This window comes from Diceros bicornis, chromosome 20 (genome assembly GCF_020826845.1).
Source record: "Diceros bicornis minor isolate mBicDic1 chromosome 20, mDicBic1.mat.cur, whole genome shotgun sequence".
NCBI lineage: Eukaryota > Metazoa > Chordata > Mammalia > Perissodactyla > Rhinocerotidae > Diceros > Diceros bicornis.
In genome coordinates this window covers 57,940,161-58,228,518 of record NC_080759.1, presented here as the reverse complement: position 1 = coordinate 58,228,518, position 288,358 = coordinate 57,940,161, and the positions used below count along the sequence as shown (strand labels likewise).

Below are 288,358 nucleotides of genomic sequence, written 5' to 3'. Positions count from 1 at the left end.
ATCCAGGAAAATTCCAATACTATCAGTTTTCTGTAAATCAGGCATTCATGGGAAATCAGTCTCTCAGTCGTTAAGCTTTGTCTTCCTGAGGGCACGTGTGTGAGATTCTCCATTTTATATCCTCTTGTCCTACTTTAGATGGAAATTCTTTCACATAGCCAAGCCCTTGGTGGAAGCTGAGCACCCAAGTGGGTAGGAGATGACTGCAGGCAGGGATAGAGCCAAGGCTGAGGAGTCAGGCAGAGCCTGGATGGCCTAGTGGGCTCAGAAGCACGCGGAGGGCCAGGCAATCACAAAGGAGGAGGCCGGTGCTGGTCTTCCCCTGGCAGAAAGCAGGGAATGAGTGCATCCGATTGACTCAAAGAAACCAAGTCAGAGGCAGGTTTTCTTCCAACTACTAATGATACTAGATCCTCAGTTTTGGGTTCACTTTCCCCTGTCTACATCATCAGTTCTCATGCAGCCAGGACCTGTGTATGAATTCCTGTCCAGAGTGAGGATGCAGGTTTGAGCTGACCTGATACTGACAGCTGTATTGTTTGGTTAGAGGACACTCATCCTACCATTCAGATGGGTAGCCCTAGCCCTGCCTGGACTTTTCTTCTCTTTCTTGCCTTCCAAGGAGTCTAGATTCACGCATTGGCACTTCTCAGTCCATCCTTAGCTGGGCCTTGCCCTTTGTGTCACGATATAGGACATTTAAAACAGAAATTGCTCGGATGTGCCTGGAAACATGCATACTCATTCATTTACCCTCTGCTTTGACTTATATCAAATGACTTCTTTTTTTTATCATTATTATAAGCTGTATTTTAGAGTACATCTTTCATTGTAAATGTTTTCTAACCTTACAATCTGGATTTCCTGCTCTCATGTTTATACCTGCATTCATATACAGAAATATTTCAAGTCTTTGAAATTGGGCATCAGAAGCATCAATGACAGATACCAAGTGTGATAGCTGGCCTTGAGGGCTGAGCCCCTTCACAGATCTTGGATACCACCTTCCCTGGATGCAATATCAATGCTGCTTCTCTACTCTGTCCCCGTTCCCTCTTAAACAGATGAGCTTCTTGAAGCTGGAGGCCACATCTTGATAGACACCCTGGTTTTGGTCCAATTCTACAGAAAATTCAGGTTATTCAGCAATCAAATTTTTCCCTTGGTTTTATTCTTGGGGCTGCCACACAGCCTTGATTAGAGCCATCCACTCTCATCTTTATCCTTTCTGTCTACCAGCAGGTTCATGTCTCAGACAGAAACACTCAGCTGAGGGTCTGTGCAAACAGGAGCTTCTTGATCAATTGTTTGGTTGTGGATGGTGAATCAAGACAGGGGAGGTTGGGACAGTACAGATGGTTTTCTTTAAGAGCTTTGGCCAAAAATGGAACTTCTAGTGAAGAGCTCTCCTCTTGGGCTTAAGCTTGCAAATAGCATTCTCAGAAGCAGCTCTTAGGTGAGTTTTGGAAGCCACGTTGAGTCCTGTTGCACAGCAACTACTTCAGATTTTAGGACAAGAATTCAGCTTCACAGGACAGTTGAACTCAGGCCATGAGCTCAATACTTCCCACATGGTTCAGCTAGCTGTAATCATTGCCAGCTCCCGCTCCTCCTTTCACTTAAAAAAAAAATTACCATGAATTAACAATGAACTGCCCAAAGTTTAGTGTTTTTTTCAGTAGTGACTAAGATATGACTAGGTTATTTTCTTAGATTTTTTGCATGAGAGCTGTAATGATGGAGGGTAATTTGTCTGAGTTTCAGTGGAGAAGAGCGAGAACTACTAACCTGGGTATATATCCTTGATATAATGTGTCTTGCTCTATTCTTTGAAATTCACTTTTTTTTTCTTGAAAAGCTATTTTTTCAATCCCCTTCATTTGTGTCTGAAAATCTCAGTGACCTGAGAACGTAAAGGGAGTTGATTCAAGGGTTTTGGAAAACTTTGCAAAGAGGCTATCATTCGACTGGGTTCCTTTGTCAGGTGTCTGAATCCGATCCTCCTCCATGAAAGGAGTGTGAGAGAGACTGTACATGCCTCAGACCCAGTTCCTTTTCAGCCCTGCCTGGGAGTGATTATTGAAAGAATAACCCTTACCACACTCAAATCCATAATTGTTTTGGAAAGCACTTTTTCCTGAGGTTTCTCATAGGTCCATTGTAGGTAAAACTCCCTTGTCAGCCAAGGAACTGTCCAATTTCCATAAGGTTAAATGATTTCCCCAAAGACTATTAAATCCTAATCCAATTACAAAACAATCTCATTCTAATGAATTCATTACAGAAATGTTTTCCAGATTTAATTGTATGTATCTATTTAGAAGGATAGTTTTATGTTCATCAAGTTGAAAGGAAACTTTTTATATTCCAAAATATTGGGAAATATTCATATATCTCATTCTAAGCTTAACTAAGCATTTTCAACATATCTGATAGCTGAAAATAATGAAAAAGTATAAAAATATACATTAGAGGTCTAGGAAATAGTGTTTGTAAAATATAACCGTTTAAAAGTATCATTGGATTCCCTCTTTATTAGTCCTGGTAGGAAAGAAAGATCAGGCAGTGGAAGGGATGTGGCCACAAACATGTCTAATAAAGAGATTTTTCCTATAGGAGCTGGCAGGATAGGAAACGTTTATGGAAGAGTAAAGCCAGGAGCCCCCACACTTCTGAAGCAGCTCCTCCTGTACGCATTTGAGAGCAGCCCTGGAAGTCCTTTCCACATGCGGGAGAAATATTATCCAAGGCTGTGAAGTGATGCTCTTTTGGATGCCTTTGCCTATCCAGGTGGAAAGTAGCCACTTAAAAGAGGGCTTTAAAGGAAAGCGCAGATGACCTCTGGGCTTAACAGGCATCCAAAGGTGGCTTTGAGGAGGGACTTAGAGAGCAAGAAGAAAAAGAAGGGATTCCACAGTGTGTGTTGTGGATGATAGATTAATTTGTACTTAGCCTAGTTCCCCAAACTGAGGCTGCCTTTGCTTTATACCAGCATTGCATGCCTCCTGGAGAACACTGGCTGATACAAACACAGCATGTCCTGCCTTGTGGGCCAAAATCCCACAAAACATTGTCCCATTTAAAGTGTATATTTTTGTCCCTGTTAAAAAAACACTGGATCCATCCCATTAGCTGCTTCTCCCAACTTCTCTGTATGTCACAAGCATCACCATTTTCCCAAAATCACCCTGGCTGGAAGTGCTAAGTCATATCTCGATCATTCCTTCCACTGACCATCTAATCAGTACCCACATATAGTCTATTCTTCCTGGAAGGTCTTTTGCATTCTTCCTAGCTCTTCCTTGCCCATCAGCTTTCCCAAGTCCATAAACCCCAATGTAGGTAATGCCCACATTCAGTGCTGTTCATTCCAAACTTAACACAATGTTTAATGTAATAACACATAGTTCACACTGAGTATAAATCATTGCTGGTCTGTCCATCTGTCCCCACAAAGAAGATTGAACTTCTTTGTGTCCCCACATCCTGCTAGATGAGTGATCTCTAAGGGATGATCATTATTGGACCTGGTCTATACATCACAGCTCTGACCCACATTAATATGTGACGTTCAACCAGCTACTTAAACTCCTCAGCATATCAAAAACAACCTGTGCGGGACACATTAATCATCCTTCCCAACCCAAAAAGGATGACCTTCTAATACTGCAGGTCCTGTTCCCGATAGGTCTGCTCTTGGGGTCCTACCATCTCACCTCAAAGCCCCATCCAGGCAGCTGGTCAACCTCTCTTGCTGTCCTTGTTCCCACCACCACCCTTCTCCAGGCTCTCTCACTGCCTAGATTAACATTGTCCAATAAAATCAGAAAGTTAAGTGAGATGTTTTACATTCTCTTTTTGTACTACATCTCTGAAATCCAGTGTGTGTTTTTTACTTATAGCACATCTCAATTCAGAGTAGCTCAATTTCAAGTGCTCAGTAGGTAGACACAGCCAGTGATGGTCATATTGGGAAGCATTGGCCTAGAGAATTGCAGCAGTGCCTGTCTTTGCCTGCTGGCTTATAGTCACTCTACTGTCCTATCTACTCTATGTTCAGATCCTAGGGTACCATGATACCATTTAAAATTGTTCAATGCCCTCTGCCCATTGGTGAACTAATAAAATAAATATTTCCTAGATATATTAGTCTGCTTGGGCTGCCATATCAAAGTACCACAGAATAGGTGGCTTAAAAAACAGACATTTATTTTCTCACAGTTCTGGAGGCTGGAAGTCCAAGATCAAGGTGTGGGCTGGGTTGGTTTCTTCTGAGGCCTCTCTCCTTGGCTTGCATATGGCTGCCTTCTCCACATGTCTTCACATGACCTTCCTTCTGCATGTCTGTGTCCTGATCTCCTCTTCTTATATCAACACCAGTTATATTGGATGAGGGCCCACTCATATAACCTCATTTTACCTTAATAACCTCTTCAAAGACCCTTTCTCCAAAGACAGTCACATTTGACCAACTAGTGGTTAGGAATTCAAAGTGAATTTTGGGGGGACACAATTCAGTCCATGACACCAGACTATAATGAAAGTTTCTCAATAATATTAGCAAAAGTATTTCTCCTTTCCTCTTCTCTTAGTTTCTAATCTCTAGTCAAACTTTGTCACTGACTCACCGTAGAACATTCCACTGTCTTTCCATCTCCATACCTTCTGTTAGTCCTCCAGATAGAAATGTGGCATGATACCCCTAAGACCCTTCAAATTCTCTTCCAGGGTCTATCTTCCATAGAGAAACTCCTCATCTCTTTGGTAAAATTAATACACTCTTCATTTGAACTCTTAGAAATGACATGAACAGTACATTGCCTCGAGTTATAGTTATTCATCTGAAGCATAATAGCACCATTAGGGGGAAAGCTATACGAGACCCTATGTTAGAAATGCCTAGCGCAAGGATAGAGCCAAAGTAGACACTCAATTAAAATGCTTTCCCTTTTCTCTTTTGTATGCCATATAGAATGCACACTAGTCCCTTGCCTTTCAATATACAATCACCTACTGAGAGCTTGTTGAACTGAATTGGGACAGACAGGAAGACCATGAGAATATGTAGTGATAGAGAGTTTGGTGGTTTGTATTAGCGTCTGAGCTTTCTGGGATTACCTTAAGAGCCCATATTCAACTGAAAGCACCCTTGCAGACATATATCTAGACTTGACTATTGAGTCGCCTATGCTGCAGACACAGCAGCTGTGTCATCAGAGACCTTTGGGCTTCCCTACCTAACGGCTGAAAATCACGGCTTCACTCTATCTCTTTGGTTGCCTCTGGTTGCCCAAAGCAACAAAACTGCATCCCATTTAATCAAGGAGAAGCCTGAGTCATTGTTCTGAAATTACCCATGAGTTTTCAGTGATCCTGATGATTTTTGTTTGTTTGGCAGGATAAATTTATGCTTTCCTCATTAATAATAAAAGCCCAGGTGAGAAGGGGCTAAGTAGGCAGGTGACCCAGAAGAATTTGTTGGAAAAGATGCTCCTGAAAGCTCTTTGCGCCTCTGTCTTGTTGGTCTATTGAGTGTCCTGTCTCCGTGGTCCTCTGGAGAGATGGAGCCTCTGTGGACCACTGCCTTCCTTTGGCAGACCATAGCCTTCCAAATGCATCATCAGTCTCTGGCTCTTTCTCTCTGACTGTCCCTTTCCTCTCTTTGGAAGCTTCAGACAGAAATCCCCACAGTAACTCCTGGCCTCACTGTGGAGTGACCCTGTCTGGGCAACTCAGGACTAATAGTCACCTTTCCCTTTCCCCCATGACATGGATCAGAGGCAGTAATTAAGAGACGGGTCTTTTTCTTTTTTTCCCTTGCTAATCCTTTATTAACTTCACTATAAACAGATAAAGTCTTTACCTGATAGATGACTAGGGCTCATCTTTTCTCTTTAACAACAAATGCTGTTTTATTCCTGTTTCTACCATATGTGAAACTTTTACCTCATTCGGAAAAGGGAGAAAAGGGAATCTTGGGCTAGAAATATATTTTTATTATTATTTTTTTACTGTTTAAGTTTGAGTTTTGTTTATTCCTCACCCAAAGTTTAGTGACTATACCCATTTTAAGTCCAAGCAATCACAATATTCCTTTTAGACAGCAAACACAGGAGGGCAAGTGGACTCCAGATTCCCATGACTGGGGTCGGACATTGGCCCTACAAGCAAGTACTCAATAATTATTAACGAAAGATGGAGTATTTGTCTTTTAAGAAGTACATCTCCAGATTAATACTTTTCTAAAGGAAAGAAATGACTGGGTGAGCTATCCTAAAACATCATAGTTTCTATTTGGGGCCACTGGTATGGGGTGTGGTTGGGGTTTGGGGAAAGGAGATTCCTGAGAGCAGCCCCTGCCCAAATATGAACAGTTTCTCAAGGTTTTAATGTAGGTAGTTTACATCATCCTCTTACACTCTCAGGAATTTTCTATCTGGATCAAACTTCTCCTGCATCCCGATCTACCCTCAGAACAAGGAATAAAGGGATCCTATACAAGAAATATCATCTCTGAGCTCACTCTAAATCAGAACTCCAACAAAAGAATGACAATTTTATCCAACTTCAAGAGTGGAATCGTAATAAAGTGGGTTCAGATTTTATCAAAGCACTTAGTTTATATTTGTTCTAAGTCATTCAACCAAACCCTCATTTTTTTCTTTTGGAATGCAGTGCCAAATCCAAATTCTATTTGATTGATCAATCAATAGTTAATCATGGTAAAGTAGAGTTGTTTCCTGCCATCAGGATAACCTGCGGGAGGTGGGAGAGTGGTCTGGACATTTCAGAGTCACCATAAGTTTCTGGTACACGTTCGGCCTCAGTAGGTTTATTCTGATTCAGGACTGTGAAAAGTGTTTGATAAGGCAGAGCTGAGCTGCCCAGAGGATGGTTGACCTCAGGCTCTCTGCACTCCCTCCTCACAGGGAGCACTGGCCGTGGACCTCGTGGTCAGGCCCCCAGAACATGTGCTCCTCCCCACAGGAGAGAGCATCTGACTGATGATTCCTGTACCCTCGGTCCAATGCTTCATTGGTCCCAGGAGGGAGCTGAGCAGAAGCACCTGGTTCCCAGAAGCTGATGACAGCTGCTGGCAAGCCAGTCTACAGCTTCCCAGAGAAGAGGAAGTCAGCGATCATAGCAGGGCATTTAACGCTTAGAGGTAGGGACATGCCATTATTCCAATGAACACCATGACCTCAGCAAAGTTAACACATTCAGTCGTGTGTTAGTGTTTTGATGGTGAAAGTAGAGAACACCAACACCTGGCCATCCCCCAACACACAGCAGCCATAACTGCCCATGGAGAGGGCTCCCCCCCAGGCACTGTGCCAAGGTCTTTGCATTATCCGGTTTACTCCTCACAGCAACCCTACTGAGGCAGATGTTATTAACCCATCTTACAAATGAAGAAACTGAAGCTTCTAATGGTTAAGTGACTTGTTAAATGTTTGCCAGTCAAAGGAAGAACTGGGTTTCTCCTTCCCTCTGACTGCTACTTATGCTAGAACCAGCCACCATACATTTCTCTTATATACACTCATTTGTCTTTCTTAAAGCTTCATTTCAAACTTCATCTCCTCTATAGAGTTTCTTTGATTTATCAAGAGGTCTTATAGCTTATTTCCTTCAGTATCACACTGCCCTGATGAAGCAATGAGCTCTGCTGTGGTTAGAATTTGTCCCTAAATCTGCTACTTTGGAGAATGTGAAGACCTGCAAGACAGGATCCATATATTTTGTTGCGAGGATTGCCAGTAGCTAGCACAGTATAGATAGCATACATTTCACAAAGGGAGGAAAAAAGAGAGAAAGGAAGAACAGAGGAGGGAGAAGAAAAAAGGGAAGGGAAGAAGGAAGGAAAAGAGGAAGAAAGGAAAGAAAGGAACAAGGAGGAAGGAAGGAAAGGAGGAAGGGAGGGAGGGAGGGAAGGAGAAGGAAGGAAGGAGAAAAGTAGACTTTTTGTATGACTTAACCACAGCTATCTATCATAAAAGAATATTGATTATTTCTAGTGTATAAATTGAAAAATAAAGACACTTGAATGTGGCCTGAATTTTTCCATTGTGGAACAATTAATGGGACAGGTGTGACTATGTGACCCACAGGAGGAAAGCATCAAATGCCCACTCACAGGGAGTAAGGTGTCAGAGAGAAAAGACTTTGTTTCCTATAACAAGCCAATTTCTAGAATATCAATTCAGGATTTTTTGAGAGTGATAGCCTGAGACTTGCATTATTAATGACACATTTTTCTTATCTTGAACTAAGATAATAAAAATAATTAAGTAAAGATAAATTGGTCCACTTTCTGACCTCATAAAAATGTGGAATAGTCACCCCTTAACACAGAGTGCATTGCCAATAGATACTCCATGAATTCCTGTTGAAAGCATACATAAATACATGAATGTATGAATCGATGTGTAAAGGAACCTCTCTTAACCATTGTTGTAGATAAAAGAATAAAAGTTAAGACAGTCAAACTGGAGATGGGAGTGGAAAATAAGATATAGTTGAGCTCCCCAGACAATTACTGAATAGTAAGATAGCACTGAGGAATTCATCAGGAAGAGGTTTTAAAAAAAGATAAGAAAAACTAGGAGACACAGAAGATAGATTGGGAGACTCCAGTGAACTCTCAGGGGCAGCTCTAGAAGAAGGTGAGAGAGAGAATGACAGAGAAACAGTAGTCTAAGAGTTGAGGGCTGAGATGTTTTCCATCTTAACAAAAGCTCTGCATCTTCTATAGGAAACTCAGTCTGAGTTCAGAGTGAGTTGTGAAAAAAACAAATCCACATAAGGACACAAGGTAGTGAAATTTAGAGCAGCAAAGCAAAGGAAAAAAAGTAAAAGTCAGAATTTTTTTTCAAATACAAAGAAATATCTGTTAGATTAATAGCAGGCTTCTTATTGGCAAAATTGATGAAACAATGGAATAACATCTTTGAAGAATTGAGGTAAAAAAAGATCAACGCGGAATTATATGCTGATCCATGACCATTGAAATGTATGATGTAGTAAAGACATTTTCAGTTTTAAAATTCTAAGACAGGTTATAAACATTCTACATTTAAAGAAGGGACTATGTATTATAAAAAGAGGATAAGTGGACCTAGAGATATGGAGTGGAATTAAAGAAACTATGCTCAACAAAGATCTTGGTAACATATATGACATCATAATTAATTATGTGTCTAAATTTGATTTTTATATTTAAAGAGCTGAGGCTAAAATTCTAGATAACGTAAGCAGGCTGGGGAGGTATGAGTAGGAAGCTAAAGCACACCAGGCGTTCTGTCCTATTGTAGAAGGAGAATAGAGATCCTAAATAATTTCAAGCATTGCTACAAAAATTTAGAGTGAATCACATCTATTAAAAACATGGATAACACTAAAGAAAGAAAAAACAGAATGAAGAAATTGTTTCAAACTGGTAGAAAGTAATATTAGAAAAAAGGAGCAAAAGAAGAAAGGAAAAGAAAAGCACTGCTGTTAAAATTAATCATTACCAAAAAAAATCTTCCGAACATTCCTTTCCAGTCATTGGCGAATCCCTTATTTGTAAGTTGGTGCCCTGCCCCCACAAGGAAGAAATGAGAATTCACTTCCCAGACTCCCTTGCAGCTAGGGTGCAAGCCTGTGACCTTGGCTCCACCAATCAATGTATTTGAATAAGCACAAATGAGGCTTCTATTCAGGAACCAGAGAATCTAAAAAACAGATGCCTTGTGGATTCCACTGGGTAAGGGCAGGGGCAGAGACCCTTCCACCAGGTCTAGCCATGGCATCCACGCTGAGCACCAGCAGAGCTGTCTGCAGTGGCTGAGCCAAGCAGTGCAGTACATTTTCCTGCTGGGGCAATTCTGCAGTGTACATGGGTGTTGGTCCTGACTTCACCATTTCAAAGGATGATTCTCTGTCCTTCTGGGACACTCTCTGAGCATCTCCACTATGTTTCAATAATTATTTTGTTTAACTAACAACCCTGAATGGCATTATGTATAGTGAAGAAAGTGCAATGTCATCACGGTAATAATTGATTCAAGCAGGATTCTTCAGTGGATGCAAAAACTAGTGCGAGAAGGTTTGATAAACAATATATATGTACATAGACTCAAAATTATTTGTGAATTACAAAAAGAATAATAACTTTACAATGGATTAACCCAAGATAACCTTAACCGAGTAATCTGTATTAATATCCCCAATAATGGGACAAACTGACATCACGTGCCTACAGATATGATGTCCTGAGAAGGAAACATTACTTCTTTATTATTTACGCCAAAAAGAAGAAAAGAAGACCAACCTGAATTCAGTCATGAGGGAGCATACAACAAATCCTAATTGAAGGATATTCTGCAAATAACTGGGCTGAATTCTTAAAGTTAAAATCATAGAAGACAAAGCAAGACTGAGTAAATTTTCTGGATTAAAAATGACTAAGTAGATACGGCAATTAAATGCAATGTGAGATTCTGAGTTGGATCCTGGAGTATAAAAAAGAAAAGTACCTACAAAGAACATTGTTGGGAAAATTAAAAAAATGTGAATATTAACTGTGGATTAGTGGATACAATAATAGTATTATATCAATGTTACATTTTTTAATTTTGATTGATGTTCTATGGTATGTAAAGACCCTTTATCTAGCTGAGAGATGTACTATGCTGAGAATTTTATCCTGAGAATCTTTTACCTAATGGAAATATTGGAGATGAGAAACAATTTTATATCTCAACCCTGAAAATTCTGGTTCTTCCATATTTCCTTTAAATTCTGGTTGTAAAATACCCAGTTTTTACTTTAGCTCATTACATAGCTAATGAGAGCCAGATGAACATTCAGCATTCTGCCTCAAAATATAATTCAAATACAAAAGTTTATTTGGTACATTTGCTATCTCCCAAGTTACCACATACGATGCTTTTGCAAATTGTTCCACTACTCAATAACATAGGCTACCATAATTGCAGCCTTTTAAAAAATTCCATTGCATTTTTCCAGCCTTGGCCCACCGCCCAGCCCCAGTCCAATGACAGCTATTTTAGATTTTTGTTACAGCAATACCCTACTACTGTGTAGCAATTTCTGTGTTGGTCACCTATTGTAATGACAAAGATACTTTACCAACTGCTCTAACATACAATGCCTTAAAACAACGCACATGTACTATGGCTCATGCGTCAGTGGTTGATAGATTTACTGATCTCGGCTTGGCTTGTATGGTCAGCCGCAGGTCCAGTCAATGCCTTTGCTGATGGAGTCTAGGCTATCTCACATGTTTGGGGTGAGCTGGCTGATGCCAGTCTATGATGGCTTCAGCTAGGATCACAAACATGACTGGGCTCTCAGCTACGGGTCCCTCACATCGCTCCATCCCTCCATGCACGTTATCACAGTAAATTCAGAGATCCAAAAGAGAGTAAGTGTAATCATGCAAGAGGGCATGTGGAAATTCACATGGACTTTGAACTTCTTTACTCACATACAATTGGTCAAAATAAGTCACATGGCTGAGTCCAAAGAAAAATTGGAGAGAAGTAAGAATTATAGGGCCAAAGGAGTAGATACAGGGATACCATTAATTGGGATCTTTGTGCAATCCACCTACCATATAGACCTACCTGATTTGTAATGAATGAACCACTGCAAACAGTGGGAAAAGTACAATAATTTCCATAGCGAATACCTGGTGAATCCAATATTTATATGGAAAAAAATGAATCTTGACTTCTACTTCACACTAGAGACAAAAATTAACTTGAATTGGACCATAGATTTAAATGTGCAATAGAAAACATTGAAGCTTCCAGACATGTTCCCTTCTATTTATTCCCGAACTAATTATGGGAGTTGCCTTTTGAAAACATAGATCAGCTCATAAAAGTATCCTCCTTGGAAACATGAAATGTCTCTTCTGTCTTCAAAATAAATTTCAAAACTTTTAGCATAGCTTTCAAAGTCCTTCAAAACCTTACCTCAGGCAACATCCCGAAAATGAACTCCTCCCCTGGCCATCCCATGTGCTAGTCACACCAGAGAGCGCCTGTTTTCTCAGAATGTGCTCTGCATTCTCCCACTCATGTTTCTGGTTGCTCTGTTCCCTGTGCCCTCTTTAATTGGTGAAATATTAATTACGGTGTTCAAAAAGTATTAGGCTCTTGAAACTTTTCAGGGTCCCCTAAGCACAGGCAAAAATAAGTCCCCCTCCTCTGTGCCCTCCATAATTCCATTCATGGTCATGTCGCTCCTCCTGTGCTCCTGTGAGCACACAGTGTGACTCCACACTGTACCCCAGAACTCAGCAGTGTCCCCATCTCCTGCTAGACAGCCAATAAGTCTTTGTTCAAAGAAGAATCTGGTGGAAGAAAGTGAGCAGAAGGGAAGGGAATTTGGAATCCTGCAAGGTCTCAGGGTCAAAAATATGTAAATAAATTTTCACTGCAGAATAAAGGAGCTGTTACAATGAGGATTACTGGACTGAATGTCAATCGATACTATGGCATAGTATGAGTGTGTTTCCTTTCTGGTCATCGTAATCATTGTGGCTTTCGTTGTAGTCATCTATTTTACGATGCTTGTAAGTAACCCTTATAAAAGTAAAATATAGCGTGTGTGTGTGTGTGTGTGTGTGTGAGAGAGTTTTGAGCAAATGAAGAATCAAAATACAATTTACTTGGATTTGGGAGAAATGAGAATTCATTATAATGTCCCACTGACATTTATTTCACAGTGATGACCACATTATCCCACCTTTAACTTCATAGATTGCTGGGCACAGGGGGAAAGGAAAGATGTCACATTCCTAATAGACCAAATAATTTAAGTTCCAGTGCTTGTCTAAAGTAGGTTTTCCATTAAGTCTCATTTTCATTTTCATTGAGGTGAAACCTCTTTTAAGAGTAGTGAAGAGTGTCCTTCTAGTGACCTTTCTAAACATCATGGTAAGATTTGCTGGATGGTCCAGAGGAAAGGCTTTGAACCGATATGATTTTTTTGCTCAGGACACACCCATAGGAGATTGTTATGTTTGCAACTAGTTACACCTCAACCAACCGTGGCCCACTGAAATAAGTAACTGAAATAAGGTTATGTCTGTTGCCTAGAATGAGCTGAGATATATTTCCTGGAATATTATTAGTCTTGAAGTGATTTTCCAGACAGCTTGTGCCAAGGCTTATTTATTTTTAAAGAAGCCTGTATGGTATTGATATTTGCCTTACTAATAAGGTATTTGAAGACCTGTTTTATTTTTCCCCTTATACGTGATTTAAATAGAGTGAAATCCCAATATTTTAGAATCTAGGAAAATTCATACAGCACTCAGGTTGAGGTTTACATTACCAAAATCTTTTGTTATGATTCAAAGACATATCTTTTTTCTGGTCAAAGATTCAGATTCTCTTTCCCTCTAATTTCTCATTTTGGTTGGTCTTATGTCCAGAAGCTACCCCCGGGTGAGTGTATGCACAATAGAATTCTGCAGAGGAGCAGAAGAAGTGTGCACTCTCCCAGCAGGATCTGCCAGCATGGTTTTACAGAGATCTCTCTCCCTGTCCTGCATTAACAGCCCCTCTTTTACTTCAAACACAACATAAAGAAGCTTCAGGGCTCCAATAAAATGGAGCTTTGCCTAAGCTGTTAGTGGAAGAGCCAATACCTTATCATTCGCACGTGGACACAATAGCGGGACTGAGTTTCTGAAAACCATAGAGGGATTCTGTTTCTGAAACGCGGGCGATGGTTGCCCAAAAACATTTTACTGTGCTTGGAGGATTTGTCCTTCTTCTAAAACGATGTCTGAATTTTTAAGACTGCTGTTTCAGAGCATCCCAGGCCTTTCCTCTTCAGGAATCTGAACTCCACCCTGGTCTTCCTCATGTAATGAAATACAGTGGAGTATAGCTGCTTAATAATGCTGTGGAGACGGTGTCTGTGTGCACAAAGCCCAAGGGGCTAGAATTGAATCAAGGTGGGGAGGTTGGAGGGAAACCACGAAATCAGTAGAGTTGGGGGGACGGAAATTCAATTGGAGGCTCAGATCCATCACCACGTGGCCATCAAGCAGCCAACGTCACTCCAACATAGATCCCACATTTTAAGGAAGAATTAACAATAACTGCTTCGACCTTATCTCTTGCAGGGTTGATAAATGACAAGTCATTTATCATACAATAGATGCTCATCTATTTGGGGCCCTAGATGTAAATTAACTACAGATTACTCTGAGTTTTAAAAATCCAAATCAAATATAAATATACTTCATAGTTCACGTTACTCTGATATGGAATGAGTGAGAAGGAAGTTGAAGTGAGGTTTCTAATCTAATCATCTGAACATTATGATATAAATGGCAATTCTAAAGGGCCAAGAGTTTTTGAAAAACTTTAAAGGATAATTTTAAAAAACCCTGGAGGATATGTAAGGCTACGGACTTGAATCCTTACCTCTTCCAATTTATTGCTGAAAGGCCAAAACCAATGTAACAAGGAAAATATTATAAAACTTATAAAATATAAAGAAATCCAAGCTACATGCCTGAAATATGGAACAGCTTTGGCAGAAGACTGAACTGGTGGAACTTCCTCGCCATGAGGTACCCTCTGTAGGAAGAGGGGCAGAGCCTTCTACCCCCAAGGAATCTCCTTGTCCCATGAGCAGCTCTTGGGCCTGAGGGTCCGAGGGTCAGAGCAGAGCCCAGGGAGCAGAAGTCCTACTCGGCCCTGTTCATCCAGGGTGGGAGGAGGTAAGCTCGCTCTGTTCCCGAAGCAGTGATGTGAATCGCCAATGACTTCATCAATAAATATAAGCAGACTTTAGAAAAGTCTTCATGGCCTAAAAGAGGTTATGAATTTGGGCAGGAAACGGGAAAACTTAAAACATCAAAATCGTCATGCTAAGCCTGCCATAACCATGAAACAATGTGAAAGAAACAAAGCATTCTGAGAGAGTAAAACATGACTGCCAAATTTAAAATGTAACAGAGGAAGTAAATAACATAAAAGCTACCACAGAAAATCTACTTAGTGAATTAGACAGTCAGTTTAAAAAAACCTGGAATTTAGAGAAGAGATTGAAGAAAGCTTTCATTTTTTGCACCAATGACTGCTGACTGGTGGTGGCTGCCTATGTTGAAAAAGATTCTGAGGTTCTGTCTGGGTGCAGCAGGAAAGGAGGTCCAGACGGGTTAGAGCTGTCTTCTATGGTACGAATCCTGAATTTCAATTAAAAACTCGTCAAGGATCTGATCAGTAAAAAAGAAAATAAAGCACACATCCTCTTGGAATGTGCCATTTTCCTGCAAAGAAGCAGGCATCAGATTGGCTTAGATATCTGTGGAGCAATCTTGCCATAATTCTATGGGAAAATTGTTATGACTCTTGAGTTGTATACTCATCCAACCCTCATACATGTGCAACAGCCAAAATAAATAAGTGAAAAACTAAATAAATAAAAAAACATAGCAAATAAGTCCTCTATGTGCCTCCTTTTATAGATTAATTTTCTAAAAGTGAACCAGAAGAAAGAAATCAAGAAAGAAGACGTGGTACAGAATAAAGATTGCTGAGCAATGGAAAACATTAAACATTTATTCAAGTAGAAACAATTGTTTTCTATGTGTTTGTGAAGTTTAATGCAACTATTGAGAAATTATTCTTCGACTATGCTTAAAATCTGTATCAAAAGTGTCATATTATTTCATCATAAACTGGGAGGTGGTCACGTGGATAAAGAAAGAAGTGTGTGTAAGTCCTCGTTCACGAGGGAGAGTTAACGAGTACTATACATTCTTGACATTAATTGAGTAATAGAGGCCATGTTCTTTTTAAAATATGAGTGTAAAATTTCAGAAGAGAAAAATTACTTCTAAAAGGCCTCCAAGGAAGGCTAAAAATGATGGCTCAGTTGAGAATAAAGAACGAGATGAGAGATTTGGGAACAGAAAGAGGAGGAGGATGGTGACTCCAGTAAAAGACACCAAAGCCCAGCCCAGCAGAATGTCATGGGGGCTAGGGGGACATCTCGAACCTCATGGTGCCTAGGGATGCCAGGAAGACTGGAAAAGAGCAGAGGTCCTAGGGCCACATTGAGGTGCGGCCAGTAGCAGAGAAACCAAGTAGTCTCCTGGGATGTGGCTGAAAGAACTTTAACATGAAAAACACTTTGCCAGGCTGTGTATTAGATGAGACCTAATACGGGGAAGAGTGAGCTCCCAGTCACAGTAACAGCGGGTTCCGGCTGTGTCTTGAGAAGATGGAAGTCATCCCTTTTGACGGCCTCCCATGGAAAATAGAAGGTGAGAACTCCAGGGTGAGGTGGACTGGGGGTGGAGATGAGGCAGAGAAGGAGAAAAGCCTCAGGGTGCGGGGCATGGGGGAACACGGTGGGAGGCGTGAGAGGCTGGTCTTGCCCAGAAACTCAGTCCGTGCATACAAAATCTCTATGAGTAATTTCTGATGGATGTGCTATGTAGGATATTTTGAGTAAAACATTTTCATAAACTGCACTCAGGTCAAATTTTTGACACTCTTCATGAATGCTGGGGACGAGAAGAGGATCCTCCAGGTTGGCAATGTTCCAGAATACAAACCACTCAAAAATGTCCTGTAAAAATGTGTGAATGCAGGCCTTACCAATGTAGTTGTGAGGTTGAATCACATGAAACTGCTGAGATTTAGCTTTTTACTTATAAAAATAGCAATTTCACATTGCTCAAACTAATAGCTGAAGGTCTCTACTGGCATAGCAAAGAGTGCACGTGTGGCTCTGATCTGATTAACATTTATTAACCAGTATTGCAACTGAATGAAGATGCACCCCATTTCAGATGTCTGAACCTATGAGGAATCACCTAGCTTTTGGATGACACATTCAACATTTTGAAAGATATGGGAAGACACTGACAACACCACAGTTAATGAATCACGAATGTATTCTGCAATTGGCTTTAAAAGAACTAAACTTACAAATCAATGATTTTATATGCACTTAATCAGGGCAACAGAGTTAGTCAACTATGTCAACATCACCTGAAAAAAAGATTAATTTAACCTCAAAGTCACATAAATGATAGTGTAACAGAGTTGCTACAAGTGACTCTACATTAGCTGAAATAAAACGTCCTGAACTCAAGTGTGGATCTTTTCTCTGGGAGCTGCTGGAAGGATAAAGACTTGGGGAGAGAGCTAGAGTGTGGTTAATGAGAAGACAGAGCAGGTGGGGAAGCCCTGAGTTCCGTCCAGAGTCTGTGTCTCAGGACAACATGACAGAGGTTTGGACAGGTGACCACGTGGAGCCTTAACACCCGCCTTACAGAAAACGATCATTGCAGCCACATGAATCTCAGAGTCTGTCTTGAGTGTTGAATGAGTTAAGATATATGACTGCATTTTGTAAACTATTAAATGGTATGTTAATCTAAGTGGTTGTTGGCCTATGGAATATTCTGCAAATCTGAGCAGTAATACTGACATTGTGTGCTCTCCACAGGCTTGCTCCAGCCAGGATCTTATGCACATGACACCTTAGGCATACACGTGTAAGGAAGTCTCCTTTACTCTTAGAAGGATTTTAGTCAGCAGCAGGCAGCCCGCTTTGTCCTCAGTTTCTCCAGGTGGGGGTTTGCAATACCCACCCTGAATTCTTCAAGGCTGTGATTCAACTTGACACTTAGAATTCTACTGGATAAAAGAGAAGGAAAGATGCTGATGCACACAATCTGAGTGCTGTCAGTCAATTTTCTAATGAATCCTTTCCATTTACAGACTTTTTCACACGCAATGGTTGGTCAGCTTCTTGGCAAAAGAAGAAAATGCCAATGTCACCAACAGGTCCCACCAAGCTCTCTGCCTCCCACCTGGAATGAGACTAAGTTAATTTCCCTACTGTTCCAAAAGATTTTTTACAGATGTTTGCTACTGTGAATTTAAAGAGTTCACTGTAAAAATGTTTATTAGTACAAAGAAATCAGTGACCAGAAGCAGAAGAGTTTTATTTCTTTGGCTACAGAGAATATTTTCACCTTCAGATAGTGAAATGGTTGGGTTTTTTTTTTTTTTTTTAAAGATTTTATTTTTATTTATTTTTTCCCCCCAAAGCCCCAGTAGATAGTTGTATGTCATAGCTGCACATCCTTCTAGTTGCTGTATGTGGGACTCGGCCTCAGGATGGACGGAGAAGTGGTGCCTCCGTGCGCGCCCAGGATCCGAACCCGGGCCACCAGCATCGGAGCGCGTGCACTTAACCACCAAGCCACGGGGCCGGCCCTGGTTGGGTTTTTTATACGCTCTCCCAAACTACCGCAACCATTTGTGAAAATTAGCCTAAGGCTAAACTTGGAAGCTTGATCAAATGATTTGAAGTAAAATGAAGTTAATAAACAAGCACAATTGTTAATTATAAGTAAAATGAAATATTTAATTTGAATTTAATTTAACATAAAATTTTGTTCCCACTCAACATCAACGATGCTGAGTTATACTTAGAGAAACTGAATTGGAAACACACTTGTTATAAATATTGGGTAAGATGCTTAATGCCCCAGAGTTTGACAATGGCTAGAGCTGCAGATTCACAGCTGCTGGCAATGTGCCTAGGTAGCTTCTAGAGACAAAATGAAATTACTTGATATCTAAAAACCAAGAAGCAGGGCTTGGGGAAAAGGAGATTCCAGTCTCTGGCTCCTCTGGGACCCTCCCAAGCCCTGGCAGTGTGGTCAGACAGAAAATGCAGACAGCAGCGTGCACCAGGATGTTAAAATTAAAATAAATAAAAATTAGAGGCTCCAGGGAGCTACAAATTGGGAGAGAAGTCCCTCTCTGATAATAAATATTTTGAAAATTTTAACAAAAGAAGCAAAATTGCCCTGGAAACAAAATTGGTAAAATCTTCTTTTTTAATTTCAATATTGATTAAGGGAATTTGCAAAATCTGAGAACATATGTCTGACCAACGGTACATGTGCTTGCCTGCACACACGCAGACATGCGTGGGAAATTGGCATGCCACTGGAGGCTTGAATGGAAAGAGGAGACATTGGAACGTAAATGAGACTATCTGACGTGGGCAGCGTGGGAGAAGAGGCAGCTGGACTGAATGGATCAGACGGCGCCCAGCTATGGGGCTTCACCAGTTCTGGAGTGGGTTACATTTGATTTGTATTTGAACTTGCTTCTCTATGGTGCATCATATATATTTTGCCACAACTAACTGAGTAGCCAGCTGTTAAGTAGGGCTTTTTCTGGTCTCATCTGAGGCTCCAAAGCTGAGAAGAACATGTCTCAATTATGCCATATCCTGAAAAGGGAGCTGAACCGTGTGTGCAGTACATGTGGTGGCCCAAAACTGGTCAGAGACTCTGAACTCACTCACCTCCAGAATATATACGAGAATGTTAACAATTTACAGGAAAAAACAGATTGAGGATTTATTGAGCAAAGTTATTGGAGTGCTGTACATTCCTTTCCCACCTCAGAACAAACAAGAGTCTTGGAGGGAAATGATCAAAGAGCAAAGATTGGCAGCCGGAGTGGAGACTCAGCTCTGTCTCCCCATCCTCACCCTGCTGGGGCTTTCTGAGCTGCAGAAGCTCCCCTGCCAGGGGCTGCCCTGGGAGAGAACTCAGCCTGTGTCTACTGGCATGTATAGGAGACCGACACCTGCTGGCCACCTGGGCAGGTGTAAAGTTGGAGGCTGGTGGGGGCAGCCCCTGCTGGCCAACTGAGAGAGCGGCTCTGGTACCAGTGGTTGAGGTATGACGCTGACCTTTTCTAAAGCTCAAGTATATGCTTCCAGAAGTAGCTGGGCTGGCACCAAGTTGTCCATAATAATGGCCCATTCCATGTAGAGCTATAGGTGCATATTCCGACTGTCTGGGTCTTGCCTGACCATGGCATTCACAGTTGGGGAGGATGGGACAGGGCACCCCTCAGGTAAATGCCTGTTCCAGCCTGTGTTTGCTACACATTTAACAGGCGTGAAGTGATAAGGAAACCTACGAGACTGGTTGCATAAAGACTAGAGAGGAAGATTCAAACCATAAAGAACAAAAAGGAAGAATCAACACATCTGAGCAAATGATGGATATGCAGGTTGAAGAGAAGAGTGCAAAAGCATCTCCAAGGACTCAGATTGGATCCCCGAGAGCAGTAATGTCATTGAGAAAATTGGAGAGCTCAAGAGGACTCTGTTTGGAGAGGCCATGGTAAGGCATGCTGACTGATGTGGCAGACACCCAAGCACACAAAGAAGCAGATGGTTCAAGAAATGAGAGTAGATTCAAGGAAAAAAAGAAGAAATGACCCAGTACTTGATCCATATATGACACTCGCGTGAAGAGAGAGAGGGAGCTTTTCTGAGTTTATGTTGTTTGTTGTAAGAAGTGGGACTTGTATTAGTACGTCAAGTGTTATAACTGTTGCAAAGAAAATGCTAAAGGAATACAAATGAGGGAGTGATTATTTCCAGGTGGGAGATAGTCAAGGTTTGGCTGACTCTTGAAGGATGGATGATGGAAAGACAGATGTAGTCAGACTAAGGAGCGGACTGCAGGCAGAAGCAGCAGTGTGACATGAGATGCAGAGGCAGGAGACCATGAGGCTGTTCACACTCCCAGCCAGCCAGGGTCTGAGTGTGGGGCACAGGAGGGGAATTCAGTGGGGATAGTGTCACCAGGCCAGATGGGGGAGGAGGGGTTGCATCTTGTACTAATTTTGATGAATTGCTGGATTTGTTTTTTTATGGTATGCACTGAGGGCAGAGGGGTTTGATGAGAACTGGAAATTTTTTCAGAGCAGCAACAAAGATGAAGAGAGTGGAAGAGGGAAGAGAGTGAAAGAGTCCTGGCTCCTCTTTGGAAGAGTTTCTGCCAGATCCCCACGTCAGAGTGATAACTGGGGAAAGCTGGGCCCAGTAGCAACAGTGAGGGAGAAGCACACAGACTTGGGGACATATCAGTTGCCAGGAAAAGGAACAAGGTGAAACTGCAGAAAGTTCTCAGATGTTGAGCCTGAATGTCCAGAGTCATGGAGAGGAATATAGAAAGCTAAATGGACAAGAAGAGAAGCCTTGGGTTTCCTATTTGACATGATTGCAAGGTGCTGCTGGGACATCTAGATTGACACCTGGTACTAGCAGAATGAAGCCAAACATGGAAAATTTAAACTGCACTTGGAGAGGGAAGAGTTGATGTCTTGGGTTGTTCTCAGATTTCAGCACACAGTGGCATCACTTGGAGGGTGCGTTGAAGGGCAATTGCTGGGCCCACCCCTAGAGCGTTTCCGAGTCAGCAGAGCTGGGACGGGGCCCAGGAACTGACATTTCCTTCCCAGGTGATATTGTTGCTGCTAGTTGGGGCACCACACTTGGAGAAACACTGCCTTAGAAGTAGAGTACCAGGGGATGGACTGTGGGGAAAGAACTGAAAAGGACCAAGAAGAGATGATCATATGTGCAGGGGTCCATTAGAACCCCAAATGGAGTTGACAGATGGAGTTTACAAATACAAAAACCAAAAACAGCCCCCTCCCCACCTAAGAGAGAAAATGTTCAGCCCTCTCCCCCTGAGATCCTGGTTGAGTTGGCCTGGTCCCAAACAGTGTCATTGGCATTTTTAAAGTTCTCCAGGTGGTTCTAACATACATCCAGGGTTGAGAAAAGCTGATTAAGGAGATGAGAAGAGAGAGAATAATATATTTAAAATTAAAAGAAAAAAAGAGGCAGATAAGGAGCCCAAGTTTCCTGGCACAAATCTAATTATCTTTTCTTTTCTCAAGAAAAGCTGTTAGTTCGTAGATTGCCTAATTGAAATGTTGGCAACTGAGATAAGAAATTTCTCACTATCATGGAGCCTCCAAGAGAGGAACAGTAGATGATGCTTCAAAAGCGCCAATGTCCATCTCTTTGCCCCAGAAGGATGCTGTTCAAGCACTACGGAAATTGCACGATAAGGATGCCTGCTGTGGCAACCAGGATAAATTAGATACTAAGGACAACTCAACAACTTTTTGAACAGGTAAATGGATTTAACCTGGAGTTGAATTTAATTTGACTATAAGAAAAATTGTATTTCTTAGGAACGATTGTATTGCACACAGAATTGTTATTTTTAGAGATGGAAAAGCCCTACAGATGATTTAGATTCCAACTTCCTCATTTGAGAATTAAAATGAATGGCAGCCTGGACAGATACAGTCTGGTCAAGACCACCCAGCTGAGAAGGCAGAACCAGTGCCGGACATTCTCCCACCCACCCCCAGTACACCCCGGGTCTCACACGTCTACTTTCAGACTCTGGCAAGGGAATTCATTCTTCCATCCATCCTCCGAGTTTTAACTCACACACATGATGCTAAATTGAACCGAAGAAAAGTCGAGTCAAGTGCACTAGCAAACACGTAAAGAGTTCTCCATTTTGACGTTTCTCCATCCATTCCCTTTTCTGAGCAAGGGGTGCTCAGATGAATAAAACGTGTCTTCAGGAATCTGAGCTTGAGGGACCAACAAGAGTGTGAAGTGCCAGGCAAAGCATTCTCAGCAGTCAGCAATTTTGCTGGGTTGAATTGGCCACATTTCAAGCTATTGTTGTAAAAAAGAGTCCTTAAATGCATTCATGAAACAATTTATGCTCTTTCCCACTAACGTACGACTGCCTCCACAGTACAAGGTTCCTGGTTTCACAAATGTCCCTTGCTGGGCAAGTGGGGGTAATACAAAAAGGGGTTCTGGCTCTCCACCCCCACCTCTGGCAGCTCCTGTCCTGGAAGTGGACCTTAGAACTTCTGACACGGTCAGAGTTTGGGGGATTATACCTCACACCTACAGACAAACCCAATGAGTTTTGATTTAAATAGGGATTCCATTTGAAGAAAATCAATAAACGAGGTAGACTATGGTTTCCATAATGTAGGAAGGCTGGTGGACCCAGCTGCCATCCCTGAGGCAGGTTCTCTGCAGCGAACTCCTCCATGACCAGGATAGACTAAAGGGTTAAGGGCTTTATTAAAACTAAATCATCAATACTGGTTCATCAGTCGTAACAAATATACCACACTAATGTAAGATGTGAAAAACCATAGGGGGAACTATGGGAGGGAAGGGGTATATGGGAACTGTCTGCACTTTCTGTGTAATCTTTCTGCAAACCTCAAACTTCTCTAAAATAGTCTATTAATTAAAAAACAAAAAAGTAAATCTTCCATTCTGAGTAAATATATAAAATTCATCTGCTCATCTATCTACTTCTTCAAATGTGCTGACCTTCACTGAAAATCTTTTCTTCTCTTTGAACTTTCTTTTCACTCCCTTACAATCCAATCATTTTATCCCAGACCTCTCCCTAATTTAGCTTTACACTGTATATATGGTGTATCCTACATAGACAAAAGCTTTGGTATGGGAACCTCAGCCAACCCACCCCACTAAATGTCCTCATGCCACAAAGCAGAGTACTCATGCACACACACACATGCACACACACGCACACACACGCCCACGCACAATACTGTTGGCCACATCAAAGCCAATTAAGTGGGAAATCTCAATGTATGATACAAAGTGGAGTTTTAGGACATGTACTTCAAAAATCATATTGGAAGTTGTTTATGCGATAATTCAAAGAATGAGGAATGGCATATTAACAGACTATATTTTCTGCCTATTCAACTGGAGTCATGAGAAAGCATTTCAAAAGGCTACTGACATATGTCCTTTGTTTTAAAACTCTAACAATGGAGATATGATTTAAATTTCTAGAAGATCCTGTATTTCACATTTGATTATAAAGTCTCTAAGAACCCTGCTCTTTTTTTCCAAGATGGAATTTCTCTGTTCAGCGTGTCACAGTGTTTGTAATTGGTTCGTGGAGAAGGTGACGTCTCTGAAGTCTCACTCCCACAGTGGATCTGCCCAGTCATTTAACCCTCAGAGATGCCCTGCAACCTCCCAATCACCCACGGACTCAGTCCTAGGACCCAAAACCAAATCAGAGCATTTGCTCCCTGGAAGAGAAGGCATGAAGACGAGGTTCGAGAGAGAAAATTCTGTGAGTTGACTATATCATGGATATCAGATAGAAATATCCAGAATTCTAGCTGGAAGAATAAAAAATAACCTTAAATAATAGAAATAAAAGTACAAAGAAAAAGTGTTAGGTAGAAAAGACAGCTTATGTCCTGTGAGAGCAAAGTCAGAAAGCCAGGTCAAAGTGAACTTGAAAGTGGAAAAAGCCATTAAACTACTTAAGGAGCAGCTCCTAATATTTTCAGAATTCAAAGGAAAGCTTGCAAGCAATCTCCAGGTCTGGAGGGAGAGAATTCGAAGCACCTCAGCCTGTTCCACAATTATCTTGTGCATTCCAGTAACGGACATGTGGCTTGATATTATGACTATTTGTTTATTGTTGACTGATCTTGGCACTTCCCAGTGTAGCCAAGATCTGTTGCCTACAGACAGGCTTACTCAGACAATAGTTCAAGAAGAGAGAAACTTCTCCTTGAGAATAATAGCATTTCAGAGGGAAAGGAATTCCACCAGAGGCAAGGAAACCCCCTCAACCACAGACCCAGGCTCAATATCGCCTGTGTCTATCTCTGAAAGCCGTCATGGAAGCCCTCTCTGGCAGGTTACACAATGGCTTGCATTATAACCCCCTTTTCAGACACATTTTTCTGAAAGCATAAACTTTGCTGGCTGGGATTGTATAAATCCGGAGGGATCTTTTACTTTTTCTTGGAAGGCATTTGTCTCCCAGGATCTCAGAACTTAAGAGTCTGCTTGTCATCCTATCAGTGTGACCTTCCAGTCCACAAACCTCAGAACGTCTGTGTGCAGTGCATAACTCCCTGTTTCCTCTGAATTCTCCTCTCTCCAGCCACTGTCAGGCTTCATGGTTGTCCTTCTCTGATTTTCTTCTTTATCCTCCCTAGCAATGCAAGAATTTTGCTTCCAGATTGCCCCTTTGCCTGATTTCGATGGTGCCATTTTAATTTTAGCATCAAGTTTGGATTTAAGAGAAATGTAGAGAAGGGTAAGATACCTGGGTATTGACCCGAGTGGGGCTCCCTTCTCACTTTGGTGTCTGTTGTGTTAGGAATTGGCTATTGGACAAAACCATAAACTCTTCACCTAAAAATAAGTGCCCCAAGGAAATAAATAATGTCACCAGAAAGGAACAGAAACCAAGAAGTATTATTAAGCAAAGACTTCTCTGAGACCAGCTGGTCTATAGTAGATATTTAGACATCCTATAAAAATGTTATTCACCACACTCGCAGTCATTTCACTTCTCGGCACTGCAGGTGGGTCCTTGGACAGGTGTAGGTTTTCACATCAGGATTGCCAGCACCATCCTAAACAATCATGTTTAAAAATGTGTCCTCTTAACAGAATGCTATTTTCCCTGCCGTTCCTCATCACTGTTCCCTTGCTGCCCCACCCTGCTATTCACAACATGTTGGTGAATAACATTGTTTTTCTTTCTGGTGTTCCTTAAAATCTGGCCAAATTTGCCACAGTGGAGGTCATCAAACCCCAGAAATTGGTCATCGCCTTCCGCCCTTTATCCAGAAAAACTGGGTGAAGGTGTATTTGGGCAGCTGAATATTCCAACAGAGTCCTGGCCGTGTCATGCCTGGATGACAATTTCTAAAGTGGTCAAGTTAAGTAAAGACGCAGCATTAAAGAGGGCAGCCTGAGGCCCCAACCCTGGGACCCTCTCAGCTTCCTCCCCCTTCCTTTTCTCCTTCTTGCTCAGTGCTCCATCTGGTCACCCCTCCCTCTTGACTCAGGTGCAATTCCCTGCCGCTGCCACAGGGCGTGGACCTGGCTTCCTGCTTCCCTGGGCAGGACTGGCCTCCTGGGAGAGCAGGGGAGCCAGGTCTCCTGGGATGAAGCTTGACCAGGGGAGGGAAAGGACAGGGGGCCATATAGGTCAGCCCCTCCTTCCTCCTCTCTCTGGACTTCTCTGAGGCACAGGCTCTCCTTCCATCCCTTCCGGAGAAGTCCTATGGGCCCCAGGAATGCTGGCTGAGAGGGCTGAGGGTCTGCTGGGGGCTCCTCGTGCATCACGGCATCACTTATGTGCCGCATCTTTCCTTGTCTCACCAACCTTTCTCCCCCATTCCCACCACCAAATAAAGGATTGGCACCCTACTACTTGCCTCAGGCTCTGCATTCTGCAGGACCAGGGCTAAGACCTACGCTGGCTGAAATGGATGCAGAGGGGGCCTGGGGGTGCTTTGGGGGCATGCATGTTAATCTGTCCAGCGATATAGAAAAGTGCATGCTTCTCTGACTTCCTCAGGGTCCCAGCCTGCAGTGAGTTTGGGGTGGAGCGAGGATGAAGATGAAGACTATGCGAGACCTTCAGGGCTTCTCAGCAGCCAGGAAGACAGGTGACGTTTCTCTAAAGAGCGGAGAGGCGGCATCATCTGCGTGGCCACCAACAGAAGGAAGAGCTGTCCTCAGGTTGCTCTGTCGGAATAAGGCTTACAGGAGGGTCTGGAAATCCATCTCCCCAACTGAAACGTTGCCCTTCTCGGATGAATGCTGACTGCCCTTGGTTGCAGGGACTGAGGTGAGTGAGGGACGGAGGCTGCCCCTGCTGTGAGCATCTGTCTGCTCCTGGCACTCTGGTCACAAACACAAGCTCTCTCAGGATGAAGTGATGGTGATGGTTCCACTGGCTGCCTTTGTGTCCCCAGGTGATTCTCAGAATATAAAGGAACGTGAACAGATGTACGTACAGAAAACCCCAGTCAGACTGTGTTATCCACCTGAAGTCTCTGGGACGTTGCTTCCAGACCTCTTTGTATTCCTGACGTCATCCTTGTCTGGAAGGGCCTTCCCCTTTGTTATCCTGTGGGCTCCCTCAGATCCTTCCGGACCCAGATCAAATCAACTGCAGAGCAGCTGTCCCCAACACCCTCCTCTGTTCAGGATGCGTGGCTCCTCTGCATCCATGCTGCCCATGGTGGGCTGCATTCCTACCTCCTACGCTGCGTCCTCATCATTTGTAACACGGCACTTTTGTCCCCCACACTGCACACCTGGAGCTTATGACTTCAACACTGATGTATTTTTAGTCCCCCGTGACTGGCGCCTGGTTGACAATCAGTTACCGTGTCAAGGGAATGATCAGAATTCAATTAAAAGTCTGATATTTCAAGTATTTATTCTTGAAAGTGGTGTCCTCTGTCATTTTCAAATATAGTTAAGTATCTTACCCGTGCATTGTAAGTTGGAGATCCTAACACTACATCCATGAATCACTGTCCATATCCACAAGAGGTGACAGGGAGCGACACTGACAGCAATCACGAGCATCCTGAAAGGAAACGGGGTGTAAGAGGTAACACAGGAGGTCAAATTAACGTTCATACGCACGTATAACTTTTACTTCATGAAATGGGCAGGAAATATAGGAGAAGAATTAAATCATGAGCAAAAACCAATTTTAAAGCTCAGAATTCAGTTGTTTATTCTTTTCTTTTCACAAGGTACAAATTACGCTCATCATTGCCGGACAAATGTGCACTCCCCAAATATATATATGTATTTTGGTGACCACTAAAATGGGTTGCCAGATTTGACAGCCCGCTTGCAGAAAACCCTCTGATCTACATGCAAATGGAACTTTAGGTTGTAAAGAGAAAGACCATCCTTACCCAAGGAGCAACATGAAAGGATTTATTAAATGGTGTGCTGTGTGGGTGCCAGGCACTTGTCTCATTAACACTCCCACTGCATATTTGGAATTTTCCAGATATAAATATATAATGTGTCCATTTACTTAATTTTTCACTTTTGTCTTGTCCCTAAGTGGAGTACATGAGACGTTGGAAGCAGAAGCCACAGCAATTCCCTTCACAATCCCGAATCTAGCACATCATTTCCTAAATGACACCTTAGTGAATGCAAATCCCTTGCAACGGCCCCAGCAACGCTGTTCCCCGTGCTGCCCGAGGCTGGACTCCCCTCCCGGGGTCAGAAGACTCCTTGGCTGGTTAAAGCCTCTGCAGTTCTGCTGCAGAGGAACTCTGCTAGCCGGATTCAAGCGTGAAGTTCTGAAACGCATGTGCACACAGACGCCCGCGAGAAAACCACTTGCAAGCCAAGCGCTCCCAGGAACACGCACTGGGAAGCGTGGGCCTAGGAGGCTTCCTCATGTGGAGGGAAACTCGGCTGCTAGTTGTGAGGATTCAACACCAAAATGGTTTTAAAAAAATTTGAGATAAACCCCAAACAGCACATGAAACACAACGAAATGAGGACACATGACAAAGCTTGATGACAGAGAGGACTCAAAAGCTGACGGCAAGGGCAGCCCAGGGACTAAATCAGCATTCCCATAGTGCACGGTTCTGCCACGAGGGTCACGGGTGTTGAAATCAACTGAAATGCCAGTCACTCACTTTTCACGTTACCCCCAAGACGGAGATGAGCCTCGGCCAGAAGCGGCAGAGCTGGAAGGGGGTGCTGTGCCGCAAGGACACCTACAAACACGGGACAGACGCGTGCTGACTGCTGATGTCCAGATCGGCTCTCAACACTGCATTTTTTAATGCACTAGAAGAAACCAGACTATAAATGTGGGGATTCCCTCCTATCTCCTCTTCCCTTAGTGTGTGTGGGGCGGCAGGGGAGGGGGGGAGGGGGGAAGCTCAAGGCATGTGTTTAGCATAACAATTAATTGTTAGGGACCTACTTAATGTAAAAGCCTACCTGTGATCATTTCCCTCAGGGAGATTAGGACAGCCATTCTCAGAAGGCTGGTGTCTGGAGGCATCCAGGGGGATAATCACATGAAGAGGTTAGCTTTCTAAATCCTGACCAAATCCCTCTGATCCCGGTAGCTCTTTGTGGATGCACGGTGGCCCCAGAGTATTCACAGCAATAGTATCCTCCTCATCCGGACCAGCAGAATCTATGGAGTCAATTAGACCTTAGAGCTCTGTGAACCTTCAGGGGTTCCAGGGAGCCACGAGGAAGGATGTTGTGGGGAGCACAGCCCTGAAGACAGGATGACTGAGTGAAATCCAGGCCTGGGCCTGGGCGTAGCCTCATACCCCTGTGTCTCGTGTCCTCAGCTGTGCAGTAGGGATAATAACAGTGCCCACTGCGAAAGGTGACGGTGCTGATTAAATAGGCTAATAGACAGTCTCTGGCACATAGTAGGTGCCATAGGACTGCCAGCTATCACCTGGGCATTTATCATCAAAGTGCGAGATGCTGTCCTCCTGGTGCTCGTAGGAGCCATGTGGCTGTGGTAAGTGTCTATGGTTTACGGGGTTGTTCTTTACCCGCCTGGAGCAACCACATGTGGAGCAGACAACACGGAAGCCACACTGGAAGGCCTTCTGGGAAAGAGAGAACTTGAACCCCCTTCGTGGCTAATCCACTCATGCCTCCCACTCAGCCCCCTGTTACCACGGGGGCTTGCTGCCGCCCCACCAGCAAAAGCCAGCCCTGCTCCTGGTGTTGCCACAATGAGTTGTCTTCACAGCGTCACATCTGATAGAAAGTATTTCCCCAAATATGGGCAAATATTTGCAGTGAAAATCCAGTGGACCTTTAACAAGGAGCCTGATTGAAGCCGAAGTTCAGACGCGAAAGCCTCTGGTGCCCAGCAGCCTCGAGGCGGCTGGCTTTAGAGTCCGTGGACGAAGCAGAGATGCTGGAGGGCAAGTTGGGCCCTAGGAATGGACATCTCTGCCATGCATCCCGTGGGAAGGTGGGCATCACCACCTGTGGATCGCCAAACAGGGCTGCTCTGGGCAGCGCCAGGACCGTGTTCATCCTCTGTCTGTGTTTCAGTATGCATTTAAATGCCGGCTCTGACCAAGATGCTTCAGTATTTTCACTTTGCAGCAGCTTGGTGCTTAAGAAAATTGTGTTCGTGAGCCAGAGAACAGCAGCACCCACAACAGAGATTGGGAGAATTTTCCCTCTCCCTCTATCCCCATGTGGCGTGTGCATCTGCATGTGTTTGTGCAGGGAGTGCTACGCCTGCTCAGACAACAGCAGGGTAACCCTCCGTTTGAGCAATCCCTCTGCCAATTTCAGCACTAGGATGAGCTGGTTGGTCCCACTGCCTTCGCCAAACTCCTCAGTGCCCCACAGCCCTCCTTAGGGTCAAGGAGTCCACTCTGGATAAAACATTAATCTTTCTGCTGAAGAGAAATTGAATTCCCCACATGATATATGGCACAGAGGCCTAAGAAAGAAGAATTCTGAGGGGTGGCGGTGATGTGTTTGTGTTAACTCCCAGTTACTCAGTGATGAGGGCGGTCACCGGAACACTCGGAAACACCGCCGGGGTCAGGAATAAGTTATGTGAAGAGTGAAGTATTAACAGAGGTGGAGAGGCGGTCTGGGTAACACGGGCCTCCCGGGCGACATCACGTTCCTGAACAAAAATGCCAGCTCTGGGTCAGGTGAGAGTTATTTCACACGATCTGTTGCTTTTCGTTGTGCAAAAAGGAGCAGCAATTAGTTTTGCCATGTATCAACTCTCTTACATCCTCAGTGCTTCTTCCACGTGCCCACACACTTGCTGGAAGACACTGTATTAAATATAATAATGTACAGGTGGAATTGGACACTTAGCTCTGCAAGCTGAGCATGCACATTCCACTGCTTCATGCCCCACGGCCAAGAAAAAACAACCGTAATATACTGAGGCTGAACAAAGTAACAATCAATCAAACCAGCTATCTGATTATGGCATCAGACAGTAAGAAACACACCAATTCTTAAATGGGAGTGACTTACATATTAATACTAACATAAATGAAGAGAAAACATACTGCTGTTATTTCAACAAATAACTCAGATTCAAAGGGTGAATATTAATTCCTTCTTATACCACTTCACAATATTATTTTCCTTTTGTTTTCTGAAATAACTACTCTTTCCTCATTCTTATCTCTTTCTTTATAGATAACTATGAGTCTTTCTGGAACTGAGTTGGTCTCCTAACCTGTAAGGAAGAGCTGATCATTACCTCTGTCCCTGGAAGGAGTAGATTTGGGTGAAACAAGACCACTGTGTATTTCTGCCTCAAGGAAGAGAGGTCTAGGCAAGGGGTGGAGAGTAGGGGGTGGGCTTCACAGGGTTTCAGAGGTTCCCACCATCTGACTGCAGCACTATCCTCAGACACAGCACGCAGCACCACCTCAGTGTCCAAGATTGTCACTGGAGCTCCAGCCATCATATCTGTTTTCCAGCCAGCAGGAAGAAGGCAGAAAGGAGCATGCCCCTCTTTCAAGAACATTACCTGGAAGGAGAACATGCCATTTATGCTGACATCCCACTAGCTAGAACTGCTCTCCTGACCTCACCAAGCTTCACAGAAAACTGGAAAATGTAGTCTTTATTCAGGGTAACCATATGCTCAAATGAGAATAAAAAATTGTGGGTCCTATTACTCAAGAGGAAGGAAAAACAATCACTAAGGAGTAATTTACTGGCCATATTCATTCTTCTTATGATATGAGCGGAAATTAGCACACCCAGCACCCAGATCTTGGTTCCTAAAGCCATTCTACCATAAAAGGAACCAGGGCTCCTGGGAAAAATGGCTTATTGTGGGGCTAAGGCAGGAAATATACCAGAACGTATGTAAATGCTAAGAAAACAAAATGATGAGGGCATGACCCAAGAGCCAATTTGAAGATCTTTCCAATGGCTAAAGCTGGAACAATGTGAGCAACAAAATAAATAACATAATATGGTACAACACAAAGGATAAAATAAATATCCATTAGTGCATACTATAAATAGACGATTGAATGAATAAGAAAATGGAGGAGAAAGGATGAATTTCCCATACAGAATAATTCCACGTAATGAATATAGACAATCCCCATCAAGGACAGTTAGCTTAGCTCCCCACCCTCTGAATGTGGGCTGTGCTTGGTGACATTTCCAAACAGGACAGTATGGAAATGGGGGAAAGTAACATTACAGTGGAGACACCTAGCAAACATGACCTTGGCCAGGTGATCAAGGTCAACATCATCACTGTAAGGTCATGTTCATAGAATGTACTCTTGAGAACAGCACTTCACTCCGTAGTTTAACAACCAAAACCCATAACCCCAGTCTAATCATGAGAAAAACATCAGACAAGCTCAAATTGAATGACATTCTATAAAATCCCTGATCAATATTTTGCAAAACCATCAAGGTCATCAAAAACAAGGAAAGTCAGAGAAAATGTCACAGTCAAGAGGAGCCTACAGAGACACGAAGACTAAATGTAACACAACATTCTCGATGGGATTCTGCAACAAAAAGGACATTGGGTAAAACTAAAGTATGGACTGTAGTTAACAATAATGCATCATTATTGTTTGATTACATATAACAAATGTATGACACTCAGGTAGTATATTTACTAACAATAAAGTAATCTGGGTGTAGAGTGGAAGGGAATTCTCTGTGCTACCTTTGCAACTTTTCTATAACTCTAGGACTATTTTAAAATAAAAAGTTTACTTAAATAAAAATATTTTCTTAAAGATGAACAACACTTGGAGTTGAAAAAAACATTAAGATAAAAATTAATAGATGAGAGGTGCTCTAGACTGACTACAAATAATTAATAAATTAGATAGCTGTACTGAAGAATTTTCTTAGGATTAAGCCCAGAGTAAAAAAAAAAAATTAAAACACAAAATGGAAAAGCAATAAACAGACATAGAAGCCAAATGGAGAAATAAAGAGATTACAAAATAAAATAGAAATAGCAGTAAGAGATACGGAGGACAGAGTGAGAGGACCTTACAGATATCTAAATAAGACTTCTAGAAGAGGGCAGAAATGACAGAAAACCAATATCGAAACCAATGATGGCCAAGAGGTTTCCAGAATAAAAGAAAAACATAACACTTCAGATCCCACATGTACACCTAACACTGAGTAGAATAAACTTAAATAAATCCATGTTTATTTCCAAAGTCAAAAGTCAGCTGCTCACAACCTTGAGGGCTGCGCACTGCAGGTTGACTGTTTTGTGAATGGCATTTTTTAGTTTGTGAAGTGCAGAACGTGAGCAACTGTATGTGCAGTTATTCCTGTAGGAACTGATGGAACACTCTTTGACTGAGAGCAGGCTTCTTGAAAGCAACACCATCTGTCAGAACAATGTTCTGAGAGGGAAAATTCTACCAACCCAGAAGTCCATATTGATTGATTCAACTTTAGGAAACCAATATAATTCATCACATCATTGAATCCAGGCATAACAAAGCACATCTATTTCAATAGGTTCACAAAGTCCTTGATAGAATTTTAGTAGATCCTCCTGAAAAGCACACTCAGTGATGCAGAAATGCCTAGCTGTTGTTATAGCTAATTCAGAACTGTAGTTTCATTCACATTAAAATCTGGAATGAGGCAAGGTTATTAGCCATTATTTCTATAATTCATATTTTTCTGTAGGCACTAACCATTACTATAAGACTTAAAGAAATCTGAGAAATATGAGTCACAAATAATAGAAAGTTCTACTACAAATAATTATTATTTATAAATAATAAGTTGGTCTATTGGAAAATACAAGAAAATCAGGATGACTGGTTGCAAAATAAATGAACAAAAATCTTACATTTCTATACCTCAGAAGTGACTGCTTAGAAAGTGTTATGGGAAAACAATATTCGTTAAGAGGCACAGAATTTAAATACAGCACTTTTTCGAACAAAACTATAAAACTTTCCCAAAGGATGTAAAGATGTGGATAAATGGAGAGCTTTTCCCAGCTCCTCAGGGAGCTGAGTCTCCCGTGGGAGGTGACGAGCTTGGGGAAGACCTTTTAACTCACTAATGACAAAACCATACAGGAAAACGATGATGCCGGCTGACCTACATGGTTAAAAGTCCATGGAAAAAGATAAAAGTTTGTTATTAACTGGCAAGAAAATATGTGCAACACAGACAGTATGACAGAAAAAGAGTCTGTTTGTAATGATACTGAGCTCTTAGAAATTAGTTAGAAAGGACTCATTTGCTCTTCAAAACTGTCTAGAGAAATGAACTTGCAACCCTCAAAGGTCCAAATGGTCTCTTGCCTACCTTTGGTCACCTGGGGGTTTCATTGGCCCCCTGTCTTCTCCTGGGGCCGTATCCCTTTCAATTCTCCCACCACCACTGTCCACGTGCAGGGTCCCACCTCCACTCCATCAGCCTCCCCTGCCACCTGTCCCAGTGGCCCCAGCCCTTCCCCTGAGGCCCAGCCTCTCTCCCAGCTCTGGCGTGTGGGCAGTGACTATAAGGTCCAGGCATGTGACCCTCCATCGCTGCCCCACCTGCCCTGGCCTTGGCCCATGCACCACCCCCTACAGTGGCTTGTGCTCTGTGGGGGACCTTTGCCTGTTGGTTGTCACCTCAAACCAGCCCTGCCTTGACTATGCCTTGTAGAAACACTCCACAGTCTCTTGTCTGCGGAGGACAGCTGTGTTTCGTTTCCTGATGTGTCAGCTTTAACGCTGGTTTTCTTCCTATTTCCCCATTACTTTTGTTATTTGGTGGAAAGTCAGGAGGCAGTGACGGTGTGCCACTTCAACCCCTTGTGGTGGACCTGCATTGGAACACTAGTGTGAAGGCTGCAATAGACACTCAATATTCATGGCATGAATGGCTATATAAAATAATAAATGTTTTAGTTGTGGCAAGAGAATTTTACCCAAGCTGGAAAACGTGGACAAAAGTTAAACTACTCCAGGAGCCGGCCCGGCGGCACAGCAGTTAAGTTCGTGCACTCTGCTGTGGTGGCCCAGGGTTCGCAGGTTCGGATCCTGGGCACACACTGATGCACCGCTTGTCCAGCCATGCTGTGGCAGCATCCCATATAAAGTAGAGGAAGATGGGCATGGATGCTAGCCCAGGGCCAATCTTCCTCAGCAAGAAGAAGAGGATTGGCAACAGGTGTTAGCTCAGGGCTAATCTCCCTCACAAAAAAAAATGTTAAATTACCCCAGAAAGAACTCAGGATCTGCTTGGAAATCTTGAATGTACTGCTGGATATGTTACATTGATTATGTTTAATAAACCAAACAAATACATACTTTTTGTTTCTCTTGTGTTGCAAAAAAATCAACCATTCTGTATATGACAACGTGGTTGATTCATGAAAAAAAGAAAAACAGTTATGTCTTATATAAAGTCTAGTTTTAAACCAACATCTGGGAATGTTTGTTAAATGTCTTATTTATTTTATTTTTTACTTTTTTATTTTACAAAACCTTTACTTTCTGATTAAGTTTTGTTGTAAGCATTATAAGTTCAGTTATAAAAGTTCTGTCACTTGATAGATTAAATTTCTTCATTAGGTGTGTTTGTTATTGTTGTTTACAGAGAGCTTCTTTCTCCCCAATAACCTTGAATAGAGACAATGAAATTCAACATGGCGAGGATGTGGAGAAATCAGAACACTTGTGCACTGCTGGTGAGAACGTAGAATGGTGCCGCTGCTGTGGAACACGTATGGTGGCTCCTCAAAAGATTAAACGAGAACTACTGTATGATCCGTCAGTTCTACTTCACAGTATATACTAAACAGATTTGATAAAGGAGATTAGAAATGCATGTTTTGTTCCCTCAGGTGGGAGGGTAGGAGAAAGACATGAGTCTTCATCACAAGAAGGGTGGAGGGAGGAGAGAGAGCCTGAGGTCTGACAATGCCCATGAAACACCAAGGCCATCAGTCTTGGGTGGTCTCTGGTTTTAACGAGAGAGGCCCCAGTTTTCTGTGAGCATAACCTGATTTCTATCTGGACCCGCCTGCAGGGTGACATGGGTACAGGACAGGCAGCTGAGCCAGCGGCTGCCCCTCAAAGCTCAGGATGTGTACCTCTCCAGGTGTCTTTCTCCCATGGAATTTTCTCTCTTTATTTTTCATTTCTTCCTTTCCATTATTATTACTGAGATTCAAACATTTTCTGCTAGTGAATCGTGATAAAATGAAATTAGACTCAGAAGATCTGAGTTCAAGTGCTATGTTTGGTATTCCCTAGAGAAATAAATTGATGCTCTCTCTTTTGGGGTTTTTAGGTTTTCCTCTACGTGAAACGGGAAATAATAGCCACTGAACAGGTTAGATGTGCGACTTACAAGAAACATCGCTGGGAAATGGGTGACTCTCGACAGGTGCAAGTCAAGTCTGAAATCTCGGGGAGATCCTCATGGAGCTGCCTGAATGTAACGCCAAGGCTTTACTCCTACACGAAGGCCAACGGTGGAACTGGAGGAGGTGAGAAACCCGTCTCCTCTAACCCCAGATGTATGACCATAACCTCCACTTAGGTCCACTTCAGAGCCGCATGCCAAGCGGCCAACTTCTCCGTTCTTGCCAACAGTTCCTGATCTCCTCAGAAACTAAAGACAGGACAGCTGGTGACAAAGAGTGACCAAGAATGTTCATCCCTCTGCAGCATGATGAGGAAAACCATAGACCAAGTACCTACAGAAAGCCTGTGTCCAGCGTTGAAAGCCCAACATCAGTGTTTGGTCAGAGAGAACCGGAGGCTGGACTAGAAATGAAGTCAAGAGAATAATCAAACACAACACAGATGCATATGCCTCGTGCATTCCAGAACCTATTCAGGACGCTTTTCAAATATTAGCACATCCCATTTACCTACCAGGACTAAGAGTAGGTGCCGTTAGTGACCTCATTTTAGAGATGAGCATAGAGAGGTGAGGTGCCTCTCCCCGCTCACTCAGGCCATGAGCACTGGCGTCTGTGCTCTTCACAGCTACTCTCGACTGCCTCTCTGTGCTCCGGGACAGACCACGTGGCTACACCACTATGGATTTAGGCACCATCTGCTGAGAATAGGAGAACATATAATTTAGGACCTGTCCTTAAAAGAGCAAGAGTGTGAGGAGAAGCAGCATGGCTAGAAAAATTAAGAAAGACTATCGTAGTTGGCAATCAAGATGACATAGGCGACCCTCTCAGAGAAGTTTCAGGGGGTCATTTGGGGGATACAGGATAAGGAAGCAGAGACGCTCAGGCTCTTGGCAGTAAAGAGAAGGATATTAAGACAGTAGCTTAAGCACGGGATGGACACAGAGGATCCTTCTACTAGTGTATCGTTAGTAGAAGGAGCCGAGCCCCGAAAGAGAAAAATGTGGAAGATGCAGGAGAGAAAGCTGAGATACTCAAGGAGTAGGAATCTAGAGGAAGGTGGGACAGGGGTTGAGGGGATTGACATCCATATCACAGATGGAAGAAATGACACCAGTAAATAGAAGGAGTGCCTGTCCATCTAAGACGGAAGCACATGAGAAGAGCTTAGAACCAGTGTTACCGTGGGCAACTCTGGTCCCATCACTGACAGGACAAATGTGCCATGAAGTTTATCTGGGCAGAGACATTTACATAGAGTTCACCATGCTCCTCAGTAAAGCAAGAGGACCACCCTTGGAAGTGTGGGCTCTACGGGAACAGCTCATCTGACCTCATTAGTCCTATATTCTGGACAGTTCCACTAAAAACTTAGGCTGTACTTATTCCTGAAGTCCTGTGCCCCCTCCAAAAAGTTAAAAAGATATCTTTCCAGATTATGTCTCGAATCAGAGCAGAAACACCCATTTCCAAAAGCAGTTTGTTGTCAAGGCTCAGCGTGAAAGTCGTCTGGCCAGCTTCATGCCTCATTTGTAAGTACTACTGAGTGTCTTGTGTTTACGATGCTTTGAAGTCGTTAAATGGAGATAGACCATTAGATTAACACATACTGTACAAATATTCCATTATCCTCCAAATTCCCCACTGAGTAAAAGAGGCATCTGCAAATCTAGTTTGAAAGATTAGTTTGAAGTAAAGCTGTGGCAAACTTCCCAGTCTTGTGGTTTTCTGGGTCCCTGACTCTGCATTTGTCTCCTGAAATCATCTCAGCAGTGAGAGAACTGCCACCAAGCCAGGCCGCAGGGAACAGCTGGGGAACTCCTCTCTATGTCCTCAAAGGAAATGAAGTCAGTAAGCATTCATACTTTCACCCACACCTGTCAAATAAACATGCATTTTATACGTAATATACTTAATCAGAAAAGTCTCATGTGCTATTACTGTAATCAAGTTACTATTGGGTTTTCTAGAAGGTGCTAATATGAGGACATGAAAATAGATACCAGGTGAAGGAAAGATAGGAGTTGTCTGAAGAGAAGGGCTTATCCTGCAGCTCCTTTAGGAATTACTAGCACTTTTGCGTTTTGTGAGATTTTCTTTAGAGACTCTACCGTAAACTATTCCTAAGAGACAACCCATTGAGGGGTCAAATGGTGAGTCTTGCAGACGAAGTATGCACGTTCTATTTAATTTTATTTATCGAGCCCCCCGTGCCTGTGACGCTTTATGACCGCCCTCCTCATCTCTGCTGCTGTCTCCTCTCTTTGTCTTATTCCAGGAAAAATGTCTGTTGTGTTGTCTTTTTTTAAAAAATCAGCTATTAGTTTTTTTGAGGAAAATTGGTCCTGTGCTAACATCTGTTGCCAATCTTCCTCTTTTTCTTTTTTCTCCCCAAAGCCCCAGCACACAGTTGTGCATCATAGTTGTAGAGTTGTAGCTCTTCTATGTGGGATGCCACCTCGGCATACCTTGAGGAGTGGTGAGTAGGTCCACACCCAGGATCCGAACTGGTGAACCCCAGGCCCCCGAAGCAGTACATGTGATCTTAACCACTATGCCACCAGGCCGGCCCCTGTTGTGCTGTCTTTTGATGAACAAACATCTATTGAACATTTACCATCCAACACTAGTAGATGTTGCAAAATATATAAAGCTGAACAAGAAAGCTACCCTGTATTAAGGAGCATACAAAATAAGCTAGATAAGTTAACAAATAAGAGTACATGGCAGGATATATGTGCCAAGAGAAAAGAGTGTTTATTAATCATGACTTTTCATTTTCTGTATTTTTGGTGCTTTGACATCTGGGCCTTGCTAACCCTGGAGAGCCCACCCCCAGCAAATTCTGAGAGACAGCGCAGGACGCACCTGCAAGTGCACCTTTGTTATATAAGCCAACCAATCCAGAGCCCATACCCACACCCTTGTATGGGCACTTACACTGCAGGCCTCTGTTCCCCTGCCCCAGTCACCCCAAGTACCAGAACAAGGGGCAGACCCAACATGCAGAGCCCACTGAATTATTCAAACTAGCCAACTCTAAACCTGCCTCCACTGCCTGGCCTATTTCTTCCTGCAGAAACCAAAATAAAGGCTCTGTCCACGTTTACCCCCCACTCCCTCTGCCTCCTAACCAACTCTGGTGCTTCCCCACGTGGCCCCCTGTCTTACGATGTGTCCCCTCCTCTTGGGATCTGTGAACAACAAACCATCTTTTCAATAACCATCACCTCCTGTTCTGCTGGCCTCAGCATATTTGAATAATAATAATAAAATCCACATTTTAAAACAGAGGCAGAGGTGATGAATAAATGAAGAGATCAAGTAAGCAAGTAAGACTTCAAGGAGGATGTCATTGATTCAGTCAACGAAACACTGGAAGGGCTTAAAAAACAGAGATAGAAGGATGCTCTGTTCAAAGAAACAGTACCAGAATAGAAGCCAAAGTAAGAAATCATGCTTGATCAGCAAAATGTTCAACGGACTAGAGTCAGATTACATGCAGCTTTACACGGATGAGTGAGGTGAGTGGTGTAGATTAATTCCACGTATGGATTGGAGAAGACTGAGCCTGGTTTACTCTGAAAGCCCCGCTGGCACCTGAAATAAATCAACCTTGCTAGATAGGTAGATGGGTAGATAGATAGACTGAGCAGCTTCTAAGTGCCAGATCCCTTTACATAAATTATCTTTCTCTTTTATTTTTGCTGTAGACCTGTGAAATAGGTAGTCTCATGTCCCATGCATGGATGGGAAAATGAAGAATACTAAAGTTAAGAGACTTCTACTTGTGCAAACATGCTAAAAAGCGGATTTATTAGCACTCAGATCTGACTTCAAAGTTTGGAAACAGTTTATTTCTAGGATTTCCTTAGCAATTACCTCTAACATCACCATTCCACGCTTTGTTTCTGAAACTCCTGTTAGACATACATAGAAATCTCTCGATCTAACCTTCACATCTCACTGCTCTTATCGTTTCCACACTGTTTTCACTTTGTGAGGCAGGCTAAGAGTTCCCCAGTTTGATATCAATTCGTTAATTCACTTTTTGTTGTCATACATTGCCTTCTCTCATTATTTTTCATTTTTAATAATCATATTTTTCATTTGTAAATTTTTTATTTTTTCATAAGCACCTGTTTTGTTTCATAACACACCTTTCATGTTTTATAATTTCCTCTTCTTGATTTATTATTATTGTTCCATTATTATTATTCCCTCCATTATCACTTGTAGTACTTTTAAATAAATGTAATGACCTGTTTGTATTGCTCTTTTAGCCTTGTTTACTTTAGAACAGAATCATCCATTTTTATCACCTTGTTTTGTTATTTATTTTTCTAAATACTACGCTGCCTGAGGTTATTTGTGACTCTTGGCTCTGAGCTCATCATCTATGGAAGATTTTTCTGATTCAAAAGAACTCACCCTCCTCCACAGGGAAAATCTAAATATCTGCATGCTTCAACACCTCAGAGAACTTCTTCCCAAATAAGGAAGATAAGAAGTGCTCTGTGGGGGCTGGCCCAGTGGCGTAGCGGTTAAGCGCACTTGCTCCGCTGCGGTGGCCCGGGGTTGGGATCCCGGGTGCACACAGATGTACCGCTTGTCAAGTCATGCTGTGGTGGCGTCCCATATAAAGTAGAGGAAGATGGGCACAGATGTTAGCCCAGGGCCAATCTTCCTCAGCAAAAAGAGGAGGATTGGCATCAGATGTTAGGTCAGGGCTAGTCTTCCTCACACACAAAGAAAAAAGTGTGCCCTGTGTACACACACACCATCCAAATCCTTTAAAATCTTCTAACTCAAAATGAGAGAGCCATGGGCAGAGACCTCTTCTGTCTGGTTCACTCTTGTATTCCAGCTGCCAGCACATGACTGGTGCACAGCAGGCATGTAATACACATTTGCTGGATAAACAAATTAGTGAATGCTCCAAATGCAATCTCCAAATCCCCATACTTGAAGACAAAGCTACTGTAATTTTTAACAACGGCAGGTTACTCGAATTAAAAATATATAATAATAATACTTAAACGTCAGGCAGTCATTCCATGGTCAGTCTATTTTTTCTATCCTTTCTCCTAGTCCACATTACATTTCCGAAGCTATGAGATCCATGTGGCACCATAACCCACAGGTTGGTTCTGCTCAGGGAGAAACCGAGAATCACTGTGATGAAGGGAATGTGGAACAAGCAACAGCAACCATTCAACCTCCAGAGTGGGACTTCTGCCAGGGAAATGTTACATGGGCTCAGAGACTTGTTTGTTCTTGTTTTTAGGGGGACCTTTTCCTTTAGCTCAAAATGAGTGCACTGAGCTCATGGTGGAATGAAGGGGTAATACACGCACATTTGCAGTTAGAAGGGCATTTATTGCTCACAGTCCTTTAAAAGGCATTGTGTAACATGGTTATCATCTTCACATGCCCTCTGTACTGAGGCTGTGTTCACCAATAACAATTTTGGAATGGTCTTTGCCCCAAACCCCTAGGCTGCTAGGACAAGAGAAAGAGCCCATATTTCTCAGACAAAGGGTTCCTTTGCTTTTGAGATGAGATTAAAAACAAACTACATGCTGACTGGTGGAACAAGTTATTGCTTAGCCTCTCATGGCCAAAAATAATTTTAAAAAATCTGTCTTTGGACAAAAACTGTTGGATTTTGCAGTTACGGGAAGGATATCAATTGTCACGCTACTTGCCAGGTGGATAGAATGGACTTTTGTTCTCTGGAGGTTCTGTCACACCCAGGATGCTGTGAATCTCCCGAGACAACTAATGCTGTTAGTCCAGCCTCCCCACATCAAAAAGTATGTTTGTTGGCTTTTCAACACATCCAATGTTGTCTGAGCAACTGGTTGATGTTAACAGCAATGGTTTTGAGAGATGTTGGCCAGATACTTGGCCCTGTTGCTGAACATACTTGGGGTCCTTCATGCTGCCTTCTGCCCTAACTCATGGTCAAAGCTTGGGCTCCTCTTCCAAGAATATCTGGTGTAGCCCTCCAGTGCCCCAGGGATTGGAGATCCAGCTAGGTGTCTTATTAGGCTTCTCTCTGGGATTGATTTTTTTCCCTCAGATCAAATCCTGCATTTCAACCCAATAAAAGCCACAGACAAGAGTTCCTCTATCATCCCATCTCCCATCCCAGACTTTTGGAAACCAAGCGTCAGCTCAGGCCAGTGTTCAGGTCTCCACTTGCCTGGGAGAGGGGATTGGACTCAAAAGACACATAGAGGAGAAGGAACATAACCAAGAAGAGAGATCCAGACCAATCCAGAAATGTCCTTGGTTCTAGAAGAAAAGAGTTCCCCCATAAGAAGGAGCAGGACCCTTCTGTCCATAGGCTAAGCTTTACTTTCATGGATTACTATATACAATCATAGCTAAACTAAGAAAAGAGTAAATAACATGAAACTTTTATTTAACAGTTAAGTGCCAGCCAGTCAATTCCAGCTGATTATTTTATGGTCTTAACAATCTGGATTAAAGAAAACTGTAGTCATTATTGCCCACAGATTTCTGAGTTGGTTGGGAAAATGGGCATTATTCTTTCAAATATGCTGCCTTTATAAGCATACTTTTGTCTAACAATGCTTCACATTAAAAAATGACAACAAATTCACAATAATTTTAATTAGCCTCTTTAAAATGGTGTTAAATTTTTTAAAAATGGTCTCAGAGACATCTGAATTTTATTGTCTTACGCCAAATGATTAAATTAAAGAAACAACATCAAAGTTTAAAGGATAAAGCACGAGAATAATCTAGCGTGAATGTGTGATGTTCCAATTTTGGAAACTAGTTTATCATCACATATATTCACTGAGCAGTGGGAAGTTTCTTTTACTCTTGAAAGAAAAGTTAACTTTTAAGAAGCCGGTGAACTTGGTAGTGGAAAAAGCAACTCAGACTAGAATTTGTCCCAAATAACACACTTTGTAGACCCAGGAAGCAGATTACTCTATGAGTATTTCGAGGACACCATTATAGAGGATAAAGGACAACCACAATTTATATTTAAATGACATGGCAAGCTAGGTATGTTGCAGCAGAAGCATGTTACAAAATTCTAGAAAAGATTTGTTTAAATATACCAAGTCCTAGAAAAGTAAGAATTTAGTCCTTACTGGTAAACCACAGCTCAGCCTCTGCAGAGTTAAGGAAATTATATAACTACATGCTGACTCTACAAATGCAGAGGAAGGACTAGCCACCCAAGAGCCAGGCCCTCAAGAAGAAAGACGTTTCCACAGATCATGTCTTCACTACCTTCTCTCTTTACTGCACTGAAAATTACGTAACATTCCAACGGGTGTCCTTGGAACATTACTTTTTCAAGTACGTGCTGTGGGAAATCAATAGACATCAGAAAAAGGAAAAGAAGTCAGTGAACAGCCAAATTGTACACATCTTCACCATGTCTTTTAATACTCCACAGATACAGAAGAACATTCCAGGAAAAAGAAGAAAAGTCCAGAGGGTCCGCATAGACAAGCACGGAAAGGATGAGTTCCACAAAGTGTTTCCTTGTTGAGACCCAAGCTAGTTAAAGGAAAGGCGTATCTCTTTCCTTGCCACCCGCCTCCTGCAGATAAGAACACTGATGCCAGCACACCTCAAGGTACCTCGAGTACCTCCAAGGTTGTCCAACGGCTGTGTCTCCACCCAAGACCTGTCAGCTGGACATCTGCATAACACATTCAAAACTAAGAGAAATAGCAAAGATGCGCAGAAGAAATATGCCCTTTTTGTCTTCTATATCTGAGTTCACCTTGTGCAAAAGCCCACATTTTCCCAGCTAACAGCAATGACAAGAAAACAAAAGCAGAACAACAATGGATTCTAGACCTGCATCATGGGTGCCTTAGTTATGTAAGTTTAAAATCAACAACCGACTCCTCCGGGTAACTCACTCTCTTGAGAGTTTCCCTCTATCCTCAGGATGGCACCAGCCCCAAGGGCCTGGGGGGGGGCATTTTGTGAGGCATCCCTCACTTTAGTTTCCAAAGGAACCTGAAGAGCCCCCTTGGCTCTGGAATCCCAGGGCTACTTGGGCGCCCCTATTTCTCTGACCCACATAGCTTTGACTGCAAGGTGCCATGTAAAAGCCACCCCCACCTGAGGTTAAATTCCCTCCGGCCCCTCTGGCCACGAGGCCTCCCCCTCAGGGGACTTCCCTGATAACCCAACAAAGGTCTTTATCCCCTTCCAGGGAATAGGACCTCTTTTTGCATCAAACCCTGAATCCTCCCTGCTTGGGGCTTATAACAAAATCCAGACTGAAACCTCCATGTTTTGCTTTTAAATGGTTACAGCCTAGCTTTCAGAGTCCTGAGAAAACCCTTCACTCTCTCAAGCACCTGGCTCTCACCTCTCTCCTCTTGTGGCCACTGTCTCCAGAACGTGCTTTCAACCCTCTACTTAGAACGTTACTGCTCACCACGTGTATCATGTTTTAGGTCCCAGACTGCACAACCCACTCGGTCGGGCGCTTTCCATTCCAATGCCTGGATGTTGAGTTAGAATTCCTGCGTCTGCCCACAGGTGCCTGATGGCATCAGCACGTGTTGACCACCAACTTCCTCCTCTGTGGATGCAGGAAACCCACGCCCATTGCAGGAGCCACCCTCTGCCACAAGCCCACAGCCAGTGCCACCACTTGGGGGCAGGAGTCCAGCCTTTTGGGGTGTGGCTGACCTGCCTAGCCGGTCACCTCCTTTCCCAACCTCTCACCTCTCAAATCCCTCCTTCTGTTGCTGACTGCTAATGGCTACAGAGAGCAGCCTAGGGGGGCTCGGTGCCCCTTTGAAGTTCCCTTTTCCAGAATCCAATTTTCTGCAGAAAGTACATGTCATCTCTTCCTTAGTGAGGTGGGTGCTGTCTCTGTTGGGGAGGCCAGTGATTCTCCAGCACAACCCATGAGGATGGTTGTATGTGTGTGGGTGAGTGGGTGTGTAAGTCAGTCTCTCCAGGTAAGTATGAATAACGGCCCATTGTGGCCACTTGGGTCAGTGCCTACCTAGGCTTTGCCTGTAATAAAACTAAATTCAGATCTCTTCTGTCTAGCTTTTTTCTAAGACCCAAGGTTGGGAGGAGAAGGAGAAGACCCAGTGGAGGTTCCTCTAGAACTCCGCTTTCTGCGCACAGGCTGACGGCACAGACAGGACAGTTCTGGGTTGCAGATCTCAGGGAGCACAGCTCTGCAGACCCCTGACCTCATGTGAGCCATGTGGGGAGGTGACTCCAGGCTGTGCTGGCTTCACAGGTGTGCCCTTGGCTCGTAACCAGCACGGGTCACATGCAGTCATGTTAGATGGCCATGCAGGCCTGCAGCTGACCTTGGTCTGAACAAGGCAGACACGGCATCTACCAAAACTAATGCTGGGACAGGAATTACATTACTCGAAAAATATTTGTACTCCAGTAAAAGTAAGGCTCGAGGCACTCGCCAAGCTTTTAAGGCCTTGGGAATACACTTTTTTTTTTTCAGCCAGGTCCACTAAAAGACAGATAATAAAAAGAACAGAGAACACACATTTAGCCCTTACTGCTTATAGCAGGCTGAAAAACAGCCCCAAAGATATCAAGTCCTGGTCCCTGACACCTGTGAATGTCACCTATATGAAAAAGGGTCTTTGCAGGTATGATTAAGGGTCTTGAGATGCGGAGATTACCCTGGATTATTCAGATGGGCCCTGAATGCAATCACAGATATCTTTATAAGAGGGAGGCCAGGGGATTTGACTGAACATGGAAGAGGAAAAGACCATGTGACCTCAGAGGCAGAGATTAGAGTGATTTCAGTCCAGTGAAACTGAGCTGGACTTCTGGCCTCCAGAACTGTGAAAGAATGACCACGTGTTTTCTTAAGTCACCCAGGTGGTCATTCGTTCAGCAGCAATAGGAAACGAATCCACTGCTCTGAGCACTTGCATATAATAACTCGTGTAATCACTGTAACCTTACAGGGCTGATGCCATCGTCATCCAGACCAGCTTAGAGATTAGGAAATGGAAGCACAGAGAGGGCAGCTACTTCCCCACAACCATGAATCCAGGAATCCCCAGAGCCAGGACCCCACCCTGGCTGTCTGGTCCCATAGCCTCACATGATATCATATCACCAGGGACATGGTGATAGGCCAGCTGCCCCAGTGTTGTTGTGAATGGCATCCAGGCTACAGAAGCAAGCTGTCCTGGCACTAACCTCCTGTAAGGCCATGACTCGTCTACGGGCTCAAGAAACACACACATCCATCTGCCTTCACTAAACCACGGTCTCCCGTTGACTCTGGATTCATTTGTTGCTTTGGCACAAGGGAAGACCTGGCACATGGTAGGTGCTCCAGAGATGTTTGGTGAATGAATTAATTACAAACTATAATTATACATCATGGCTTAAGTTTGCAGAGCCCCATAATGTGGCTTCCTCACAGAGGGATGAGAGGTTTTATTAATGAGTGGATCCACAGGAATGGGGGCCTTATTCAATAGCAGGGCCAGAGCTGTGGCCTGGACAACACCCTGCCTCCCAGTGGACTATAACCACTCCTTCTCCAAGGAGGTCGGGACCCTAGCATTCCCTGGCATGCTCCCCCAGCCCAAGGGTGCCATATGGAGTTCCCTTCACATCTCTACATATACCCCATCATAGTTTCACAGTTCCTTATAGTAAACTCCTCTGCTCAAATCACTGTGTGGTTTGTCTCATGACTGGACACTAAAAAGCATCCTGATTAGAGGAAATTTAATTAATGGACCGCCTGACCAGTGTCAGAGCCCTCTAGAGTCACAGCCTCATTCCCGCCAGGGGTCTTAGAGAGATTCAAAGAGCAATGGCGCGTGTCAGAAAAGGGCTTCATGCGGTGGATGCAGAAGTATCCATCATCCTCCAGGGGCAGCCACACCCGCATCTGAACTCTCGTGAGCTAGGGGAACCAAAGCCGCATGTCTGTGGGTAAACTTATGACCTACTCCTCATGTCTAGAGAGAAGACAAAATGCCAATTTTCTCCCCAGAAGGGGAATGTGGACAAAGCAAGCTCAGCTTCTCTCCTAAAGAGGAATGGCTTATCTAAATGGTGACTGTGGGAGAAAGAGCTGACATGGTCTATCCAGTCGCTTCCAGTTTCTCCTCTAGAAGCTGCTCTGTCTGCTCCTCCTTATGATAAGCTTGGGGGTGGGTGGAGTAGCTGTCTGGTGCTGCCCTCATATGCCCATCCCTGCACAGAGAAATGATTCTCACACTACCCTGCTGCTGATGAAGCAATTTGAGAAGTGGCCTCCCAGTTCCAAAGGTTTTATGCAATTGCACATATTAAGGAAGACGTAGACATCATAGTGTGCAGATAAAGAGAAAGAGCCTGGAGGTGGGAGGGCTGCCATGGGAACTCCAGGAGATGGGAGCTCCTCTACAGACCTGAGCCACGTGGACTCCAGCACAGCAGAGAATTTGCCAGATGCTCCTGATCTACCTGTGCCATCTAGGCAGGGACATTAGAGTCTAAACTCGGTGAGGGCACTACTCTCATTCACTTTTGACTTCCAAGATCAGTTCCAGGGACTGTAATATTCCTTAAAACCTGGCCATCTGGGACCTGTATGACCTTTTCCCATTCCACAGGTAAACAGTAGAACGCTGTATTTAGATTTCTCTATCATAGTTTGAACTGCTGGATGCCTTCCAGGCTAGATTGTGGCTCATCTGATTCCTGAACTTGACCTATGGCAGTGTCTACAGCCTCTGCCCCCATCCCTGTACCTGCCTCCCAGGATATTCCAGAGACGAGGCAGCTCTCCCACCTGTAAGTTGGCACGGGGGTGAGGGTGGGGTGTTTCAAGATCAAGCGATAGATGCGCTGCCATCCTGTGGGGCCATGCAGTTGCCTGCTCTGCTCACTCCGGGGCAGTGGCAGGTCAACACTGCAAATGCACACAGAGTCTGGAAGGCTGCAGGTGGGAAAGGCAAAATCAGGTACCCAACTAAGCACCTTAGTTACTGTCAATAAATGCAATTTCTTTGATATAGACAAGATTGCAAAACCTATTGTTGAGTGAAAAAGAGAAAATGCAAGGACAGGAGCACTAAAGGCTTCTGGGTCAAGCACACACACATATGTCTCTGTCTCTTCTCAAGTTTACAAAATCAGATTACCTGACATGCTCTGGTGGATGGGGCCTGGAATGAACCCGGGCACAGAGGAGAGCTGCCGAGGTCTTGGGGGCAGGCTTGCAAGCACGGGCTGGACCTCATTATCAGGTAGTGATTGTTGGTGGGAGTCAAAGAGGACACCGACGGGGTACATACAGACAGATGAGGGAGCACGAGGCCTGCGCCTGCAGAGGCCCAGTCAGATGCTGTGTCTCAGGAACACGTCCTGGCTGAGGATCAGGAATAACGGGAACAGGCTGAGAGACGTGGTGAGAACTGAGTTAAGGCAATGATTTAGAATTGAGCCCAGTGTCATATGAGGGTCAGAAGCTTGGTGTTTTGGACAGTGGCCTTGTTGTAGGAGCTGGCGGGCAATTAAAGACCAGGGTGAGACCAGGGCCTCCATTAGTGATTTGTTCCTACGACTGCCTTCAGCAACAAACTTTGAGCTGCCATAATTTAGCTCAGTTTGGAAGCTTTCTCCCCAGGAAAGGACTGTCTCCTCCCTTTTAACCGCCTCCCTCTCAACCCAAAGCCCATCACTCACACCTCTTTCATTATAGAGCAAAGTCCAGGATGTGCAGAGGGCCCTACCACCTCCCACTTTCCATGGGTTCTGAAGGAAACAGGTTAACCTGAACTGACTGGGAAAGCGCTATCCAGTCAACACCTAGATCCTCGCAAACATGACGTGCTAATGGGACTGGCAGGACTTCTTGCTGACTGCATCCGTGCTATTGTGCACTCTTTGCTTTGGCGCCACTTTCCTGGATGAATCTAGGAAGGGAGATTTTACTATGGAATTGCAAACTGGTCTTATTGTAGGCCTGTGAGCTCCAAGCACATTGGTACTTGTTTCAAAAACCACACATGGTGTCCAGAACGAGAAGCAGACAACAGAAGAAGGAGAAGTTGCCCATTAAGTATAGGAGCAGCCTCACTGTCACTTCTAATTCTCAAAGGGCAGAGACCCTCCCCTTCACAGCTGTCATCTCCATCTAGCGACCTGGCTGTCATTTGCTAAATCTGCCCTGTGCTCTCATCTTCCCATGGGCCTTTGTTCTCAGCATCTGCCTCCGTGCCTGAGGGTCCCACTCCATCCCTTGAGCCGTTTCTGTCTTCTGGCTGTGCCATGCTGCTCTTCATTGATCTGTTGTTCCTGTGGCCCAGCTCTGAGAACTGGTGTTCCCTGGCCAGGTGCCCACCAAGGTCTACCAGCCCCCTGGACCTTCCTGGTTTAGATCCTTTCCTGGAATCTGACCAATGCTCTCCGCTTCTAGTCAGTCTTTGTCCTGAAGCATGACAAAGGAGAAGCCCAAATAATTTAAAATATGTGGGCAGATTTTGAATTGAAAGGCTTAACCTGCTGTGTTCTGAAATACAAAGGTTCAAATTCTCGCCTCCTTTGTGCTGACTGCCCAGAATATGGTCGAGAGAAAGGGCACAGAGATTAAATGTCCACAGTTAACAAGCGTTCCACCTGGGAAGACAACTTCTTTCATGCCAGCCGCTCTGTCTCTGGGCAGAAAAACTATGTCCTTCTTCCAACAATTTACACGCTAAAATACATGCTAAGAGCTTGTACTTTCCGCCTCTCACTAAGGCAGAGTTTGGAGATTTTTCGGGACAGGCTGGAAGATTTCAGCTCTTCTATTACTGCTCAGGAGAGCAAGAATCGTGGGTTTTTCTGAGTATTGTATAAGGTAAAAGGAAAGTTGAATGTAGACCTCCTCCATCCTCCAGGTAACTAACGGTACAGAACCCTGCCACATGCTGGGCCCTCTGAGTGGGAGAGAGACAGCAGTGAGCACGACACTCTGGGAGGAACACAACCAATAAACAAGGCACCCAATGATGTGATGAGATTCCAGGTAGAGGAAGGAGAAAGAGAATGAAGCTGAGTAAGCAGACAGGACGTGATTATCTGGTTGAGAAAGGTGTGCGATCAAACCTTATGACAGGGAAGGATGGGAGAAAAGGAAGGTGGCATTGGCCAAGACTGTCCAATCAACAGCGATTTTTTTCTACAAAGTGACTTTCCAATGTCTAAATTGGTGCTTCACAATCAGAGGGTCTGTCCCCGCTAAGGGGGCTTGCCAAACGTATGAGGCAGATAGAGTTTGGAAAAGGGTAATCTACATTGCCATCGATTTAATTTGTCTTAGTTACTACATATTTAGTTTATTTTCAAATTCCAAATTGTGTTGGACGATGGTATCAGATTTGTACACCTATCAAAATGGATTCGGCTTAAAGACATTTCAGCAACACTCGCCAAACCCATTGGTTCTTTGGAGGGAACAGATAGAGAAAGCTAGAAAGAGAGAAGCTTTTATTTGGATTATTAAGAAGTAAAAATTGGAAATTCAAATTTCCCAAAAGAAGTTATCGGGATTCAATGGAAACTTTTGTATCCTAGAAACTTTACAGACCCACAATTAATTTTGTTCATAAAAGAAACATTAATGTGATGATACACACTCTGGTCTTAGTCTGTAAAATAGTATCACATGCTTACTGATTTAGAATTTCATAACTTGGGAACTTGGATTTTTTCATCTCATGAAGATAGAATGAGACAGCTGAACTAAAATTGCTCAATGGTGGAGTCATGATATTAATTAGTTGTACACGGCAGGGTTTTCCATCTGAATCTGTCCCAGGGCATTAAGCACAGCACAAACTGCGGTGTTTGCAACATTGTAGATGAGATTCTTTATCTCTGAAAATTATCCAGACTTTTCCCAGACACTTTTGCAAAGAGTAAGACTGGGTTCTCTTCTCCCATAATTTTTGTGAGTCTGATGGGCAGTTCTTCCAGTTATTCAAGGTATTTGCAAATGAGATGCGATGTGGGAAAAATGAATCAGATTTGTCACAACAGATTTGCTGTGCACCTCTTGGTCTTAGGTCTGCAGAAACGCCCGGTTGGTTCAAAAGATGCAATCTTTATTCTGAAAGGATCACTGGAACTATTTCCCATGTAAATCAACTGGATTTGGAAGCAAAATTCAGAGCAAAGGAAATGTTGATGTTCATGTTGAATTCTGTCTTTACGGATTTGATACTACCAAATATTTTTTTCCTTTCTTCATATTTTTTCAAAGTAATATGTATTATTTTTCATTTAAATGTAGTAAATTTCATTTAAATTAAAGCTTTATTAAACCTGTATCACAATTTATACATTCTAGCCATAGTTCTACATCCTTTATAAATATTAACTTAGCCCATTCTCTTATCAACACTCTGGAGCAGATTTTATTTTTATCGTGTCCATTATACAAATAGGAAAATGAAGTCTCCTAGAGGTTAGAAAATGTGCTCAGAGTCATACCCTGGCATTCTCCATTTTAGCTGCCTTTATTTACCTGACAAATATTTTAATTTAAGATAATATTAATTGAATAATTAATTTAATTTAATATTTCAGTTTTTCTTTGTAGTATGTGTGCACTTTTAAGAGTAGGACTGATTTTCACATCCTTAGAAAAAAATCTAAGACTTTGTCTTATAATAAGCACATTTAATCTATTGTATGTATTGATATATATTTTTTACATCTTCTGTTACCACATCTATGCCTTCTGATTTTTGTTTTTCCGTTGCTATTCATTTTTTTCTATATATTCAAAATATCTTTACTTTTCTCTTCTCATATATTCTTATTTTTATCCCCAGTATTTACTTTCAACTTTTCAAAAGCATTTTAGCCTAATTTTCTAATAATCAAAGTTACAAATGAAGAGTATATCTTGACTCCCTTGTCTGCAGGATAGAATTTTAGTAGAATTTCACTTTGCATTTCTGCCCCATCTTCCCTTTCTGTTCCTTGAAAATATTGTGTAAAATATGAAACATACTATTTAGTTAACCTCATTATTTTATACATACATATGCATATATATTTTTTCAATAATCATCTTTGTCATTTTGTAATGTCAGAGGTTATCTAAACTCTTTTTACCTATTTTAATGCTAACACTACTTATTTAATATCATATCTCCCAAATAATAAGCATGTATCAATCTGTCCAAAGCTGAAAAAAAATCTAAATACTTATGATGTATCAGGAAAATTAATGACAAACCACACAGCCAGACTCATCCTGAAAAATCATAAGGGCAAGAACACAGGATGACCCTATGAGGATCCAGGCCGAGGAGCCAAACGGGCAACCAATAAAATAATAAAACCACACTGACCTCCAGAAAGCAAAAGCGAGATCACAACAGTGACATGTTTGGAAGAAAAGTGCTGTGGTTTGGACATTTTATTCCAAGTCGAATTTGTCATAATGCAGGGAACAGAAATGCACCGTCGGATGTGCACTATCCGCCCCTGGCGTCCCTCCCCAGTGATGCTCTGCGCTCCTCCTTCTCGAGGACACCGCTCCGTGTTGGCCTCCACTCCTGCGGTAGCTGGAGAGAGCCTACTGGAGCGTCTCAGCCCATGGGTGAGGACACAGGGTGATCCTAGATCTGGAGGAGGGAGTGGAAACAGCCTCCTATTGGGGCTGCCGTTTAGGAATTCCCTGAAGGATTCACTACGCAGAAAAATAAAGGGAATTAGGGAAAAAAACAAGGAAGGAAAATGGAAAAGAACAAACACCTCTATAAAAGCGAAACAAGGAAAAGAAAAGTGATGGAGATGGGGAGATATGTGTCGCGGGTACCTCACTCAGGGCCACGGAGTGGTGGCTCCGCCCTCGCGGGCCCCAGGCCAGTCCCAGAGATGACGGACAGCAAGTTCACCAGTGCATCCGGGATTCTCCTCCTGGCTGAACTGGTGCTTGGTCTCTACTCCCGCTGAACTGCTTTCTAGAGCAGACAAAACGGCGAACTGACGCCTACGCTCTGTGATGAGGAAAACGCAGAGGTTGTGGGTGGCATCCAGAGCTTTCAAGGCAATTCGACAGTCATTTAATAACACTTGAATCAATTAGTTTTACAAATGAGGATTGAATATCATATGTCAACTTCATTTCATTGTTCCAGTAATTCATTTTTACTTCATTAAAAAATGTGTCTGCTCAAGTTTGGGAAGAAAAAACTGGCTCATCACTGCACATTGTTTGAAAAGCAATGTTCTGGGATGTTAACTTTTTTCTCTGTTTGTGTCTCCTCAAGAATCACGTTGATACTGTTTTTCCTAAAATTTACTAGGAACAAATTCCAAGTTACTGAGTGAGTAACAGCTTTATATCATGCTTTATTTCACCGCACTGCTGTTAAAATGACACAGTCCATAAACGGCGCATGTTAAGAAATTCCTTGAAATAAGATTGTGTCTGAACTGTATTTTCCATTCACATAACTGTGAAAGGGGAATGCTCCTTCCCCTCTGCTGCTGTTTCCTCTTCTTGGAAGGAAGCTCTTTGAGTTATGGTCCCCCTGGCTCTCTCTTCTCTCTCTGCCACATGATCCTCCCAGGAAGGGGGAGTGACTTACATGACTGGTGAGTTGGGAAGAAGAAACTGGGCACTCTAACTCCTCCCTTTCCTCTTCCCTCTTGGGAGCTGCCAGATCCCCAGTGCATGTGTCTTTAATTTTGTTTGTTCCTGTGGGGGTGGGTAGACACTGCCTTTCAAAAGGGGGTAGGCTGGAAGACCTAAAGTTTGGAGGGAGCAAATTTAATGTCCAGGAACATTGACAATTAAAAATATAGATATATATATAATTAATTTGTGGTGCAATATGCATTTTTGAAGAGGGTTTAAGGTGGGCTTTGGGGTTGGTATTTTAGTGTTTGATAGTGTTTGGGAGCCTTTAGGCTATGCAGATGTTTTTGCTAGGTCATCCCATTTTTTTCACTAGTGTCAACTGATGTGTGACTGCCTGAGCAGGAATCAGAGGTGCTAAGCTTTAGGGTCTTTGCTATTCTGACTTTGGTGGGTCGCTGCAGGTTTGAGGCCTTTGTCCATGGGCACACAGAATCTGAGAAGGAAGGGTTGATCCTGGAGTGAAGGTGGGAGGTGCTCAGCGAAGGTGTAGCCCTTAGGCCTCAGAATGTGTGCACTTTGCAAGCATAGCCTTTCCTAGCAAACATGGCTCAGGCAAGGATCCCATTTTAATTGTTTCAATATCAAGAAAAGACTAGGCAGAGGGTGGGCAAAATGGGTAAAGGGGCACATATGGATGGTGATGGATAAAAATTAGACTATTGGTGGTGAGCACGATGCAGTCTATACAGAAATTAATAAATAATAATGTACACCTGAAATTACACAATATTATAAACCATTATGTCCTCAACAAAATAATTGAAAAAAATAATAAATTAAAATAAAACAAAAAGAAAAGACTAGAGAGAAGATTCTAGGATGCAAACAAGGGAGATTCCTTCAGAGGAAACAGGATCCAGGAAACCATTGAGAAGCAAAGAAACATCCCCTGAGAGCCTTTATCAATGATTTTTTTCCATATGGAATTCATTCTATCCTTTTTTCTCGCTTTCCAGATACTCTCTGAACTTTATAGCCTCTGCCAAGTCATAACACTATGAACAGTCCTGCTCAGTACTTTCTTCCCATCATGAATGCATTTTTCTAATTGTTTATAGACTCGAGATGGTTAGTGGTGAATAAGAACAATCAGGTCATCGTATGAGCATTTCATTAAGTTAAAGGCATTCAATTTAGAACGCATTCTTAATTTTGAGAGAATGCATTTACCATATTTTTCTTACCTTAGACAAATGGTAGCCTGGCAACTAGATGTTAGGTTTCATTTTGCATCTTCATTTGGAAATTTTTCTAGCCCATAAAATCTAAAACTCTGCCCTATATTCACTATTGTCTGTTCTAGTCATTGAAGTACTTATTCATAATATCTTGATTACTTTTATATTGTTTTCATTTGTGTGCATTACCTAATTTCCAACTTCCACCAATCCTATCTCTTAGATGAACTAAACATCAGTCCATTTTTTCACAATCCCATTGTCACCAAGCTTGTCAAGGCCACCATCATGTCTCACCTGCTTTCTGAATAATTGGCCCATCTTTATGTCTCCCTTGCTAGCCTTGATATCTACAATCCATTCCTCCACTCTCATCCTGTGACTCCCTAATTCATATCCTTTAATAGTGCACCATGGCCCTCCTCATCCAGGAGGAGATTGTCCATTCAGAAAAATCAGATGGGCAACCCACAGGAGGATGGGATTGAGAAGAGGCTGGCAGTAAATTGGGCACATATGAGGTGAGTTCCCTCAAATCTGCCGGAGACAGAGATGGAAGAACATTGGCAGCAGTGAACATTGGGAATGAAACCTTTTATGTTCTAGAGTGATCCTGAGTACTGGGGAGATGTCACTGCGGTAGAGCAGAGGGATGTTTGGTAATAGCCTGTTAGAGAGGGAAGTCAGACCTGAGCCAGGAGAACCAACTGTGGTTGTAGGAACTGGATCACACAGCCACAACACTGGCTACGGAAGAGGGCACAGACTATCCTGTCAGCCAGGCTGCCAAAACCCCCACGTGTGGGCAGCTCCTGTTTGAGAATAGACAGGGCTCAAAAACATGACTGGGGCAAAGTACAAAAAGTCCTGCCCAGTGATGGAAGGGAAACAGCACTTGGGAGATTCAGCAGCAGAGTCTACGTGGAAATGACCTCCTTCAGAAGCCAGAAGCAAGTTTCTTGAAACTCTTGATATCCCCTATCCAGAAAAGGACCTGCCTCCTATGAAACAAGAACATGAAATCTTGACCAATTGCAGTAGCCAACATTGACATCCCCAAAAGTAGAAAATGATTCACATGAGAAAAAATGGTAGTGAAAAATGTAGAGAATACTTATTTCACAAATACGTATTGGTCATGAAAACTAAATCTGCAGTAATAAATTATGAAGGCAGCAAGTGGAGCAAGTTAAAAGGGGAAGTGGCACTCCAAGAGGAACATGCCTTATACAATACAGGAAGTAAAAGAGGAGAAAGATCAAGTCCATGTCAGAAGATGCTCAACAAAGCATGTGGATAACTGGCTTCCACATCAAATAGAACAGAATCAGGGCTCTGAGAGATGCCACATAAACTCTATGCTACGATATCACTGAAGCTTGAGTCCGACAGGAGAGACAGGGGAGGATGGAGGAGGTGTGGGAAGATACTCTACAATGTTAAATGTACATCGAGGTTGTAAAATACAATCCCGATGCAAGAAACAGTAAATTTGGAAAAATGAATTTCACAGTTGGGGAAACGCAGATAAGAATGAAAAATTTGCTAAGCAAAACTAGGGAGGAAAGTGACCTACAAACTTAAATAGGAAAGACATATATATTTACGTTGACGAGTATTATTATCTGTCAGCAAAATCATTCCAAAGTAGCCCATATTAATAGATGTATTCTTTTTCTCCTCTTAGATGACATTGGTTTATAAAATTATATAAATTTCAAGTGTACATCATTACATTTTGTCTTCTGTATAGCCTATGTTGTGTTGCCCACCAAAAGTGTAGTTGCTATCCATCATGGTACACATGAGCCTCTTTACGCCTTTCGCCCTCCTCCCTGCCCCCACCCCTCTGGGAACCACCAGTCTGTTCTCTGTATCCATGTATTTGTTTGTTGTTGTTGTATTCCTAAAAAATGTCTCAAGTCCAAAAATAAAGAAAAAATAGGAGGCAAGGTAACCATTCACACAGCTCCCTGTATTTCTTCGTAATATGCAACCACTCTTGAGAGTACTCATTCAGTGTTGGTCTTCCCCACTGAGTAATGAGCTCAATGAGGAATGGGCCTCCGTGGTGGATTCTCAGTAAGGAGATAATTATTCACAGTTAATCATGATTAATGAATGACTAATAATATAAGGGACAAAGGAAACTGTTCTAAAATGACTGAAAATCTTGAGGAAATGAACTATTTTCTAGGAAAATATAAACTGAAAAATTGCTTCAAATATTGCTTCAAGAAGTAGGACACATTCAAGAAAAGAAAACATTGTGCAAAAAGTTATCTCTAAAACACAAATCAGACCCCAATAATTTTACAAGTGTGTCTGATCAGATCTTGAAGGAACAGATAATTGCCATTTGTTTAAAATACTCCAGAGCATAGAAGTCATTTGGAAAATTTTCCAGTTAGTTTTAAGTTAACAAAACCCTAAAAAACAAAACCTAAAAAGGAACACGGGCACATGCCTGTTTTCCTCACCTCCTCTTCAGCCCACTGGTGAGAGAGAGAGCCCTGCCCCGGGGTATGGGGACGGCCAAACAACAGCACATAGGCCCACACAGGGAACAGAGTGAACAACCAGGGCTGTGGGAGGCAGGCTTTGTAGCATCAACAGGGTGGGGTGTCCCCGGGCTCCATCAGGGGGTCGTGACTGGCTTGTTTGAAGGATTCTGTGGGTTGGCAGGGATCTGAAACCCACTCCTTAGGGGTAAGCAGGCTCTGTGCCTCCTCTGTGTTTCTACGTCCCAAACAGCTCAACCCACCCATTTTGTGTTTTTCTAGAAACTCTCTTAGAATTAAAAAAAATCAAATAACAATACACACATTATTTGATAACAATTTAAATTATAGATAGATGGATAGATAGATGTACATACACACACACATATCCTTATATGCATACTCAAGTCAAACTATCATGGCACACACACCCATGTGCATGTACACTCTCAAAACATTTCAAGGTGGGATCACTTCAATGGCAGCAGGCTGTTTCAGAGGCTGGGCACACCCTAGTTACACAACCATCTCCCCTGATGGACACTCAGCGAGTCTTGCAGCTGTCACCTTCCCAGTCCTTCTTTCCTAGGAGCTGCCTGGTGAGATTCATTTCACTGGCTCCATCTCAGCCTGGGCTGCTGGTAGAATCCTCCAAGGAGCTTTTGCAAATGCAGATGCCCAGGCCCCACCCCACACCCATGACACCATCTCTGCTGCTGGGGCCCAGGAATCAGGATGTTTGCAGCCTTTGGGGGATTCCACAAGCAGAGCAGGTGGAAGACCACCGCTCTATGAGCCTTCTCAGGGTGAGAGCTCACTGGGCCAGACATAGGGGTCCCTCTGGGAGGGGATCACCGGCAGGTGCTTGGCAGCATGATCTGGAACCACTTTCCTTGGTGAGGGGCTAACCCTCTGTGCTCACAGGCCTCCTGAGTGCACGGGGGAGGACAGTGCCAGCCTTCTCGGAGGAAGCAGCTATCTCCTCCACCCCTGCCCCACTCTCCCAGCCTCACGATGGCAGACCCTACACCCCCCATCCACTGAAAGCCCATGGCGAGATGCCTCCAGGCTCTTCCAGCAGCTGGGTTCAGTTGCTGTCTTGTCAATTAGGCCTTGAGATGCAAAGAGGATCATGAATGGATGTTCATGTTACAATTTTTACTTACATTCCTTCTTGGTCCATAGAAAACGTTGCTTCCTACTGATTTACTAGTTTGCTGGGGCTGCTGTAACAAAGTACCGCAGACTGGGGGACTTAAACAACAGAAATGTATCGTCTCATGGTTCCGCAGGCCAACAGTCAGAGAACAGGGTGTGGGCAGGGTTGGTTCCTTCTGAGGCTGGGAGGGAGACTCTGTTCCATGCTCTCTCCCAGCTTCTGGGGGTCAGCTGGCGATCCTTGGCATTCCTTGGTGTGTAGAGGCGTCACCCTATCTCTGCCTTCGTGTTCACATGGTGTTCTCCCTGTGTGCATGTCTTCCTCCAGATTTCATGACAGCATGCACAAGGAAGCCCAGCCAAGGTCAGCAGGTCCGTCCCTCCACCAGATACCCAGCCACAGGTTCATGAGCAGAGAGAAGTTTTTGCTTTGAGTTACGAGGTGTTTTCTTGTGCAGCAATAGCTGGCTGATACACCGACCTTCAGCATTTATTTTACCCTTATGCTCAGAAGAAAATATGTGTAGCAGAAGCCAGTGTGATTATGGACCAGATGACATGAGGGAACAAGTGCTGAGTCTTATTTCTCAAGATTTCCCAGTGACTGATCTTCAGACGCCTGTCATCTTACGAACAGCTTCTGCACTGGGGAGAGAGGTAGGTGCCTCACTGCAGGGGTGGGTGTCAATTACATAATAATTAAATTAGTTCATGTATAATAATGATTACAATAAATTTACTGTAATAAATAACTATTATAATACTAAATATATTTTTATATATTCATATAAATTATTATATTTATTTCTATGTGTTTAATAATAAAGAGAAAAGAGCTTATAAATGTCATATTTTGAATTCAGGAATCTAAAGTAGTCTGTCCTCATTGGCTCCTGATTTTCTTTTTTGCTTTTTTCTAGGAAGAGTAAAGTCTTAAAGCGGAGGAACCCGGATTCTAGAGTATGGCCAGCGAGAGAATTACTATCAGTGTCAGCTCACTGAAGTCCGCTTAGCTCTGGGGCATTAGAAGGACACTGGGCCAAAGACCGAGTGCCTGTGACCCTATTAATCCTGAGGAGCTGAGTGGCTCAGGTTCAGCGAGGACTCATGTGGGGATCCCTAGGAGACACAGGGCTGCGTTATGCCTCGCCAACAACTCTGGAGGAGAGGTTCTTCCAGTGTCTCCTGATTTCTAAAACTGTACTAAATCAGTCTTTGTGGCAAGTTCTAAATTTCATATAATCCTAATCTTTCACTTTGGGAATTTAAAATTTCTTACATCAAAAGTTTCCTTTTCTAGTTTCTTAATAGGCTATTTTTCACATTGCAGAGGTACACTTTCTATGTGAAGGCCTATAAACCTCCTTTCAGAAAAGCAGCATGGGTCCTGGCCCTGGCCCAGTGTGACCCCCCAGCATCGGGTAACCCTGTTCCTGCCCCTACCCCTAACTCAGATGCCCTTTGCAAGTCCAGGCTGTCATCTGTGCTTCTGAAAGTCCTCCTGGCAATCCGCCCCCATCCTTATGTGCCAAGTCACCTTATTAACATAACAAAAGACACCCTTATCCCTCTCATCTCTGAGGAAATTCCAAGAGTTTTAGGAGCTCTGTGCTAGAAATGGGAGCAAGACCAAATATGCATATCTTATTAGAAATCACAAACCGCCTTACTGCACCGTGTCCCATGGCCTTTCTTACACCCACTCCACCAGTTTCTCTCATCTCAGCTCCCAACCTGGCCCTCAGGCTGGAGCTTGCCTTCCGTCTCTGTCATCTAGAGACATTTCTTTCTTCGCAATGGAAAGAGATTCATTTTGGTATTACTCAAAAAAAAAAAAAAAAAAATCCTAAAAGTGAATCCTCTTCTATTAGCCATTCTTTCATTCCATCTTTTTGAACTTATAAAAAGAGAGGCCCTGGGTGTCTTCACGTGATGCTAACTAGACTCCCTTGCAGGTTACACTCGACATAATTAGAGACAAGTAGAGATCCCCGTTTACCGAGCATGCGATGCCCTGTCCTCAAGACAAAGGAAACCTCTGCCTCCCACAGAACCTTTACCACACCCTGGTGCTCTGCCCAGCCCCAGCCTCCAGTTTCCATCAGTACAGCACAGGCTGCCCTGTGCACCGAGGCAGACAATTGCCAGGAACTCAGGGCGGGGGGGTGTTTTAAGGCCACCTCAATGCAGGACTTTATGTAAAAATATTTGCACTTTTGAAGAGTGTTTTCTAATGAATGAGACAGAGAGAAGAGAGCTGTGGAGCAGGAGCCAGCCCCTGCACAGCCAGGAGGTGTTCTGCTATCCTTGCCCAGGATGCCTGGCACTGCAGGCCTGCCAACGGCAAGAGGCACCTACAGGCTCCCAGCTAGCTGGGCAAGAGGCCAAAGACCACCGTCACCATTTCCCTCTCCATCCTGCTCTTCCAACTGTGCCAAACACGAAAGCTGGGCTAACCTGAACATGAGGGACACTGGAACCACCCAAGCAGGAGCGCTGACCCCAGGACCTGAAACAGGTAAGTGGTCAAGGAGCGGGGAGCACAGCCAGTGGAGCAGTGGGGTCACAGGCACTAACATGTGCGTGCACTCATGCGCTGGCTCACACTTGCACTCACGCACAAGCACACAGACATGCACACACACACAGACAAGCGGGCATTGATGCACACAGGTGCACGCACAAGCTCATGTACACGTGCGCCCACATTCAAATGCATACATGTGATTTCACACATATAAACGCCATGAAGAGATATAGAACACTGGCCGGGCCAGTTTCCAGGCCAGTGGCCGCGCGCCTGCTGCTTCCTTGGTCCCCTCGCGCTGCCTGCACATCAGCCCAGCCCGGGCCTTGGCCCGGACAGACCCGCTGCACCAAGGGTCTCCCGATCGATGGGCCGTACCCAGGCCCCAGCAGCCCGGGCTCAGTCACTCGAGGTCAGGCCAGTCTAGGGCGGCCGTCACTCCGAGGCCAGGAGCGCAGCTACATCCCGGGGCAGAAGGCGCGGAAGACATGATTCCTTGACCTCCTCGTCTCCCATCGCGGCACAAGCCCGACGGCGACGCACACTCGTGCATACTCAGATCCGCACGGCCCCCAGAAGGTCCGGGCGCCCCTGTTCCGCACCCTTTCTCCCTGATGGTGCGGGAGGGCGAACCCAGCGGGGCCCAGGCGCAGCCCCGCCGCACTCCGGCGGGCGGCAGGTGTCTGGCCTTGAGCTTCGCAGGTCTGGCCCCTCCGGGTGGGGACCGGGAAGAGCCGGGCACAGCGCAGCGAGGTGCCGGCCAGTCCAGCAGCAGGACCGCAGGTCTGGAGGGCGCCAGGCGGGCGGCCCCACCTGCTCACCGCCCCGCGCTCCCGGGCCGCCTCTCCACCCAGGTGCCCACGGGTGGCTGGCGAGGCGCAGACTGCGGGCGGGGCAGCGTCCTGGTCCTTCCCAATCCTGCCCTCGTGCCCCACCCCGCCGCCCTCTTTCTCCTGCCGCTTCCCCCCTCCCTGCTTTCTTCCCTCCTGTCCTGCCCCCTTCCACTGTTCTCCCTTCCTCCCTCCTCTCGTCTTCCTCTGCCTTCCCTCCCCCTCCTCCCTCTCTCCCACGGTGCGGGCGGGTGCTCCGCCGCCGCAGCCGCCACTCCGCCCCCCGCGCGCCGCGGAGCCGCAGTAATAACCCCGGCGCGGGCGGCGGAGTCACTGTGGGGAATCCTCCTGCGCGCCGGCCGGGTCGGGTCATCTGTGCCCACTTGCACGCCGCCCGCTTGGGGATCGTCCCGCGATCCTGGGCCCCTCCGAGCGGCCCTGGATGAAGCCCTGCGTTCTGCCCACAGGGGCGCAGCGCCGGCAGGGCGCGCGGGGCAGCCGGGCCATGCGGGGCCCCGGCTGCGCGGCGCTCTGGGTGCTGCTGCTGGCGCAGGTGGGTGTGCAGGTGAGTCCCCGACAGCGGGGCAGGGTTTCCCGCGGCTCCCCTCGCGCAGTCCCCCCTCTCACCGAGGTGTCGCCGCTGTTTTCCAGCAGGCACCTGCGTCTGCCGTGGGACCGGCAGCGGCCTCGCCGGGAAGCCCGAGCGTGCGGCGTCCTCCCTGTCCTGCGGAGCGGCCAGGCTGGGTGGAAAAAGGCGGTAAGTCCGCAGAGGCGGTTCTAATCTGCAATGTGGCAGCTCGTAAAATCCCCAACGCTGGTTTATAATGTGCTGCGAATGTTCAAACGGTATGAACTCGCGTTTAAGGTGCTGTCTTGCTTCTTTCTTACTGGATGAGCAAGCACCTATGAATTGACTTTCGCCAGTATTTATTTTATATTCCCTTGTAAAACAGTAACGGCTTATCAGCCTATTACCCTAAACACTAGGAAAAAAGGCAAGGAAATATATTTTATTAAAAAAATTTAAAGGGCCAAGAAAGAATCTAGAGTTTGTAGCAATGTGTTCATTAAAGCAATTATAAAGAGAGTATTACTCCTTTCTCCGTCCGCTCCTTCCTATCCCCCTCCGCTTCCCTCTCCTGATTTTCAAACTAAAGTCTGTCTCTATCCTTGACTATCAGAAGAGAGTCATTTTTGCTCAGTAGTTATCATCTTAGCGTCGAAGTTAATTCTCTTCAAGACTGGGGCATAATTGAAACATAATAGTGCATGGAATGGGTAATTAGCATACTGTGACATCATAAGCACTGTACATGTCCTGTGCTTGATTTGGCATAAACACGAGTCTGATGTTTTTGCGATATAGGGTTTTACTGCTGTTCTCACCAGAATAGACTGCATCAGCTCAGTGTCCTGAGCTGCATCAGGGTCAATCCCGGAGCAGATGTGGAACGTCGCTTGCTAAGTGGTTTTTATCTGAACCCGAATCCATTGGCAATCACTAAATATTAGTACTTTGTATCATTTCCAACAATAAATTGCCACCTCAAATATTAATAATGATTTTTAGAGGGAGGACTAGATTTGATTATTCCAATGTATCTTCAGAAAGATTCAATCCCACAAAATCGAAGAATTTATAATTCAAAATTCCTGGATATAGTTTCTTCATCTGCATAAAATTACATAAATACAAGAATTTAATATATGCATTAACTATTCAAATTCTCTCCTCTTGAATGAACATAGAGATAGTAAAGAGATACATCGGATGAGTGTTGGAACATGGAACCTATCTCAGGACCACCAGAGGGCGCTAGATGTAAATGCTTTACAATGTTTATAAATTACTTGCCCCGTGTATGTGCAAGAGAAAGTTAATGATCTATTTAAAGCGGAGCTTCTGGGGGTTGCCCAGGTCTTTACTGTTCCTCTTAGAATGCGTTCTACAATGTAGTTATCCATACTGGAAGTTAATTGTACCCCCCAACTTTTTCAAAAAGATTTTTATAGAAATGCTAGTTCTCTAAAATCATGAAAATTCCTGAAGGTCTCAGGAGATTTTCAGAGTACTTTACAGCATTTATGAAGTTTTCTTTCAGAGAGGAGCATTATAGATGGAGAACCATTTATTTCCAGGAGAAGCCAAGAGTTCCTGCCTAAAAGTGCTTTTCCCCCTGGAGGATAGACTCCTGTGAGCTGGACTCCAGCCCGGCTGGCATGCCGCTCTATTCACCTGGCACCTCGCTGGTGTCACAAGCCCAGCGTTCCCATGGCACCCACTTACCTTGCTGGTCAGAAACTGAAGGAGAAGGTTTGAGCCATCATCAGTGAGGTTCTAGCTTAGTGGACACACCACCCTCATCTCCCATCCCCATGGTTTTAGGTCTTTAATTATAAAAGGCTAAGTTGAGAGCATGGATGTCACTGGAAACCTTTCACACAACCAGAGACAAGACTCTTTCTGCTTCTCAGTGTTACTATTTGATCTAGAATAGAACTAGAGTGCGTTGTGTGACCCTGGAGTCAATAGCTAGGTGTTCACTGTACAAGTTGGCCTTGAAATAACTCTTTTGGCCATGAGTTTTGTTTGACACACATTTCAAACTATATTGCAAATTTTGCTGGGTGTCTGAAGTAATTATGTGATAGGAAAGAGAACTCCATATATTCTTTGAGGCAACCATGGATAATTAAATTGAGATAAATTCTATTTTCAGATATTAAGTATACCTATTTCATTTTGGTTAATTCAGCATTGCTTTTCCTTAATAGGAGACTTGAATATTTTTCCCTACAATTTTACCTTTGTAGTAAAAATAGTGGCTCCTGTTAAGAGGAGAAACATATCACAGACTTGTTAACTTTTTAATTCTAGTGTACACTGAGTTTCCAGGGCAAGGTGTAGAAGTTCTTTAGAACCTTGTTTCACTGGGCACGATAGAACTGTGTTTGTGTGTGCGCACTGCAGGTTTATATTGATTTACATTCAAACACTCACCTGGCATGAGTCAGGGTCGTTCCTTTCAGGTTCACCTGGTGGTGTGCTTGTAAATGTTTAACAACAGGCTCTTTGGAGCTCTGATTTGTAACATGTGCTGGTTCCCATGGGGTAAAGACTCCACCATGGCCACTTTCAAGCTATCGATGTGATGTCACTGAACTCAGTTAGGATGCAGGGTGTAAAATCCACTCTCTGCAGCTGGTACAGACCAGCCCAGCACACTCACAGGTGGTCCACACCTCCTGCACTCAGTTTGAAACCAGAGCCTTCCTGGACTTGATGCTGTGGTCAAAAACCTCTTGAAGGGCCAGCCCGTGGCCTAGTGGTTAAGTTTGGCACGCTCCGCTTTGACGGCCCAGGTTCTGTTCCCTGGAGCAGACCTACATCTCTCGTTGGCAATCATGCTGTGGCGGCAACCCACATACAAAATAGAGGAAGATTGGCACAGATGTTAGCTCAGGGCAAATCTTCCTCAAGAAAAAAAAAAAGCATCTTGAATCAAGTAGTCCAGGAAACTGGCGCAGCCATGTGTGAAGTTTTCCCTGTTTTAAAAAGTCTATACAGAACCAAGGTCTTATTTAAAGGATTCTCAAAGATCAGGAACACACTCAAATTTTTCCTGAAATCACAAGACAATAGTTGTGGGGATTATAATCTTAAAACATATGGTCAAAAGTTAGTTCAAAATTTTCAGTTTATTGAAATGATATATTGACTTCTCTCCAAATAGTAATGTGTATGATGAGATGCTGTGCTTGTTTTGTTTATTCATTGAATTATTTAGCTACGATCTTTGTCACAGTCATTTATACGTAACTGGGAGTACATATTTGAAACTAAGGACTGCTTTTCAACTAAATCAGGAGTTCTCTGTCTTGGTACTGTTGATATTTTGTTGTGGGGTCAGTCCTGTGCATTGAAGAGTGTGAGCAGCATCCCTGGATCCTGCCCTCTGCATTCCAGGAGCATAACTATCTCCTCCCCCTTTGTGACAAAGACATTTGTCTCCTGGGGTGGGGGAGGGGAATCACCCCTAGTTGAGAACCATTGGACTGAATTGAAAGACAGTGCTTCTTCTGTCACACATCTTCTCCATCATTCTCAGGAAGGGGTTGTGATTGATCACGATGAGTGGCTTTGCAGTGGTATAGAGCTGGTGTCTGGGGCAGCACACACCAGTCCTCCAGAGCTGATGGTTACCTTTTCAGGAATTTTGCAAGCTGGTTGTTGAAAATTAAAATCTATAAATTCACAGTGAAATAAATTACATTAAAAACAAAATGAAAATACTCAAACCTCATCGCCATCATTATTTTGCTGTGTTTTCCTCTTATCTATGCTCTTGAGGTTATTTGCATGTATCGTATCTGTGTGGTGGAAATACTATATAACGGTGTGCTATTGTGCATCTCTCCTGAACTCCGTGTTCAGTGACGTTACATTGATAATCTAAATCAGCCACAGTGGGAGTATTTTCACCAGGGAAATTGGTAAATGCTATCAGCCAGGCTGGTTTTATTCTCCCCAGATAGCTGGTTGTCAAACATTTATCAGCACAACACTGTATGTGTTTATGTAAAAGGAGCTTATCAGTCATTATTTTGAAAGATAGATATTATATGCCCTCCATCATAAGAATATGGCTTATATCATCTGGAAACAATTTGATTTTTAAAAAATGGTAATCATCTTTTTATGGGCAGTAAATTTGCTGATTGGCCAGTGTTTGGAAAAGTCCACGTGCTTTTCCTGCACTGCTCGGCCTCTGTTGGAATGGAAACAGGCTAGTGGTGAGGTGGAGGCGACCCCAGAGAGCCCCCAGAGGGCCAGATAACAGGTGATAACAGGACCACCTCGCACCAGCCTTTCGCCTTAGTCCAGAGAGCCGGGGATGAGGAAGGCGGGTTGAGTAAAGCCAGCAAACCAGGCACGCGCTTTCCACTTCTGTCTTTTGGAGTGGCCCAGGACAGCCTGCTATCACATACTTATACCAAACACACAATTTCTGACTTGTTCCCCCCTTGCTTCTATCATTGCATACAATTTAACCAGATTTCTTTTACTTTCTCATTTTCCTAAGTAAAATATGAGACAATTCCAATGTATTTTGCTCTAGCAGACACAACTGCCCTGCTTTGACAAACGTTTGGATGATTGATTGTCAAATTGTTTGCTAGAACCTGCTGCCTGTCTAATCTGCATGTAGCCCACTTCACCAGTTACCATCAAAGTGCTCGTTCATACCCGCATAGCGGGATTTAGGCGTGTGGGCCCAGCAATGGGCCCAGAAGAGTCACACATCAAAGCTCTTGATGGAGGAAGCAGGACACCTGGGGTTTCAGAGGCCATAACGAAGCCTTTGGTTATCCTGCCCCTTGATCTGGTTGGCTGACTGGCCTCAGACCCTCACCTCACCATGGGCTTCAGCACAGAGGCTCCAGGCCGTGCCTTACCATCCATGGCCTTCTCTGCCTCCTCTGTCCGTTGGCTGCCACATGCTCTGTTCTAGTGTAACCCTTCAGTTACCTGCCAGGATGACACATGGAGATGTGGACAAGTACTTGCACTGAAAGAGTTTGTGAATAAAACCTTTTTCCAGAAAAAATAGTTACTGAATTACTGTTCACTTGTGACCAAATGCCACCTCTGTAGGATGCTGATTTATTTTATCTTATGACTCCAAGAAGTGTGTTCAACCTACACTAAAGCAGAAAAGGGCCCAGGTTATTAGGCCTCTAGCAGAACAATCTCCTGACAGCATATATTGGTAATAAAAGGAGCTTCAGAGTTTCTCTCCACACTTTCCGCAGAGAGAGAAATGGCTCAAATGTGCACTGAATGCAAAACTGTAAGATTGCCTGTGATCAAAACCCTGCAGACCTGTATGGGTACCCTGAAATCTGATAGCTCCTTGGAGTTTTCTTAACTTTTAAAAAGAAATCATTTATTTGAATGCATTTTAGGCTAGCATCCTATAAATTCAAGTGAGAAGAAGTGTGTGGAGCGTCTCTTTGTAAGGCGCTGAAGTGTGAAATATGATCAAGCGCCAAGAACCCAGGTCAATTGGAGGGTCAGCAGTGGGTTTCACCTGGAGGAAATACACACATGAGGAAATACACACATGAGGAAATATACACATGAACGTTCACATCTAGGAAACCTGGAGTGTGTGTACATACTGCCTTTTGTCCCCTAGGTTCAATGATTTAATAGTTAACTATTGAAAAATTAAGCAGCAAAAAATGCCCATCACATTTATTTTTTAACCATTTTCTGAAAAATTATTGGTATTTTTAAGCTAAAATTTCTTATCAGTACAATGAAGATGTTGGTAAAAGCAAAGACTATGACTAAAAGAATGTTTAGAACTGTAAAAATGATGACATATTATAATTACTCTAGAGTAAAATTTCTGAAATAGAATCCTAAAAGTCCACTTTTAGTTTTTTTTTTTTTATTGATGTTTTAATGGTTTCTAACATTGTGAAATTTTGGGTTGTACATTTTTGTTTGTCCATCACCCCATATATGACTCCCTTCACCCCTTGTGCCCACCCCCCACCCCCACTGCCCGGGTAACCACGGTCCAGTTTTCTCTGTGCATGTGTTGGTTTATATTCCACATATGAGTGAGATCATACAGTGTTTGTCTTTCTCTTTCTGGCTTATTTCACTTAACATAATACGCTCCAGGCCCATCCATGTTGTTGCAAATGGGATGATTTTGTCTTTTTTTATGGCTGAGTAGTATTCCATTGTATATATATACCACATTTTCTTAATCCTATCGTCAGTCGAGGGACACTTAGGTTGCTTCCACTTCTTGGCTATGGTGAATAATGCTGCAATGAACATAGGGGTGCATAAGCCTCTTTGGATTGTTGATTTCAGGTGCGTTGGATAGATTCCCAGTAGTGGGATGGCTGGATCATAGGGCATCTCTATTTTTAATTCTTTGAGGAATCTCCATACCGTTTTCCATAGAGGCTGCACCAATTTGCATTCCCACCAGCTGTGTATGAGGGTTCCTGTTTCTCCACATCCTCTCCAACATTTGTTGTTTTTTGTCTTAGTGATTATAGCCATTCTAACGGGCATGAGGTGGTATCTTAGTGTTGTTTTGATTTGCATTTCCCTGATGATTAGTGATGTTGAGCATCTTTTCATGTGCCTATTGGCCATCTGTATATCTTCCTTGGAGAAGTGTCTGTTCATTTCCTCTGCCCATTTTTTGATCGGGTTGTTCGTTTTTTTGTTGTTCAATTGTGTGAGTTCTTTATATATTATGGAGATCAACCCCTTGTCAGATGTATGTTTTGCAAATATTCTCTCCCAGCTGGTTGGTTGTTTGTTCATCTTGATTCTGGTTTCATTTGTCTTATAAAAGCTCTTTAATCTGATAAAGTCCCACTTGTTTATTTTTTCTTTAGTTTCCCTAGTCTGGGTAGGCATGTCATCCGAAAAGATTCCTTTAAAACCAATGTCAAATAGTGTGTTGCCTATATTTTCTTCTATGAGTTTTATAGTTTCAGGTCTCACCTTCAGGTCTTTGATCCATTTTGAGTTAATTTTTGTGAATGGCGATAGCACATGGTCCACTTTCATTCTTTTGCATGTGGCTGTCCAGTTTTCCCAACACCATTTATTAAAGAGACTTTCCTTTCTCCATTGCATGTTCTTAGCACCTTTGTCGAAAATTAGCTGTCCGTATATGTGTGGTTTTATTTCTGGGCTTTCAATTCTGTTCCATTGATCTGTGTGTCTGTTTTTGTACCAGTACCATGCTGTTTTGATTACTATTGCTTTGTAGTATGTTTTGAAGTCAGGAATTGTGATGCCTCCTGCTTTGTTCTTTTTCTTTAGGATTTCTTTAGCTATTCGAGGTCTTTTGTTGCCCCATATAAATTTTAGTATTCTTTTTTCTATTTCTGTGAAGAATGTCATTGGGATTCTGATTGGGATTGCATTGAATCTGTAGATTGCTTTAGGTAATATAGACATTTTAACTATGTTTATTCTTCCAATCCACGTGCATGGGATATCTTTCCATTTCTTTATGTCATCGTGGATTTCCCTCAATAATGTCTTGTAGTTCTCATTGTATAGGTCCTTCACCTCCTTGGTAAGATTTATTCCTAGGTATTTTATTCTTTTTGATGCAATTGTAAATGGTATTATCTTTTTGAGCTCTCTTTCTGTTAGTTCATTATTAGCATATAGAAATGCAACTGATTTTTGTAGATTGATTTTGTACCCTGCAACTTTGCTGTAGTTGTTGATTGTTTCTAACAGTTTTCCAACAGATTCTTTAGGGTTTTCTATATATACAATCATGTCATCTGCAAATAGTGAGAGTTTCACTTCTTCGTTACCTATTTGGATTCCTTTTATTCCTTTTTCTTGCCTAATTGCTCTGGCCAAAACCTCCAGTACTATGTTGAACAGGAGTGGTGAGAGTGGGCAGCCCTGCCTCATTCCTGTTCTCAGAGGAATGGCTTTCAGTCTTTCCCCGTTGAGTATGATGTTAGCTGTGGGTTTGTCATATATGGCCTTTATTATGTTGAGGTACTTTCCTTCTATTCCCATTTTATTGAGAGTTTTTATCATAAATGGATGTTGTATCTTGTCAAATGCCTTCTCTGCGTCTATTGAGACGATCATGTGGTTTTTATTCTTTGTTTTGTTGATGTGATGTATCACGTTGATTGATTTGCAAGCTTTTAGTTTTATTTGGTCCATAATTTGTTTTTCCTTTGCAGTGTCTTAGAATTCACTGGATTGGTAATGACACATTGTAGAGACAGCATCGACTTCCCTAAAGGCCACTTTTAAGATTTTCCCTTTTACTGCCAATTTTATGCTTGCTACAGTTGGATTCAAGGATGGGTAGATGTTGAAATTTTCTCCATCATTTTTTCCTGGGAGGAAATGTCATCTGGTAATAAATTATATTTGAAGACTTCCTGATTCTTTTCACAATTCTGAAATCACTCAGCCACTCCCTGTCTTTCGCTTTCAGAATATGACCTGGTGTCCCCCTACGAGGTTGACCACAATGGCGACTACGTGTCCCATGAAATCTTGCACTCACAGAGGAGGAGAAGGGCGCTGGCCCCGCTCGGAGTTGACTCTCTTCACCTTCGGCTGAGAGGCTTCAGGCACGACTTCCACATGGATCTGAAAACCTCCCGCCATCTGGTGGCTCCCGGATTCATCGTGCAGACGTTGGGAAAGGGAGGCACCAAGTCAGTGCAGGCTTTCCCGCCTGAGGATTTCTGTTTTTATCAAGGCTCCTTACGATCCCACAAAAATTCCTCAGTGGCTCTTTCAACCTGCCAAGGTTTGGTGAGTACAGCTCTTGCCGCCTGTAGTGGGGCGGCGGGGACAGTGATGTGTGTGAGGGGAAGGATGACAGCTTTCCCTTGAAACATTTTAGCTCTTTCTTCTATTATTGCAGTACAGATTTCTTTGATCTGTAAAAATCCAAGAAAATTGCCAAGTAATACGGTCTAAAATATGTTGCGCTGCCCCCTTCGGCCCATTGGGAAATAGTGCACACATTCAGCCTTTTGTTGTTGTTGTTGTTGTTGTTCTAGAATAACTGAGGGAGAGCTCTGCAGTCTGAAACTGTACTAAGAACTCATGACCAGGTCTGCTTAAGACACTGATGTCTTAGGCTATGCTCGTCCTCTAACTTGCTGCTCCATTACTAACGCTGGAGAAAGCTCTTCATTTTGAATAGAACTACAGTACTCAACTGACTGGCCGTGTTGATTATTGGGTCAGATGCTTGAAAACACTTTACTTCTGTCATTCTGATGACGGTAACATGCTTACAAATTAGGTGTTCATTCCAAACGGGGTGAAGAATTTGTGGCGGGGCAGTGCTGGTCTTACTGGACTAAAGCTTCTATTGGTGCATTCCCCACTTTCTCAATATCTGATTTAGACATTAAACATCACTTAGATGCTTCAGATGGTCCCCTTTGCTGGGACCCTACAGTGAGGAGCATTTGGCCAGATTGAGAACACCTGTATCCCTCAGGCTGACCCAAGCTGAAGTCTTAATGGCTTGTCTTTTCTTAAAATATTTCCATATTTTTAGGGGAAAAAAAGCTTAGTAGAAACTTAGATTCTTGGGCACAAATTAATCAGTTAGACACAGATGAGTAAGACACAGCTTATGTAGCAGAGTGAAAATGTGTGATCAAAATGCTTTAAGGTCTTGACCATGTTAAAGGTTTGGCAAACAGATTTTTGAACATTTATTAAATCTCCAGAAAATGCTTTAAGTCTGTCTTGAACTTCTTTCCTTCTTTGGAAAGAGAGAATTCATAACCTACATCTCACAAAGATTTTGTGTATGTGTATGAGAATATTAGATGCTGAAGGGGCATTCTAACCAACTACTTAAAATAGTAAATATGCGAAAATGCTAAATCCTGTTAAAATATTTTAAAAAACATTAATATTCTGCTTCTCAGGGAAATTTGGTATGTATTGGTCTCATGTTTACTTTCATTTATAGAAAGTTTTTGGTGTGAGAATGGATACAATAGGGAGTTGTCAAGGATAGGGTGGTGTTATTTGGCATACTTGTTAAGCATGAAGGCAGTGTGGCTGATTTCTTCCATACTCTCCTAAGCAAAATAGGTCTTCCTTGATTAAAGGACTAGACCTCTTCATGTAACACACTAAAGGAAGATACCCTTTCTTTGGCTTTCTTTGACAAAGGCTCAGACCAGAAATGGAAGCCATCTGTGTGGCAGTGAGGTGTGCAATGCGCTTCAGAGCTCAGTCTCCTTGGATTTGTTTGTGGAGATTGGATGAGGTGCTTCCCATCAACCCAGCAGGGATGCAGGATTATTGACACCCCAGGTCTCCGTGAGCCAGGGCTCCCCCGTGAAGGCTGAGCCATGCCCTGGAGGCTGTCCCATGAATAGAGTTGGCTGGCAGCAGCTTGAGATTTCTGGCTCTTTTAGAACTCAGTGGGAGTTAACAGCAAAAGTTGTAAATGTGCAACTACATGAAAGATAAAGGAGTGAAAAGAACAGAAAGAAAGACTCCTCTGGATAATAAACACTGGAATTTAATATTTTGGTTGCTGAAATAGACATTTGTATGCCTTCACCATTAATCTTCCAAATACATTAATTTCCACATCACTGATACTTTGTCTGTAGATGGTCATTACAAGCATGACCTCAACTAGACTTATGAGTGTGAGGTTCAGGAGCATTTGCCAGATGATAAGACAAATCAGACGCATTTTAAAGAAGAAAATGGGAGGATAAAAGAATCCTCTGTCTTTTGCCAGATAATAAAAATATTGAAGGAGAATGCCCTTCAAGTAGCTGCCAAGTCCGTTATTTCTCTCCTGACTGATGGTTACACCATTCCTCATCTTCCAAATCTGTTAACATATGAAGAAAAATAGCATGTCTTTTACAGCGGTGATGGCTCCTTTTTTGTTATTGTTGTTCTTGGTTCTTTCAGATTCCACTTAAAGTCCCAGGTAGATTTCAGTTAAGCTATCAGTCCAAACTGATAAATACTTTGGGTTTTTTTCCTGGTTCTCAGATTTTGAGTTCGGGAAAATTTTGCTGTAGGCATCTAATAAGTGAGTTGAGAAACACTGTGAAAGTTAATAGTTGATGGTGTGGTCCTATTTATAGTAAATAAATATTCTTAAAGAAGAAAGACACAAATAAAAAGAGCATTTTACTTTGAGTCAAATGTGAATAATCACTGAGCTTCAGAGTATGTGTCACTGGAGGCTGCCAGAGCTGGGCCCAAGGAGTTTATTGTCTGATGACAGAGGAAGGGAAAAGCAATTTCACTACAGAGTGATGAAATAAGGCCAAATTGGGTGCTAGGGAAACTCAGAGAAGGGTGCTTCATCCTGCCTTGGGGGGAGGTGGCAGCATCAGGGCAGGTTTCTTGAGGAAGTATTGTCCAAGCCAAATCCTCATAGTAGAATTGGGCTGTGATGCCCATAAATGGATGAGTAACAAGCTGTCCCAGGGAAGACTGCTAACGTCTCTCAAGTTCAAGGAGTCCTTGATAACACCATCTATGTATGTTAAGAGATTAACATTCCTATATGAAGCCCAAGTATAGTAAACTAAATAAGATTTGTAAACCCTAAAAGGACTTCTAAAGTCATCCTGGTATTGCCACCAAGTATCTCGACTCAAAATATTTTTTATGTCACTAAATAAGATTATTTTTTTTTAAATAGTACTTGTTGTTACTATGTCTCTACCAAATTGACATTACAAATCTATTGTGATTACCAACCATAGGGACATAAATGTGTGTCACACAGTAGGTGCTTTCCAAGAATTATTGGGCCACTTACAGTGTAGGAAACAAAGTTAACAATGGCAATAGCAGAAGTAACAATAATAACTTAATGAATGTTACGTACAAATACTCGGCTAATGGCTTCACATTTGTTATCTCACTTAGCCTGACGGCAACTCTAAGAGATAGGTACTATTTTTTAAAAAACAGCTTTATTGACATATAATTCACTTATCACAGAGTTTCACTCCTTGAAAATGTATAATTCAGTGGTTTTTAGTATATCCCAGAGCTGTGTATACACTACATAATCTGATTCAAGACATCTGTATCACTCTGGAAAGAAACCTCTTACAGTCAGTCCTTATTTCCTCCAACCCCCACAAATCAGTCCTAGTCACCTACTAATCTACTTTCTGTACCCATAGATTTCCCTAATTTGGCCATTTCTTATAAATGGAAGCATACATATGTGGTCTTTTGTGACTAGCTCCTTTCACTTAGCGTATGTTCAAGGTTCATCCAAGTCATAACGTGTATCAATAATTTATTTTTATTGGTAAATAATAATCCATTGTATACCACATTTTTTATTTATCCATTCATCAGTTGATGGACATTCTTATGTGTACTCCTCTTGGCTATTGTGAATAATGCTTCTATGAATATTTGTGTACAAGTTTTGTGTGGACATATGCTTCATTTCACTTGGGTTTATACCTAGGAGTGTAATTACTGGGTCGCATGGAAATTTTATGCTTAACATTTTGAGGAACTTCCAAACTGTTTTCCATAGTATCTGGACCGTTTTGCATTCCCCCAGCAATATATAAATGTTTTAATTTATTCACATTCTGGCCAATACTTGTTGTCTATCTTCTTTATTATAGCAATCCTGGAGAGTATGAAATGATATTTCATTGTAGTTTTGACTTGCTGGATAGAGATTTTTAGCTGACAGTTTTCTTGCTGTTGTTACTGTTTTGTTTTGTTTTTCTTTCAGCACTTTGAATGTGTACTCTTACTGCCTTCTGGCATCCATTGTTTCCAATAAGAAGTCAGCTGTTCATCTCATTGTAGTTTCATTGTACATAAGGAGTTGTTTTTCTATTGCTGCTTTCAAGAGTTTCTCTTTGTCTTTCAGCATTTTTACTATGACTACATAGGTGTGGATATCTTTGTGTTTATCCTTCTTGGAGTTAGCTGAGCTTCTTGAATGTGCAGATTAATGTTTTTTGTCAATTTGGAAGGTATTCAGCTATCATATCTTTACATATTTTTTTCTGCTCCTTTCTCTCTCTCTTCTTTTTTGTTATTCCCATTATGCATATGTTGGTGTGCTTAATGATGTACCAGATTTCTCTGAGACTCCATTCGTTTTTCTTCTTTTTTCTCTGTGTTCTTCAAATTGCATAATCTCTATTGATTTATCTTCAAGTTCACTGATTCTCTGCTGAAAGTTCAAATCTACTATTAGGCTTGTATAGTAAGTTTTTCATTTTGGATATTTTATTTTTCAACTACAGAGTTTCCATTTGGTTCTTTTTATAATTTCTCTTATTCTCTATTTTACAAGACATTGTCAATAGGACTTGCTTTAATTATTTAGACATAATTTCCTTTGGTTCTTTGAACATGTTTGTAATAGTTGCTTTGAAGTATTTATCTACTAGGTTCCACATCTGAGTCCCCTCAGAAGCAGTTTCTATTGCTCATTTCTTTTCCTGTGTGTGGGTCACACTTTTTTGTTTCCTTGTATGTCTCATAATTTTTGCTGGAAACTGAACATTCTAGATAATATATTGTAGCAACTCTAGGCACTGACCACCCTTTGCCATTCCAGGGCTTGTTGCTATTGTTTTCTTTTTTACTTGTTTGTTTAGTGACTTGACTAGTTCAGTGAAATCTGTCTTTCCTGCACCATGCAGCCTCTGATGTTATCTCTCAGAGAATGCAGCCTTGGGACAGGCACAGTCACCCTGAAAACCTAACTGGTCTGCCTTGGTTGGTATCACACCCAGCTGTCAGCTTGCTAGATGATTGCTTTTTTTTTTACTACATTCTGGGGTATAATTTGCTCCACAATCCGATTTGATTAAAGAAGAGTTCTTTTGCAGGATTAGGATGCTGCCTGTTTTTGACACTACTCCAACACCAAGAGAAATCTTCTCAGCTGTCTTTTTCCCTGAGTCTCCTGCTAAACTTTAATCTGTGTACTGTTTTGGTTATTGTTGTGTGTATCATAGAGCCCCTAGCTTTCTCTTAATTGCTCACATCCAAGATCTCCATTATTTTGACAACACATTTAGGTATGAATTTTTGCACACTCTATTCCAAATAAAATCAGCCCCTATAGGTAAGTTCCTTGTTCTTACAGCATGCCTCTCCTCCTGGGCAAAATGTCTGTGCCACTGCCCAGGAGCTGGGGCTGGTAGTGTTCTGCTATTCCCAGAGTGACACCACTATTCTATGAGTGGAGCTCTGAGTGAGGATTGTAGCTCTCGGTCTTCTCTGCTTTTGCTTCCTGGCTTGAAGCCTCTACCTTACAAGAGAAGTGGAGTGAGAATGTTCAGTGTTCCATTATCATCAGCTTGCTGAGTCTAGAGTTTCCACCCTATGAGTCGGGGCTGCTTCACAGAAGGGAAACCAATTCTCATGGCCATGCCTTCCTAGAATAGAATTTCTGCAATATAGAACTAAGGGGATGAAAGATGCTGGTGCCTTAATTCTCCTGATGTGAAAATATAGCCCCAGACTCAGATTTGGGGGATAGAGATCTCTTTTCTCCTTGGCTGCCTTTGCATGGAATAGAGATTTGTCACATTGAGCAGGGGGCAAGTTTAATATGTGACTAAACCATGGCTCAGATGCCACCAAATTTCACCATTCTTTCAGAGATTTACTAAATTTAATTCAATAAATGTTTCTCCACTTTTATGCCCTCGGGACAATTTCCAGAGACTTTAAATGGTGTGTGTATGTGTTGTGTGTATGTGTGTATTATTTTCAGCAGATAAATGGCTGTTTCACTGGAGAAAGTGTCTGCCACACTTCTCACACCAGCATTCTGGAAGTCAGTTTCTGCTAGGTGCCATTATTAATGCATTTTACAGATCATTGCCCAAGACCACTTTATTATCCCCATTTTACAGTTGATTCCCAAGATAACTCTTAAAAGAGTGGGTTTGGACCTAGATAGCTTGACTCCAGAACCAGCACCTTAAATCACAATACGATTTTGCTTCCTTTGATCATGAGGCTGTCGCTGCCCTATGGGGACCTGCAAGATCATTTACATGAATTTCCATTGCATCATCCTTGAATGCTCTCTGAAGCGTAATGACTTTCTCACTTGATTTCTACCTCAGTGCCACCTTCCTCAGCATCTAGCCTTCTCTGAGCATAGTGGCCCCATTTGTACTGTATCAGGGGCTTCTATTAAAATATGTGGAATTCATTCCATGATTATTTATTTACAGGTTTGTTTTTTTATACCAGGCTATGAGTTACGAGATGTTGTTTTATTCATCTTTGTATCCCCAAGTTCCTGTTAACACTAACGAAAATTCTTTTTTTTCTTACAATGAATGATTGTATTTCAAATTTACAAAAAATATATTATATCTTCTCAACTTCTATTTTGAGGTATGAATAAATATAAAATTCATTTTATAGTCCATTTAATCAGATTTCTTTTCATGACTAATGCCAAACACCTTAAATGTCAGAAGTGGTTTAATCAATGGTGTTTCTGACAACTATTTTTTAAAACTCCCATTTATCAGTACTTAATGACAAATCTTTTTAAATGAGATTTCTTTAGAAATATTTTCTGTTACATATGACAGGATTTGATTTTCTTAAAGGATTTCATGCAAATTCTTTACTTGTATTAATACTTTAGCAAATAAATAAATAAATAAATAAATAATTTTAAAAAATTGTCCCTGGCACAAAATCTGCATGAACATTAGCTCTTCTTGCATAAAGCATTATATTTATTAAGGCATTAATGCATAGAATACATGCCACTTCTCCTGAAATCTAATTATTTTCTTGTTTTCAATAGTGCTGGAAAACTGGTAAATGCCACAGTCCTCAGTTCTGTTTAAGAATTTCCTCACTTGGTTGGGGACTTACTCAGGGCCCTAGTTTGAATTGTACTAGGTTTTATTTCCAGTCACAAACTCCAGGGATTCTCTGGAAACTCTAGTCATTAAGAGTTTTTCTAAAGCACCCAATAAATCCTAGGAAACTGTCTGAAATATTGCCAAACTTTCATCTGGTTTTGAAAAGTGTTCTTGAGCCAGGAAAATAAAACAGGAGTAGAAAGAAAAGATCAGCATAGGGCAGGGTTAGAAGAGATAATATGAGTTTTAAAAGAAAAGTGTCATTATGTGAAAAGACCGATGATGGCATAAGCAGTTGAAAATATGTCAGTCTAGGTAAGCATGCAGGAAAATTATAAAGAAAGTAAGGGTTTTGGATAAAGTATGGCTGAAGTTGGTGGTTCTTAGGAAATTTAAAAGGTAGGTGTGGATAACTAACTAAAAGTACTGGGTCATTATATAAATTTCTGCTAATTACTTAAGAATAAATATAGTAAAAAGTTTGAAATTGACAAAACTGAATGTGTTTCATCACTAGAAATAGATCAAGTAACATTTTATAAGATAATCTTTTGTACTTGAAGTGATCACAGATTTTTCTAATAGCTTACCATTAGTTGTAAACAAAAATGAGGTGATTAGAGAAATTTAATTGTAAAATCTATGATTTTGTTCCACTTTCCTTATTTTTCAGGTGATGAACCTGAGATTTAAAGGGGTGGAGTGACTTGGCCAATATTACAAAACCAGGTGGGGTTTAGACGCGTCTGAGATGCAGGCCTTCAGATTCTCTGTCCTGCGACGTATTCACTGAAACACACTGGATGCTATTACTTTTCATTTTAGGGAGGAGCTAATTCAAGGAGTTTAAGTGTTGGAATATGTGCCAGAGATTTTAAAAATAAAGCAGATGTGTCCTTGGTCTGGAGACCTGGGCCAGGTAGCAGTGGGGAGAGGATGGAGTGGGAGGCTTCCCTTCTGGTTAGTGTTCGGTGCTCCTGATGTCCTTTGGTCAGGAGGCAGATGCTTCCCCTGTCACCACCAAGGACAACTCTCATAGGGACACTCATCATGGCCAGTAGACTACTTGCTGTAAGGAATCATCAGAATGGTTCTCATCTCCACAACCAGTATGAACAGGATTTCTCCATGGCCAAGATCAGCCTGAGAAAAGCCATATGGATCTCCTTGGAGGAAAAGGAATGTGATCCCTGTGGTCATTTCCTCTGGGGGATGATCCAAGTCTGGGATTTTTGGGAGGACAAGGATGCCTGAAACCTACTTTTTAGAGGTGACTATTCAAGAGAAAGTCCAGGCCAGAGAGAATAAAAGGAGGCAGGATAAAATCAAGCTCTTTTTTTGTTGTTGTTTTTTTGTGAGGAAGATCGGCCCTGAGCTAACATCTGCCAATCCTCCTCTTTTGGCTGAGGAAGACTGGCCCTGGGCTGACATCCATGCCCATCTTCCTTCACTTTATATGGGACGCCTGCCACAGCATGGCCTGACAAGTGGTGCGTCGGTGCGCGCCCAAGATCCCAACCGGCGAACCCTGGGCCACCGCCACGGAGCGCGCGCACTCAACCGCTTGTGCCACCGGGCCAGCCCCAAAATCAAGCTCTTTAAAGCATGATCCTGCCTTGCCTGGGGTTCAACCAGAGTGGCCTGATCATATCTGCTTAATACACATGTAACGTTTTTTCTTCTTAAATGTCACTTTCACCATGAGGACCTCCCGAGTCCCCCATCTAAAACTGCCTACTCTTCCCCCTCCACACATTCGTCCTATCCCCTTTCCTGTTTCACTTTTCTACTTAGTATTTATCATTATCTTTATCAATCATAGTGCAGTTCAGAGACAGAAACCACACAAATTAGTTGAAAAGAGAGAATTAATACAACTCATTAAGTAGATATTAAAGAACTGAAAAATTATAAAGAGAATAGTAGGGCATCACAAGATAGCAAATGCGCGAAGCAGCTACTGCCTCTAGGGCTGAGGGAACTGGGGGAAGATGTTGGGATTATTATAATTTAGATGCTTGGAGCTAGGCTCAAACCCCTGAGTAGGAGGAGCAGGCCAGCTGGTGCTAGGACTCTGAGGGGGCATGTTGCTGCTGGTACTTCAAGTAAACTGTACACTGGAGTCAGCTGCTGTTACTGGAACAAACTGCCTCTGCCAGGGTGAAGCAAGGCTGACAGGAACAGGGGGCAGACAGGAAGTCCATAGGGGGCAGACAGGAAGTCCATAGGGGGCAGACAGGAAGTCCATAGGGGGCAGACAGAAAGTCCACAGAGGGCAGACAGGAAGCCCACAGGGGACAGACAGGAAGTCCAAAGGGGAGAGATAGGAAGTCCACGGGAGCAGATAGGAAGTCCATGGGGGACAGATAGGAAGTCCACAGGGGGTAGACAGGATGTCCACAGGGGGCAGACAGGAAGTCCACAGGGAGCAGACAGAAAGTCCACAAGGGTCAAACAGGGAGTGCACAGGGGGCAGACAGGAAGTCCACAGGGAGCAGATAGGAAGCCCACAGGGGACAGACAGGAAGTCCAACGGGGAGAGATAGGAAGTCCACGGGGGCAGACAGGAAGTCCATGGGGGACAGAAAAGAAGTCCACAGGGGGTAGACAGGAAGTCCATGGGGGACAGACAGGAAGTCCACGGGGCAGATAAGAAGTCCATGGGGGACAGACAGGAAGTCCACAGGGGGTAGACAGGAAGTCCATGGAAGCAGACAGGAAGGAACAAGTTCTTCCACCTTCTTCGTTGTCTCCAGTCCTTCATTGTGTCAGCTGTTGGCAGAGGAGAACAGAGAACATATGGCACAGAAGAAATGGGACTTGTAGAGCTCCAGCCTCAACATCACACAGCAGAGTTTAAAAGGGGAGTTTGTAGTTAAGAATGATTTCTTAATGTTAAGAAAGCTATCTACCATGCTAAATATTGAGAGTGTAACAGAGATTTATGCCTGATTTTTTCTCGCTTTATCTCCAGCACTTTCAATAGTGCTTGCCACATAGTAAAGGCATTAGTAACATTAATTCAATGAATAAATGATTTTTTAACAGAGACACAAGAATTGTGGTGCTTTACAAAAATCATTCACACAGCCACTGGTCTGGAGGGGAGAAAAACGAGAAACACAAAAAGCTAAAGTAGTAGGAACATCCCAGCCCTACCTAGGGAAAGGATTAGACCTCACCAAGCCTGTGTGAGGATGGGGCTGTCAGATCCCCTGCCTGCAGACATTCCTCCCCTGTGGTGGGCTGGTCTTGCCTTTGTTCACTGATTTGGTTAACATTAAGCATCCTGTGTGGCTTTCCTGGAGGGAGAAGCAGCACAATGCTTCCACAGTAGGCTTGGAAGTTGTATTTCATGACTTATTATACAGGAATAGATTGGCACTCAGGGGCTTGTGTGTGCAAGTATGTGTATATGTTTTCAATGTCTGTGAGTTTGGTTACTCTAAATCATTCCAGAAGGAGAGATTGGGGTATCATCATCCATAGGCCTGAGGCCAGACTCCTAACCTATACATTCAGTGGAGTCCTGCCCTTGCTCGTTTTGGAAAACAGCCATCCTCAGTAATCTCGCCCCAGCTCTCATGTTCCTGAGCCTCAAAACTCAACCGGAAGCCACTACTTGCATTTTCTCCTCTGTTGATACTCTATTCCCCAGTTGTTCCAGGTATGTATCATTTTTAGTGATTTTGATTCCTTTATCTAATAACAACATTCATCTCTTTTCCCATATTGCACATATTTTTCACTACTCAAGGGTTTGTTTTAATTTTTTTGTTTTGTTTTTTTTTGCGAGGAAGATCAGCCCTGAGCTAACATCCGTGCTAATCCTCCTCTTTTTGCTGAGGAAGACCGGCTCTGAGCTAACATCTATTGCCAATCCTCCTCCTTTTTTTTCCCCAAAGCCCCAGTAGATAGTTGTACATCATAGCTGCACATCCTTCTAGTTGCTGTATGTGGGACGCGGCCTCAGCATGGCTGGAAAAGCAGTGCGTTGGTGTGCGCCCGGGATCCGAACCCGGGCCGCCAGTAGCAGAGCGCGTGCACTTAACCGCTAAGCCACAGGGCCGTCCCCCTGTTTTAATTTTTTTTAAGAGGAATAGCACTCGTTGTAAAGACATTAAATCAAGTAAATTCAGTATTTTAAATTAGTAGCAAAATCAGTGCTAATTTCACATTCTCTTTTCTATAATTTCTGTGAAATTATAGGAAAAGTAAATAATATCTCATTTGAAAAATTCCAATCTAAAGAAATGTACACAGGATTCTTATTTTTTTCCTGTATAGTTAGCTGACAGTGAATGGACATATACAATAATGCATGCATTGTCAATATATTAAAAGTTACCAGTTTTTAAACAAAAATTAAACTAACTAAGACAAAACCAAAAAAAAAAAAAAATCCACATGCTGTTGCTCACCAGATTTACAGCGATGCTAAAATATTCGGTTGCCTTTAGTTGAAAAATGGTACTAAAAGAATAGAAAGCTTCACTAGGCAATGACACATATATCCTATTATTCCAGTGTTCTGTCATTGAATAGTTATATCTCCATCCTTTGCGATGTTAGAAATTTGGAACAAAATATATAAGGTGAAATGTAGTTTAAGCAATTGGTGATTTCGTTCACGATGCAAAATCTGTGAAAAATATTTGCTTTTGTGACCTTAGGGTCATTTCATTCCATCATAATTTAAATTTTCATGTGAGTAAATAGTATCTTTTTCTCTTAAGGAAAGCAGAGGCTGTCCCTTAAATGTGGTAAGCCCACACTTAAGTTTACAATTGTTGGGAACTTTTTGTTTTTTTTAGTGAGGAAGGTTGGTCCTGAGCTAACATCTGTTGCCAGTTTTCCTCTTTTTGCTTGAGGAAGATTGTCACTGAGCTAACATCTGTGCCAAATCTTCCTCTGTTTTTTGTATGTGGGATGCTGCCACAGCATGGATTGATGAATGATGTGTAGGTCTGTGCCCAAGATCCAAACCCATGAACCACAGGCTGCGGAAGCAGAGCACACAAACTTAAACACTATGCCACCGGGTGGCCCCAAGGGAACTTTTTGAAAGAAGATTCTTAGTTTTGATTATGCTTGCAGAAATAGCTAGGGCCTCCATGTAAGGTAGTTCAAGTTGGGCCCTGGGAACTGTGAGCAGACATGGAGAAGGCGGGGTTCAGAGACTGTTCCTGAAAGTTGAGGCCACCTACCTGCATGTCTACCCTTCTCCTACTTCCCTCCAGAGAGCAGCCTCAGTGGAGGTGGAAAAGCACAGTCTGATCTTGTTATTCCCCTATTCAACATGTTCCCATTGCTCTGTGCGTAAACTCTGCATCCTCAATATGGCAACAATGCCCCGTGGGTCTGCCTTTGCCTGCAACTCCAGTCTCATAAGGGAAACTCTCTAGGCTCAAATGGCACCAACTTATTTCTTTCAAAATAAGGCTGAGCTCCTCACTCCCTCAGGGCCTTAGCAAATGCTGTTCCCTCTGCCTGGAACACAATTCCTGTCCTTTTTGCTCTGGTTAAATGTCATGTATTCCTTGGGTCTCAGTTGGATAGTCACTCCCGTAAGTCATACTTCTCTGATGCTCCAACCAGGGCAGGTTCACTTACAATACATTCATGACTCACCTTATTTTTCTCCTTAAAAAAAATTATCCCAATTTTATTCTCATCTGGTTACTAGTTTGGTATTTACCTGTCTCTCTCAATAGAAAGCCAGCATCCTAAGGGCAGCACCATAACTGTCACAATTCCCTCAGGACCACCAGCACCCAGCAGTGTTCCTGGACCATGGAAGGAACTGGATGCATGGGTGGAGGAGTGGATGGACAGAAGGGTGGATGGATGGGTGGTTGGGTGGGTGGGTGGGTGGATGGATGGATGGATGGATGGATGGATAGGTGGGTGGGTGGGTGGATGGATGGATGGATGGATGGATGGATGGATGGATAGATGGGTGGATGGATGGATGGATGGATGAAAGGTCCTAGTTTGAGTTACTAGTTCCATCTATGCCTGAGAGAGTCCCTATATCTAGAACAAGAGTGTAGCAACTGTGAAAAGCTCTGTCTAGAAATGGCTTTGCCTAAGTTGAGTTTGAGAAGCATGCATTTCCTAGACAATTACCACACAGATCCAAGCCTGCCTGTTGTAGCCCTGGGATCATATTTCCACAGCAAGGAAGAGAACAGCATGAGTGTTGTGCACATTCACATAGTCTCAGGAAAGGCCATCTGCAAGTGAGCACTATTCCAGTCCTAACCGTATGAGTAATTTTTCTAATGACAGAGAATTTCCAAACAAATCTTATATAAGAAACATTGCAGCTTACTTGGGTGACAGTAGATGATATAATTTACATAAAGTACAATTCAAGAAACTAAGTGACGTTTGTCCACTTCTTAGCTTTTTGTACCTTACTGCATGAGCATAGAGACATTGCAATTTCTGTGTCTTGATTTCTTAGACATATGTTGTCTTTTACCATCAGGCTTATGACAAGGGTGGATTACCTATTCCATATGAAGATTTCTGAGAAAGGGTATCCTTACCATCCTGAATCCTTCACAGAAAGTGATGCAGCAAACTTATTCTGTACTAACTTTCAGGAATGAAAAGTTGGCCCTTACCATAAAATAAGAAAAATTTTCCATATTTGTTTTGTTTAGTTGGTTAAGATAAATTATATATTAGGCAATTGTTTTATCAAAATCCAGAACTGAGCTAGTCGACAAGCATTTTAGAGCACCTACAATTTAAGGCCTGTGGTAGTCATCCTGGAGAAACATGAACTTCCTACATGCAAAGGAAGATCTTTATTTAGACAGATATTCACACAAGCAACAGAATAAAGTGACTTCTTAAGAAAATGGGAAGTTTAATGAAAAAACATAATCTTTGGAGTCAGATAAGTCTTGTTCAAATCTAATTTTTCCTGCCAACCAGCCAAATGGCTCACCACTCTGTGCTTCAGTTTCCTTAATTTATAAATAACGCCAGCCTTGTAGGTTTGCATGAGGCTTGAGTGAGACAATATAGATATGAAAGCTTTTAGCACGGGGCTTGGTGTTATTTATGCAATTTTTAGAACCATTGCTTAGGCCCACACATTTGAAAGAAAGTTGTCCTTTACCAACACCTGGGAGATTACTTTGTGCTTAACAAGGTATCGTAAAGGAGGAAAGTGCCCAGTATAGCTGACATTCTGGCTTTGTATTCCTGCTGCAGTAGCCAAACGAGCTATAAACGTTGTTTTATTTGCAGAGATTATCTCAACTGAAGCTGGGGAGTTTTGACTATTCCCTTCCAGGTCATCATTAGGTAATAAAATAAAGAATGATGGATTGCAGAATAATAAGCCAAAAGAGAAGCTAGGGTATATTTTATAGCACGGTTCTATTTCTAGTTGAAATGTACAAGTAAGTGTAGTAGACTGGGGAGCGTAAATAGTAGATGTTTAAATATATGAGGGCTGTCAGCATGCTGTGTGTAGAAAGTCATCATCTGTTCCTTAAGAAGGTCAATAATATCAGTTAGCCTTTTCTTCACCATTCAGTATCACCATTCTGAATTTCTAATATTGCTTTGATACATAACATCATTATATGTCTACTACTTCAAAACTTTTTTGGATCTAACATCAATCATAATTTCCTGCCTCTACCTCCAATAATCCAATATATTATCGATTGGGGAGTAGTTTATGGGCTTATGCTTTCTAATAAAATCGAGCTTACTGATCCCCAACACTTTCAAGTTTCCCATTATTAACCCTCTGAAAAGATATAATGATGCATGTGTCATTCCTTCCTCTGCTGAAAGAAGAACTCAAGCTACTTGGTTTATGAAAGTTTCAGGGGAATTACTTATGCCCCCTTCTTTGAAACAGGCCCAAGTCTAAAGTCTCGAAATAACTTCAACCCCAGGCTGTGGTAGTGGCAGGGACTTTATGGGACAACAGTTTTCTTTGAAACTAAGGAAAGTACTCCTTACATTGATTTAAAACTTTAAGATCTTAACAAAACAAACCCCCAGCTTCACCTCAGGCTGGGGTCACGATCTCAGTGGCTGAGAATGGGCAAGCGCAGCTTTCAGCCTCACCAGAAAGGCTAAGTGCCCCTGGGACGCCTGTGTCTGTCTATGTGTAAGGGAACACACAATGTTTGAGATGAGTTGGGTGCTTGTGTCTTAAAATGTGAAGTACGTTAGTAAGAATAATTTGGTAATGTCACAGATTGCAATTTAAATGTAAAAATGTGTTAAAAGCTCGTAACTTAAAATTAAATTGTTGAGTGGCAGTCCTCGGTTACATATATACTAGTAAATTACATAACGTTGCTGAGTATGTGTACTATAAGAGCGTTATGTATACTGATACATAATATCAGGGGTTAACATCCATTCTGTTCAACATCCATATCCAGCTATGAAGGCCAAGCATATTAATTACACTTTGACATTGTATCATGTACAATAATACATAGTATAGTTTGCAAATTAACCCTTTCATTTGTCGATTATTCACAGTGTAGGTTTCACCTTCATCTCCTGCATTTTAAAATGGATTCGATTTGGAGACTTCCAAGAGGTCATTTCTGTTTGATCCTGGTTTCAAAGTCAACCCCAATCAACTTCTCCTTTCTCTGATTTCAGCCCTTTCATCTGCCCTTTGTCAAATGTGTGGCCTGCTCCAGGCTCCGTCATGGGACGGAGTGGCCATGACACAGCTGTTGTAGATACGATACACATGTGGGTCAAGTGGTAGAGTCCATAAGTATAACAGATGATTCACTCTTGTGTTTGGCACAACACAGAGACATAGATGTATCAGAAGAGTCTGGTTACCATTGCCATCGTGTTTAGTTGGATACTGGTTGGAGAATTCCTTTCATGAAGAGCTAACTTTCCAAGTTCCTAGTATTTTAATTCACTTTCCATTCACATGTTCTTTCCTCTATTTTTTTTTACATTCATAACCTTCTCACAGCGCATATTTACAGCTCTTGCCCAGAAAGGTAGCCTCTGGTAATATTTTTTCTGTCATAGGAAAAGCAAACATATTTTTAGGCTTTGACCTGTTTCAACTATGGTGGTTCTTTGGAAATGGTGGTTCTTCTGTTCTTTGTAACCAGGTAATGGGGGGACTGTGATGGTTTCATGCCAAGATTGTTTATATCACTTGCTTCGTCTTTCGTGCTACCCAGCACTTTTCTCCAACTCCTAAACCAGAGCTTTGGGGAAAAAATCTGAACCTAAAGTTTTTCTAATGTTTAATGTACCTGAGTACCAACGTGTCATCATTTTGAAAAGGCCTACTTGCAATCTATGTTCCATGTTTGGTTATTATGGAGCAAACGTATGTTGAATTCTGATTCTTTATCATAGGTTAAAGTATGTCAGTTATGGCATTTGAATGTTTTCAAATAAAATATGAAAATGCACCCATTATAAATAGGGAAGAATATTAATATTAAAATGAGCACTTACTGTATGCCAGGCCAGGCCTTTTTGTAAGCAGATTCACTGCATGCATTACTTTTGCATTTCATTATACTAACGATACAAGAGGTGTTTCTATTCCCATTTTATATGAGAGGACTCTGAGGATCAGAGAGATTACATAGCCTGCCAAAAGCTGCCATCTAACAAGGGACAGAGCCTAGATTCCAAACCATGTCTATAGGATATCTAAACAAATGATGAGCTTTCCACCCAGCACCCATGTCTCCTCCCAGGCACATTCTCCATCCATATCCTTGGAGTCCAATTGACTTGTTGGGCAACATTGGATCTTGTCAGCAAAAGAAGAACTTAGATGTACAAACCCTGTGCTTTTAATCGCTTTGATGTCTGCGTGGGGGACAATGTGCAATTCTGCACAACCTTGCTCAGAAAGCCATGATTCCTCCAGAGAATTTTGAGAAGATTCTGTGTCATTTATAGCTCTAATGGTTATCAATTCTCATGATTATATGATTTAGTGATGAAAGACCAGAAAGAGAGAGACAGACAGAGAACACATGTTTAAAGCATTTTTTAATCCAAAACTATTCAAAGAAGCCTACCGAAATTTCCAATCATAAATAGTTGCTAGTCCCCTTAACTCAGCCCAATTCACAACGATCGAGCACTGTGCTTTTCTTATGAATGTGACTGCAGTGTTTCTAACAGCATTATTTCCTTTTCACGTGGCTGAACCAAAAATGCACATAGAGAATTGGCAGAAAGTCAGCCTCAGGGAGCCCTGTGATCATAGCCATCAGTGGCTGACCGAGAGAAATGGATGTCTCACCTGGAAGTGATGGAGAGAACTGGTCCCAGGACATTCTTTTTTCTTCACAGAAAAAATATAACTTGTCAGGAATCATCCTTGCCAACAAAATACACACATACATATTCCTATATACTGATTTCAAAAAACTGTCCTTTCAGAAACTTTTCAATCTGCTGGATAATTTTTTTTGGGGGGGTTGGGGGGATGTGGGTAGGTAACCTGAGCATGAATAACTTCACTGGCCCAACAGTTGCCCTACAAACACCAGGTCTGTGATCTGACCAGGGACATGGAGTTCTTGTCTATTGATCATCTACTGTGTTTCAAGCTCTTACTTATATTTTAATCATAATATTTGAGCAATACCTTACACTTCTGCAGAGCTTGACAAGTGGATTTTGAATGTTCCTGTAGGGACCATGCCCAAGGGTTTCAGCATGTTGGTAGTAACTTGTAAAAAAGTTGGTTACTTGGGAGCCATGCCTCAGTCTTCAGCAGTCATTGTTTTATGTGTATGAATTATGGGGAAAATGCCAGGGGTAAATGCATCTATGATATCAGGGGTCACTAGATAATATAGCATTTAAGACAGCTAGATATTCCCAACCCTCCATTACCTAAGCTTCAGTTTCCTTGTCCTAAGTAGTAAGTTGGAGATAATCTATTTTGAGAAACTCTTTGAGGATAAACCTATTCTAAAAATTATACAAAAAACTCCCAAGTATGTGAGGGTCAAACTGAACCGTGATACCCCTCTGCTGAGTTCTTACAGAAAGTACTGGCTCCCTCAAGATTAGAATCAAAGTCAACAAATACTGAGCACGGGAAATTATGAGAGAGATCTCATCTATCTTTTGGGATATTTGGTGGTTGAGACAATTGAAATTATAAGTCATAAAGGAGGCTAAATTAGCAGTAGCGTCCACTTAATGTGGAACAATGTAGTTCATGATTTAGAATCGCTGTTTGCCACTCTTAGGGCTGCATGCTCAGTCTGCGTTCTTGGGCTGTTTTCATGGCTGTAGAAGAGGAGGACGAAGCTGCCCCCAAGCTTATTTGGAGTTGTTCTCTCTGAGCCATTGTAGGAATCGAATTGTTTCCTTATTGTTTGGCAAAGGGAACAGCTGACTGCCACGTGGTGTTTTAGAGAAACAAGCCGTGAACCACACTAAGTAAACAACTTTGGCCTGGTTTCTTTTCATTATTTGCTGTTTTTTTGCTTTGTTTTGTTTTTTTCATTTTTTTATTCCTCTGGAAGTGATAGGCCTGCCCAAGTTTTCTAGTGGTGACCTGTCTTCTTGTGATGATTCTGTTGGAAGACCCCCAGAGTCTCCTGGACTACTTTTGCCATAATGTTGTCAATCTTTTATTTCTAAAAGATGGTATTTGCCTAATAGCTTCTTCATAACAGCTTATTAAGAAGGCATTCTAAAATAGACCATTTGGATATGCGTTGCCACATTGTATGACAATTACACAGTTTGAGCTAACAGCCTGGAAATGGGATTGGTCATAACTTTTATAATCCCCTCGGGATTCTGACATGTGTATGAGAGTATATGCAGTCATGTATATAATTGAGGCTGGAATTTGTGAATGATAAAATTAGGTATCCATGGTAATGGATGTTTAAAGGAACTGCCTAGAATGACACATGTGTAATAGAAGTCATGTCAAATACACAAGGTCAGTACAAATGGCCATCCCCAGGCCCTATGTTACAAAAGCCGTTATGAGGCTGTATTTCCAGACTATTCCAGTGAACTAAATGGAGAGTTGTTGTACATGGTATTGCTTTTTATATGTATCAATTTACCATCAGAAATATTGGTGTCTAATGTCAACTAGCTTAAAAATATGGAAATTTAGTTATAACAAACTTCACACAAAGTTGAAGTGTGTCCTAGCAAGCTATTCAATATATTGTAGGCATCCAACAAAACCAGATTACCCCACAGAGGTCATGTCCCTTCTGCCCCCTGAACACAGGGCTGGAAAGTGAAAGATGACAGATAAACACAAGGTGTAGGGGCCTTGGCCTTCAAGAGACATACGGTGGGTGTGTCTTGGTGTCAGATCTGGGAATCTTATTAAACACACACATTGTCATAACCCCACCCTCCCAGACCTGCTGACTGAGAACATCTTGCGTGGAGGCGTGGAACATGGATTTCAATGGGCTTCTCAGATGATTCTCGTGCACAGAAAGTTTTGAGAATCATGGCTGGATATGCAGAGGGTGCCAGACTCCTTAAACAATACTCTCTGGTCCCTCCTTCAGGGAAAATCCATTAAGTTCTTATCGTGTGTCCACAGCTGGGAACCCACTTGTGAAAAACCCATGGTCCTTCTCTTGTGGGTTCCGCAGTCCAGGGGCAGCAGGGAGGAGACGGGGAACAACTGATTTCAAATCTTAGTCACCTTTACTGTTGGCTTGGTGAAAATGATCCTGGACAGATTCTTCTTATTCCATCTTGCAATGTTCCACACGTGTCAAGGAGAAGGACGCTCCAGCACACGCCGCACTCCCGGGGCTGGTGGACGTCTCTCGGCTTCATTACTCGCCTCTGTGTTCCTTTGTGAGAAATCTGACCTTCAGTGGGCCCTGGACTCTGTGCTATGCTGTTTGTTAGGCTGTTTGTTAGGCTGGAAGTCTCCAAATGACTTCAGCCTGTGCGCCTAGGAAGCACCAAGGTGTGGGGGGAATGGCCGGCTAGGAGCCCAGGAGTCCTGGCCCTGCGTCCTGGCTGCCTGCCTCGTTCAGGTCACACTCCTGGAGCCTGAGTTTTGTTTTATTTGCTAAATGCTTCACTGAGGTATAATTCACATAACAAAACCTCACTGCTTTAACTACACGAGTCAATGATGTTTTAGTAAATGTACAGAGTTGTGCAGCCATCTCCATAATCCAGTTTTAGACCATTCCCATCACCTCAGAAAGAGAGCCCTGGTGCCCGCTTGTAGTGAGTAATGTAAATATTGGACAGTGCGGGTCTAGGATTCCTCTAACAGAAACATAAATCCTTATAATAGGCTTGAAAGATGTCACAAAATTGAAAAGCACGAAAAATAGAACAACAAATTCACTAATTTAAAATGAGTACATAATGCAATGATGTTTACATAATGATGTTTACTCCCCAAGAGAAGTTTGATCTTGTTCCCACTCTAGCCCGGCAACCACTGATCTTCCTGCCTCTATAGCTTGGTCTTTTCTGGACATTTCATAGAAATAAAATCGAATGATACAGGGTCTTTTGCCCTGGCTTCTTTCACTCGGCGTAATGTTTTGGGATTCATCTATGTCATCATTACTTTGTTCCTTTTCACTGCTGAATGGTGTTCTACCATGAGGAACACCTCATTTTATTTATCTGTTCATCAGCTGATGGACATTTGGATTTTTCAAGCCTCAATTTCTTTATCTACAAAAATGTAGCTGCTAATCTCTAACTTGAAAATCTGTTCTGAGGATTATTGATAATAATATACTATCCAGTTCCTGGGATAGAGACAAGGGCATGGTTGCTGATCAATAAATGTATGTCATCACTATTAAATGATTAACAGAAATATGACGTGACCATCCTGGAAGCTGGAGCTTGAAGAGCACTGTTGTGAGAGACTAGATATCAACACCAGAACCAGCAGGGAAGAGAGATCTCTCTAGTGGCAGAATTAAAGAGAGAAAACAGCTGATTCGTGAGCTAAGTGTCAACTTGGTGAGCTCATAACAGAATTCCCCTCAAGCCGGCAGCCTGCCACCTGAGGGAAGGGTGCCATTGGATTGCACACTGGGATGGATTGAGTGTGTGCAAAAAACATGGATGACTTCAGCAATGGCTTGTAGACCCTGGGGACCCATGGCCTCTAATGAGAAACACGTTTGCCCACCAGCTTCCTCCTGGCCCGTCTCGCGGCTGTGGCCGACTTCTCTGCTGTGACACTCCGGCGATGGCTGTCAGGCTCTGCTGTGACTCTCCCGCGCTGCCCTCAGCCTATGGATCTTCCTTTCCCAGCCTGCACAGAGTCCACACACACTCTATTTCTTCTCTTCTGCAGCTTCCCATGTGCTGCCTTCATTCTTTAAAGTATGTACAGTGATCTTGGTTGACATCGCTAAACTATTTTTTTTCCTCCAACTTTGAAGTATATGTATTTGCTCTGCATAGTCACCCTGGAAATGGCTGTAGATTTATCTTCTATTTGCAAAGACAGGAACTAGGTCTCAGGACACACACACATACACACAAGCTCACCCTCTGAAGAGAGGCAGAGTTAGGACTTGAACCAGATCTTTGGCGTCGGGAGCCACCTCTTGCCATTATTGCTGCTGCCTGTGCCACAAGGCCGGGTCTAACATCTGCTCCATCGTTAAGAGCCCCACGAAGGCAAGCAGGTCCCCACACCTCACTCTGTCATTCTAGACTGAGAGATGAGAAAAACTTAGCCTGTGGAGGTCTGGAAGGAGTGTGCCAGGAAGAGGACGAGTGGGGCGAAGGCTCTGAGTCCAAAGGGACCCTGGGTGGTCCTGGAGCAGGAGTGGTGGCTGGCACAGCAAGAGTGTTGTGAGCCCCTGGTGAGGTGGCAGGAGCAGAGCCTGGGAGGAAACCAACACAGGTCAGAGGGTAAGGCTCCTGGGAGCCTGACCATGGAGGAGATGGATTGTGTTCTCAAGTCAGAAAACGTGGCTGCAAGGTTGTAAGTAGGGGTGATATGGTTTATGCTTTTTTTCTCCAAAAAAATAGAGAAAAAAATCAGGAGGAGGCCAGGAGTGGAATCAGCAAATGGTTAGTGTAGCCCTGTGGGGGAGACGGTGGAGGTGGACTAGAGGGACCACTCTAGAAGCTTCAAGTGTCCCTCTGTCTGATGGGCTGGAAGAGAATTTCCAAGAGAGTTTGTCCAATTTGAACAAGGCCCTGCTCAATTGATTTTATTGTTATTATTATTATTATTATTATTATTATTATTATCCATTAGTGAATCTATCACGTGGATATTTTGCAAAGAACACAGACATCAGCTGCTGCCGTGTGGGGCCACAGGACCATTGCACTGGCTGTTACCTCTGCCCGGCCCTCTGCCTTCCCTCTGGTGTCCTCATGGCCAACTCCTCATCTCATTTAAAGCCTTGCTGAAATGCAGCCTTCTCAATGAGGCCTACCTGGCTACCCTGTTCAAAACTGAAACCCCCTTTCCTGCACTCTTCGTGTCCTTTTTCATCCTGAATTGTTTATTTCTTTTCTTTAAGTAGACTTTACTTTTTAGAGAAGTTTTAGGTTCATAACAAAATTGAGCGGAAGGAAGAGAGATTTTCCATATATGCCCCGTCCCCACACATGCACAGCCACCCCAATTATCAGTTCCCCCACCAGAGTAGTATATTTGTTACAATTGATAAACCTATATTGACACGTCATTATCACCCAAAGTCCATAGCTTACATTAGGGTTCACTCTTGGTGCTGCACATTCTGAGTTTGGACAAATGTGTAATGACATGTATCCGCCCTTATAGTATCATACAGAGTATATGTATTCACTGCTCTAAAAATCCTCTGTTATCTGCCTATTCGTCCCTCTCTCCCTGCTAACCCTTGGCAACCACTGGTCTTTTCTTTTTACCGCCTCCATAGTTTTGCCTTTTCCAGAATGTCATATAGGTGGAATCTTACAGGATGTAGCCTTTTCAAATTGGCTTCTTTCACTTAGTAATATGCATTTAAGGTTCCTCTGTCTTTTCCTGGCTTGATAGCTCATTTCTTTTTAGCACTGAATAATATTCCACTGTCTAGTTGTACCACAGTTTGTTTGTGCCTTCACCTACTGAAGGACACCTTGGTTGCTTCCCAGTGTTAGCAATTATGAATAAAGCTGCTGTAAACATCCGTGTGCAGGTTTTTGTGTGGATATAAAGCTTTCAGTTCCTTTGGGTAAATACCAAGGAACACAATTGCTGGATTGTATGTTAAGAGTATGTTTAGTTTTTAAGAAACTGCCAAAATTCTTTCCAAACTGGCTGTACCATTTTGCATTCCCACCAGCAATGAATGAGGATTCCTGTTGCTCCACATCCTCACCAACATTTGGTGTTGTCAGTTTGGCTATTCTAACAGGTGTGTTGTGGTATCTCATTGTTGTTCTAATTTGCAATTCCCTGATGACATATAATGTGGAGCATCTTTTTATATGCTTATTTGCCATCCTGTATATCATCTTTGGTGAGGTGTCTGTTAAGGTCTTTGGCCCGTTTTTTGAGTGTTTATTTTCTTATCATTGAATTTTAAGAGTTCCTTATATATTTTGCCTAACAGTCCTTTATCTGATGTGTCTTTTTCAAATATTTTCTTCCAATCTGTGGCTTATCTTTTCATTCTTTTGACAGTATCTTTTGCAGAGCAGAAATTTTAAATTTTAATGAACTCCAGCTTGTTAATTCTTCCTTTCCTGGATCATACCTTTGATATTGTATCTAAAAAGTTATTTCTGAACCCAACCCATCTAGATTTTCTTCTGTGTTATTTTCTAGGAGTTCATAATTTTGCATTTTACACTTAGGTCTATGATCCACTTTGAGTTAATTTTTGTGAAGGATGTAAGGTCTGTATCTAGATTCATTTTTTTGCCTGTGGGTGTGCAGTTGTTCCAGCACCATTTGTTGAAAAGACTACTTTTCTCCATTGTATTGCCTTTGCTCTTTTGTCAAAGATCAGTTGACTATATTTGAGTGAGTCTATTTCTAGGCTGTCTTTTCTGTTCCACCAATCTATCTGTCTGCTCTTCCTCCAGTACCACGCTGTCTTGATTACTCTAACCTCATAGTAAGTCTTGAAGTTGGGTAGTGCCAATCCTAAGATTTTGTTCTTCTCTTTCAATATTGAGATGGCTATTCTGGGTGGTTTGCCTCTCCATATAAACTTTAGAATCACTTTGTTGATACTCACAAAATAATTTGCTGGAATTTTTATTGGAATTGCATTGAATCTATAGATCAAGTTGAGAAGAACTGACACATTGCCTTTTAACTTCTTATGACTTACATTTTATTATATCCATTGTTTATTGGCTGTCTCTCGAGCCCCCCACCCCATGATGGAATTTAAGCTCCCTCGAGGACAGCTGTGTTTGTCTATTTTATTCATTGTATCTGAATTGCCAAGAAGATTGCCTGGCTCGTAACAGGCAATAAATGAATATTCATTGAATTAATGAAGAGTGAATGAATAAAAAAAATCATAGTATACACTCCTTGGATGAGAAGCCCTGTACATTTCTTCCACTACAGAATTGAATCCTTATATAATGTTACACGGTTCTGTAAAGGAATCCATTACAATATTTAATCCATGATATTTTGGTTATATTAGGTAGCAACAATACTTTCACTGCCTTCACTAGATGACTGTTTAAATATTTATCCTCGTGTCTTGGGAATGTACAGATAGATATAGATCTGAGAATTTAAGTTTGGGTTGTTTTTAGTTCAGATATTTTAGTGTCAACCAAAAGCAGTCTTACTAAGCAATCAATCTAGGACAACGTGTTCTGAATATTTTAGCTGGCACAGTTTTATAAAGATGCTAGTGGATATGGTTTATAAGATCATTCCTAGCTGTGTGATATATACTATTTATTATAGAGAAATATAGCAATCTCTCAGGTATCTAGCAAAGTAATCTTAAGAAGTAAGTTCCCAAAGATTTGTTCATTACCAGTTCTAAAGAAGTGCTCTCCAGGAAAGCTCTGTGCCATGATGGAAATATCTGTGCTGTCCAATATGCTAGCCGCTAGTCACATTAGTCAATTGCTATTGAGCAATTGAAAGACTAAATTTTTAACTTTAATTTTAATTTATTTAAACTTGAATTTGAATACACATGTTTGGCTATTGAGCAATTGGAGGACAGAATTTTTAATTTTATTCAATTCTAATTAAAATTTAGTGGCCATCATATTGGACAGTGCAGGTCTAGGATTCCTCTAACAGAAACATAAATCCTTATAATAGGCTTGAAAGATGTCACAAGATTGAAAAGCACGAAAAATAGAACAACAAATTCACTAATTTAAAATGAGTACATAATGCAATGATGTTTACTCTCCAAGAGAAGTTTGATCTCCCACTGTAAATAGCTGGCATATCCCATTATATTATCTGTGTTTTTGACTTTTTTTCGTTTTTATTGCATTTTCACAAGATGTGCCCATTTTGGTTTAAAAACCAGATCTTGGACTTGCTAGATGTTTTCAGTTTAATAATCATATTGTTTTATTATTTACTGATTTGTTTATTATGAATTTATTTATTTTTTAACAAGTCCTTTCTGGTTTCTAGGTGGTCATTTATTGCATCTTTGAAAACTTTTTGAATTAAGGCTTAGTTTGTTGATTTTCTTTATTTTTAATAAGGAAAGCATTCAGGACTTCAAATTTTTCTAAGTGAAGCGTGAGTGCATCTCACTGTTTTTTAAAAAAACAGCTTTTGGTTTCTGTGATTTTCTCTATTGATTTCCTGTTTTCAATTTCATTGATTTCTGCTCTAACTCTTACTATTTCTTTTCTTCTGCTTACTTTGGATTTAATTTGATCTTCTTTTTCTAGTTTCCTAAGGTGGAAACTTAAATTATTGATTTTAGATCTTTCTTCTTTTCTAATTCAATATTATAAATTTCCCTTTAAGCACTGCTTTCATTGCATTCCACACATTTTGATGTTGTGTTTTAATTTTAATTTAGTTCAAAGTATTTTTAAGTTTCTCTTGAGATTTCTTCTTTGACCCATGTGTTATTTAGAAATTTGTTGTTTAGTCTCCACATATTTGGGGATTTTCCAGTTATTTCTTTGTTATTGATTTTTAGTTTAATTCAATTGTGGTATGAGAGTAGACATTGTGTGAATTCTACTTTTTAAAAATTTTTAAGGTGTACTGGATGGCCTAGAAGGTGGTCTATTATGGTGAACATTCTATGTGAGCTTGAGAAAAGTAGCTATTCGGCTGTTGTTGGATGAAGTAGTCTATTGACGTCAATTATATCCAGTTGATGGATGGTGCTGTTGAGTTCAACTATGTCCTTATTGGACGTAGTTGATTTTCTACCTGCTTATTGATTTCTGAGAGAGGGGGGCTAAAGTCTTCAATTATGATAGTGGATTCATCTATTTCTCCTTGTAGTTCTGTCGCTTTCTACATCACATAGTTTGATCTTCTGTTGTTAGGTGCATACGGGTTACCAATTATGTCTTCTTGGAGAACTGACCACTTTATCATTATGTAGTGTCCCTCTATCCCTGACAACTTCCCTTACGTTGAAGTCTGCTCTGTCTAAATTAGCACATCTACTTTTGCTTTCTTTTGCTTAGTGTTAGCATGATGTATTTTTTCCACACATGTACTTTTAATATATATTTAAAGTTGGTTTCTTGAAGACAATACATAGTTGGTCTATGTTTTTTGACCAACTCTGACAATCTCTAACTTTTAATTCGTGTATGTAGACCATTGACATTCAAAGTGATTATTTGAAAAAGTTGGATTATTGTCTAGTCTATGTTACTGTTTTCTATTTGTTGCCCTTGTTCTTTGTGTCTTTTTTTTCCTTCCACTCTTTTTCTGCCTTGTGTGGTTTTAATTGAGCATTTTATATTATTCCATTTCTGTCATTTTTTACCATATGAGTTATTTTTTTTTTACATTTTTTAGCGTTTGTGCTAGGGTTTGCAATATACTTTTACAGTTAATTCAAGTTCACTCTCAACTACCACCATCATTAGTGTTGTTCTCCAGGGTGCATTATACCTCAGAGGATAGTGCTAATGATGGTGGTGGAGAGAAGGCATTGGTATGCTGGAAAGAATATATGTAGGAGTCATTCAGACCAAATTTTAATCTTAGCTACTCCACTTACTAGCTCTACAATGTTGGGCAAATTTTTTAGTTTAATGTCCTTTTCCTTTAAATGGGAATACTAATTCTCACTTTATACGTTTGTCTTTAGGAATAATAAATAGAGGAAAACACACAACATATTACCTGCCACATAGATGGTGCTCAAGACAAAGTAACTGTTATTTTTATATGTATCTATGGGTATTTATTTAGTATACATAATAAATATTTTATTAACTAATGAACCACTTGAGAGCAAAAAGAATGTTGGGTTTTGAGATGACCCAATGATAGCTCTCTTTTTCCTTACCTTTTTTCTTTTCCATACCTTCTGTATTCTGAATGAATTGTTAAAATATGAACAAAAAGAGTAACTCAGATGGTAGACCTATGTATCCTTTTTTTATTACTGATAAAATTATTTTTAGAGAAAGTAGGATATTTGTGCAGGAGAGGGGATTTCCTGGACTTCTGTGGGTTTGGGATGATAAGTGCTTCCTGTGACCAGCGCATGACATCATTGTCCTTGAAGACAAAAGGGTTGAGGAAGCCCAGGCCCCAGCCAAGTGCAGTAGGGGTAAATGTAAAAAGAATCAGAGGCAAAATCCCCGGAGAAAGAGAGTCTTTTGGTTTGTTTAGCTTCTTAGAAGATTTTGGCTGAATTTTGATTTTCGAAACATCACAAATAATCATGCAACAAGACTTAGTGTGGTCTTGGGCGTGTGGCAAGGGATGGACTGGCCTTGGGCCTTGTTCATGTGAGATACTGAGGTTATAGGGAAGTAAAAAGCAGAGTGTGGCTTCTCTGAAAGTTCTATAAATGTTGAAATTGTCTTGTGTTCCTGAGACATCACTAAAAGGACTAGAATGAGTAGAATATTCCCAAAACAAATCAGATTTTTGGAGAAAAGATAAAGGAGGAAATAAAAATGAAATTAATAAGGAATTAAAATGCTTGTTTCTCCTGAAGAGCCTGGTCACATTTCCACATGTTGATTGATAGCTAGCAGTCTTGAAAAGGGCTCATGGTGTCACCTGAGACAAGCTTGGAACCAGTTCAGTGAGGATCTCTTACACTGCAGGAGAAACATGCTCAGTGGTTGGGCATGTATCCATTTCTTCCTCATTTCCATTTTATTTTTGATTCATGCAACTTTTATGGACAGCTTTTATAAATAGATATACATTAATACAAATCTGCCAACTTGAATTGGGAATAATAATAAATATAATATGGTAAACATCCTACTTTCAAGATTCAACATTTTCTTTACCGACATTGCTCAGCAACAGCATTTTCTCAGCACTAACAGGGCCCATATTCTTTCCTTCCTTACAAAAGCAATATGAGTGTTAGATGAGTTTCTCAGTGTAACATGATTTACAGAATGGCCGAGATAGATGCAGTCCCCTGAGAGCTCCTCTGCAAAGCCTGGAGGACGTTGGCCTTTTCTGAAGCCAGGTTAATAATTCACCCAACTGACATCCCAGTGGTTACTGTGGGCAGGTGTACGCTAGACATTTTATGAGTTTCCAAATAAATATGCTTGATTCAGTAAAGAAAAATTTTGATAAGAAGAAAACGTTAATTTTCTATGCTTTACCTGATTGTTCAAATAAGTTCCCAAACAAATAATGCAACAAGATAATGGACTAGGCGTTTTTTTGTACTTTTCAAAATCTATTGGTTATCAAGGGATATTAAAATATCAGTCATCCATTATTATGTGCTATGTATTTAATGAAATTGAGGATTATTTAAATATAGAATATTGTAACAGACTAAATTATAAATGGAGTATAAAGTACAATACTTGACTGCCTTGTTAATGGAAATTCAGAAGTCCTCCAGCTACCACAGGTCTCTCTTGCCTGCGGATTTGCTTCTCTCAGCTTTGGCCACCCAGAACGTAGCCTGGAACCCCAGGGGAAAGTCTGGAACAGCTGTCATAGAACACAAATGTTTTACACGAGGAAGCCAGAAAGAGTGTAAAAAGTAGGGCAGCAGGCCTGAAGCAAAGATGTGTTTGGGGTGATTGTGGTGTTGGGGTTCACCAACACTCGGGCTTCAGAGGAATCTCATACTGTACAGCGAAAAATCTCTCAGAACCCCCCTGAATTATCAGAAGGGAATCAGAGATCATCAGAGTGAAGTATGATATTTTACATTTTCTTTCATTAATTCAACAAAGCTTTTTTGTATGTTTACTATAGGTCGTGTGTTTAAAATACATTATTGTTAAGTCTTACAAACTCAGGTAGCTATCCATATATCCACTTCCTAGATGACAAAACAGCACAGAGAGGCGTGGTAAATCATCCAAAGTCACAAAGTGATGTAAGAATTGGATGATAGATGCTGGGCATATGACTCATCTGTCCATTCTCTGTGAGTCCACTCAGACTTGCACGAGACATACTCAATAACATCCACTCCAGAGAACCTACAGGAGCTGACGGTCTTCTAAGGGGTGATTTGAAAAGCAGAGAATTGTTTGCATATCAGAAAAGGATTTTTTTAAGGAAAAAAATGAATTTTTCTCTTCTTTAGTTTAATACTTAAACTAGTTACCTTCAATAGTGTGGAAAACTTCTTTGAGTGGTGTTATTACACAAGGTTGAACACATGGATGATTGCTCATACTAATCCTGGGTTAGTTTAAATGCCAAAAGGATGAAACCCAACTGGCTTTAACTATTATTTAATTCCCTACTTGGCTGTTTGTTGACAGAACTGCAAACTTTAAAGTATTGCCCTATCCTAGTTTAATTGGTAGACTTCTAGAAGGCCAAAAGATTCCCAAGTCATTCATGTAGAGCGCTGAGTGGGAGGCCACCATCTCCTCCGTGATCCAGGGCATAAATTCCAGGTATTTCACCTTTCCACTGCTGGGGACATTGGGGCCCCAGGAGGTCTGCCTCCCGTGGTGCTGATGGTTTCACTGATAGTTCACCAGCTTTACCTTCCTCTTCCGCCTTCCCACCAGCTGAAACACTAAGGCCGGGTGCTTAATCTCTGAATGTATGATAAGCCCCGTCTCCCCTTTCTTGTACGTCTCCCACCCCCACCCCTACTGTCCCTGAAAGTTGTATTTGGTCCTTTCCCAAGATCTAAGAAATGCTTCCCCATGCCTGTCATGTACAACTATTCAGACTCATGCAGGACAGCTCAGCCCACCACAGCACTTCATTAGGTGGGCAATGATGCTCACTAAGCACCCCCCAAATGAGAATCAGACTCGGGATCCTAAATCACAATGCACATTTAGAACAGGCACCCATGCATCAGCACCTTTGAGTGCCTAATAAATGTCTGACTCAGTGTACTAAATTATCAAAATTACTTTGAAAAACATCAGCACATTTATAATACTGTAGTTCAGTATTGGGGAGTTCTAAATACTATCTAAATAGTTCTGTAGGAGTAAGTAATTATATTCTGAAATTATAAAGGTATTTAAAAACACGTATAAGGATTTTAAAAATTCATCTGTAGTCCCATGATCTAACAATACCTTTGGCATTTTTTTGGGTAAGGCTGCACACAGATTTTAAAAACTTGAGAAATGCAGAAAGATATAAAAATGAACGTGGAATTTTCCTCTTGCATCTCTCCCACTCTACTTTCTCTCCCTGAAGACAACCACCATTAATAATTTCTCATCAGTCCTTCTGGGAAAATTCTTTAAGTATAGTTGCACACTTTTAAATATGAGTGCTTTTAGGGTCACACTATATACTTTATTATACACTTTTAAAAAATTTAACACCTTTTGGAAACTCTATAGTATAAACCTTAAATGTACGGGTTTTTAACTTATTCTGATTTTGTTCAAATCCCTACACTATGTTTCCTAGCCAGGTGACCTTGAAAATGTTATTTGATCATTTTACCACTCTATTTCCTTACCCACAGGAGGAGGGTGATAATGACTCCTACTTCACAGAGTTGCTGTGAGTGATAAACAAGGTATTATATAGAAAATACTGGCCACAGTCTCAGGAACTCAAAAAAAAATGTTAATTCATGATTATTTTCAGTACATAATTATCTTGTCTTTTTTAATGGTCAGGTACTCTCCAAATACATAAATGTACTTTAAGAAAATTACCCTGAGTTAATTGGTAAACATTTAAATTATTTATTGTTTTTATTATTTTTTGTTTTTTCTGTACTTTTATGCTATTATAAGCAATGATGCAATAGACATTCATGTATATTTATCAATATTGGAGAAGTGCCTACAAGAAGTATTTGGCAAGAATTCCAGAAGGTTCAATTCCTAAGACTGATTTGTCCATTTTCGATGTTGATAGACATGGAGGAGAGCTATGGCGGCCACCTCCTGGGTCAGCCCAGTTTATACCTTCCAGAGTCTCACAGGGCCTCCTTGTTCCCAGTTCTCTAACAACTATCAGGTTTTAAAAATATTTGTGACTCTAAAGGGTAAAAGGTAGTCTGTCAATTTTGTCTCCTGTGAGAGATTTTTAGTGTTGTTTATGCTACTTTCATTGTCTGTTATGTGGACACGTTTAGCATTTTTTATAAAATCAGTTCTTTCCTATTTCCTTAATATCTTGCTTAGAAAGACCTACCTGATTCCCTAAGAAATTCTTTTACACTTTCTCCTGAATTAATTTTAAGTTACACTTTTATAGACAGTGTTACATTATATTCAGGTTTTAACAGAGGTTTGCAAATTACTATATTAGGATTGTAATTTCACCTCTTTATTTGGGACCCCTCCAATATTAATGTCTAAGTTTGTGAATGCGTGTTTTCTTCTCCATTATTTGGATTGAGTTAGTCGACGTTGGTATGTCCTGAGCTCCCTCTCTGTTCCTGGGGTCAGGTCATGGAGCATCTGCACCCGAATCTTTCTGAAAGGAAGCACATGGAAAGAGCCCAGACATGGGCTTTTCCCATCCCTAGTTCTCAACCCAGCAGTGTGAACTCTTTCAACATATGTCCTCACAGGAGGGAACTGCACGTTGGTAAACAGGTAATAAACAAGTCATGCCCGTTTCTGTCTTTCTCTCATTTTTCCAGTCAGGCATGATAAGAACACAAGAAGCAGATTACTTCTTAAAGCCACTTCCTTCACACGGAGCAGGGAGCCTCAATGACTCGGCCGGGAGTGAGCGTCCCTCCCACATTCTGTACAAGAGATCCACAGAACCGCAGACTCTGGGGGCTCCCCAGGTAATGATGATCGAGAGGAAGCGGGAGCTGGAAAACCACCACCTCTTCTCCCACGAACATCAACCCTTGCACAGTAGCTTTAACCTCAGGCGCCCACAAAAGCAGCACTTCTGTGGAAGACGCAAGAAATGTATGTAAGGGCGATTCTTTTCGTGTATTTAATGATTCGGATGTTTATGTAAGCCAATGCAATATTTTTAATTTTCTTCAAAGTATGTCTGCCTGCGAGATGAAATTTTTCGACTATCATTGCTAAACTTACGTGATGATTCCAAAGAGATCCCATTATCCGTAAGTTCAGTAGAAAACATCTCTCCGTAGTGGATGGATGGATGGATGATGGTAGATGTTTTTTTAAAGAACGGTTCCCTGGGCAGATTAAATGACACACGGCTCTCAAATGCAGACTCCACTGGACGTCTTCAAAAGAACTCTGGCATGTTTACTCAGTAATTCTATATTTTTGAGGTTTAGATTTATTAAACCCCACATAGTTTTCCTTCTGGAGTAATTTATCTCTATACATATTTATAGCCTTTACTCCACCATATCCAAAGGACAGATACCCTTGACATAATTTACCTACAGTTTATCACCAAGCCTTTATCAAAGTCTTTTTTTGGTCGTGAACACTTTGGAGGTGATGTGTTATTTACATTTTATGTAGGAACTTCTCACAAATTCAGGATTAGAAGTTCCGTGTTTTCTGGAACTCCCTCCGTTCCTTCAGCTTTCCCCTCAAGCATCACTTCATTAAACCTTCCCCCAGTGAGCCTCTGGGAATCCCGTCTTCCCCCATCCCCATCTCTCTCTGCTGTCAGACCTCCTTGGCTGCTATACCCAGCACCCTAAAATAGATGTGGGCCTTTGCAGGTGCTCCATAAATATTGAGAGAGAGAGTGAATGACCCATAATCACTGGGTACCTACAACAAAAGAAGAGTACCATTTAATCTGTCAGCAGCTGTGTGTCCTCTGAGCTCATATCGTCCTATAAATAAAAGTCTCATGCTATATTGAAATGGACTTGAAAATCTCAAACCCAAATTGACTAATTCAGTGGGCTTGGTCTCATGAGAGGCAGCAGGAAGAATGATGTTGACAACAAGGAGAGGGGAACAGCAGTCTGAGAAAGTCAGGGAAGACAGGGAAGACGGGTTGAATGGGTATTAGAACAAGGCATACTTAGCAACAGCAGCTTGAGGCTGCATGGCCCAGGAGAGGCAGAGGAAAAAGTGGCAGGGGACAGGGCCAGGCAGAGTTGGGACCAAGATGGGGGGCTAAGGCATCAATTGACAAGCCCAGAGCCAGGATTCATGTTGGCAGGGCTCATGGTGTGGGTGTGGTCAGAACAGGACAAATTCCATGTAGCAGGGATGAAAAATTAACTTCACTCCTGGATCTGGGCAGGAAAGATGGGTAGGGCCGTCTTCACCTTTTTGACAGGCCACCCCAGGGTCTGAAGCAAATGTAGAAATGTGCCCTGAGAAAATCTGGAGATGCTGACCATTTTGAAATGAATGCAACTCTTTCATTTTTATCTGTAGGTGCTAAAGAGTCATTCAGCTGTGCATGCAGGGCAGTAAAATGATTCTGCTTGGTGTGGCTGTGTGTGCACACATGTTCACATGTGTATGCATGTGTATGTGTGTGTGCACATGTAGGGATATGTTACCTGAGAGGCATTTCAGAATCTCAATAGTGAGAGTCACTTGGTGGGAGGCAGTTATTTGAAAAAGACTGATAAACTGTATAATAAGCTTTGTATTTGCAAAATGGAAAAAAGTAACCATTGTTTTCATAATAAAACTAGAAAAGAAAAACTGGACAAAACGTCTCTTGTTGGTGGAAGACATTGGTGATCAATATGGTGCTGTTTGGTTTGCCACATAGTTCTGTCCCCTCCTGGCTGGGCACATGGCAGTTCTGTCCTCCTGGGCCCCTGAGTGGTGGGGGGCCACGTGACTGGCAGAATTGATGCACATTTATTCCAGGCTGAAGCATTTAATTCTTAGGTCTCTCGTTATCTGTGCATGGATATTTCCATGTTGTCCGTGAAGCTCTGGACTTCTCTGGAAGAATCCTGGTCTTCTGCTCAGTGGCGTTCACACTTACAAGAATTCTTCCCTATTAGGTCTCTGGTTCAGAAAATGAGAGATTTTTCTGTGTGTTTAGACATCTGTTTGCAGAAAAGGGCAAAATTGCTTAAAATCAACAGCGACGCTGAGCCTCAGTGAATGAGCGAACCTCGTGAATCAGTCTGCTCCTCCAGATGCAGGCGTGGCTGATGGGTTTTTACCTGGGACTCACGTGTTTTGGGGAAAATGCTGCAAGTACCATATTTAGGGGCAAGAGATTTGCTCTGAGGGGCTTGTCAGAGCCCTGGCCAGTAAGGTCACCACCCCTGTTGTTTCTGCCCCTATGCCCAGTACCGGGGAACATGTGGAGCTGTTGCACTCCTCTGCTGTGTCCGCTTTCAGCCTGCACACGTTTTTCCACAAGCGAAAATTGAGACCAAGGGCCCTGGGACAACGCTGCCAGATCTGAAACCCATGTCCAAGCTTTTCTAGGGAGAGAATGTGAGCAAGTTGTGTTCACTCCCTGTGCCTCCATGGCCTCATCTTTCTCTACCTGGGGCTGGTGTGGAGATTGAGTTACACATACACAACACTTAGAGTGGAGTTCATTTCTATGAAAATTGCATCAGTGTTAGTGGCGCATGATGAATGCTTACCAAACGTTAGCTGGTGTGATGATTATCCTCCAAAAGGTTCATTTAGGTTTGGAAATGTTTTAGCAGAGATAAAATGCATTGGATGCGAGTACTAGTCAACCAAAATAACATCTTCTAGCAGAGTGTTCCGTGAATAGAGTTGGCATTATTTTTTTTTTTTTTTTTTTTTTTTTTTTTTTTTTTTTTTTTTTTTTTTTGTGAGGAGATCAGCCCTGAGCTAACATCCGCCAATTCTCCTCTTTTTTTGCTGAGGAAGACGGCCCTGGGCTAACATCTGTGCCTATCTTCCTCCACTTTATATGGGACGCCGCCACAGCATGGCTTACCAAGCAGTGCGTCGGTGCGCGCCCGGGATCCGAACCAGCGAACCCCGGGCCGCCGCAGCGGAGCGCGCGCACTTAACCGCTTGCGCCACCGGGCCGGCCCCTAGAGTTGGCATTATTTTTGGATGCTAAATTTGTGGGTATTTTGAAGTCTACTTTCACATGAAACAATTCTATCCACATTTTCTGAGGCATACACTAAACCTAATCATTTTTAACATAATGCTAATTTACTGATTGTAAATGCCAATCTATTTTTAAATGGATTACTCCAAGAGGACAGAGTATGTTTTGTCTTCTAATTAAATTAGGTAGACATTTATGGTGCCTTCTAGGAAATTCAGCTCTGCAGTGAAGTGGATCTATCTTGAGCAGTTTATAAGCCATTTGAAACAAATATAGACAAACCAGTTATGTGTCCAGACATGGGAATCAGCTTTAAAAACTGTCAGCTCATTAAAAGTCTTCAGATAAGAAAATAATGCAAGACAGCACTCTTTTTTGTAACTGTTAGTTCCATTGTTTTGTCGATAAGTCTCTTGTGGAGCCCTGTTCCACAAATCCCTGTGCTTATAGTCTTTGCACATTGTACTTCTAGACACTGGAACTTCAGAGCTAGAGAGGCCCTATCTTGTTGTTTTAAATCAGGAAAAAATTGCACTAAGGTAAATATAGCAATGATTTCCATGACATCTAGACTGCATGAACTTTATTTAAATTCAGTGTTCCACTTTAACACAAGTTTTGCTTCCCAGAGATTTAAGGGTTATGTGGTTCTTATCATGAACATTCATTTTTAAAATCCAGTTTCTATAAAACAAGTTCCACCGCCGGTTTTGTGTGACAGCTCTTACTTTCATTTGCTCTCCAACGTCCCTCCTAGACATGCCAAAGCCTCCCAGGGATGACCTTTTCATCTTGCCTGATGAGTATAAGTCTTGCTCACGGCACAAGCGCTCTCTTCTGAAGTCCCATAAGAATGAAGAACTCAACGTGGAGACGCTGGTGGTGGTCGACCGAAAGATGATGCAAAACCACGGCCATGAAAATATCACCACCTACGTTCTGACGATACTCAACATGGTAGGAACGTCCATCTTGTTGAGGTCACCATGTGTAGTTATACCTGATAGTGTGTGTGTGTGTGTGTGTGTGTGTGGGTGGGTGGGTGGTTGTGTTTTCCACCCTACTTTTTACTTGTGGGTTTCTGTCTCGTACGTAAGAAATATTTTATCTGTGATAACTCCTTCACTTTTACTATGCTCCAATCAAAAGAGCCATTTTCAGAATTTCAGAGAATAAAAAAAGGAAAGAGAACAATTTGACCTTCTCTGTAAGCTGGTGACGTGTACTGGTGTCTTCGTTTACCAAAAATCTATAAGAGAATGCTGAGACATTTGAGTACAGTAAATGTTTATCAGCATTCTATGTGCGATTTTAGATGGCTGTATAGAAATACCCATCTTTACAGGAATATTAATCTTCAAATATTGAATATACACTATTTTATCTACAAAAACAGAAAAACAATACAACCTTTAGAATATCATCTCAGATAAAATGTGTCTCTGTTTCCGATTGGCAGTGTAGTAACTATGGAAGAGTGATATATACTAAGAGGGGTATACCAAGCCCCATTTCACCTAAGTGAAACCTAGATCACAGAAGACAAAATCTTGGGTCACTAAAGATTTTAAAAAATAGTTGCGAGGACAAAATTTTTAAAATATGTTTTATGTTCTACCTCAGTACACAGAATACCCCTAAATGTGTATCATTTTCCCATGGTGCTGAATGGTTGTTGTTGCTAGCATCATTTTTTGTAGACTGAACCATGTGGTTTATGATCTCCCAAGGAACTGAGGGAGACGTAGACATAGAGACACCCTACCACTGCACCTTAGGGAGGCGAGGACAGCAGGGCCAAAGATTTTCTGGTTTGTGGAAGTATTGCCTCTACTCTGTAGAGCTTTTCCAATATTCTACATCGTGGTGCCCAGTCAGCTCCCTGTTACACCCCACGCTGTTGAACTGTCCTTGCTTGTCACTCAGAATGCCCTCTAATCATTCATTTCCATATCCGCGATCATCATCTCTGATATTTGCCTCTTTCTTTGATAATCTTCTTCCTACATTTTTCCTTCTGTTTCTTGTATCCTCTTGGTCTTTTCCCAAGAATTTTCTTATGCTTCTGGATTCCCTTGCCAGGAGAGCTTGTGGAGTGCTCACCTATGTAGCCATCACTAAGAGTAAAAAAATTCTCCTTCTGTACTAATGAGGATGCTTACCAACTCCGATGCCTTGTAATCCCTTCACTGGTGTTTGACAAGAGGTGGAACCCACCTCCCAAAACTTTAGTTTTTACTCCCAGGCGCAATGATAAGGAGTCAACAATTGGTTGTTAGATATTTCTACACCTGCCTGTGTAGCAGTATAAGAAATATAATGTCACTGAAGAACAAGGAAATTGGCCTTCAGCTGCAGGCTCCAGACCAACTAAGGGCTGAGGGTAAACAGTGCCATTTATGGGGACTGATGTGGATTGCCTGTCTTTTTCAGGTGTCTGCTTTATTCAAAGATGGAACAATAGGGGGAAACATCAACATTGCAATTGTGGGTCTGATTCTTCTGGAAGAAGAACAGGTATCCTATCGTTGAAATCAGCAGTTTTTTTTTCCAGAAAAATAAATGCAAAATAATGCTTTGTTTACCTTAATATAATCCTTCTACGGATTCTTCTCTTTCCCCTGGAGACAAATTTTTTTTTAATATTTTGTGTCTAATGCAATGAGTTGCTTGTCGGTTCCTTTAGTGATTGTTTGATTTTTTCTATTTTTTGCACAGGGGTAGTTAGGAATCCTCTTTAATTTGACTTATGAGAAAATGGAATAGAAAAGCTGCCTTAAATATATGGGTGGGAAACACACTGGAATGCAAAGTGCAAGATGTGTCCTCAGCACCCTCGTGAGCTTTTAGGATGCCGGGTGGAAATTGGGCCCTCTTTGTCTTTGGTAGAAGAGTGAAAATATCACTGTAGCCTAGAAGTTAAGCTGTACTGTGTGACATCGCACTGCTTTACTCTGTTACTTCCCAACTCCCAAGACTGATCCCACTAAAGCTCACCTCCTTCAGTCTTAGGATTTTATTTTCATAGAGATTCTGGAATGTGGAGCACCTGTCTCTCACTGCATACAAAACCCCAAATTGTGCTGGATCTTGGTAGCAGTGGGTAAAAGAATCTCCTTTGCCTCCATTGCAGAGCCCCGGTGTAAATGCACAGACACACACTTCAGTTCACAATGAGGACATATATGAACATTTTGTGGCGTAAGTGATGGGCAGCGTCTTCGCCATGAAAAGCTCCTCCTTCTATTTGGCCCCAAGCTGATCACTGATTCAGCACGGCAGAGCGAGCCTGGGCCCACGTCAGGCACCCTGCATCCAGTCCCACCTTGCTGATGTCTTAACAGAGTCTCCTATTAGCCAGGCTTTTCTTGTTTATAAAACAAATCATTTTTTAGGTGAAATCTAAGATCCTTCCTGAGATCTAAGATGGCTTCAGACTTTAATGTTCCGAGGTGCGGCTCTTTTTCTGTGCCGGGTGAGGCGTGCACGGGCAGGGCTACTTCTAGCCTGAATAGTCAGGAAGATGCAACTTCATTGTCTTTTGTGTGAGTGTGTGTCTGGGGAGGGGAGGCTGCACTGGCAGGGCTTCTCAGGTGACAGGTTAATTATTCCTTGTATTAAATCGTTTTCACCTTGGAATTCATCCAAGCTGCAAAGAATAAGCGAGGTTATCGTTTGATCGTCCACCTGTGTGAACTTTAATTAATGCAGTTTTCCTGGAAATCACCTGCTGAGGAATGTAAGGCATGTCCTGGTGTTGATGTACAGCTTTTAGCTTAGGTGTATTTGGCTGTCTGGGAAGACAAAATAAACACTTAAGGAGAAAACATATTTAGTGTCCGAGAGACAAAAATTTCAACACAACACTCTAGGCATGAACGCTTTAAACATGTTGCTGTCCTGAAATTGAGGCATTCCCTCTGGTTTTCGCTGACAATCCAGAGGAAAATATAGCATACCTACAAATAAGGTTTAAATAACTCGTTGCAGCCTTCTCTGGTAGATGTTCCTGCCCCTTCCAAATTTTCATTTCTTTCTTATTTCGCTGTTGCTCTGTTAGAACATGGTTTATGTGGATGAGGTTGAATGTCTTCTCTATATTTTCCTTCTAGTTCTAGTCCACTTTCTAGAAATAAAGCCTTGCCAGTTGACTTGACTCTTCTCGTAAACATGTTGCCTCTAGGAAAGCGACTTAATTTAACACTGTAATAATAAATATTGAAAGTTATAAATTGGAAACCCTACCTGCCCAGGTTGGTTATGAAATAAACATAACACTGTCTATGTGTGTTTTTGTATATGTGCAAAGTCACATATAAATGATTCTGTTGCCTTGCATAATTTTGCAAAATGTTTTACAAAGATTTTGAATACAAAAAATTCGTGCACATAAATCATCTTTCCTGGGTCAGTGAAAATACATTCAGGGTCGGCTAAATACATCCCAATTGTTTTTGTACAGAACTAGAGAAATGCACGTGTGTCTACATTGAATCTGTACAGGTTTTATATGATACACCCTCCTTTGGATTTTAATACATAAAATGGGTATAATAGCTTATATGCCGTTCAGATCCATCCATGTATTTGAAATCCAAATTAATGATAGTTTGCTGTGATGACAATGCCAGTAACAATTGCATTATAACATGTTTTCTTTCTGTTATCATGGGGGTCTTGGTCTCCCTTGCATAGCCAGGGCTTGTGATAAGCCATCATGCGGACCACACCTTAAGTAGCTTCTGCCAGTGGCAGTCTGGATTGATGGGGAAAGATGGAACTCGCCATGACCACGCCATCTTACTAACCGGTCTGGACATATGTTCCTGGAAGAATGAGCCCTGTGATACTTTGGGTAAGATCTTCCAGTAGAGTTTTGAGGAACACATATGAGCTAAGCACCTTCAGTGGCCTAGGATGTTGAATATTCTTGCCCCCATTCCAAATCTACAAGTGGTAGCTGCTGCTGAGTACAATTGTAAAGAATAGACTCACTTTCCTGTTTAACCTTTGGCCAAACATAAAAGTATGCATTTATTCATCAAAAGTGATTATTTCATAAGGAAAAGTCCCTCACAGTTTCAAGAGATTCTGTCTCTTCTAACTTAAGAAATATTTCTTGGGGGCCAGCCCCGTGGCTTGGCAGCTAAGTGCGTGAGCTTCACTACTGGCGGCCGGGTTCGGATCTCTGACGCTCACCGATGCACCGCTTGTCCGGCCATGCTGAGGCAGTGTCCCACATACAGCAACTAGAAGAATGTGCAACTATGACATACAACTATCTACTGGGGCTTTGGGGAGAAAAAGGGACAAAAAAGGAGGAGGATTGGCAATAGATGTTAGCTCAGGGATGGTCTTCCTCAGCAAAAAGAGGAGGGTTGGCATGGATGTTAGCTCAGGGTTGATCTTCCTCACAAAAAAAAAAAAAAAAAAAAAGAAAGTATTTCTTTCACTTCTTCTTTTGAAGTATGAGAATGTATGAGATGACATAAATCTCACCCCATGTATGAGAATGGGATCAAGTGTCTCATTATGTGGCAGAAATGGTACATTTGTGAATATTTGTAGGGGTGCTACAGCAATATTATATCCCCATTTTCCCATTTGTCTAGAAATGTCTCAATCATAGCCCTTATTTTACATGTTTTTGGGTCTGGGTGTGTCTTGGATGTTTTTCCAAATAGTCAGCATAAAGCACAGTGGCTTGACCAGGGCTCTCCTGGACATTTTTTTCTAATTCTCCATTTCTTCCCAGGATCTTAGGGAAGAAGGGTCTTCATTATAAAAACATTCAGATAGGACTCAGTTTAATAGAGGTTAGTCCTGACTGCTGGTTCCTAGAAAGGCCTGCTTCCAAGGCTGGTCCTTGTCTGGCCTCTGAGGACTTAGATTCCAGGAGGGTTCCCACCATCCTACCTGATGCACCTCAACTGTTTGTGCAAGTCATGTGGTTTATGTGGAATACCTGCTTTCCTTTTGAGAGTCTGGAATTCGGTTACATGCCAGGCAGAGGGTGCCTATGTGATCAGCCACCAATAAAACCCCTGGACTCTGAGTCTCTAATGAATTTTCCTGGTGGACAACAGTTCACATCTGTTGGAGGAGTTAAGCACATCCTGTGTGGCTCCCCTGGGAGAGGGCTCTTAGAAGCTCCTGCCTGGTTTTCTCCAGCCTTCTCCCCATGCACTTGTTCCTTTTTCTGGTTTTGTTCTATATCCCTTTGTATCCATACTAAGTGAGTATAATAAATGCTGGGTCTGGGAGTCCTCCTGGAGAATCCTCACACCCGGGGGTGGGCTTGGGGACCTCTTGACACACCCATTCTCTACAAACACAGATGTTTGTAGAAAAAGGCAGAAATTCTCCTCCACCTTCAGTGAATCCCCTCTTCTACTTTGCCCCACATATAACCTGTAATATTAACATTTCATAGAGCCAAGAATTGTTTTCCACACAGGGAGAATAAATCCCCTTCCGCACATTATTAAGAGCGCTTTATGCGACTGTCCAAGGGTTTCCCATTTCATATTTCACCAAACGAAGATGAGAACAAAATTTCCCTAAAGGACAGAGAGTAAATATACATATATAATACACCCCCTTTCTTTATTTTACTGCAACACCACTGTGGTATATCTTTTTTTTTTTTTTAATTTTTTGTTTATTGCAGTAACATTGGTTTATGCCATTGTGAAAATTTCAGGTGTACATCATTGTACTTCTATTTCTGCATAGATTACATCATGTTCACCACCAAAATACTAATTACAACCCATCACCACACACATGTACCGAATTATCCCTTTCACCCTCCTCCCTCCCCCCTTCCCCTCTGGTAACCACCAATCCAATCTCTGTCCCTATGTGTTTGTTTATTGTTGTTATTATCTACTACTTAATGAAGGAAATCATACGGTATTTGACCTTCTCCCTCTGACTTATTTCACTTTGCATTATACCCTCAATGTCCATCCATGTTATCACAAATGGCTGGATTTCATCATTTCTTATGGCTGAGTAGTATTCCATTGGGTATATCTTTGATCTTTATGTCCTGTAGGATTTGCGCCCATAAGTGGAATGTGTAGTAAATATCGCAGCTGTACGATTAACGAAGATACGGGTCTTGGACTGGCTTTCACCATTGCCCACGAGTCTGGACACAAGTAAGTTCATCCCAATGGGAGAGTGGAACCCAGGCTCCTTTCCATCCTGGATGATTGCCATAGAAATACTGATTCATTAGGTCAAGTCTGTAAGAGGAATTCACAATCCAATATCCAATGAGAATGTATCCAATGAGGATGTGATTGTGATTGACAGGTAGGAAATGCTATCACTTAGGTACTTTTTTGTTTTTATTTTAGTGCCTCATCGTGCACGTTCTAAAACTGTGGTAATGCACATGTTTACACTTTTCTCCCTCTGTTCTTCCCTTATGTTCCTGCTCACACATGCGCATACGATGGTTGACAGTTGTATCAATCTCTGCTCCTTTGTCCTGTGTTTTGAACTTGGTCCTGTCGGCTAATTTCATTCCATGATTAGCTCCTGTCAGGGGACTCTAAGTGGTTGAGGACAGTGACAAGCTCTCCAGCTGTTAACTTGTTACTCTTGAGTTTGTGTTCTTATATGTCTTTTATAATTTGTAGAGATGTTTTTTGATTTGGTGTGCCAAGCAGAGTTTGGGGAGTGCAGATATGACAAGAGATAGGGCCTGGTAGGAGCTGGCTTGCTGCCCACATTCCCATATGCCCAGCATTGTTGGTTTTGAAATGGGGCAGCATCAGGGTGAGTGGAGAGCCTGCATCCTTGGCACAGATAGATGCCAGTGCTGGACAAGCAATTCTCAGCATTAATTTTTTTTCTTAATGGGGCCCACTTGCAGGCATCCTGCAATTGCCCTGATTAATATGAGGGCCAGCAGGAGTAATGCAAGTGTTTTCCAGCTGTACTGCAACTGTACTTAAAATTTCTCCTAGAAGATGCACAACAAGGAATTGTAATTTTTTTTATTTTTTACTTTCACCCTGATTTTACTTGCAACTCACAAAACTTGAAAAAGGCAGCATTTGTGATTTGGATTTTGCAAAGCCGACCTCTCTATCCCCTGTTAGAAAATGGACTGAGCCCACTCATGTTACCTCGACCTGCTCAAAGCATCTGTGTGCGTGTTTGTGTGTGCATGCCTGTGTGTGTACGCATGGGTGTCCCTGCCTTTAATGGAATCCCATGGAGGCCCTGCGGACTTTGGCTGTGTGTGAACTGATGACCTGACAATGAAGGTTTATATCCTATTCCTGATCCCTTCATCATTACAGGTAATGATTGACTTTTTCAGTCCCTTGAAAATTGTACCTACACTTCATAAAGCTTTCAGTTAAATCATAATTGTATTTTTAATAGGCTGCTAGAATTAAAACTTCAAAAACTCTCATTACTTTAACGACATGGGGCTCTTGCTGTCCTCTGAACCATACCAGAATTTAATTAAACAATCAAGGTAAGAAATATGTAAGTCACCAAGGGCTGAGCAAATCAGCACTAGATCAGCAGTTGAGATATGGCCATTGGCAGTGCTGGCAGCTGCAGGTGGTGAATTTAACTGAAGTTAAATTTGATACATCCAAACTGGCCTCTCAGTCTTCAATGTCAACAAGTATCAGCGTTTGCTTTTATTTTTTTCTTAGAAGCCAATTATTAATATTTCTTTTCATCACTAAGGCTGGGTCTAGATGGAAAAATAATTTGTTCCAGAAAAAAGAAAAATATTTTTACTTGCAAGTGGGAATATAGATGGAGGAAAGAAAGGAAGTCTAGATTTCGTTGAAGGGGACCCACTCCTAACAGAATTAACCTCCAGAAAATTATCACCTCCTCCTTGAGCACCTGACGTCCAGAGGACATTGTGTAAGAGATGAAGGAACTGGGAGCTTTGAAGAGTCGATGTCACCGATGAAATAGCTTCTGATCATATTGAAATAGGAAATATATGTGGGAGATGTGCAAATGAATTGCATGTGCAAAAAGCCAAAATGAGTGACAATAGTAAGAATAATAATGACAATAATAATTTTAATACTTACTCTTTGTGAAACATTTCTAGTAGAATTTGCAGAGCAATTTCACATGTAGCTCAGCCCATAGAAGCCACTCAAGACAATCGCTATCTTGCCTTCACTAGCTTAGCAGGTGGACTACACTGAGTATACAGCTAACGTGAGTGAAAGGAATGGGTGAATCAGTCGGCGGGGAGCAAATGAACGAAGGAAGCATGAATTATTTCCAATGAGTCGTTAGCAACTACATCAAATGGGAGAGGCTGTGGCATAGAAGACTCAGTAATCAAACTCTGTGAATTTTAGTTGAATTGAAGACAAACACATTTATTCAGTTCATTTATTTAATAACTATTATTTCTTAAAGAAGAGATTATAAGTTTGATGTATGGATCACACATCATAACATAACTAGCATGCTTTTTTGTGTGTGTGAGGGAGTTTAGCCCTGAGCTAACATCTGTTGCTAATCCTCCTCTTTTTGCTGAGGAAGATTGGCCCTGGGCTAACATCTGTGCCCAAACTCCTATACTTTATACGAGATGCCACCACAGCATGGCTCAGCATGGCTTGATGAGCGGTGCACAGGTCCACACCGGGGATCCGAACCTGCGAACCCTGGGCCACCAAAGAAGCGTAGCACACGCGCTTAACCACTACGCCACTGGGCTGGCCCCATAAACAGCATGCTTTTATCTTATCCTTGGCAATGAGCTCCAAGCAGAGAATTTTTTTGAGTTCTATACCTTAAGAATTGAAAAGTAATTTTAAATCTATCAATAATTTTATATCTATATAAAATATTCAGTTTCACAGGTGAATTTTGCTTCTTCGGTTTTGTCCAGCCAATTTCTTTTACTAAGTTCAGTTGTTTTCATCTTAAGATATCTTGTGGTTTATACTGGGGAGTCTAACCTAAAAATAGAAATTGCTAGGAACCAGCATTTAGATTTGTGTTGGAAAAGGGACCAAGAGAGGCTGGAACCAGAAGCAAGGCTGTGTGTTCTCCTGGAGTATGTGGGATTGAGTCAGGACTGCCCTTAAGCCAGCAGTGCAGGGAGAGTTTCCTGGTTACATTCAACCACTTGGCACAGGACGTGTGGTTTGCTAGATGTTGTTTGCAGGTATTGAAGAATTGGCACAGGCACATTGAGGGCTGAACTACATGCTTTGGAAAATACGTCATCTGGGCATGACTCCATTTGAAAAATTCCCTTTTGCTAAGGAAAGTCCTGCCATTTGATGGGTAGGGCCCTGGGACATGGATTCCAGGTACATGGTGGATCTCCCACAGCCTAAAGGTGACCAAGACACATCGCTTGGTCTCTCTCCTCTTACCCAGGTTTCCATCTGCAAAACCAACAGAGCCTGTGAGCTCCTTAGCAGTTGTGTGCAGGCACAATTTAAGTGGTATTATTTGAGCTGAGCACGCCTAGTGTACAAAATAGGCTTAAAAACTTAACTTGCAGGAGGCCGGCCCAGTGGCATAAGCGGTTAAGTGCGCGTGCTCTGCTGCTGGCGGCCCAGGTTCGGATCCCGGACATGCACCATTGCACCACTTGTCAGGCCATGCTGTGGTGGCGTCACATATAAAGTGGAGGAAGATTGGCACAGATGTTAGCCCAGGGCCAGTCTTCTTCAGCAAAAACAGGAGGATAGGCATGAATGTTAGCTCAGGGCTGATCTTCCTCACACACACACACACAAAAACTTAATTTGCATTATCGTTTCAGATCATTAAGACAATATTAAAGCATATTTACTGTGCTCAGAAGTATTCATGATCTATCAATCTATGTCCTGTCATTTCCAGCATTTATGGACCCATTCACTGGGCACAATTTGCATTCTGCCAGCAAAGCATTGTGTAGGATTCTATAAAAAGACTAGTGATCCATGCTTTCCAGAAGTCTAACTGAAAGAAAAAATAGACACGGCATGCAAGGGATCAAGCAGTGAGGGCTTGTAGGCATTGCAGGAGATGCAGTCAGGGAAGACAAGGGAAGTCTTCCTGAAAGAAACAGAATCAGCTTGCTAACACCATTCATCTCAAGCACACGTGGCTGGTTATGTTAGATGCTCTTTCAAGCATTTAATGGTGATGTGTACAGCCCACAAATTTGTGGCTGTGCTCTGAAGTCAACCTGGGCTCCTCCAGCTGGCTCAGGGAGGCACTGGGTGATCTGAAGGATTGTAGAATCTCGGGGCCCGTTAAAGACATTCCCCTCTGGTGATTGTCAGACTGCCTTCTAGGGGGCCCCAGCAGATTGGAGGGTCATTTCTTACCCATTTTATTTATTGTCATTCCTCATAAGATTGTTTGTTTGTTTCTGTGTCTAAAAGGTATTTGAAACCCATTGACCATTGGCAAACCCACACATACACACATATGCATGCACAACATTTGTATACAAATGACATCTAGGTGTTGAGTGATTTGACCAAAAGCACATTTGAATCAGGGAAAGGGATAGAAGTTTTAAATTTTCGTTTGTGATGAGCACTGTGCCAGGTGTTCTGTAGAGTTTGTGAGGAAGGTTTTATTATCCCATTTTATAGGTGAGAAAACTAAGGCTCAGAGACTTAAGTAACTTGCCCAAAATCAAACCGCTTGTGAACGACAGAGGCAAGACCCTGACGGTGGTCCCCCACCTCCACAGCCCATGTTCTCTCTGGTTATCTGACCCGTCCAGGTCCCCCGAGTCCACCTGAGTGCTGTCTCCATGTCAGCCTGGACGGGTTGTGCTTCTTCAAAAGCCTGCATCAGGGCTCTGGACATCCAGGTCCTATGTGTGGTCACCAGCATCATGCCAAGGGTGTGATTTACCATCCAGATGACACTGGCCCATGGTTTCTTTAAAGGGTTTCTCACATCCTTAACTCCTATTGTCTAAACAGCCTGAAATAATTGATACAACCTCTAAAAATACTTGGCTGCTCATCATTCTAGGTATATCATTAGTCATGCAGAAAAACTTGCTGATGTAATTGAATAACTCAAGAAAATACTGTAGAAGACATTAAAAGCATGTGACATTGAATATAATTCTCAAGTCCAATGTAATCTGAAATTATGTTTACATTTGGGTATTTGAGTTGGCATTATAGCTGGAAGGTTTTTTTTTTAATTCATTCAACAAATATCAATAGAGGACATGTTATGGGATAGCAAGTCCGCTAGCACTGGGCCTGTGAACATGGATAAGAAGAATCTCTGTTCTTTAGAAACTAATGAGATAGCTAAGAAAGAGAAAAAATATATTTATTGTTTTAACATATTGGGTGATAACCACTTTTAATAGAGTACTATGTTTCATGGAAGCAGAAAAGAAATTGTCTGATATGTATAACTTGAATATTAATTATATATCTTTGTTGCCAAATACCAATCTTATCTTGTTCTATTCGTTCTTCCATGACTATATTAATGTTAATATCAAATGTGATCACAGTGTGGTACTTTCATACTAATGTGCTGGCTTCCTTCACAGTACAATATATGGGTGGTGTACTGCTTGGAAACACAACCTCAAAATAGTGGTGCTGAGATTTGGGTGGGCATCACAATCACCTTATTGGGTTAGAATACACCCAAATGCCAGATCCTAATCCCCAACCTACTAAATCAGAAGTCTACCAAGGTGGGCTTTGGGTAGCCACGTTGTACACTGCTTTTCTCAGATATTCTGATGCACAGCAGAGTTGGAGATCAATGCTAGAAAGAATCATTGAAAATCCCTGAGATGAAAAAGTTTAAGACCAACATATCCCCAGACTTGGGATGCTGTGGCTTTGAATTCCTTAGAAATATAGGCAGAAATGGTAGCAAATTTATCTGGGGAACTTGCTGGACCGTAATGTGTCTTCTTCATATTCAGGTCAAGGGCCAGCCAGTGGAGGGTACTTTGGTATTTCATTTTTATCACTTTCTCCCCAAGGCAGCCACCCATATGTGATTACAGTCTGAATCCTTTTCATAGCCGTGACACATTTCCTCTGCCATATGCTTACCCTGGCCTTGATTGATTGCTTTTAATAGAACTTCAGAGACTGGGTGGAGGCTGAAATGACTGCATCTACATCACCCTTGGTACTGAGCAGGAATTTTGCAGAAATTCGACAATGTTTGCAGGCCAAATTTCCTTGGATACACACTTCAGTCATGCTCAGGTTACACTATTGCTTGGGTCCCATCTGGGCTCTGACATCAGAGTGTAGGGTTCCAGTCCTGACTCTGAGACCCTGGACATGGGTCTCCAGTCCTCAGTCTTGCTGTCACTATATTATACCTACCTTATAGGCTTGTAGTGAGGTTCAAGTTAGAAAATATAGGTTAACATGCTTAATATCATATCTGAAAAATAGTGCGTACTTGACAAATGTTAGTTGTTATTTTTACTAATACTATTAAACAGCTCTAAGCAAAATAGTTAAGCGGGAAAATGTGTCTTCAGCCTCAGCAACCAGTGCAGAGTCTCTGGGCCACTTTTGGAGCTCACTTCCCCAGTGTTGCTGTCTTCTGTCCCTGCTGCCCCCCCTCCACTCATCGTGGGATAGTTGGCAGCAGAATGTCCCAGATCCAGTAACCACCTTTTCCTTCTTTGGTTTCTCTCTCTTGCCTTTCGACTTTCCTCTGTATCTCACTCATTCAAAACCTCCCTCTCCGGAATCCATGCAGTGATTGGGCAGGTACCATACATTAACGCCCTACAGTGGCTTGACTCTTTAAGAATATATTTGTCCTAATGGGAAGTCTCCCGGGTCCTATAGAGCTCCCAAATCCCCCAGGCTTTCTTCCCAAGGCAGTAAGTTGTGCTCTTCTGGGGTAGGTGAAGATGGCAGCATGAGGCTCTCCTACAGTCCAAAGCCTTAGTAGATTAAGAAGAAGAAGGAACAGACTTGCTGGGAAGAAGTAGCTACTCAGCCAATGTGATACAGGGCTCCAGTTTTCTAAAGGGACAGTAAGGGGTGCCGATGGGCATTGTGGGAGCTGAACATCTATAAAGGGTCATATTAAGAGTCCCCATAGCCACTGTACCTTGAGTTGTCCCCATATACTAAGCTAGGGCTAGAGCCCCAAAGTGGTCTGATTTTCAGTCAAGAGTAACAGGTGTACCTTCAAAGAACGCCTCCAGATAAACGCAACCATAGCCACCCATTGGGGTTCCATGGAGCTACTTCCTCCAAAGGGCTGTAGGGAGTCCGATCAAGCACTGACCAGCTGTCACAGCCTCCAGTGGTGCAGCCCTAGCATGAGATGGGGCGGCACTGGGCAAGTGTAGGGACGAATGTGAGCACCACCAACAGCTGCAGTAGTCATTTGTGGTTCTTGAATTTGTTAAGCATCTAACTCACGTGGGGAGCCTGCATCAGTATTTCTGACAAACACCTGGAGATTCTGACCGTTCTTCGTGAACAGAGAAGAGTATAGAGAGAAGGAAGTAGTATAGAACGGTATCAGCTTTATCAAGAAGATCAAATGAACTGCCCTCCACACCCCACTTGAAATACTTTTCTATAATTATAACACCTGCTCTTAGCAGATATCTGGGCATGTGCTCTGTTTTGATATTGGTGTACTCTTTTAAACAACTCTTTTAAACAACTCAATGAATGGTAGCTCTTCAGGAAAGATCGATGAACACATGAATCTTCTCCACACTTTGGCTGTTAGGACTTTTTGTTTTGGCCTGATTAGCATACAGAAGTAGGGGAGTCTTCACAGTGTTGACATGAGTTTGTTAGAGTGTGTTAGACAACTGAGACTGTTCTTTGTTTTGAAAGAACCATTTCTCTCTCTCGTAGCTTTGGCATGGTCCATGATGGAGAAGGGAACATGTGCAAAAAGTCTGAGGGCAACATAATGTCGCCTACATTGGCAGGACGCAACGGGGTCTTCTCCTGGTCACCCTGCAGCCGCCAGTACCTGCACAAATTTTTAAGGTATGAACTCCTAGAGTTGGTGTATCTCTTGGCGCCTTTGATGTTCACTGCCTGGTCAGCCTGATCCTGTCCAAGGAGCTCCAGGCTCAAGTGTGACTTCCCAAGATGGTTCCCATTGGAAGGTGTCTTGAGACATTCATTTGACCAAGGAGTTTGCCAAACACTTGCTTGAACATCAAGTCCTGCAGGCTTAATCAGACATCATTTGGCCTTTAGACTCAAAGGAAGCCCATGAGATACTTACCCAACCAAAGTATTTGTCACTAATGTTTACTTTTTTTAAATTCCCCCACTCTATAACTAGACATTTCCAGTTCATGAATAGGAAAATCTAGTGTGTACACAATGGTAAATCACCCCCTAACCACTTTTGTTTTTTCTTTTTCTTTAACTTTTTTTTTTTTTTTACAAAATTCAATTCTTATTAGGAGGAGACACTTGAGTATATAAACCTTAACCTGGCTCTAAAATCTTGCAATTTTAAGAATTATTTTTAGAAAATTTTATTATAGCACTAATTCACTTAAGGTAAAGAACATTAGAGAGGTAGGGCTTGACCCTCTGAAAAAGAGACAGTCAGGAGATTTTTAAATTTTAGAGAAAGAAGGGACTTTAAGAAACATTCTTAACTCTACTAATAAGGTAGATTATCCCCCAAATCTCAATGGCTTTAAGTTTAAAGTTCAATTTAAGCTTTAAGCCATAACTTTACTTTTATTACCACATTCCAGCACAGGTTGGTGGGGTCTCTGCTCCATGCAGTCATTCAGAGACCCAGGTTCCTCCATCCTGTGGCTCCTTCCTATTCTAGGACCTAGTTCTCCACTGCAGCCAGCCGGTGGCCAGGAAAGAGAGAGCACTGGAGGGTGTACAGGACAGGGGCTATATTCCTGGAAGTGAGGGGCCATCAGCTGACGTCCCTCCAAATTGCAGGGGTAGGGATAAGAAATGTTCTCTACCTGTGTGCTCCGGAGGAAAAGGACACGCGGGTTGGTGAAGAGAGGGCCATCTGTGCTGTATCATCAACCCCAGATCACATCACAGGTGAAGTAACTGAGACCTGGGGGACCACCTAATTAGTGGCAGGGTTGAGAATAGAATCCGGGCATTGTGGACCCTACATCTGACCTCTTGCCATTGATCCCAGGAACCAGGGATGCAAACAGCCCAGAAAAAACAATTCTGTTGAATCATAGCTGCTATTTTTGTTTTTATCTGTAGGTGCTTAAGAAAATTACTTGGTTCAAATACTAAAAAGATGAGGAAGAGTCTTTATTTGTTTAGAAAGCAGCTCTTGACTCTTTGAAGATGATTTATCTCTGAGAATCAGCACAGACAACTGAATACATGGGCATGAGAATTTAGGTTCTGGATCCTCCTAAACTCCTTAACTTTCTTTTTCTTCACTTCTGAACACATTCTTCTGGGACTGAATGGTGGTACCCGGAACAGACTGTGGTTTGATATTTTTGTTCCTCATGGAAGCCACACCAATTTCCACTTGTGTCATTTCAGGAACGTTATTGTTTGTTTGGTCCCAGGGAAGAGAACTGCTCTTATTCAGGATGAAGGACACGTTTATTGGTTAGACAGAAGTGCTTTTTGCCAGACACATAGAATCACTGTGCTTGCTGTCTAACAAACACATTGACTCACAATAATCTACTCATTCTTGTAAAGGAGATACAAGGCATGTGCACCCTTATTTTCAAAATACACCAGTACCAGCAGGAAGTAAAGGGAAATGGACTGCTGTGTTTAGTTCTCAATTAAATGCATTCACATTTCTGAGATTCATCAAAGGAAGTATGAGAATTATCACTCTTATTTCAATTATATATTCCTGGAAAAAACTAACAAACAAAATCACTATACCGCACAGTGTAGTCTATACAGAAACTGAAATATAATAATGTACACCTGAAATTTACACAATGTTATAAGCTAATATGACCTCAATAAAATAATTTTTAAAAAAGAAAGAATTTGGAGTAGATTATCACAAGAAGAAAAATGATTAGCATAATTGAAAGTCAGATGAAGAGGAAAAGCAAATAAAAATAAAAAATGAAGACCAAGGTAAAACACACAAATATATAGGTCTTAAAAAACAGCCTTTGGCTACGATTTTGAAGCTTGAAATTGGGCTAAGATCTTTCTAGAAATCAAAGCAAACAAGGAGATATGGTGTGTTCATATCCACAGAAAATGGGGCAAATACCCATATTTCAAGGAAAGGAAAGTTTTTGCCAGCACAGAATTCTTTTAAAAAATAGAACTGTGTCTATGTGTATATAAACATTTAGGTAAGTGCATGCAGTTATATAAATGTTTCTATATATTTTATAAATATACTTTATATTTACATAATCTATATACTATACATTTCATATATAAAATATATTTTACATATTTATAACAATAAATTATATGCAAATGTCAAATAGTGAGTTTTTATAAATATGAATACAAAAACTAAAAATTGGTGGAAAGTACCTCAGTGGTTACTGTGCATACCCTTCCCCACGTCACCTGATGACACCCGTTTGATCTTCTGCTTCTACCCTCCTCCGGACCCCGCGCTAGAGGGGTTGCACCCTGGGCTGGTCCACACGGGCACCAGGAGCATGTGCTTTTGCTTTTCCCAGTTTTTCCACAGCGTGATGCCAGCAACTGAAGAGGGGAAACATCCTGGAGATGCAGCTGCAGGGCTCATGGCGGGCACTGGCTCCACCACACCTGGTGGTGGAGACACAGATTGGCAGCACCCAAGAACCACCAGCTTAGCAGCCACATATCTGCCTCCCAAGTCTTTGCAACTGATACACGTTCTTGTAGACAAAACTAAAAACTAGCTCTTCTCAGCTAAGAGTTCAGGACAACAGTGTTCCATCCCTATTTCATCCTGTAAACACCCTTCAGGGTTCCACTGGCTTCTCCGGCTTGTTTCATTGGCTCCTTACTTTGGGTTCTAGATTTTCTTTCTCTTTTTCTTTCTTGTTTTTTCAGTAAAGCCCTTTTCTTCCTTTTTTCTGCCGCACAAATTAAGTCGTTGCTTTCTAGAACACTGTCCGGGCAGGGTCACGTGAGTTTCTCCGGCGGATTTACTCTACAATTGTTGTTTGTTATCTGATGGTCTGCTGCCTTGCGCCCACGTGTAGGAGTGAGCCCAGGGCTTGCTGGCCTTGCTTGCTACCTGTTCCCTCAGTTCTCCGGAAGATCTTGTAACACGTCTTCTGAGCCCCCGTCCTGACCACAGCCTCCAGGAACTCCCGTCTTCCACTTGTGGTCCTTCCTCAGAGTCTTACTCTGAGACCTCTGTCAAGATATTTTACCCCCTGAAGGAATGATGACTGCTTTCCTTATTTTACGCCACCCAGGAAGAGTGAGAATTTTGTGGATAATATCTGTATCTTGGTAGTATAAACCTATATTCTAGGAATATACACTTGATCATTTTTCTTTTATTTCTGTTACCAAAAAAGGAAATGTTAACATTATTCCACAACTGACATGACACATTGGGGTCCTTTAAACATTTTCTGTACCCTGTACGGTATTCTCATGGTCCGAAGTTGGAGATTGTTAGCATTGTTTTTAGCTGTTTCTTGCAGCTGTTGAAATTTATTTGGTGTATGTGTTTGTGTGTGCGCGAAGAATTCTGCTTTCTGTAATAATAGGAGCGTTCACTTTAAGCTCATAATGCTCTTACTTTATTGTATTAACAAGGAAATTTTGGAGTTTTCTATATCCCACATCTTTTCTATAATTTTCTCGATTCTTTTTCAAAATTTTTTAAATTGCTTTTTCATCCTAATGGTTATGGTAAAGATATATAAACATTTTTAATTTTTTAAAATGTACTCTGACAACTTGGAAAACAGAGGATACAAAGGTTGGATGTGCAGTGAGAATCAGCATCATAAAAGAGTCTAGAAAAAGTTTTTAAACTGCCAAGAAATATAGGAAAACTCATGGAAAGAAAATATGTATATGCTAAGAGAATAATTGTTTTGATGACCTTAAATATGGGCTGTAATTTTCAAATCAGGGTAAGATCCTAAGAATGATTATTAAGATTCTGGAATTCAAAGCCATTTTTGTTCTGATACTGAAATGGATAAGTGTGTACTAATGTATACTCATTCATTTTTGTGCCAATCAATAAAACTGAACTATAGCAATTCAGTAGTAAATCTTTATTTTCAGGAATTTTACTGATTTCTTTGGACCACATGATTATAAGTAAATATGCCAGATTTTAGATGATCACAAATTTGTTTTCTTGAAAGATTAAATTTTCCAAGAAAGCCTCTCATTGTCAAATTCACTGTTGAGGTTTATTTTCCCTGAGATGACCAGTTGTGAATTGGACACATCTACAGTGTGTTAACACTGACTTGTCATTGGCTTAGTGAATCTGAAACTGTCTTCTTTGACATGTTTGCTGACTTCCTGACTTCCAAGTAATTAAAATACTGTTATATTCTCCACCAATTAGGTGGCTATTTGGATATGATCCCAACAATGAGTAAGGATAAATGGCTAACTTTTAGAGATGAGTCTGTTTTCCTTTATTAGCAGTGTAGCATTTGGTACATGGAAAAAATATATAATAAGGGAACTCAATTGGCCTGAGGTTGTCAGCACAACTTTTCTCCATACTGGGTAGAGTCAAGAAGGACAGATGTGTGGTTGGAGTCAATTCATCAACCTAGTCAATAGTCATGTGTCATTTCCTATGAACAGACACAGACCTCATCACGTTTACTCATGTCTGCATCCGGGTAGCCTAGGACTTAGGGAAATTTTAGCTTATTATTTTAAACTTAATGACAACATGGACTCATCTTCAACTTACTTTTTGAAAATTTCAGTCATGTATTACTGACCAGTGAACATGCCTCCCCTCTGACCACATAATTCTACATCAACACTGGGAAAGGTGGCCATCACAGGGAACCAGAAGTTTGAGGGGTGCATGGATCTCCCCCAATACACCACACCACCTCTGTTGATAAGAAAAGTTGATGTGACCTGAGAGCCCATTAAGCATGCTTTTGGGCATAATGTAAATAGTACATTTCAGTTCACATCTTGCCCTGCTATGTAATGGTCATCTTCAGAAGAACAAACCAACGAGTCACGGCTGAGTGTAGTTTCTGCCATGCGACTTTGAGACTGGAGAACAGGCACTGCCAGGCGGTAGAAAGGGCAGCAGAGGGAATCAGAGCTGAGATGCTGACCGTGTCTTTATCACCTATAAGGATGTCTGGGAAGGTCTTGACCTCAGCAAGGAATGTCACATTTTCTGAGGACCCCCGATTTCTTACTTGGAAAAGGAGGGGATATGACTGAAGATCTCTCAAGTCTTTAACCTTTTGTGGTTCATTAATTAGAGTGGGAAAGGATTTTGAAATGTTGTTGTGGCACCTTTGGCTTTGCCTTATTTTTTTCATCAACATTAGTTTTGTTGTGGTTAAACATATATACAGAAAAGTACAAAATTATAAGGGTACAGCTCAAAGAATTTTCGCACAGTGAACATTGTAGTGTAGCTTCTACCCAGATCAAGATACGGAGCACGTTACAATAGCCAAGACTTGGAACAACTTAAGTGTCCCTCGAGGGATGAATGGCTAAAGGAGATATGGTGTATATATATACACACATATATACAATGGAATATTATTCAGCCATGAGAAGGAAGGAAATCCTGCCACTTGCAACAACCTGGATGGACCTTGAGGGCATTATGACAAGTCAGACAGAGAAAGACAAATTCTGTATGATCTTACTTACATGTGGAATCTAAAAAATCAGATTCGTAGAAACAGAGCATAGAATGGTGGTTACCAGGAGTGGGGCGTGAGAAGGGTGGATGATGGTGGTCAAAAGTACAAACTTCCAGTTATAAGAGGAATGGGTTCTGGGATGTCATGTACAGCATGGTGACTAGTTAACAATACTATATTGTATACTTGAAAGTGACTAAGAGAGTAGATCTTAAAAGTTCTCACCACACACAAAAAAAAATCCTAACTCTGTGAGGTGATGGATGTGTTAACTCATCTTTAAAACAAAAGATATGGAGCACAGAACCTCCCTTCTCCCACTCCCATTGTTATCACCCTCTTCCCTAAAAATAACCATTCTCCTGACACAGAACACTGTAGATTAGTTTTGCCTGTTTTTGAACTTTCTATGAATGGAATCACAAGTTATGTGCTATTTTATGTCTGGACTCTTTAGCTAAATATTGTGATTCTGAGATTCATCCCAGTTGTTGCTTATAAATACAGCGTTAGTTTATTTTTATTGTATGGATATGCTGTAACTTATTAATCCATTCTGTTGGTGATAGACATTTGGGTTTCTGCTTTTTGGCTATTATAAGGAATGTTACTATGAATATTCTTTTGGTTTACATATTTATCTGTGATTATACATAAGAGTGGAGCTTCAGAGTCATAAATATACAGTCCACAGTGTCAGTAGACACTGCCAAATGGCTTTCCTAAACGATCATGCAAAATTACTTGCCCACAAGCAGTTATGAACATTCAAACACTTGGTCTTCTTCATTTTAGCCATTATGGTGGGCATGCAGTGGCATATCAAGGTAGTAATTAATGGGATTGAATACCTCTTTATATGTTTAATGGCTGCTTGAATAACCTCTTTAGTGAAGTGCCTATTCAAATCTCTTGTGTATTTTGAAAAATTAAGCTTCTTTATTTTTCTTATCTCTTGATGGGAGTACTTGATATATTCTGAGTAAGAACACTTTGCCCATTATGGAAAATACGTATTGCAAATATCTTCTTTCACTTCGTGAATTGACATTTACACTTTTAATGGTGTCTTTTGATAAACAGAATTTTTAAAAATATTTTTAATGGAGTCCAAATTATACATATTTTTCCTTTAAGATTGGCACTTTTTGTGCACCGCTGAAAAAAACTCTGCTCATCCCAGTCATGAACGTGTTCTTCCTCATGATCTCCTATGAGCTTTATTGCTTTGCTTATCACATATAGACCACTTGACTTTTGTGTAAGGTGTGCAACAGAGTCAAAACTTATTTTGTTCATGTGGATATTGTGATAGATTGTTTGTAAAATGGATGCATACTTTTACTTCTTTCACTCACATCCTTGGCAACCCCTACGCCTGCCTCGTTGACTCTGGGCTTAGCTGTGAACTGCTTTGGCCAAGGGGACGAGAGCAGACATGCCCAAGCATGAGCCTAGACAGAAGCACCAGGGATGAGATTGGCCATGGAGTTTCAGCTCTTTAAATATGATGCTGATTGGAGCCAACTTGCACATCACAGTATTGATACGTGTGTTTCTGCATCTTTCCCCTCAGTGGATGATTCCAGCTCCCAGCCTGTGCACTTCATTGTTATTGACCAGGCAGGGACCTCATCCCCACTGCCATGTGCTTATTGTCTGTGGCTTTGTTGGCCAACACATGTCCCCTTTCCATCCCTCTTCACTCCTCTTTGCATTTGTTCCTATTTTTCCATCTGAGAACATTTCCTTTACATCTGAGGAAGTCCCCCTAGTGTTTTGTTTCTTTGTTTTAGTGTGGGCTTCTTAGTGGCATATCCTATTTTGGTCTTTATTTTACACTTCTTCATAAAGGATATTTTAATTTTGAATAGAATTCTAGTTTAGCAGTTGCCATTTGCCAGTCTTTTGAAGCTATCATTCCTATTTTTTTGACTTCTGTCATTTCTGTTGACAAGACAGCTGTCAGTCATTTGTTACTCTTTTGAAGGTTACATGTCTCTTTTTTTCAGTTTGCTTTTGATACTTTTCCCTCTGATTTTGGTTTTCCATAGAAAACCATGTACCTACATGTGTTTTTCTTTTTTCTTTTTCCTGCTTTGTATTTTGGAACTGCTTAAATCTATGGTTTTTTGTCTTTCATCAGTTTTTGAACATTCTTAGCCATTTTATTTACAAGTATTGATTCTACCTCATTCATTCTGTCCTCTCCTTTTTGGATTCTAATTATGTAAATATTATAACTTTCTTTCTTTTTTTTAATTTTTTTAAGGAAGATTGGCTCTGAGCTAATATCTGTTGCCAATCTTTCTCCTTTTTCCTCCCCAAAGGCCCAGTAGATAGTTGTATATCATAGTTGTACATCCTTCTAGTTGCTCTATGTGGGACACTGCCTCAGCATGGCTTGATGAGCAATGCATAGGTCTGTGCCCAGAATTCGAACCAGTGAACCCCGGGCCACCTAAGTGGAGCATGCTAACTCAACCACTATGCCACCAGGCTGGCCCCTGGAACTTTCCACAATACACTATATGCATATTTTTGTATATATTCATTCTCTGGTGAAATTCTTCATCTTAACTGCTATTGTTTCGAATCTATTCATCACAATAATTTTAAATTCCATTTCTGATTACTCCAATATCTGGATTACCTCTGAGTCTACTTCTATTATTTGTATATTGTCTTGAATTTCATTGTTTGGTCTCATCCTCTAGTACACTTGGTAATTTTGAGTAAATGGAGGATATTGTTTATAAAAAATTTAAAGACAAAATAAAGTTTCAGATGATATTATCCTTTATTTCTAGCAGACAGGGTAGTTGCAGTGTATGTTGATCCATTTTGGGATTAAGCTGATGCAAACCTGGCAGTCAGTCTTTCTAAACTGGTCTATTCAGGTTAATTCTTCCTCCTAGAGTGTAGACCTGTTGTGGCTTCAGTGAGAATCTGTGATGTTTACCAGGGCCCCTCCTTTTTGGCAGAATTTCAATTCCAGTTTCCACCTCACAGCCCTACCAGATTGCCAAAAGCTTTGCTCAGCTTCTCAGCTTCTTAACTACTGCTCTCCCCTCTGCCACTTGGCCTCTTGGCAGCTGCTCATGACTCATCAAATTCCTTGAGCAGAAAAATAACGCTGAACTTTGAGTTCATTTCTGTGGTTTCCTTTGCTCTGGAAATTTTCATCCCTCCTGTCTTTTTTACTTTCATAGCTTTCTGATACCTGCAGAAGAATCAGTCTGATACGTGCTAGTACACCGTAGTTAGAAGTGGAGGTCCCCTTTGAATTAAGTTTTAAGGCTGAATAATAAATAATAGGTTACATTTATACAAAATGTAAAAATTCCTGAACCTGTGAACATTTGTTTTAATTTTTCAGTCTCTTGCTTGGGCCAATCAATTTAGCTGACTTTTCCTAGTTGCCTGTCAATGGAATGGGAATAATATTGCCAACCCTGATGTAACCTCAGTGAGATAATGGGGAACATCTAACTAGTATATAGAAATCATTTGAGATCCATTAGAGAGAAGTGTTATGGGATTCCAAAGAGTCCAAATGACTCCTGTCTTTAAGTGTTAATTATGCTTTTATTCATTTTTCTTTACTTATACATATACCCTTACATCATGATCATGTAGCAGTAATAGACAAGTCATTTATTGAACACTCACAGTGAGCCAGTCACTGCTCTTAGCACTTTCCTATCATTTGATTTAATCTATACTTCTTAGTTTGCTCTTAAAAGGCTTCTGACCTCCTTGCATGTAGGATTAATGTCTCATCCACAGTGACTGGTGCCATCCTTCATGTTTTGTGTATGTGGATACTAATCAGGAGCATGCATCCCCGGGCTCCAAGACTGTGGAATATGAGACTGAGGGCCTGGAGACTGGGGCGAAAATGATTCCAATCGAGGTGGACAACCACACAAAGAAAAGTTTGGGGCTGTGTGAGCAGATCTGCTGTTGTTCAATTTATTGTGATTACAGAGAATATTTTTTGACTTATTGCAATTTATAAGTAGGATTTTGTTACTATTTGCAAGCACTTGTCCCTCCTCCCTCAAATGCAAAAATTTTACCTAAGCATGTCCTTGTTTGTGGATACTCTGTTTGTGGTGGAAGGAATCATTAGTCAGTCTTTAGCCATCTGCTAGTGAATTTAAGCAGAGTTAATTTCCTTCTTGACTTGGGACTCTAGTCAGAAATTAGCCTGAGTGTAGAGCATTGCTGGACGAAATTATTGCAGTGTCCCATCTGGAACCTCTGGAAGCTGTATGTTATGTGCGGGTGTCCCGTAGCCTAGTAAAGAAAGGGAGGAAGGAAGGAGGGAAGGAAGGAGGGAAAGAAGAAAGGAAGGAAGGAAGGAAGGAAGGAAGGAAGGAAGGAAGGAAGGAAGGAAGGAAGGGAGGGAGGGAGGGAGGAAGGAAGGAAGGGAGGAAGGAAGGGAGGGAGAGAGGAAGGAAGGAAGGGAGGAAGGAAGGGAGGAGGGAGAGAAAGGAGGAGGGAAAGAAGGAAGGAAAAAGGGAAAGAAGGAAGGAAGGAAGGAAAGAGAGAGAGGGAGGAAAGGAGGGAGGAAAAAAAGAAAGAAAATTCCAGCCTTGGCACTAGGCTGATTGTGTTTTGCCTTTTACAATGCCCATTTCCATCTTTCCATTGCTCTTGGCAAGAAGTGTACATAAAAGGTGTCTGTAATAGGGCTTCTCTGATTGAACATCTGGTTGTGTTATTCCATTTCACTTTTCCCCATGATAAGTTTCAGAAATCTAATGAAGAATAAATTGCCTTCCTGGAAAAAGTGAAATGTATTATGAACAATTTCAGAAAATGTGGCCCCTATATTTAAATATAATTAAGATAAAAGTTACATTGGACCTCAGGAGAAAAGTATCCCCTCTTCTTTATACAAGATGTGTTGTAAAACTGCATGGTAAAAAAATTGGCACAACTGAGTGTCCGTCTTGGATAAATCTTTTGGCATCAACAGCAGTCTGTGTCCTCTTTGTTTTAGTACTGCCCAAGCTATCTGCCTTGCGGATCAGCCAAAGCCTGTGAAGGAATACAAGTATCCTGAGAAGTTGCCTGGAGAGTTATACGATGCAAACACGCAGTGCAAGTGGCAATTTGGAGAGAAAGCCAAGCTCTGCATGCTGGATTTTAAAAAGGCAAGTGATTATCGGCAAGTGCTCAATGAAGTACGATTCATAAAACTGTTTTATTCGGTATTACTGGCATTGATGCATTCTGCATTTGTTGGGTACCTACCAAATGTCAAATTCTGTATGTTAGGGCTGGCCCTATATAACAGGAAACACCTGTTTTACTGGCAGAGAAAATAATGGTAGATAGTGTTGCGGGTATCAGTTTTCATTTGAGAACTAACTTGGCCTGTTAGGTTAGCTCTTTCTTTGTGATTTATCAGGTGGGAGCTCAGCAATAACTTTTGGTGGGTGTAAGTTGGCAAATTAATACTCTGCATATTTTTCAAATGGTATTAAGAAAATAATGTCCCATTACCTTCCTGTGATGTAAGCATAATTTACTATAAAGCAGCACCCTATCCAGGGCTTCTGATTATTAAATTCCCCAAGTAAAGTATTGATAGAGAGTTTCTCATAGAGGGTGATATCTGCTCCGTCGACCCCAGGGACATCAACAGCGTGGTTTCCCAATGTAAAGTCCTCATATAACACAGAGAGATGTGTACTGTTGCCAGACAGGAAAAAACGAGATTTAGGAACTTCCGCTACTGAACCACAAGGAAAGCTACCCATAAATTAAATCAAAGTAACTATTTTCGAGGTTTCTTTTATTCTAGTTTATAACGAAATTAAAAGCTACATAGAGAAAAAACATAGTCCTCCAGAAACCTCCAAACATTTCAGAATACCCTCGGAATATTCCCAATTTAAACCTAAGGTGATAATCTTCTTTCTTCTCAGCTGCAGTAGCGCTCCCCTAAAGATCAGTTACAGCCATGTGCCAGAAATGGATTCTTATCTCCTCAGCTAGGCAGTCTCAGCGTGGAACAAGGGTAATAAATCAGTTAGCATCAGCATACATTCCCAATGTTGCCTTTTCTGTGGCAGAATATGTGAATTCCCTAAGAATTTCTTGAATGTTACTCTTCTGTGTATAAGGAAAAGAAGCATAAAACTAATGTTTTCTTTCAAAGATGAGATTTTCTACATCATACTTCTTGTTTCCACATTGTTTTCTCTCTGACCATGGACTGTGTAATCTATGGTACCGTATAGTGCCATTTGGAAGATACAGAAAAAAAGAAATTAATGCAGCATGTCTTGTTATTACTGAGGAAATATTTACATGCAGTGAAACGCATTCGTTTTACGTGTACAATTGGAATTTAACAAAAAATGTATTCACCCATGTTACCAGCATCCCAATCAAGATATGGCTTATTTTCATTCAGCCAGTAAATTTTCTTTTGTCTCCTTCCATTCAATTCCCTCCCCACCTCTGTAAACAACCATTGGTCTGATTTTTCTCACCACAGATATGCTTTGCTTATTCTGGAACTTCATAATCGCCAAATAAAGTGTTTAATATTTCACCATTAAATATGCTGTTAGCTGTGGTTTTACGTAGTTACCCTTTATCAAATTGAAGAAGTTTCTGGTCCTAGAATGTTGAGAGATTTTATCACAGAAATGTGTTGACTTTTGTCAAATTATTTTTTCTACATCTATTGATATAGTTGTATCATTTTTCTCTTTTATTCTGTTAATGTGGTGAATTATATTGATAGGTTTTAATTTTTTTTCTTTGATTTTTGGGTGTTAAGCCAACCTGCATTCCCGAGATAACCCCACTTGGTCATAATCTATTACTCACTTTTACATTTTGCTGATTTGATTTGGGAATATGTTGTTCAGGATTTCTACACCTGTGTTCTTGAGTGATATTATTTATAAATCTTGTTTTCTTATAATTACCTGTCAAGAATTTCTATCAGAGTTATGCTGACGTCATAAAATGAATTGAAGCGAGTTCTGTCTGTGGGAAGGTCTTTGTAATTACTAATTCAACCACACTAATATTATAGGGTTATTTAGAAGAAATTCCTACTAGGCTGATCAAATTCATTGGAAAAATGAAATTATCAAAAATGACACAAGAGAGCTTTTCCAATGAATTTCTCTGTTTTATCTATGTTCTTGATTTTTTAGCAAAAAATTGTTTATAATATTCTCATTTATCCCTTTAATGATTATAAGATCTATACTGATATTTCCCCTTTTATTCCTAATAGTGGTAATATGTGTTTCTTTGTCTTCCTTTCCTTGATCAGTCTAACTAGGAGCTTATCAGATTAATTAATCCTTTCAAAACAACATCAATGTTTGGCTTTGTTAATTTTTTTTTTCCTGAGGAAGGTTAGCCCTGAGTAACATCCATGCCAATCTTCCTCCACTGTGTACGTGGGACACCTCCACAATGTGGCTGGTGAGTGGAGTAGGTCCGCACCCGGGATCCAAACCCACAAACCCAGACCACCAAAGCGGAGTCTGCAGAACTTTAACCACTCAGCCATGGGGCCAGGACTTTGTTAATTTTTTTAAAAATTTGTTGTTGGATTCTTTTCTATTTTATTCAGTTCTCTCTTGTCTTTATTATATTTCAAGTCTTAATGTATCTATTTTTCTTGATTTTTAAGGGTTAAACTTGGATCATTAACTTTAAAACGTCCTTCTTTTCCTAATATAACCATTTAACTATATTTAAAGTATTAATTTTCTTCCAAGCAACATATTAGTTGTGTCCTCAATATTTTCACATATTGATTTTTTAATATTATTAAGTATAAAATATTTTTAATTTTGGTGATTTTTCTTTAACTCATATTATTTAGAAGTATATTATTTATTACTAAACAATTGGTGATTTTCTAGATAGCTTATTAATTTTTATTTCTAATTTAGTTTAATTTTGTTCAGAGAATACACTCTATAAGTATACTTTTGAATTTTTTGCAATGTGTTTCATAGCAGCATTTGGTCTATCTTGGTGAACATTCAATGGGCATTTGGACTGAATGTGAATTCTGCAGTGGTTGGGTGTAGTGTTCTAGAAATATATATTCCATTCATTGGTTTGATATATTATTTATATCTTTTATATCCTCCATGACATTTGCTACTTGTTATATGAGTTTCATAGATATGAGTGTTAAGATCTCTAACAGTGATTATGTATTTTTCAATTTCTCCTTTTAGTGCTATTAGTTTTTACTTCGTATATTTTGAAGCTGCATTATTAGCTGCATACACATGTAGGATTATTATGTCTTCCTGACTCTTTCATGATTAAAAATTATCCTTCTTTATTGTTGGTAATGATGCTTTTCTTGAATTCTACCTTTTATCTGCTATTAATATAGCTACATCAGCTTATTTAAGAATACTCTTTGCATGATATCTTTTTCATTCTTCTACTTTCAATTTATCTGTGTTTTTACATAAAATGTGTCTGTCGTAAACATCCTTTAATTTGGTATTGCTTTTCTATCCAGTTGAAGCATCTCTAACTTTAACTAGAATATTTAATCCATTTATATTTAATGTAATTTTTGATATAGGGGATTTAAGTCTACCATTTTGCTATTTGTTTCCTATTGTTCTTATTTCTTATTTCTCTGTTTCCTTTTTGATTAAACTTCTTTTTAAAAGTTCTATTTTTTGCCATGATTTGTTTTTTAGCTATACTTTCTTGTAGTAATTTTTAGTGGTTGCTTTAGAGATAACAGCTGCCTCCTTAATGTACAATCTGTGTAAAATTAACGTTGTTTCACTTTATGTGAACTACAGGATCCTTACCGCAAATAAGTCCATGTATCTCTCCTCCGCATTTTGTATTATTGTTGTTATGTATTTTATTTCTACGCATGTTAGAAGCCACATGATGCAGTGTTAAAATTTTTGTTTTGAAATAGTCAGTAGCTTTTAAATAAAAACAAAACAGATATAAATAGATCATCTTTTATATTTATCCACATATTTACCATTTATTATACATGCTTTCTTATAGATCAGTTCCAAATTGTATCATTTCCTTGGGGCCTAAAGAACTTCCTTTAACATTTCTTGTAGCCCGGATCTGCTGGCCACAAAGTATCTTAGGTTTTTTTAAATCTGAATATGTCATTAATTCACCCTCAGTTTTGAAGAATAGTTTTCATGAATGTAGAATTCTAAGCAGTTTTTTATTTATTCTTTTTTTCATTTAGATACTTTAAAGATATTATTCTATTTTCATCTGGACTCAGTAGTTTCTGATAAAAAATTGATCATCATCGTATCTTCCTTCTACCATTTCTAATCATTTGTTTAGACAATTCAACAGGCTATACCTTTGGGTTATTTTATGTTTCCGTTCCAGAATTACCATTTGGTTCTTTTTTTTGTAGTCTATATTTCTTTACTGAAATTTCCTGTTTCTTCATTCATTATGTCCCTTTTTTCGTTTATAGCCTTGAATATATTTATAACATATTATGAAACATTATGATTTTATGTTATATATGTTTATATTGTATTATTATAATAAGTGAATCCTTTTGATTCTCTGAGGCTTTGTTTTGTTATTCCTTAGTGTTCCTCTATTTCAGTTTTTCCTTAGCCCTAGGGTATAGCCTGTACTCTAGTTTGTGGTTCTTACTCATGGGGCATGGACTCTGGGCTCTCCACTGGATGCCCAGGAAGCTCACTGAGGTGTCTTCACTCTGTGTCTGCCAGAATTCTGACGTCTTCCAGCACTGTGCAACCTCTGTCTCCCAGCCCTTATCAGCTTTCAGCCTGCACCTGCTGCCCTCTGCTAGGCCACATGGAGTTTCATCTTACGCATCAGCTGTCCATCTCTCAGATAAAGATTTGCAGGAAATTTTCATGCAAACATCTGGAGCCTCCTACTCAACACAGCTTTTTCCTTTCTGGTCCCATTCCCATGAATTCTAGCTACTTCTGCAGGTGTCAACTCCGGTCTCTGCATCCTCCATTCAGTGAGACTGCTGTTATCTGCCTGTGATCCACTTCTCTGCACCAGGGTCAGCAAAGGGCTACCAGGCAAAGAGCTGTGATAAAGGTGGCACTCACCTTATGAATTTCCATTCTTTTGAGGATCATGTGTTTCCTGTTGCAAAAGTCTAAGACAATTGGCCCATATATTTTGTCTAGTTTTATAGTTTTTTTATGCAGAAAAGTAAACCAGGTGCCAGTTACTTCATCATGGAGAGTAGAGGAAATACCTTTGAAATAAAAAACAAATATATATATATGCTCATCAAAATCAATAATGTTAGCCCCTTTCCCATGACATAAAATTGTTCTGCAACACAAATAAATTTGACCTATTTTTTTTGTAAGTTAAATTCCAATTGTGTGGCCAGAATCTCTAATATACTGAATCTCAAATTTCAATATGGTGTGGTAATTAGATTCTTTATTTTCCATGTGAATTGAAGCAACTCAGGACATTTTCAATTGTAAAATTTAATTTTTAAGTGAATTCCTACTGAAATTTTATGAAAATGGGTCTATTTTGTTAGGTTGAAATGTAAAGGTCCAGAATTTTTTCTGATGGTAGAATGTAAAATAATAATAACAAGCAAATTACCCAGTGCATAAACCAGCACTTGGCACACAAGGGCCGTGCAATAAAAATCTGCTGAGCAGAGTGATAGATGGATGGGTAATATTTGAGAAAGAGATGAACCTCTTTTAAGTACCATACGCTATTTAGTTTGAAAAGTTAATAGATGATGCAAATGCATATGCATCCTTCTCTTGGATAAATAAGTATGTCTTTGGTGTGTATGTATACATGTTTACATACTTGTGTATAAATTCACACACATATATGGCCATGGAGTTCTCTGTCCACTGATACCTTGTATAATTATAAACAGAATTAGAGATAAAAGCACCCCAGTACTTGAAAAAGAAATAATTGCAGTAAATTATATATCCCATTATAAAATTATTTGTAAATGCATTTTCAGTTTGTATTTTTCGAGAGTCTAATACTGACAACTTGAGAAAATGAATCCAATGGCACTCCATTCACAATATGGAAATGCCACAATAAATTTCCAACCCAGTCTTCTGAAAATGTTGGCTTTATTTAGGGTGTTAGGTTATGATGTTAAACTTAACCAAGTCAGTAGAACTGAAATTGTCTTTGTGAACATAGCTCTTAAATTATGGCATAGCATAGCAAGTGAGAGCCTTCATTAAAGATAGCGTTCCTTAGCTACAAAGAGAAAGCAAGAGTGAACTCTCTACAGGGGATTCCACTTTTTTCTTCCTGAGTTAAGAATTAATTATTATAAACATTTTGTCTTTATCAAGTGCCTATTCTGCTTTGTCAGCGTTGCTTGGTGGCCTGACCCTGAAGTCTGAAATACAAGTTGCCAGAATTACTTTGAAATTTGATCACCTTAGTGTCCTGGGTACTGCTGTTAAATTGGGAGCTCCCTCCATGCCCAGCACGTCTACATTCCAGCTCCCTGGCCCTAGAACCTTGATTTAATAGGCTCTTTGTTCCCAGAGGACCCTGAAGTTTCATTAAGAATGTAATGACCTGCAACAACAATGCGTAATTTAAGAAAATCATGCATTATGTCCAGAAGTTAACAGCTAAGTCAAAGTGTGATAAAAGTGAGAAGGAGGAACCAGTGTTTGGTTGTTTGGTTGTGGCTTAATGTTCATTTTATTATCTAATTCTTTGAGATACTAGAATTTTTATTTATTTTCCAGGATAGAATGTCACATTTTTATTAAACGGCAGACAATTACATCTGTAGGATACCAAGGGCTCAAATACTTTTTGATACGTTGAAAAACAGTAGCATGGATTATATGATATTTCAAGGCTCTTCTAACTCCATGATTTATTTCTGCCCAGAAGACTGGAATTGGGATTGAGCAGGTTCCAGAAAGAGGCTGAAATACATAGACACAGACTGAGTTAGTGAGTCGCATGTTTTAGTGGTGAGCTGACTATCACCAGCATCCTATATGTGAGAGCTTTATACTTAGGAAAGTTAAAAACCATTGCTTTTAATAGTATCTTCCATCTGTATTTCTTTATTCTGCAAAATGTTCCAAAAAACCACAACGTAAGAATATCCTGAAAATACTCTGAATGGTAGAATCTAGATCTAGTATCTTCATGTAATAAGATGGCCCTCTTAAGTCATCTTAGATGTTTTTATGATCACAATTCACTGATAATTATTAATTTCATTTTACACTAAGAAGTTCCTGATCATTTCGTCCATGCCTTCCACAGGAACAAGCTAACAGATATTCGACTCACTCAGAAAGCCATTTATTGAAAGCCGGCTGGGTACTGAGCATTGTGCCAGGTACCAATGACAAATATATCAAAATAATTTAACATTTTAAAACACCATTTGTTTTATATCATCATGGATAATCTTTGAAATGGCCCCATGAGTTAGTATCACCAACTCCCTAAAGCCACAGCCACGAGCCCAGGCTGAGAGCTGTGATTGTGCTGTGATTGGTGCCTATTAGGTGCAGGCCCTGAGTTGGACATGTTACCTGCAACCACTTCCTTTAGCCCCCAGCACAAGTCAATGAGTGGGTGTTGCCATCCTCAAACATACATAAAGGACATTGGGGTCCTGCCTGCCCAGATCTGCCCTTCCTGATCCACATCGGATCTGCGTACCTTCTCAGAAGATCATACATTTTGCTGGACCACTGTGGCCATCTCTCTGCTCGCCTAACCACAAGAGCAGCTTCTTCTTTCCATCCACCCATTCATTTGTTTATCCATTCATGCATTCATTTGTTTATGTGTGCATGCCCAGCCTCCTGAATCAGTAGGTCTCTATGTCTCATCCATCCAGTCAGTCTCAATTAGCCACCACTCAAGCGCAGGTATACCAACTCTGCATTGCTGTCCAGACTCTGGTTTTGATCCACCATATTGCTACCCATTGAGCTTTGGGGTCCAGGAGCTCCAGTTTCAAGGAAGCTTTATTTATATCCTGATATTGTATCAAGGTGTCATTCCTGCAAGCAGATGGAGCTTTCCCAGTTGTCTCTTCAGAGAGTTACAGACACTCAGGCTCCTGCTTGTATGGATTCCTTGAGGTCTTTATATGGCTCTGCTCTCTAAATGCCATTCTGATCAAGAACAGAAGCCCCCAACACAGTACACTAATTAATGTTGTGAGAGTCAGGCAGAGCACTAACCACCAATGTGACACATTTACTCCAATAGTCTTTAATGATCCTGGAGGACTCGCAAGAAAGAAATTTAACAGAACAGTAGTTGTAACTATAGGAGAGTATCATGAATACCTCAGAATAAAAGTAATTGATATCTGAATTAAAACATCGAAAATTTAATTCTTAACATTCCAAGTTCCCAAAAGCTGACTTATTAGTGAGAGAGAACAAGCAGAAAAAAATATGACTGTGTCTTTAACAAATACCTTAACTTCTAAATATATAATAATTAAATTTAGAGAGAAGATTTGAGAACTGGTTTTATAAAGGTAAAATTAATATGGGTTATTGAAAATAAACCCTTCGAGAGATGACTTGCACAATGCAGAAAACCTCCCTGTGAGCACATCTTTTACATCATTGAAATAAGAGATGAAAGCACAAATGCAGTGAAATGCCATCTTTCCAGGAGAACTATGTTGAAATTTCGCTGTGTTGCATTTTCTTTATAATACAAACCATCCGGTAGATGCAGCCATCAAATATCCTGGGAAATAATGCAGCACTTGTTCAAATATTCAGAACAGTTGTGCAGATAATTTAAGAAATGTTTTCTTCATGTGCAGTTGAAGCTACCACGAGCATTCCTAAAGTTTCTATCATTTTATGAGTCCTACTGTTTCCCCTTCCCTAAGACGTTCCTTTGAGCTCAAAAGAATATGAAAGTCAAAATAATTCTTTATACTTGGAGTGGCTTTTATAAATCTCATATCTTGTTTTATTTTGCTGCCATATCAGCTATGTGGGTCTTCCTTCCTCTGCACACACCTTTTTTTCCTTTGCACAAACCCTTGATTCCTTTTCTGTTGAATGCCATTCCCTCTCCCCCGACAAACTCCTTGAGCTCAAGAGCTGGCTGGGACATCGCATCTTCTCTGACTCCTTCCCTAAGTCCTCTAGGTGAATCCCTTTCCCTTTCTGACGGGCTCACCCTGCACTCTGTTCTTCCCTCTGTAGGGGCACATACACCATATGGTGATTTACAACAAATTTATCCCTATAAGACCAAGCTCCAGAGGGTAGGTCTTGGTCATATTCCCTATGGAACCTCTCACTAGCAAGGCACCTGACATATTCTAGGCCTTCATCAAAGGTCTGGGGATGGTGGATGGATGGATGGATGGATGGATAGATGGACAAGCCAGCAAGTTTTATAACAATCTTTAATTTGGAAATAAGGATTCAGACTTGGATAGGTTAGTGGAAGGTGGAGTCAAGGATAAATTATAAAATGTTTGGTTTTATTGGTTTTTTAATTTTAATTTTTTGTAGTTTTCTGCAGCATCTGGATTAAGCATACTTTACTTTTTAATTTAGAAAATATGATTTTGTTAAATTTATGATGAATAAATACAAATAAAGTTTCAGGGGTGGAATTAACTTGAACCCAGTTTGGAACAGGTCTTCTGAATCTTTACTTTATCATATGCATCTACTGCTAAGTAGACATCAGCTTTCAATTTGTTTCAATTGCTTTTTCCTTAAATTTTCGAGTGATATTTTATCATAGATGTATGGACCATTTGTAATACTAATGACTTTTTTCCCCTTTAGGATATCTGTAAAGCCCTGTGGTGCCACCGGATCGGCAGGAAATGTGAGACTAAGTTTATGCCAGCAGCAGAAGGCACTGTTTGTGGGCACGACATGGTAAGAAGCTAATCTTAGGTACATATTCAGATGTCAGAGTCTTTCAACCCAGGCATTTTTCCTCCTCATGCACTGGTATTTTTCAAGCTTATCTTTCTCATATGTACGTGCATACCTACACCAGTGTCAAAAGACCATGCTTGATTTATGTTGATACTGTGAGGAGGACTGCTTTTCTCACTTTTCCCATGATGTGATTGATGAGCTATCTGGAATTAATAGACAGATGTCGGGCAACAGGTGATGACTGAATCTGTTTAATAAGGGGAAACGTTAAACCCTTGACCACCATTTAACCACGTAAAGAACCAGCATTAAGTTGTTCTGTTAAAGCCACAGATCATTGATTTGAAGACCCTGGAGCAGACTATTTTGACCTATTTTTGCTCCTGTGAAAAAAGAGAGAAGCTGTGGTAGGGAAAAGAAGAAATACAGAAGACAGCAAGCTTATTACTAACTGGTAGACAATGATCATTTTGTCACTGAAACTTAAAAAAATACATTATCTTAACACCCAAGAGTAATATTTTGATTTTTTTAATTTAATCTGTGATTGCATTGTTTTTTTCAGAATATAAAAGACTCTTGATAAAGATAAAAATATATTGGACCCAAATTATCACTGTAACCATGTATCTGACCTTCTTAGTTATACTAATGAATATGAAAGGGAAATATATGCCTAAATATCATTGATCTATATGTTTAAATTCCAGAATAAATATATTTAAATGTCAGCATGTAGAGAAAGGAGTTAAAATGTTAATAAGCAAAGCTAACATATGGTTTTAGGTTAAATTATTGCAATACCGACTGAGGAAATGAGGTAAACTTACTTGAAATAGCAGCCAACAACCATTCATCCTATGCACCTTAATATGCTTTATTTTCAGTCCCTCAAAGAGGGTAAGATTGATCATTAAATCCTTCAGTGATATAGGCAGCAGTAGTTAAATTAATCCATGACAAAAAAATCTAATAAAAATGCTTTTAATTTCTTGAAAGAAGAAATGGATATGCTGAGGGACTACAATGCAGAAATACCAGTTGTCACAGGCCACCAGGGAATTTACCCGAGTATTAGCTTCAGATGATCATGACTTTTTACACATAATTGATTAAAATTTATTCTTCAGGTTATAATTTGCAAAATTATGCCTTTCTTGAAAGATTAGCAGCCTTTTCGTTGTCGCCCTTGAGTTTTTGTTCTCGCAGGTGATGGTGGTTCTCTAAGACTCCTGCTATCTTCATGGTCATGTGCTGTTTCTCCCTGGGTGATGTGATAGCTGTAGTGCTTCCTCAAAATAACGCATATGTTCTTGTTACATTAGATTTACTTTGAAAGCGCAGTTAAATTGATTTTCATTGGTATTTTCTGTTATTTTCCTTTATGTTTCCAAATATAGCTTTTTCCTTCATATTGAAAAGAATTAGGGCATGTTAAGCCAGAATAAGTGCCTGCAAATTACACAGCAATAACGTCATCTGCCCAGGGTCACGTGGTTGCTCAGTGGCCATGGTGGGAAGAGCATCAGAGTTTCATGGAAAGTTGGTGTTAGTTGTGTGTCTTCGTGTATTGTTGGCTCACATGTGCCTGTGAGGTTTATCGATTTAGAAGTGTGCATTACCAGAAGTCAGTATCTCAAGACTTTGAGATATTCCAGAGCAGTTGGTGTGTTCTAGATGACTGACCATCACGCTATTGCTTCTGTGCACTTTTCTTTTGGATGGAAACCTGTTTCCCTCCACCCTGCTGCTGCCCTTGAGGCTCCATGTTGTTGCGCATGGTGGTAGACTAGACTAATCTTTATTTCATTTTTTAACATCAAGCTCTATACTTAGTACATTACCTACGTTTAATCCTCGCAACCACCCTGTGGGCATGAGCCTATTGCAGCCCGCATTGTACACTCAAGAACTCATCTGGGAAAAGGACTCTGGGTTCCTCTGTGTTGATACTGTGAGAAATCCAAGGCAAAGGGTCAGAACCACAGCCTGCATACATGCCAGAGCGAATTCTAGTTCTTTAGTAATCATGGATCCCTAACGTACAACTAAACCAGGACTCACTTTGTAATTACATCACATATGGTGCTAGCACTCAGCCTGTGTCATTACACTGGATCTTGGGAACAACTCAGTCTGGTGGTTGTCCCTAATGTTCACAGGAGGACATGCAGGCTCAGAGCACGCGAGTCACGTGTCCAGGTCACACAGCTTACAGAACTGGTATTGAGGCTCATTTTCTACTCCACGGAGTCCCATTTGTACTTGATGACATTACTTCCCTGTGTGAACCGGGTTTAGGTGTGACGTGGATTCTGTGAGCTGTGTCACAACAGGAATGTGCGACATCTTACTTTCTAAGATAAAGCCTTCTTTCATAAGCCACACTCTCCATCAACAAAATGTAAAATTGTGATAAACACGGGACAGTCCTCAGAAACTTAAAGGGAGTTTCAGAGGGAATTTTGTACGTATATTTAACATAGGATTCTTACCCGTGACCTACTCACTGCTGGGCTCCACAGATCTGTAATCTGCGTGAAATTATACTCAAAATTGTGTGTGCATTGCGTGTGTGCGTGCCTGTGCTTGTGTGTCTACGTGCACCTGTGTATCCCCCCAACCTCCTTGGGAGAAGATATAGTACTTTCTCCTTAGATTCTCAGAAAGTTTTTCTAAAAATAATTTTTAAAAGGATAGTCATTTAAGGGCACTCTGGCAAAGAAAGCAAAAGATGCATTTGCAAAACCATTAATTTAATTGAAGCAAAAGACTGGAAATGATGAAAATATCCATGAAGAGGAGACTGGTTGAAAGAACACCTAGTGGAATGTTATGTAGCTGCAACAAAGAATGAGGAATCTGTCTATGTACTTATGGAATGATCCACAGAACATGTTAAATGGAAAAAAAATTGTGTAGTGTGCTATCATTCCCCAAAGCAAAGGAAGTACTAATCTATATAATCATTTTCTTACATTAAAGTATAAAAGGATAAACCCTAAATTTTGAAAAAAAAACATGTAAACATTCTGTGCAATTTAAAACAAAATTAAATCAAATTTTATTAAAGTAATCCCTAAATACCAAAAGCAAAATTAAATAATCTGACCTAATTGTGTATCAAGTTGTTGGCTTAATCATAATCATAACAGAGGAATTATTTCGAGTGACTTTAAAACCTGAAAGTATTTTTTGAGTTATTCTCCTTGTTGATTCTTGCTTTCGTGTTTGCTGTCTTCTGAATTAGAAAGCTCTGACCAGATGGTTTTTAAAAATGGAACATAAACAATCACAACAAACACTCGGCTTCTTTCTGTGTGAAACAAGCCACACAGAGCTTCATCTGTCCCTATAAGGCTGGGGATGCTGTCAGCTCCCCTGTCTCAAGAAGTGCTCATCAATGTTAATTCATGCTCAAGTCCATGTGGTTTTGTCACTTTCAGCACCCGTAAAAGCTACACAAGATCTAACACTGTGTTCAGTGGCATTGGTTTTTCCACCCATGGTTTGGTATATAATTTGGACTTCTCCCTTCTTCCTCCATGGTCCTGCCTTCTCTGCACTCCAGGTCTCCTGTCTCACTCATGAGGCTCTCGGGTGAGCCGGCCTCTGTTTCCAGCTACACATCTTTCATGGAGCTGAGGGGAACAGAAGGACTGTGAGACTTCTTTCTGTCACCTGGGGCGAAGGCTGGTGGTAACAAAAGAGAGACTTATTTTGTTGCTTGTAGGAAAGAATCGAAGAAGTGAATGGATGAGACTTTGGTCCTCAGAATTACTTATGTTTTTTAATTCAATTTTTCTTCCTTAAATAATATTACATCGAATCATGTGTAATTGCCATTTCTACGTGCCAACAATGGCCAAATATCAGTGATTTGATGTTTTAACCTAACACATCAATTAATAATTGAAGTTTTGTGATTTTCCTGTTTTAAAATCAGCATTTTTTTCTCTCAGTACAAATCTGGTGGCTCTAATCTTGGGGCTAGAAGAGTAGGGTTCACCTCACCCCTCACCACCAGATCCAGGCTCTGCTGCTCCATGCAGGCCAGAGACAAGGGACAAGCATCTTCCTTTCCTCCTCTGAACAGATGGCCTGGGTCTTTAAGAACCTCAGTCTACACCAAACCATGGGTGGAAAAACCAATGCCACTGAACACAATGTTAGATCTTGTGTAGCCTTGACCGGAGGTGAAAGTGACGAAACCACATGGACTTGAGCGTGATTAACATTGATGAGCACTTCTCTTGAGAGAGGGGAGCTGATAGCATCTCCAGCCTTGTAGGGACACATGGAGCTCTGTGTGGCTTGTTTCATCTCCTCCTCAGAAAGCTGTGTGACCTCTGACCTGCTTCAGTTAATAACCCCAGGCTCAGTGCCCAGGTGCTTTAGAGTGAAAGCACAGAGCACCGGCCAGAAATGACAAGGTGTTGAGTCACAGGGAAGCTCCAGCTGGGCTTTGCTACTGGAGACCCAGTCTTTTCTGAAAATGAGATATGAAAAGCACGTTGTTTTCTGGAGAGGTTAGAGTCCCCTCCCTTGAGAGTTGAACAATCAGGCTGAACATTCGTGCAACACTGCTTCATTAAACATGTTAAGTTCCAGCAGCTCAGTTGTTAGAAGATGATTTTTCTATTCATCCTCCCTTTACATGGATTTATAAAATGACGCTGGGTTTGGAAAGTAAAAAGAAGCAACATTAAATGTATTTGTATTATGTGCTACTTGAGGGTAAGGATGTTAATATCTGCTTGTTTTACCAAACTCTCCATGACTGAGCATTACAATAGTGATGAACCCACCCATCTGTCCATGAGACACAGCAATTTTTTTTTTTTTTTTTAATTTTTAGTGGTGCCGTGGAGGGCAGTGTGTGAAATACGGTGATGAAGGCCCCAAGCCCACCCACGGCCATTGGTCTGACTGGTCTCCCTGGTCTCCTTGCTCCAGGACCTGCGGAGGAGGGGTGTTTCACAGAGACCGCCTGTGCACAAATCCCAAGTAAGCACGTCTCGACTTCCCTCCGCACGAATGAGCAATTTCTATGCTGCGAACCTTCCAAACAGCTTTTGTACCTAAGCTCAGTAACATTAATTCTCTACGTCACGTATTATTGTAAGAAACACCAAGTAGGAAAGCATTTTACTCAAGAATTTGTTAAAACAATGATGTCTCTTTGATATAATTTAAGATACTTATAACCACCTGACCAGAGCAAAAAGTAACAGACCCAAGAATGATATTCAGGAAATGGATTTTAACCACATTTATGTGAAATACCAAGGGTCTACCTAAAATAAGTAAATAGATCATAAGAAAAGTATAGAGAACACAAATGAATAAGAATCAATAAGGACAATTCATTCATGTGAAAAGAAAACCAAATTTTTGGTTTTTTAATTTACTTTTACAACATGCAGTTTAATTCTGGCCCACTGTTAGAAAACAGGAGTGTTAAAGCAGTCACCCATGGAATGGAATGAAAGGCTATTTGAATCCTCCTTTTGCACCTATATTTGTTTAAGACATAAGAATATTACCGTTATTTTAGTCCTGTCTTACTGCGTGAGACCCAATAGGTCCCCTGAATTGACAGGATGCCCTTGGCCTGAGTGTCCACGTGAATTTTCCGGGGTGAGCAGGGGATGTTTGCTGTCAGCGACAAGCAGCAGAGGGCAACTGGTTCTGCACACACCATCTGGTGTCCTGGCCTTGTCACAAGGAAGCTGGTAGTGGAAAGAAGTTTCCATCTGGGAAGCAAAGTAGTTGAATTTCAGTCTCAGTTCTGCTTTCTATCAACTGTGCTATCCTGAGAGAGCCACCACCCTCCCTTGGTCATCCTCTCCTTTATAAAATGTGGAGAACAGCGATGCTTACCCTGCCTTCTGCAGAGGGATGCTGGGAGGTGGCAATGAACGAATACAGGCAAACCCACTTTCCACACTCTAACCTGTTCTTCCAGTGTTGTAAATTATACACTCAGTAGAAAAGGAAAACGCTACTCATATTGTTAATATGTAAGAAAATGCCAATATCTACTTAGAAATGCACTTTTCTTGATTGGTCACTGTAAGTAATTTAACATGATCTGCTCCATCTCTCTAATAAGGCTAAAATTTCAAGGAAGAGGTGAGTAGCTATTAAAATGTAAAGTTTCTAACTACGAAATATTCGTTCCAGACCATCGCACGGAGGGAAGTTTTGTGAGGGTTCAACTCGCACCGTGAAGCTTTGCAACAGTCAGAAATGTCCCCACAATAGTGTTGACTTCCGCGCCATGCAGTGTGCCGAATACAATAGCAAACGGTTCAGAGGATGGCACTACAAGTGGAAGCCTTACACTCAAGTGGAAGGTAAATCTCAAATCCCGCTTTCCCATAATAGCCTTGTACTGTGTTATCTTTACTCAGTAAAGAATGAGGTGATTGATAGTATGGTGCTCAGATAAACCAGATATCGCCATGTGAGGTCAATGTCACAGAGTCTTTTCTTGTGGTTAGTTTGATTCTGCCTGCCCCATGGCCACTGGCATCTTATCTAAACGTGACCAGCTGTGTGGTCGGAAATTAACAAGCTAGATAGACAGCATGTGCATAATACCAGGAAATCTTCAAAGAAGTGATTAAAAATTCAAATTAGATGATTTACTGATAATAGATCAATGTTTTTTTAAATTCCAAATCACAGTAGTTGATGGTGTTGTTGCTATAAGCATGTCACTCATTGAACACTTGTAACTGTCAAAGATGAAAGAAAAATTTTAGTATCTTTTGGAAAATTAGATATACTATCAAGTATGTAAAATCAAGTATACTATATTCGGAAAGCCTTGATCTAAAGCTATAAACCAAGAAGTTCATTTGTACCATATGTAAGATTTTACTCTTCAGTTGGAGAGAAATATGTATTATTCTTTTGATTATAATAACTTGAACTTGGTAGCTCAAGTGACACAATTTAAGGAGAAATTCAAAGAACACTTAATCATCTCATTCTTTGAAACTGGGCACATTGTCCAGGCAATGCTTGGAAATTACATAAGCTGGGCCATCTCATCTGACATTTACTTGCATCATCCCAAAATATATAATGTTTTCACTGTGAGAGCTTTACGAAGTTAGTAAATTCTGAAAGGGAAATCGTAAGCAGTTTCACACAAAGCATTTCTGGTTGTGCTTTTACTCCTAAACTCGGTAAAAATTAAGCCAATGAGAAACGAGTAGGCAGCAGAAAAAAGTAGGCAGAATTTTGAAATTGGGGTCAAAAAATATGTGTGCCACTCTTGGCTTTTCTAGTCTTCAGTAAAGAAGTTCATTAATCATGAAAGCACGTGCTAAGTTTGGTTCTTAGAATCATTCAGTTGGGTCTCATGTTGTACAATAAAGAAAATATTTGTAGATGAGTCTTGGTCCTGTGAAAACTCCTAACGCAGACAAAATTCTCATCATCAACTGTTCCCTTCTTTACCAAGAAGAGAATAAAGGGAAAAAAGTTTTCTACAAAAGTTCATATTAACTGTATAAATCGTAAATCCTTGAAATGGATTATTGAGAGAGGAGGCGAACTTGATCTGCCAGTCTTAAATATATAATGATACCTGTATTCTCCACGTATCAGTATTTTTTGACAATCATTATATTTACAGAAAACATTGTTCTCTGGAAATTTCATTTAAAAGTTATTTCTTTCATCAGTTTAAAAATCTTATGTATTTCATCAAATGCATTAGTTATAAGAAATTTGGTGATTATTTTAATTCTTCTCTTACATTTTATTTGTAAGGATTTTGTATGTTGCTACAAAATGGTAGTGGCTTTTTGCGTTGCTACAAGAGAGTAGTTAATTATACTAGTAAAATAGTCGAACAGTAATGTTGTGGTTCAAGTCAACAAATATTTATTGACTGCCTACTATGTGCCAACCACCGTGTAAAGAACAAGAACTCTGTAAAGGACACAGTAGAGTAAAAATTAATAGTGAAGCTTTAAAAAAAGAAAACAAAAAATAAATAAAAGGGGAAAAAAACAAGCCTAATAAGAAAATCATAAAAAAAATGTCTTTACAATGTGTTATTGTGTGGGAGTTATTTTATGGGCAAAAAAGAAAAAAAAAAGTCTATCTAAAATTTAGAGCAAAAATGATCAGAGCTTAAGTATCTTTCTTATTTGTGTTTGTGTGTGTATTTCTTTTTAAGATCAGGACTTATGCAAACTCTACTGTATCGCAGAAGGATTTGATTTCTTCTTTTCTTTGTCAAATAAAGTCAAAGATGGGACTCCATGCTCGGAGGATAGCCGTAATGTTTGTGTAGATGGGATATGTGAGGTAATAATGATTGTTCATTCATTCAACAAACATCTCCAGACAGTCTGCTTTGTGCCAGGCATCCTGTAATGGGCTAGAGATACCAGACATTTAAAACATGTCCTTTCCCTCCAAGTCACAGCCCAGTGGGGGAGAAAGCCAGATGAACACATATTGAGACAGACAGTGGTTTGTTGCAATGGAGGTGTGTACAGAGCATGGGGAGAAGGGAAGAGCCGATCCCCTCTTAGATGTGTATCTGGGAGATGTTCAGGGCTCCTTGGAGAAGGGAGCATCAGAGCTAAATCTGAAAGGGTGAGTTAGAAGAAGAGTGCTAGGGGAAGCAGAGAGGGCAACATGGTGGTACAGGACAGCATGAGTTGGTAGGAACGGATTCAGCCATCAGAGTAGCTGGAAGGCAGGCAGGGCTGCGGGAAGTGAGGTGGGGAGAGGCTCTCTAAGAACCATTGCTGCCAGGATGAGGAGTTGGGGCTTTTATCCTCCTGTCCATGTAGAACAGGCACTGGGATAGGGACAGAGCCGAGTGGCAGGGTCAGGCACTGTAGCTGGGCGGTAGCGTGGAGAGTAAACGAAGGCAAGGATAGCTTTGTGCCTACGGACCACTTTACACCTATTGCAGAGGTCTCTCCTCTTAGAGAGGGGCTTCGGAGAGAGGCTGGGGGAGATGTGGCAGCTAAGTAACATGAAGCTCTAAGCTTCCCTTTTTGTCTAATTGTTAGTTGATTTGTTAAATATTTCATTATTTTTAGGTATTCTTAATGATACAGTGTTGCAATCCCTTATTTGTAATTCTGAAATCCAAAAAGCTGTGAAATGGAAAGTTTATTTGGCTCCAAAATATAAGCTGATCTGAATTTGTTTGGTGGTACAAACTTGCCCTGAACTGATGTGAAACTATTTTTCCGTTTTGTTTATCCTGCTTAGTATGAAGATGTATGCATTTTGCTATAGAAACATCATTGCTGTTGTAGGCTCTGCTGGAACTCTCACATTGTGTGCATAATACGTTAATTACCTTCCTAAAATCCAAAAGACTCTGAGTTCTGAAATGCATCTGGCCCTAAGGATTTCAAACAAGGGATTGTGGACTATAGTTATTTTATTTCTGAATGGATTTTTTACATATATAGACTATACTCTTTTTAGGAAATGTGAAACTAGCAAACATCATAGAAATTATAAAGAGCTCCTAAAATTCTAAGGCAGTAAACAAGTACATCCTTTACATAATTCACCACTGGGAACAATTTCCACGTGTTACTTCTTTGCCATTGCACAAGGCAATTCAAAACCACAATGGCGTATTCCCATGGACCCTTGCGAGGACACAGTGCTTGTCATTTGCAGTAAGAGCTTTATGTCAGTCTGAAATTTACTGTTATCTCTAACATGTCGACCTAATAGATTTAATTTAGGGCTCAAGATACTGCAGTCACGTAGCAATATTAAAGAGAATAGGTTATGTTTCTCGTTTAAAGGTTTCCTCCTTTGGATCTGAAGAGTAGAATTACAGTCTCGCTGTGCACATATTGGGTATCCAATAAATATTTGTTAACTTTCCTGTGTTGGTGAAGTTTTCAACAATAGCGGGGAGGAGGTTTCTTGCTTGAGGTTTGTGACTTCGCTCGTGTTGTCTTTTCTTTCATGAATGACATATGACCCTTGTGGGTCCCCCAGAGAGTTGGATGTGACAACATCCTTGGATCTGATGCTGCGGAAGACGCTTGTGGTGTGTGCAAAGGAAATAACTCGGACTGCACGACACACAAGGGCCTCTATGCCAAGCACCACCGCACCAACCGTGAGTACGCTGGGGCAGCTGCAGGGGCTGAGGGAGGAGGTGGAAGTGGACCTTCTTGGTGAGGAGAACTTGAGGGGTAGTGGAAAGAGCAGGCATTCAGAGTCCCGTAGTCCTATACTGTCTCCTTTCCTGCTTCCCGAATCACTTCTCTTCTCAAGTCGTTTGTTTTGATTGGAAGTGGTTGCTAGGTTATTTGAATTAAAATGGTTCTTAGGAATAGTGAAAAATTGCAATCGCTCTGCTGCAACTAAAAAAAAAAAAAAAAAAAAGCCATTTATAGGACTAATGTAGCTGGTTGCCAAAACAGATCTTGTCCCAGCTCCAAATGTGGAATCTCAAGCTCTGGTCATGGAGAAGGCAAGGTGCTTAGGGATTTTGTCTTGGCTTTGCCGAATGAAATATCCCGTTCTTCCCTTCTCCCATTTTCTTTCATTTAGAATATTATCAGATGGTCACCATTCCTTCTGGAGCCCGGAGTATCCACATCTATGAGATGAATGTATCTACCTCCTACATTTCTGTGCGCAATGCCCTCAAAAAATACTACCTGAATGGACACTGGACCGTGGACTGGCCCGGCCGATACAAGTTTTCAGGCACTGCCTTCTACTACAAGCGTTCCTACAAGGAGCCGGAGAGCTTAACTGCTGCAGGGCCAACCAACGAAACGCTGATTGTGGAGGTACAATCCTGCCTCTAGGTTTCAGAGCTTGGATTGGGGGTCTTAATGGTATTTTTGTAGGTTCAAGGCTATTGGCATAATTTTAAGTACATGGAAGAATGTTTGCAATTAGTTAATATATGAGAAACAAGACTAATCGATACATAGACTGAATAGGGCAGTGGACTTGTTTTCATCGTCTTTCATTTCTAGGTGCATGATTAAATTTATATTTATGCACATCACGTGGTTCCCATTTTGGGGTCTTTATCAGTCAATTTTTACAAAAGTCTGCTTCTCTGCTGTAAGCTGTAAGAAACAGATACTCTTGGGGGCTCTTTCTGTGCCTGTGTTTTGGGTGGGACCAGCATTCCACCAATCCTGGAAAGTGGGAGCAAGATGGGCACCCAGACCGAAGCCCCAGCTGTGTGGTCACATGGGCCCCAGTGCCCCGCGGGAGGGTGGGCACACAACCACCTCCTGACAGCAAGCCTTTCTGTTTTCTACTCACAACTGCAGAGGCTCACAAGACACAGTTGGGCGTCTTCTGACAACATAATTTGTCCCCATGGCACTGGGCAGATGGTGGCAGCAGGCAGTGGATGTGCTAACTCTCTACCTTTTCATATTTCTGTGCATAGTTAAAGAAAAGTACTTGGTTCAAAAGTCGTCCCATCAGCTCGCACCTAAGTGTGCAGATGTGAGTGACCCAGATGCCCCCACCTGCCCTCTGGGCCCGGCAGCCCCCTCCCGTCCTCTTCTCTCTTCCGGAGAGGTGCCTCTCCAGGTGGTTTGGGGGCAGCTGCCTGCATCTCCACACGTCCCACCCAGCTCCTCTGCTGACCCTGAGCCTCTCCTTCTGCCCCTTGTTAACTTGTTCATCCTGAATTCTTGCCTTGGGTATTTGTCTCTTGCCATCTCAGGCTTTTAGCTTTAATAATCATGGAGAAAGAAAGAACGGTCAGGGTTGAAAATGAGCGTGGCTTACTCAGAACTGTTCCTGATGGAAGAAGCATTACAAAAGCTCAGAAGGTCAAGCAGGAGAGCATCTCGATGGCCTTGCAGTACAGCCATCCGTCCAGGGCTCATACCTGCCCTGTGACACCTTCACCACCTAGACTTGAGCTGTGTCATGAGGGAAGGGACTGTGGTGCCAGGGAGTCAGGGAAGAGCCAGTGACTTTATCCCATGGAACATCACATCAAGGACCAGTAAGGGCTCCAAGGCTCAGAGATGGGATTTCCATCAACAGGTTAACTGTGAGCTTTCCAAAAAGAACCTTCTCACCGAGATCAGCCGTGTGTCTGATACATTTATGGGGGAAAAGGTAATTGGCCCATGTGATCGGGTTTCAAGCTGGGAGGTGAAGCATCCAAGTGAAGTTCCCTGTGTTAGGCTGTGCCTCACAAGTATGCTCGGCCTGAGAAATCGTGTTTACCGGTCAGATATCTTTTCTTCTGGGTCTACAGGGTACGTGCCAACAGGCAAAGACCTCTGCATCCAGTTACAGTAGAAAGTACTTGGACGTAGCTTTGACCATGGCGTGGATGGTATCTACTTAAATGTCTGGGATGTTTGGAACTCACTAGGAAGTGTGATGATGCTTTTTAGGTATTGCTTTCTCATTTGCTCAGACGGAGAGGACTTGCAGGGGATCCCAAGGAAAAACGGAGGGAAATATCCTTTTGTTAGGTTGCAAAGGTGTTTGAGGCCTCATATGGAGGAATACACTAAATGTAAGGCAAAAGAGTCAAATGTCTTTACATTTTTCTAGATGTGCTTGAGTCTAGTTGAGAGTTTGTTCCTGTTTGGAAAGTTAACATAAACTTTGAAGGATGGCCAGTGTTTATCATTGTAGTCAACTTTTTGTTGATATTATTGTTTCAAGTAGTTTAAAACAAGTTAGCTTATATTTATTCATTCTTCTTTAACTTGTTTTATTTTTCCCCTTTCTTATTTTGTAGCTTCTGTTTCAGGGAAGGAACCCAGGAGTTGCCTGGGAATACTCAGTGCCTCGATTGAGGGGTGAAAAGAAGCCCAGTGCCCAGCCCAGCTACACATGGGCCATCGTCCGCTCTGAGTGCTCCGTCTCCTGTGGAGGGGGTAGGTCACTTCTTACATCTCTCCTGGTGGTGGACGCAGAGGTGCCCAGGATGCAGTCCAGCCAGGGGGCATAGTGCATTGGTCCTCATCGCGTCCTAACAAGTAGCAAGAGGATGGCAGTAACGTTTCCAGAGGCAGAGCAGAGAGCAGTGGCCCTGAGTGTCACTTGACAGCCTGAGTCACCTTCAGCCATTTTCTCCCAGAAAATATAAGAGTTCTGTGAAAGTTGCAGTAGAAATGACAAGAAACAACATGTCAAAAAGAATTTTACATGGTAATAGATATCTTTGTCATCTTAATACCATAAGAATTGTAAGCCCATGTTTAAATTTATAAACCTAGTTCACTAGGAGAACATTTTTAGCCAGAGCCAGTATGTAATATCTGATAAAAGGTGGCAAGTAAATATTTGCAAATTTAGAAACAAAATACTAAGTTCTATCTGATATTTAAAAACCAGACAGATTTCCACATGAGCAAATGGATTTCAGCTTTGTGCATTCCAAGTTTTAGTAATTAAGAAATCAATTTAGACAGTACTATATTTAAGTTAAAGAATGTTACACAAATGAGAACTTGCATAAAGTGAGAATCTAATGAATGAAGAAAGAAAAAGGAACTCATACATTCTTGATCAAGAGATGATGAAAATAATGGAAAACTGATAGATTAACAAAAAGATGTTAGTCTGAAAAGTTATGGCTAATGTGCTTGACATACGTTAATTTTTCTCATTATAAACTAAGAATAATATATTTAAATCACATTTAAATTCTGACATTAAGAGCTTTCTAAGGAAAAATATGATTCCTGTCTACAAAGGAGGATAGCAAGAAATGGTTCTAATGGTAACTTGAGAGAAATGTAGGGAATTGTAGACTGGTGGTGGGCTCAAATGAGCTGCTATTTCACTCCATTCAGAAAAAAGTGGAACAGAACTCTTCATGGACATCTCTATGTGTGACATGGTAAAATTGATTTCTAATCATACTTATCTCCCTTGCCCTCTCTTCTGGTCTTATAACCATCCCCCATGCTTCTACGGATTACGTTGGATATGCTTGATTTTACCTGTCTCTACTTAGGGTTATTTAATAGTGTTTGATTAAAATAATCATTGAATCCTAAAGCCTTGTATTTGTGTAAGGACATTATGATTTTCAGAAGTCTTGTTCATTTTCACTTGGTGGAAAAAGTATAACGAATTACATGCAAACATCTGTAGAGGATGGCGAGCTGACGACTGTACTTCATTAGGACAGTTTCACTCCTGTCTTCCCTTTGAGTGTCAGGCATTCAGAGGAATGCTGGCTGTTCTCAGCTGTTACCAAGTTACTTTCTCAGTGCCCTAAAAAACACTGAATGGATGATTAGCATTCTTGCAAGTCACCTAATTATCCCTAAGAAATAATTCTCATGTTGAGGTTTCTAAAGGGAGTCAACCTAAAATCAGTTGCCTACAGAATTGCATTATAGAGTCAGTGAATGTGTCGTTCATTTTCAATTCAGATGGAAAAACCAAGGTTTCTCAATTTAACAGCTGGGTGGAGTGCAGGATGCCTGTCCTTTACCACCCAGTGTAGGATGTGGCTCCTCTCCACAGTCTTCCCAGTAGAAACCCAACCTGCCTGAGGTCCAGGGACTTAGCACCTAATCAGAGCACTCCCTCTCAGGCACCTGTGAACGATCAGGAGAGGACACCTGAAAATGGCAATCCCATGGGGCTTGAACTGAACTGGACCCTGTCTTGTTTTAGTAAAAAGGTAAAAGCATACCCTCCCTCTCCCCTCTCTCCTCCCTCAGTGCCTCTAGGGTTAATTCTTTGTACAAGCAGGAAGAAAGTGAGAAAAGTATCCTTGTCGTTTGTTGAGCACCTGCTGCATGTTGTCACATACACTGTCTTGTCGAAACCCTTAACAGAGTTAAGAGTAGAAAGACCCCACATGGGCTGGCGGCAGCGGGATGAGGCTCAGGTCTTGTCTTCATCAAGGCGTGTTCCACAAAAGTTTTGAAACAGCTTTTCATATCTGTGAGGTTTTAAGATTTTATGACTGTCAGCTCCTGGAAGCAATCATTATTAACATCTCAGGTCTTGGTATTGTTATCCTTCATTCTGTAGATACCATAGGCTCGGAAGTTTGGGGAATTGCCCCAGATAACCCAGCAGGTAACTTGGATCCAACAGGTCCTCTGACTCCCATGTCCTGTTCTTCCCACCACCACCAAACTCCAACAGAACACTTCTCATGGGCTGGCATCTCTTCATATTCTTTAACAAAGATTATCCTACAAAGGAGGCACGATGTGTTTTCAACTTGCCGTCTTCCTTTCGTAATAGAGCATTTACTGATTAAGGGGAACTGCAGTCCCTTGAACCTAAGACTGAAATGTCTCCACGTAGGAGGCGGCCTCACAGAGCAGGCAATGCTTGTGTTTCGTTGCCATTTCAGCGCTAAGGCTTATCTTGTTCAGTCCCAGTATTTGACCTCTTTTGATCTCTGTTTGGTGGACTTGTCAAATCCTGACTGGATTCTCAAAGGAAAAGGAAAAGTATAAACATCATTTTCATTTTATCTGTATATTTTATATTTTTAAAATCTCTACTGCCATAGACCTCCCAATATGCCGGATTTGGAACCATTTAAAGTATTCTTTTCTTAGCTATCTCCTTGTGAATTTAACATCTACAAGGGGATTTTTAAAGAAACCAGTTAGGGAATTATAAACTGGGAGAAGACACCTGGAAAATTCCCCCACGTCTGCTTCAATCAAGAAACATTCCCTGCTATCAGTAGAGGAGGGGCGGTTCTTTTTGATTTGAAGAGATCCCATCTCCTTATCTGTTCTGGTGACCCAACTCTCCATAGAAAATAGGATTTCCTGACAGACATAGGGTAGATAGTGTCTTTCATCTTCTTTTCTGACAAGCTTCCTCTGCTCCTTTATCCTTTGCATTCGCTTTTATGATATAACCACATTTTTTATTTCAATAATCCTGCTTAGTGGGGCTTTGACTGGACTGTCAGTCAGTGTCTGGGGCATTGGTGACGGGGTAAGGACCACACAATGAGGCACAAAGCCAACGGTATTGTTGAGAACCAGCTTAGCTGATTATGTCTGACTCTAAGACAGAGACTTTTGGACATAGCAATGACTTCACTAGACTCTTGTTTACAATGTAAAGGCATTAGCCGTTTCTCAAAATTACATATGCTCTAATTTTTAAAAGTCAGCCTCTGTGATTCAATTGGTTCAGTGTATTTCAAATAACTAAAATCAAACTTCTGATTTCTTCCAAATGAAAAGGCTTATAAAATTTGGCCCATAGAGATGTTTTAAACTCCAGTATACTCATGCAATGTCTGGGGATGATGCTTTTCTTTCAAATGAAAATATTTTTCTGATTCACAATTACAGTTCCTCAGACAAATCTTAAAACTGGCTTGTACACCTATGTCTCTTAAACTTTTCCAATAATATTTTCTTCACCATCTACAGATATTTCTAAAGTTTAAACTTTAATTAGTTCAGTGATTAGGTTTGGAAAACAGAATGAAATCATTGGCAACCTTGCTCTTATTTTGTTGATATCAAACCATTCATTCATTCACTTGTTCAGTCAGCAAATGTTTGCAGGTACCGATCTGAACCTTAAACTTCTTAAAGCCACGTGGGGAAAATGCAGAGACCTTTGCTCAATTCCCTCTGTCTCTGAATTGAACAGTGAAATACTAACATAGTTGTCACTTTACGTGAACAATATTTGGTGACTTGTCAGCATTATAGTTAATCAAAGCATAGTACATCTGTATATCTCAACCAAGGAACTGAGTACTTCAATTCAGCAATTCTTCCTTAATTGTGTGAGGCACTATGCTGAGTTCTGAGTCTCTAAAGAAAAATGATATATACTGGCCCAGTCCTCGAAAACATATACAATCTAGAGAGAGGAGTTACCATAAACACATGCATAACAATGCAAGATTATAGACTGCGTCGTGTGCAAAAGCCTGTGAGGACTCGGAGAGGACCCCAGGAACGTGGCACAGAAAGAGTGACAGTTTAGCTGCACCTTGAATATCGGTCTCAGTCGGAGTTGGAGAGCTGAGACAGCTTTGAGTGGCAACATTGTTTTTCAGTTCATATTACTCATCTAGTTGGCTGAAATCTCTAGATCTTTTGCACAGGAACTGCGTCAAATTAGTTCTTCTCCATCCTTACTTTGTGTGCTAGAATGTTCCTAATCTTAGAGCAAGTGTACTCTGTCCTTTTTTAAACTTTATCTAAAGGGTTTGGTGTGTGCTTTTAGGTCTCAGAGACCAACTTGAAATGATTCTGGCTTTTCCCTCCCTGCCTTGGGTCACCTTTGAGGCAAGTTCATAAAAATGTCTTCTGTATCTTTGTCCAAGACCTTGATAAATTACAAAACACATTACCCCCTACTTTTGCCCCCTTAATCCCAAAAAGCAGAGGAAAGGGAAAAAAGGCTCATTTCCTGGAGAGGGGAGCATGTTCCTCAGAGGCCTGGGCTGTGTGATGGCCACCCCTGTCCATTCCTTCAAGTGCACTCAAAGGTCCAGGGTAGAACTCACCTTTCCCCAAGGGCCAGGAATCCTTCCCCGTTTCCAGAGTCTCTCCAGGTCCTACAAACCTCCCCTCATCAGGGGCGTTGGGTTCAAGTGTCTATTGTAGCCCCCAACCCCTCTCACATTTCCATCATGTGGTCACGGCCAGCTCCTCTCCATCTCTCTCCTGCTGTGAGTGAGTGTGCACACGTGGGTTTCAAGTCCTGCCATCTACTTCTCTGTTAACCAAACTCAGAACCTTAAGAACCAGTAATAACTATCTACAGCAAGATGAACAGCATGTCCCTCTGTCAATTTTGACACGTCAGTGCTTTCAGGGAAATCGGATAGTTGGGCCCATTCCCTGTTAAGCAGATCAGATGCACGAGGATGTCACGGGCTGTCCGTAAATGATTGTCATCATCACCCTCCAAGTTCTGGTGCACGTTAGGATGCCATATGCTCAGCGTGATCAAGCCAGGCAAAGCTGTGACTTAAACACACCTGGGAATTGTTTAAAATCTGAATTCACCCACTCTGGTTTCCTAGAGTTATCTTCCCTCTTCCGATTTCAGGGTTCTTCAGGGCTCATGCATTACACATCCGTAATATATCTAGCACTTGCGGTAGAAATGATGCGTGCTTCTCATGAGACTGCGTGCATTCATTTGTGGAATATTTCCCAGTTTTCTGTGTAGTTTTGCTTAAGTGATTGGTTTCTTTTTCTTTATAACAGAAGGATAGGGCTTTGACAACAGCTGGAATTCATTCTCTAGTTAGAATTATTGAAAACTTGGAGATTCTTTGATAAAAATCATAGCCTTTAAGACTGAATACTCCTCTTCCAGATACTTTGGCAAAATATAAAGAATTTAAAGTGATTTCCAAAGAACTGGCCAAAGCTGGTTTCTGTAAAAAGATAAACGTAGGGCCTGATCACATCGCTCATTACACTCTCCACCTTCCATGGCTAGGATTCAGCTTTGGGCTTTCCCCATTAAAGGATTGTTCTCTCTGACCTTCTTACTTTATCCTTTGAATTTTATACTATTATCCTCTCTCTTATCTATTAATATGGATCATTTTAGAAAATTGGCCAGCTTGATTCTGACATTCCCATGAACTATGGGATTTTTTTCTTTCTGACAAATAGTTGAGTGATTGTAAGCACTGTTGAGAAATTGCTTAACAGATGTGCCCTTAGTCGAAGAAATAATACCTGAGTGTCCATAAACATTCAGCTAAATGGCTGAGCAGACCCCATTCCATCACATGAAACTCACCAGAAAACATAATTATCTACAACCTAGCATAAAAATAGAACTTGGTAGCCATAAATATTATTGGGCATAGGGTTGTCTACATATATTTTTATTTTCTCAGACTATTCAGATATTTGAAAACAGTCAAAGGAAGAAACATTTAAATTCACTTTTATGTCTAGTTTTGTTTATACAGGCTGGGGCAATGAATTTTAAATTAAAATCTCAAGCATACCTACCTCCTGCAGGTAGACTTGACCTCCCAAATTCATTCACCATGCATTTCCAAACTTTTGGATCCCTGACCATTTTAATGTGGGACAAAGCACAGTGCCTAGGGTCACCAGGCTGAATGCCTGTGAAAATCTTGTTTTTTGAAAAATGCTGTGACTTGACTGGAGATCCAAAGCCAGGTGTGTTTTCCAGCATCCTCTTGTCAATAGGCAAATAATTCGCAACCTGGTCAGGGCACGCTTTGGTGCCTGAGGGTGCTCACCCTGGGACAAGTGGGCACTGTGTGCACCATCTCCCCTTTGGTTTCCAAGTGTTACTAAGGATCCCTTCAGTTAAGACAGTATGCAGTTGATTCTTGCCATTTCAGATTTAATAATCTAGGACGTGGGCATCGCTGGTCCGTCCAGTAAGCACCTGATGTGTAATGTGTTATTCGTCTGTGTGTGTCCCTGTGGGCCATGAGCCCCTGTGGCCTGAAGAGCCTGGCCTGTAGGCTCACAGTGTGGACCCAGCGAGAACGCCCAGCCCACGACCTCCTCAACCTGCCTCCGTTTGCTCCTTTATTCACCATCTGACGTAATCGGGTGAAAACGTGATGAGACATCAGGTGCAAATCTCCTTTTGGAAATGCAGAAACAAAGGTAAATGGCTGTGGTTTCACTGAAAGGATCTTTTTTATATAAGCTCCCAAGTCAGTCTCTGCAGAATGCCCAGGATCTGGGCACACGGATTTCGTGAAAATGAAAAATTGTCCTGCGGATAAAAGAATTTATGTTATGCATCCTTCCACCTCATCATTCTAAGGTCTATTGTACGGAGCACTGCCTGGATTTTTCTCCCTTTCTTTGATTTTGATTCTTTTCTGTACCAGTTTCGTACTCGTAAGCTTTCTCATTGTTTTGAACTTTTTCTTGGGTCTGAGGAAGGGATCTTTGTAGCCCACTTTCAATGTTCCCTGTATCTTTAGCGTGTCTTTGCCATGCTTCACTCACAATTATGAGTTCTAAGAAGCCCTCTGGTGGCCAGCCCAGTGGCATAGTGATTAATTTCGTGTGCTCTACTGCTTCGGCAGCCCAGGGTTCACAGGTTCAGATCCCGGGTGCGGACCTACACCACTCCTCAAGCCGTGCTGTGGCAGTGACCCATGTGCAAAATAGAGGAAGACTGGCACATATGTTACCTCAGGGCCAATCTTCCTCACCAAAAAAAAAAAAGAAGAAGAAGAAGAAGAAGCCCTCTGGCAGCAGGCCGTGGCCCCTGCCACCCCAACAGCACCACTGCCAATTTCCTTGGCCCAAATATTTGCCTTCATGGCCCTATTACCCGCCACGTGTCTGCTTTGTTATTTGCTGTACTCTCTCTGTGGTTTAGGTTCTGTGATGGGGATGGGACAGTCTTGGGTGGTGGTTGGTTGGTGACATTTACTGTTTGTTATTGGCCACTGTGTCCTCAGGGTCCAGCACAGTGCCCCACATATACCAGGGGCCAAGTGTATACTTGTTGAATGGATGAATGCAAGATCTCAACCACTTTTTGATTTATAAATATGCAAGGGCCATGTATGAGAATGGTGATGTGGGGTCAAGCTATTGTTACTCAGAAATACCCGCCCCTCCAGGGCCACCCCCATGCCTCTCTTCCTCCTGTTCCTGGAAATGATTTTTTTCATTTAGAATTTGAGTCGCCTTGCTTCCAGTCACATACTCAGCTCCCACTGAAACATAGTTTAAGAAACTGTCCACAGCATATGAAGAGTTCTGAAACAGAAAATGTTGTGAATCTCTTTCTGTCTCAAATAAAAATCAAACAGATTTCTACAGGTGTGTATGTTACATTGCATAGAAAGACCAGGCCAGGAGGTGACCCGTCATGCCAAGGTGAGCTCCAACATATGACATGGTGCTCCAGAAGGGACTACCAGGCGGCAAGTCCTGGCCCCACCTCTTAAAAACTCTTAACCTTATGAGCTACTTAAGTCTTTTGCCAATTAGTGAGCCCATCTATATATTGAGGATAATAATGTAATCTACCATATAGGGTTCCTTTAAGGATCAAGTAAGAGAATACCTGTAAAGCTCTTAACACTTTGTCTAGCCAAATAAATGTCAGTTTCTATTCTTTTCTGTTAATATTATAGCTTTGCCTAATAAATTGGACAGTTTAGGTTACTAGACTTGAAGCAAGAGGGAATTCCATAATGATCTTGTTATTCATGTGGCCCCAGGACAGGGATGATGAACCCCTTTCTCCCTATTTTGGATTATGCTGCCGTCTTCAAAGTAGTGTGTGTTTGTGCACACATGTGTGTAAAGGCATGTGTGCATGCACGAGTGCACTTGGAGAGATGCATGCAGGGGTGTGTGTGTGCCTGTGCGTGCATGGGTGTGCAGGCTTGTAGCCCCTGAGCTGAGCGGTCCAAGCGTGACTCGCCGTTTTCCTGCTGAGAGGTGACAGAGGCCAGCAGGCAGGATGCTGAGGCACCTAAGGGTGGTGGCGTGAACGTAGGGCAGGATGTACTGCCTGGAACCTCCACTGTGGATGACAGATGAATTAGTTTGTTTCATGCAGCATTTTAAAGCAGATGGAGAGGGGGTTCGGCCCCATGGCTTAGCGGTTAAGTGCGCACTCCGCTACTGGTGGCCGGGGTTCGGATCCCGGACGCGCACAGACGCACCACTTGTCCGGCCATGCTGAGGCCGCGTCCCACACACAGCAACTAGAGGGATGTGCAACTATGATGTACAACTATCTACTGGGGCTTTGGGGAGAAAAAGGGGGAAAAAAGAAGGAGGAGGATTGGCAATAGATGTTAGCTCAGGGCTGATCTTCCTCACAAAATAAATAAATAAAGCAGATGGAGAGAAGTCATCCTATAAAACGTGTTCTGATTTCTCAGCTTCCTCGATGCAGCATGCCTTTCCCAGGCTGACTCAAGTCTTCACTCAGAGTTTAGTCCTGGCACCCGATATTTTGTGGCAGCACATGGTGCTGTTGATGACGGCAGTTTGGGCACTCTGACGCTGCAGGGCCGTTTGCCCTGAGCTAAATGCCCCAGACCATCATTCTGTTTGGCATTCTGATACCTGTCCTGTATAGGGTTTTTGTTTTCTCTTTTTCCTCCTAGGCTGACATCTTGGCATCTGTCCTTGACAATATGCCAGCCTCTAACACCTGCCCTTACCCAAGGACTTAGTACTTTAGGACTCGGTAAACACCGAACCCAAGATCTGGGGTATGCAAATTACGTGCATAGGATGAGCAAAAGTCTCTGATTAAGGACCCCAGAAAAACCTTTTGAAAAATAGACATAAACATTGCACCTGAACCTGAGGGTCATTTTTTTGCTTAATTTTTAGTTCTCACCATTTTTCCTACAGGTGAGGTTACTGATGTTTGAAACATAGGTAAGCACAACGTGATGAACAGATAACAGTAAAGCAGGAGTTTGAGAGAGGATTTGGGGGGAATTCCTAAGGGAGAATTGATCTGATAGGAACTACACAGAAGTTAAGGGAGAAAATCAGGAATGTGAAGGAAGAAATGCGAATGCTCTTGGCCAAGCCTATGGGCTCAGATTTTCAAGTCCTTGAGTGAAGCAAAGACCTTCTTATCTCACGTGATCCTCCATCGCCCTGGATTAACTGTGAAAAATGGTTTCTTGAAGTGTAACCTAAAGCCATTCTCGAGGAGCCCAGCCATGACACCTGGATCCTCCTAAGAGTTCAGGTGCAATGTCCAGGCACGGCCCGTTGCTGAGATCCCAGATGTGGTGGAGAGGGTGCAGTTTGGGAATCTTCCCTCTCCTCTGCTCTCTGTTGAGGAAGGAATCTGAACAGGCTCACCATCTTTCCTGTTTCTTCAGTGTGTTTTACCGGGACCTCTGATATGCTTTCCAGTTTGATTTTCTGTGTTAGTCAACAATTATAGGATGGATCACAAGAGAAACCAGAATGTCAGCTCTCCCTTTCGCCCCTGGCTCCTCCCTCCCTCCATGAGCCCCTTTAGGCATTCGAGGCTGTGCTTTCTTTGGGACAAAGAGCAGGAAGAGGAAGGAGATGCCAGAGCAGGTGGATGGATGGACTGCAGGCCAACAGGAGGTCAGGGAGCGTCTCCTGGGAGGTCGGGCCCCTCCTGCCCCCAACCCTCACTGCCCACTGTTCTTGAGCCGAGACTGCCCAGGAGATCAACAGGACGGGCTGTCCATTTCATGAAGGCCCAAATCTGTAGATGCTGGCATTATTTTTTGTAACAAATGTGATAAACAAGTAGAAAATAAAGAAGATAAACCGTCCTCTGAGCCAAGGTCACTGTAAGCATTTTAATCATCCCATCCCATCTCTTCCTCCCACACAGTCCTACCTGTGTGCCTTCTTTTAGAAGTTCCTTAATGAGAAGCTTTCCTGGTGTTATCACTTAATTTGCATCCTTCATTTGCAAAGAGTCCTTCCTTTAGGTATTGAGTGTGGCAGTTCATATTCTTGAGAAAATATATTCAAGCATTATTGATACTTTAAATGAACTGTAAACAATAAATCCTTCCTATCCCAAAAGATTTTTCTTAGAAATTACAAATTTTGGCTCCACTTTTTGGGGGGTATTTTGAAGAGGTAGCTCCTAGAAGTCTAAGTCCCTTTTTCTTGGGAAAACCACACCACACAGACACACGCACATGCACACACACACAGAGACCTGCAGAGTTTAATTTGCTTGTGGGTACAGAGTTTGAACAGTAGCATGAGATCTGAGAAATGGAGTTGTAAAGATTCTGATTTCACTTTCACAAACCTCAGCTGCCTACCAGTTTAGAATCACTGTATGCAACATCTTGTGGAAGAGTAGCTGAGATACTCTCGGCATTGTGGGGCCACAGGCCAGCAGCCTCAAGGTCACTTGAGAGCTTGTTAGAAATGCAGATTCTTAGACCCACCCCTGACCTGCTGAATCAGAAACCCTAGGGGCGGGGATGGGCTGCATCTGTGCTGTAGCAAGCCCTCCCGTGGTCTTGAAGCACATTGCAGTTCCAGAACCCCTGGTCCTGGGAGCCACTTTCAATTGTGCTTCTGCTGAGGGGACTTCTCCCCAAACACATTGTTTGCAAAGCCCACTCCCTAGTCCCCTGCCCGTGGCCCCAGGTGGCCCCCAGAGGCGTCTCTGGAATCCCTGGTGTTCAGGAATCACAGGGGCAATCATCTTCACTGGAAAAACTGGTTCTAAAAGAATAGCAAGAGCTTCACTGAACACAGCAGTTAATTTTTAAATGGCAATCTGAAGATTGCCCTCCGAGAATGGTGATGGTCAAGGGTCAGCCTTGATGCTCTTTGGAAGGTGAATTAAGGCAGATTTAGTAGATGGGTGGGAGAAATGAAGGCAAGAACTTTCCTGGAAAATGCCCGTGATGCAAGTCCAAGGACTCTCTGCTGTGATTTTAATCATGGCGATGTTGGAAAAGCAATTCTTGTTAACAGGACCCAGAGCCCTACTGATCTTTACAGATTACAGATTAAAAGCAACACTTTACCCTTGGAAGCAAACTGGAAGCCAGATCCTTCACGGCATAGGACTACAATGGGTTCCGTATGCTTCTCTACACCAGCCTATTTCTGCACATACATGTAGGCAGCTTCCATCCTCCGTGGAGGGAGGGTTACGCCAAATGTGAATGTCAGCTTGTTGCCACCAGCTTAATTCACTGTTACTCATTCTTTCTGTGTCTTCTACCCCAGAGGACGTGCTCCTCCTTCCCAAATCTCATACAGTCCTGCATCGCTTAACCACAAGGACACATTCTGAGAAATGTGTCCTTAAGCAATTTCATCGTTGTGTGAACATGATAGAGTGCACTTACACAAACCAAACCTAGATGATATAGCCTGCTCCACACCTAGGCTACATGATTCTAATCTAACGGGACCACCGTCGCATGTGCGGTCCCGTCGTTGACTGAAAGATTGTTGTGCCGCACGTGGCTGGACTCCACTGGTACCCTTGACCCTGTTACCAGACCTCACGCCCAAATGTGTCCTTTCTTTCTCTCTTTCAATGTCATTCTCCCTCCTCCCTCCCTTTTCTTCCCCCTAAATGTGCTCATGTCTCCTCAATCTTAAAATGAACTTTTCCTCCTTCTCCTGCCCCTTCTTTTTCCTCTCTTGCCTTCCATTGCAAAATTTTTCATGAGAACAATCTTCATTTCCTGCTCCGTTCTCAACCACGACCCACCTACTACTCATCCTTACTGCCTCACAGTCTCATTTCTGAGACTGCTTCGGGTCGTGACCACCACCCAGTCACCAGGTCCAAGGCCCTTCTCTAGCCCCTCCTCCCTGGCCTCCCACAGCACTCAACAGTTTACCACCCATTCCTTCAAACTTTCTCTGCCCTTGGTTTCCAAGATCTCTCTTGCCCATTTGCCTCCTTCCTTTATAAGCACATTCTTGTCACTGGTTCTGCCTCCTAACTTCCTTAAATGCATATGTATAACAGAATCGGGGGCCCTGTTTCTCCATATTCTCCCTCAGACCACTGGTTTACCCTCATGTCTCTCACCATCATCCCTCCCCACAAGGATCTTGCAACTTTTGATTGCATGTTTGTGCTTTTGTCAGTCAAGACAACTTTCCTTCTGTATTCATTAGGGCGACTTGTAACAGTTTTAGAAAATTGTACTCTTGTTCAGTATGTCCTCATGTAAATTAGGTCATTATGATTATCAGGCTTAACTTAAAGGAGCCCACAAAATTCTCTGCAGAACAGCTTTAAACAGACATTTGTTAGTTTCCTATTCCTTGTTAACAAGTGGAAAAGTGGGTTCATAAAACATTGATCCAAATTTCATCTCTGCATTGACACGTGAGTGAGTCATCAAAACTGTGCCCCAGTTCATTCTAAGTAGTGTATAAAGAAGAGACTATACACCTACTTTGATGATTTTTTGGCTCAGCATTAGTTAACTCACTATTAACTTGCCTGAGCTTAGAAGTTACTGAATATCACAAAATTGGCCAATGGCTCAAAAACATCTTAATAAGTGAGAGGGCAAATTAATCCTTGCAAGCTACAGAGATGACAGAGATGGGTGACATATGCTCTCTGCCCTCCAGAAATTCCTTCCAAGGGATGACACATATATGTTAACTGAACCTTGGCATCAGGTTCACCGTATAATGTCTTGCCCAAACATGCTTTTGAGAGGGAAAGGGGTTGCTTTTATCATTTTCCCAGGACACATAAGCATAAACCTGACCTAGCCTGGTATGAACTGTCTTTACTCATACTTCTGCCACCAAGTGTATGGGTTTTTTCCACACCAACAGTCATTCTCTGATTTTCCAGCCACCAACAGTTCAGTTCAATTCTGACACTAACTACCCAGAGTTACCGTCAGACTCCATGGGTTTAAGGGCTCAGTCCTACAAGACTGTCTTCACTTCAGATACCAGTTGCAAGTACTGGGTGCCCAGGGTACCCATACTTCTGTCAGACTTGGCTACAAAGTTGGGGGTTCCTTAAATCCCTTTCAGATTTGATAATTTGCCAGAATGGCTCACAGAACTTAGGAATTCACTTTACTTACTACCACGGGTTTATTATGAGGAATACGAATGAAGAGCCAGATGAAGATGTCTAGAGAGAGAAGTCCAGAGGGTTCCGAGTGCAGGGGCTTCTGTCCCCATGGAGTTGGGCGGCGCCACCCTCCTGGCTCGTAGAACCAACCTGGAAGCTCTCTGAACTCTATTGCTTAGGGTTTTTTATAGAGGTTCCATAACATAGCCATGATTGATTAAATCATTTGCTATTGCTGATTGAACTCAATCTCCAGGCCCTCCCCTTCCTTGGAAGTCAAGGATGAGGCTGAAAGTTCCAACCCTCTAATCATGCCTCGATCTTTCTGGGGATCAACCCCATCTTAAAGCTATCTAGGGGCCACAGCCACCAGTCATCTCATTAGTGTACAAAAGACACTTTTATGACTCAGAGATTCCAAGGGTTCTAAGAGCTGTATGCCAGGAACCAGAGACAAAGGCCAAATATTTATTTTTTACTATGTCACCTGTGTCACCTGAGACACAGAAGTTGTGACTTCTGGTTTTGCCTGGAGCAGTGGTTCTCAAAGTGTGGTCCCTGGTCCAGCAGCATCACCTGAGCATTTGTTAGAAATGTAAATCCTTGGACCGCATCCCAGACCTACTGAATCAGAAACATCGGGAGTGGGGCCCAGCATTCTGTGTTTGACTAACAGGAGGATTCAGACAAACACTTGAGTCTGAGAGCTGCTGAACAGAGGAATTCAGAGGAGGGGGAATTTAGCTCTGATTTAAAGAGGTGAGAAGAATTCCGCCAGTTATGTCCAGGGGGATGGCAATGACGACCGCACTCCAGGTGGAGAGACAGCATGCGGACGGGCCGGGAGGATCAGAGGACCAGGCAGGAGGTCAGCGTGAGAGGGACGCGGCGGGGCCGGTAGGGCAAGGCCGGAAAGTCCGAGTTTTGAAAAGAAAAATAGGCTTTTAATCTGGGAGTGGCGTGAGTGCGTGCATGTGTGTATTTTTAAAAGGAAATGCCCTTCATATCAGTTGAACAACTGGACTTGGAGGAGGAGTGCCTGGACTAAGGGTGGGGGGTGGAGGAACTTTAGAATGTCCCCCTTGACCACGCGGAGACCACAGACCTCAGGGCAGAGAGTCTGAGGAAGGCTGCGTTGAAATCGATGTTTATACATTTGTGTATCTGTTAGACAGCCAGGTCCACGTGTCCGGGAGGTGGCCTGGGGACATTAGGCCAGAGCTAAGAGAGGGTGCTGGCCAGAGAGGCAGGCTTGTGGGTAATTGGCTATGGAGAGTAACCGTGACCACCGGGAGAGCACTTAGGGAAAATGGAAGAGGATCCAGAACAGAGCCCTGCTCTTCCCTGCCTGAGGGGACAAGCCACTGCAAGGCCTCGAGTGTGACACATATGGGCTCAGTGCCCCTCAGTGCATGCTGCATCAGTGCCACGGGTGACACAGTGACATGTCACACAACTGGCTGGTGACTGTCTCAGGGACACTGAGAGAGACTGATTTCTGGGGTATCCTTCCTTCCTCGACGGAGGCAAGTGTGAAGCCTGCAGTGATGTGTGCTGCGTCTGTAAATCCTGCAGGTGCCTGCCCGTGCCTCTTGCCCGCTGTGTCACACTTGAACCTTGTTCAGAGCACGTTGAGCAAGCGAGAGCTGTGACACTTGGGGATCTGCAGCCTCGCCTTTTGCTCTTCTGTCCCTCACGAGTCACCAAGCCCATCTTTAATTTTCCTAAATCTGTATATTAGGACACATGTTGGGGCTGCAGACTTACCAGAGCACTTGAAATGTTCATTTTTATTACCCTTCTACTGCCTCATGGGATTGAGGCTCATCCTCAATGAACACCAACTTGATCTTCTTAACCTTAGTATTTAAGGGGCATTCATTACATGTGATTTAAGTCTTGTTCTTTCATAGAAATACTCTCCTTCAAGATTCCCAAAGTGTCTAAATGAATTTTCTTATATTTCTGGGAAGTATTTCATCACTTTTTAAATAAGCGATTCTTGATCAGAAATCATTAAAATTGGGAAGAAATAATTGCAAAATTCACGTTGGTGAGCACCAAATAAAAACTACTTAACTTGGGTAAAAATATGATTGCGTCAAGTTAGCAGAGAGCTGAATAATTGTGCAAAACTGCTGGGGTAAGCACCCCCATCCTTCATCAGCGCCCACAGGGCTCAACCCCAGCAGTGGGCGGTTTGGGGCTCAGACCATGAGTTTCCCACCTGCTCTGGACCCTAGGAAGCCTCTCTCCACCTCTTGCCACTTAAGAAAACTGATTCTCTAGAGAATGTAACATTCCCCATTGACTTGCTTTATTCCTTTTGACAAAGTGAAGGCAGAATATCAAACTGGCTTCCAATGCATATTTTATAGACTTTTACTTTTCCTTAAGTAAAGAAGGGTTTGGCTTCATATGGAACCGATGGTTAGAGATGGTGGTGCGTGGAGTCTACAACCTGCGGCCTTGCTCTCGGAAACCGCTTCTTTGGTCTCTTCCTTGACCATCTGCCTGATGGGGGAATCAAGTTGGGTGCAGGATGTCTTTCCGAGTTGTGCGATGGCTTGGGCTGCAGAGGAGGGGGAACAGACAGGCCACAGGAACAGCCAACTCCATCAGTTTTTCCAAGCCCAGTGATAAAATCTTTGTTAGATCTTAATATATTTCACTTGTGTTAATTTTAAATCAACACTGCTTTGGTTCTTTTCTTTTGTTTTTCTCTCCACTGGATGAGCTATTTAATATCATCCTTCAAAATGTATATCTAGGTGGAGTCCCTTTTTTATTGTGGTAAAATATACATAAGATAAAATTTACCATTTTAACCACTTTTAAGTGTACAATTCAGTGGCATTAAATACATCCACATTGTTGAGCAGACATCACCACCGTCCGTCCCAGATTTGTCTTATCTTCTCAAACTGAAACTCTGCCCATTAAACACTAACTTCTCATTCCCCCTCCTCCCAGCCCCTGCCAACCAGCATTCTACTTTCTATCTCTATGAATTAGACTATTCTAGATACCTCATGTAAGTAACAGTACTTTTTTTGGTAGATTTAATGAACTGAAATATTGAACAAATTTAGGGATGTTCACAAAGGCTTAAATAGCACTGGGGATGTAAATGGAGGCTGAGAATCAGACCCACTTTCTTTTCCATTGACCTCATTTGATGCAAGACCTAAGTCATTATTGTGAAAATTTCACCATTGGGCTTGCACCCATGGCAATATTTAGCTCTGTTAATTCTTTGGTTATAAGCTGCTTATTATTTTTTCATCTGTAGTTCTTTCTGGTGTATTACTGATTGCTTCCTGATGTGATCCCACAAATGGACACACAAGTCAGGCGTATTTAGTATTGTGTTTTTTCTGAGAAATGGCTGGTGTCCCCAACTCTGGAAATAATAGAAAAGAACCATTATGTTGGCATCAGTTGCAAGAAACATGTTGATTTTAAAGATGTTAAAATGTAGGGAGAAAATATGTGCATCTTAGAATTGATGGAATTCACTAATAGAAAGCATGAAGACGGGTCAAAAAAGTAGAATATCAATAGTTGGCCAATTGGTCATTAATACAAAGACATGTAAAGATGGTAAAGATTTTATTTAAAGAAATTTTATTGGCTCTTCATCAGTCTTTTACCATGAGACATGTTTGTGAGTCTTTATTATACATTCCACCTTTTCTTACAGGGCAGATGACCGCCAGAGAAGGCTGCTACAGAGACCTGAGGTTTCAAGTAAACACGTCATTCTGCAATCCCAACACCCGACCTGTCACGGGGCTGGTGCCTTGCAAGGTGTCTGCCTGTCCCCCCAGGTAAGAACTGCCATGCTCATCGGAACGGGTTTCACAGTTTTGCAAATATGCTTGGTGGGTCCTTGCAGCTCCCGAGTCTAGGGGATTGGAAGTGCTAACTACTGTCAAGTCATCCGGAACAGCAAAGAGGCAAAAGCAACAAGAACTGTCTGCACAAGGGAGTTAAAACAATATGTTTGGGTGAGAAATAGTCTGGGAAACCTTGTGAATGTGAGTCGAAGTTCTCATAAGAGTATCCTGTTTGTTTTATTTTTACTCTCATCAATGCAGGCTGGCAGGAGAGGTAACATACTGTGGGGATAGTAATGTGTTCGCTCTTAGACTTCCGTCCCCTTCACTATTGTTAACTTTTCTTACTGAGTGAAATTGTTACAAGCACCCACTTGAAGGCCTGCCCGAGTTGTAAAGGGAGTGTGGATTGCTGCAGCGCACAGCACGTGTGCACATGAGTGAGACAGAGCCACAGAGAGCCAGACCTCTGTCGTCCCCTTCGTCTTGTCGTGGGTACCACTGCCCCTAGATATTTCTAAATAAAGCTCAGGGTCCCTGAGAAGATGGGTTGGGAGGGACACTCACTCTCACACATGCACACTCACACACACACACATACACTCACTCACACACAGAGGCCCAGCTAGACGTTCCCCATCCTCCCTCCCAACTCATCATCCGGCAGCGGGATGTGAGCACAGTGATGCAAGCCCCTTCCGTGGGTGTCCTGTGAAGGCTCTGCTTCATCCCCCTCCTCTACCTGCTCTGTGGGCTGCAGCAGGGCTGGCCTTAGTGCAAGAGCTCCAGCCGTGTGGGCAGGGACAAGCCGCAGGGCATGTGGAGTCACAGGATGGAGGGCTTTGGAATCCCTGGTGACATCCTTGAGCAGAGCTGCCTCTACCAGCCCCCCAACTGCCTGCTGGCTCAGACTTCCACGTGAAAGGAAATACAACCTCCCCTGGTTGAGCCGTGGTTGTGTGGTCTCTGTTGGTGCATCTAAGCTGCTCTTCTGACTCATACCTGCCTCACCTGTGAAACCTGGGTCCCCAACACCCCATGCTGGCCGCCGCCTCTCGTCACTGCAGCTCACGTGCTCCCGCATCCACACTCCGGTTGTCCTTCTGTCTCACCGGCATCCAGCCTTCCCACCCCTCACTGTCCAGGACCCCCGTGCCCCCCTCCCCAGTCCAGAGTCCATGGGTAGTGCCGTAACCTCTCGCCAGCTGGCTGAACACTCTTGCCCAACTCTTCCTCCCATATACTCCCCCGGAAAGCCCAGCCTGCCTGCACCCAACTCCTCACCGCTCCACACGTGGAGCTCAGTGGCTAAATGCTGCCTAGAAGTTCGCAAGCCCACGTCCTCATTCGAAAAGTCTGGCCACCGTCTTACATGGCCACCCCAGGATGGCAGCAATCCTCACCTCCTTCTCTGGCCGTTTGCTCCCTCCCAGGACAGTGATTTTATATCACCTTCGGGCTCCTCCAGTGCTCCTCCTTCTCCCATCCCACACTCTCGGCCCATGAGCTCAGACCTCAGACATGGGAATCAAGTCACAACCACCTCTTCCTCCCACCAACAGCCCACCTGCAAACCCACCACTCCCTCTGGCATTCATCCCTCCTTCACAAGGGGCGACATCCTCCTTCTTCCCCCAAAGCTTCATAGCTTATGTCTCTGATTCCCCTTTTCCTTCATCCTTATTGATTTCTGCAAAGAAAGATTTCTCTTGTGCTCTATTGTAAATGTATGTATGTTAGAAGGTTACTAATTTTTCCTGTAAGTCACCTGTTTAGCCCATTGTTTTTCTCACTGGGGTTCTGCCTCTCTACAATCTGTCTTTCTTGTTTTGAGGGATCTCGAGCCAAAGACATCTGTGTATTCTTTGATGTCCCATTTCTATACTTAACTCAGTCAGGTACAATGTTATGAGTAACTTCTGTCAAGAGCTTTGTGTGCTGAAAGAAAAGGCACAATTCAGAGGCAAAAGCATCAGCCCAGGGGAAGTTGGAACTGATGTATGGGAACAACGTGTAGAAAACACACTGAGGGCACCCCAAATTCACCTAAGAAAATCCAGACCTTCATTTTACCTAACTCTTTGATTTATATGTCTCATGTTTTCTAATATTTGTATTTTTCTCTGAAAGAGAAAGCTTTCAGAGACAGTACAAAGCCTGGCCATATGCCTCATGCTGCACTGTCCTGGTGGGAGATTCCTAAGGAGGACAAAGGTGGGTTCCTGCTGCACCCCCAGCAAAGAGCAAGGCCTGGATGTGCCAGCTCTCATCCCACAGCTCTCTGCATCCGAGTCCTTTGGATGGAGTATGCATAGTCGGCCTGGATTATGCTGATGGGTGAGAGCAAATACTGTGCACACGTGGCAGCTCGCACCCTGGTTGAAGGTGTGGGCCGTGAAGCCACCTACCTGGGTTCAGATCCCTCTATGGAGGCCCACCTTGTATGGAATCAAGGTCATTTAGGGTGAAGATCTGTTGAGGAAATCCATGTAAAAACTCTTGGTACATGTGAGAAACCCTCAATAAATCTTGGCTGTTTTTATTTTTGCTGTAAAAGTCACATCAGTTATCTATTTAGTCTGTGAAGCACAACTATCAATGACAAAGCACAGAAGAATGAATCCACATTATATATATTAGTCCTTGTGGAATATTGTTTTATTTTGACAATCGAGTTGGGAAAATAGATCTTAATTTAAAGTTTTCTTTTCCTCTGAAATGTAAGATACATTTCTCTCTTGCTCAGAATACTGACAAATTTTTCTTCCAGCTTAAGTGGGCAGAAAACCCAGGTCTCGTTTTACTGACAGTGAAAGCATGTGTCTTTCTTATTAGACTCTGTCTCCTGGGAGGGGTCCGGGCCCTCTGGGAGCCACGGGGGTTCTGTTGTTTCCTCATAGCGGCCTCACAGGGCAACTGCACTGACTGAGTACCAGGGCGCATCCTCCCATGGTCTCTGGCTGACTAAATGGCAGGAGCAGTAGGGTGCCAGTTGGTGTTTCATGTTCGACTTGAAGGAGGGTCCCAAAAGAATTGGGGAGTGGAATCTTTAAAACATCTTAATCCACAGCCTTCTCATTTTTAACTTAAATGAAAAAGAAAAACTGCTGTGCTGGTTGGAACTCCTAACCTCCCCTGTCAGCATCCAAATGCATGCATGGGCAGCCTCTGAGGCTCGCACAGTTGGAGTCCTGTCAAGCCACACCGGGTTGTTAGCCTGATGGGATCCCTCAGGTCATAAATCTCTGCAGGGGGCAGAGTGCTGGGAGTCCAAGAGTCTCCTTACTGGAGGAAGATGATCTTAAAATGTCTGCTAGGCTCGGCCAGCAGGAGCATCATAGCTAAATAATGGGGCGTCAGCGGTTCCCAGCTGCTCCTCCGGGCTGGAGCGGAGCCAGCACACAGCCTCCGGTGTCTCCCCGTGGTGCACTGGACGGCCGGCCCACACTGGCCTTGAAACAGATGAGCAGTGTGCGGCTCTCCCGCGGCTCAGCCGCCTCTGTCTTCATTGCAGCGTGAACCACGCATTTTTATCGCTTGCGTTTGCAACACGAACTATAAATCACAGATATTTATTTCCTTGTATTTCTCAGTTTATCTAAATGAAGTGGTTCTTTATGTCATTTATCTTAACTATCTAGTTTTCGAAGCCTAAACACTAATAAGTATGCCTTCCTGGACAATGGATTGAAGATACAAGAGGAAATACTTTCCAGATGGTAAAGAAATACTTTTTCTCTCTCTTCTTCTCCTAAGAATGCAGAGGACGAGTTTAGATGAAACACAGTGATCCAATGCCTTGTTTTCTCGTCTCAGGAACATGTACAAACATCGCCCCTCTCTGTCTTCCTCTCGCTTGACATTTGGACGGTCATATTATTTTTACCTACACTGGTGACTCCTTACAAACCCATTAGCAGAACTGTTTCTTTGTCACAGTCACCCAGGGCCCTGCGTTCAGAAGGGTCCCCGCTTGCTTTAATTCTCTGCTGCTGCCAATGTGAAATCCTAATGATTTTTTCATTTTGTACTGGATTCCACAAATTACATAGCCAATCCTACCCAGAAGCCCCACTACTGTGTCAACATTGTTTTCTGGAATATTTGGGAATTGTGCTAGCATGTTTCCTTTTTAGTAAATCAGTTTACATTACTCTTGAGGTTGGAACTCTATCCTACAATGACTTCAAATCGTGGATTTCTCTTATGACACCACAGTGGTAGAAGTGAAGGATATAGGATACTTGGTACAATTCTCTTCTTCTGTTTCGTTTTTGCTTATGGGATGAGTGCCAATTTTGCTGAACTTAAGAACACTCACAGATGAATGAAGTAACCATGAGGAGGGCTTTACAGAATCTGTTAAGATGTGTTCTCTAGGTTCCAAGGCTTCCTCTGTCCTGTTCTGGGAGGGAGCCCAGCCGTGTCAGGAACCTGACGCTGTAGCTCACGCCCAGAGCAGCCACCTCCGTGGGCAGAGTATGCTGTTCTTCAGATGTCTAGTCCTCCCCCACTATGCCCTCATTGAAGAGGCATCTCACCTTCTTCGTCAATCGGGGAGATCAGAAGTGTTGCAGCATCTCTGTAATCAACACCCTCTTTAGAGAGATGTTCAGCCACAGCGTGAAGTCGCCAGTTCAGGTAGGAATATCGTGACTTGGAACTATCTATATAGTCACCTAGGTGTGACAGGTGTCTAAGACAGTGTCTTGCTGTATCTACCCCAGGAAAGATGTCACTTAACACCAAAACAATGCATTTAAAATACATTCAAGCTGGTACAGACATTGTTTAGAATATGTCCCTAATGAAAATCAAATTACAAATATCGACAAATTGGCCATAAGCAAGACTGACTTGACTTACGTCCTCAGTCGCTGAAATATTAACACAGAAACCACTGCAGCAGCCGTGGATATATAAAAACTAGCTTTCTCTATTTGGATTCATCATTTCACACCTAAAAATCTGCCTCAGGCAGTTCTGTAAAATATTTTGTATTTGGGGTTTTTTTGTCTGCTCGTTTGTTTTGGTTTATTTGTTTTATTTGGTGCAGGTGTATGCGTGTATGTATATTCTGTTGTTGTTTTATTTTTATATATACATATTTATTTACGTATTCATATGAGAAAGGCAGAAAGACACTTTGGGGATACTTCTGTTTTTCAGGGAACTTGTCTGATTACATAGGTTAAATAATACCTAAATTTTCATAATATTTTCATAATTTTGATCTCCAGGCCTTAATATGATTGACTCTAAAATTCACCAAGTGCCACCCCACACAGCATAACTGTCTTCTAAGGATATGCACTATAGCATATTCTTCAAATATTTTGCAATAAAAATGAAAAACAAACCTACAGATAGAAAGAATATATAGATGATAGATAGACAGATGATAGATAATTTGATGATAGATCAATAGAAAATATGTAGATAGAATAGACAGATGATAGATGGATAGATAAATCAATAGAAGATAGATGATAGAAGCGTAGATGAATAATGATAGAGAGAGAGAGATGGATAGGTAGAGATGGATAGATAGAATAGATTTTACTACAACTGTACATCTGCATCCATATATTCACTTTATATTCATAAAGTGTACTAATCAGTGCTTCTGGGAATATTTGTTGAAAACTAAAGCTTCACTGAGAATCATGACTTTTTGGGAGAGAACACAATATATTATTTTGAGTACAATTAGGCACCATTGATTTATTCTCATATCCGTGAATTAGTTAGAATTATTGTGGTTTTGCATTTCCAAATGTATGGGGGCTTCAGGGTAATTGTTTTGTTATTTCAGATGTTATTACATTAACATCAAAGAAAGAGTTAAAATTATATCATTTTTAGCATTTTTGAGACTTCCTCTATGGGTTAGGAATGGGAGTTCTTGTAAATATTTCCTGTGGGAATGAGGGAATGTGTGTTTTCTGTTGGTGCAGGGTTATTTATATGACAATTAGATCAAGCTCCATAGTCATTTATTCAGATATGTTCTGACATTTTGTCTGTCTTATAAATCTGTTTGAGAGAGAAGTATTTTAAAATCTCACATTATGATTGTTTATTTTTCAATTTCTCCTATAAATTTTATTTTATAATTAATATTAAAATTCTACCTTATGTTGTGAGGTAAGGTTATAACTTCTGCATGAATTGTTATTTATTATTAAATAATGACCATCTTTATCCCTGACATTGCTTTCCAGTTTATTATCTATTTTTTCTGAAATTAACATTATGGCACTAGCTTCCTTTTCTTATTTTTGGCCTGCCTTACATTTCTTCATTCTTCTTGTTTTTAAATGTCTGTATTATTAAGCTTTTCTGCACCTTGAATAAATAATTTTTCTGTTGGATTTTGATTTTATCAGATCAAGAATATATCTTTTTACACACCAGCGTAATCTATTTATATGAGTTGTGGTTGCTGTTGTAACTGGATTTAGGTCTACTGATTCATTGTATGTCTTGCCTTTTCTTTGCATCCTTGATTCATGTCTCTACTATTTCCTAATTAATGTGTAGAATTCTCTTTATTTGCTTTTATTGCCACTGCTGCTCAAAGTTATGTATCCTCCTCCACACACACCACTATTTTCTGATAAAAATGAATAAAACCGACCACAGTATAAATTAGTGTAACTTAAAAAATGTCCAGGATTACTCACACATGATTATCGTAAAACTCTTAGAAATAAGTACTTTATAAAAAAGCCACGTGGACTACGACAGGGCTTCGACTGAAGTCCTCTTACGGATCAGTTATGCAATACTACTCAAGTTGTCTGTGTACATGCTTGAGGAGTGTTAGGAATCACTGGGTCGGGAGCCAGACAGTAGACAGAAGACACCCCAGCGTGGGGGTCTCGGGGAGGCCCGGCTGGCCCGCAGCTTCACTGGAAGCTTTCCTGAGAGCACAGGGGCTGTTGGCGCTTGGGGTGAAGTCAGCGGGCAGCGCAGAGCCCCAGAAACAGGACTCGTCATGCTGGGCCTCGAAAGAGAACACTGCCCTTTCCCAGGAAGGCCACTAGCCTAATTTTGCACCTTTTTTTGCCAACAAAACAAACAAAAAGATGAAGAACAAACCTGCTTCGTCAACCCTGTGTTCCTTAACAGTAAATATGTTTTAGTGTCGCTTGTCTCTTCGTCATAGGCCTAGAGGCCTCGTTTTAACGAGCATTGGGCCCTATGAGGAGAACAGGGTGAATTTTTCAGTCTTTTGTATAATGCTCCTGTTCTGACCCTGGACCGGCGCTCACAAGCCAGTCAGACATGCTTTTGCAGACAGTGACATGAAATCTATCAAGATGTTCCTTTTTCAGACTTTGTGACTTTCTGTGACAGAGTTGGACTGGAATCTACCTTTATATGATCTCCAACCATGAGGTTTGCTGATGTAATTAGACAGAATAGTCAGGTGGCAGTGGAGGGATACATGCTTGAACTGAAAAAGTCACATCTTCCCTATTCACAAGCACAGTTTTAGTGTGAGAGACCATATATGCTACAATATATATTCAGTTATCAGCAGATATTTACTGAGTGACGACCTGGCACTGCCACCTTACAGCAGGCCCGTGACCTATGGAGCTGACAGGGGCAGACAGTCAACAGGCAGACAGATGCATGCATTTCAAGGTTTGCATCACTATGCAAACAGTGACAGTTCCAGGAGGTGACATGTTATTTCCCTTAAAGAGTCAGAAAAGACTTCTTCTCTGAGCAGTGAGAGAAGGAGCCAGGTGGAAATGCAGGATAGGAGTGCTCTAGCCAAAATGAGCAGCAAGTGCAAAGGCCCTGGGGCAGAGAAAAGCTGGAGTGTTAGGAGCCAGTGGCCATGAATAGGATTGTATTTTCAGGAGGGCAAGACCAAGGGAAGGGAAATAGGATGGCTGTTTGAATTTTGGACTGAATATTGAACAAGTATTTTTGAATCCTTCTGTCAGTTCACAATTGGTTGTTGAAAACTCTTCTTTAGGCACTACCTTGAAAGAGATGTTGATTCTCCAACCTCTCTCCTATGCAGCCCCGTGTGTGATGAGTGTCCACACCCTTGGGGCAGCCTGTGGGCTGGTGTCAGCTCACACTGCCTGGTGTTCTTTCTGATTAGCCCGTACCTGAGCTGGGCACAGGGTGTCAAATATTCTGAGTATCAGTCCTGGCAAAATCACATGTTCACCCAATGATGCCACTCAAAAAATCAAAGCCATGCGACTTAAACACGACAGTAAGGATGGGAAAAGAAGGAAGTAAGCACTTCAAACTTCTAACAATTCCATCTGCTCGGAATGTTTATATCACTGTCCTCCAGAACATACTTGAATAATATACTCTCTACAGTCCAGTTTATCTAAATCATTCTGTTTTATTTAACAAGACGCCATGACTTTCACTCATTAGAGTACGGTAATTTTAGACAGCATTTAGATTTGATGAGAAGGTAAACAAATCCTATGTTTTGTAAATTTGCCGGGGTTGCACGTGGTATTTCGTGTGATCAGCCTGAATTTATGCTCAGGAGTCAGACATATTCTTTTCATGCTGGAAGACAGGTGACAAGTGTCCAGCTAGTTCCTGGTACTTGACATGATATGATATTGTAATAAACTAGGTTTTTAAAAGGAAGACACTTTAGAAAGACTGTCTTTTTGGGGCTTTTTAATGTATGAGAGGTCTGAGGCCATAAAATTGAACAAAACTCCTGGACCTTCTCTTCAAAGATAGCGTGTGCCCTCCCCAGCTTTCTCAGAGCTCAGAAGTGAATGTGGGAAGTGCAGGAGGGGACCCATCCTTTGTTTCTTCCCTAAAGGTGAACACACGTGTCTGAACTGAGTACGTCAAAGTGGAGCGGAGGGCGGGGTGAGTGGAAGATGCTGGAAGGTGGCTCTTCCTTTGCTGCCTCACACTGGAGCCTTCTGAGGGCTGCATTCCTCTAGCACCTCAGAAATTCTGCACACTCGACTGGCAGGATTGCTCAGCCAGACATCTGTCTCCATACACCCTCTGTAAAGGGTGGGATCCTGACGTGTAGAGCTTTCAGAGGGTTCTTTAAGTTTATAGACCAAAGGTACAAGATGGTACCAGGTGACAAACTGTGAAATGGCTGTTTTCTGCTCTCTGAAAACCTACCTGAGTCATTTTGGAAGGAAAAGTCATTTTTCCCACCATAATCTTTCTCCTTTTTGCCCACTTCCCCACCCCACCCCACCCCACCCCCATAAAAAAAAAGGGTTTCACTAAATTAAAAAAAAAGATTCACTGACCTTACAGGGCTAGGAAAATCGAGAACATAAGTGCAGTGAACTCATGTAACTTGGAAAGAGCTTTAGCTTAAGAGGGAAACCAAACTCATTGACTTCAGAACTTGATACAGGAATTTAATGATTTATTTTGTAATTCACATTAGCATGTATTTAAGAATCCAGGCTAGTTTTGGTTGACATGTTGATGTATTGTCACTCCAAAATCACCTGTAAACCATGATTTTGCCAAGCATATTCACCCAGTTGTAGAGACTTGAGAATCTCCCCTTAGAGAGTCATTAAAATCTAGAAGGAAAATAAGACTTATGCAATAACCTCATCATTTGGCTATGAGATTTTTCCACAAGTCTGATTATCATTACTGAATCTTAGATTTTTCTCATCCTTCTTTTTCCTTGGTTTTCTGCTTAAGTAGTCCTTATTTTACTCATAAAGTTTCCAATAAATGCTACATATCTTTCATTACATTTTTATAGGCCTGCATAGATTTTTAAACAATATTCCCAGCACCAAAGAGATCCTCAAAATAATTTGTTTAAATAAGTTACATTTTCAATTAAAATACTGCTTTTTCAATCAAGAAATGATGTTGCAGGGTAAAAATAAAACCACATAACAGCATAAAACATTTTGATTTTCAACTTGATTTGTTTTCCTACAGGTTCCATATAGGTTTAGGGCATAAAAACCTGAAACAGAAAACAAATTCTTAGTATGCCTCAGACTGTGGTCACCAGGAATGTAATCGTCACAAAGGAAAGACCACAGTCTCCTGGAATGTTTAGATTTGTCTGGATCCAATGCAAGACAAGAGTCCATGCAAGAATTCCCCTTCAGCCTCCAGTCTCCACATTGTTGCACGGTCTTATTTTACTTGTATGTCGAACGAAATCTCAACAATAAGGGATTTTAAATTTTTGATGCATTTATTACATATTTATTTAATTAAAAGGAGTACTAAAGAGGAGAATCCATTTAAATTCTCAAAACTTAACACTTAAACTACATTGGGGACATCACTCATTCAAAGGGTTGCCAAGAGTCAGAGCCCACTTGACAGCATGTAACAACGACAAAACTAAAGCTAGCTTTTTGCTTCTTACAGCTATTATATTAATTGAATTTTATTTTATTTAGTAACTATATGCAGACAGTTTTAAAAATCGTATTTTACTTGAAAGCTCTCTATGAGAAATCTCCGTCCCTGCCCCACCTCCCCACCCGCAATCCTACCTACCAGGGGCAACAATTTCAGTTGCTTTGGCTCTTTCTTCTGGTATCTCTTCCAATATTTCTAAGTAATATGCCTAATTACCATTTTCCTCTCTATTGGTTTTAGAGTTTATGTTCTTATCCATCACAGGGGAGGACATAGCCCTTTTGCATCACTTTCTGTCACTCTTACATCACTCATCTTTCTCTTAGCACCAACCTCCGTTGCCTCCATCCTTCCAACATGGTTATATTCCATTAGTAGTCATTGTTTACATCATTGTTTGTTAGTCCTTGATGGCTAAGTAGAATACCCTGATTCTGTGTCTTTCCTTTTGTATATAAAATATATAAAATATTACCTTTCAAAAAGTTAATAATTGCCCGAATTTAACCTGCTTAGATTTCTTTACATAAACGTCAAAAGATATACTAAGTTCATTGATTCATTTACCAAATATAAGCTGAGTGTCTGCCATGTGCCAGGCACTTGGGATACAGTAGTGAGTAAACAGACAAAAGTTCCCATCCTTTAGTAGCTTATCAGGGAAGAGAGACAGTCAACAATAAATACAATATGTTTTTTAAATAATGGCATATATTAGAAGGTGAAAAGAGCTGTGGATAAAAAGAAAAAAATAGAGCCAGGCAGAGGAGATGGGAGCGGTGAGAGCAGGAGGGGAAGGATGTTGGGGACTGCACAGAGAAAGTGCTGTTGGATGGGATCAGGAGCGGGCGAGGATGCCAGGTACCTCTCCCGGGACTCCCCACATTGTCAAACACATCACAGAACCTCTCAGTTCTACTTTCCCCAGGGAACCTCGTCCCTGGTGCCACCATCTCTTGTTCCGACCTGGACCTGTCGTCCTGGGACTTCCCTCATTTCTCCGCCATGTGGAATATGCTATTTCTTGGATGCCCGGCCGCTGTCTGTCTTGGTTTACACCAATGTATGTGGGAAACCACGTCCTTCAGCTGTCTGAGAAAGCTTCGGGGGAGTGGAACTTTTTGAGTCTTTACTGATGACAGAGAGTTTGAGAAAGGAATTCGGGGGTAGAATTCTCTCTGCTTTGGAGTTTTATCGGCATGACATCATTGTCTTCCATCTTCTGTGGCTGCTGAGAACTCCACTGCTATTCTGATTCCTAAGCCTTTACTTGGGAACTGTTTTTTATGTTTACCTTGCGCTTTCTGGAACTTTTAGAGTTTTTTATTTATCCTTGGGTTTCTAATGAGCTTTAATGTCATTATGTCTTCATTCATATATGTATATATAACATAGAAAATAAAAGTCCCATAATAAGGGTAATCATACATTCCAATTTGCCCAGACAGACCAGCTTGTCCACTGTTATCTGGTTCCTGTTGTCCCACTGTGACTAATAGTGACCTTTCACTTTCAAAAGTATCCCGGTTGGGTGATAAGCTGTTTGGTCACTCAACGCATTACCTTCACTCTCCCGATAATCATACGAGGAAATTTGTTATAGCGTCATGTCAGACACATTCTTTGTTACTCTTACATAGTATTTTTAAATTAGTATGCAATGAAGTTTACATGTCCTTTTAATAGATTCTTGTTTCTATAAGGTACTTAGAAAGATTTTTATACTCCAATATTATGAAATATTCATTCATATTCTCTTCAAATATTTTGGATACTTTAAATATTTAACTTTGATCAAAATGAGATTAATTTTGATGTAAAGAATGAAGTGTAGAGTTCCACAATTTTTCTTCCAATGCCCAGCAATTTGTCCAACACCATTTATAGAAAAATCTGTCTTCTGCCCACGGATTTGGAAGGCCAGCTTTATCACAGCTTAAATCTGTGTATGTAATTGCATGACTGGCCCGAATGGTCTTCTCTGTTTCCCTGGTTTGTCCTTCTGTGCCAGCATCTCACTGTTTGATGACTAGCATTTTATGAACCACTTGTCTTTCTTAGAATCTTCTTGGCTCTTCTTGAATGTTTTTTCCAAATGAACTTTATGTTGTCAAGTTAAAATTTAAAAAATAATTCTTTTGAAATTTTTATTGGGATTACATTGCATTATTAGATTAATTTAGACAAAATTGAAATCTTGAAAATATGGAAGCTACCTACCAGAAATCAATTTTTTCTTCTCATACTCCATTTGGTCATTGGGTTCTTCAGGAACAGTTCTTAGATTTATTTACATAAGTGAATGTGAGCATTTATATTTTTTCCTAAATACTCATAATTTTATTAATATTGTGAATGAAATCTTTATATCATTATACTTTAATTAGTTATTATTTTTACAGAGTAAAATATTAGTTTTGTAACCAGACACTAAAATTTTATACTTTCCAATTTTTTTCAGTAGTAATCTTATATTTTTAATATCATAAACCAATAATGATAATTTTGGCTTCCTTTTCTAATGTGTATACCTTTTGTCCACCCCTACCCCCAGTTTAATTGCAATAGTATATGCGCCTAGAATAATACTAAAGTGTGTCCTTTCTTTTTCCTGGTCTTTATTGGAATGTGTCTACATTTTCACAATTAAGCACTGGCTCTTCATTTGATAGAAGTTGCCTGTTACATTTTAATTTGTTTATCTTATTATGGCAACTCCACTTGTTTCTATTTTCCCGGAAGTTACTGAATTTTAGCTAATGCCTTTTCTTCCTGACGTAATAGTTTTATAGCAAACTTGGAGAGACTTTAAGAAAAGAAATTGATAAATCTGTTTTAAAAAGTTTGTGAGGTTCTGTACATAGCACAGGGTTGAGCCATTTTTCTTAGCCCCACCCACCCCCAGGAAGCCCACAGGACACTGTTAACTCAGGATCTTGAACTACAGGACCTCCGTGAATATTCCTTTGATCAAGAACATTGGCCTTTTCTAGACATACAGGTTTGTGGGCTTTCCTGGCAAAAGATGTAAACTCGCAGGGGCCAAGGGGCAGCACAGACCACACTGAGCGTGGACTGAAGTTCTGTGTGTTTATGTAAGTGACACTATTCTGTCCCCAACCCACTGGAGGACATGTGAACTGGGACACATTTCCATCATTCAAACAAGTGAGCACTTGTGACATTAAATTTGTGAAGAAAAGGAAAGCACATTTCATTCTACCACCTAAGATGAATGAGGCCTGGGATGTATGATTAATTGCACCATCCTTACATTCCTGTAATGAAGCCCAGTTGATCATTGTGTATTCTTTAATGTACTGGTGGCTTTAATTTGGTAGTATTTTCTTTATGATTTGCATCTATTTCTATAAGATTGGTCTGTGATTTTATTTGTGCACTATCTTTCAATAGATAAGTCTTATATTAATTCTTTCATCTAAGTTTGCTTCTTATTCATAGTTATTTAATGTCTCTCTACTGTTAGTTTTCTAACTTTTGATTTATGGCTGCCTTCTCTTTTTTATTCCTTTGGTTATTTAAGAAATATACAATATATTTCTAATTCTACTATAGTTACTATACAATTTTAAAAATATGCTTAAGCCACTCTTTTTTGATTTATCAACTTCACAAATTAAACTAAAGCTATAAAAACCCTGTTGGGCAAAATAAGGCAATTAGTACATTTCTATTTCTTTTATTCTCTAGTCCTCACACGTCGGTTCAGGCCCTAATCTTTGTTATAATTGCTTATAGCTTTCTCAGTTCAATTTAGCTTTATTATTATTATTATTATTTGCTGAGGAAGATTCACCCTGAGCTAACATCTGTGCCAGTCTTCCTCTATTTTGTATACGGGTCACCACCACAGGATGGCCACCAACGAGTGGTGTAGGTGTGCATCTGGGTGCCAAACCTGGGCTGCCAAAGTGGAGTGCACCAAACTTAATCCCTAGGCCATGGGGCCGGCCCCAATATTATTATTATTTTTATAATAAAAGGATAGTGTACCTCTAACCCTTCAATGATGATATCATGTTAATTCTGTGTTGTAATCTTGACCATAGTTGTTTAAACTTGTCTGTTTAAATGGATCTGGTGACCTTGCCAGTCCTTTCATACAATAGCCTTTGCATTCTTGAGTTCAATAATTTAAATCTTTTCCTGGTCAGCGGGAGTTGTCTCAAGGAGATTTTACAAGAAGGATCATTAAATCATGGCTCTCCTAGCTCCCTGCTCTGGCAGTGTCTTTCTGTTGCTTCTCTTCTTGGTCCCTTTAATGTCATTCTGTCATCTTGTCTCTTCCTTGATGTCTTGCTTCATAGACTTGGTACTCCTCTTTTTTAAATTTCCTCACAGTGTAATCTATTTTGTAAAATTATATTTGATGAAGTAAGTCTTCTTCCAGAATATTTTCTTAATCTTTTTTTTTAGTGTTGTCTATCATTTCCACATGTGCATTTTTTGGAGGGGAGCGTTGCTCTATAATCTTCACATGGGTTCCACATTAGGTTTCTTTTTTGCAGCTCAGTTCTGACGAGAACATTTGCATGTACGTCTTTTGTAGACCCCAAATGGAGCTGATCTCCCTCCTCCTGGCCTTGTTTCCATGGTCTGCTTTTCCCAAGTGCTTTAGGGAGTAAGTAGAGATGGTGTAATGTCAGTAGTCCTTTTATTTTGGTTCTTTTGATATGTTCACAGCTTCTCAGCCATTTATTTGTTTTTCGGAAGAGGAGTCTCTATACTGCCTCACTTACACCATCTTTCCCAAAATCTCCACCATAATTTTTGAAATTAAAAAAAAAAAAAAGTTTCAGAGAGATGTGCTTTCTTTATAAAGCTTTCAAAGAGTGTTCCACACCCATCAAATAGTTGTGTGGCCCACCTGTGGTTAACAAAGAAATTAGCTCAGAATCTAATCTGTTGATCAACAACAGTGTTATTTATCTCCATAGACAAGGCTGCCCTCCTGCCTGCAGCAAAGGATGCTTGTGAAGCTTTCTCCAGAATTGGCAATTAGCCACACTGTGACCCATATTTGTGATGTACCTCCTGTCAGCCTCTGAATGGTGGCTCTCAGATGGTCCAGAGCGGAGGCATCAGGCTAGGCTGCCTGCACTGGAATCCTGGCTCCACCACGTGCTGCTCCTGTATATCCTTGAGTGCTTTAGTTAGTATTCTGCACCTCGATTTTCCATCTCTGAAATGGGTGTAATAATCATACCTACCATATAGATTTGTAGTGAGGATTAAACAGTTGATAGAAATAAAGCACCTCATTAAATGGAGCTATCATTATTAGTATTATTGGAACTCAATAGACTAGAAGGATTTTGGCATTGGATTCACCAGCCCAGATCGTCTAACTGTAGATTGTTCAGGTCTTGGAATATATAATGGTTTCTGTAGAATAATGAGATTTTGCACAGCTTGTCCAATGTAACGTCATGCCTATGAGACCATAATACACAATGAGACACACATGAGACATCCGTGTTTAGCCGTCCAGTAGCCTCAGCATTTTCAGACTCTTTCACTGGTTCTTCTTCTTCAGGAGACCATTTTATTTAGTTCAAAGAATTGAATTTCCCACAGATTTCTTTCCTGTGTCTGTGAATGCTAACGCAATTATCTCATGGCTACTTGTGCATGTATAGACCTTACATCATACAGGCAGTTAAAGAAAGACATCACAGTACTGTCTAAACTACCCAGACATCGTTTCTATGTCCTGAGTAGGATATTTTGGAATAAATTATCATAAATGCTACACTGGTTGGCTGCTCTCCAAATTTGAGTCATTTAAACCAGCTGAGCTAGAGAATGAGATCTTTAAATATGGGGTTTCTCTCTGCCCCAACTCATTGTAAGAATACCGAGCATATGTGAAACCATTTAAATATAAAATGTGTTCTTATGTCTATATAGATAATGCAAATACCATTGAATCATTGGGCTTTTTTTTTTTGCAACATAGACAATTACAATACAGCAAATATCATTAATGAGATACCAGTACAGCACATTTCTCTTCACATTCTCTTAGTCTTCCTACATCAATGTTTTGAAGAGCAGTAGATAAATATGACATTTACAGCATGATTCATCTGGTAAGTTTTATGACATAATATCTGAAGCTTTACATTAGGAAGTTGATTCCAAAGAATACAACAGTATTTAACTAAATAACTATTTAGTTAACTAAATAACTAGCAATATTATTTAGCTAAATATTTTAAAGAGTGTTAAAACCTGTCAGTATTTACTAATATATAAGACCCACCTGATGAGAAAAAAAATTCAACCAATGAGAATCTAAGATTTAGTAAGAAAATCAGAAATAACTAATCTGCAGATGTCTTGAAGAAGAATGAAAAAGGTAGTTTCATAGGGACGGGAGCCAGGAGGTTACATAAATATTGTTCTACATACTCTGTGTGTTCATTCCCTGGATCCGATTAATCTCAAAGTGCCCCAGTGAGAACTCCTTCCTGCAGAGAATGGAATTGTTCCAGCCTTATCCAGAAAGATGACTCCCACATCAAGTGTTAGCCATATATTTTTGGCAAGCACCTGGCCTAATGGCATGTACTGGCCAGAAAAGTCATCTACGGCATGTGGTGCCTTCACACCTGGATCTCAGTTTGGAAACTGTTTGACAGCTTAGAAGATAAAATGTAGAGATTATTAGAAATCATTGTAAAAAATCAAATCCTGCCGTCATTTTGTGGAAACTAGAGTAAATATTCACGTCTGCTGTCATTTCTGTCCTTTACTTTTAAATTCTTTGCCTAGACCTCTCCATGTAGATTTATGCCTCCTATTCCCCATCGTTCAGTTGTCATGACTGCTTTCATAAATTAAAACAAAAAATGCAGAAAAATGAGATTACCAGTTTTGTTTAGTTTTCACATGCTATCCACTCAGAAGGCAATGTGGCTAGTTCCTGGACTCGGGTGCGACCGCGATGTTCTTACTGTCTCCCTTTTGTTACCTACAGCAAAGAATGTGATGGAAAGTCTGGGCAGGACGTTGACATTGATTTCATGCCAGTGTCAGGTAGCTTGCAGACCTGATTTGTGTAAAATATGGATTCAGTCAGCTTCTTTGGTTTCTCTTGATACTCATTGGATTTGTGGTGATTCAGGTAACCCTGATACATGAGCCCTCTGTTGATGGCCCTAACTGACCAATCCCACTTGGCCTAGACCATTGCAGCGCCCCCTACTGGTCCAGTGCATGAGCCTCAGGAACTGAGTGGCTGCAGTTCTGGCTCAAACTATCCAGATACGCTGGATGAGGCCACCTGGAAAGCATTCTTAGAAAATCGACTCATGAGTCTGGAGAAGATTATTTCAAAGTATTTATCTAGGAATGAACATCCAAGAAACACTGGAGCAAACATGCCAGAAAAGCCTGAAACTGTGGGAAGAGTGATGCCATCATTTTAAAATCTTTCTCATAAAAGGAAGAAGCCATAGCGGGGAGAGTTCAACCTCTATAATAGAATGGGAAATTGACATTCCTTCCCAGGAAAATGAGGATCCAGAGAAAGTGAGTCAGAACACGGTTGTTAGTGAATCTTCCATGATTTAACTTACATTTTGCACCTTGAGAGAGGAATTAAACCATCTCCTGTGGGAAGGTCACTTATTTTAAGAGAAAGAAAAATGAACCTAAATCAGTTGTGAAATGTTTAACTTCATGTTAGACACACAGGCTTCCCTAGAGCATCACTAATGGGATCTCTGGAGAGGCAGGAAAAGACATTTCAGATGTTGTAGAAAATCTGGATGTGGTGATGACTAAAGAGAAAGAGCACGGCCCTACGTATTTTGACAGTGATTCAATACAGGATCGTTAAGGACTTTTCAAAACACTGCTCGGTATGGATAATTAGCCATCAAGTGGAAATACAAAATCTTTACCTATAATCATGAATTCCACACTTATATGTGTATGAAATAGATACACATAAAATTTGCAACTCTCCAATTAAGATATGTAATGCCCACAAATTCCTAAATGTAGACATTTTTCCCAGGACGTTTGAGAGCTAAGCCACGTTGGGTAACTGCATCCCATTAGAGTTGCCCCACCTGCAAAGCCAGCCTTGCAGAAGCCTTAATCCATTGAGCAGCAGTACAGCAGAGTGGGTAAGGACACCAACTCACGGGGTTTCCTCCCTGGCCCTGCCGCTCACCAGCTATGTGACCTGGACATCAAGAACCTGAGTGGCTGCTACATCTCAGCATCTCTGGGCCTCAGTTTCCTCATCTATACAATAAGAAGTCTAATGGCACCTTCCCCAAGGTTGTTAAATGGGGTCATGTGTGGGAATGGGTTTATCGGCATAAGTGCTTCGAACAGGACAGGGCACAGAGCAGGCACCTGGGGACCCAAACCATCAGTGAGAGCCCAGGCCTGGAAGCTGGACTCACTGTTTTGTTTTGTTTTTCATTTTTATCATTTCTTTTTTTTTTATTGAGATCACATTGATTTATAACATTGTATGGATTTCAGGTGTACATCATTATATTCTGCCTTGTGTATAGACTGCATCATGTTCACCACCAAAAACCTAGTTGTCATCCCTCACCATACATATGTGCCCCTTTACCCCTTTCACCCTCCCCTTGCCCCCTTTCCCTCTGGTAACCAACAATCTGTTCTTGTATCTATGTGTTTGTTTATCTTCCACATATGAGTGAAATCACATGATACTGGATTGTTTCCGTCTTGACTTGTTTTGCTTAGCATTACACCCTCAAGGTCCATCTATGTTGTCGCAAATGACAAGGTTTTATCTCTTTTATGACTGAGTAGTATTCCATTGTATATACATACTACATCTTCTTTATCCATTCATCCGTCGATGGGCACTTGGGTTGCTTCCAAGTCTTTGCTATTGTAAATAATGCTGCAATGAACAAAGAAGTGCATATATCTTTTTGAATTAGTGTTTTTGTGTTCTTTGGATAAATACCCAGAAGTGGATTAGCTGGATCATATGAACTCACTGGGTTTAAATCCCAGCCCACCTCTAACATGACCCTTCTGCGCTTCACTCTTGTCCTCTGTGAAGTGGAATAAAGAATAGCATTCACCTCACTGGCTTATGGGGAGATTTAAATGAGTCAATAGCTTTCAAAAGCTTAGAGCTTCGGCGTGGCTGTTATTTAATAGAATTCACACCCTGCCTGTAAGGTGCTGCTGGTTTTCTTTCCTCCTTGCTGTGTCATTTGAAATCATATTCCATAGGCCTCATTCTGTCTCTTTAAGATTTGCAACTGTTTCACTAGAACTTCAAGATCTAACAAGTGGGGCTTGTTGTTTTTATTGCTGCTGTTGTTGTTTTATTGTTGTCTGTCTCCCACAGTGGAGTAGTTTGTTCTCTTCCTCCCAATAATCTGCTTTAGCTGCACTCAAAATAGGTATAAAACTCCAATGCACCTACCTTGTAAAGGCATCCTGGCTACTGCAGAAATACCTGTTGCTTCCCAGTTTCTGCAGATGTGTTCAATCCTATTATTCATATGTGGGATTGGTTAAGTCTGGGTTGGCAAAATATGGCCCATGGGCCAAATGCAGCCTGCTGCCTGATTCTAAAAATAAAGTTTTATTGGAAGACAGTCACACCCATTCATTTACCAGTTGTCTCTGGCTGCTCTCTCACTGCCATGTGAGGGTGAGTAGTTGCTCTAGAGATCACAAGGCCCATCAACCTAAAATATTTGCTATCTGGCCCTTTACTAAAATGTTTGCCAACTCCTAGCTCAGATGAAAGTGTTTTCCCAGCAAAATGAGTGCCTCAACAGAAAATTTCATCTCTATTATCTTTCACCCTTTTTCAGGGCAAAATAACAGTGTTCATGTTATTGTAGCAATATATCCAAAATAGTTCAGAAAACCTGAACCTAGTTGAAGTCTACAGGCTTCCCATCATTAGTGTGTAAGTATCTTTTAGAGTGATTTCCATGATGTATTTATTAATATATTTATCTTCTCAGTGATTTGGGAGACATGTTTTATCTTTTCTCGATTAGAAAAATGTCATATCTTCAGGCTAGGAAAGCTTCTCTAAATAAAGAAGTAAATTAGATTTGGAATCCTTAAATCTATGGAACATGCAAGCTCATGTTCATAGAGCTGGTCTTTACTAAATTGTATTATTTCCTAGCCAGCTATCAAAATGTCTAAGTGTTATGGACAGCCTCACAGCCACATTCTGTGAACATGATGGGAGAAGAGCCACTTCTCCTGAGGAACACTCATTCAGAAGGTGATGCCCAAAAGCAGCTTCAGAGGCTCCAAGATTCTCCCCATTTCCGTGACTCAGTAAGCTTCAGCAGCATCTCTCAGGAGATCTTCAAGTATCTAATTACCTTTTCTCTTTGAAAGACGGGATTTGTGAGATGTGCTAGCAGTAGTTTTTTTTCCTTACAGACCTTCACCCTATAGAACCTGAATGTCGTATTCTTCCATCAGTGACCCTTGGCTTCTGTTCTGTTCTGTTCTCAGGTGAGATGAGGAACACCTGTCCAGGGCCTTTTTGGCATCTCTAATTTAGTTTAGCATAATTGAGATAGGATCCACTCCCTTTCTTTAGATATAAATACGTGCATTCAGTTACCTTTTCTTGGGGGCATTGTTTTTCATATCCCCTCATCTTCCCCTCCTATTTTTGGACACTAGTTTAAAAATTTCCTAATAATTCTCTTAAGAGTAAATATCCTAAAATTGCAGACTTTCAACATCACCTTATGTTTACCCATGTCAGAGAATCACTTAGAGGTAATACAACAAAATAAATGGGCATGTCTCTGTGATTATTTTTTTGCTTTTTAAAAATTTGTATTTACTAGTCACGTCTTTATCAGCTTTTCAATAATTTTCAAGAAATACATGTAAAATAAGGTTAAAGCAGTAAGAAAACATGGCTTTCCCTCTTCGTCTGTATGTTGGGTGGATAGACTGAAAGGCTGAATTTTTGGAGCCATATGCACTGTATGTGAATGACCTCACGTTTCCAGGTGAAGATTGAGGAGTAGAAGGGAAGGGGAAGGATGAGGATGAGATGGAGGAATTAAATAATAATAACTGTGATTAACCCTTCAATAGCACTTAGCCCCCCCGCACCCCGTCCTCCCAACACCGTATGAAGCAGGGACTGTGTGCATCTCAGTTTTGCAGAGGAGGTAATGGAGACAGAGGTGTGGTCTCCCAGATGGTTTCTCAAAGGTCATACAGCTGGGGAAGGTGGAGCCCAGATGGGAACCCAGGCAGCCTGACTGCAGAGCCACCTCTTCACTCCCACCTCAAGTGGTCAGACCCAGGACAGGCAGTCCCCGGGAAGTTTGCAGGCCAGGACCATGGTCCAGAGCAGGGCTTCACAAAGCACCTTGCCTTGCAGAGCCCTGTTGGCACATGGTTACAATCTCATGAATTTCTATATCCACAGGCAAAAGGAAATCCTCTCAAACACAGATTAATTATGACGAACCCGTAGGAAAGTTTTAGGGATATTACTACATTTAGCTAATAACATACCTCTATACCTATGAAGTGAGGTTGGCGATGTTTATTGTGAGTTCGTCAAGTATTGAATATTTTGCATGTGCTTAGATCTGAGAGTTTCACAAAGGCACTGATGAAATGTCAAATTGTAAAATGTAGGTTTTGTGGACCGAGTAGCCACCTCTCATGGGATGAGCCCACTGCCATGGCCATAGTCAGGCCACCAGCATCTCACCCTTGCAAGCTCGGAAGCTTTCAGTTGACTTTCCCACCACCTGTCTAGCTCTCTCTCTTTCTTACCCATTCTGCGATGGCCGTGATCTTTCTAAAATTCAGACCCAGTGTAGACACTCCTCTATGTCAAGCCTTCCATGCCTCTCCATTGTCATGTGCTGGGAACCCAGATCCCATCGCGTGGCCTCCAGGATACTCTAGGGCCAGTCCCTTCAAGTGCTTTGACCTCTCAGCCCCGTTCCTGTGATGCTGAACTTCCCTCGTGCCTTGCCTTCGCCAGCCCTCTCACCTTGGCTTTCTGTATGGCCCATCCTAATGCTCACCCCCTGTTGGAATGTGTTTGTCATCTCTTTTCACAGCCATTCTTGAAGACCCACAAGGCCCAAGGTGGAGTCTGGCTGAGTGCACCAGCCTGGTGTGCCCGGCCTGCGGGCCACACATCTATGTCTGTTAAAGGGATAACACGCATTCACTTATTCACTTCAACAAAGTGAATGCATTGAATGAAGCGAAAGCAGCACATGAACACGCATCACGGGAATGTGAAGCCGTGAGTGACCCTGTGAGCCTGCTCTTGGGGGCTCGAGGGAGGAAGCAGGACAGAAGTGCGGTTTCCAGGGATGTGAGAAGTTGTGGGAAGACGCCTCTGAAGGTGTCACGTTGTTCTAGCTATGTCTTATGTGTAAGGTGCCATTCCTTCCAGTGCTTTCCTGATGTTGGCAGTGCACACATTCTTAGCTCAATGAGTGTGAAATTTCAACCTAAGGACAATTAGAAACAGTTGCCTCTTGTAGCTGTTTGTTCTCAATTTCCTTTCTCATTTCCTTCACTAGAGTCCTTTGTGTGAGGAGCAAATACTCAGGGTCCCCTCCTGATCAGGATGAGGCCTGCAGGCCTTTCCTTCTGGCTGCTTCCCTTTGCCCACAAGATGGTCTCTCTCATTCCTTTAAATGTGAGACTCCGATTCTGATGGGATTCTTGCCATCCCTGCAAGATTTCTCCTGTGATTTCTCCTGTGGAGCCCAGTCAGAAAGGGACTCACGAGAGAGAGCCAGCAGGCCAGGAGCAGGAGTGAGGTGAGGCTTAGCGTGCCGGGGGGGGGGGGATCTGAGCGTTTTGACAGTGGGTCCCCCAGGTCCCGAGAACACACAACTAACCTGTGTCCTTCCTTCTCATGACCTTCTGATGCGCCCGCAAGAAGCTTAGCTTATGGTACTTTCCTTTAAATAGTTCAGATTTTAAAGTATTACTAAGGCAGGTTCACAATAGAGCAAGGTTACCAAATTGAAGGAGAAAGAAGCGGTCATTAGGTGCTTGGAGAGAATAAATAAATTCTTAGGCGTAAACCTAAGTGAAGACACTCAGCACTAGAGGTTAGACTCTGTCCCTTGGCCAGGACATTTTCTCACCCACAGCCCCTTCTTTGCTCTAAGACCCAAGGGACCTTTCCTTGGGGCTTCACCAGTACTCTGCACCTAGTACTCTGCACACTGGGTAAGTACTCGGGGAGAAAGGGAGGAGAGCAGCAATGCAGCAGGTTCCCCTGGGTGGTGAGCGTGTATCCTAGGAAATGGAGCTGGCAGGGATTGCAGATGGTAAAGAGACACATTCATGTCAACACTGAAAACAATTCTTGGCAGCAGAGTCAAGACTGGCTTTTATCAGGCCAAAACTAGGAGCAAGGGGCCAATGCAGAGGCAATTTGGATGAGAAATGACAAAGATCTTGTACTACTCCAAGGTCTCCAGAGAAACAGAATCAACAGGGTATATGTGTGTGTGTATGTGTGTGTGTGTGTACAGAGAGAGATTTTAAGGAATTGGCTCATATAGTTGTGAAGGCTGGCAAGTCCAAAATCTGCAGATAGACTACCAGGCTGGAGACCCAGAGTTCATGCTGTAGTTCAAGTTTGAAGGTCATCTGCTGGCAGAATTCCCTCTTCTTCTGGGGAAGGTCAATCTTTTTCTATTAAGGCCTTCAACAGATTCTATGAGGCCCACCAACATTATGGAGGACTTTACTCACAGTCCACTGATTTAAATGTGAACTTCGTCTAAAAAATACCTTCACAACAACAGCTAGAATAATGTTTGAACAAATATCTAGGTACCATGGCCCAGCCAAATTGACATATAAAATGAACTATCACAGACCTGGATTCAGCAGATGTACAGGAGGATGCAGCTTTGCTGGAGAATCAGGAAGTAGAATCTGTGATTTGGGGAGACAGGGGAAGGGCTGGAGAAAGGAAGCCAGAAGGGGTTCCACTCCCTGAAATGGGCAGGCAGGGCAGTGGGGGCAAAGATGGTGACTGCTGGCTCCAGATTCCTGTCACACAGCAGATGGAGATGCTCTGTGAGCAGTGGTTTGTACAGGTGAGGAGTTTAACAGGGAGGATTCGGGGTTCTCGCCAAATAGAATAGAAGCTCATATTCAACCCACTGATGATAAAAGTAGATTAAGGAAAAAAATCACTTGAAAATACACACACACACACACGCGCGCACGCACACTGAACCTTTATTTTCACTTAAAATACATAAATGTGCATCTATTTGTTAATTCTTTTAATTATGACCAAAGCTTATTTTGATGTGCTTATTAAAGATCTAAGTTGATTATTTGCATAAAATCTGCCCAACATCTATGATGTCCAGTTTGAGTTTCTTTAAGGAAGGGTGAAACTTATCCCATTCATCTGAGTACAAAATCATTTTAAATTTTTAATTTTTTGTCCATATTTTACTTTGGTCTCAGCCACGCCTAAGCTGACAGAAGTTCCCCTTAATGACTGGTCTCTACTGAGTCATTCCAAAGATTCAACTTAGTTTTCATGGAAACAACCTTCTCGTTTTTCAAGTTCATGTTTCATCGAGCTACACCAAATTTAATTATATTACATAATTCCAATAACAAGTTCAGCTGGCAGGAGCAGATTTCAGTGCAGGCTCAGCTGTTTCCATGTGTGTCCATGTGTCGTTGGTGGCAGCAGAAGGATGCTGACAACCTTGGGCAAGGCTGGCCCTCACCCCACCCGGTGCTCAGCATGGTATGGGCGGCGGCTGGGGTGTTTTACCAAGAGAATGGAGGGGCCCGATGAGTCTGACAGGTCAGTTCAGAGTGAGGAGAGAAGAGAGCTGCTCCTGAGGCTGGAAATGAACCAGTGGCAGGGAGGAGCCCATCCAGGCCATGTGTCTAGTGTCCAGAGAAGAAAAGAACTGATGTAGAGGGCCCCCAGGACGGAAACTTGTCCAGGGAGTATGCCACCGCTTTGCCCTCTGGAGGAGGAGTCTCACATAGGAAGTTATGAGGCCCTGCCCAGTGGAAAAACAACTGTCTGCCTGGGTGGCCCGGTGGTATAGGAGGAATATTTGCAACCTAAAGGGTGTCCTCTGTTCTGAATACATCCATTATCACAACCTTCCATGTCCAAGCAAAATGTAAGTTTACAAAGACTTTGCACCATGGAGCCATCCTTGGATGGGAATGTCTCCAGCTGTCAAGTGGGTTGTTCAGGAGGCTTGGAAGAGTGTCAGTATTGGATGTAGTTACCTTTACTTCTCAGAGCTCTTTATTTCAAGGTTGGAAGGGTCAGTATGCGAAGAGCAGCTCTGCTCCATCCCAGCTCCTCAGCATTTGGTTCTGGGGTGGTCTTTCTTTGGGGAGGAGCCTAAGTTTGCATGACTCTGCACTCCCAGAAGCTCAGTCACTGGGTCTGGGGCTATGAGCCTGCTCCAGAGCACAGTCTTTAAAACCAGGAGGGCTTCACAGAGCCAGGATGACTGGTCCACAGAGGAGCCTGGGTGGGCTCTTCTGATTTGCCAGTGACAGTAAATGAAGGCATATACCTTCCTGTGGAAGAACCTATTCACCAGGCTTTCCCTCTGATTTTTTATTGGCACATTCCAGTTCTCATAAGTGTTAAAAAATAGCAGCAGTATGACCTTAATACAAGGGAGTGAGGAAGGGCAGTTCCCAACCGCAGGAGCCAGTGCCCTAGACTGTCCCGAAGAGCACAGTGTTGCATTTCTTAGAGATGTGTCCCCAACTATGCCGGTCATCTTGGCCACCGGGCTGGGAAAGGAAAGACTTTGTAAAAATTCTTGATCCCTACCCCCAGATTTGTGATTCCTGCAGAATGGAGGAGAGACCAGGAACCTGTCAGTGTCTGAGAGCCCCACCAGCCAGCTGTGGTCTGCGAAACACTGTCTTAGCCCAAGACCGGAGTCCTCAAAGCCTCTTGGTACTATCCTTGGGCATGAGAATTTGGGGTGTTAAATCTGGCAAAGTGGTAGGAGGTACCTCCTATTCAGTCGGTACTTGATTTCAGTTGCGATTTGGTCTGGATTGCTAATTTGCCCACCTGTATGTAGTTGTCACCCCAGTATCTTTCACTCTATAACAAAGGCATTTGTAATGTAAAGAGTTGGTTCAACAGTTGGACACTGAATGGGTGTGAAAGAGGAGCGAGAGGGAGTTGCCCTCCCCATGTTGAAACACAGTGATGGGAAAGCCATTCTTTGGAATAGAGTAGGGATGAACTCCAAGAACTGCACTTTGTGGGGGTTCCTGCCCCCACTGCGTCTCCGCTACTCAGTGACTGTCCTTGCTTCTTGGGGCTCAGTTCCCCAAGCATAAGACACGGCTGCTAAAGCCGACCATTTCTGAAGTCCTTCCCAGCTCTAACCTTCAGCCTTCTTTTTTCCAATGTTCCATGGAAACTGGATAGAGGGGCAGCCAGTGCTTCATCGTTGTTGGAATCTACTGATTTTCCTTTTACCTTTTATAAGCTGAAGTTTTTCTTTTGAGTTAATGGGATGCAAACGCCTTCAGTGGTCTACAGAGAGAAAACCTTCAGATGAAGGATTTTTGTTGAAACAGGGAATTATTAAGGCTGTTTGGAACAGTGAGGTCAGCTTCTTTGGTCTGCTTGTCCCTCGTAATTTCATTTTCCCTGTCTTTCCCCGTGTAAATGAGAGCTCTATAGATCTTATTGATTCTTCTCAAGATAACATCTGATGACAGGATAGTGAGACAGGAAAATCTGGTAAAAATAGCATGCTGGCCGCTGAATAATAAAAATTCCCATTCCTTTGGCTTCTCACAGTCCATAAAATTAACACCCACAGCGCCTCGTTTAGGGGGAGCTTTGATGCCCTTCGGTTTGGCTTTGTGTGATTCAGCAAAGAAATGCTGCCTTTAAAGATGAAAACAATTCAGTGCCTGTGTCTGGCTCATAAATCTCTCCTTCAGTTTTACAAGTCGGACAAAGTGTCTTGACTTTTAAGGCCGAACAAAATGAAGTAACTATCAAGTTGCAGCTTCAAAATGCTGATGGCAGGGGCCAGCCTGGTGGCGAAAGTGGTTAAGTGCGCGCTCCACTGCGGCGGCCCACGGTTCGCCGGTTCGGATCCCGGGCACGCACCGACGCACCGCTTGTCAGACCATGCTGTGGCAGGAGTCCCATATAAAGTGGAGAAAGATGGGCACGGATGTTAGCCCAGGGCCAGTCTTCCTCAGCAAAAAAAAAAGGAGGAGGATTGGCAGATGTTAGCTCAGGGCCGCTCTTCCTCACCAAAAAAAAAAAAAATGCTGAGGTAGAAATCGGGGCCAGTTCCTGGCATTGCCCCTAGAAGGAGGCATCCAGCAGATAGCCAGAGGGTCCTGGCCTGCCCAGACAGCGTCCTTGACATCCATGCAAACAGCTCGCAGTGGAGGGGGATGAGTGGGTGCTGTGTTCAGCCCGTTGCTGTCATCCCCTAATGCACTTCCTGCCGAACGTGAGCAGGATTTGGAGACTACGTGCATCGCTCCAGAAGGTAGAGTCTGTGGGCAGAGTGCAATGTTTGTCCAATAACTGGCTATATCGACACTGTTCTCTTACACTTTTGATTACCAAGATCATTGGCCCTTTCAGAGCTGGACTTCTGCCTCTGAACTTGCCTGGAGTGTCTCTGGCACCCTGTGATACTGGTGAAACGTCCTTTGACATAGACCGATAATAAATTCCCAAATCAGCAGATGGGGCAGGCCAGCTAACGGCCTATGGCCACCTGCCAGGTGGGCTCAGGAAATCAGATTTGCTCCTTCCTCGCCCCCTCAAGTTCTCTGACCTCAGCTTTCGGCTTACAGCCTACGTGAACTCTTTAACTTAACTTGTTTTTTCCCTGTAGAAAAGGCAGATTTTTCTAACTGGCGTCTGTTTATTGTTAGATGTGCATTGTTATCTTTAAAATATTTCATTTAGAAAAAAAGTGTGATGGATCTCAAATTACTTGCACATGTGAAGGTGCTGTAGTTTCATATGAAGACAAGGTCCTTCCGTCTTCAAAAATCACGCAATACCCATCCCTTCAGACTGCGACCCTGGGCCAAGGACTGAGTGTGTGAGTGTCCATGTTCATAGTCGCAAAAGTCTTTGAAGATCATTTAGGAAAGTAAAAGTGGATGATTTGATTAAGAACAGCCTACTTGAAAGTTGTGACGGATACACCTACGTGTAGAGCCTGACTGATGTGGCAGAAGCCCCCGTAGTTAACGCTGTACTTTAGTGCTCTCTTTCACTGTGTCTGGCCGCACCTCCCCTGAGCTAAATCCAGCCATGAACACCTGATACTTATCATGGCCTTCTCATAGGTTTGTGTTGTGTCACGGTTCTGCCCTGTCATTATTCCATGCGTCTATTGAGTTAGGAAAGACTATTCCCTAGAAGGTCAAGAGGTATTCCTGAAAAGAGCACTACAGAGTACAGTTAGTCTTGAGACATCAAAGAGAATAAACAGAAAAAGGAAACTGAAACTAGATTCTAAACTGAAACTAGCAGTGATGTGCTCTCTGAGAGACTGACTGGTGCTAAATCCAGGATAGCCCTTGGAGGGCTCTGGGTGGGCTCTGCTTTGAGCAGCAGGCGCTGGTTCCCGTGAGGCAGGGGGCCTCTGAGTCTGGATGGTAGTTCCAGCACCCGGGCTGCCTGGCTGGTGCTTCATGACAAGGTATCTTACTAAAGCCAAATACCTTTGTTGGAAATTTGCATTTTCAAAGGAAACATTAAACAACCAAAAACAAAATGTTATTTTTTAAATTGAGAGGGGAAAGTTATTTTATTAAGAAACAACTCAGGACTATTGGCCATTAGGGATGCTGAATATTGAATAAATGGCACCAGGGAATCCTGCCCACAGTGCTGAGTGATGGCCACCTGTCGTGCAGCACTGAGCCCTCAAGGGGAGCCCTGGGCCGGGGGAAGTACCCCGTGGCTGGGCGGCTGAGTCCTCCAGGTCCCACCTGGGAAGCCTGGCTGACTTGGGTAATACCAGCCACCTGCTTTGTTCCAACTGGTGGACGTAGGAAACACAGAGCAGAGTGGGACAATATGACCACTGCCTGGCTGCCAAACACCCCTCGCTTCTGCTCCCGGAACCTCAGACATCAGCACAGAAGCTCGCGTGGATTCTGACTCTCTCATGAGCTGAAATCAAGCATTTCCCCAGAGCTCTGCCCGTGAAACAAAACAGACACTTGGCGTTTCCAGATGCCCTGTGAACGATCTTTGTTTAGGAGGGTTTCTTAACGACATGCCATTAGGAGAGGGCAGAGAATGGATCAACCCCTGGAACAGCTTACGATGATGGAGACAGAGGACTTAACGAGGCGGTGTGAAAAGCCGGAGAGCAGCCAAGACGTCTTTGCAGCCCCAGTGTGGACACACCAATTATAATTTATAAGGCTGCAGGGTTGAGAGAGCAAATGTAAGAAATTGGAGGAAACAGAAAAACAACAGAAAAGCCACCGTGAGGCTCCAAGTGCAGAATCATCACAGCCATGAGGCCAAAAACCGATGTTGCATAACAGTGATGCATAATATCCATGGTATAACATGAAATAAAACACACTGATCTTGTTGACGCTGCAAAATGGAAGCATTTCCACCATCGGTATGGAACAATTCCCACAAGCCTGACATGGTTTCTTCTTATATGAATAAAACTTGGCGTTACTGTTTTTTATCATTCTCTTAGAAAATTGTTCAGGGGAAATACTTGGTATAAATTAGTTCAAGGCTTCTACAGGGTAAAACTCTCATGTGACAACTCAGCCTAAAAGTGCCAAGCAATACGACAGGGCTGCCAACAGTCCTGGGGAGGGTTCACTTCTGTTTCCTATCCACAAAGCATCATCAATGTCCCTCTCCTTCTTCCACCACCTAAATTATCCTTAGAACTTTCAGAAGAGTCCAAGCACTGGCTCTAAAAGTATTTGGGTCACGGACTCCTAGGAGAACTTGAAGAAAAGTGCTGGGCATTTTGCTTAGAAATCCTAACAGGCAGGGCACACTGAGAACTGGTATAATTTCAGGATGTTCATGGATCTCCTGGAGCATGGAGCCCAAGCCGTTTTGCCTTCTTTCCTTATTTAGCTATTCACATACCTTGGTCCATACCGTGAAAATTACAGACTCGGGAAATATGTTTACAAATGCTTTGCAGTGTAAGAAAAATGCTTGTTTTAGACATTGAATTTTTAAATGCCAAATTTAAAAGTTGCATATACTGCCTGCCCTCAACCACGTTAAAAAAAATATTTACACACACACATACACACACACACACACACACACACACACACAGAAAGCACCAGAAGCAAATGTGAGAAACCCATTACTGTGGTTATCTCTGGGTAGTCTCTGTCTTCTCTTTAGGTCTCTCTGTGTAACTCGGGTTCCCACACCTCAGTCCTCACAAAGCCTCTCCCGTGGTACGGGGCGTTTCGAGAGGCATCTCATGACCTCTTGACCAAGGCTTCTGGCTGCTGCTTTAGTGCCCCGCCTGCGTGTGACTATCAGGGTGCAGTGTGGGGGGAGGGGATGGACCTCACGAAGCCAGAGGATGAACCGGGGCACCTTCACAGATCCTGAGTTTTACCTCAACACTCAGGAGAAAATCATTGTTCTGTTAACTCCTACTCCAAAATGCTGCGGAACAGAAGACAGAACGTTCCTCTCTGGGCCCCCAGAGCCCTCTTCGAAGACTTGGCTGGGGACAGAGCCTCACGGGCAGCTCCCCTGGCTTCGCTGTCCCTGAATGACCCCCAACACGACCCACGCTGCATACTGGGAACTCGGCGAGGGGGAGGCATTGCTGGCGATCGTGCTCCTCCCTGCAGGAAGGTTGGGCTGTGCTGTCTGAAGGAAGAAGATCGTGGCTTCTCCTTTCCCTTCAGTGCTGTTTTTCCACAACCACTAAGGTGGAGCCCCCTGGGCCCCAAAGCTTTCCACAGAATTTTCAGTTTTTACTTAAGTGCCCTGAACAGGAAAACAAATATGAGTGAAAGCCATCAAGTCCTCTTAGAGTCCAAGGGCTGTCTCCTGGAGGGAGCCAAGGCCTTCCAGCCCAGTGAGTTCTCATTACTGGACCACATTTCACCTCCTGGATCTCTCTGTCCTCACATGCCCCCCCAAGTGTGTGCCTTACGCTCTCCTGAAGGTGGACTTGTACAAGCCAGCTGACAGCCTTGTAGACATACCCAGGCTTATCTGAGACCAAACAGTGGTGCCATTGGGCTGAGCCCAGACCCAACTCCATCCAGCCTCCATCATCTGCCAACATACACATCGACAAGGAGTACTTTTATAACCAGAAAAGAAAGAAAAGTTGCTTTGAGAGATGATATTCTCGAACATCAACAGCTGCTAACAAATTGAAAGAAAAATGAGCAGATGTTGTTAGCTTCCTACTGGCAGTTATCGCTTTTGAAGTCATCACGCAAAAAAAAATTTTTGACTGACTGAATCTGATAAAGCTTCTAGATCTAACTACTAAATTATAGGAAGGACAGAGGAACGTGTTAAGTGATACCACAGAGATGTCATTTGCAAAATCCTATAATCGGCCAAAAGAAATCTGTGGAGACTCAGTAAGGTGAGTAATCCTTCTGTAATAAATACATTGAATAGAAAAATAAATGAGATTAAGGAAGAACCTATAGATTAAAAGGGAAGAAAGACACGTCAACCAATTGCAAAGTGTGGGCTTTATTTGGATTCTGAGTCAAACAAGCAGATTAAATTATAACATTTATGACACAATTGGGAATGGAACACTGAATATTTAACAATAGTAAGGGATTATAGTTAATTTTTTAGACGGCATAATGGTATTGTGGCTATGTTAGAAAAACAAAGACTCCTTATCTTTTAGAGATGTATATTGAAATATTTACACATCTGGAATTTGCTTCAATATGCTGTAGGGGTTGGGGGCATAAGTTGATAATCTTTGAAGTTGAGCAGAGCAGACGGGGACACAGAGGCCTTTGTTTTTGTATTTTGAAATTTTCCATTTAAAAATAAAGTTAAAGGGAAAACAGACACGCTGTGAATACAGATGAACCTGAAAACTGGGAGAGGGGGAAGAATGACCATCAGGAATGCTGCTAATCAAGGAAGTGACGGCAACCTGGCCAGGGAGACCCCTCTCTGGTGACTAAATATAATCACAAGTAGGTAGACTGCAGACAGGAAATGATGGGGCCGATGCCCCGACAGACATGCCCCTCCTCTCCTGGAGAGGTGGCCCTGTCCCTCACCGCAGGTCTCTCTGTCCCCTCCCAGTTGGTCCGTGGGGAACTGGAGCGCCTGCAGCCGGACGTGCGGTGGGGGCACCCAGAGCCGGCCCGTGCAGTGCACACGGCGGGCACACTACAAGTCAGAGCGCGTCCCGGCCAGCCTGTGTCCACAGCCTGTGCCCTCCAGCCGACAGGCCTGCCACGCTCAGAGCTGCCCGCCCGCTTGGAGCACCGGGCCCTGGGCAGAGGTAACTGGGGCGGGGTTGACATGGGGGGGGCGGCAGCTGGGCCCCTCCTGTGGAATGCAGAGCTGGATCCTCACTGGGCCTCACAGGCCAGTGGCCTGGGACCCACCCCACCCCCACCCCAGCAGGGTCCAGTTCATTCCTTGCTGGGAGCTGGCGCTTGCTCTTTCTGCGCAGTGCTCACGAACCTGCGGGAAGGGATGGAGGAAGAGGTCCGTGGCCTGTAAGAGCACCAACCCCTCCGCCAGGGCACAGCTGCTGCCCGACGCCGTGTGTACCTCGGAGCCCAAGCCCAGGACTCACGAAGCCTGTCTGCTTAAGCGCTGCCACAAACACAAGAAGCTGCAGTGGCTTGTGTCTGCCTGGTCCCAGGTAGGTGCGCCTGGGCTGGGGGAACGGTGGACCAGCTCTCCCCCTCGGGGCTGCCTCTCCTGGCTTTGTTTCACTGCTCCCCGCTCCTATTCCTCCGAGTCTCTGGTCCCCCACCCCAGCTTCAGGCAGCCCTTCTGGGCCTCAGTCAACCTCAGGGCACCTCACTCCTTGAAGTCTCCTTTGGCTTCCGGATCGAGTCCTTCAGGCATCTCACCCAGTGGCATGCACGCGTCATCACCCAATCAGTACTGAGCAGAGGACGAGTGGGTGAACGGGGTGCGAGTGTGAGGGTAGGAGGGCATTCATCACGCTGTCAGTGGGGTGGTGGGGACCCACCTAACCCCAGAACAGCCACAGCAATTTCCCTGGAAGTGCTGACCTGGTGTAGAGCAGGAGGAGGGTGGATTACCCTGAGAAGAGACAGGGAACTCGTTTCCTGAGACAGGTGTCCTTAGGCAGTCTCCATGTTTGGGGAATAAACTACTTATGTTGAGTTTGCTGAAATCCATGCCTTGTTCTGCTGAAGGCTGGGAAGCCACCTCAATTTGCATTGTTTGGGGTCTGTCCTGGCCCTGCTATGCTGAGACTAACACTTGCAAATGTGAGTTTGGAGTGTTCAAGATTTTGTGCCTCGCTTTAGCCTAAGTGAAGGCCAGAACACTACGTGAGGGTGCAGACAGAGCTGCCACCTCTACCCAGCACAGCATCTCACACCAGGAAGGGGACATTGGGACGGCCCCATGCCAGCCCCCCTCTACTGGTGCAGCTGACACGCAGGGGGCTGCCTGAGGGGCATGTGCGAAGCTCCTTAATCGTGGAGTGAATCAACTCAGAGATGTAGTTGTTAATAAAGCCCCAAAGGACATCAGAAAGCTAACAATCCACAGAGTGCCAGCAGCAACCCACCGAGCTGGCCCCGTCTGAACGGGATGTTGAGAGACCCCCTCCGTAATCCCAAAGCTGGACTCTGCTTTTCCGCAGCAACCGTGGGGAGAGAGCCCTGAGCTCCCCAATCTTGAGCTCCTCAGGGGCAGACCTGGGGTCTCACCCCGCCCCCACACCTCGAATGATGCCAGTTCAGGATGGCGGAATGAATCAGTCAGTAAAGGGACGGCTGTGCTGAACAGGGCATTTCACCCCACTGAGAACCGTTTCAGTTTGCCACTGAAAAATAAAAACATGGCCGCTCGATGAAGTAAGCCTGCCATCGCTACGGAAGAACTCACTTGGGACACAGGAATGTCAGCGTCTGGTCAGACAAGTCGCACTGTCATTAGAAAAGACCTTTCTTTCTGTGCGTATCCCCAAAAGTCGAGTCCATAGGAAGAAAGTGACCAGGGCTGTATAATCTGTGGGTGGTAACCAGGTGGAGAGTCCTCACTTTGAATATTTAACACATACACACACACACAACCCAGAGCTATTCTCTTAGGCACGGCCCCAGCAGGCACTCAAGAGGGGTCTTCCAGCTCGGTCTCCACCTTGGCATCAGGCCCACCGGGAACACACCTGTGACCCTAAGCACGTGAGTGCGAGGCCAGACCCCAGCAGGTGCCGCCACCTGGCTCCCCGCTTATATAACCCGCAGACTCTTCAGCCCAGATGGAATCGCCCATCGGGCTCAGCATCACCCACACTCCCCAGTCCAAGGCAGCGACCTCTCTCCCGAGACCCCGGAGCCCGGCCCCGTGGTACAACAGTGCGCCTTGCCCTGCTGTGTCCTTCCTGCTCCACAGGTGGCGGCGGCCTCTGCCTGGCCTGCTGGCTTGCCCAGGGGCCCACTGCACAGTGGTGACAGCTCTGGCTTAGGGCATGCCTCAGTGGGCAACAAATGGGTTTGCTCTCCCATGCGTCTTGCTCTCTTCACGGGCGACACTCAGCTTTCTGGGCTGGCTTTGTGACCCCTGGGTGTCTTCTGCCCATCTCTGCTTTAGGGCCAGCAGCGTCTGGAGTTGGGTGGTGTTAATCTCTGGAGATATCGGGTTGACCTCACGTCCTTGTGTATTAAATTTCAGTGCATTCTGATGTCAGTTACAGCCCAACATTTTAATTTCCCAGTGAAATGACAGCTTTATAATTACTCCCTTCATGGTTTCTGACTGCCCTGCCCTTATACGTGCTCCAAAGTGCTAGGCCTCTGTGACCTCAAGATTCTCCTTTTTTTATGACAGATACTGTAACGCCTTTTTAAAATGCTGAGGTCCCATAAATTTCACTGAATGTTTTCACTTATATCAATGTCCAAGCTGATATCATCCGGACACATTTCAACTCAATGATTTTGTAAAAGAGACAATTACCACAGAAGAAATATTTTTCACTCACGTCTTTTGTTTTCTTTTATTTTTAGTGCTCTGCTACATGTGAAGGAGGAACACAGAAGAGATTCTTAAAATGTGTTGAGAAGTACATTTCTGGGAAGTACCGCGAGCTGGCCTCGAAGAAGTGCCTGCACTTGCCGCAGCCCGGCCTGGAGCTGGAGCGCGCCTGCGCCCTGTTTCCGTGCCCCAAGCCTCCGGTGCACGCAGCCGCGGGCCCCCCGCGGCCCGGCTGGTTCGCCTCGCCCTGGTCGCAGGTAGGGGCTCCAGGTTCCCGAAGAGTGGGCGGGCAGTGCCCCTGCTCCGGCGTTGGCAGCGCGCTAGGGTGGGCAAGTTTCTGCGACGGTGCGTCCCCAACACCACCGAGCCGGTTCCTGACCCTTCTCTCCAGAGCGCGCGCGCACGCCCGCGTTCCTGGGGGCGGGTGTGGCTTTCCCAGGGTGATCTCCAAATGATACTGAATCCTCAGGGCACGTGTGCTTTGTTCTAAGTCGTCACCCAATTAAGTGTAGGAAAATGTAGTGGGTTTGGTAAAAGCTGGGCGGAATTCCCCAGAGGCGAGTGTGAATGGGGATGAAGTACGAGATCAGGAATAAGTAGGTGGTTGTGAGATTATACTAAATTAGCCGCGAAACTGCGCAAATGAGAAAGAGGGTGGAGCCCCCGAAAATGATCATGTCCTGCCTGGGCCCTCGGACAGCCAGCCCAGGCTGAGTGAGGTCTGCGGGATTTGTCTGGGGCCTCCGTGTCCCCCACCCCCTCTTCCTTCCAAACTTCCTTGACTCTGAGGAAGACTTCTGCTCTTTCTGTAGTTAACCGCCCTCCTTCCTCCCTGGTCCAGGTCTGGGCTCCGCACACTGCGCCCCGCTCCCCTCTCTACGCGTGGTTCTGCCCCTCTGCCCTGTGTCTCAGATCCCTCCCTGTCCGGGGTCCACGCCCCCACTCCTCCTCCTCCTGCTGGTATTTCTGCTCGCAGTCGGAGTATACCCAGGCCTGGGGGCTGCGAGGGGCTGACCTGTCCTAAGCTATCTCCCACTGGCCAAACTCTGAGCGCCCACACTGCTTGCGTCTGCCCAGGAGGGGGCGCTTTGCCTCGATCCGCCTGGGGCGGATCCTGCCACGTCAGCCTGGCCCCTGGGGTGCCCTGCTCTGTCCCTGCTCTGGGCAGCACAACAAATACCAGGTTAGAGCCCCTTGTCATCACGGGCACACTGCGGAATGGTGGTTTTTAGGAAGCAAATGGAAATGATGGTTCCCCCCTTATAAAACACCTCGGTCCTGGCCGGGTCGTCATAACCGCCTCACGTGACATTTGCTCCAACATGCCCATGGTGAAGTCCTAAGTTTATCAGATGCACAGGGGCATCTCCCCACCAAGAAGCCCCCGTCACAAAGGATCTTCTCAGGGCCCACGGGGGGGTCCTTCATTGATTCTAGCAGTTGATCCCAAGGACCCCTGAGTTGATGTCTGTCCTCTGTCACTTTCAAAGGAACATTCCTGCCTTTGTCTCTCTTCAGAAATATTTCCCAAAAGGTTTTCTCAGTGCCTGGTGCTGTAGGAGTGACCCAGTCAGCAGCATATGGCCCGGCCTCCCCTGCCCACGAAGTCGTCCCCACCTGGAGAGTGACCCAGTGTCGTATCTGCCCATTTACCCACTCACTCACTCTTCGTGCCAAGCCTTTCCCGGGAGCCTGCACTGCTGGGGGCTGCTCTGAGCTCTCAGCATAACTGTCCCTCCCACAGAGAGTGGGGGCGCCCTGGCGGGAGCATGCCCACACCCCCAAGCTTCCAAAGGGGAGCCCCAGAACCCTGTGCCAAAAGGAGGCAGGGACAGAATACAGACCCCAGAGTGGAGACGCCTCCTGCCCTGGATCTTGTGCTGTTTGTCCTTCAGTCTGGTGAGGAGTCAGAGGTCATGGCTGCCCACCTGGACATGAGCTGCTTGAGAGCAGATATGGTTACAAAATAACCATTGGGACTGAGGTTCACCCAGAGATTGCTTTGTGGCAAGCACTATGCTAAGTGTTTTACATGTATATTCTGTATATTTGCCTATGTGTGTGGATACATAGTACATATATACATATTATATATATGTAGCCCCCAGTGCCTACCAGGGCACCTCGTCCATACGAAGTATTCAGGCAATGTTTGCTGAATGTGTGAATTTTAAAGGAAAAACAAATTCAATGAGTGAGTCAGGGCAGCCACTTATGGTCTTTATTTAGAGAACTTTCCTCTCCCAGCACAGACAGTCAAAGACACACTTGTCTCAGGGTTTTGTTTTCATCGTCTATCAATACTGTGTGCTCTGTTGAGAGACCCATGTGTAAGGACATCATCCTGAGAAGCCAAAGGCAATCCTCACTCACCAGCCACACGCCTTCTCCCTGCTTGCCCGGGGCTGAACTGGAAGCTCACACACCCATCTAGTGTGGCTGGCATGCCGCAGGCTAGAGCGTGTGTCTCTGGTCACCATCGAGGATCTCCCCGAGTCTGTGTTCCTGATCAGATGAGGGAGGAGAGCCCCCTCACAAGAGGGCGGGGGCAATGCGGCCTGACAGGCTCATAAATAGTCGCCCACGGTTCACTTCCCGGTCAGCCTGCTGGGTCCCTCTTCCCTCACAGAAACAAGTAACTGAGTTTGATTGGGTAAGATTTATTAAGGATTTGAAGAATTCCTGGTATTGACTGCCAGCTGGGCAGGCTGCTAAATGGGCAAGGTGTCCCTTGTCTGCACCACCTGTCCTGGAATGGACATCGATGTCCAGTACTGGAAATCAGGGCCCACGGGGTCAGGTGCTTGCTGAGCGCACCAGCCAGGGTGGAGGCACAAGGAGTGACCAGGAACTTATGACCCAGTGAAAACACACGCTCTTAGCCAGACTGGACCGTTGGCCCCCGACTTTGACCAGCTCTCCCACAGCCTGAGTCCCCTCCCGTGTTTTCTCATCCTCCAGACATGAGCCTGTTTCCACCCGGGAGACCCCATCCATGCTTTACAGTCCACCTTTAATCCCTCTGGGCACAAAAGCCCTTCCCAGAGCCCCCTCCAGCCTGCCGCTGCACATCTCTCCTCTCAGGAGGCCCACCTCACCATGTCATCCACGGTGTCCTGTGTTGAACAGTGTCCCTAAAACTCATGTCCACCCAGAACCTCAAAATGTGACCTTATTCGGAAATAGGGCCTTTGTAGATGTAATTAGTTAAGATGAGGTCATCCTGGATTAGAGCGGACCCTAAACCCTTACAAGGCCGTGTGAAGACACACAGACTCAGACGGGGGAGAGGCCGTTAGATGACAGAGGCAGAGGTGGAGCGGTGCAGCTACAAGCCAAGAACGCCAGGGATTGCCGGCAGCCGCCAGACTCTGGAAGAGACATGAGCAGATGCTCCCTCCGAACCTCCAGAAGGAGCCTGGTCTGCTGATATCTTGACTTCAGACTCCTGGCTCCTGAACTGTGAGAGCTGCTTCCGTTATTTTAAGTCACCCAGCTTGTGGTCATTTGTTACGGCAGCTCCAGGCAACTATTACGGTGGTGGTTTGTGTCCTTGTCCCACTGTGTTTCTTCCCGACCCCCAGAGAATGAGGTCCCAGTGGGCAAGGGCACGAGGCCCGAGGCCTGTGGGCAGGCGAACAATAGGAGTTGAATCTGACAATACTGTAGTGCCTGCCACCACTGGGCCTTCTCTAGCCGGAGAAATGTGGGGCTCAGAGGGGAGACCTCAAGGTTCTGTGCATCGCGGTCCACTGATGCCAGGAACGGCTGAGAGGTGACAGGCTTGCTGGCTCGTTCACTCCTCACTCTCCTGATTCCCCACCCAGCAGGTAACCCCAGCTCTGCATCCACGCTCCCTCAGGGGTGCCTACCACCAGCACTTATAATTAGCAGTCCCCTCCTGAAAACCCAGCCTTGACTAGGAAACTGGAATGCACAAATTCAACAGAGCAAAAATGGCACACAATTATTTTTATCTAAGCCCAAAGGAAACAGACAGAAATATTTATCAGAACCAACTTAATCCATCGTGGAGTCTTTTTTCAATATTAGCTAAAATTTTATTAGAATAAAACTAGTTCAAAATCCCCTTTAACTGACGCCACCACTTCTTTCTATTGGATCTTTGTCTGTGTCCGCGTGAGCCTGGGGCTGGCTATTCATCAGTAAACTTCTTACAAAACCGTGACAGCCCCCGCCATACCTCTGGTGCCTCTGCCAGAGTTCCCGGTTCCAGTGTCTGAGCTCTGCAGAAGGGAACCGTTCCCTCAGTCCTTGGCGGAAGAGAGACCCTCCACCAACGCTACACGCCGCCCCCAGTGTTCCAGCTCCACTTACGGTTCTGTGTATCTTCAAACCCAATGTAGCTTTGTCATTTAGAAATGTATGAACCCCTCCCCAAAAGTAGTCAAATTAAAAATAGTTCAGATTATTGGAGCAGGCTTGCTGAGCTTGAGCTATATATGCCTTTCCCATTTCCTATTTTAAATAGACCAGAAGTATCATTAGCTACACCCTTTTCCCAGGTGACCCCTTGTAACTTTCTTCTGAGCGCACAGTCTTCCCAGCAAGATGGAGCTAGGGATGAGCTAGGAAGCTGAGTCGAGGTGTTTCTTGGGCAGACACTTTGCTTTCTCTGTCCTTCGAGAAGTGTGGGTCAGAGACAAATAGAGGTGGTTTCCTGAGACCATTGCCCCTCTGTCGATTGGGAAGCTGAATCCATTCCCCACCCTCTGCTGCCAGGCCAGTGTTCACCCCACTGTGCTCAATTCAGAGACTTCAGGCAAATTTAGAAAGAGAAAAACAAGGTTTATCATTATCGAATTTAAACCAAAACCTAGAACCTAAAATACATCTTTCATAGCTTTCACCAGTCTGAAATATTCAATCTGTTTGTCTAATAAGTCATTTTTATCATAGGCTGCCTGATGGTTTTATCCAGTGTGATTCATCTTTTATGTTCTGAGACTGTAACTTTTTGGGAGTAATAACTCAAAGGGCTATGTTTGCCATGAGCACTGGTACCCAAGACTCTGTGACCTCGAACTGTGGGAAATTGTCGGGCTGTAATGAATGGCCGGTGCCTGGCTGAACTTTGCCCCCAGACAGGTTTATTCTTGTAGCGGTTGAAAGGTCGTGGTTTCTATTATTTGATCTGCAGCGTTTCTGTTGGTTTAAATGGCTTTGCTTGTCATCACATTGAATGTCGTGTCACCTGGTAGGACCGACTTAAATCGTGTGGTTCGTTTGGGCTTAATGTCTGGTGTCACATTCTACTCTGGTCTGGAAATAGCTTCAGTGTGAACACCTGTTGGACTGTCTGTCTGACTCCACATGAGAGATGGGGGTGTATCCTCAGTGCTGGAGTGTTTGGCCCTGGCTCCTTCCAGGGCGCTTCACCAGGACTGTGCACAGATTGACCTGGAAACCCATGGCTCTGAGGGGCAAGGAACCGTGTCACAGACAGTCAGTATGGTTTTCTACCATGGCAGTTATGACTACAGTTGTATCCAAGTTGTATCAAATGCACACACACGGGCAGGCCATGCACACACATATACACAAGCATGTATACACACACCCGGGCACACACACACAAAGGCATGCACACACATAGGCATATACACACAGACACACGTGGGCACACACACACAGGTATGTGCACACACGGGCATGCACACACTCAGAGACACACATGGACACACAAAAAATGGGTAGAGACTTCAGCAGGCTTGGACTGGGTGAATGTGTTCGGTCCATCACAGGATGCTGCCCTGCACACATAGCCAGTTGCCCACCGCTAATAATTCACTGCTGAATCTGCTCTCATCGTCGTGCAGTCATGGGTGGTGCACAGGAAAACAAGGACCATCTTGCTGACGCTGATGGATGAGGTCACAGTACTTGCCGCCTGAGTTGGAGGAGTTTGTAACTAATTGAATTTGTACAAAAATTCACAGCCCCGTTTATTTTAGAGCAGAAGTTGTCATAATAAGGCTACTGAGGTTTGTGCTACCCATGCTGAACCGGGTAGACATCTGGTCTCTGGGAAGAGCTACTCTGGGCAGAAGATCCAGACTTGGAGAGACAGGATGCACCCACTGAGGTCTCAGAAACAGGAAAGGAGAGGTTCTGCAGCATTTCAATGTTCTGGAAAATTTGTGCTCAGTAGATGTCTTCAGTTATAATCCCTGAAAGTCTGGGGCTCATGCAGCCTGCTCTTTCAGAGCGTGCAAGTCAGCACGGTGGTCTCCCAGGTGAGGAAGGGGGTGCTGTTGCCCTTGAGAAGGTCAATTAATCCTAGAATGGCAAAAGGATCCTACTTGCTGACCTCGGAGGCCGTCCCTTGGATCCTGCTTGACACTTTTCCACATCCAGTACCCCAGTTGGACAGTCTTGGAAAGAGGCCCCGGCTCACCTTGAATGGCCCCAGCCCTGGGTAAAGGAGGCAGGCTTGAGCTGAACAGCCAGACGCAGAGTGAGGGGTTTTCTAAGGCACCCGAAGGTCCTGGCAGCGGTGGAGAGGCCAGTACAAGGATGTCTCTCCAGAGCACGGTGATGTTCCTGTGCACGTTCTGCACCCACCCGCAAGGGGCCTCATCCCCCTCCACAAACAGACACAGATTGACTCACCCATCCCACAGGCTTATCCTTGCCCTCCAGGAGTTTTCACACCAGTAGGAGCCACAGACCTTAAAGAAACATCCACAGGAAGGTAGCAGAAACAGCTGTGACAGCACAACGAGGGGTCTAACGCAAGAGGAGGGTTCCTTTAGAGTAGGGTCCCATGGAGGTCCTCTCCAAGGCTGTAATGGGACTTTTAAACTGAGGCCCTGAAAGGTGAGCAGAAGTAAGCAAGGTGGGGGCGGGGTGAGCGGGAGCAGTCCACGTGACTGCAGGATAACAGTGACCACCAAGGCCACACGTGGGAAAAGTTGCCGTCCCTTTCCAAGAGGACTCACATGTTTGCAGTCGTGCCAGACATTGGCTCTATGCACCACTTTTGTTGGATTTAGATGTAACTGAAGTCAGTTCCGAAAACAAAAGAGAAGGAAAAGTACAGAATAAAGGGCATTTGCCGGTGCAATTCTGATCGTCTAGAGCAGTGGTTCTGCAAGTGTGCCCTGACCGCCGCACCCGCAGCAGCGTGGTTAGAAATGCAGGTTCCCAGGTTCCAGCCCGGACCTGATGAAGCCCGGGGTTTGGGATGGGTTCCAGCAACCTGTTTTCACAAGTCTGCAGGTGATCCGAAGGCACTGCTCTGGAGGTGGAGCCAAGAGGAAGGGGGTCTGGACAGGTGGCCACGGCAGTTGTCACTGTGCGCAGGTCGAGGAGCAGGTGCAGGTCACCATCACCACTCAGCACACTGGCCTCCTCTGTCCTGCCATCAGTAGGAGGAGTGGCCTCAGATGCTCAGGTTAAACGCCAGCAAGCTGAGGGAGACACCACCGAGTATCACTTTTCCCAAAGGCAGTGGGTTGTGTGACTGGCCCACCACACCCGCTGGCCTCCTGGTCTCCCACACGCTCCATCCCCTTGGTCTCCACCCAGGAGTCTGCACAGTTGTCAAGGGATCCAGGTGATTCTTAGCATCAGTCTGTTTGTGAATCGCAGATCCACTGGAAAATCTGGAAAGTGAATTCTCAACACCCCTGCTGAGTTTTAAGTCATTATGTTTGTGATATCGATGAACAACTTGCATTTTTTTTTCCTTCCTGGGAAGAAAAGTGAATAAAAATGTTCAGCTTTCTTCTTTTGCTTCCATCTCCTGGTGTTTCACCAGCTTTATCAATGAAACATCTTAATTCTTTCAGTTTAAATGAAGAGATGCAAATTTTGAGAAATTTGGAGGCTTTTTAGCCCAAAAATATTTTTCTCATGGGAATTTTAGAACTCTCTAGCCCAGTGCTTCTCAAACGTGGTGTGCATATGAATCAGGCAGGGATTGTGCAGATTCTGAGGCAGAGTCCGGGGGAGGCAGGGATGCTGAGTCAGCACTGCTAACAGACTCCCAGCTGATGCCCCGGGCTGCTGGTCCAGGACTGCAGTTTGAGCAGGGACGTTCTGTGAGTACCCTGAGGAAGGGGAGATTCACTTGTGTCCACCACTCAGTATCTAGTGCCTAGATCAGTGCCTGGTACAAGGGAGGTGAGTGATTCGTATTTGTGAATAAAGGAATCAGTGACAAAGAGTCAAACCACTTATTAATTATTTTGGCACTAAGCGATGACAAATGATGGCCAGATCTCTTGATTTCTAATTGAGGCATAATATCATTAGCAAGAATGGAATTCTGCCTCAGCTGCTGCTGCTGAAAGAAATCCAGCTCCTGGGCAGGAGTCATTGTCAATACCTGTGGATGTGGGTGTGACCAGTGAGAAGCTCTAACGGCTGTCCCAGCACAGCCCTCGCTCCTCAGGTTCCCAGCTCACGGTCTGAGCTGCGGGAGGGTCTGAGACGCAGAGTCAAGGTGCAAAGGCCAGATTGTGGTTCTGCCGGAATGTTCAGAAAGACATACTAGACAATGGGAACATCTGGCTCTGTCGTGGACGAGCCTGATGATTCAGAAATCAGACATGAATCCGCCCAGAACATTATTTTTTCCCGGTTGCTGTAGTCGCATGTTGAAACTGTATTACTGGCAGCCTTTGGATGAAATTGGTTTTGAAGAGAAGGGGGTAAGCCTCACGGAAATGTTCCAGACCCACGGGCTTATCAGCTGACCCCCTGCATTTTCACCTCCGGGGCCCCAGCCATCCTTTACCTACAGAGGAATAAAGAACAACTCCTTCAGCTTATGAGTTTTCAAGACTCTTGTTTTCAACTTCTGTCATCTCAAGGAGCAGACGAAGGTGTTTTACTTGCTCCATCACCGAGTCCCTGCCCCAAGGGATTTAGAAAAGCCACTTTGCACGGCTCTAATTGCAGCAGGTCCTGAGAAGGAGGCAGGAGAGCAGCTGGCTTCTCACTTGCAGGCTGATCTTGGCCGTGGAAAACCAGCCCCGGGGCTGCTGCCTTAACTTGCTCGAATGGGGTCCGGGCACACTGTCCTGTACACTTGGGCGAGCAGCCTGAGTCATGTATGTCCCCAGTTCTGCACGGCTTTATCCTCACCTTTTAAAGCAACCGTTTAGCTTACACACCACACACTGAGATATGCAAAAGGTTATCTGATCCCACCTTCTCACAGGTGCTCCTTAATTGACTACATTCTTGACATTTTTGAACTCATACCTTGTTTGAGCACAATTTACATAATTCAGTCTAGACTTCGAGTAGCTTTGTTTTCCGGCAGATTAACTGCTGCGGGTTTGGGCTCCTCTGTGTCTCTGATTCCCCCATCTCCCGATGTCTTGCCCACAGTTCATCTCAGATGGACTCACTCATATACTCTGCGGTGTGTGCGCCCGGCCAGCTAGTGAAAGATGATCTAACCACTGTGCTGCCATTCTTTCCTTCTCTAGCTCTGCTGTGCTATTGTGCGTTAGAGCACTGGGGGGCCTCCGTGTCAGAAAACAACACCCCTAGGGGGATGCGGATGCAGTAACAAAATGAGCCCAGGCATTCAGCTTGTGTGAACTTGGGGTCTAGAAGGGGCTTAGTTTTCCCCTGTCTCTGTGGGAGTTGGCTTGTCAAGCTTTCCCAGTCAGGAGCAACGGGTGGCTTGATGATGGCATTCCGTGAAAGGCTCTGTCTTCTTCACGCCAGACCCACAGCCTGGCAGGCCCAGGGGATGACCCCAGTATCCCCAGATATGCGCCAGTTTCCTTGTGTCCATCAGACTATCAATGACTGAAGAACATTCTAGACTTCCAGGCACTTCTCCCCTCCGTCCATACCTAGGATTGATCCGGAATCTGATCAGCCACCCGCAGTCATAGAGGGAGACCGCCTTGAGGAGTCGGGGGGGAGGGGGAAGCTTGGAAGAGGGGGTGCCCGAGGACGGGGCAGCCATGGTGACTGCCGTGCGTGTGTTTCTCGCAGTGCACGGCCAGCTGCGGGGGCGGCGTGCAGACGAGGTCTGTGCAGTGCCTGGTCGGGGGCCGGCCGGCCCGGGGCTGCTTCGTGCACCAGAAGCCCGCAGCCTCCCTGGCCTGCAACACTCACTTCTGCCCCATTGCAGAGAAGAAGGGTGAGTGCCCGGAGCCCCTCGGCTTGACCCTGGCGTTTGGGGTGGGGCTGTCGAGTTTCTGCCTCGGTCCCTTAGAAGGCCTGAGGAAGAAGGGTGCTGCTGGTTAGAGGGCCCTAGATTTTAGGCCTCATGTCTGCTGTGTCCATCTTTTCATCTCCTCGTTTTCCCACGAAGTGGCCCACAGAGCACACCACTCATTTCTCACGCATCTCCAGAAATGACATCAGTGGTGGTGAAGTAAGTCTAGCTTTAGGAAAACATGATTGCTTTTGTATTTCAGTGGTACTCACCATATTCAAAAAGGGCAATTTTAAAGAAAGCAGTCTTTTTTCCTCGGTTAAGCAGAAGCTCACCTTATTCATTGGGCGTTCTCTAAACACCTTCCCCGTGCACAGACCCTCACGTGCCTCAGGGGTTGGCAGAGACCAACGGCCTCTCTGGCGAGGCTTCTCGGAGAGAAGATGGAGCTGGAGAGAGGGGTGGTTTGGTTCCCTCAGAGAGTCAGTCAGTCGAAGTTCAGTGGACAGAGGGCCCATGGTCTCGGGTGGGTGAGTGGTTAAGTGGGTGGGATTAGCGCAAAAGAAGAAAATTTCAGTTTTGCAGGGACGTGCCAAGAAGGGTCTTGTGAAAACAGCATGTTCCCCATGGCCCTCTGTTCCCTGAAGTGCCACCTACCCTGGGCAGCTTCAAGGCAGTGACACATTCACCTCCATCTGCCAGCCACAGTCATTAGCTGGCAGCGTTAGGGCGCTGGGCAGGCAGCCTGACATGGAGTTTGCTCGTTTCCAGATGCCTCCTGCGGAGACCTCTTCCACTGGTGCCCCCTGGTGCCCCAGCACGGGATGTGCAGCCACCAGTTCTACGGCGAGCAGTGCTGCAGGACGTGCTCCAGATCCAACCTGTGAGGCGCGTCGGGCGCATCCTGGGCAGAGGCAATGCCTGGTTTCAGCACAGATGAGCTGCGTGGTCTCCATCGGAGTGTGTCCAAGGAAGACCGAAGCCGGAAGAGGAAAAACTCTTTGACATGACTGTGTGTGTTTGTGTGTGCGTGTGTGTGCGCGTGTGCATGTGAATCGGGAGTCGGAACGCGTCCCTGTGTGCACACGAAGGCGCTCTCCTGTTCGGCTGAGGCGTGGAGGCCGGCAGCAGGGCCGACTCTGCAGGACGGGAGCGGCGCTCGCAGCGCTTGTGTTTAGGCCACATAGGTCAGAAAGACAGGCAGAGCTGACCTTGCCCAGCGCCACATGTGCGGTGCTGTGTAAACACGAGGACAGTCCAGGAAAGGGGAACAGGAACAAAATATCACCGCTCAGTGCGCCGCCTCCCTCCCACCTCGGAGGCCCTTTCCCGAGGTCAGGAATACCGCCTCCGTCCCACCAGGAGAAGCAGGTGGCCACAGGTGGTGGGACAGCTCCCGGGCTGTGTCCCCAGGCCTCCTCTTCCTTGCCCCCGAGACCTGAGTTTCTCTACACAGGGGCCTGGTGCCGGTACGGGGGCCGGGTGTCCTCTCTGGGGGCCTGACCTGCCCGGAGAACCTGGACTCCGTCCTGATTCTAGACTTTGCTCTGGAAACGGGAACCGTGAAATCCCGCTAAGGTGCTTCTGTTCTTTCAGATGCTCACGCTGGAGGAGAGGGTCTTGTATTGTATGTGTTATCTTTCTCAGTTATTCACAAGCGAGTGTTCCTCTTTGAACCCATTCCTCAACGCTTTTCTTTTTTAAATGACAGCATTACAGATTACACCAGAATTAGAGAATTGCCGGTTACACCTAACCCTGCCGTCCTAATGAAGGGTGGTGGTTGGTCCCAACCACTGGGATGAATATCAGCTGACATGATGACCTCAGAGCCCTGTGTTTCATTTGTGTGTGTTGTGGGTTTTTTAATTTTTTTTCCACAAATTTGGTTGTTTTGGTAAGACCCATTCAGAAAGAAGGCCAACAGTTTCCCGGCGACAAGCTTCCCGTCGGCCCCCAGCATCCCCCTATATTGGTGCTGCTTTTAGTTCTCTTTCCTGCCTGTAGCTCCACTCAGAGTGGGTGCCTGGATATTTATATTTGCTGAAGTTTTATAATAAATTTTATATTGTACAGTGTGCTTCTGAACTGCTCATGGTTCTTCACTTCTGAGATCCGAGGGCTGTCACAGAGACTGGGGAACTGGTCTCAAAGAGAAAGAAATGAGCTCTTGAATCTAGTGGAAGGTGCTGGCAGGGGTCTGAGGAGAAAGTGCCCCCAAATGAGGAGGCTGCAGGAGAGATGGCTGGTGACCACGGATGGTGGCGGCCAGCGTGGAGGTGGATTGTACTCTTGGGGCCAGCTAGTCAGGTGACCGACTTTTTCAGCTACCACCGCAACCTGAACTGTGCAGGTGTGGCCTCCCTGGGTGGTGCCATGATTCATTAAAAGGCAACCCCAAACCCTGTGATCCTTGTTTTATTAGTCAGGGTTCCCTAGAGAAACAGAACCAATAGGCTGTACACACAGAGAGAAGGCGGGATTTATTAAGGAATTGGCTCACATGATTGTGGGGGTTGGCAAGTCCAAAATCTGTAGGGCAGGCAGCAGGCTGGACATTCAGATGAGAGTAGATGTTGCATCTTGAACCTGAATTTCACAGGGCAGTAGGCTGTAAACTCAGGCAAATTTTCTATGTTGCCGTCTTGAGGCCAGATTCCTAATTCTTAGGAAAACCTGTCTTTGCTCTTGAGGCCTTCAACTGATTGGATGAGGCCCACCCACCTTATGGAGGGTAATTTGCTTTACGCAAAGTCCACTGATTTAAATGTTAAATGTTAATCACATCTATAATATACCTTGACAGCAACATCCAGTCTGGTGTTTGACCACACAACTGGACATCATAGCCAAGCCAAATTCACACTTAAAACTAACCATCACACCACTGCCCCTTGGCCTGGATTAAAGCAGTCCTAAATGGGGCCCCAAGAAAAGCTGCTGCTGCTCCTGGGATTACGGTGGACCCCTGCCCCGTGGAACATCAGCTGCCAGAAGTGCAGCTCCTGGCATGGCTGCTGCGGTAGCACAGCAAGCCGGCACCACCTCAGCGAGCGCATGGCCCCCCGCCTGCGAGATAACCCCACTCCCACTTTACAGAGAGGAAGTCGAGACAGAAAATATGTGCAGCTTTTCCTGGGGTCACAGGCAGGCGGGGCTGAGCTGGGATTCTGCAGGACGCGGGCAGCTTATTCCAAACACCACGAACCATTGGTTCACCAAGGCCCTGGGGCAGCTCCCGGACCTCTGTCCTTCAAACGGATTTCCAGTAATCCTTCACTGTTGTTGTCAATCACCCTTCATTGGACGCCTGCTGGCCTGGGTCGGTGAAGGATGCAGCAATGACCGGGCGAGATCCTGCCTTCAGGGACTTCTTGTTCCATCCAGGAAATAACATAGGGCTGCAAAGCCATATATTGCAAAGACAGGGACAGAAAGGGTAGGGAGTGAGGGGATGGCAAGTAGATGGGGATTCACTCCTGTTAGGGAAGGAACAAGTAGACCCAGAGAGGGCAGCCTTCAACCTGGGCCCTTAAAATGGGGAGAAAAGTGCTGGAGTCTCGGGGGGCTGCCTGGGGCCCTGAGACTACCAGCCCAGCACTCTCTCCATTCGGGCATCCTCTCTCTCCCTCAGGCATCTGCCCTTTCGTCTGGTCTTACACCCACAAGGGATTAGTGGGACGTCTTGCTTGGTCTGGGCCAGTCCCTGCCCAAAGCCTCATCTGCTCCCTGTTGCCAGCATTTTAGCATCAGAACTGTACCGGCTGCATCCACCCTGACATTTATCTAGCGTTGCTGCGTGCCAAGAACAGAGATGAACGCTGCACGAGTAAAACCCCACGTGTCCCTCACAGCCATGCCCCTGTGGGGACGAGCATGCAACTTTCCCATCGACTGCAGCCTGCTCCCCGTGAAGCCCCCTCGTCCATCCCGTGCCAGCCTCGAGGGCTCTTCTCCTGTCTCAGTGCCCCTCACGGGCTTTGTGAACTCTCCTGTGCTGCCACTTGCTGCCCTGGAGTTCTGGGAACCCCTCAAAGGCATGTGACAAGTGCAGTGCCTGCAATTGTCTGCTCCCGTGTCCGGGGCTTGCTCTACCCACCCCCAGTGCTCTGGAAATATCTGGACGTTGGAGAATCTCTTTCCATCTGGAGTGGTGGGACTGGGGATTTTTCTCAACTTGACTTAGTTTCTCCTGAAAATGTTTGTTCACAATGTAGTCTCAGTACTTTGAGCTGGAAGAAAGTTCTAGGTGCAAAGCTTACAGCTCCCACAGGGATGAATTCAAAATCGTGGAAAGGGAAAGATCCCCCCCACCATATCGCCCCCTTTTATGAAATGTCTTAATTCTGGGGTAAGTGGGTTCACAGGTGCCCGCCACTCACTCCCGTCCTTTCTCACGACTCTTCACTCTGGGTTGAGTGAGGATGTGGCCGATGCTCCAAAACTACAGCTGACAGGAAGCCGTTCCCGGGTTCTGGACCCCCAGGGGTCATTATTGACCCTAATCCTGTGGAATCCTTGTGTGGCCCCTGCTGCGGCTGTGCTCTTGGAGGCTGAGCAGGAGAAGAGGGGCGGGCTGATGGGGGGCTATGCCGATATCCTCACAATCGGGGGTCACACTGGTCGGCTTGATGTTGACTTTCAGCTGTGCCGTCTGGTGTAAGAGCCCAGGCTTCACTTTATCGCAGTGGCTTTGCTGGCATTTTTCTTGGCTTGTATGGCAGCTGCAGAGACTGTGACAGAGCCACAGAAGGTCTTTGTCCTCTTCTCACTCGCCTCTCGGGAGCCCCACTAGATGCTGAGTCATCCCCCCCCGGGTGACGTGACCATGCGCCTGGAACCACACACGCCGTGGACTGAACACAGCCCCCCAGGAACCCCGGGCTGAGCAAAGGCATCCAGACAAGACAAAGCCGTGGTGGAGGGGGAGCCAGCACCAGCCAGATAAGTCAGGCACCCAGCGGTCACCCTGTCTGTCCATCTGCAATCACTCACCCGACTCTTCTTACGCTCTCCAGGCTGAAAACCCTCTAGCTGCCAGCTCCGCAGCCCCAGCAAACAAAGTCGGCAGGGAGGCTTTAGAAAGTGAAGGAAATTTCCCCAGCACCCTGAACTGTGTCTGTACCTTCTAGGACAAGAGCTGGCCTTAACCCACTTCCCACCCCCCACCCCCAAATAAACCACGTGTCACTCATCCTAGCAATTTGGGAACCCAGACCACAGTCGTGGCGTAGTCACTCTTCTGTACCTCGTAGGACCAGCAAGGAGGCCTCGTTGGGTCTGTTCTTCCCAAGAGAGGGAGGTCTGCCGGTTTCCTGCCCAGCCTCTGCCCTCACTGTCCCAGGCCCTGTCCATCGGCTCCCGCCCTCTGCTGTTCTGTGCTTCCCCGTGGCTTCCTGCTCACAGCTTTCACAAATACCAGTCACACTTGACCCTCCAAACACAGACCTTCTTGTCCCTTCCCTCACATGTAACAGTGCTGTGTCATTATAGTCACTGTAATCACTACGCTGTGCTTTGGAGCTCTAGGACTTATGTATCCACTAGTTGCAAGTTTGTTCCCTTAAACATCATCTCCCTGTTTCCCCCATCCTCAGGCCCTGGCACCCACCATTTTACTCTCCAAATAGAGCTACCATATGATCCAGCAATCACTTCTGGGCATATATCTAAAGGAAATGAAAACGGAATCTCAAAGAGACATCTGCTCTCCCATATTCATTGCAGCATTATTCACAATAGCCAAGATATGGAAACAACCTACATGTCCATCAGTGAGTGAATGGATAAAGAAGATGTGGTATATATATATAGGGAGTATTATTCAGCCATGAGAAAGAAAGAAATCCCACCATTTGAGACACTGTGGATGGACCCTGAAGGCTTTATGCTAAGTGAGATAAGTCAGACAGAGAAATACAAATACTGTATTATCTGACTTATATGTGGAATCTAAAACAGCATAGGCTCCTCTTTTAAGGCTGGCGGTGACTAGGAATGGTTTTCACCCATGAGTCAGGGAGGGAGTGCCTGAGACTCCTGGGCCATCAGACTCCAGGCTCCCCGACAGCCCTCTCATTTTGCCCTCACTTCTCAGATGGCAAACTTTAATATTTGGAAGGAAAAGCAGTTGTCATGTAGACAAAAGTAAAGCACGTCCTTTGGCAATGTTTTACAAAATCCTTTGCAAGAAAATGTTGTAGCAAGAGATTGCGATTAAAGGAGCCAAATATGAAGGACCCTGTGTTTTCATATTTCATTCAGATGCCACGTTTGCTGGAAAGGGGCAGGGGGGACCTATTCCAGTGTAAATGGGATGATCCTGTCATGCTGAAAAGGACACAGTTCCAGCCTGAGGCCGTCTTGGTCATCTCAGGCACATTTTTTCTGCTAACAGATTATCTTTGGTTTCAGCATCAAAATTATAGTTGAAACACGAAAAGTCATCCGTCTGTGTTTTCTACACATATTTTTTTATTCATAGAACTTAAAGACCTTCTAACAAGCTCCAATTTCCTCTGCTGAATCCTAGAACAGACTATCACACTGCACAGGGCCGCAAAATTCACCCCAGACCCATCCCCCGTAGAAGATTCCTGCTCTTTAAAAGGGCATTTTCCTGAAGACATGAGGAGCTGGGAGTGTAGTGAAAGTCGACTTGTAAATGGCAGCCCTTTCTACAGGATCATAGATTCAGATGCTTTAACATTGGTTCCTTTGGGAGCGGGCAGCCTGGGCACCTGGTGAGACGGTGGAGCGGCTCCTCTGGAAAGCAGTCCTCCTGCTGCACCCAGAAGGACAGATCAGCGTTGTCTGCCTTAGATGGGTCACAGGCAGGTAGGCCTGTCATCGACGGCCAGCGCACAACTAACCTGGATGGTTCTCACCTGTGTCAGCATCCTGTGCTGGGTTCCTCTGCTGCTCTGTGATCATCCGCCTGCCCCCTTGTCACAACACTTGACGTAAAGACTCGGAGTGAAGCCAGAGGTCCACTGAGAGAAGCTGCCTTGACCTGCCCAGGTTGAAGCTTCTCTCAGAGGAGCAGAGTCACAAGATCAAGCCAAGATGCCCACAGGGGTGATCCTTTGCCCCAAGACTGAAACCCAACTTTGCTTGGTCCCTTAGCCGCAGAGAATGGGTGCTAAGATGAGGCACTGAAGACACAAATCTATAAACGCAGAGTCCTGCTTTGTTTCACACAGGCCTTCCAATGTGCAAATGCAAGGTTTAAGTGATAGACGTGTAGTTGAAGTGAGGTTTCTTTCATACCAATTAATTTTTATTTTTTTCAACTCAAAGTTATTAAAGGCTTTTTGCTTACACTTCAGCAAGTCCTATTTGCTAATTTCCAGATGAAAACAGGATCACTTTGGAGAGTCAGAGAGGGTACAATGAATACGCAAGCCAGGACAGCAGGGTGAGACCGTGAGTCTCACCTACAGACACTGCACACAGCTTCACTGAAACTACTTGTACTCTCCTCTAGGTGAGAACATGGCTTTACGTATCACACCTACCAAATGTCCAACGTTGCCAGAAGTGACCGCAGCAGGGCTTATGCCTCGATGGGTCCAAATCGCTGAGGCCTGCCGTCTGCACCAGCCGCACAAAGCACAGGTGATAGGCAGCTTCACCCAGCTAGTTCTGCGCATGCTGCAGATTCTAAAATTGCTCAATCATCTCGGAATCCCTCATCCATGCCCAATTCCTCTAGTTCAGCCTCATTTGTCACACCATCAGCATGTAAAAGTAGTGGCCTACAATGAACATGAACACCACAGTATTTAGAAGTACAGAAAGAAAATGGATTGTATCCCTCATCATTTATCCCTCCATTAACTCAACACGTGGTCACCGCACACCAACAGTGTCATTCAGCTGGGTCACTGTAAGGACAATGTCAAGGTCTCAGGGGCTGACAACAACAAAGATTTATTTCTGGATCGTGTTGCATGTTGGCCACACATGACTTGTGAGTCTGTTCTTGGCATTTGCTTCGTCTCTTATCCGGGATGAAGAACAGCCCCCACCCAGGACATGCTGATCTTACGGCAGAGGGAAACAAGTCAGAAGCTACTGGAAATGCTAGCTGCCTGTTAATGCTTCTGACCAGAACAGGCACAGTGTCGCGTGCCGCTCGCATGCACAGCCCGCTGTCCAGAGAGAGGCACGTGGTCAAGTCCAATGTGAATGCAGCATGAACTCCTCCCACCGGGAGGCCCTGAAGGGCGAAGGGCAGCAGTGGGGTGTATTCTGCACTTAGCCGGGAAGGGCAGAAATAGCGCAGAACAGCACCACCACCTCACTCCTACTATGCGCCAGGCGTGGTGCTTGCCTCTGTGTTCCAAACTCCTTCCTTATGTGTGACGGTCGTTACGCTGACTACCTGTGTGACCTTGGGCAAGTCAGTTCACCTCTCTGGCTGTTGGATTTATTATCTAGAAAGCAAAGTAATTAGATCTTTTCGAGTCCTCAAAAATTCCAGACACTGACCTTTCCGTTTCTCTTATTGTTACACTAATCTTTTACTGGAAGTCATGAATTAACACTGAAAACAGGATCTCAACTCATGTCATCTAGCTGGATGCAGAGGAAGTTTCTCTCTGCATAGGAAGCCAGATAAAGAGGGCTCTGGGCTTTTTTAAAGATCATTTTGGCGATGCCCGTTAAATCCTTACACCTATGTTCATACACTCAGGGACTCCAGGTGGGGACAGAGCAGCACCCACCTGCAGTTCTCCGAGAGCCCAGGTGGGGGCAGAGCAGCACCCACCTGCAGTTCTCCAAGAGCCCAAGTGGGCAGATTCTAGGCCGGGGTGTCCACAGCCACCTGCCCACCTGATAAAGGAGAAGACCAAAGGCAGCTCTGCAGATCCTCCTGCCAGGGGTCTTCAACAGGAGGTGTACCCAACCCCCCTGCCTGCAGACTCGCCCTGACAGCGACCTGGCTCCCTCCCACGGTCTCGGGCTTGAGAGAGCCTCCCAGAGCTCCCACCTGTGTTGGCATCCAGCCCGTGACTCCCGGTGGTGGAGATTTCTTCTTCTGACCTGGGGGGGTTTTGGTGGCTGGCTCAGGCAGCTGACTTCCCAGCTGAGGGCTGAAAACCACAATTTAAGATTACAAATCATGAAAGCTTTAATCTGAAGTCTGAACAGAGACTCAAACAATCCCCGTGTGCCCTGTGGCTAAGAGGCGAGTGAGTGCTGAGCTCTGGTGGGAGCCCAGCCTGCAGTGAGCCCGCCAGGTGGACAGCTTGGAGCTTGGGGAGGGTAAGGAAGCACTGCTTTGCTTGCACATCTGGTAGTCATCATCTTTTCAGGGGCTGAGGAAGGCGTGCCAATCTCCCCAGGAAAGCCAGGCTCAAAACCATCAAGATGAATGCGCATGCCACGTGTGTCTCCAAGATTTCCCCAAAGCACCATTTCCTCCATTTCATTTCACCCCATGACTCTGCACCATGGTGTGCCATGAGCTCCCATGTCTCCTTCAAGAGGAAAAGCTTTGAAGGTCACAAAGCTGTCCACTCCCAAAGGATGCCTCCTACAAGTACAGATGGGGTCCTGTAGGTCTATTTGTCTTCTGTGGTTGGGACACACCTAAATATCCCATCATTACACTGGAGTCCAGTGCCTGAGGGGAAATTGACTGAATATTTGTTCAACTTTAATTCTCTTTCCTCATTTTTGAGTGACCAATAGTCCTGGAATGTGCCATACTTTGTCACACTTCTGTACCCTTCAAGATTACTCCCAGACCCTTGGATACCCAAAAACCCCCTCCTCCAGTGCACTGCATGCTATGAACTGAACTGTGTCCCCCTCAGATTCATATGTTAAAGCCCTAATTTCCAATGTGACTGTTTGTGGAGAAGGGGCCTGTGAGGAGGGAATTAAGGTTAAGTGAGGCCATAAAGTGGGGCCCTAATCCCAGAGGACTGGTGTCCTTATAAGAAAAGGAAGAGATATCTGAGATCTCTCTCTCTCTGTTTCTCTCTCACCACACACACACACGCTTACACACACACATTCACCTGCGTATGTCGGGTGGGGAGAAGAGAGGGCATTGTAAGATTTGCAAGAAACCAATCAAACTATTTTCCACTCTCTTTCCCTAATCTCAAAAATGGATACTAAATGATTTTCTTATTCTTCCACTGTTGTTTTTAAAATGAGAGCTATATATTCACCTATGCCTCAAATCTGGTCTCAGCGAATTTAAATGAAGGAAGGAGAGATGGTAAGAAGGAAAAAAGAAAAGTTGTGCCATCTTTAGAGATTTGTAGTCAGCAGGTGTTAAGGTTCTAGGCATAACCTGTCATTATTGGAAGGTTCATCAAAACAAAGCAAACTGCATGAATAATTTGAAAGCAAATCCACACACTTGTTTCAGTTTTGATATCACCTTAAGTTAGGGAAGACTGCCCATGACAAGTGGCATTCTTTTCAATGTTGAGAAAAATGAAGCCACAGTGAATAAATGTGAAGGGTCATCTCAGCATCCTTCCTGCTCTGGTGCCACTCAACAGCAGGAGAGAATTCTTAAGACCGTGGTCATTGTTTTTGTATCACTTTCTTCTGTCTGTATGTGGAGGTCAACATCCATGCTCACCCATGGCATGGGGACAATACACTCTCAGTTTTCTAACAAGGTCCAATCTCAGACATTGTTTTATTTATCACTGCTCTCCTAGCTCAGGGAGGAAGGAATTTTTTGAAAAGACCATAAGATTGAGATGCAGATCAGTGGGACAAGACTGTATGTGGAAAATGTCACCACAGCTCGGTCACGTGGTTGAAAGGGCCTCGTGTTTGAGCTCCACTCTGGGGGCTGCAAAGGGTGCATATCAATGACCTGGGTGGTTTTCAAGGTTTCTGAAGAGGATGAGATGAGTCTCTTCTTAGACTCTGAGTTAGAGGAATGATCTTTCTACAATGTCCCCTAAATAATTTTTCAATCTGTTTTCCAAGTTTTCTGCATAGTAACATGGTGATTTTGGAAGGTGAGCTCACCTTAATATTTTTGCCTGTTTTAGGTCCCACTGAGACAAAGGTGTAGAAAAACAAAACCCCCTGTTCTGATTCCACATGGCTCCTCTGAAGGTCCTCGGCTGCCTCATTTGCTCAGCAGCAGGGGCCTCTCCGGCTCTGCCTTCCTCCGTGGGCCCCTTCTCTGGATATCCTCAGTCCCCTCACAGGCTCCCTGCTTGGTCTTCAGCCTCAGAATCTTTCTCACTCTAGGCTCTTTTTTTTAATTGACCTCTGTCTGAGTCAGTTCAGGCTGCCATACCAGAATACCGTAGACTGGGTGGCTTAAACAACATTTGTTTCTCACGGTTCTAGAGGCTGAGAAGTCCAAGATCAGAGTGTATACAGACTTGGTGTCTGGTGAGAAATTTCTTGTAAGTGCACTATTTCCATCATGGGGACTCCACCCTCATGACCTCATGTAAATCTAACCACCTCCCAAAGGTCCTGCCTCCAAATGCCACCACGTGAGGGCTTAGGCTTCAACATTTGAATTTGAGGGGTACACAAATATTCAGCCCATGGCAGCCCCTGAGACATGTTCCCTTGGGTGTCCTGGCAGAATCATCAACTCATCACATCCAAATACAAGCCCATAGCCTCCTCCCAACCCCCTCCTAGCTCCACTGCTTCTCTTGGAGGCCAGTTCCACACCTCAGTCTTCCATTCTTCCACCCCCCCAGTCTCTCCAAACGTATTCCCTCCTCTCCATTCACTCCAGAACACCCCAGCTTTAACCTTCAGTCTGAATATCCTTAGACCTGACTGATCTCAGAAATACATCCATTTAAGAGCAGAAGTGGTTTGAATGAGGACAGAGCCCCTTGCCTCCATAGAGTATCCAGTCCTAAGAAAATGACACCATTGGCACAAGAAAGAAGTCACAGTGCTGCCTAATGCCTGGTTCCTTTAGGGCTGGGAGAGGTGCTGAGGTATTTTTGCTCTGAGACTCACTTAGGCCTGGCTGCTTAGGATTTCTCCTCAGCTTACAACAAAGAGATCAAGAAAGCTGATGGCCCAACCCCAAGACCAGGGAATAATGGGGACTGAGGAACAGTCTGTCCAGTGAGGGGTGGTGCTGGGGGCTGAGGCATCTTGCCTTCCAAACCTCACAGGCAAATTTTTGCCAAAAATGAAAGAACAAGAAACTTCTTCACGCCTCCCACAAACATCATAAATGGACAAATATGTACAGAGTGGAAGAACAAAGATTATCTTCCAAATTGATTCTAATTTTCTTACCAGTTAGTTTGGTGAAGGATGGGGTTGAGGATCTCGAGGAGAGAGGAATTGTGTATGTTTGAACCATATTTCTTTGTCAATGAAATAGCAAATGTAAAGGGGGCTAACAAATACTAAGTATTTAATAAAGATTAGTTGAAATTAAATGGAATCACCCAAATTATATATCTGTGCACACAGAACCATGTAAGGCAAAGTGCAGGAGAAGGCAAAGCACGGGAAGCTGGCATGCTGGATCTGGCTTCCTCTTGAAAAGCAAATACATAAAAGACATAAAAATGCTTTGAGAAGTTGAAGGACTATAAAATGTAAGATATTGTTATGATAGAGTCATCATGACTCAGTCATGATTAACTACTGCTTTAAAAAGTGATCTTTATGCACACATCTCAGATCTCCTTAAATCACCCCTCAGTGGCTATCTTCTGACAAAGGAAAACACAGCTAATCATTAAAGATACCTGTCTTTGCTCCTTCTCAACCAAAATGCCTTCCTAACCAGGGCTAACCGAACAGCGACTATGACAAGAAGACACTGAGTAAGCATTCTTTCTGAACACAGAGAGAACTTTCAAGTAAAGAGAAAACCCGCTTTCCCTGCAGTTTGCTTCAGCTGCTGTGCGCCAGGAATCCCCATCCTGGAGGTCATGCTTCGGTTGTGATTACATGAGACATTCTTTGTGAATGTTCTCATATCACCGCCCTCAGGGGCAAGTGTGCACACATTCCCCAGGGGCTCAGCGTCTGTCCTTAATGCCAGGACCACAGAACTTGTGGTTTCTAGGGTCACAAAGCCTAAGAAACTTTCCTTCCAGAAACTTCTCCAAGAATCTCCTCAGAGTCCTCCTTCTTTTTGCTTTCCTCCCTTTCACCCAGTTCTTCCTACCCTAAGTCATTCAAGACAGTGAAGCTGTGAAATGTTCAAGGTTAGACCACTTTGTCCCCAAAAATGACAAAGGCTAAAAATATCAGAGCTTTGGAAGTATTTAAATAAATTCATTCAATCCAGTTCATCAATCACTCCATCCAAGCTCCTACTGTGTGCACAGACAGCATGGTGCTGTCATCTGAACGACTTGGATAAGTGTATGATTGACCTCTGTCCTGAGCTGCTTTCTTTTTTTTTTTATTTTGTGAGGAAGATCAGCCCTGAGCTAACATCCATGCCAATCCTCCTCTTTTTGCTGAGGAAGACTGGCCCTGGGCTAACATCTGTGCCCATCTTCCTCCACTTCATATGGGACACCGCCACAGCACGGCCTGACAAGCGGTGCATCGGTGCGTGCCCAGGATCCGAGCCAGGGCCGCCAGCAGCAGAGTGCGCGCACTTAACCCCTACGCCACGGGGCCGGCCCCTGTCCTGAGCTGCTTTCCAATTTTATTGTGGACATAAGTGTCACAAATGTGAAGCAATGAGCATCCAAGATATAAGAGCATGTGAAAATGGACATGTGGAGGTTAAAACGGTGGTGAGGACAGGGAAAAGAACCGCTTATCAGATGAGGCAGAACGTGCTGAGGTCTGGAGGAAAAGGGTAAGGACTCTCCAGGCTGATGACACTACAGGGCAAAAGAAGACAAATATCAAAAGTGCACGTAACCATGTGAAACACATACCTCGACTGTACACGACTAGAATGGAGGCAGGAGAGGGTTGGACAGGAGGGGCACCTTCTCACACAAGCCTCGTGGGGGTGGAGGGAAGGCTGGAACTTACTCCAGCGGGAAAGCCAAGACCTTGCCAGTCGTTGAGAGACGGCCAGACGGGTCAGGCAGCTGAGTCATGCGGACTGGGGTAGGACAGCGAGGTGCAAACTGGAGTCCACCCTCGACGATATGGCGAAGGACTGAGATACCAGTGAGTCAACAGTAAGAGAACTGAGGAGGAAATTACTGGAAGTAGAGACCATGCAGAGGGCGAGAGGAACTGCCCATTGCCTGAGCCCCTGGGAAAATGCTGCCAGAGGAACCACTCATCATCACAGGGGACCCAGGGCTGGACTGACCACATATCTGACCTTTTTCTTTCTGGAATCCTAATTCTCCTGCATTCATTATATGACCTGTGGTTTCTCAAGAAGTGTTGAATGAAATTTTCAGGATTTTCCTTTAATCTGACAGTAAGTTTTCCTGTAGGAATCAGGGTTTCCCACGGTAGGCCCCACTACACCGGGGGCAGGATCACTCTGCACCATGAATGGTGGTTCTGCACATTGTGGGGTGGTTGGTGCTGCGCACCCTTATCCCAAATGGAGCCCCAGCCGTGCCCTCCATCAGTGGAGAAAAACAAGGACACTCCATGAATTCCCAATGCTCCCAGGCGGTGAGGGTATCACCCCAGGGAGAGCGGCTGCCAGGTCTTCCTGCTAAGGGAACATGTGCACTTTGCTAACGTAAGTTTGACCTAAGCCCAGGTGTCCACTTCCAGCCTGAATGGCTAGATTTTCTTCTGTTCACAGGAAAAGGGGAGAGGAGGGCAGGGATATAAATATGTAATTACACTTCAATAATGGAAGCTTGTAAAATCCCAAGTCTAGAACCCCAGGGTGACAGAGGAGGCCTGAGATGGCTTCAGAGGAGAGACTAAGAGGAGAGAGTGGAATGCCCAAGAGGAGGTTGGAGCCTTTCAGGAGTGGTACAACATGTGAAGGGCATAGGTTTGTTGTAAAATAAGTGTTTCCTTACAAAGGATACACTTGAGAGTTTTTTAAACACAGCATTTGTGTCTCTTTTCCAATCATTTAGAAAATGAACAGTTAAAATCAACAAAAATTGTAAGAGATACTGTCCAGGGAAAACCACCAGAAATGACTCTACTGTAACTCTGAAATTAGACAAAAAGTAAGTCAGATAAAAGATTTCAATTTTTTTTTATCTACAATAAAGCTTCAACCAAATTAATTCAATAGGGAAAGAATAGTCTTTTCAATAAACGGTTCCGGGAGAAGTACAGTCATGTGCCACATACTGACATCTCAGTCAATGATGGGCCGCGTACACCACAGTGGTCCCATCAGATTAGTACCGTACAGCCTAGGTGTAGAGCAGCCTATACCATCTAGGTTTGTGTAAGTATACTCTGTGATGTTCACACAAGGAAGAAATCTCCCAATGACGCATTTCTCAGAACATTTCTTGTCATTAAGTGATGCATGACTGTAAATTTCCAATTCAAAAGAATGAAGTTAGATCTCTACTTCACAGCATGAATAAAAATTAACTCAAAATGGATCAAACAACTAAATGTAACTACAAAACTGTTAGGAGATATAAATCTGCATGATGTTGGATTTGGCAATAGTTTCTTAGGTATGACACAAAAAGCACAAGAAACCAAAATAAAAAATAGATAAATTGGACATAATCAAAATTATGAACATTTGTGCATCAAAGAATACTGTCAGGAAGGTGAAAAGACAACCCAAAGGATGAGAGAAAAGATTTTCAGTCCATATATTGATAAAGATCCAATATTCAGACTACATAAAAAATTCTTACAACTCAACTACTTAATAATAAAAAGACAAATAACCCGGGGGGCCGGCCCAGTGGCGTAGTGATTAAGTTCACCCGCTCCGCTTCAGTGGCCTGGGGTTCACAGGTTCGGGTCTCAGGTGGGGACCTACTCACTGCTTATCAAGCCATGCTGTGGCAGTGTCCCACATATGAAGTAGAGGAAGATGGGCACGAATGCTAGCTCAGGGCCAATCTTCTTCAGCAAAAAGAGGAGGATTGGCAACAGATGTTAGCTCGGGGCTAATCTTCCTCAGCAAAAAAATAAATAAATAAAAGATTTAAAAAAAATTAAAAAGAGACAAATAACCCAATTTAAAAATTGGCAAAAGATTTGAATAGACTCCAAAGAAAGTATGTAAATTGCCAATAAGCACATAAAAAGATGTTAATCATCAGTAGTCATTAGAGAAATGAAAATCAAAACCACGATGAGATAGTACTTCATACTCACTAGGATGGCTACGATCAAAAACACACAAAATAACAATTGTTAGCAAGGATGCAAGGAAATTAGAAACCTCAGACCTGGGGTGGGCATGTCAAGTGTTGTAGCCACTGTGGACAACAGTTTGGCGGTTCCTCAAAAAGTTAAACATAGAATTACCACACAACCCAGCAACTGCACTTTTAGGTATATACCCAAGAGAATTCAAACTTGCTCACACAGAAACATGTACACCAATTCACAGCAGCATTATTCATAAGAGCCAAGCTTAGCTTGGATGGTCTCCAACACACTAGACTTTGTGAGAGGAAATGATAGTTCTCTCTCCTTTTGGAGCAATCTATTAAGAGCCTAATAATCATTACCTTTTTATTAGAAGTCAAGGAACGGCCAATTTCATCAGGCAGAGGAAGCCAGAGACCGTTGGAACTGGGGCCAGAATGGAATTATCTGCCACAGCCTCTTGCCTTTACATTCTCAGAGGCTGCACCAGGAGGCTGGCGCCTGGTTGGGTCTGAACAGCTGTCCTCCCCCAACCTCTCTGGGTTTCTGACCATGGCTCTCACTGCATAGATCTCAGTAGTGAGACAAGCTCTCACACAGCCTGGGGGTGGCTGTGCACCCACATTCGCTCCTTGATATGGCAAATCCAGGACCTGGAAGAAACTGATCCAAATTTCCCTTCTCTTTTCCTGGGACATTTCTGTAAGCCACTTCCTGGAGTTGAGTTTAGAACTCAAAGGCAAACCTACTATCATGTAGGTTTCTTTTCTTCTCAAAGATGTTAAACCATTTCCAGGGCAGGGCCTCTTTGTTTTAACAACTGTGTTTTATGATTAATCCCAAGTTGTCCACAATGAGTCTCTAAAGAGTCCAAATTTATGAAACAGTTTTCATTTTGCCTTCTCGATTTGTTTTAATACAGTTGGTAGTAAAGTTGATTAACCTTGGCAGCTTCATCTTGGGACTTCCCTCTCCCCTGGAAGGATATGAGGCCAGAAGAAAAATGCGTGGGTCTCCAGAGAGCCAAATCCTTGGGTAGGGAGATGAGGGAGGTAGGGTAGGATCTCAACAGCAAGTAACTGAAGAAAGCAATTAATCTACCAATCCACTCAGCAAAATGATGCGACACTGCAAGGGGGCTGCAATTAGTGATGAGAGAATACCAGGAAAGCTGATCCTAAACATTAGTGTACTTTTCCCAGACCTCCCACTTACATTCTGTCCCTGGGGCCCTGGGAACCTCCATACATTTGTTTCCTCTAGCATTGCTCATCTCAGAATTACTCAACTTTCACACAGCATGGCGCTCCCTCGCATCCCCAGACGGCTAAAAAATCATCCTTGCCTTTCTTTTTCTCTTAATGGATTCTGATTGATTTATCTTCAAGTATATGAAAAATCGATTGCAGATGGACCTCTATGGCGTTACACCTCTTTCCCTCTGCGTCTTTATCAATCCTCAATCTTTGGTCAACGGATTAGGCCCTTCAGCCTGACTGCAGAGTTTATTTTGAGGAATGCTAGCCATTCTGCAGAACTGAAACTAAATTTGACATCTCAGAGCAACATTACAAATTAATGGACACAGATTCTCCCTGTGACTCAAGCATCTTTGTGGTGGAAGGATGACAGAACCATTCGGACACCCACCTACAAAATATGCATTAAAAAGAGGAGCCAACCAGAATAACACAGACCCACTAATGGAATGCGATTTGTACTGGGGAAGGGTACTGGGAGAGGAGGGGAGCTTCTCCTCCTGGTTGAGTATCCCTGTTTGCCACTTGATTGGCCCAAGGCTGTGACTGAGCAGTAAGTGCAGAACCTGAGACTGGTTCTGGAGCTCACAGCTGGGTAACACTCTCTTCTTGGGCTCTCCCGGGAGAGCTGGGCCAGGCCCATTCTTCACTCAGTGCCCTGCCACACAGAATTACTTGACTACTAAGCCACTGGAGGGTGCTGGAATGATTCAGCCATATACATTCATACACCACCCATAACAACCCCCAAAATGTTTGGGTTTTTTTGGCTGAAATATTTGGTGATCCAAAGCTTTGGTCTTTAAATACGACTCCCACTGTCTTATTTATGAATGGTTGACGCATGCACTATGCCTTCTTCCTCTTTTAGTTTTTTTAAATTAAGACATAATTCACATACAGTAAAATTCACCCTTTTAAAGTGTGTCATTCAGTGGGTTTTGCACTGAGTGTGTCATTCAGATAGTTTGCACAAAGCTGTGCAACTATCACCACTATTTAATTCCGGAACACTTTCATCATCCCAAAAAGAAACTCCATGTCATTAACAGTCAGGACCTCACCCCTGGCAAGTGTTAATTTACTTTCTGTCTTTATGACTTTGACTACTCTGGACATTTCATATAAAAGGAATCATACAATACGTGACCATCATGTCTGACTTCTTCACTTAGCCTAAAGATTTCAAGGTTCATCCTTGTTGTAGCGTGCATCACTGTTTCCTTCTTTTTTATTGCAAATCATATAAGTACCACATTTTGTTTATCTATTCATCAGCTGATGAAGATTTGGGTTGTTTCCACCTTTTTGTTATTATGAATAATGCTGCTATGAACATTTGTGCACAAGTTTTTGTGTGAACATAGGTTTCCTTTCTCTTGGGTTTATAGCTAGGAGTAGAATAGCTGGATTATATGGTAACTCTATGTTTAACCTTTTGAGGAACTACAAACCTGCTGTACCAATTTACATGCCCCAGCGATGTATGAGGCTTCCACTTCCTCCACATCCCCACCAGCATTTGGTCTTGTCCATCTGTTTTACTTTAACCATTCTAATGGATGTGAAGTGGTATCTCATTGTGGTTTTGATGTGCATTTTCTGATGACTGATGATATTAAGCATCTTTGCATATACCAATGAAACATCTGTATATTTTATTTGAACAAATGTCTATACAAATCCTTTGTTCATTTTTTAATTGGGCTATTTCTTTTCTTATTGTTGAGTTGTAAGAGTTCTTTATATATTGTGGATACAAGTTTCTTATCAGATATATGATTTACAAACATTTTATTCTATTCTGTTGGTTGTCTTTTTGCATTCTTGACAGTGTCTTTTGAAGAAAAAAAGTTAATTTCGATGAAGTCCAATCTATGTTTTTCCTCTGTTGTTTGTGCTTTTGGTGTCATAGCTAAGAAACTAATGCCTAATCCAAGATTATGAAGATTTATGCATATATTTTCTTCCAAAAGCTTAATGCTCTTCAGCTTTTCATGACTCCAGTGATGATCTACACTTTTCAAGGTGGACAAGAAAAAGAGGAAAAGTATTACAGGAAAAATGAGACCATTCGTTTTATTGTTTTCTCAGTAATCTTAAGAGACTAATGCCTGACATGATAACGAAGACCAATACTTAAGGCAAAACTGAAACAGTTTCTTTGTACATTTTGGGGAGACTCCTGATCTTTCCTCCGTTGTCCCTTCCTTACATACCACTGATGTTCTTCAGGTTTGCATTTTGTGTGTGTGATTTAGTTGAGTGTGGTTATCAGCCAAGCTGGATGGAGGCTCAGAGCCTTTTGGTGATGTCTGTCTTCCTCCAATCATTCTTCTGCAGTTGAACTTCTTCCTTCTCCTCTTTTCCAGTAGCACCATCTGCTGCTGTGTCCACTGCAACATGACCCCGATGACTGGCACTTTTTCAGTGTATGGCTGTGCTGTGACATCCAGTGGGTGCTTCTCAGGGTCAAAGCAGACTAAAGGTGGTCATTTTTATGTTGCATGTCACACTATGATTTTGAAATCTCTTAAAAGGACTAATCAATCTTTTTCAGATCCTCCTTAAATCATCTCACATCCATATCTCAGCCCCTCAAGGCCCTTCCTTCCTGGTACGAGCTGAACAAATCGGAAATCTCTGTTTTTGTCATTCCCCCAGAATAAGAGGCCTCCCAGTGAAGGTCCAGCCCTGGTTGCAGATGGAAGGCATTTTCCAGCCACCTGAACATAATGTGTCAAATGTCCTACGCTCTCAGCGCGGAATTTTGACCTGTCCTTCCCTCTCTCCCAGATGTGGAACCCAGCTCAGTTCCACAAAGTGACCTCCTGGAATCCTTCCCTTCTCTCCATTCTGCAATGCTCTCAGTGGGTCGGTACATGACTGCAGCTCTGCTCCCACCCCAGGCCTTCAGGGCTCGCAACTGTTGTCTACATATTCAGGAAATTAAGAAAAAATAAAATAAAAAGCTGTTCAACCCACACATCCTGCCCTGGAAAAACCCAAGCATTGTTCTTTCCTAGGCAACATCCTTAAAGCCCTACTTCTTCACAGATTTTATCACATCTGCCCCTGGAGGCTGGAGTTTCTCAATACACAGTGATTCCTGGTGTGTGTTTGGTTTCATTTTCTGTTGCCAAGCTCAGGGGGTTGGCAGTTTAATCCAAATCCTAGCATTTAATCACACTCTGCATTTCACCCATCCATCTTCCCCATCCCTTTTACCAACTAACTTTACGGGAAAGAGAAGAAATTTATTTAATTAATTTATTTATTTATTTATTTATTTATTGGCAAGGAAGATCAGCCCTGAGCTAACATCCATGTCAATCCTCCTCTTTTTGCCGAGGAAGACTGGCCCTGAGCTAACATCTGTGCCCAGCTTCCCCCACTTTACGTGGGGCGCTGCCACATCATGGCCTGACAAGCGGTGTGTCAGTGCGCGCCCGGGATCTGAACCCCGGCCTCCAGCAGTGGAGTGCACGCACTTAACCACTATGCCATGGGGCTGACCCCAGAAACTAATTTTAAACACACACACACACACACACACACACCCCACAGTGGTAGCAATATCTCAGATACATTCAGTCATCAGCTCATAAATTACAATCATAATGCATGTCAATTTGCAATCCCCGCATATTTCACATTGTTTATTTAATGTCAAAAGGTTAGACATTCCTTATCTTCCACCCTTCTGTCCATCAGCTGTTCACTCTCTACCGGTGATGCCTCTTTCTGGCCAACACTCTCAGGCTTTGCTCAAGAGATTTGGGATAACACAAATATCCACCTCTTCCTGGATACTAGTGTTCGTGCAGGTTCCCACACTTGGACCAGAGTTATAACCAAAATCAATCAAATTATTTAAAAGTAAAGTGTACCAGGTGAGCTTCGCACAAGGTGGACAGCAATCGTGAAGTCTGCTCCAAAAGGCCAGAGTTTCCAGAATAGCTGAAGAACAAGTGTTCCCAGTCCCTTTGGGAAATAAAGAACTAACAGAATTTATGACACAAATCTTCTTCTTAGTTTGGACAGTAGTCTTATTTTGATTTGATATTTAGGGCATATAAACTCTCAGAAGAATATTAAATTACGAATCACGTGTATTAATAACAGACCTCAACTATGAGCCAGGCAAAATGCAGACGTTCATAAACAGGAATCCAAAATATATAGAATAACATTAGCGTCTTAACTTACAACACAGTAAAATTAAGTTAAAAAATTTTAAGTAACTGACCGAAGATCACACAGATAACAAGTGGAAGATCAAGGACACAGGCAGGTCCACCAGACCCCGAAGCCGAGTTCTGACCACCAGAGCGGGTCTTCAAGTCAGATGTCATTTTGACAACTGGTGCGACTATCTTCTTAAGATAAAATAAAACAAAACGAGTTAAACCTGTGTAGACTGGGTGCTGAATAGAGGAAGCATAAACATATCCTCAAGACAAATTGTAAAGCTGAACCAGTCAAAGACATACACATATGCAATTTATATTTTAAAAAGTAAACTGTGTCGGGCCGGCCCCATGGCTTAGTGGGTAAGTGCGCGTGCTCCGCTACTCGCGGCCCGGGTTCGGATCCCCGGCACGCACCGACGCACCGCTTCTCAGGCCATGCTGGGGCCGCGTCCCACGTACAGCAACTAGAAGGATGTGCATCTATGACATACAACTATCTACTGGGGCTTTGGAGGAAAAAATAAATAAATAAAATTAAAAAAAAAGTAAACTGTGGATGTGTGAGTATGCAAGAAGGTTGTATGAGAGTGTGTGCACACGTCGGGGTGTGTCTGAGTGTGTTCATATGTGTGAGTAGGTATGTGTGTGCCTAGGTGTGAATGTGTGCATATGTTTGTATGTGTGCATGTGTGAGTGTACTGTGTGTGGTGTGCCTGTGTGAGAGTGTGTATAAATGCATAATAAAGGGGACTGAAGGATGCCAAGGGGCTACCTCCGGGACAATAATGGGAATGGTGAAAAGGAATTTCCACAGTTTGATTTGATACTTCTGTGTTGCTTAAATTTCTTCCAGTAAAAATTTATTCATGTATTACTTGTTTAATTTTTTTAAAAAGATAAATGTAAAAATGAATGACCAACAGCCACAAAACTCAATGTTTCTCGGGGCCGACTTCAGGAAAGAGGACCGGGGGAACAAGACATGAGACAGGGCTTAGAGGCTCTGACTTTCTCTCTGGATCACAGTGTCATGTCTAGCCTTCACCAGCCTCTGTGGGTCTAGCTCCCTTGGGGAGCCTTCTACTCAAGTCCACAACCTTGACAAGTATCTCAGCTCTCATGGATACATCGCAAACCTACCCAGAGCTAGCCTAACTGAGTCTAAACTTAGTCAAGTTGAATGGCCGCACTCCAGGTATCTTTCAAGAATAACTTTGAGCTCTCTGCCACTCAAAGACTTATTAAAGGCTCAGTTGACAGAAGCAATATTTATGGAGGTTCTTCCTTCGGTGGAGTGGTCCCTCAGTCCTACAGGTCCCCTCATGTCCTGCCTGGGTTCAGAGATACCAGGAACAAAAAAGCAAAGCAGTGGTCCTGGGTAGTGTAAGTAGGTTCCCTCCATCCTCCAGACAATGTGCTCAGGCATGCCAAGGCACACTGTAAGAGATGGGGTGTCCTGCGTGTTTACTCCTGGCTGCTGTACAAGCCAGCATTACACAGTGTCGTCCCCATGGGGACTCAGGGGAAAAGTTTCTTCACTTCTTAATTACTGAGAACAACCGTATTCTTCTGAACAACTCATTTATTTTCTGTTTTATGGGTACTATAACTAGTAAACATACATGCTTCTATCCTGCTAATTTTTGTACAAAACTAAAATTTGGGGCCTATGTCTAGCAGACCACTGCATAGCGTGCATTTCACCGCCCTGGTTTCGTTGCATTTCTACACTCATCGTCCTTTGCCCCAGATGCCCTTGGTTGTTACTTTTGTTATCCTATATTTATTTTTATAAAAGGCCTCAAAGTATTTGCTGATCTAAGTAGGCTTACATAAAAGACAGTTCTTTACTTCATAAAATAAAAGATTATTAATTTTTCCAGGGCCCTTAAAAAATAGTATGCATCCTGGAGGTACCCTAGAAGATTCAAAATGGTACATGGACAAAAATTTTTTTAAAATTTCAACACTTACATACTTATTTTAATATAATTTAGGACATACATTAATATACACATACACACATATATTTCATTAAACCTTTGACCCCCTAGATATAGATATCAATTAGGACAAGGTCAAAGTATGAAGCACCTATTTAAATTTTTAAAAATTTAGTCAATTTAAAGATATATACACATCGTACATAATATTATAGAAGCTTGAAGGGAGGCAAAAATCATGAAGGATTTACTTGAATGACATGAGTTTAGGAAACAGAAATAACAGTTATGCGTCACTTAACAACAGGGATACGTCCTGAGAAATGTGTCATTATGTGATTTTGTTGTTGTACAAACATCACAGAGTACACTTACACAAACCTAGATGGTAGAGCCTACTACACACCTAGGCTGTATGGTACTAATCTAACGGTACCACCTTCATGTATGTCATCCGTGGCTGACCAAAACGTCATTATGCAGTACACGACTGTACTGGCAAACACAAAAAAATTTGCTTTCTGTAACTAGATGGAAGCTATCAGAGATCATTTTTAACATATAAAATCTGGCTATATGCTATTACATGTGACACACCTATAACATCAAAGTGTGTAAAAGTTGCAAGTAGAAAAATGAATAAAAGTTGTACCAAGAAAATACTAATGCAATTACAGCAGGGTTGGCTATGCTGGTGGACAAAATAGATTCTGAGGCAGGAGGCATTTGGGATCAAGAGAGTACTACATATTGATAAGTGGAACGATAGAAAGATATATGACTATAAATTTATATATACCTAATAACAGAACCTCAAAACAGATAAAGCAAAAATTGCCCAAAGAACAAGGTGGGCATCGACATCACAGTGGGAGATACTGTGAAGGGAGAGAAGGGCAACTTCGGCCAGAGCCGGCAAGCAGCATGTGCTGAGTCACCCAGGCATGAAAGAGCACGGCATGTTTGGGGAACTCTGAATAGTAACATATGGAGCAGAGGTGCTGCTTAGGGAGGTATTGAAGATTAGGCTGCACTTGATACCATAAAGGGCTTGGAAAGCAGATAGGGCAACTCAACTTTCATCCCCGAAGAGGCTGAGGACCCACAGATGTGTTCACGCTGGGGAGTGGTAGGATCAGATAATTTTGGAACAATTGGTCTGTAAGTGTGTGATTAGTAAATGCCTCATTGCCTTCAATGTTTAAGCAGAAAGTGAACTACCCCAATGGTCATTGTTACTGCAGACTGGAGTGGGGTGAGAATAGAAATAAGTGTTCATTAAAGGCTCATCCCACTCTCTGTGCTCATGATTCCGAGTCTAGATTAGTCTGGAGTTTTATTTCTTAGTTCAAATATTGTCCTGCTGCTGTGCTGAGCAGGTGCAGGCTAGGTATCCCACTGTCTCTCCACTTGTTTCTTGGTGAGCCCTCAAAGTGCATGACCTTCTCCTGAGTCCAGATGTCTTCATCTTTGGAGAGATGGCACAGACTGAGTAACAGCCCCTGAAAATATCAGGTCCTAATCCCCAGAACTCGTGAATACCGTCTTCTACAAGGCAAAAGAGACTCTCCAGATGTGATAGAGGATCTTGTTATGGGGAGACTATCCTGGCTTATCTGTATGTGTGTGATCACAAGTGTCCTTCTAGGAGAGAGGCAGAGGGAGATTTGACCGCAGAAAGAGGCAATGGTGAAGACAGAAAACAGAGAGATTTGTAAAGGCTGGCTTGAAGATTCAAGGGATGTAGCCACAAGCCAAGGTACGCCTGCAGCCACCAGAAGCTAGAAGAAGCAAGGGATGGATTCTCTCCTAGAGCCTCCAGAGGGAGCACAACCCTGCCAATGTCTTCAGTTCTGCCCCATGATGCCGATTTCAGACCTCTGGCCTCCAGAACTGTGAGAGAATAAATGTATATTGCTTTAAGCCATGACGTCAAGTCTGGGGTCTTTTGTCACAGCAGTCCCAGGAAACTAACACAGGAGGGCTTCATTGTCGGGCACTTGGCATGAAGAGTGGGAGGAAACTATCCCTAAGAGACTGATGACCAAACTAACCAGCACTTCCTTAGAGACTACTGTGTGCCTGGCCTGTCTATGTGTGACATGGAACATAGATGGCCAAACTCAAGACTCAAAAGTTTTAGAGGATCCATCTGTGAGAATCCTGATAGAGAGAGAGCATGGGGGGAAAGGATGGGAACGGAAAAGGAGAAGTGGAAAAAAAATCCTAAAAAATTCCTGATAAAAGTTCAGCACTAGAGAAAATATTTCATCTCTCTATATTCATTCTTATCCAGGGGCTACTTTCCAAGAAGCAGTCTCTTCCCTGTGCCGCCTTGCCTTGCAGAAGAGAGGAGTTTTCATGAGCTTCTCTGGTGGTCTCTTGCAGAAAGCTCCATGAGTTCCTGCATTTCTGGACCCCATGAGTGATAAAATGGAAACACTGGATTACATCAGGCATCTTCCTCTCACGGCCCCATGGCATTCTGAGTTGCTTGCCTCTAGAGTCAGATCCAGGAGAGGTGGGGATGCTTAACACGGGCGTAGGGAGCCCAGAGCCACCCACATCCTGCCGGAGTGCACTGCACAGGGGTAATGCACAGCCTTGCTGAGGAATCTGCTGGAACAGAAGAGGGGTCTGCATTGGCTGTGCTGAAGGAAATGGATTCTGTTTCCAAGGTAGTATCATCACCCTTGAGCTGCATGACTTTTTCTCAATTCTTAAGCCAAAAAAGAAGAGAGAATATCTTCTACTTGCTTAGCTCATGTGACCTGAAAGGGTGTCCTTCTTCACATATGCCTCTAAAAGACTTACATTCATTGATGATTGACATTAAATCTCAACACTATTTGTTGGTGAGTATCCACAAGTGATAAACACATGGGTGGTTTGCCTCCACTTCTCCAGACCTCAAAAATTGCTGGCTCCAGGGCCAAAATCTCAGGCACAGAGAAATTTTGTTTGGCCACCAGAGTTTTTACCTTTTACAAAAGATTTTTATAAGTGCCTTTCTGTAAACCATGCGCCTTCCGATTTGCCCGTCTCTCCAGCTGCCGATTCTCTTACACTCCGCGCTGTGTGGACTGATCATCTACATGGATCCCACGAGTGCTTGAGTGTGAAACCCTTGTTTCATCAATGCCTGTTCACATCAGAATGATCATTTTTTTCTGCTGAAGAAGTCTGGGAGAAAGAATAAAAGCAGTCACAATTTATAAACTGCCTCTACAGAATCATCAATGTCTGAGCAATCCGAGATTTGCTGATCTTGGTGACCTTTAGGTGATGGCTGAATTTGATGTGAGGTAGCTAAGTTTAGAGATATACATAGGTTTATTTTTGTTGGGTTTGGTTTGGAAATTTGTTTGTATTTACTTAAAAAAACTCAAAATGTCTGAAAAGTTCTCTGTCTGGCAATGTCTGTTTATGGAGTAATCTAAAATGAAGAACAAAACTAGATTAAATTAAGAATTTTTTGTGGTTGGAAAAGACTTTAAAAAGCATCTGAGCCCCTGATTTTTCTTTGGAAAGAACTGAGGGCTGGAAGAAGAATTTGAACACAATTAATATGCCTGAATTTTGAGTTGGTTTTTTCTTTTATTTTTTTGGTTTCGGGGTTTTTTGGTAATATTTCCCCTTGAATGTGTTGTGAGAGGCAACACTTGCTCTTCCAGAATTTCCCGTCCCACCTCTCCCCTGCTGAGAAGGTGTTTCCTGGAATACCATGCTAGTGCTGCATCCAAATTGGATGCACCTGCAGTGTATGCAAATGACACAGGCGCAGTCATTTGTGATTGGATGAGCCTGCATTGTACGCAAACAGTGCAGGTGCAATCATTGGTCAGGATGAAAGGAGAAGGATGACTCGCCACCTGGGCTCAAGCACCCAGATTCCGATGAAGAATGGATAATGGACAACCAGCAATGGGAACGGAAGGAGAGATGCAGCAGGAGATGGGGGGTTGCGGAGAGAACCTGAGATTTGTTGGAGACTGTCAGCTGCTTGAACCATCGAGAAATAGGGTCAGAGCAAGGGAGCAGGCCGTGATCACACTGTTTCTGTGATTACAAAATGCTCAACTGTGAAACTCACATCAGATTAGCAACCGCTTTGCTGAGGAGATTACTAGGATGGAGATGTTAGCCAGAAGAAACTAATACACATACATAAAAATAATAAAAAAACAAAAGTAGCATTCATTTAACCTCCTTCTTTAGCACCACAAGGTTTGAGCCTAAACCTTTTCATATTCAGTCCAGAGAGTCTCCTGGATCCCTTTTTCGCATTGGTAGTTGTCCCAGCAGAAATAGAAATGACCGAGTGATGGTGGGGTGACATCCTTACCCTTTTGGATTCACTCCTTTGTATTAGGCCTTGATTTTGTACTATGAGGCCTTTGTACTATGACCTCGATTCTGTTCCAGGAGCTGAATGGATAGTGATGAATGGAACAGCTAAACCCCTACCTTCTGGAACTTCCATTCTCATGGGGGATACATACTATAAATTGCAAATCATAAACACAGCCTGTTATGGGTTGAATTGTGTCCCCCCAAATTCATATGTTGAAATCCTAACCCCCAGCACCTAAGAATGTGACCTTATTTGGAGACAGGGTCTTCACAGAGACAATAAGTTAAAATGAGGTTATTAGGGTGGGTCTGTATAATAAGGATGTCCTTATAAAAAGGAGAATTTTGGACACACAGACATGTACTCAGGGAGAAAGCCATGTGAACATGAAGGCTGAGATCAGAGTGATTCTTCTACACACCAAGGAATGCCAAAGACGGACAGGAAACCACCAGAAGCCAGGAGAGAGGCCTGGAACAGCTTCTCCCTCACAGCATAAGAAGGCACCAACTCTGCCAACATCTTTATCTCAGGTTTCCTGCCTCCAGAACCACAAGAGAATAAAGTTCTGTTAAGGCATCCAGGTTGTGGTGCTTTGTTACAGCAGCCCTAGCAAACTCATATACACACACACACACACACACACACACACACACACATTATATCAAAGGAAGTGTTATGGAGAAAAATGAGCAACAAGTGCAGAGGAGTGCTGGGAGCAGGGCTAATGGAGGGATAAGTGTTGCCACCATATGGGAAAGCTCGCTATTTAGGGACAATTGAGATATGGAGGGAAGGAAGAAGAGAGTGGGGCATGCATACAGAGAAGAGTACACTAGTCAGGGGGGGCCAATAGGATCCTGCCTAGAAGGGCGAGGTACAACAAGGAGGCTGGGAGGCAGGGACATGGGAGCTGGCTCAGTGGTCAGGGTGCCATGTTGTGGAGGCCTCCTGGACTGCCATGTTCACGTGTGTCTGTGCAAGTGGGGGTAGAAGGTGGGGACGTGGGGTGATGGGTAAGGAGGACTGCAGTTGATAAGATCTTTCTGGCTGCTCTGAGCAGAGGAGATGAGGAGGCAGGAGAGGTGGAGGTGGAGAGAGAACTAAGAGGTGAGGGCAGCCATCCAGATGGGAGGCAGTAGAGGTTATGACAGAGAGGCTGGGCCTGGATATATTCTGGGGGTGGGGAGAAGAGGTCTTGCTGATGGATGGGATGCAAGTGTGAGCGGAGACAGGGGCTAAGGATGACGCCAAGGTTTGGGGCCCAAGGACGGGCCTGAGCTCCCTGAAGCGATTGAACAGTGATAACAGCAGAACCAACTAAACTGCTCAAAGCACAGTCTTGCAGCGGGACAACATAAGTGTTGAAGAATTCTAAGTTTTCATCTTTGTTTCTTATTTGGTCACTTTCCTCCTTAAACTGTGTATTGTTGGAATTTAAGTAGCAACTCTTGAAAACCAGCTATAAGGTGTTGACAAATAAACACCCTAGCTTCTGCCGCCCTCTCCCAGTCCCTGAGCCCCTCCTGTCTATTCCAAGAGGCTGGGTGGTCCTCACTGCCTACGGCTGAACTGACTGTCGGCTGACAGGCAACCATCTGGGTACACACAACTTTTTCTTCTCCCAGCTGCAGCAGAGCCAATCTTTTTTAGGACAACTTAAGTAGCAATTAGGCATCCAAAGGTCTAAGTTAAAATCCAGCTGTGTGAGTCGTTGCCAGTGGGGTTGAGATGACAACTGGATGAACAAATTCACCCCCCCACACACACACATGCACACACATGCACACACACATGCATGCACACACACACAGATAATAGAAAATGAGGGCATGAGAATTGTGATGGCTTGGTATAAACCAGTTGACTTTGTAAAGAAAAACTTCTTTATTTAAAGTTACAATAGAACCTTCGTGTTCGGGAAGAACCAGCGTTCGGTGAAAGAAACCTAAAATGGAGAGTGGACAGAAGCCACCTCATTTATTTTATGGATTGGATGAGAAGAGCCAAGGCGTTTAAGTGCCTCCCTCAAGGTCCAATGATGGGAATGGCAAACGAGGCTGTACTCCCTGCAGTCCGGGGTCTCTGTCTATTGTTCCAGAAAGCAATCCATGTCTTCCTTGCCTTCCGCTTTGCCTGTCCTCATGTAAAATTTTAGGGACCCCAAATCCCTTGTTTTCAATAGTCCATGGACACATGAGCTATCCAAAGACCCACCACGAACCTCACAGAGGAAAAGAGCTCACGATGACAAGATAAATTGGAGCACGGGCTTAATGATGCAGGAGTCATTCCATCAGCCTCCCCTGTGGGCTGACTCTCCTGCCTTGACGGCCTCCTATCCACAGAGACCCCCTGTGCTCCACAGGGCAACTCTTGATGGGCTCACATGCAGCTTCAACCCTTGGAAGGGTCAGCTGGAGAAAATGTATCAAGAGACATTTAGAAGGAAAAAATAATTTTGTAGGGCAATTCTGGCACACGTAGGAATTTGAAAGAGGGCAAACATCAGACAGAAAGCAGTGGTGGGCTAATACCTCATTCCAACATGGAGTCTTTTGTGGGGCTACAGGGAATCTTAGGCTGGGTGCACGTGAGAGTTTGGCTTAAGAACTCTACAGTATGGGAAGTGAGGGTCAGAGATAAGTTGGGGGACAAGATATGGAGATGGAATGCTACGTGCTCCCGGACTCCAGTACATCCAAGAGGGAAAGATTCTTAGAGGTTTCCTGGCCTCTCAGAGGAATAATTAATTTTTCCCAAGCTTTACTTGACAACAGCCTTTTGAGTTTCCAGGGGAAATACTGCCTAAGTCTCTGTGCCAGAGCAGCCCACAATTGTCTTCACGGTAGAGTTTTTGTTGTGTTTTCTATTTGTGCCTATGATGCGATTCCCAGATCTTATAAACTTTCTCAGGCACTCTGTTCTAAGATCCTAGCGACAAGCTATGGCAATTGTCAGGATGAGTGATAAATGGACTTGCCAGGCTGACATGATATTTATAAATCAGCACTAAATATCTCTGTCTGGGCTATAAACGTCTTAGGTCTCTTTCATCCAGCCGGGAGTAATGTAAATAGTATTTGTGTGCTTGTCAGACCTCTTCTCCACTCTGCTGATTCCAGGCTGCAAGCTGGGCCTGGGGGCCGCCAAGCAATGGAATGCTTTGGTCATCATTCTTCTCTACTGCCCACAAGGAACATTCAGTGACTCATCTTGCCCTGGAGCCCACAGGGGATCTTTCACTCCGGCTGGTGAGCTCCTGGTCCCCTGGGGACCTTGCGCCCCAACAGACAGGCGTTCAAGGCCTCATGCTGCAGAATTCCGCAATGGCGATGGCTCTCTCCCTGATGGAAATGTGACCTGTACGTCTCCATTGTGGGGCGAGCACTCATTGGTTCTACCACTCTTGAGGCTTCACTTTGCTCCTGTGGGAGTTGCTCATAGGGAAATCTCCTTACAGAATCGAGTGGAAATTCATCAAAATTCCTCAGTGACTCCTCAGAATTCGTCAGTGACTTTTTAATTTTTCTGTAAATTTTAACACCGTCTAAAGCCCTTGTAAATAGAGTAGAATCTAGTGCTTTTCAAAGTATCAGACTTTCTGCTGTTTTTCTTAGTCTTTTGGCAGCTGCTCTTTGTCCTTGCCTGACCTCTCCTGATTTTCGAGTCCGTAGGCCCCTTCCAGCCACTGACGGTCTTGTGCCCTGGACTTCAGCACACCCCACACGGCCGGTTCTCAAACCTTGATGAGCTCCATCCTCTGTTTTCTCTGCTCCTGCTTTTGTTTATTTCTCTGCATCTGATTATGTTCTAATTTTAATTGTGCAACATTTCAAACATATAGAAAATAACATAACAGGCATCCATGTACTCATATCCAATGGGTGGGAGAGAAGCCAGGCCTGCAGGATGCCAACAATCTGGGCCCCAAAAGACCCCAGCCAGCCCACCCCAAGGTGACACCCATTGTGCTCCTACCAAGGCCTCGAGGCCGCTCCCTGCCTGTCTGAGAGCTGGGACAGGGAGAGCGTCCCCCTGCAGCTGCCCCCAAGCTTCAGTCATAGCCACTGTATACAGGAGTTTCTGCCCTGCCATTTGGACACCTTCTCAGCAGGGATGTAGAGGGTGGAGGGACCGGTGAGACTTCTGACATGTGCAACCAATGACTTACCATCCACACTTCCTCTGACCATAGACAAAGTCCAAAGAAACAACAGGTACAGGCCCTTTTTACTTTAAATCCAGATTATTTTCCTCAGGACTCAAGTTCCTCCTTAAATCTTCCCCCACATCTCCCCAGTAGGGGGCTAGCTAGCCCACCTGGCACTGCATCTCAAGCTACCACTTATTTCATCTGCAGTTCATCTTAATAGCATCAAAATTGGCCATTGGATCAAAATCCAATTTCGTTTTTGGATCACTTCGCATTTTTGGCCACACATTTGAAAATCACTCCTTAGTGCCACTCATTTCTCTCCATTCTCCACAAACGGAGTCACTGACTATTACCTTCCCTGTAGAATTAACTGTTTTTCCCCCAACAGTGATTCAGGTTGCTGTTCTTCCTATAAATGTGACTGCCCATCCATCAGGGTCCACCTGGTCCTGGGAGAGAGGCAGTCTCTCCCCACCCTGCAGCAATTCACCCCTCGTGTTCTCACCAGCCCTGCTCTGGGGAAGGAGGGCGAACTCTCCAAATGCTCCTTGAAGTGCAGACATTGAGTCAAGCACTCCAGCTCATTCTTGCACCCCCTGTGACCTGGTGAGGGGGATGTTCTTTGTCCATCAAGACCTATCCAGGCATGGATGACACACCATGAAAAAGGAGTGAGTTCTCCAAATGAGAATCAGAGTTCATTTGATGTAAGAAGCTGGAAGTAAATGCTAAAAGTGGAGGAGGCACCAAAAAATGATTTATATTTCTGCCTTCACAGATCCATAGTTTGGGAGAAATGATGATTGTGATATGAGATGTGAACACCTTTTATAAATCCAGTAACCATTTAACTGTTCCCCTTTGGCCACCGGCTAGCAGTTCATCATATCTGAGGTATTCCTTTGACACCTTAGTGATTCTTAGTGATCTCTGAAGATTTCTCTGCTTATTTAACTTTATTACATTTATCTTTTATCCATGCTCATAAAGAGATTCTCACATCCTAGACTCTTCTCTTCATTCTCCCTAAATCTGAACTCTAATCTAAACTAAATGCCTTAATATTAAGCACTGCTGCTAACATTAGCCCTTATTGGTGAGTCTAAGAAATTTACATCATTTCAAAACTTCCTAGATTCTTTTTTTTTTTTTTTTTTTTTTGGTCTGAGGCTACATTTTAAAATACTTGGGTAATCTAATTTTTAAATAGAACTGTGATATTATGATTTATAATAAGAAATATATATTTGCTCTTCATCTTGTTCCTGGCACAGAGCTCCTAAAACTCTGTAATTTCCTAAGTAATCAGAGAGGTAAAGATGCCTTTTATATGTCAGTGAGGTGAGTTTTGGAAAGCCCTTAGGTAATCTAAGGTTGGGGGCTTGTTGTCAGGAGAACCAACCAAGTGATTAGAGAGTGAGACTTTCAGCCCCGATCCCTGACCTTCGGGAAGAGGAGAGGGGCTGGAGGTTGAGTTCAATCACCAACAGCCAATGACTTAACCCTTCATGCTCGTGTCATGAAAGCTCCATAAAAATCCAAAAGGACAGGGTTCTGAGAGCTTGGAGGTTGGTGAACACATGGAGATTTGGGAAGAGTGACATGCTTGGAGACAGCAGGAAGCTCTGTGCCCTTTCCTCATACCTTTCCCTGAGCATCTTTGCCATCCAGTTGTTCCCGAGTTATATCCTTTTATAATAAATCCGGTAATCTAGTAAGCAAACTGTTTCTCTGAATTCTATGAGATGTTCTAGCAGATTAATTGAACCCGAGGAGTTGGAACCTCCAATCTGTAGCCGGTCTATCAGAAGCACAGGTGACAACCTGGACTTGTGATTGGCGTCTGAAGTGGGAGGGGAAGGCAGTCTTGTAGGACTGAGCTCTTAACCTGTGGGATCTGATACTATCTCCAGGTAGCCTTGCAAGACATTTGATCTTCTTCAAAATGATTGTAAGACATTTGGTCTATGCCAAAAGGTCCTTGATACTTGGTCACATTTGGTTCTGTCCAAAATTTCCATGGAGACATTGGGTCCATGCCAAAATGTTCTTTATATTTGCAATACCATTTGGTCCTGTCCAAAACATCCATAAGACATTTGGTCCATACTCAAATGCCCTTGATATTTGGCATGGACCAAATATGCTCATGGAGAGTTTGGACAGGACCAAATTTCAAGGACGTTTTGGCATGGACCAAATGTCTTATGGACATTTTGGACAGGACCAAATGTCTGCTAATCTCAGGTAGACAGTGTCAGAATTATAGGACACCCAGCTGGTATGGAAGAATTGCCTGGAATGGGGAAAAAAACCCACACACGAGAATTGGGAGAAGAGTAATAAGCGCATTCAACACAATCCCAACAATGTCATGTTAGGCTACTGTTATGGCCTAATTATTGAAACATGCAGATTTTGCCAAACGATTTAACCCCTTTCCTTCTAATCATGTGGGCTCTTTATGTTCTCTTATGAGCTATTTCTAACTAAAGGATCCTCATTGTGCAGGATGCCACAGTGGCTACCACCAAGAGTCAGGATGGCACCAACATGGCGGTCTTCTAACCATACCTGCTGACTTATCCACGGTCCAGCAGTTGCATGTGTGGGGCGGTTGAGAAAAAGAACTTGGGCACCCATATCCTAATATTGAGGGAACATAACAGTCTGATAATTTCTGACCACAAAGAATCTAGCAATTGCTTTAATTGGGGCAGTTTCAACAGAATTGGAAATTGGCTATTTTAAGTGGCCCCAGCTCCTGATTCAATGGTCAGTGTAGGCCTGTGATACAATTTCTCCTCCAGTTTCTGGCAAGCTAGGAGGAGGGGTGAAGTCAGTTATTGATTGGACTGTAAAGAGTCTGGCATCAACTATGTCATGGCTACATTGATTGTGTCACATGTTAGGAGGCAGACCTGTCATTGACTGTCATCTACGGAGGAGAGGTGAGCTAGGGGAGCAATCACACACTGCACTTTCTCTGGTACTGAGGCAGTTCCGCCACAGCTCTGGGTGGAAAACAAGGATCACTTCTCAATTTGAAAAGGTAGAGTGGACAGGGCTCGTGCGACATTCAGAGAGTCTGTGTTGAGCTTGCATATGCACATGTGTGTGTGGTTGTGTGTAGACATGTGTGGGCATGTGTATGTGTGTGCGTGTGTGTATAAAAGTATGTACAGTCAGTTCTGTTATAATGTGACATATATGTTCCTAAAAATCACTGAGCTGTGTAAAATTGTGCAATGAAACCACAGGGCTTATGGGAAAATGGTGTTGGTGCTATGACACTCAAAAACTTCACCAGTAACACATAAATAAAAAAAGACAGCAACTAAGCAAAAACAGCAGCACAGTTTTATACATGGTAAATAGTTAAAAATAATAAAATAAAATAAAGAAAAATAATCACATAAATATTACAGTAAACATGGCCACTCCACTTTGGCAAAAACCTGAATGGAGTTTGATGGGGAGGGTACCCCAGCCACACCTGCTCCCACTGGCCCACCCAGCCAGCTCCCATACCACCACCCTGAGTGTGAGAGGAGGAGAATGAGAGAAAAGAAGAACAGAGAACAGAGATGAAACCACAAAACAGGCTAAGAGGAATGAGGGGAAGATGAGAGAAGGAGGCCACTGCATGGCAGGCAGTTATGGCCATTGGAAGGGCGTCAGTTTTGAGTAATAGTGAAGGGGTGAAGGGGGCTATCCAAAATTGGGTTGGAGTTGGGAGGGTGCGTTCACCGTCCTCTGGAGGTGTTTTGTGTGTTCCAACACAGTGCGCCTACCTGGGTTTATTCTTCTCTGTTCACCTAGTGTTTCTTTCCAACAAGTTCCACATAAGCAAATGGGGAATTTGGACAGGGTAAGGATAAGGGGAAGGGACTCCTCAGAATGCACTGACGTGCCCACCAATACAAGGCCTGCTCAATAGGCAATGCATTTGTATGCTTGCCCTCTCTCTCTCAAGAAAATGGCATTTCCTGAGTAAACACCTATACTTTCAGGATGACCTTTGTGTCTACTGAGGGATAAAATACACATCATAAAGTGCATAAAGTACACTATTCTTAAAAGTAGAGTCTGAAGACTCTTCACATCTGTGTACACCTGTGTAACTATTTTTCAGACCAAGATACAGAAAGTTTCCATATTTCTGAAGCCTACATCATGCTCCTTCCCAGTCAATACTCATCTGCACCCCCACCCCAGAGGTAACCACCATTCTGATCTCTATCACCATTGATTAATGGTGCTCGTTCTTAAACTTCATAAACATGGAATTATAGAGTTTGCACGTTTTTATGTCAGTTTCATTCACTCAAGACAACGTCTGTGAGATTCTTCCATGTTGCTGAGTGTGGTAGCAGTTCATTCTTTCCGGGAATACTTTTCTGCCTCTAGTTTGGGCTTGTTCTTAGAAAAAGATCAGTAATAACAGAACTCCCAACTGCAATTTCGCCTTCAAAATAACAACAACAACAAAACAAACACCAGTGGGTCTAGTCATCAAAGAATGAGATGTCACACTTGGAGAGTATTGTCACCAGCCAAGCAATGACACTGAAAGAGGATCCCCTGAGATCTTCTCAGAATCGAAATTCTGATTCTAAACAATCTAGAAAAAATACAAAAGGCCCCAATGACAGCTACCTTGTAGAAAAAACTTAATGCATAAAATATAAGGTTATGAAGTTAACAAGTCTTCCAAGGAGAAAAGCTTACAAAACCAAAAAAATAAAACAGAAGCATTTTCGCATTTTCTAGCCACCATTCTCCTGACTTAGTCTTCAATCTATAGACAGGGAAGTACAGTGACTTTACAGCACAATTAAACAACATGCTAAGCAGTATTTGTTGTGTCTGTTCTCTCAAAGACATATGCCTTTTGCAAGTACATGAGGATCAAAGAGTAAAACTGTCACTGCACCACTTTATCTGGGGATATCGGACTCATAAAGTCTTCTGTGAGCCTCTGATCAGTGACAAAACTAAAGACACATGTGAACAGAACTTTGTCAGACAACGATGATGGTCTTCTTGCTGCCAAATTCCAATATATCAGAGAAAGAAAGATAGAGAAGAGGGAAATGGAAAGATTGTTAATAACAAATAAACAGACACACAAAATACCAGATGTTTACTCTTATTAAAGAATCGCTGATCCATCCATTTGTCCCACAGACTTTCATGCAGACCTACCTCCACCCTAGAGTCCTACTGCTGGCATGAATGAGACCCCGCCTCCACCTTTAAAGAACAGACTCTGAACAAGCACTTCACCGAGCGGGGGAGGTGCTGGCACGGAGACGTGTTAGGGGGCACGAGGGAGGGTGGGAGGAACCGTTGGGCTTTGGTGCGTGGGAAGGGGACTTGAGCTGGGGCAGCAGCAAGCTTTGCAGTGCACAGCTTTCAGTTCTCTGCAGAAAAGCTGAGATAATTACACATTTCTGGTAGACTCTGTTTGATGTCGTCACTTAGTAATTCTTAATCATTCTAGACTCACACTTTCTCTCTCTTCAATGCATCTACATGCACATGAAATATCCAAATGTACAAAAAACGGTCAGCCTGGAGAGCAGCCGTCCACTGTCTCTCACTTTCAACCACCCACCAGTCATTGTCGAGAAAAATCTAAATTAAGGGTTTATCTAGTGATTCAATAAAATTAAATATAACCATTTTTCTTCCCTCACATTTATCTGAAACACCTGGGAACTTCCATATTCAGATGCAATTTAATAAGGAAAAGCTCTCTAGAGCATCCATCTAGGACCCGAATGTAGGATGTGTCCCCCCGGAAGGATGCTGAGTGATGCTGGTAGAATAAATGAAAGCTAGTGAAATGTTACTTTAGGATATTAAAACTCCAAGTAAAGTCACAGAAAGGAAAAGACTGTCTCTATTACACAAACATATATAAACACGCATATGTGCACACACACCACACCTATTCATTGGCATTTCGTTCAGTTTTTCATTTGAAGGAATGAAAGATCACTTAAAATATCCCTGTTCATCAAACATTCATAGCCAGTAGACTTATCTCACATTTATGATTATATTCTTAGCAAAACTAGGGGAAAAAGAGTTATCTTAGATTCCCCTATTTTCCAAAAATAAAAGTAGAATCCAGGATACGTTTTGTTTTCCTCACATGGTAAATGTTTAGAGGGAAAATATGTATAGGTGTATCTTGTATATACGTATATGTATGCACAAAGAGAGGGAGAGAGAGAGAGAAGAGTTGACTCTAAATTTTTAAGTGGATGACAAAACTTCTAAATAAATACACTCTCAATTATTCTACCAGCCGAGTGAACCTGCCCCTCCTGCTGCCACCAGTGCCATCCCTTCCCTCTACAACATTCTCTCAAAGTAGCAGAGTGACAGGCAGCAGCATCACCGAGCGATGGAGGAGCCAGCAGGAGAGAGGGCAGTCAAATGCCTGAGCAGGACAGGAGTGCTCTGAACACGCCTCACCCTCACTTGCACCTGGACTAAAAGGCACCTCCTTAGTGTCATCATAGCAAAGAGCACAGAGGTTGACGAACCTCCTAGGAAGGTTGTGGCTCACAGTTGCTCTTCATGACCTAGTGCTGAAGTTTGGTGGGTTTTTAGAATTGTTTTGTTCTCAGTGTTTTTCTAAAATCAGCAGTCCAGCCCCAGAAAGCCCTGGTGAGACCCAGCCCTGGAATTGTGGTCCTGCTGCTCCATGTGGGTGTGGGGCCCTCTCCCTTCCTTAGGGGGCCTCAGACCAACGCCTCAGGTCTGAGATCCCCGGATCCTCCTTCCAACATGGGCCAACCAGACTGTCAATGCACCAGCATGTCCTCTGACTGACGTGGACACTATCATTTCAACCCTCCCTCCTGCCTCCTGCACAGTGAGGGTCACATTAGATAACTTCTCATGTGGGCAGCTTCCTCATCATGGAGCCCAATACACAATTAGGGCATATTTCAGTTTATTGTTTTATACTGTCAGTACCAACACATAAGTTTACAGCTTACAGCACTGGGATCCCAAAACGTGTTCCTCAGAATACTGGCCTATGAGGATACTGGTAAATGCTCTGTGAACCCAAAATGAGGACAGATGGAGATAGATAGATAGATAGATAGATAGATAGATAGATAGATAGATAGACAGATAGAGATAGATAGATATGGACGGATAGATGGATGGATGGATGGATGGATGGATGGATAGATAGATGATAGATAGATAGATAGATATGGATGGATAGATACATAGATAGATAGATAGATAGATAGATAGATAGATAGATAGATAGATGATAGATAATAGATAGATGATAGGTAGGTAGATAGATAGATAATAGATGATAGATAGATAGATAGATAGATAGATAGATAGATAGATGATAGATAGATAGATAGATAGATAGATAGATAGATAGATAGATAGATAGATAGATAGATAGGAAAGAGGGCAGATTTCTAAGGTCAAACAAGTATAGGAAACACTAGAAGAGACTGAGTTAACCAAGTTTATCACTGGAGCCTTAAAATGTTGGTGAGCATTCTGAACACCCAGGAGAGTAATAGAATGTGCAACATTTCTCAAAATTATTATGCCAAGTAAGCATTTTTTATTTCTTCCTGGGGACAAACCATTAAATCTTTGCATGTAAGGACCTTGAGGACAGGGATTTTTGTCTGTCTTGGTCAATGTCACCATCTCATACCTAACTACAGAGTTGGGACAAACTGGGTACTCAATGCATAATTGTGGAATGAATGTTGTTGAATGTGGAGTACCTCTTATCCAAGGAACACAGTTTGAGAAATACCAGCTTAGAGTGTTTGCGTTTCCAGACTATTCCATGATGTAGTATAGCACAGATATGAGGAGAAAGCCACATAGGACCTGAAGCCAACTCTTCAGTTTAGATTCTCGATCTGCTGTGTATTAGCTGTGTGACCTTGGGCAAGTTACTTAACCTCTCTGTGCCTATTTATTCTGTGTATCAGGCAGGGTCCAACCAGGATAATGGAAACCATGCTGAGGGTTTAAAGGCAAAGGGGACTTAATGCAAGGACATGGTTGATCAGGAAATGGAGAGGCTGAAAAGCCAACCGACAGGGGGTTGGTGAGGCAACCCAGAGATGGGCCGTACAGGAAGCTGGGCCAACCCTGAGGTTTCAGGGATGAAAAGAGGAGGCGATGATTATAGGAGGGAGGGCTCAGGTCCTGACGCAGAAGCTGGACCCACCGAGGGAATCTCCCAGCCAAGAGCTGCCTGGGCATGCAGTCTGTGGGGTCAGGCCCCCATCAGATGGAGAGCAGAGTTGAGAAGGATGGGGGCAAACATGAGGACACCTGTCCTAATCTGTAAGGTGGGCATAACAATAGTACCTTCTCCAAGGGGTTGTTTGGAGAGTAATGACATCCAGAGCCTGCCTGGGACGCAGCCAGTGCTCACTAAGCATTGCTTCTCCTAGTCCTAGTGGTGTTTTCCATTAGCAAGCCCCTTGTCTTCAGCACAAGCTGCCTGGTGATGAGTCAGACAAGCTGTGCTGATGGGGCCTTTTGTTTGTTCCTGTTTTGACATAAAACTTCCCTGCAGGCTGCATCTGCACATCTAAACTCCCTGCGTTTAAACTCTTTGGGTCCATCGAATGCCAAGAAGGTCAGTTTCTATTGACATCTAGTGGTTTGGGCATTAGGGAGAGAGAGTCATGGACACATTAGACGTGTTGGCACTTGTTTCATTTCATTTACTTGAGGAACTCCCACCCCTCGGATTCTAAAGAAATCAAGACACTAGCTTGGACTGAGAGAGTGGGCCAGCTTGCTCTCCACTGTCACACGAACATCCTCTTTGATAAACACACAATAAAATTCCCAAGAACCAACAGTGGATTCTGGAGGGTTGTTGGGTTGGAAACACCACTGATGCATCAGTGTACTCGTGTCAAAGTACGCTGAAACTCAACTCCCTAGAATCAGGCAGGGGGGGATGCAACATTTCGTGAGTTCCAATTTCATTCAGCCACACGTTTGCCATTGCCAGCACTTATATATTTCAAAACATAAAAAAATATTATTTTACCTACATTGGCTCATTTGATCCTCAGAGAAACCAGGTGATGTGGCTAGGAAGGATGACTTTCCCTCTTCAATGGACAAGATTCAGGCTCAGGGAGTGTAGTGATCTGTCCCACGGAACCCGGCTAGTCAAGATGAGCTCAGCCTCCTGACTCCACGTGCAGCTTTGTCTCGAGGACTGCCTGCTCAGGCCTTTCCATAGAAAGGTGCCATCAGGTTGGATGCAAACCACCCACTTCTAATGAGCATTTACCTTTGGGTCTCTCCTCCTGTTAGGTACGCGCATACACACACGCACACCTACTACAATAAATATAAAAACAAAGTCTGCTTAAGAGATCATTGTTACCAAAACATCTTAATTTTGCATGGATGCAGAATTCACATTTCACTCAATAGAAAAACAAAGGCTAATGTCTTCTTTCCTTGAAGACATTTTTATTGGTTGCCAATTAGGGTAATGGCTCCCTGGAGAACCTTTAACGCAAAATTCCCATTTGTTTGGAGCAAAGTGGAACCATCATTAAAAGCCATAATTCCACAGGGAGCCTCTCTCTCCAGCATCACCAGCCTGATGTGGCCAAGCCTCTCCCTCTGGTATTTGCCCACACGAAGGACAATCTGCCAAATGATGCAGCCCACTCCACTTCTCCCTAATTATGAGATTATCACATACTCACTCTAGGTGAATTGGAAAGGACTTAAAAAAAAAAAGAAAGGAAAATTTTTGCTGATCCCACCAGCTGGAAATAATCACTATTAAACTTTTTGCATATTTCCTCCCAGCCTTTTTAAAAGTATTTTGTAATTGCAACCTTATGGATGTTAAGACTCCTACTCCATTCAAAAAATAAAGTCACTGAATTGGTATTGGATATACAGAATCTCCCAATGAAAGAATGAAGTAGGCCAATGGCTTCAGAAAGGTGTCCCCTTGCCCAGAAGCTATCTGGGGAGGGTTTGGGTAGTGTAACTGTGCATCAAGGGTGCTTATGATAAAGCATGGGGGTGAGTACACAATACAACTCAGATTTTAAAAAACAGATGTGACTTCTTGCTAAGAGAGTAGATCTTAAAAGTTCTCATCATAAGAAAAAAATGTGTCACTATGTGTGGTGATGGATGTTAACTAGACTTACTGTGGTGATTATTTCGCAATATATACAAATATCAAATTATTATGTTGTATGCTTGAAACTAATATAATGCTATATGGCAATTATATCTCAGTAAAAAAATAGATGTGGCTTCTTTATTTCTTTGTAGCTGAAGTGTACCCCTTCAAGTGTCCATCATACTGCTGATGGCAGAGAAAAGCAGTTGGCTAGTTGACCGTATCTCAGAGTTCTCTCACTGTTACCTTTCTGAGGAATATATCTGGTCATGTTAGAGTTCAGACTCTATCAGGGACACTCTTCTCCAAGGGTGCCCCACTTCCTCTTCTTCCAAAGTTGGCCGCCTTTGGAAGAGGATGCAAGTGGAGCGGAGGCCGCTCCACTCGTGTCCTCTCTACTGGTCCCCCCAGCCTGAGGTGTCCATGGCTGGTGGGCCTCAAGGCCTGGCGCTGTTTCATCCGAGCCATCCTCATTGGAATGTATTGGCATCTCACCATGGTTTTCATTGGCTCTTCCCCGGTGTCTGATGACACTGAGCTCTGTTCTATGTACCTATTTTCCATCTGCATATCTTCTTTGGCAAAACATCTTTCCAAATATTCGCCTATTTTTACTGCGTTGTTTGTTTTCTTATTTTTGAGTTCTGATTATTTGGTATAGGAGTCGTTTATTAGAGACGGGTTTTGCAAATATTTTCTCTGCATATTGTCATTCTCCTAACAGCATCGTTCACAGAGCAGAAACTTGCCATTTTGATGAAGTCCAAATAATCAGTTTTTTATTTTATGCACTGTGCTTTTGGCGTTGTATCTGAGAGGTCTTTGCCTAATCCAAGATCACAGATATTTTCTTTCATGTTTTCTTCTAGAAGTTTTATAGAACTAGGTTTTCTATTTAGGTCTATGATTCTCTCTGAGATAATTTTTGTATAAGATGTGAGGTTCATTTTTTGCTATCTGGATGTCCCAAGGTTCCAGCACCACTTGTTGAATAGATTTCATTTTTTATATTACATGTTGCAGCTACACAGCCCTGGACAGAGTGTTTATGCGAACTCCCTTGTTTGACCCACAGGGAAACCAAGGCTAAGAGTGTGTGAACACTTACCTAGGATCACCCAGGAGGTAAACGGCAGAGCTGAGACCTGAACGGTGCCTGCCTGACCCACGATCCAAGGCTCCTATGCATTTCATTCTCCAGCTTGGGGAGGAAAAGAATATGGTCAGCGTAAGGCAGTCTGGTCCACCTTTGGGCAGCAGACCCACCCTATGCTTTCAAAGGCTTTGGCAATGCTGGGGAATGCACATCTCATTGCCAACTCACTATGGGGCTAAATAGGACTCAAAGTTTCAACGTACACTTAACCTGTACACCCCCCAGTCACCAAGACTGTCATAGGAGAGCCTTTCGTGCACACACACAGCCACCCAGGCTGTGGGAGAGGGGAAACAGGGAGTGGGCAGGAGACACAGGCTCCCCCTAGAGGCCAACCAATATCTTATATGAAGAAAAAGTGTTGCTTCAGACCAAAAGAGATGGCCTCCTCTAGTGCCAAGGCTTCACTTTCAAAAGAAAGGAAACTCAATCCCAAAACATCTTAATGCGGTCCCGCCCAGTATAAACATCTCGATGAAAAAACCAAGGGACTTGTATTTTGTTGCATTTGGGGGCTTCCTTTATCCTATTCTAAACATTGGTTTTGGACAGCATGCTAAAGCCCCTCCTATTTGATCTTGTCCTTTGTAAAATCGTGACCGTCCCAATGGTCTTGTGCTTCTTTTAAGTTTTCAATAAATAAACACAATCTGGCATGGTTGCCCCCTGTGGAGTGACAGATCAGTGCCCCCAACGCCTCTCATCAATCACAGGATGGTGAAACCCTACTGATTTTACAAAGATAGTGTAATTGTACATGTTTCTGATATTTATTTAGCAAAATCATGGACTCAGCTATTTAAAAATTACTTTTCATCTTAGATTACTCCAGAGAAATACTTGCCCAGTGAAGGCCAGAAATATGTGAGCCCTTTAATTTTAGATCTTTGATTACTGGAAGAAACTATGCCCTATTATTAACCACAAATATTACTCCCAGTAGGATTAAAGTGTGCATTTAACATCGGACTTAGCCCGTAGACTGATTTGTTCTTTTTTCTTGAGAAAATAAACTGCCTCATCTGATTGCTAAAGTGTGGTTATAATGTTGATGGCACTCATTTTGCCAATCAGTCAATTTGCTTCACTATTGATCTCCATTTTGACTACAGTCATGACTAACAGCGTTTGGGGATGTGTAGCTTTCTCAGAAGCCCTCTCCGTCAATAAGAATCAGTTCCTCCGTGGCCAATCCAGGCCACAACAGTTGCACAGCTGTTCCTACTGACCCATCGCAGGACCCAGTGATTGTGCGATATACCTCAACACCCCAAGTGGAGTGAGAAACTGCCAGTGGCTCCAGCCATACACGAGCTTTTTTCCAGATTGTATTTCGACTCCCAGGGTCAAACTGATAAGAAACACAGTGTGGACAACCTGCTCGGATGCCCCCTGCCTTAGTCATCTCGGGCTTCAATAACAAATTACCATAGACCAGCTGGCTTAAACAACAAACATTAATTTCTCACAATTCTGGGGCTGAAGTCCAAGATCAGGGTGCCAGCATGGTTGGGTTCTGGGGAAGGCTCTCTTCCTGGTTTACAGAGGCTGTCTTCCTGCTGCCTCCTCACATGGCCCTGAGAGAGCTAGCTAGCTCTTTTCTTATAAGGGCACTAATCTCATCCTGGGGGTCCCACTCCCTTGATCTCATCTACCCCTAATTATGTCCCAAAGGCCCCACCTCCAAATGCCATCACATTGGGAGTAGGGCTTCATCATAGGAATTTGGGGGTACAAACATGCATTCATTGCCTCCCTATCTCCATGCCAGACCTAAATTCTCCATCCACAGGCACAGCAGTGGCTTCAGGCAACCTCCAAGGCTCCCACCATTCTTCTCAATCTATATTTCTCTCAAACTCTTCAAAATGAATTAATTTTAATCTGAGAGCAAGAATGAAGAGGAGATGAAGGAGATACATCTCATGCTGCATAATCCCCTGCATTATTTCCCACAACAGAAGGAGAACCCCACTCATTGCATTTTTGAAAATAAGTACATTATTGAATGATGAATAGGTAGATGGATGATTATACCCACAAAACTTGATATTGCTAGCAAATCAACTTTATTTTGTTTAATATGGCCAAAATATTTGAAAATTAAGGTCACAGAGGTTTAAATTACTCAATTATCAGAAATTTGAGGCCAAAAATTGTTTTACTTTTTTATGAAAATCCTTTCACCAAATTCCACAATTATTCCTGTAATGACAAGTTAAAGTTCAGTGTGACTAAATTCTGGAGAATGTGCCATTCCTTACTCAGGCATTGTATTTCATTTGTAAGGTCTCTGAATTAGATGTGCATTTTTTAAATAAAAACCCTATTTTTCAACAATGAAGTAGGAATTGTAGCTATGAATATACTTGTGTATATTTTTATCTATATTTGTATGTTTCTACAGTCCTATTAGAAATAACATATGATCATAATATTTAATATTTAAATCTTTGTACAACACAAAATACAATCAACCATCATATGTGTCAAGCCCACAGACTTGAGACATTTACCATCAGAACGATATGATTTGGGCTACCTTAAGTTTTCACCTCCTGAGAATGTCTATCAAAGAAAATTTCTAGTCTTTTCTCAAGCTGGAGGCCATAAATATTATAGAAGACAAACAGGATGGCATTTTTGAGGAACTAGAGTAAACTCTACTCATTGAAATTATTCTTTAAAATGTAAACAGCCTACAATCATGAAACAGAGACCCGCTTATGGACGTGGAATATTCCCACACATGAAAGCAAAATAAATCAGCCCAAAATACACAGACATAAAGCACAGTGTCACCAAGGAGGCACTAAGAGACTTATCCTACTACAGGTCATGAAAGAAATGAACACGTGAACATGACCTTATCTACGCTGGGGCAACCCTTTGCAGCCTAAGTAGCTGAAGGATGCTGGGAGAACTATGTCAGCGTACAGACAAAGAGAGATGGTTTGGAGAATCAAGCCATCCAGTCAATACACAGCATTTTGATTATCCTGACTAATGCAATAACTTCTTTCAAGTCACATCAAGATGAAATGTCCACATTCTCTGACATTCCTAGGAGAAAATAAGGAAGGACGTATGCTATGGAATGAATATCTCAGATTTTTTAATGTTTTGGGCTGCCTTTTAAAAAAAAATTTGATTTGACCCTTCAGGTCAGTTATGGCAGGTAAATCACTTTGTACAATTAGACACAGCCTGGGCTGATGTCCTCATGCCAATGACAAGCAGGTTCACTGCCATACTGGAGAGAGGAATTAAAATAATTGGTGGGAGAAAATTTTGTCACACTAATTTACCAAATAGTCTATCCTCTCTTTTCTCATACAAATATATTTCTTCTCTGAGTACCTATATTTCCAGAGGACAAACAAGACAAATATTCTACGTATGTGTCTTATTCCATTGAGGTTACTATAACGGAATACCATGGACTGGGTGGCTTATAAACAAAACAAATGTAATTCTCACAGTTCTGGAGGCTGGAAGTCCAAGATCAAGGTGCCAGCAGATTTGGTGTGTGGTGAGAGCCCCCTTCCTGCTTCACAGATGGCTGTCTTCTCGCTGTGTCCTCACATAGCAGAAGGGGCAAGGGAGCTCTCTGGGGTCTCTTTTATAAGGACACTAATCCCATTCATTAAGCCTCCACCCTCATGACCTAATCACTTCCCAAAGGCCCCACCTCCTAACGCCATCATATTGGGGGTTAGGATTTCAACATGTGAATTTTGAGGGGACATAAGTATTCAGTCTATGGTACCATGGAATTCCCCTTCCATACACTTTCTACACACAGAATTCACTGGGGGAAATGGCTCTGTTCTTCAGAGAAAAACAAAGGCAAAGTTGTAAGTTATAGTTAATAGAATATTAATGTTATTTCCATTGTTGCTTTGTTTTTATCATTTTTAAGTAAGATCCATTCTTGGGGGGCTCTATAGGAAAACTTCGGAAACGCCACAGTTTCGTGCCAGGAGACATCTGTCTAAATGTTTATATAATAAAGCACATTACTAATAGTTAACCATTTATTAGGTGTTTAGTGCCAAGTGTGACCAAGTCATTACATACATACATGATCTCACCACAAACTTAGGAGTAGGTGGTATTGTCCCCAGTTTACAGATGAGGAAAGCCCAAAATGGAAAAACCTTCTCCAAGGCCCTCAGTGGTCAAGTTGAGGATGGAGCCAGTATTCAAAATCAGGTACGCCGGGTCAACCAGCAGACCTATTTGTCCCGAAAGGGGGATTATCGTGAAGCTGATAAAGCTTTTCTCTCGGGGTCCCCACTGCACCCCTGGGCTGATCTGGGCACGGAGGGGAAGCCAGGCTGCAGTCAGGGAGCGGTACCCAGGACGCGTTTCTGATAAACCCCTCAACCAGGTCTCAGAAGGAAGTGACCTCAACCACCAAGGCTCTCCGGTCTTCTGCTTGGCTTTCTTTTCTCATTCTAAATAAATGCCACTTTCATACCTAATTTTGTATGCTTTTTCCTCAAGTTGTAAAGCTTGAGGCCCCACAAAACCTGGATCTACCCCTATTAACAGCCACTGAAGTGTAATCTTACGGTGGATTCCTTTTGTAGATTGTTTTGTGCAGAGCAATGTCCTAAAGTAATGGGATGCGGGACAACCATGCTTGGATGGAGGGGAAGGAGATGGAAGTTCATGCCTCTGAGGCACGTTCTGGGCCTGGGAGAAAGGCTGTTTAGCAGACATACACACCAGAAAGAGGTGGATGGAGAAAGCAAAGTGAGAGGAATGGGGAGCGAAGGAAGGGGTAGGAAGGTCTCCACCCACAGATGATCTTGTCTCCCCTCCCCAAGGTACCTTCCTGGGGGAAGAGGAGGGGCTGAGTTTTGTAATGGTAGCAGTCGTGCCCGAAAGCAGCAGTAGAAGGCTGGGGGAGTGTGCAGGAGAGGGGGCTACAGGTGGTCTGAGAACCACCTTGGAGGAAAGAGGGGGATGCAGGTGGGAGACAAGGGGTGGAGGGAACAGCGTGGGAGTGTCTGAAGCGCACCTGTCTAGTTTAAGGCAATGGAAACAATCAGGCCTGCCCTGCTGTGCTTTGCTATATTATAGTTGTGATGTAAATACACTAAGGACTTTAAATGTCTACATTTCACACATTCTTGCCCACTGAATCCTGCTTTCGTGAGCATGCTTTGCTGAGAAAATGCCTCCCGCAAGGGCTGCATCACATCCTGAAGAATCTGTGGAGAAGCGGGATCCGGTGGGTGTGCAGAGGGGTCTTTCCTCGTGCATGGGACTGCTATGGACTTTTAAGAGTCAAGCTTAGGACCAGCTGTCCTATTTGTTGGAAAATGAACAATGGGATAGAGAATTACCTGACAACCCCCACCCCTAACCCAGTATCTCTATATGATGTGTCTACAAAACACGTCTGGGTTTAGAAGTTTAAAACTCAACATCTTTAAATGAATACTTCCTGTAGTTTTGCCGAAATAAAGGGATAAGTATTTGAGCAGATTCAGAAAGTTAAATACAATAACAAAAAAAGCAGCAAAATGCTTTTTCTAATCCAAGCAAAGAAATGTGAGGTGTTGGTTAGAATGTGTTGGCCTCAATGAACTTTGAACGTGTGAGGCTCAGAGCCTGGGAATCGAGACAACCTGGTCCAGGTCGTCCCTACCCCCGCTCACGTCTGGTTTCTCTGTCTCTCAAAGTTCCTTCTGTCTGTGCAGGAGACAAAAGCACCGCCAGGGACATCCGACAGGTGTGGTAAATAGAGCTGGTGGTGTACAGCAGGTGCAGCCCCGTAAATCTTAACTTCTCTTCACCTGCCCGGAAAGGTCGGGGTAAATGTCTGCCAGGGACCTTCACCGGGAGAGGGGTGGCAGACGCAGGGCTGGGCGTCCCCGGGAAGGGCCGCCACGTGAAGGCAGGTCTGGGCAGGATGTTAGCGAGGCAGATGGTCTCAAAGCCTGCTCAGTCCCTCTGTTCTCCTGAGGCCAGATTCGGATTCCAGGACTCCTGGTGATTAAAGGACCACTGTTAAGAGGGGATTCATTTACTGTACAAGAATTTGAACTCAAATAGTGAGATTTATCAGAGGCATTGAATAAATGTGAAGCGACTGAGGGTGGGGGTTTCCATGTCAATAACTTCATTTAAAAAATGATAAATAACTACATCCCGACTGAATGGGGAACTGCCTTCTTTTGGTGTCTTGTGGGTTGGTTCTGTTCTAAAACCACTGTTCTTATGTAATAGTCTCCGATGATGGTTGTTTGAAGCAGAAAAGAAAAAAATCTAAAAATCTTTTTTAAATAAAAAAAAAAAGATAAAAATGACCACTTCTATTATAGCCCCCTTTATATAAGCATAATATTGAGACTATTTAGTTAGGTTTTACCAGAAAAGGATTATAATTTTCATTAAATCTTTACATACAAGCCAAGTCATTCATTTAAGGTTTACAACTAGAAGGTGGAAGCTCTGATTCCCTGGATCTAGACACAGACTGAGGAGTTGTTGTTTCTGGCTTTATTTTTCCTAATTGTGAGGCCTTTCTGAGGTATATATACAATAATAAATCAATGTTCCCTAGCTCAGTAAAAAGTTTCATTTGCAAGATGGGGTTTGTAGATTTAGTAGGTACTCTGTTCTTGGAGGAAGCTAAGTCCTTGCGATTCTTCTGCCTTATGAAGATATTTCCCATTTTTGGCAGAGGTTAGTTTGGGTCAGAATTTTCCTTGTGCAAACAGAGTTGTTTTATCTGACACGTGTTTGAGGAGAACCTTGCTGAATCGTGCCTCCCACATAGTCATGTTTCCACATGGTTCTTCTCTGTGTTCTCACTGAGACCGGCCTGAGGAGCTGCTGTCTGCCAAGGTGATGTGGTGACAAGAGCGCTCTGTTTGAGAGGTGAGGAGGGGATTTTATTCACAGTTCTGCCTAACTTCCCTCTGATGTCAGGAACAAGGCTTCTGCTGTTTCATGACGAAGAGAAGGGGCTTGGAGTTGTTGTTCTCTGAGGTCCCATTCAGCTCGAATTGACCAAAGTGTCTGATGCTAATCTTCAGTTTCTTGTCTGTGGAAACCAGCGGGCTTAAGCTTTCCTGATAGTCTCACTCAGAGGACCAATTCTTCATTCCTCGTGTCACCAAATCTCTGGTTTCAGACCCAGAGTCAGAGGTGAGTCTGGGGGTCTGTGACTCCCCAAAAGGCTACCCAGCCTGAGCCGTGGGCACACTTGTGCTGCCAGGCTGCCTGGGGGCACTTGCTGGCTCTGCCCTCTCTCTGGGTGATTTAGGGCCTTGATATCAGCTCAAGACAAGGTTGACATAAGGGAAGCCATATTGTAGAAAAGAAAAACTCTATTGTAACTTAGAATGACCTCTGACTAACCCAGCTGGCTATGCACCCTCCAGGTGATCTAACTGCTCTGTAGATTTTACAACCCCTGCTTGTGCGTGTACCTCCCAGCTGCAATTAGATGATAACTTTGTTCTTTTGAGTTCCTTAGGAAAGTGATGACCCCCGAAAAGAGAATCTATGCTGATAGCCATCATCAATGAAAACTGAAAGATCTGGTATGGCACTCCCAGTCTGTAAGACCAGAAGATCAACGTTCCTAACCCCCTCCCCTATAACCCACTGGCCTATATAACTGCTGTAAGATTTCGTGCCCCCTTAAGATGGTTCTTTTGGACATGAGTCAGCCGTCTTCCCCTTGCTAGCAAGATGTAATGAAAAGTCTTTTCTCTCCTACCACCTTGCCTCTTGACTATTGGCATGTCTTGCGGCGAGCAGAAGGCCCCACATTGGGCGGTACCAGTCTCAGGTCCCGCACCCTGAGGCAAGGCTGGTCCTGGGACCTCCCTTCCTCCAGGGCCGGGCCCACCAGTCACCTCCCACTCCCATGGCCCTTGCCCCTGAGCTTCCTGGGGGTCAGGCAGCACTAGGCCTGCGGGGCCCACCAACAGGCCACACCTTGGCCTCTCAGCGGGCCGATTGTGGGAGGAGACAAGGTTCCTGGAGCCCTGGCATGGGCATTTCCTGAGCTCCTTTATGGTCCACTGAGCTTGCTTCAGCCCGGTGTCAAATAAAAACTAATCTGGACTTAGTAAGGAGAGACTTTGTTCAAAAGGAAGATTGCCAGGGGAGAATGGGACAATTGTAACGTGGGGAACGCTCTGACCAGCAGCTCTGCATGCTTCTCAAGAGTTAGGAAAAGGGGTTTGCTTTTGTACAGAGGAGTAGCAGAGCTAGAAAGAGCCTGGTGTGGTGAGGTAGGAGGAAGGGTGGCCTGAAAGGATGGTAGGTCAGAGGAAGTTCCAGCCCAGAGGACAGGTAAAGGGTGACTTCTCACTGGCAGGAGGGACCCAAACCTTCTGCCCTGGAGCTGAGGAAAGCCCCCTGAACTGGCCACAGATATAGGGCCATACGGAGAAGTAGAGAAGGGTTTCATCCCCTCTATCTTGAGCAGCCCAGCACCCACATGCAGGCCTGTTAGGGGACAGTTGGTCACATGCGAGCATTTGGTGGCTGATCTCCAGGGACCTTGATGAGTTGGTCTGATGAATCTCTCACTTTGCTAAGGGTTAACCCAGAGCCTTCATTTCCCCAAACTTATCCTACACTTATCCTAAACAGATCCTATCTGGTCTCAGTCCAGAGAGAAATGAGACATACAAAAAACATGAACCAGTGTGGGTGGAAAGAAGCCCCATCCTCAGGGCAACAAAACAAGTCAGGAAAGCTTGGATGAGTTTCAGTGTCCCAGCTCCAGGAGGCGCCACTCAGATCAGTCTGTGGCCACCACGCAGTCAGAAAGATCCAGCCTTCCCTGTACAACAATGGGATCACATTGTGTGCGTGTGCCTGTGTGTGTGTGTGTGTGTGTGTGTGTGTGTGTGTGTGTGTGTGTGTTGGGGGGTATGATGGCAGAATCTGGGAAGGAGTCTTTGGTCGAGTTAGATAAGCTTGGGTTTTTCTCATAGCGAAGTTATGGGGTTTGTTTGTTTTCATTTTTGATGGCGAGCTTACTTGGAAGATCATCTAATCTAAGCACCTGGCTGCTGGCGAAGCTGCAGAACTGGGAGATTCAGGCTCACTGTCCCCTGGTCTGGGGCTTGTGGTGGAGGGAGGGGTATCTGACCCATGAGGACACCAGCAGGATGGCCTCCTGGGAGAAGGAGGGCTCTCCTGAGTGAGGGGTGGGTATTCAGACTAGCGGGGGGCTGTAGGGGAGCACAAGACGAATCTGGGGTCCTGAGGTGAAGCCCCAGTCTTGGGGTGCCCTCCTCATGGGGAGCGGAGAGGAACCTGCACAAGGCTGTTCCAGCCTAGGTCCCCCTGAGTCCCTCCCACCTGCGCTGAGAGGGCCCTGCCTCTTGGCCTAGTTGGTAAAGAACTTTCTATCCCATCACAGCCTGAGAAGGTGTATTAGTCTTGAGGAGCCATCAGGAGCAGAAGGTCAGGGGAGATCAGGGGTGCAGTGGAGAGAGGGTGGGGGAGCTCCTTTGTCCCATGCCTTTCCTCCTAGTCCAGTGAGGAAGGAAGCCTTGGCCTCCCGAGATGGGCTGCAGTGGACTCCGTCACGGGTCACTGCGGTGCCCATGATCCCACAGGCGCCCAAAGACAAAGGTGAAATGGGCCCTGATCCCGAATTTTCCGGTGGCCTCACAGCTTCCCAAAGGGCACCCTTTAAGAAGGGAAGTGTGTACCGGCACTTGCGAGCACAGGGCTAATGGCCCACGTCCCTATACCAAACCCTCATGGCTTACAGCCTTCCCCCCAGTGGTGTCTGCATGTGGGCTCCACAGCTCAGGCCAGGCCCTGCCGCCCTCCTGGATACCCGTGTGCACCCTCAAATGTGTACAGACTCCCTCACTCCGGACTGGGGCATGGCCTCAGCTCTGAGCCAGACAGCCCCCCGTCTCTAAACAAGGTCCCCGCCAGCCCTTCAGTGGGAAATCCAACTTGCTCCATGAGTCTGTGTCTGTTGAGAGATCAATAAGGGAATGACTTCTCGTATGTCATTTTGCAGCAAGATTGAGACCCCTTTGAATTAGATAAGTCCATTGCAATGTAATTTTGAATATAAACAAAATAACAAGAAAAGAAAAATGGAAGATGAGAAGTCTTCTAATCAAATTCCCTGAATTTACAATAAGGCCCAATAATTTGACTTATCTACTCAAGATTACAGGCAGTGATAGAGCTGGATCAAAACCCTTCTTGAGCAGTTGATATTCCAATGGAAATAAAAACAGGGAAAGGAGAGGTAGCCTGGTGGCTCTCAAACTGCAGTGGACATCAGAATCACTCAAGGGCTTGTTAAACACACCCAGATCTCTGATTGGAGGTCTGGGCGGGGCTCAGTCATTTGCATATCTCAATTCCCTGGGGAGTGATGATGCTACCAGTCTGGGACCCTGCTCTGAGAACCAGTGATGTCCCTTTAGCATGGCCATGTGGTAATTACACAGCCCTCTAAGCTCTGGATGTTGCAATGGGGAAAGGAAATAGTGCACGCAGAAACAGTGGCCCATTAGTCACTAGGAGCTCAAGGATTTTCGGATATATGTTCATCCTATTATTGTTCACTTAAAAATGAGGATCACTGAAGTCTTGGGGCTCAAGACACTGGATTTTTTTTACTCTTCTTGCATTAGGGGCTTTACTTCTTAGCTGTGGTTTCCTTCCAATTGATGTCAGCTAATATGGGGCAGAATTACATCCGCTTAATCACTCTTGAAGGCCCTGTGGTATTTAAAATATCTTTTGTTTCCAACATCCTGGAATGTTTAACTAACCCTTTTCCAGATCAAATAAAATCCCCTGCGTTTTGGTTTATTTGCAGGTGTTCTGAGGCTTCAGGAGAGCCAAACCTTATTGTTGGCACACAGCTGGGCCTTCTTCACCCTCTGCTACCTGGAGGTTAGTTGAAACAAACATCCTGGAAAGGAGAAAGTCACCAAACACGAGGCAGAAAAGTGAGTGCTCTCAGGCCCGGCCTGCTGCCCCACAGCTGGATCCAAACCGCAAAAACCCAAAACCGGGAACGCCCTGGGAGAAGGGAGGGCAGGGCTGGACTTCCTTCTCTGAGTATAGGTTGCATCGCTTTTGCTGTTGTTTTTAACATTTTATTTGGAAATAATTTCAAAAATTAGAGAAAAAGTTTTAAAAATAGAGTAAGAACACCTGGACACCCTTTACTCAGCATAAACTTTTGTTGCCTTTGTGCCCACCTGCTTTCTCATTTACTCTCTCTCTGTGTCTACATGTGTGTGCATATATAATATTTTCTGAACCATGTGAGAATAGCCTGCACGCCTCAGTCTCTTTACTCCTAACCCCGGATATGCTTTTACACAACCCTAGTGCAGTTATCAACAGTGGGGAAGTGAACGTTGATACATTCCTTCCTCGAGCTCATTATCCATCGTCCAGTTTGACAATTGACCCAACGATGTCCTTTACGGCAGGTCCCCCTCCAGTGAAGGGAGCAGTCTAGGACTACTTCTCACATTCAGTCATTGCACCTTTCGATCTCCTTTCACCTGAAACAGCTCAGAATCTGCCCCCTGCTTTGAATGGAATGTGTTCTCAGCTCATGTTTGCTGGATGCTTGCTCACATAGAGCTGGTTTGTGCACAGTGTGAGGGAGCCCAGGGCACAGGGCGTTGCTCTGCCCTCATTGCTGAGGCGGATTTTGATCACCCAGTCACGGTGAGGTCCAGTTTATCCACTCTGTAGTTACTAGTTTTTCCCTTGCTTCTGATAGGAAGTCTATGGGGGGCATGTTAAGACAGTATCCACTCCTCATCCAAACCCAGAGGCTGAGCATGCATTGATGCTTCTTGCCTGAGCCCCTCTGCATGGTGACGGCTGCCAAAGAAAGGCTTTTCAACCCAGCACGCCCTCCACATTGACTGGCCCGACTTGGCGTTCTGCTGCAAGCAACAGCTCCCTTCTCCCCATTTATTTCATGGATCCATTTATTACTGACATGGACTCAGGGATTTTTTTGCAATGATTCATTACCATCCTTAATTCTATAGGGATAAAACTGCCCCAGTTTTGTGAGTGGGAGCTCCTTCCAGCAGCTCCTGTGTCCTTGTGAGAAGCCCTTATCTTTTTTTTTTTTTTAACTTTTCCTTACTTTCTGACCCAATAAGACATTCCAAGCTCACTTTCTACTTTCTCTGCCCCACCCCAGAATGTGCCATTTTATGCCTAAAATAAGGTGATCGACATCTATCTGGTTTACTTCAATTCTGTAAGAGAGTTTTCCATAATAAGTACGAAGAGTCCAGAATGTACAGGGATTAGTCAAATAGGACTCCTTTACTGGCAAGACACAGAAAACCTGACTTGAATGAGCATAAGCAAAACATCAATTAATTGGTTGACAGAATCCAGGGAAGGGTTGAACAATCAACCCCTGGAAGGGGAGGGGTACCCCTGAACCTCTGGGTTGAGTCGCTGATCCCCAGATGTAGATGCCGTCAGGCTTTCTCAATTTCAGGACCTTGTTTTCGCTTCTCTTAGTGGGCCACTGTGACCCCAGACCCCTTCCTCCGAATGGCAGGAAACATGGCACCCACAATCCCTTGGCTTACGCTGTTCAGCTTCCACAATGGAGGAATTCCTGTTCAAAACCCCCAGGGAAGAGAGTCAGCGTGTCCTGGTGTGGATCATGTTTCCAACCCTGGATGAATCAAGAGGACTATGGAAACAGGCTCACAAAAGGACAGAACAGTGTCTGAGCTAGCCGAGTGGAGGCAAAGGAGGAGGCCAGGGGAGCTAAGCAGACCATCCCACACACATCTGCACAGACACAATAACTAACAGTTGGTTGATTTCCTGCTCACTATTCTCAGGTGCCAGAAACGAGTTATTTTATTCTTCTAAGTGATGCTGGAATGTAAAGTTTCCAACAACTACAAAACCATATTATATCCCTGATGGAGTTTCATGAGTAATAGCAATGAACTGTTTAAAGCAGTAACCAGCAACACCTTCTTGTCTCACATTTACCTGTCTGCACTGTGGCATTTTAAAAAAATAGTGAAAAGGCCACTGGGAGGGAGAGAGACTTGGCAACTGGTCACAAATCTCTGTGACCTTGGGCAACTGGCCCACCTCTTGGATTTTAGACTAACTTGAAATCCTCTATCTGCTCTGACATCTCATGGTTGTGTGGTCTATGTTCAAGCAGTTATTATTTTGACAACTTTGGCCTTGCCTTCACATTGACCTCAGCCAACCATGACTGTTGGTGACCACAGATGGACAGAGAGCCCAATTGTGGACTAGCCCCTTTCCCTCCCTATTACCTAATCCCCAACTCCCTTCTGGCATGCCTTTGACATTCTTCTGGTTTGGACCCAATCTATGGGATCTGTTTCACCTGTTGAATTCCAAATTAGGTGTGTCCAGTGTCATAACAAAGAGTGGCCAGCATGAGGCCAGCATGGCAGTCTCCTCTACCCTGAAACTGCAGCCACTCCCATCATCATCTGAAGAACAGCCCCACTGCACACAGCCAACTCTGTGTCTGAAGACCTCACCATCACCAGCCGCGGTGGTCATAACAGCAGCCACTCCCACCACCGGGTGGGAGGGTCTCCACGAGTCCAGGTCCTCCCCACCCCAGGGTTATGGAACCTGCAAGAAGACATTGGTAAGTGGGTGCTGGGTTACAGGGCTAGGTAACCTGTGTTTTCACTTTATTATGAATGTGTCATGTTTCTAGGAGTAGGAGCATGCCTGGAAAGTGGATTTGAGACTAAACTATCAGTTCCACCATGAGGGATGGGATTAGTGGTTCCGGGGACCTGCCAGAAGCACAGCTGTATAGACAAGCCTCAGTGACCTAATCTCCTGAGCTATGAGCTGGTCTTGTCCAGCTGCAACGGGGGAGCTAGAGAGTGAGAGAGGGAGCTGGAGTGGAGTGGAAAGCTATGTGTGGGTTTGTGGATACGGGAGCAGACAGGAAGATGACTGTGTTAAAGAGAAACAGAAAGAAATGTGCTTTATGATTACAGGAGAGACAATGCGAGCATTCCTGTGCTCAGTGAGAAGAGAAAAGGATGTGGAGAAGAAGATATGAAGGCTAAACAAAATAAAAAGAAGGCGTGCACTTGGGAGGAACACAAAGCAGCAGATGAGGCGATGGACTACTTTGTCCAAAGGAGGTGAGTCATGTTTCATTTCCAGAAAAGTGGCTAATAAAAAGAAACTACTGGTAAAATAAGTGAGTTTGAAAATATTTGGTTATTTTCAAGAAGGGATTAGTGAGATGTTGAGTCCTCTTCTGGACGAGGTTTCCCTGGGGGTAAGTATGGACACTTCTCTGCCCCAGCACATGACTTCTTGGGATTTACTGAGAAGGCAGTCTGGTAGGAACTCCTTCCATGCACTTAGTTCACGTCTGTCAAGCTCCTACTATGTGCTGAACTCTGTGGTAGATGCAGGGGACACGTTGGTGGAGGAGGCATTGCAGCCCAGCGTGGAAGAAGAGCAGAGCCGTGAACAGATGAAGACAGGGTGGCAGGCCACATGTGGCATATGGCATCTGGGTGAGGGTGGGCCATGTCCCTGGGTTCTGGGGGTACCACCATATCCTGGTATCATTTATAAAGATACCCCAGAGAGGAGCAGCAAAAGCACCCTGGGAGATAGGGAATATGCAGAATTAACCAGGACCACAGCATCACTATAGCAGGCACATGGGATGGTGGCATGTGGAGCTCGAGGAGATGCTGTGATTCCAGCCGGTCCCTAAATGGAAGTTTATGGACGTCGAGCTCAATGCAAAGTGGATATAAACCCGATGAAAACTGTTTCCTGCCCTGGGAGGCTCATCTCCTCCATCACCTGTTGATTCCTCTCGTACATCTTCGATCAGCTCAGACACCCCCCCTCAAAGAAAGGGGACCTGCCCCTGAACCAGCTCAAACCCCGTGCACAGTCCAAGAACACGCAGCCCAACTCCTCAGCTAGTCCCACTGTTGTTAGCTCAGTAACTGTGAAGTTTGCTGATGGCTGAGTGTTCTCTCCTCTCTTCCTTTCCTCATTCCTTCCCATCATTCTTCTCTCTCCCGGACAGACTTCCGGAGTGAACAGCAAGTGAAAGCAAGGAAGTTTCATCAACTTTTTAGTTCATTTTTACCAATCTTTTGTATTCATTTTTGGACAGTTAGAAAATTATTAAGTATTATTGAAAGCATGTTTTTCCAATCCTTTTGAATCAAAAATTAAGAACAATATCCTAAGAAAAAGATACAACTGAAACTTTTAGGCAACAATCTTCAAACATTCATATTTTCATGTATTTCTTTATATCAAAACTAAACTGAATATTCAAACTAGAATGATAGAGAATGTAAATCAAATAACTTGGTTATCAATCACTCTAATAACGCATATATCTGATTCAATCAAAAGTTTGACATTTTTGGGCCAGGCCCAGTGGCCTAGTGGTTAAGTTCGGTGTACTCTGCTTCAGCAGCCCAGGTTCAGTTCCCAGGTGCAGACCTACACCACTCGTCTCTCAGTGGCCGTGCTGTGGTGGTGGCTCACATACAAAAAGAGGAGGATTGGCAGTGAATATTAGTTCAGGGCAAATCTTCCTCAGGAAAAATAAAAAAGAATAATGTGATTGTGAAAATTATAAAAAAAAAATTGGAGATGTTAAAAGGAAATGGAACAAATGATGATAATTTCTGAATGACTCAAATCAACTGGTTTAGAATGTCCAAAATTTATTCCAAAAGCTGGATACCAACTCCTGTAAAATTGGAATCTTTGATGCAAATAAATAAGTCCAGCAAATAATACAAGAGCTATGTGTTCTCCCACAAAATTCAACTTCCCCGTTTATATTTGTGCCAATATTGCACCCATAGTGTTGTTGGGTAAGACCCAGAAAAGTCACAGTGACTGTGGCTAGAAGTGCGATCTCATCTTCTCCCTGCCCTGCACACCCTTTTGGAGTTCCTCCACAGGTGAGCAGGATCAGGAGGTGGGGTCCTATGATGTAGATTTGACTCAAAAGCAACTCGTTTCAAAAAGAAGGTGCCAAACTGAGCTGTTCACCTTTCTGAGGACTTGAACGATGAGCTTCACCAACCAGATCCCAGAGCAAAGAGCAGAGCCCAAGATGACTGCTCCAGAGAGTGTCTCATTGTCACTTCTAGGTCCACAACACATTCTAAGGCCATCTAAGCGTGAATACAATCAAAGGGAATTTTTCTTCAGCACGTGCTAAACCATGACAACACTCAAATCACAATACAGGGAAGTAAATCTGTATTATCAACGCTAACTTTAATTCACTCCCTTTGCCTAGACTAGCACTATGTTAATTTCCATAGTTCTCCCATTCTAGACTTGCTCCAAAGTCCCAGCGTTTAAAGTCATTTACATATATTCTCTGAAAATATGCTAATTATTATCTCACACTCAAATGAATAAGCTTTTATTTTATATTTCCATCATAACAAAGCAAGCCTTAATGAAATTTTCCTTTTGAGTCTAAAAATTATAGGGTCATATCAGCTCATTCAAAAGTGAGTGAATTGGACTCGGTCTACAGGGCATGACTAACCCACGTGATTGATAAGAAAGAATATTGTGTTTTCTTGTGCCCACTGATCTGTTAGCAATAAATAATGTTTCAAAAGCAAGGAATTTGTCAGTAGTAGCCCATCTGTACTCTAAATGGACACTGGACACAGGTGTCTGAGGCTCTAATCTTCTGAGAACCCAAGAAAGGTGGTGGTGGGTGCTTAGGGACAACTCGAGGCTTTAGCTCAATAGTCACCCTTGGTCCCCACCCCAGCTACCATCCAGTGAAGTCACAAATACCACTGAGGAGAGAAATCCAATAGATTTGGGTGATGTACAATAAAATTATTGAGATAAAGCATTAGCTACTTCCATCTCAGTGACATTTATTCAAACATCTGAACATCCTCTCCAGCTGCATTTTCATCCCCTCATAGATTTAGTGTTGATACATAAAACTGCTTCCATGAAGACTTATTGAATCAAGCTTCTGCTTTGCATTGAATTCCGAGGTAGGAATGCAGGGCTCAGGAGCACTCAGGATACTGTGGATGGCGGTCCAGACAAGAAGTTGAGGTTTACTCACCTGGGAAATACTGTGTCTCCTGGACTCCAGATTCGCCAACTTTGAAAGAAAATAAAACCAATCATCTCCCCTGTCAGTGTTAGGCTTCTCGGTAAAGGTAATAAGTGGTTTTCCTGGTTAAACTGGCAAAACCCAGAACAATCTGAGGGTTCTTAATGAACCCAAGTGGGGAAACCCAGAGGGCCAGGCTGACAGCTCTGTGATATTGAGGGAGCAGGAGCTGATCGCACACCCACTTGGAAACCTGAGGACTCCAGTCACGGCTCATGCTTTCTCGTGAGCAAGCCAGAGCAGTTTGGAAAGAGGCTTGCAAGCCTTATACAGATTTCACCTAGATATATTTGAGCTGTTTTCCTTGTTTTGCTGCGTGGTAACTTGCCTTGTAGGTGAAATTTTACAAAGCAAAAAGGCAGACTTAAGCAGACAGAAAGATAAAACGGCTTGTCCAGAGTGAGATCAAATCTGAGACTGGATTCCATCCAGTTGGTGTTATTAATTCAAAGAATCCACTGGAATCTGAGACTGAAACATCTCAGGCTGCTCTATTTCCATCACTTGCTCTCCCATACCGCAGTTCAGGGTTTTAAGAAGTGGCCTAATTCAATAGGGACAGACATTTAAGAAGAAAAACTCATTTTATTTAAAACTTCATTTTATTAAACTCAAGGAATTTGTCTCTAGGTTTAAAGAGAGTTGATCCGATGACTCAAAGTTTTCATGTTGGCCTCCTCTGAGAGCTTGGGAAAGACTCGCATGCCCACAGAGGATGCAGCTGATAAAACAGAGACAGCTACTTATCCCAACAGCAATGGGTACTTTCAGTTGACACAGATGGGATAGAAATGCCCCATTTACATTGAGTTCTCCAGTGCAGGAAAACAGAGGGAAGCGTCAGCCTCGCCCCAGGCTGGGAATGCTGTCCTGGTTTTTCATCAGCTACATCTATGACTATTTCTAATTTGAGAAAATTGTCCAGCTGCCAATGTGTGCAGATCTCATTTCATCATATCTTCATTCAAGGTCAACTCTGCAGACAGATGACAAAAACCAATGTCACAAATGAACAAAATGGATCACCAGCGGAGAGCAACCTGCAGCAAGAGGTGAAGCCTTAGTGCAGAAAAGAAGACATTCCTGCCCTGAGGCACAACCCACACAATCCCCAGCAGCCCCCCAGAGCAGCTAGTGTGTGCTCTAGGAGGCGGATTTGTCTGACAGCTGTGTGTTTGTAATCACCAGGAGAAATCTGCTCCCCACAACACTGAGAACCGCCGTGTGTGTCGAACGATTAAGCACAGATGTTGACTCTTGTATGAAATGTTTTACAGCGGATTCAATTATTGAAATTTGTTGTCACCCTTGATCACATAAACCATTCTTGAAGAGCATATATGCCTCTTTTCAACCCAGAAAATGCCTGGATTTCAATCCAGGTGATGCCTGGATCAGGGGGGTAGATGGGACCATATGCCTCTGTATAATGGGGAGAAGAAAATGATTTTCTTCCTAAAATGACCCACAGGAGTGAGTGGAGGTCATTTTATTAGGAAGTTTAGTGTGAAACAAGTGAAACTGTTTTTGCCCAACACACACACACACATACACACACACCCATGCAAATATCTGTGTCTTTAATTACTATAATCAATTAGGAGAGTAGATTTTACTCAGGAGAGCTTAGTGGAGACATTTGTTTGAGATGAGCATTTTCCCCTCTATGGAGCTAGAAATATCACTGTAAATGTGGCAATTAAGCTCTCTATCTCCAGCTCAGAAAGTGTTGACACAGATGTTTGGCTAATCATTCATAGCAAATAGCTATTCCCATAAAGGCTAAGATTAGTCGGAATTGGCATGCAGTTCTTTCTTCCGTGAGCCTCATTCGATTATAGATGATGTTTTGTTAGAGTGTATCCATGCAACCTCATAAATGATGTAAAGCCCAAGAAAAACAGAGACTCTGTGCCAAAACCAAATTAAATACACATCAGAAAAATGCAAGCTTGATTCGGGTTCAGGTACCATGAAGCTTGCCTTCGTCTATTGTTGCTAAAACCTTCAGGAAAACTATAAAAAGCAACCCCGACATTAATATCAATTTAAAGTTGGTGTGGCTGCCAATATTTATTCAACACGAAGCTCAGCTGGCTGTATCATCTCGAGCACGACATATAGTGGCCGCAATTGCAGCCTCCAAAAGCTATGAAAAATGGTCCTTGCAGACTAGGCAAGGAAAAGCCTTCTTATCTGTGCAGATACTCTGCAACTGTCACCATTTTTCTTGTGAGCAGCACAGACGTGTCTGGGAATTGGATGCAGAGCTCTCTGGGTGAGCATTTTCAGAGCCTCTTGTCTGTACCATGCCCCTTTCTCCTTCCATCAATTGACCCTGAGAAATATATTCAGACTGTCTCCTCCTTTCTCTCCTTTGCCACCTCCTCCGTGCACAGATCCCTGGAAATCCATATTGAATGACCATATGGTTCCTTCTGGGGCTTCTCAGAGGATCTGAAGTCCTCTGTCTTATTTCTCTACTACCCACAATCCTGGGAATGGGGATCAGGAAAACCAGAGCAAGGCAAAAGCCCAGCTGAGCATCCCATGTTCTACCAGGACGGCTTTCTTCATTTCCCATCATAGAAGGCATGCGTTCACATGTTAAGTGCCTGCTACTGGGAAGGATCCTGCCAGGTGCTGAGGGGAAAGGAAGATCAGGATGTGGAATGGTTGCATAAACTTTGCCAGGAACTGAAACATGGACATCAGGAAGCAAAGTCACAGCAGAAAAGCAGGTGGATAGTTTGGATAGTTGAAACTCCCTGATACCAGGCAGGCCGATAATCACTTACATCGGCAAGAAGATGACTGGCACCAGGTGATCGCAGAGAAGGCTGAATGAGCCTCCTCCAGTGGGGAGGCTAAGCCGGTAACATTGTGAGCACCAAGGACCTGCCTTTGTGGATGGAACCATCCTATAGCTCCAGTCACTGCTCATCACAAGGGCACTTCGTCTGCAGAAGGAGCGGACTCCGACCACCCTCATGGTCTTACCTGGAGACGTTTTATTCACGTGACAATATGGCACCTCATACAATTTTATGCTATGTCTTCTATTTCACAAATGCTAGTTAAGCTGCTTCCATGCAGAGTAACTTGGCCCAATACTATCAACATTTTTACTATGATCTACCCCTGTATACGTTAATCCCGCTCAGGAACAAAAACGACATGCTCTTTTCTTTTAAACAAAATGCGTAAGGACGTGATGAGAGGAGAAGGGACAAGCAGACTCACTCTGTGGGGTTTTACATTTCCTGCTAATATTTATTTTCATACTTGGTAGGGTCGACCCCTGATCTCTCACACTCTGCTTTACCTGACGGCTCCTGCTCGACCTTGAAAACTCGGCTCAGAGTCAGCATCTGCAGAGCCCACCGCTGCCTCTCTGCTCAGTCCTCAGCACCTGTGCATGCATCTCCAGGACTAATTAGATGGTGCTTGCCCATCTGTCCTTCCCCAGAAAACTCCGAACTCCTTCAGAGAGGGTGACTGCATCTTTGTCACCCATTTCACAACAGCTCTCTGCAACAGAACTTCTGAGAGGATGCAAATCCTCTGCATCTGCACTGTCCAATATGTCAAGTCTTGGTCAGCTCCAGCTGCCATGACAAAATACCATGGACCAGGTTGCTCATTTATTTCCCACATCTCTGGAGGCTGGAAGTCCAAGATCAATGTGCCTACCTATTTAGTGTCTGATGGGGGCCCACGTCCTGGCTTTCAGATGGCTGCTTTCTGGCTGTGTCATCACATGGCACAGAGAGAGAGAGAGAGAGAGAGAGCTCTGGTCTCTTCCTCTTCATATAAGGGCACTAATCCCATCATGGGGGCCCCACCCTCATGACCCCGTCTAAACCTAATCATTTCCCAAAGACCCACTGTCAAATACCATCACATTGGGGGTTAGGGCCTCAACATATGAATCAGGGAGGACACAAATATTTAGTCCACAACAGGCAGCCACTAGGCACATATGACTATGGAGCCCTTGAAATGTGCATAGTGTGACTGAGGAGCTGAATATTTAATTGTATTTTATCTTAAATAATTTAAATTTATATTTCAATAGCCGCACTTGGCTAGCATCTACCATATTGGACAACATCGCTTGGGAAACTCCCATGTTGCTTGGAATAGAGTATTTAGTCCACAAGTATTGAAATTAACTGAGCTTAGGAGTGAAAACCTATCTTAGTTCTTGGCTTAAATGGTTAAACCTTCTGAGATATCAGGGAAGTTACTCATGTCATTCATTCATTCATTTTCCAAACATTTGAGGAACTGTCCTGTGCCAGCCCAGATGCCCTTCTTGCCTCGGGGACTCCTGCCCCACTGGGCTCATAGTCTATGGTAGAGGGAAGCCTCTCTAGGGAGGTGACATTTGAATGGAGATCTCTGTGCCATGGGAAGATCTGGAGGGAGCATCCCAGGTAGAGGAACCAGGACCTGAAAATGTCCCTGGGTGGGAAGGGACGTGGCACATTGGGTGAACAGAAAGGAGAGGAGTGCTCTTGAGGCCAGGAGGGGGAAGAGGCAGCATCAGAGGATGCAGACCCACAGGCCAATGTAATATTGGAATTTTATTTTAAGCAAATGGGAAGCCATTGGAGGGTTTTGAGCAGGGGCATGACATGATGCTATTTAGGTTTTTTGTGTGTGTGTGTGTGTGAGGAAGATCAGCCCTGAGCTAACATCCATGCCAATCCTCCTCTTTTTGCTGAGCAAGACTGGCTCTCAGCTAACATCTATTGCCAATCTTCCTCCTTTTTTTCCCCCAAAGCCCCCGTAGATAGTTGTATGTCATAGTTGCACATCCTTCTAGTTGCTGTATGTGGGACGCAGCCTCAGCATGGCGGGAGAAGCGATTCGTCAGTGCGTGCCCGGGATCCGAACCTGGGCCGCCAGTAGCAGAGCGTGCACACTTAACCGCTAAGCCACGGGGCCGGCCCCTATTTAGGTTTTAAACTCATTCCTCTGGCACCTGTGAGGAGGCTGAATATTTTGGGGGAAAGAAATGGTGGAGGGGTGTATCCCTCCCAGTGGCCTGGGGGGAAGAAGTGGCCTGGCCAGAGGAGGGAGGCAGAGCCAACAGGACATTCTGTTGTCAGATTTGAGCTCTGAGGACAGGAGAGACCCACAAACACCCCCTAGTGAGGCCTGAGGGGGTGGAGATACTGACTGAGAAGGGCGAGGTTTCAGAATGCTAAGGGAGGCAAGGGGAAGAAACGTTTGCGTTGCCCACAGGACATGTATGCCGGCATGTTGAAAGGCAGAGTAGGCAGGGAAGCGTCCGGAATAACTGACCTCAGGGGCACCACCCTTTCTCTGAAATCTGGGGTCCGTCAACACAACAAGACGTCGCGTCAGAGGTGGAACTACAGCGTGTCTGTTTCCTCTCTCAGAGAACACGGGAGGGCTGCCACAGGTTCTGGTCACTGATGGAGCTCAGGTCTGGACGGCTGTCACGGGGCTGGCACGTGGATGGAGGGGCGAGGACCCCCACACTCTCTTTCCCACACACTGAACTGTTAGACAAGCTGTTGAGAAACACCAGAATGTCCCCAGATTTTCATAATTTTTTATTTCTCACCGTGGACTATCAGCAATGGGATAAATTCAGCTTCCCTGTGACGCATGCCACACCACAGTCATTGCACAAGCATGATGTTTTAAATTACACTTTTATTACCTTGTGTTTCTCTTCCAATGCATAATTCTCCTTTCTCATCACCCTCCAGTTGTTCCTGATCTGCATGCCTTTCTCCTTGTCACAAGACAATCATTAAACTGCTCCAATCACCAGTAAATGGTGGAAAGAGTGAATGAGTTTGGCTTTACACACTCCTAAGTAGACAGTTGGGAAGTGGTTGAAAATTAAAACCAGGCAGCTTGATGATATTAGTGTGGCCTGGTTGAGAAACTGAGCCTAGGTCCCTGGTGTATCTGTGACATCAGAGCTCAGAGGGACCGGCTGGGAAGGGGAGCCCTGGGTGATGGGCCCGAAGCGGAGGAAGCTGTGCAGTGGAGCTTGTCTGCTCAGCCCCCAGAGGAGCTCAGCTGGTTTCACGTTGAAATAGGAAATGGCAGCTTCCTCCCTCAAGGGGGGAAGCTGACGGTTCCTGCAGAGAGGAGTGTGGCACGGAGGCTGGCTGGGGATGTTCCTTCAGCCTCTTGCCAGAGTTCAGCCCCCTTCCCCCAACACTGGCTGAAAACTGGGAGCTGCAGCCAACCAGTCCCCGACAGCGGGGACTCGGGTTTGGCTAAAGGCTTTTACTTGCTGTATTTCACTAAAAACTTGAAAGAAGGACTTCTATAAACGTGCAATGAGGACTCAGAAAGTGAGGTCGGTGTAGCTGGGGAAAACAATGGCCTGGAGTGCAAGACTGTGACCGTCACATGAAAAAGTCTCAGCGTGGGGGCCGGCCTGGTGGCGCAAGCAGTTAAGTGCGCGCGCTCTGCTGAGGTAGCCCAGGGTTCACCGATTGGGATCCCGGGCACGCACAAATGCACTGCTTGGTAAGCCATGCCGTGGCGGCGTCCCATATAAAGTGGAGGAAGATGGGCACGGATGTTAGCCCAGGGCCAGTCTTCCTCAGCAAAAAAAGGAGGAGGATTGGCAGACGTTAGCACAGGGCTGATCTCCTCACAAAAAAAAAAAGTCTCAGTGTGGAGGTTTGGGATTGGTATTCTCTGTCGATTTATCACCAAGGGCAACCAAAACGTGAATTATATTAACATCCCATAAAGTAAAGAAGTGCCATGATTGTTAATTATTTAATTGCCTCAAAAGTATTGAGCATTATATCAACCATAGACAACAACAAAGCTTAAAATAGACTCTTTTTAAAATAGTCATTAAAAGGTAAAAGGCAATGATCAAACCACCACACAGACTCTTTTGATCCCCAGAACAGTGGGAGGCAGGCAGCATCGAGGAAAGCAATTTTGCCAGATGTGGAAAGAACTTGGTCAGGTTGTCAGCATCAGCCTCTTTGGAACCTCTCTGGCGTTCTCATGCATTCTGCTCTCTAACCAAGATCAAATCTCTTCTGACTCATTTTTATTTCCCCAATCATACATGCAGCATCTTAGTAGCACAGAAAATGTCTAAAGCCAGTGCAATCCTGGTGCCCCCAACAAATTGGAAGAGTTCTAAGCTGGCCCCGAGATTCCCACCACTTTTCCCAACCGCACAGTGTACACAAATCCTCTCCCAGTTATTCAGTCAGACGCTAATTTAGATACCGCTGTGAAAGGATCTTGCAGATGGAATTAAGATCCAAAATAAATTGTCTTCAAGAAAGGGAGATAATTTGGGGTGAGCCTGACCTAATCAGGTGAGTCCCTAAAAGAGATAAGGCACTTTTTCTGAAGAAAGAGATCAGAAGCGTGAGGGAGATTTAACATGAGGGCTCTGCAAATTGGGGGATCACATGGTGAGGAAGGTGGAAGGCCTGTAGGACCTGGAGTTCTCAGTCCTACAACCGTGAGGAAAATAATTCCACCGACAGCCTGTGTGAGTTGGAAGCAGAATCTTGCCCTGAGCCTACAGAAAGGAAAGAAGCCCAGGCAACACCCTGATTTCACTGTGTGAGATCCTGAGTAGGGAACCCCACCTCTCCGTGCGTGGACTTCTGACCTGGAGGACCGTGAGCTAGTAAATGGCTGTTGGTTTACACTGTTAAGTTCTTGGTAACTTTTACACAGCAAAGGAAAACAAACAAAACCTGCTGTGCAATCAACAGACGCAGACTCTTCACCAGGGTCCACCATCCCACTGCTGCAGGACATTAACGTCCGCAGCAAAGAGGGAGGGTAACTCCTATCCTCCATTCTTCCTTGGGGAGTGGTGAGGGCTGCAGAGAAAAATGGATAGAATTCACTTGGAAAAGCAGAAACTGCCTTCAAAGACAGAGTGGATCATATTCTTGTTTTCAATGATTATCGTTAATTACAGCTGTTTTCATTTTTACTCTTGGAGGCATTTTGTCTTTTTCACAATTTTTCTTGAAAAGTAATAGTATCAGAGGAATAGACTTTCCTGGGCTGCAGAGCTTAGAAAGGTGGTGTTCACTGGGATGTTGATTGTTGTTTCTTGGAGAAGGGCGTCAAGGTCTAATGACCATCACACTCTTGGAGAGTCACAGGATATTAGCAGATTGAAGGCCCTGGGAAGTCCCGCTGCAGAAAAACTTACTGAGCATGGTTTAACTGGGCATTTTCCAACTTGTTCCTTCCAAAAACATTTCGTTCTTACCTCCAGCCACTCTGATACATCTCATGAGACTCAAAAAGCCTGATTTTGGAAAACTGGTTGAGAGATTAATAAAAACAAACAAATAAATAAAGATTTGCCAACTCTTCACTGCATGCAGTCTGGTCACACTGTGTCATTAGCATCTGAGAGTCTGCACTCTCTCTAGTGCCCAGGCGCCCTGGGCCAACTTCTGGACACTCCCCTATGACCTTGGGCCTAAATATTCCCAGACACTCCGGGCATAGAAAAAGGAGCCCTGGGAAGAACGTTTAGGACAGGCGGCACTGCCTTTCACTACACAGAGGAAATTTCATGCCCTCAAAATGTTCATTAAGAGGTAAACATATCATTTTGATAGGGAAATACTTGGCCTGAAAAGAGAATGGAAAACTGCTGTCCTAAAAAAAGGCCATCTTTTTACTTATCTAAATTCCATACAAATAGACACTCTACCATTTGCAAATAAAAGATGTGACATTTAAAACGAGACCTGCTCTGCCAGATAAAGTGTATTATCTATCAACAGTGATTTACATTTTATGGCCTGAGGCCAAGACAAC

The 288,358-nt window shown here is 43.2% G+C and overlaps 1 protein-coding gene across 1 annotated transcript; it reads left to right on the top strand.

Annotated features, from left to right (window-relative positions):
- The first annotated feature begins 62,404 nt into the window (after positions 1–62,404).
- Positions 62,405–219,844, top strand: ADAMTS16 (ADAM metallopeptidase with thrombospondin type 1 motif 16). Its single transcript, XM_058564379.1, has 23 exons — positions 62,405–62,560; positions 62,647–62,752; positions 71,019–71,344; positions 103,647–103,929; positions 107,739–107,938; positions 109,415–109,498; positions 111,677–111,836; positions 114,042–114,147; positions 121,846–121,983; positions 132,790–132,943; positions 142,613–142,708; positions 147,573–147,721; positions 148,901–149,073; positions 150,915–151,045; positions 152,723–152,846; positions 153,284–153,528; positions 155,472–155,610; positions 172,935–173,061; positions 205,814–206,015; positions 206,190–206,384; positions 208,735–208,959; positions 218,687–218,834; positions 219,624–219,844. Exons 1-23 carry the CDS (start codon positions 62,438–62,440, stop codon positions 219,737–219,739), a joined length of 3,750 nt encoding a protein of 1,249 aa, XP_058420362.1. The 5' UTR covers positions 62,405–62,437; the 3' UTR covers positions 219,740–219,844.
- Positions 219,845–288,358: the final 68,514 nt, after the last annotated feature.

Coding starts and splice junctions, on each gene's coding strand:
- ADAMTS16 (XM_058564379.1), top strand. CDS start 62,438: ATGAAGCCCTGCGTTCTGCCCACAGGGGCGCAGCGCCGGCAGGGCGCG. Junction 62,561..62,646: donor TGGCGCAGGTGGGTGTGCAG/GTGAGTCCCCGA, acceptor GCTGTTTTCCAG/CAGGCACCTGCGTCTGCCGT. Junction 142,709..147,572: donor CTGTTTGTGGGCACGACATG/GTAAGAAGCTAA, acceptor TTTAATTTTTAG/TGGTGCCGTGGAGGGCAGTG.